Genomic DNA, 243,793 nt, shown 5'->3' with positions numbered 1-243,793 from the left:
TCATTGTTCATATTAAGTAATCAACAAGTTTATGGATTCTATTTAGTTACAAATAACAACCATCCTTCACAAATCTTGGAAATATATGAAATTTAAATCCTGTTACCTTATGAAATAAAAATGATATCAAGAGGAAATGTTCAACTTTTTACTTATATATGCATGGGACTATCACTTTGGTTGAGTCAGGGTACCCGTTCAGGAAACATGTGTGATACTACACCCCAAACAATGCATCTCAAGGCAAGAGACAATATCAAATTCTTTCCAACAGATAACATTTCAAAGCAACTAGAATCCATACACTGTGCAGAATTATGATTAAAATAGTGACCACCAATTTGTCAGAAACCTCCCACTGACTTTGAATAGAAGCCACCTATCTTCTAGAGAGACACATGATTACACTACAGCACAAATACAACTTTGACATTTTGCCAAATAGTAAAGAATCAGCATCAAAACTTACAGGACAGGTATCTGGTGTTGACGGTTTTGAGGCAATCCAGATAGCATTGTGCTTACGGCTTTACCAATACCTTTGATAGCACAGAACATTGTACTGGGTAGAAGCACATGGATATTAGTAACTTTTGGGTTGAAAAGTGTTTCAGAAGAGTTTGAAACTGAATGTAAAGTTTTAGAAAAGTCTTAACTATATGTCAATATGTCACTTTTTGTTCCTTTTATATGTATGTGTGAGAGGATTAAATAATAAAAATCTGTATTTAAGTGCATTTAAAAAGGATTTTCAATAAATAAATATAAAAACTCCAAGGAAAAAAGGAAGCATTGATTCACATTTTTCTTGGTAGTGTTTTCTCTTTAGTGGAACATAAAATAACAGTAATTTTTAATAACTGATGGCACTTTACATTAGGTGAAATACAGTATTAAACATTTAATCAATAACAGACATACAACATCCTCTGAAAGCTCTGCAAGTAAATCAGTAAATGCTAAAGAGTAGCTATCATGTATCTGTATTTCCTCCTTGGGAAGAACCTTAAAAGAAAATAAAACAAAACCCCAAACCAAAATGAAACACATAAATAGCCTAATAAGGGTGGCAGGCAAGGCACTTCTGGTTTACCAGTTATTTTCATACTGACATATTAATATATAAACAAAAGAAGCACAGACTAGTTCGGATTTCAGTTTATTCATGTTAAAACACAAAATTGACAAATCATTTCTCTAATTTTTATCAGACTTTGACATAAAGACATTTCACGTGCATGCTTATAGCAAAATAGCAGCACGTAAGTTGAGATTCCAGTCTATTTTTATTTTCTTGAAGCTGTCTATCATCAGTAAGTTTTCTCATTTTTTAATTTTTCTGCCTCCTTCCTGCTGCTTACCTTTTGGTCAATTATTGCTTCTCAGTATCATCACCAGTACAAGGGCAAAAAGTAAGAAAAAGAAAGCAAAATCAGACCATCTGGTAACTTAATAGTTCTATTAAAGGGGTTAAAAAGAGATTGCAAATAATGCCCCAAATAAACTTTTATGATTATCAATGAATCCCAGTTATTCCTACCGTTTTCCACATACAGATATTTGAGTTTTGTGTATGTGTATGCTTTTGTATGGATGGAAATTTAGGAAAATTTTAAGATATAGAAACGTATGTCCAAGTTTATAAGGTAAAATACCACATAAACACTTTTAGTTTCACTTTGGCAAGAGCAATAAATGAGATAGATTTTTATCATCAATTCCAGAGCTATCTCTATCTAATTACTTATTAATTAAATAATCACAATATTGGAAGCATTGTTTTCATCTGAATTTGTAAGCTATGAATTTGTTTCCAAAAAAGTATTTCAATTCCTACAGTGTTCTTTGAAGACCCTACTGTATGTATACCATTTTTATCAGTTCATCAGGACTACTATGTTCTACTACTGTACTACTAGTATATACCATAGTATACTACTATACTAATACTATGCCAATTAACACGTAGACCTGTACTGAAACCAAAGCCCAAAAAGAAGATGGAGAAAGGTATGTTTAGAAAATCATTTAAAACTTCTTGTGTACTATATGAACACAACAATGCTCCACAAACCCGTTTTTATTAAAAGAAAATTAAAATAGTAATATCAAAAAAACCCTTTTCTGAACTTACAGCCTTGAAATATTCTTTCATCAAAAATGTTTGATTTTGTTATTAATATTATGCTATAGCAATTACGTTAATGTAATTTTCATTAATTCACTTCAGTAAAACAAACAAAAGCCTACAGAAAACTCTTCTGTTTGCAATCTTGCTCTATCAAGAAAGGTAAGGTATATATAATATTTAAGATGCCTCTAAATCGAACTGTTTTCTATTTAAAGTAATTTCTAGAAAAATTTGCTCCCTATAAGTTATCATGTCTTCTACGTCTTTGTAGATAAGCATTTCTTCAATGGACAACAGTTTATACTTATTCAAGCTGAATGCTGATTTGTTCCGTACAGCATTTAACATTTTTAGGGATGTTGTAACTGAATCACTCAAAGAGGAACAAGCTGGGAAAATACGAGCATTCCACAAACTTAAACATGTCTTGTTTCCAGAGAACAGTTCCTCTGTAACTTTCAGATTCCAAATATTTAGGCATGACAGGAAACAGACTCCAAAGAATTGAAGTAACTTTATATCTGACAATGTTTTAACATTCCTTTTCAAGTTGTCTTGCACTCCAAAAGCCATAGTTGAATACTTCAAGTATCCATTCATCTTCAAGCTTAAGGAACACACAAAAGAATCTGCAGGCAGGACAGCTTCTGTTATGACAGAACAACCACTAACAATGCAGTTTTCCCCAACTGAAACATTAGGCCCCAATCTAGAATACTCCACAACTGAGCCAGTTGCCACAGAACATCCTGAATCCAGTATACTTTGAATGATACAGGATGTGTTACCAGAGCATTTTGGTGTTGTAGAAAAGATGCTAAAAGCTATGGACTGCAAGCCAAGTTCTGACTTCAAACTGCTTTCTGAAGTAAAATGAAACAAGTATTCTTCAGTTGTTCCAATGTGATAGAATTTGGATTTATTAAGAACCACAACATTTAGTGAGGTTCCTTTCAGAAGATGAAATATTCTCTGCCTGATGTCTGTCAACTCTGCCTCTTCTTTAGTGACATTTGATGTGTTTCTGGTGTACTCCACAGTTGCTCCAGGTCCCAAAGCCTGCAGAAAGTCTCCATAGGCATCAATTTCACAGTTCAATGTGCCTATTTTTTCATAAAAAGCAAGTAATTTTTTTGCTGTTTTATGATCCATGTAAAATAGGCTGTCCGTGTAGACATACTCAGACTCTAATTTAAGAGGGGTAGTGTCACCCCCAGCCATGTCCTGGTGAGAAAAATTTCCAGCTCTACACACAGCATTAAAGTGATGCATCTGTTCTATGCTGGGCTTATGAAGGAAACGATGGCAACACCTGTATTCAAGGTCTTTATATGCTAAATAATTAAAAGGTTCTAAGACAAATACTCCATGTGTGGTACCAACAGTCAAACTAGAAGGATGAGCTAAAGCCGTAAAGCCAGGTTTGTCAAATCTAATAAACTCACATTCTCCAACACTATAAAGTTCAATATCATCTGCACAAGTAACCAGAATCCCAGGTTTCATATGTGAGGGGAAATCAATGTACATGGCTAGTTTTAATTCCAACATCTGATAAACGGGGTTACCGAAAGGTAACGCAGTGAAAATTTTGCCCAGAGCACTTGCATTTGGAAGGCGTTGGCTGTAACCACCTATATAAAATTAAACAAAATAACTGTTTTAAAATGTTTACAAGACTGTAAGATTTTAAAAACCCAGGGGCATCAGTGACAACTCAAAATATCTCTAAAGATATTTAATGTATATAATGCATTACTGTAACTCAGAAAAGAATAGTAAATTCCAGGTTACAAATTCAAAGAACAATTCTCCTCAAGTGATTTGATATAATGCAATTTTAGATTAAGAAAGAATTCTATTATACTTCAGAGGCTGCGAATTGTTTTGAATCAACTGCACAACTAGTAAACAGGACCATGGGCTAAAACATGGTCTTATATCTACATTTCAAACAGTAAATTTCACGACATTTAAACTCCCACATTTGGTACGCACTTCATAGAGGGGAAAAAAGTCACAAAAAAACTAATATACCAATCCAAAATATAATTATTAAACTGTAATTACCAGATGCTGTGTCTTTCCTCAAATTATTACATCCACTCAAAGGAAATAAAGGTGCGTTTACTTAAAAGCATTTTAAAATGTATATTTGTTTTTCATTTGAACAGGCTTTTTCCCTCTAAAATGAGTCTTATGACTTCTTAATTCCTTGAAAAGCATGTTCTCTTAAGTACATTAAATAGCTTACATCATTTTTATGTAACTAATTATAATGAGAGGCAACATTACATAGTAGAGTAGACAAAAATAGGTTCAAACTCTGGTTCACCACTTTTTAATTGCTTATCGTTGGGTTTACTCCAAATCAGCAAATGAAGAGTAATACTTGCTTTATCTTCTTTTATGTAGAGCACTTGGCAACAGAGTATGTTGTTCAGCAAATGAGAGTTAATGCTTTCCACTTTTTTCCTTTTCCAAAGACTAGCCAAAACTTAAGTTTAGAATTGTAAGAATTGCCTCTAACTATGTATTTTGAGTGTCTAACTTAATTTTTATTAATTGGTAATCATATTGGTTCCAGAATAAAGCTATATATTTGAATTTTTCTACTTTTTTAGAGTTAGTCTTAAAATCACAACTTGGATGCTTCACTTGGTATTATCTTTACAAAGAATCGTTGTTCTGTATATAAACTATAAGAAATGAAAAATGCCTTGGAAGTCATATAGATGAGTAGTTCTAAAATATCTGTTCCTGGACTGGTGCCAGTCCATAATAAAGTTTTCATCAGCCCCCAGTAGAGAAGAGTGGAGGTTTTCATGTAACCAAGATTTTCATACAACTACATTTACTGAACTAAAAAAAAAAAACAATCTTTATTCTGAGATTATTTATTTCCTATTTTTCTGTTTTATAATGTTTTCTTTTGTGTATGACTCTTCCTCTTACATACTTTTTTGTCATCTCCATGTTTTGTCACCACTTTTTCTTTTATTTTTAAATTCTTTTAAGCATTAAAGACTTTTGCCACCAATAATCACATAAAAATGCATGATAGAAGGTTTTGGTAAAGTCTGGAAATCACAGTGCTAAACCAGCCTCTCCCCTACAACAATTCCTTTTAAAGCATTACTGAGAAATGTTCATATTTTGATGAGTTCTATCTTCGGTAAATAATTTTCTATATACATTCCAAAAGATAAATTTGTCAAAAAACATTATGCTGCTTATAACTTTAAAATAATCAAGAAAAACATGAAATATTTATTTTCAAAGAAGAGTAACTTCAAAGACAAAAATTTAAAAAAAGGAAAGTATTTGCAAGGTAGAAAAAAGTCCCTAAGATATCAAAGGTAAAATGTAAATTGGAAAAAAGAAAATGTGTAACTTTACCAGAATGAATTAATAGGATGGTAAAAGAATTCCATTTATCTCCATATAACTTTTCCAAACATCGAAGGGCACAAAGTGTGGATCCTCCATTTCCTTAAAAATGAAAGTAAAACCACAACTTACTTCTTAGAAACCTACTGAAAATTTGTTATTATGGTAAGGTTTGGTGTTATAACTTTGAGGATATGGCCTTTAGCTATAATTAAGTAGGCAGAGAGCAAAGGTAGAGGCAAAAGAATCAAGTTAAATACACATTTTACAGCATTTAAATAAATAAACAATTGGAAATGAAACCCAGAGATCAGCACTTGGTAATAAATGATGAGATTATAATCTTCTCTTGAAAACAGTAATTAAAACAAAGAAAAAATGATAAATTAGGTAATCTGCAACAGTGGAATACTCTAAGTATACACATTCATTTGGAGTCACAAACTGAAAAACCCATTAAAATAATTCCCCCTCCACATGACATAACCAAAGATTTGAGTTAGATGTCCTTTCTAAGAAGTTTCTTAGAGGAGCACCTGGGTGGTTCAGTCCATTAAGTGTCAGACTCTTGACCTTGGCTCAGGTCATAATGGCTCAGGACATGATCTCAAGGGTCCTGAGTTTGAGCCCCACCCCAGGGGCTGCCCTGGTATCAGGGATCCTGCTTGGGATTCTGTCCCTCTCTCTCTCTGCCCCTCCCCTGCTCATGGTCTCTAAATAAATAAATAAATAAATAAATAAATAAACAAACAAACAAACAAACAAACTCAAAAAAAATTTTCTTAGGACCTGGTGTCCTAAAATACATCTTAAACATAACTACACTTACTAGTTACCTTGTGCAGGTTATTTAACATTCTGTGCCTCAGATTCCCGTCTATAAAATGGGAATTATTAAAGTACTGACCGCACCATTGTGAGGATTAAAACACTGGTTAATTAGAACAATGCCGGTATCAGATATAAATATCCCATATGGTATCAGGGGCTTTAGTTTTAAGTATCACATGGAAAATAGCCTCCAGAAAAATAGCACATATTTTCTTGCAATGAAGGTCAAAAGGCACAGCTGACTTAAACTGGGTTTTGAAAGTAGTATCTATGATATTAGGCCATTATATTATATATACATATATATATATATATATATACACATACACACACACACACATGTGTATACACATATATATGTGTGTGTGTGTGTGTGTGTATATATATATATATATATATATATATATATATATATATATAAAATATAATGGCCTAATATCATAGATACTACTTTCAAAACCCAGTTTAAGTCAGCTGTGCCTTATGTGTATATACACACATATATGTGTGTATATATATGTGTGTGTATATAGTGCTGATTTGCAACCTTCATGTAAATCTCTGAACAAACTACGGAGTTAGGAGGGACCTTAAGAACCCTACTGATAAAGTCCAAAAGAATATTTAACATTACCAAGTAAATTTTATTAAAACAAATAATATTCTTTTCTTAATAACATTCTGCAAGTTTTTCATGGTAAGTCACAATGTGCAGTTACTATGCCTTTTTCTTAAAAAATAGTAAATTTACATTAAATTTTTAAAGCCTGGAAAGGCTATGGGTAGAAAGATATAGGGCTCATCAACTGTGAGCCATAGGAAAGCTTTTCTTCAGCAATCATTCTGTTCAGAACCTATGATATAAATCTGATTATATATAGCATACCTATTTTGGCTCCAGCAGGGTCAACAAAAACATGATATTGGACTCCAAGGGGTAACTCCTTTTTTTTCAGCTTTTCTGAGAGCTGTTGCTTATAAGCAAGTTCCTGTTTTTCATCAGCTGCTGTTATTGCAACAATGTCCCAGAATTCTCCAGCTGCCACAGGTTTGCCTGTGTGAAAAAGCAAGGAAATGAGTATCAGAAATCTCTAGCTATTACAAATTTGCCTATTAGAAACAAAAATGAAAAATTATCTTCATACACTTAACTTCTTTTCAGAATTACAGAATAATTAGTGGCTAGGTAGTTTGATTCAAACTATTTCTACTTAAGATTCTTCACATATTTTGCATTTTCCCCTCTTTTAGATTACTTGCTCCTTTCATGGTCTACAGTCCATTTATTTAAATATTCTGAAAGTTGCTATGTTTCTTGATTAAGAGAAGTATTCTTGCCTTGCTAAAAATTACCTCAATTCCTAAATAAGAAGAGGAGACAAAAAGAATAAACGGGGGTGCTTAGATGGCTCAGTAAGCTATGCCTCGGATTCTTTATCTCGGCTCAGGTCATGATCTCAAGGTTCATGGGATGACCCCCAGTCAGGCTGTATACTGTCAATGCGGGGCCTGCTTGGGATTCTCTCTCCCTTTCTGCCCCTCCCCTGCTCGTGCTCTCTTCCCCAAATAAATAAAACTTAAAAAAAAATGAATAAATGAATCTCCAGCTGTGAAAAGCAATTTTCACATATTAGGACCACTTAGTGTTTGTTGGCTGAGTAAGATTCAACCCAAGGATCTATTCCTATAATGTTATTGTTTATAAATTCAGGCACTTTATTTTTTATTACCTGAAGATGAGCCATGCAAGTTTACAAAGGCTTTTAAGTATGACCTAAAATTCTGCATAACAGAAAAGTTCCCAAGTCCCTGATGTACTCATTTAAAAACAGACTAAACTGACGCTCTTTGTTGGTAAAAAAGATGAATAAAGATTTTAATTAGTTAACAGTTTTTGTCAGCCAGAATCTATTAATCCTAAACATCTTATTATTTATATTTTTAATGCAGAAACTTCACCAAAAATGACTAATTTTATTAGATAGTTGTATAAGGAATGACAAATAGCACAGTCTTTAAAAAATTTTATTTGATACAAATTTCCCCTTTTAAATTTTGACCCATAATTTTTCCATGTCTTGTTTTTTACTCAGTATGCATTCATAGCATGCAACAGATTGGTGAAGTAGGCAAGGGGCATTGGAGAAGGCTAAAATAATATTTGTAATGGTCAAATACTGAGCTTTAGACAGTTTAGATTTATCTAAAGTAACGTTTGTTAATAGGCTAACCAAATGTGTAACTTGGATTGATAGCCTCACTAGTCAGAATAATTTTCTTTCTCCTCCTTTGTTTTGATATATACATGTTACTAAGAATAAAGTAAAAAAAAAAAAATAAAGTAACAACATGACGCAAAGAAAGGGCAGTGACAGAAGAATAAAAAAATCAAGCGGAGTTATTAGCTATAAAGCCGAAGGTGAGCAGACCGGAAGTGATAGTCCAGCAAATTTCCCGGCACGTAAAGTTCCCTCCCTGTCCACTGCCGGGGAAAGCTGGGGTTCCCCCTTTGCTACCTCTCAGTTCTGAAAACCTCTGCAATTTTCGCTGGGTGGCTTCTCGCAGAGCTACGCCTAACAGCGCGTTTGCAGCAGCCATAGCAAAACTTTCCCCGAGACCAGCTGAAATCTTCCAGGTATCCTCCGGATGGCGCAGCACGCATGCGCCTCAGAATGTAACCCGTTCCTGGGTCCGGTTTGCCTCTGTTCCGCCCCTTACGTGCGTCACTCACGTAACCACGCCCCCAGAGCGGTGGCCTGCCGGGAGAAAATCCTGGGGGACAGAGTGCAGAGCCTTGCCTTGTTTCCCTAGCAACGGTCTCTGGAGCAGATGGCCACCTAGTGATTTGTCGGACTGTGCCGGGTCTGGGCCTCTTGTTCCCAACTCATAAGGCTTTGCAGCCCTATTGACCCGGTGAGTTATTCGGGTTGAGTGATAAAATTGCTAGAACTGACCCGCTGAGAAGACAAAAGTACAACCTAGCTTCCAGCTTTCCCTCGAAAGGTGGTTCGTCCTTTCAACTCGTGATTTGTTTCAGATTTGTTTTAGCCGGGAGCAGTTCCCAAAGACGTCTTTATAGTTAATTCCTCCCTCAGGGTTGTTATCTGAAACAGTCTGCACCAAATCCAGATCCAGATGTACAGTGTCAACATTCAAGATCTATATTCTCTTAAGGAACCTTAGGTTTGTGGCTTCTTTGCCCTTGTGTTTCTTAGTAAGTGAGCCTCTCCACCCCTCTCAGTTTTGAGTTCACTTCATAGGCTTTTGTCCATTGTATAAAATTCAGTCTGCAACAGGTCTCTTAACATTCGTGGTTTTGGTTGCTTCAGCTGTCATTCTGTTGTATATGTGGATTGATCAAGAACTTTAAATAACATTACTGGGAATAAGTCAGACTTATTAGATGCATTTTGGTAGATACCTGTAAGTATTTCTTTTGTAAAGCACAAGTTTATAATGAGTTTTACAGATGAACCTATTCATGCTTACATACAACAATTTTAAGAAACAGAGAAGCTAATAGTCAAGGGCTCACGATCAGTAGAAGAGATTTAAGCACGCTACTTGAATCCCAAACCCAGAACTCATCTACCACATCATGCAGTTTGATTTATTTTAGAAACCTGTCTTCCTAAAGCCTTCATCAGTAACACAGGTAGGCATTCAAGGCCCTATAAGTTCTTGCCATGAACTTAACTTAGTTTTTTGTTTTGTTTTGTTTTTTTTGTTTTTTTTTCTAAAGACTTCGCTCTGCATTTAATTCTGTACTTAAGGTACATTTCAGTAAAAATGGAGATTACTCTTTCATAGTTTTGCCGTTTAGAAGTTTCGTGTTGTTAATAAGAACAAAACATTAAGAACATTTATATGATACGACTTGAGTGAGGTGAGAGTGAACAAAAGGGAGTGATAAAGATCAGAGAGGTGAAAAACCCCTAAAGAAGGGATTTTGTTTTATACTGAGTACAATGAAGCCATTGCAGAGTTTTTATGTGACTTGCCTTATGTCTAAAAAGATCACTCAGAAATGTGAAAATAGACTATAGTGGAAGGTAGGGCAAGGATAGAGTTGGTGAAGGCTTGGCAACGATGGTAACAGTGGGGATGCTGAGAAATTGATTACATTCTGGACATATTTTTGAAGGCACAACCAATACAATTTGCTAATGATATGGTTGTGGAATGTTAGAGAATGAGAGGGGTCAAGACTGACCACCTCAAGGATAGAACAGCTATCAGTTGAGATGGGAAAGACTGTGGATGGGGAATGTTGGTGGAGTAGTGGGGAGAGTCCAGAGTTTGCTTTTAGACATGTAGAATATATAGATATATGTGTATGTCACGCATATGTAATGGAAGTTTGTGTGTGTATGTGTCTGTAGGCATTACACATATGAGTCCAGAGTTCATAAGAGAGGTCTGGGCTGGAGAGAGAATTTTTTGAGTCCTCAGAGTTAGAGACAGTGTGAGGCTATGTGCCTGTGATTATGCAGTTCACAGACCTCTCCAGAGGGATAACTTTAAGGTTGGGTTAGAGTTAATGGAATTAATTTTAAACTACTGAACTAGATGAGATCCTAGGGGAAGAAAGGTGAAGTTCAAGGATTGTGCATAGTAACAAGGTAAACAATGAAAATGTGACCAAATAAGAAAATTTTGGATAATGAGAAGTGTGAAGGGACTAGAACAGGCTGATGTAATAGACTGTATTACATAGAGTATTAAATACAGCATTCTTGGGACCTGGAAAGGATGGCCATAGAAATCAATATTATTTTTTCCTGATATGATTACATTATTCATATAAAATGTGTTGGAAGTAAATATACCACCTTATCAACTATGGTTTTTGTTCTTCCCTCTTTTCTGTTTTTTTTCTCAACTGTTCATTAATATTAATTTTTAAGTAAAAATGAAAAAATATTGAATACCATATTAGTGGGAGTAATTTCGTTGGAAGTAGATTGTGGGGGTAAAAATATCTAGGGATTTAAGTTTATGTTTAATATAATCAAACAGTGTGATATGGTTGTTTAAATAGTCATAAGGTACGGTAACCACAATAAAATATGCTAACACAGCTAAGTAGTAAACCCATTAATTCTTTATAAGTAAAACACATTGGAAATGACATATTTAATCATGGATTCCACATTTTTAAAGGGATGTCAGACAAACTGAGCTATATAATAGTTGAAAAATGGTATTTTGTGGAGACATTTGGGCTTTTTTTGTGTGGGAGGAGAGTAGAGAGTATCTGAAGAAGTACCGTAAAGAAGAGTGAGATAAATTTTTAAAAGAACTTTACTGAGGCATAATTTATATGACATTGACTTAACCTGTTGTAAGTGAACAATTTAATGATTTTTAGTAAGTTTACTGAGCTGTGCAACCGTCACCCCAATAAGATGCCTATGCTTGTTTAGAGCTAATTCCAGTCAGGTTGTTCCTATTACTATGGGCATAACTATGACTGTTGTGTGGAAGTTGTAGAGAAGAGTATTAATTTTGTTTCCAAACATTTTTTTTTTTCCTTCACAAGAAGAAACTGAAACTAAATGAAGAGGGTTCTAGATTGTGCACCACGATTCTCTTGGTGCATGGTTTGATCAGTTCACCCTAGGGCTCTGATCTTTTCCATTCCTTGTGTTTCATCTCTGCACAACCACTGTTCCTCCTCCTGCTCTTTCTGACATGCAGTATAAGCAAAAATATCTTTTTACTCTTCCATTTATTTGAATTTCTTTATTTGGCTTGCGTGTTCTAGCCAAATAAAGTATTTTTTTCCCACTGTATCCTGTTGAAGGAACCCTCACGTTTCTCACCTTTCTGGAGGACCAAGGAAAAAATTTTATCCCCCAAACTTCTATTTGACATCCTCCTTTATTATTTTTTTAAGACTTTATTTTTTAGAGCAGTTTTAGTTTCACAGAAAAATTGAGAAGAAAATTCAGAGATTTCCAATATACTCCCACATAAGTCACATGTGCATAGCCTACCCTGTCATTAACATCCCCCACCAGAATGGTACATTTGCTACAGTTGATGAATTTATATTGACATGTCATAATCACCCAAAGTCCATAATTTACCTTAAATTTCACTCTTGGTGTATATTCTATGGGTTTGGACAAAGTATGATGACATGTGTTCATCATTATAATATTCAGAATTGTTTCACTGTCTAAAAATCTGTGTTCTGCCCCGTGAACTCTGCCACCACTAATCTTTTTACTGTCTCCATGGTTCTGCTTTTTCCATAATGCCATATAGTTGTAATCCTATACTACAGAGCCTTTTCATACTGATGTCTTTCACTTAGTAGTGTGCATTTAAGGTACACTATGTCTTTTCATTCTTGATAACCATTTCTTTTTAGTGCTGAGTAATAGTCCATTATCTGGATGTGCCACACTTTATCCTTTCAACTACTGAAGGACATCTTGGTTGTTCCCAAATTTTTGCAATTGTGAATAAAGCTGTTATGAACATTCATATGGCAAAAGATAAATACCAAGAAGTGCAATTACTGGATCTTATGATAAAAGTATATTTAGTCTTATAAGATACGGCCAAACTGTCTTCCAAAGTTGCTATACTGTTTTGCATTCCTACCAGCAATGAATGACAGTTTCTGTTGCTACACATCCTTGCCAGCAGTTTGTGGTGTCAGTGTTCAGGATTTTGGCCATTCTAATAGGTGTGTAATGTTATTTCATTGTTGTTTTAATATGCATTTCCCTGATGACATGTGAGGAGGAACAGCTTTCATGTACTTATTTGACATCTGTATATCTTTTTTGGTGAAGTATCTGTTAAGGTCTTTGGCCCATTTTTAAAATCTGGTTGTTTATTTCCCTTATTGTTTAGTTTTAAGTGTTCTTTATATATTTTAAATAAAAATCCTTTATCAGATGTATCGTTTGCAAATATTTTCTCCCATTGTGTAGCTTGTTTTCTTATTCATTTGACATTACTGTTTGCAAATTATGTCTTTAATTAATTTTTTTTATTTAAGGGAAATAATTTTTCATTAAGTTTTTAACTTTAATTCCAGTATAGTTAACATACAGTGTTATATTGGTCTCAGGTGTACAATGTAGGGACTCAACAATTCTCTACATTACTCAGTGCTCATTGGTCTAAGTGTACTCTTTAATCCCCATCACCTACTTCAACCATCTCCCCGCCCACCTCCCTCTGGTAACCATCAGTTTGTTCTCTTAGAGTCTGTTTCTTGTTTTTTATCTCTCTATGCCTTTAATTTTAATGAAGTATAGGTTATAAAATATTTCTTTCATGGATTATGATTTTGGTGGTGTATCTAAAAGGTCATTATTATACCTAAGGTCATTTAGATTTTCTTCTAGGTTATCTTCTAGGAAGTTTATAGTTTTGCGTTGTCATAGATCCATTTTAAATTAATTTTTCTGAATGTGTAAAGTCTGTCTACATTCATTTTTTTTTTTTTTGCATGTGGATGTCCAACTGTTTCAGCACCATTTGTTGAAGCTCCATTGTATTGTCTTTGCTTCTTTGTCAGAGATCAGTTCACTATATTTCTATTTCCAGACTCTATTATATTCCATTGGTCTAATTTCTTTTGTTTTGACAACGCTACACTGTTTTTGACTACTATAGCTTTATAGTAGGTCTTGAAGTCTGGTAGCATCATTCCTTCAACTTTGTTCTTGAATAGTGTGTTAGATATTGTAGGTTTTTGCCTCTTTGTGTAAACTTTACAATCAGTCTGTTGATATTGATAAAATAATATGCTGAGATTTTGGATGGGACTGCATTTAATCTATAGATCAAACTGGGAAGAAGTGACATCTCAATATTGAGTCTTCCTATTAAGGCTGTCGATGCACATGAAATCTCTCTCCATTTATTTAGTTCTTTGATTTTGCTCATCAACTGTTTGTTTTCCTCTTGTACATATTTTATTACATGTATACCTAAATATTTCATTTTGAGGGGTGCTAATGTAAATAGTACTGTGTTTTTAACTTGTGCATTGCTGGTATAAAGGAAAGTGATTGGCTTTTGTGTATTTACTTTGTATCTACAATCTTATTATAATCACTTACTAGTTCCAGGTTTTTTTTTCTTTTCTTAATTTCTTTCTTTCTGTCCATTCTTTTCGATTTTCTATATAGAAAATGATCATGCCATCTGTGAACAAACACAATTTTATTTCTTCATTCCTAATCTGTATATCTTTATTTTCCTTTCCATGTCCTATTGAACTAGCTAAGACTTCCAGTATGATGTTGAAAGGCAGTGATGAGATGGGACATTCCTGCTTGGACCTGATCTTATTGGGAAAGCAAATTTCTTCCCGTTGAGTATGATTAGCTGTAGAATTTTTATAGATATTTTATCAAGTTGAGGAAGTTGTCCTCTATTCCTAGATTACTGAAAATTTTTCTCAAGAATAGAGTTGGATTTGAATAAATGATTTTTCTGCATTTATTGAAATGGTCATGTGGTTTTCTTTTTTTTGGCTTGTTAATGTGACAGATTACATTAATTGGTGTTTGAATGTTGAACCAGACTTGTATACCTCGGAAAAATCCCACTTGGTAGATTCTTTGTATACATTGTTCAATTTACTAATTTTTTTCCAGAAATTTTGCATCTGTTTTCATGAGAAATATTGATCTGTAGTTTTCCATTTTTGTAATGTCTTTGGCCATAGGGTTTGGATAATGCTGGCCTCATAGAATGAGTTAGGCTTTGCTTCTATTCTCTGAAGGAGATTTTAGGGAATTAGTGTAATTTCTTCCTTAAATTTTGGTAGCATTCCCCAAAGATCTCATCTGGGCCTGAGGCTATCTGTTTTGAAAAGTTATTAATTATTGGTTCAATTTCTTTCATAAATATATGCCTATTCAGATTATTTATTCTTGTGTGAGTCTTGGCAGATTGTGTCTTTCAAGGAATTGGTTCATTTAAGGTAGGATATCAAGTTCTGCACGTGGAGCTATTCATAGTATTAATTTATTATACCTCTGTTGTCCATGGGATCTGTAGTATTGTCCTTACTTTAATTTCTGATACTAATAATTTGTGTTCTCTTTTTTTTTCTTTGCCTGGCTAGTGGCTTGTTTATACTATTGATCTTTCCAAAGAGCAGGCTTTGGTTTTATGGATTATCTCTGTTGATTTTCTATTTTCAATTTCATTGATTTCTCCTGTAATTTTTATTAATTTTCTTATGCTTACTTTGGATTTAATTTGCTCTCTTTTTTTTCTTCTAGTTTTCTAAGGTGAAGTTTAGATTATTGCTTTTAGATTTTTCTTCTTTTGTGATGTATGCATTCAGTGCTATAAATTTCCCTCTAAACACTTCTTTTGTGACATCCCACAAATTTTGATAAGTTGTGTTTTTATTTTCATTTAGTTTAAAATATTTTAAAATTTCTCTTGAGATATTCTTTGGCCCATGTGTTATTTAGAAATGTGTTATTTAATCTCCACATATTTTTTTTTCCAGCTATCTTTCTGTTATTGATATGTAGTTGAATTCCATTGTGATCTGGGTAGATACTGTATGATTTCTATTCTTTTAAATTTCTGAAGTTGTATTTGAGGCTCAATATGTGGCCTCTCTTGGTAATGTTTATGTGAGCTTTTGATGAATATACATTCAGCTGTTGTTGGATGAAGTAGTCTGTAGTTGTCAATTATATCCAGTTGATTGATGGTGTTGTTGTGTGTAACTATGTTCTTACTGATTTTCTGTCTGCTAGATCTGTCCATTTCTGATAGCAGAGTTGAAGTCTGCAACTGTGATAGTGCATTCATCTGTTTCTTGAAGTTCTATCAGTTTTGCTTCACTTTTGTTAGGTGTATAAACTTTATCAGTTGCTATGTCTTTTTGGAGAAATGACCTCATTATTATTATGTAATGTCTGTCTTTATCCTGATAACTTTCCTTGCTTTGAAGACTGTTCTGTTTGAAGTTAACACAGCTACTCCTGCTTTCTTTTGATTTGTGTCAGCATGATAGATCTTTATTACTTTATATGTCTTTACCTTTCATTTGGGTTTTTTGTGGACAACATATAGTTGGGTCTTTTTTTTTTTTTTTAATCTCATTTGACAGTCTCTTTTAATTGGTTCATTTGGACCTTTGACATTCATAATGATTATTGATATATTTGGATTAATATATGCAATATCCATTGCTATTTTCTATTTGTTGCCATTATTCTTTGTTTTTTATCTTTTGTATTTCACTTTTCATGCTTTTTTGGTTTTAAATGGGCACTACATATGATTTCATTTTCTCTTCTTTCATAGCATATTGATTATAGTTCTTATTTTACCATTTTTAGTGGTTACCCTAAAGTTTGCAATACACATTTATAACTAATTCAGTTCCATTTTCAAATAACACTATACCCCTTCCCACCTAGTGTTAAGTACCTTATTATTAGAAGATAAACCCAATTCCTTCTGTCTCTTATATAATTGTTGCTTTTAAAAAAATGTTTATTTGAGTGGGGAGAGGGGGAGAGGCAGACAGAGATGGAGACACAGAATCTGAAGTACGCTCCAGGCTGTGAGCTGTCAGCACAGAGCCCGATGCAAGTCTCCAACCCATGAGCCCTGAAATCATGACCTGAGCTGAAGTCGGATGATTAACAGACTGAGCCAACCGGGTGCCCCTCATTGCTGCTTTTAATTTCACTTATATATAAGCATTCACATATATAATACCAGTTTGCTACTAGTATTTTGAAAAACTTTTATCTGTTAGATCAGTTAGGAATAAGAAAAATAAAATATTTTTATTTTATATACACTGATTTCTTTCCCAGTGTTCTTCCTTGCTTTCTGTAGATCTGAGATTCTGAACAAATTACATTCCTTTTCTCTAAAGAACTTCTTTTAACATTTCTTGTAAGGTAGGTCTACTGGCAACAAATCTCCTCAATGTTTGTTTCCCTGTGGAAGTCTTTTATTTCTCCTTAATTTTGAAAGATAATTTCATAGCGTACAGAATTCTAGGTCAGTGGGTTTTTTTTTTCCTCTGAATTCATTCTTTCTTTCTTTCTTCCTTCCTTCCTTCCTTCCTTCCTTCCTTCCTTCCTTCCTTCCTTCCTTTCTTCTTTATTTGCCATTGACAAATAAACACAGTTTAATTATTTCTTTTCAAGAAAAAAAACAAATGTGATATGAACAACAAAAAAGAAATAGAAGTTACTTTGATTAAAAGTCACAATTAACATGAATGGTGGAGATTACACTAAGTAATTGGGACAGACTAATACCACTGTCTACATGCTTTGGTGTTCCAAAGAGAAAGTAGTTTTGTCTTATAGCAGTGGTTTTATATATACATGTACACTGTAAAAATATATATACAATAGTGTTTCTCAGGCCTTTTTTTCCCATCTTTTTGCTCCTTTTCAGAACCCTTGTACAATCTTGAGACTTATTGAGGACTCCAAAGAACTTTTATGTGGGTTATAACTATCAATATTTATATGTTGGAAGTTGAAATTGAGAAATTTTTGAATAATTACTTACCGACTCACTTGATTAGAATAATGATGAGCATGAGTAAAAATGTTAAGAGAAATAACATCTTAATATAAAAATTATTTTGATCTCATGGATACCCTCAAACTTGCTGTGTTAGAAAAAGCAAAATAAAAGCAAATTTGGAAGTAAACTTTACTTGCCATGGTTTATAGTAGTTGGGTTTGAAAAGAGGTGATGAAATGTACTAAAATTGTAGTAACACTTGTATTGTTTTGATGGGCTGACTTTCTGTATTTATTGGTTCATTCCTTTGCCTACTATAGAAAAGATTTTTCTTTCTTGACCTTCTGTGTAATCTAAGTAGCAAATATTCTGTGTCTTACAAGAATATTTTTCTTTGCTTTATGTTGAATTTATTACATTCTGGATTAACAGACTCTTAAGAGAACAAACTGAGGGTTGCTGGAGGGGTATTTGGTGGGGCATAGGCTAAATGGGTGATGAGCATTAAGGAGGGCACTTGCTGGGATGAGCACTAGGTGTTATATGCAAGTGATGAATCACTAAATTCTACTCCTGAAACCATTACCCTGTATGTTAACTAACTTGAATTTAAATAAAATGAAAAGAAAAAGAAGAAATTGTCAGAGGCTATTTGGACATTTGATTAAGATAGGATCAGGGTGCTAGAGAAATAATACTGAGTTATATATTTAATTAAATAAGCATTTTAAATAATACAACATTTTGAATAAATACAGACATTAACATGATTGTAAAGAACCTGATTTTTATAAGTGAGGAATCTTTATTCTTTGCTTTTATTTTTCTCTAAGTACTTTAAATATTTTACTCCATTCCATTCTTGCTTATGTGATTTCTTAGGAAATGTTTTCTATGCAGATGTTTTTCTAGATTTTTAAATTAGTTTTTATTGTTTTATATTCATCTTCTGGTTCATCACCTTTTGGTATTTAAAGGCTTATAGTTCTACAGTATGCAAGCCTGGAATCAAATTAAAAGTTGAAAACTGGTGTTTTCACAAAAGCTTTTTTAAAAATTTTGAACAGAAATATACAGCCTTCTAAATTTTAGAAAGCAAATACATTTAATGGACAGAAAATAAGATGTCTTGATTCCAAGTGCATCTTAGATTCATTGTTCCAAATAATTTTTTATGTCATTTGAAATGTGGAATTTACCACAAAAATATAACGTTTTAAGGAATCAGTGTTTTTTTTTATGTAAACTTACAAACCAACTGGATTCCATTTTCATTTGCCAGGAGATTAGTAATATTCTGACTGTTCTACTAGAATCTCTTCTTAATTTTCAAAGTACATTTTGTGTGTGAAGTAAAATCATGGCAAGTCTTCATCAAAGCCGTATTGTCTCCATGAACTATTTGGCCAAATAAAAGTATTTTTAAAATATAATTGCTATATTTTTGATGGGCTTAAATATATTGTAGACATTCTAAACTAAAAATAGTTTACAACCACAATAGATATAAAATATTACTAGTTATATTTCTTATAGTTAGATTTTTGAAAAAAAATTTTATTTCCCCCTTTAAAAAATTAAAAAAAAATTTTTTTAAATGTTTATTTATTTTTGAGAGACAAACAGAGCAAGAGCAGAGGAGGGGCAGAGAGAGAGAGTGACAGACACACAGAATTTGAAGTGGACTCCAGGCTCTGAGCTGTCAGCACAAAGCCCAATGCGAGAGTCGAGGGTGGAATTCACAAACTGTGAGATCATGACCTGAACTGAAGTCAGACCCTTAACGAACTGAGCCACCCAAGTGCCCCCGCCCCTTTTTTGTGATTTTATTTTACTTGCAAATTTTGTGGTAATTCTGGAGTCTAGTGTCCAGAATTCAACTTAGTTAATAATGTCATAACACTTACAAAATAAGGTACTGTAACAAACCTGATCATCAGGTTATGATGTTATGTTATATATTATGTTTTAATATACTTTTTATTTAAAATAATAATATATTTGTATACCTAGCATCTAAAATTCTGGTGACTAAGTGTAATGCCTATAGGTCACTGACACAGAAAACATTGTGTTTGAAAATTTCTTTAAGGGGCGCCTGGGTGGCTCAGTCGGTTAAGCGTCCGACTTCAGCTCAGGTCATGATCTCATGGTCCGTGAGTTCAAGCCCTGCGTCAGGCTCTGTGCTGACAGCTCGGAGCCTGGAGCCTGTTTCAGATTCTGTGTCTCCCTCTCTCTCTGACCCTCCCCCGTTCATGCTCTGTCTCTCCCTATCTCAAAAATAAGTAAACGCTAAAAATAAAAAAATAAGATAAAAAAGAAAATTTCTTTAAAATATTTATCAAATATCCTTTGAAAAGGAAATAAACATACAAAATAAAGTTTTTACTTTTCAGTATTTAATTTAGATGTTCATTAATTATAACTTCATATAGTTACCCTGCAATTATTTGCTCCCAATATTTTTAAATGGAAAAGTTGGGAATTAAGATGAGACTTATAATTGATGTGCATTATATTTCATAAAGACATAGTTTTTATAGTGTGATTAAAAATGTATAATAACTTTAAAATTAGTACTTTTGTCCATACAAACTAGGCTTACTGTTAATGATCCTGATTTGTTTTTAACTACAGGACATCTTTGAAACTGTAATTGTAGTTCTGATGCTTTCTGTAATGTGTTGCTGTACTTATGTGTTATTTCTGTAATGTGTTGCCTTTGAACATTATATTATTATTTTAACTTGTTGATATAGACATTTATATGTGCATTTTACAAAGTAATTGCAAAATTATCAAAATATTAAAAGGAACAAAAGTGCCTGTATTCATCTTTAATTGTCATATTTAAAATTGGCAGCACTTGGTACATAGACTTTTAAGTAGGTATAGGAGGAGTTCTCAATTGCAGTGGTTTTCAGTTTTCCTTGGTAGGCAGTGTAATTATCTGGGTCCATAGTTGCAGAGATAAGATTTAAGAGGTATACTAATCAGGCCTGGGAATTTGTGTTATTCTAGTTATACTGTATGCAATCAGTAATAAATAAAATTAAATGTTGCATAAGAATCCTCACTTCTTCACACTGATTGGGCTATGTGACAGACTAATTAAATAGTTTGAATAACTGAAAAATACTTTTAAGAAATGCTAGTTCTTAAAAAAATTAAAAAATAATGTTCTACATTTAATCCTATAACTTACTAACCATAGATTAATCTTTCCTTTGGAGAACAATAACTTGATCTCATATAATAACGTTCTACTCTGAAATGTTTTTTAATATTAAGGTTGTTTGTATGTTGGGAAATAAGTACTACTAATAGAGATGAATATTGATGCAATAGAGGACACATTTACAAATGTTTCTAGTATATGAGAAAGACTGATTTTAAGATTATTTTAGAATTCATATTCCCAACTAAAAAATCAATTGAGAATGATTTAAAAATTAACCTGTATAAAACAAAGATCAGTAAATAGGAACCAAAAATATATTTGTAGGCACCTGGGATGAGATTCATTTAAGCATTTCATTAACTCTGAATGACCTGACAGATAAGGAAGAGATATACTTTGTAGTAATATTTCTTACTATATGATAAAAGGAAGCACAGAATGTTTGGAGACATTTTTTTCTCCTCTCACTTAAGATCTGAAAAATAAGTAAAAAGTTGGTTGTTTTCATTATAAACGACCCTTCATATTATCTGGTTAAAGTTAACATTTCTAGAATTTATAGAAAATTTTTTTAGAATTTATATTTATTGAGACTTATAGGATAAGATAATGACAAAATGGTCCCATCCCCAAATATTTGAAAATATAATCAAAGATTATACTTTTTTGCAAATGTACTTATTAAAAATATATTTATTACTGATTTATTTTTCTTTTGCTTATTTTAAATTTAATTTGTTATTCTTGATCTAGTTTCCCAAGGTGGAAACTTAAATTATTGATTTTAGATCTTCTTTTCTAATATGTATATTCAACGCTATGAATTACTTTCTAAGCACTGTTTTCACTGCATCCCACAATTTTTTTTATAATTAAAAAAAATTTTTTTTCATTGTTTATTTATTTTTGAGAGAGAAAGTGTGAATGGGGGAGGGGCAGAGAGAGAGAGGCAGACACAGAATCCAAAGCAGGCTCCAGGCTCTGAGCTGTTAGCACAGAGCCTGACGCGGGGCTCGAACTCAGGAACCCTAAGATCATGACCTGAGCTGAAGTCAGATGCTTAACTGACTGAGCCACCCAGGCACCCCCCACATTTTTTTTAAAGTTAATTTTTTGGTGCACCTGGATGGTTCGGTCAGTTAAGTGTCCAACTTCAGCTCAGGTCATGATCTCATTGTTGGTGGGTTCAAGCTGTGAATTGGGTTCTGAGCTGAGAGCTCAGAGCCTGGAGCCTGCTTTAGATTCTGTGTCTCCCTCTCTCTCTGCCCCTCTCCCGCTTGTGCTGTCTCTCAAAAATAAATAAACATTAAAAAAACCAAAAATAAAGTTTATTTTGAGTTAGCACAAGTGGGGGAAGGGCAGAGAGAGAGGGAGAGAATCCCAAGAGGCTCTGTGCTGCCAGTGCAGAGCCTGACACCAAGACTGGAACCCTTGGAACTGTGAGATCATGACCTGAGCTGAAATCAAGAGTCCGATGCTTAACTGACTGAGCCACCCAGGTGCTCTGACTGCATCCCACAAATTTCGATAAGGTGTATTGTCATTTAGTTCAAAATATTTTTAAATTTCTCTTTGAGCTGTATATTATTTAGAAAAATGTTATTTAATCTCCATGTATTTTGATATTTTCAAGCTATCTTTCTTTTATTGATATCTAGTTTAATTCCACTGTGGTCTGAAACAGACATTGTATGCTTTCTATTCTTTTATTTATTTATTTTATTATTTTTTAAATTAAAAAAAATTTTTATAATTCTGAGAGAGAGACAGAGCATGAGTAGGGGAGGGGCAGAGAGAGAGGGACACACAGAATCCAAAACAAGCTCCAGAGAATACAAAGCAGGCTCCAGGCTCTGAGCTGTTAGCACAGAGCCTGATGTGGGGCTCAAACTCACGAACTGTGAGATCATGACCTGAGCCAAAGTCGGACGGACGCTCAACTGACTGAGCCACCCAGGTGCCCTGATTTCTGTTCTTTTAGATTTGTGAAGGTATGTTTTATGGCCCAGATTGTGGTCTATCTTGGCAAATATTCCATGTGAGCTTGAGCTTGAGTTTGAGAAGACTGTATAATCTTCCGCTGTTGGATGAAGTAGTAGATAGGTGTCAATTATCTAGTTGACTAATGGTGTTGTGGACTTCAACTATGTCCTTACAGATTTTCTGCCTGCTCAAGCTATCTGTTCAAGGAAGTTTCCAAATCTAATAGTGGATTCATCTGTGCCTCTTTTTAAGTTCTCTCAGTTTTACCTCCCTCAGATGATTTAGTGCTGTGTTTAGGCACATGCCCATTAAGATTGTTATGTCTTCTTATAGAATCTATCAATATGTAATACCTCCATTTTGTCCCTGATAATTTTCCTTGCTCTGAAATCTGCTCTATCCGAACTATTATATCTTCCCCAGCTTTCTTTTGATTCGTGTTAGCATGGTATATATTTTGCCATCATTTAACTTTTTTTTTACTTTTCTAAATGTGTGCCACAGAAGAATATTTTTAATTCACATACTGTAATCTCACCCCTTTAAACTGTACAATTCAGTAAAAAATATTTTTAAATGTTTATTTATTTATTTTGAGAGAGAGAGAGAGAGAGACACGGAGGGTATATGTGTGTGTGTGTGAGCAGGGGAGGGGCAAAGAGTGAAACAGAATCTCAGGCAAGCTCCATGCTGTCAGCACAGAGCCTGATGTGGGGTTCAGTCTCATGAACTGTTAAGATCATGACCTGAACTGAAATCAAGAGTCAGACGCTTAACCAACTGGGCTATCCAGACACCCCTCAGTGAAAAATATGTGTAAATGAAAACAATAACTTTGTTATTTATTAACAGCTTTTCATGTTGCCAACCATTCTACAATATTGGTTTTAATGCTTTTATAGTATTCCATTGATGATATTAAATAGTTTAGTTAATTATACTGTCAAAGACATTAAGGGTTTTTTGCTATTAAATGATTTTTGCTATTCAATTATTATTTTTATTATACATTTTTAATTGAGGTATAATTGACACATAATATCACATTAGCTACAGATATGCAACATAATGACTCAGTATTTATATATACTGTGAAATGATCCCCACAATAGTGTCCTTAATTATGTAGTTACATATGTACTCACCATATGTAGTTACAAAATGTTTTTCATATGTTGAGAACTTTTAAGATGTATTCTCTTAACAACTTTCAAATATGCAATACAATATTATTAACCAAAGGCATCACTTGGTGCATTACTTCCTCATGACCTATTTATTTTGTAACTGGAAATTTGTACCTTTTGACCCCTTGTCCTATTTTGCCAACTCCTACCCCTGCCTCTGCACCACCAATGTTTGTATCTATGAGCTTGATTTTTTGTTTCTGTCTTCAAATTCCACATATAAGTGAGATCATCCAGAATTTTTCTTTCTTTGTCTGATTTGTTTCACTTGGTATAATGCCCTCAGGGTCTATCTTTGTTGCAAATGACAGGATTTCATTCTTTCTTATGGCTGAATACTATTCCATTCTATGTATATACCACACTTTCTTTATTCATCTGTCAGTAGGCACTTAGGCTGCTTCTATATCTTGGCCTATTGAATATGTGGGGTGAATATATCTTTTTGAGTTAGTGTTTTCCTAGTCTTCAGATAAATATTGAGAAGTAGAATTGTTGGATCATGTGGTAGTTTTATTTTTAGTTTTTTGAGGAACCTTCATATTGTTTTCTGCAGTGGTTGTACCGATTTACATTCTAATTAATGGTGCATAAGGGTTTCCTTTTCTCCACATCCTTGCCAACCCTTGTTATTTCTTGTCCTTTGGATAAGAGCCATTCTAACAGGTATGAAGTGATATTTCCTTGTGGTTTTGATTTGTATTTCCCTGATGATTAGAGGTAATGAGCATCCCTTCATGTACCATGTTGACCATATGGATGTCTTCTTTACAAAATATGGATTTAGATTCACTGCCCATTTTTAAATTGCATTTTATTTTGCTGTTGAGTTGTGTGAGTTCTTTATGTATTTTGGATATTGTCCCCTTATTACATATATGATTTGCAAATGTTGTCTTTCAATCAATAGCCTGCTTTTTCATTTTATTGATGGTTTTCTTTGCTGTGCAGAAGCTTCTTAGTTTGATATATTTTTACTCAATATATTTTTGCTTTTGTGTCCTTTGCTTTTGGTGTCAAATACAAAAATCATTACCAAGACTGTTGTGAAGGAATTTACTGCCTGTTTTCTTTTAGGAGTTTTAGGTCTTAAGTTCAAGTCTGTAATCCATTTTGAGCTAAATTTTGTGTATGGTAGTGGTCCAGTTTTATTCTTTTGGATGTTGCTGTCCAGTTTTCCCAACACTATTTATTGAAGAAGCTCTCCTTTCCCCATTGTATATTTTTGGCTCTTATGTCATAAATCAATTGACCATCTATGTGGGTTTACTTCTGGTGTCTATTCTGCCTCATTTATCTATATTTTTTATGCAAATGCCACACTGTTTTGATTACTATAGCTTTGTAATACAGTTTGAAATTAGGGAGTATAATGCCTCCAGCCTGTTGTTCTTTCTCAAGATTGCTTTGGCTATTTAGTTTTTTTGTGGTTTTATACAAATTTAGGATTATTTATTATATTTCTGTAAAAAATGGCATTGAAATTTGGATAAAAATTTCACTGAATATATAGATTGTTTTGGGTAGTATAGACATTTAGCAGTTTTAATTCTTCTAGTTCATGAGCATGGAATAACTTTCCAAATATTTGTCTCTAATTAATTAATTAATTTCATTGTACAGGTTTTTTACTTCCATGGCTAAATTTATTCCTAGGTATTTTATTCTTTTTGGTGCAATTGTAAATGGGACTGTTTTCTTAAATTCTCTTTCTAATAGTTCATTATTAGTGTATAGGAACTCAACACATTTTTGTATATTACTCTTATTTCTTGTAACTCTACTGAATTTCTTTATTCTAAGACTTTTTTGGTAAAGTCTCTAGGGTTTTCGCTATGTAGTGTTATGTGCAAATAGTGACTGTTTTACTTTTTCCTATCCAATTTGGATGATTTTTATTTCTTTTTCTTGCCTAATTGCTCTCTGAACTTCTAATACTGTGTTGAATAAAACTGGTGAGAGTGGGCATCCTTGTCTTGTTCCTAATCTTAGAGGAAAAGCTTTAAGTTTTTACTGTTGTATATGATGTTAACTGTGGGTTTGTCATATATGGCCTTTATTATGTTATGCTCTATCTATACCATTTGTTGAAATACTCAGGTTATCATAATAGGATGTTGAATTTTGTTCAGTGCTTTTTTTGCAGCTCTCAATATGATGATATGATTTTTAGCTTTCATTTTGTTAATGTGGTGTGTCATTGTATATACTGAATTGTGGAGATTGATCTATCCTTTCTTCCCGGGCATAAATCCCACTTCATCATGGTGTATGATCCTCTTAATGCATTGTTGAATTTGGTTTGCTAATGTCTTGTTGAGAATTTTTTGCATCTGTGTTCATCAGAGATACTGGCCTATGATTTTTTTGTAGTATCCTCTAGTTTTAGTATCAGGTTAATACTGATCTCATAAAATGAGTTTGGAAATGTTCTCTCCTTTTCTTAGAAGAGTCTGAGAAGGATTGGAATTGATTGTTTAAATGTTTGGTAGAATTCATCTCCATCACTTTACTTTTCATTTATATGTCAGTACATTTAAAGTACCATTCCTGTAGACAGCGTCTAGTTGGCCTGTTTGATCCACTGTAACTTTGATCCACTATGTCTTTGTGTTGGTGCTTTGACCATTGATATTTAAATTGATTAGTTCTATAGTTGAATTAATATCTAGTATATTTTGTTACTGTTTTAATTGCTCTTGTTTTTGTTCCAGTTTTAACCTTCTACTCTTTTCTGTCTGTGGTTTAATTGAGCATTGTATATGATTTCATTTTCTATCTTATCTCAGTATATTTCTTTTCTTTTTTTTTTATTAGCTGCCCTCATTATTGTGTTAACTTAAATCCACTCTCAAATCACATATACTACTTTACATGTAGTTTAAATATTATTTAATAACAGGATATCTCTAATTCTTCCATTTTGTTCCTTGTATCATTGCTGCCATTCATTTTATTTATACATATCCATACACGAATATACATATATACATAGATAATCTAATACAGTTTGCCATTAGTATTTGACCAAACTGTTATCTATCAACTAAAAATAGGAAAAATAAAAGCTTTTTATTTTATCTTCACTTGTTTCTTCCCCACTGCTTTTCCTTTCTTTAAGTAGATCTGAGTTCCTGAACTATATTATTTTCTTTCTAACAAACTGCTTTTAACATTTCTTGCAAGCAGATATATTGGCAACCTATTCCCTCAATTTTTGTTTGTTTAAGAGTCTTTATTTCTTATCCACTTTTAAAGGATAATTTCACAGGGCATGGATTTTTATATTAGTGAGTTATTTTCTCTCAACAGTAAATACTTCACTCTGTCTTCTCCTTGCTTGCCTGGTTTCTTAGGAGATGTTGGATACACTTCTGAATTTTTTTTTATATTAGTGAGTTATTTTCTCTTAATAGTAAATACTTCACTCTATCTTCTCCTTGCTTGCATGGTTTCTTAGGAGATGTTGGATATACTTCTAAATTTTGCTGCTCTATGGGTAAAGTGTCCCCCTCACCCCCAGTGTTTTGTTTTTTTTGTTTTTTTGTTTTTTTTTTGTTTTTGCCTTAATCCTGTTTGGTGTTTTCTGAGCTTCTTGGATCAGTGGGTTGGTATCTGACATTAATTTGCAGAAATTCTCACATATTTACTATTTCACATTTTTCTTCTTTTCCTATATCACTTTCTTCTCATTCAGGTATTTCCATTATGTATATGTTGTACTTTTTGTAGTTATCCTACAGTTCTGGAATATTTTATTCAGCTTTTTTCAGTGATTCTTTTTTTTTTTTTTTCTCTTTGCTTTTTGGTTTTGGAAATTTCTATTGACATATACCCAAACAAAGAGATTCTTTCCTTAGGCATGTCCATCCAGCCTACTAAAGAGATAGAGAGCCTATCAAAGATAATAATCATTTCTGTTACAGTGGTTTTGATCTCTAACACTTCTTTTTGATTCTTTTCAAAGATTTTTATCTCTCTTTATACTGTCTTTTCTTGTTTGTTGTCTATTTTTTTTCCTTTATAGTCTTTAGCATATTAATCATAATTGTTTTAAATTCTCTAGTAATTCCAACATCCCTGCAGTATGTGAATCTGGTTCTAATGCTTGCTGTATGTTGTCTTTTAGTATGCTTTGTAATTTTTTTTATTGAAAGCCAGGCATCATGTACTGGTAAGAAGAATTCCAGTAAAATAGCGTGTGGTGTGGTGTTAAGGTGTGGATAAGTCTCAGTCTTTAAGTGAGGTTGTGCTCCCTAGTCTGTGAATTTCACAAGTACTCCTCAACCTTCCTAATCTTAGGTGGGACAAGATGGCTGGAGTGGGCTGTAATTGTGTACTTCCTTTCTCCCAAATGGAAGGCTTGATGGAGATGTAGTTGGATATTTCCCTACTTCCAGATCAGTTTGGCTCTGGTAAAACCTCAGTTTATTGTGTGTTAAATATTTTCTCTTTAGGGTAGCCCTTGTTAAGAAGAACAGGGTGATCTTGTGTATTTCAAAATTATTTTTTTTCTGTCTCCTCTCAGAGGCACAAGCAGATTTTTCTCCAATATTTGATCTGAGGACGTGGTAGAGCTCCTGGATATTAATCTCACAGAAGTATGAGGCCTGGAGTTTCTAAATCTGAGTTGTCAACACTAAGCCCCTAATAACTTGTCAGTCACAGTCCTACCCAGGCACTGGTTCCTGCAGAGGTTTCTTTTGGTGAATTTTTGCTCCAGTAACTTCTGAATCTTTGTATCCACCTGCCTATCTCTGAATTTTGATTCAGTGGTTTTTCATGTAACCTCACTTTTCTGGTGAATCTAAGAAGAGTTGTTGACTTTTCATTTTGTTCATCTTTTTATTTGTTAGAATGGTATGACATCTTCTAAGCTCCTTATATCCTGGACCAGAAACCAAAAGTGTCCTAATTTACTTTTTGAAGATTACATTCTATTTTGAGTTGTTAATTGAGCCAGATTTATTTTAGTAACACTTATTTATAGTGTTTGTTACATGCCAGACACTACTCTAAAACCTTTATGCCAAGTCATTTTGTCTTCATAATAATTCTATCCATTAAGTGCTATTGGAATTCTCATTGTATGGATGAGGAAACTGAGGCACATAGCTTGGATGTATAACAAACTGAGGGTACATAACTTGCCTGAGATCACCAAGCTCAGAACAACTTATATTTGTTTCTTCTTTCTCTACTTCATAAGATAAAAAATAAGTTCAAAAAGCAAAATAATTTCCTTTAACCAAAAGAATGTAGTTAAGGAAAACCTGTGTCAGTTGGGCCTTCAGAAGGCCTGATAGATTCTGCCTCTATACTTTTTTGGCCCATGTAGAGAGTCTTGCTATTCTACTATGGGGACACACACAAATAGACATGTGAGAGAATGACACAGGGAAGGCTTGTGTAGATGGAGAGAGGTCCTAGGACAGTGTGGCGAGAGAGACCCATACATCCCAGCATCCCAGCTGACTCTCCCCTCCAGGGTCCTTGCCAATGTGACAGGACTGCGTATTAGCCATCTTGTAAGTGTAGTGCAGATGAACACCAAGACTGAATCTCTAGTTAACATCACTTGGAAAAGAACTGCCTACTTGAATCAAGTCAACCCACAAAATCCTGAGAGATAAAAAACAGTAGTTGTTTTGAGCCAGTAGGTTTTGGGGTGTTCTGTTATGCAGCATAAATAAATGAAAAATGTATTCTTTTTTGCAGGCATTTGGATATTGGTTGTGGAAATTTGAAGGGAAGGATTTCAAGGAATTAACAATAGATCTCAATCTATATGAGAGATACTTTGTCATTTGTACTTAGAAGTCTTTTTTTCTAGGGGTGCCTCGGTGGCTCAGTTGGCTAAGTGTCCATCTCTTGATTTCAGGTGAGATTATGATCTCAGGTCATGGGATCAAGCTCTACGCTGACAGCGCAGAGCCTGCTTGAGATTCTCTCTCTTCCTGTCTCTGCTTGTGTGCACGTGCATGCTCTGTCTCTCTCTCTCTCAAAGTAAATAAACTTAAAAAAGAAGTCTTTCTCCAGATTTATTGAGATATAATTGACATATAATTTTGTATAAGTTTAATGTGTACCATATGATGATTTGATACACACAAATATTGCAAAATGATAATCACAATAAGCTTAGTTAACACATCTATCTTATATAGTTATTATTTATTTATTTATTTTGTGATGAGAACATTTGGGATATACTCTGTTAGTAACTTTTAAGTATACAATATAATATTGTTAACTGTAGTTACCATGTTGTGTGTTATATTGCTAGAACTTGTTTATCTTAGATCTGGAATTTTGTAACCTTTAACCAACATCGCCCCATTTCCTGTACCCCATTTTGCTCACACTTGGCACCCCCCAATTTACTCTGTTTAAATGAGCTTAACTTTTTTAGATTTCACATTGAGATCATAGAGTATTTGTCTTTCTCTGTCTGACTTATTTCACTTACTGTCAACCCTTCAAAATCCATCTATGTTGTATAAAATGGCAGAATTTCCTTCTTTCTCATGGCTGAGCAATGTTCTATTGTGTATGTGTGTATACATTATGTAAAATATACCTATATCTATATATCACATTTTTTAATTGTTCATCAGTCAGTGTGCAGTTAGCTTGTTTCTGTATCTTGGCTGTTGTAAATAATGAACTTGAGAGTTGCAGATATCTCTGAAATATAATTATTTCATTTCCTTTGGATATATACTAGAATATATATTTTATATATATAATTGTTAGATCATATGGTAGTTCCATTTTAAATTTTTTGAGGAATCTCCATACCATTTTCCATAGTGGCTGTATCAGTTCACATTCTCACCAACAGGGCACAAGGGTTTGTTCCCTCATCTCATTATGGTTTTGATTTGCATTTTCCTGACAATTATCGATGTTGAGCACCTTCTCATGTATATGTTGGCCATTTATATGTCTTTTTGGGGGAAGAAAATGTTCAAGTCCTCAGCCTATTTTAAAATTAGATGATGATGATGATGAGATGGAGGAGGAGGAGGAGGAGGAAGAAGAGGGGATTGCTACTGATATGTATGAGTACTTTTTATATTTTGGTATTTATCCCTTATTATATGTTTGCAAATACTTTCTCCCATTCCATAATTTGCATCTTCATTTTGTTTATTGTTTGTTTTCTGTGTAGAAGTGTTTCAGTGTGATATAGTCCTACTTGTTGATTTTTGCTTTTGTTGCCTGTGTTTTTGGTGTCATATCCAAAAATCACTGCTAAGACCAATGTTACAGAGCTTTTCCCCTGTTTTCTTCTAGGAGTTTTATGGTCCCCAGTCTTACATTTAAGTCTTTTGACTTAATTTTTGACTTACTTTTGAGTATTTTTAGTTTTTTTTAATGTTTAATAAATACATTATTGGGAGACAGAGAGAAAAAGAGCATGAGCATGGAAGGGATGGAGAGAGAAGGAGACACAGAATCTAAAGCAGACTCCAGGCTCTGAGCTGTCAGCACAGAGCCTGACACAGGGCTTGAACCCACGAACCACTAGATCATGACCTGAGCCTAAGTGAGACGCTCAACCAACTGAGCTACCCAGAAGCCCCAAATTTTGATGTATTTTTAATAAGTGGTGTAAGAGTCAGATTTTATTCTTTTTCCAGTGAATAGACAGTGTTCTCAGCACCATTTATTGAAATTACTGTCCTCTCTTTTAGTATTCTTTGTTCTCTTGTCAAATATTGGCTGACATATATGTATACGTTTATTTCTGGGCTCTCAATTGTTGTAATTTGGTCTGTGCGCCTATTGTTTTTTGTTTGTTCGTTTGTTTGCCAGTACTGTGCTGTTTTGATTACTGTGAATCTGTAATATGTTTTTAAGTCAGGAAGTATGAGGCCTTCAGCTTCATTTTCTTTTTCAAAATTGTTTTGCTTACTTGAGATTTTTGGGTTATTGTTGTTATTGTCTCATATGAATTTCAGCATTATTTTTCCTACTTTTGTGAAGAATGCTATTTGAACTTTATTAAAAATTGTATTGAATCTGTAGTTGACTTAGGATAGAATGGACATTTTAAGAATATTAACTGTTCCTGAGCACAGGATTTTTCGTTTGTATCTTTAATTTCCTTCATTAATGTCTTAGAGATTTCAGTGTACAGATCTTTCACTTCCTTGGTTACATTTATTCCTAAGTATTTTATTCTTTTTGATGCTATTATAAGAGGATTTTTTTTCCTTTTTAAGATACCTCATTGTTAGTATATATAAAATGCAAATGACTTTTGCGTGGTTATTGTGTGTCCCCATCTTTACTGAATTCATTTGTACGTTCTAACAGTTTTCATGGAGTCTTGAGGATTTTCTATATATAAGATCATGTTATCTGTAAACAGAAAATTTACTTCTTCCTTTCTGATTTGGATTCCTTTTGTTTCTTTTTCTTAGCTGATCACCCTAGGTAGGATTTCTGGCCAATTTATATTTATACCTGATTCAGTTTTTGTTCCCATGCTAAACTATGAAAAATATATAGCTAACCACAAAAAAAAAAATGTCCTGTCATCAGGGTACCTGTAATATACTTGGAAAGGCAACAATTAAATTATATAACATAAAAATACATAATTTCTAAATTGGGGATGTAGGCATGGTACAGGAATGTAATGACTAAGAGTTATCTAGACAATGAAGTTTTGCATATTTCATTAACCATGTTTAATTTTATTGTTTTCATGGGTTTGCATTTAAACATAAAATAATTAGACAATGTAGATTTTTTAAAAATTATGAGGCCATGAAATTTTAGAGTTCCCTAGTTACCTTACTATTTAATTATTACAGATGGTTTTTTATCTGTCTGTAATTGGCATCTTTTTAATTAAATCTAGGAAGTGCTTGTCCAAAATGAGTAAAAAGACATTCAATTAAGTACTATCATGAAGATTATCTCAAATTTGGATTTGTGTGACCTAATAATTCTTTTCCTCAAACTATATGTCTTATCTGCAAGAAAAAGTTTTTCAGTGAGGCAATAATACCAATCACACTAACTCCCTCACTGGGTATTATTAAAAAGTTATTTTGAACATATTTAGGCATTTTAAGGAAAGGGACTATGTTATCTTACGTATCAGTATCAGTTACCTTCACAAAATGGTATCAGTGAACTCACAGTTAGTAACAATGTTAGTCGACTAACAGCTAAAGTTAGAATGCTTAACTAATTACAGAAGTTTTCATTTAGTTAGGTTATCTAGTGTGTCTGAGATCAATAAAGGAAATAGAAAACATTCTACCTTTGAATAATACCAGTGGTAGATTATTGACATCACATTTAAGTGACATATGGATAGCATTAATACAGAAAAGTTTAACATAAAAATCTTTCATTGTCTGTGATAAGTTTATAGACATTAACTATACTTAGTTAATAATGCTATTTAGAATCCCTAAAAATAAATGTTAGGCAGATGATATCTTCTACAAAGAAGTAAAGAAATATCAAACTATTGGAGATGAATAAGCAGAGAAATGAATGCTTGAAATAATAGTTCATCTGTGCATCTATTATATATATATTTATATATATAAACACACACACACACGCGCGCGCGCACACACACACACACACACACACACACACACGTGTACCAATGCTGTGACTAGATATAAAGTCAACTTCAGCTTTATATGAAGAAATGGGATCTCTGCTGTTCCATGTTGATGTGTTTTGTTTGTCTAGAGATTGTTATAAGTTACGATCTAAAAAAGTTTAACTTTAGTTAATAATTCATTAAGATTGGATCATTAATTGTAGCACATACATAACATGGATGCAAGGTGTTGATAGGGGGAACTGAAGGTGCAGGGAGTTATGGGGGCATATATGGGATCTCTGTGTACTTTAAATTTTTCTGTAAACCTAAAACAGCTCCAAAAAATAAAGTCTATTAATAATTTTAAAAAATCACTTGGGTACACAAATAGAAAGGAAAAAAAAATTCACTTGGTATATCACTCGCACTTTGCAGATTTCTTCCAGAATTGTTATTGACTCAAAAATTGGATTCTGTAAGTGAAACTTTTGAGCACCCATTGTCTTAAAAATCCTGATTTATGCCTGATATATGGTTTCTCATAAACCCTTGTTATAAACTGGAGTTTGCCTGTATTAGGCCAGAATGGAAAAAATAGGTTTTTTTTTAAAGGAGAGCCTGAGGAAAGACTTGAGGTCTTTTCTAAATAGGGAGTCCAAATGATGGAATACATTTTGTATATTGCCTTTCATTTCAGGACCTATAGAGCTTGGTAAGTTTATAAAGATTCATTCGTATCTGTTTATTTTATATCAGGGTCTTTATTCTTTCTCAATGTGTCCATGACTTACCCAGGAACATGCTCAATTACAGATTCCTTGACCCTCAGCCCAGAGACTGATAACATAAATATGATATGGGGCCTAGGAATCTGCATTTTGTTTAATTTCTTAGATGGTACTTAGAATTTAATTATAGTTGTAGGCCTTGGTCAGCATATAAAAAGGAACTAATCTCTTGAATGAGTGCAAGGGTTTATCTAGATTTTCACATTTATTTTCATTTGGATTATGCCTACATAGTTTACCTTCACATGGTAGAAAGATTCTTCCAATAGGGAAGGTGGTTAATCTGACTAAATGCTCTCAGGCCACTTGAGCTCAGTTATTCTCTTTTAAACTATCACTGGGTAACTGTGTTTTGTAAAAGCTTAAATTACCCAGAGTAAGGGAAATTTCAAATATATAAGAAATACTATGTAAAATTACTTTAAAAAGCTTTGATACAGGAATGTTAGATAAATTAGTCTTATTTTAAAACTAATAGAATTCCAGATTTTAACTGCCTAGTTGAATTGAACATAGAAATAAGTAATGTGATTGTAAATTGTTTCTTTAAGAAATTTATAACAGAAATTTGTAACACTCATTTTGCGCACCCCCCTCCTGCCTGGCAACCATAAGTTCTCTATATTTGTAGGTCTGATTCTTCTTTTTGTTTCTTTATTGTTTTTTTTTAATGTTTTTGGATTCCACTTACAAGTTAGATTTTTTAATTTTAACTTTTCTACCCGTTTTATTCTATCTATTAGCAAATATTTTTTGTTTTCAAATTTATTTTTGGAAGTTGAAAAAACTTTTCTAAGCAATTTCCCATTTTGCCTAGATGTTTCATGGAACAATCACAAAAGAACTAACCAGTCATGAAGAATGGAGGCATTATAATGACAACATGATAGAAGATCAGAAAGATTTTGTTTTTGTGAAGTTCAGTGGCCTTCATTTAAAATCTATGGAAAATTTGCAATCCTGTATCTCTCTGAGAGTATGCATCTTCTCAAACAATTTTATCACAGATATTCATCCACTTCAAAGTTGTATAAGATTAGTCAAACTTGATCTCCATGGAAATCAGGTAAGCAATAGCATTTTAGATATTTGTGTATAAATGAAATTGATGTTTAAAAACACGTATGTTACCTATCTACAGTATTTCAGTCTTTTACATAAAATGTAAATAAAAATTTAAAACTAAATAAAATATATAAAAATACAAAATTTAAGGGGCATCTGGCTGACTCAGTCCGTAGACCATGCAACTCTTGATCTTGGTGTCATGAGTTTGAGCTTCACATTGGTGTAGAGACTACTTTTAAAAAAATTTAAAGAAAATTTTTGAATTAGAAATATGTAAATACTTTGTGATTTGGTATATTTTACTTCTTAATAGCCTGCATTAAAAATTATTTGGACTTTAAAATTTTTTTAATGACATTATTGACATATAACATATTAAGTTCAGGCATACAACATAATGACTTGAGATATATATATATCACTTAGGCTGCTTCTGTGTCTTGACTATTGTAAATAATGCTGCAATGACTATTGAGGGTATATATATCTTTTTGAGGTAATATTTTCCTAGTCTTCAGATAAATATTGAGAAGTGGAATTGTTGGATCATATGGCAGTTTTATTTTTAGTTTTTTTAAGAAACCTCCATACTGTTTTCCACAGTGGTTGTACCAATTTACATTCCTGTAACAGTGCATAAGGGTTTCCTTTTTTCCACATCCTTGCCAGCACTTGTTATTTTTTGTCATTTGGATAAAAGGCATCCTAACAGATATGAAGTGGTATCTCCTTGTGGTTTTGATTTGTGTTTCCCTGATGATTAGAGACAGCGAGCATCCCTTCGTGTACCATGTTGGCCGTCTATCTGGATGTCTTCTTTAGAAAATAAGTATTCAGATTCACTGTCCATTTTTTAATTGGATTTTATTTTTTCTATAGAGTTGTATGAGTTCTTTATATATTTTGGATATTATTCCCTTATTACACATACAATTTGCAAATACTTTCTTCCATTTACTGGCTTGCCTTTTCATTTTATTGATGGTTTTCTTTGCAGTACAGAAGCTTCTTAGTTTGATATATTTTTACTTGATATATTTTTGCCTTTGTGTCCTTTGCTTTTGGTGTCAAATCCAAAAATCATTACCAAGACTATTGTGAAGAAGTTTACTGCCTGTGTTTTGTTTTCAGATTTTTATAGTTTCAGGTCTTAGGTTAAGCCCTTAATCCATTTTGAGCTAATTTTTGTATATAGTGTAAGATAGTAGTCTGGTTTCTTTTTTTTTTTTTTTCTGTTTTGTTTTGTTTTGTTTTGTTTTGTTTTGTTTTGTTTTGTTGCCTGTTGCTATCTGGTTTTCCCAACACCACTTATTGAAGACACTGCCCTTGTGTTCGCTTCAGCAGTACATAGTCTAAAATTAGAATGATATAGAGAAGATTACAGGCCCTTGTGTATGGCCTCTTGAAGAGACTGCCCTTTCCCCATTGTGTATTCCCGACACCATCATAAATCAATTGATCATCTATGCATGGGTTTATTTACGGTTTTTCTATTCTGTTACATTGATCTGTGTGTTTTTATGCCAATACTATATTGTTTTGATCACTATAGGTTCATAATATAGTTTAAAATCAGGGAGCAGGATGCATCCTGCTTTATTCTCTTTCAGGATTGCTTTGACTATTCAGGGTCTTCTGTGTTTCCATACACATTTTGGGAGTCTTTTTCTATTTCTGTGAAAAATGCCTTTGAAATTTAGAAGGGATTACACTGAATATGTAGATTATATTGGGCAATATTATTTTAACAACATTATTCTCTCAGTCCATGAGCATGGAATATCTTTCCATTTATTTTTCTCTTATTCAATTTATTTCATACATTTGTCATTGTTTTCAGTGTCCAGATCTTTCACCTCCTTGTTTAAACTCATTCAGGCATTTTATTCTTTTTGATACAGTTGTAAATGGGATTGTTTCCTTAATTCCTCTTTCTGATAGCTTATTATTAGTATATAGAAATGCAACAGATGTTTGTATACTGAATTTGTATCCTACAACTTTACTGAATTCATTTATCAGTTGTAAGAATTTTTTGGTGGAGTCTTAGGGTTTTCTGTATATAATATGTTGTCTGCAAATGGTAACAGTTTTGTTTCTTCCTTTTTGGTTTGCATGCCATTTGTTTATTTTTCTTGCCCAATTATTCTAGCTGGGACTTCTAATACTGTGTTGAATAAAAGTGGCAAGAGTGGGCATCCGTGTCTTGTTCCTGATCTTAGAGGAAAAGCTTTCAGTTTTCACCATTGCATGTGATGTTAGCTGTAGCTTGTCATATATGGCTTTTATGATATTGAGGTATATTCTCTGTATCTACTTTGCTGAGAGTTTTTATTATGAATTAATGTTGAATTTTGTCAAATGCCTTTTCTCTATTGAGATGATCATATGATTTTTATCCTTTATTTTGTTAATGGGGTATATCACACTAATTCTTTACATCAGTAAAGTACTTTAGAAAAGTTTAGAATTGGCCTACTACAAAGAAATTTTTACTGAACAATGTATTATGTCCATTCTTTTAATTATACTAATAATGATAACCTAGTCCAGAGGAACAATGTATTATGTTTTTACTCCAGTCACCACTGGAAAACTAGAGATTCGTTTTGGCTTATTATGAGAAATTTGCCATTTTGAAAAATACTGAGTTTTAGAAGATGTTTAATATTTTTCCATTTTCCATGCAATTTATAGAAAATTAACATTTGTATTTAAGATGTTATTATTAATAATATTTCAGATAAAGAGTCTACCAGATACCAAATTTTGGAGTGGACTGAAGAAACTAAAACTCCTCTATCTTCATGACAATGGGTTTGCAAAGTTAAAGAATATATGTATGTTATCTGCCTGTCCAAGTCTAATTGCCCTCACTATGTTTGATTGTCCAGTGAGCCTTAAAAAAGGATATAGGCATGTTCTTGTCAACAGTATATGGCCTCTCAAAGCACTGGATCATCATGTGATTTCTGATGAAGAAATAATTCAGAACTGGCATCTTCCTGAAAGATTTAGAGCATATAACCACCGACTTTTCTTTAATTTCTGCCCTGCTTTGAAAAAGGTAATTGAAGGGCTCCTGGGTGGCACAGTCATTTAAGCATCTGACTTCAGCTCAGGTGATGATCTCACAGTTCGTGAGTTCAAGCCCTGCGTCAAGCTCTGTGCTGACAGTTCAGAGCCTAGAATCTGCTTCAAAGATTCTGCGTCTCCCTTTCTTTCTGCCCCTCCCCCACTCACACTCTGTCTCTCTCTCTCAAAAAGAAATTAAAAGACTTAAAGAATATTTTTTTAAAAAGGTAATTGGATTCATTAGAGTTTCATTTTGAATAAATTTGTGGAAGTAAAATTTTAGCTTCTAGATTCTATACCTAAATCATATAAACTAATATATACTGTATCATTTATCTAAAATGTGATAAACTAGTTAGTACATTAGTAATGTCTTATATCTGAGGATTTGTAGAAGCTTGTATGCCTACTGCATAAAAATTGCTGAGCATAAAAATATCAAATTATAGAGAAATATTTTTGGTCCCTGTTATGTTTTAATAGCTCTAAGGACATATAGCTTATATACTATAAAATTCTCTTTTTATATGTATGATTTAATTATTTTGGTAAATTGATAGTGCTGTATAGCCATCTCCACAATCCACTGTTAGAAATTTCCACCACTCCAAAAGTTTCCCTCTTTCTCATTCGCAGTTAATCTCAACTTCCTCCTGCAGTCTTAGGTACGATTGATCTGGCTTCTGTTTCTTTAAATTTGCTTCTCTAAACATTTCATGTGAATCAAACTATACAATATGTAGTCGTATGCATCTGCCTTCGTTCACTTAGTGTGATGTGGTGGAGGCTCATTTATGTTGTAGCATATATGCCTAGTTTGTTCCTTTTGATTGCTGAGTGATTTTCCATTATATGAATACACTACATTTTTTTTTGTCCATTCACCAGTTGATAGACATTTAGATTATTTTCAGTTTTTGCTATTATGAATGATGCTGCTATGAACACCTACTTCCATGTCTTTGTGTGGACATAGGTTTTCATTTTTCTTGGGGAGATTCTTAGCAGTGCAATTACTGGTAGGTATGGTAAGTTTATGCATAATTTGGTAAGAAACTAAATTGCTTTCTAAAAAGTAGAAACCACAAAAAAATAAAATAAAAAATAAAAAGTAGAAACCACAAACGTGGGAGGGTTCTAGTTTCTTTATGTACTTGCAAACACTTAGTGTTTTTTTGTTTTACGCTATAGACATTCTAGTAGATATAAAGTGGTATTTTTTTTTTGGTTTTAATTTTTTTCCCTTATGAGTCATGATGACAAACATTTTTCTCTGCTTATTAACTATGCATATACTTTCTTTCATCAAATGTCTATACCAATTTTTTCCTCATCTTGCAAGTGAGTTGTTTGTCTTATTATTGAGTTGTAAGCGTAGATATATGGGTATAAGTCCTTTATTAGATATATGTATTGCAAAGATTTTTCTCTCAGCGAATTTTCCATCTTGTTAATGGTCTCTTTTGGAGCAGAAAATTTTTGAGTTTTAAGCCATCCAGGTTATGATTTTTTTCTTCTAAGGATCATGCTTTTGATGTTGTGTCTAAGAAGTCTCTCTACGGTCACTAAATTTTTCTATGTTTTCTCCTAGAAGTTTAATAATTTTAGCTCTGAAATCGAGACCTATGTTTCATTTTAAGTGAATTTTTATGCATGGTATGAAGTAAGGGTCCAAGTTCATTTTTTTTTTGCATGTAGATATTCAATTATACTAGCCCCATATGTTGAAAAGATTATTCTTCCCTGGTGAATTGTTTGTGATATCTTTGTCAGAAATCAGTTAGCCATAAAAAGGTAAGGGTTAATTTCTGGACTCTGAATGATTATATTCCAATGGTCTGTGTATCTATCCTTAGGCCAGTATCACACAGTCTTGATTATTGTAGCTTTGTAGTTAAGTTTTGAAATAGGGAAGTGTGAATCCTCCAACTTTGCTCTTCTTTTTCAATATTGCTTTGGCTATTCAGGGTCCCTTGCATTTACAAATGAATTTTAGGATCAGGTTGTCAATTTCTGCAATTATTCCTGCTGGAATAGTGGTAAAAATTTCATTGAATTTATAAATCAATTTGTGGAGATTGCCATCTTTACAATAGTGAGTATTCTCATTCTTGAATGTGAACTCTCAATTCATTTAGATCTTCTTCCATTCTCTAAGTATTGTTTATTAAAAAAATTATTTCTGTGTATTTTATTTATTTTGGCAATATTGTGAATGGAGTTATTAAATTCATTTTTGGATTATTTGTTACTAATATATAGAAATACATTGATATTTTAATTTAATCTTATATTCTGCCAACTTGCTATTCTCATTTCTTAATTCTAGAAGCTTTTTGTTGATTCAAAAATTTTTTTTTAATGAAAGTGAATCTCTAATTTTCAGGTTTCCATATTTGAATGATTCCTTTGGGAAGTAGCCCCCCCCCCCCCCCCGCCAATGCTTTAAAGGACAATTCGGAATATTAATGGAAGTGGATAAAACTATTAAATTCTTAAACAATTAATTTGGTGACCTGCACTAAATCATCATTATATCTTGATTTTTAAAATGCTGAAACAAGTGATTAGGAAATGATATCTAGTTGGAGATTACAAAATATTTAAATGGGTGAATAAAAATATTTAAAAAACATGCTTCATGACATGAATATTAGAACAAATAAATCAGGTAAGAATTCAGAAAAAGGGGTGAGCTCGGCAGGTGTTAGAAAGCTCAAGTACCGAGATATAGGAAATAAAAAAGTATGTTGCAGAATAGTATTTGTAACATGTTGTAAGTATTTCTAAATCTACATATATATATATTGACAATTGAAGAACAGAAAATCATTTGAAGTGATCACATTTGGAAGGATATATAAACAATGAACAGTGATTATGCATGAGATTAGGAAGTTAGAAAACTTTGTAACTGCATAAATTCTTTATAAACATTTATGAGTATATTAATGATTTTGTAATAACAGTTAAAAATTTTAGAGAAATAAAAAGTGCTGCAGTGTTTAATTATGGTTGTTTTAACCTGGGTCCTAAAAGAAGAATTTCATTTATATATTCTAGTTGGATGGTATGGTATAATCAAAGGTGGGAACATACTTGTCTTTTTTAAGGACAATCAAAATGACTGATGTTCATTTAAGCAATTAATAAGAAGTTAGTGGGGGTATGAAAAGAAGATTGGAGGAATACTAAGGAGTTTAGACTTCTTAATGAATGCAGTGAAGATCTATTGAAGTTATTTGAGGAGAAAATTAGAGTGGTTCTATCATAGTTGGTGCTCTATGAATAAATGTTATTGACAAATTTTTTTAAAGGAGATTAATCCAGTATTTTGCTAGCAGATTAAGGGGGGTTAGGAGACAGATGAGGGCAGAGAAACTATTATAGGCCAGAAATGATGTGATTAGGGTTGATTCAAGTGAACAGTAGTGGCAAAGAAAATAGAAGACATTGTAAAGAAGAGGACACTCGGTAAAAGTCATTGTTATAGACACTTTATATATTTTATTCCTTCACTCCTTTACCAAATATGTATTGATTGCCTAATATGTGAGAGAGATTATTCTGGACTGGGTGGTAAATAATAATGACAGATGTTCTGCTTTCATAAAGTTCAGTGGGAAGGCCCAGGAAATAAACATGTAGGCTAAAAAACAAAAAACAAAAACAAACCCAGCATAGAATGCTAGATATTGTTAATTTCTAAAGAAAATAAAGTAATATGGGACAAAAAGTATGGAGGCTTGGGCTAGATAGGGAAGGACTTCCTGAAAAATATTTGTTCTTCATCATATTCTTTGTTACGGGGAGATATTATTATTTCACAGAAGAAAATGAACTATGGTAAGGTTTAAGACTTTACCCAATACCAGACATCTAGTCAGTCATGAAGCTGGGATTTCAAGTCTGTCTTGGTTTCATAGTCCTACAATCAACATTGTATCACAAAGTATAGACAGTGCAAAGATTTGACAGGGTTTTTTTTTAACTGACCAAATATGGGCGGATAAGAATAAGAAGTGAGAAAATACTCTTTTGGTATTTTGAACTTGGGTAACTGAGACAAAAAAGTAACTTAGTGTACACAAATGGTGGCATTCAAAGAGTTTTGTTAGAAAGTTAAATTTGGTCATGTTTATTGAGGCAGGATATTGGTATGGAGATATTAACCAGACATTGGAAATGAAGAACTGGAATTCAGAAACAGTGTTCCAGGTCTAAGATGTAAATTCAGTAGTCATTTGTTTGAGGGCATGACTGAAGCCAAGCTGTCACAGGAAAATAAAGGAATCAGTATGAAAACCGAAGGACAAAGCATTGGGGCAGTTTCCCTTTATGGTTAGAAAGAAGTGGGACCAATGAGGATAACAGAAAATTAATTCCAGGAGGTAGAAGGAAAAACAGAGATATGGCTTATTATCACTTAGGTGAAGGGAAAAGAATGATTTAAAAATGAAGGATGTTTGGGGTGTCTGGGTGGCTCGGTCGGTTGGGCATCTGACTTCAGCTCAGGTCATGATCTTGCAGTCGGTGAGTTCAAGCCCCTCGTCACGCTCTGTGCTGACAGCTCAGAGCCTGGAGCCTGGTTCGGATTCTGCGTCTCCCTCTCTCTCTCCTGCTCATGCTCTGTCTCTCTCTGTCTCAAAAATAAATAAAAAACATTAAAATTTTTTTTTTAAAAATGAAGGATGTTTTAAAAGGTCAAGGAAAATTATGGATACAGAACTAGTTTGAAAACCTTTTGTTGAAGAGGTTGTTGCATCTTTGGAATTTCAGTAACTTACGGGAATGGATATGGAATTGTAATGGGTTAATATGTAATTGCTAAGTATAGAACCTTTTCCAAGAAAATTTTGGACAGAGGGAAGATAATGCCTTAACTGCCAGAAATAGGACTAATGGGAGGGTTTTTTAAAAGTGAGATTGTACTAACTTCCACATATTTTTAAACTGAGGGAAATAAATTTTAATTAAAAAAAAGAGATTCAGGGGCACCTGGTTGGCACAGCTGGCTAAGCATCTGACTTCAGCTCAGGTCATGCTCTTGCAGTTCATGGTTCGAGCCCCACATCAGGTCCTGTGTTGACAGCTCAGAGTCTGGAGCCTGCTTCAGATTCTGTGGCTCGCTCTCTCTCTCTCTCTCTCTCTCTCTCTCTGCCCCTCCCCCACTCATGTGCATGCGCTCTCTCAAAAATAAATAAGCATTAAAAAAAGATTGAAAATATAAGAAATAGAATAATTGGAAACAAAAATAAAAGCACTGTCTAGAAAACATGAATGGAAGGCATCACAAATGGAGTAAGCCTGAAAGAGCTATGGATACACCAAATTATGGCAGAATTTTGTTGCAGAGATTTAAAGAAATATGTTTGAATGATAGTTTTTCAGTTTACTGATACATTTTTATTCATTATTTCTGCTATAAGCAATATTGTTTTTATTATTCTTTGATTATTGAAAGATATTTAATTTATAGCGATATAAAACACTTGAAAGAATGACAATCTATGAGGATATAAATTTATTTAGTAATGTTGGAAATATATATTTCAAAACATTTCTTTGCACTTACTGAGTGTAAAAACACTATGAAAATTGAAAATAAAGAATCTTATAAAGTTCACATGATCTTTTTCAATAAGTGTTATTCTTTTATCAGGAGGGCATTAATGCAGAAATGAATTTATTAATTCTTTTTTAAAAATTTTTTAACGTTTATTCATTTTTGAGAGACAGAGAGAGACAGAGTATGAGCAGGGAAGGGGCAGAGAGAGAGGGAGACACAGAATCTGAAGCAGGCTCCAGATTCTGAGCTGTCAGCACAGAGCCCGACGCGGGGCTCGAACTCACAAACTGTGAGATCATGACCTGAGCCGATGTCGGACGCTCAACCAACTGAGCCACCCAGGCGCCCTGAATTTATTAATTCTTAAACAAATTAGTAACGTGATTAAAACTTGTGTCTTATAAGACAATAAAACTAGAATGACCTTGTCTGTCCTTAATTTTGACATATAATGATTTGTAGAACTTTGTTTTTTGGGTTTACTTGGAAAATACTTACAATTTGAAAAAGGGAAAGCGTATGTTCTTCTTTACTATATGAAATGAAACTAGAAATTTGAAGTGTTAGTTATCTAAAAGCATATAATGAGGGGATTTATATTTTTTAATCATTATATATACATAGAACATTTTTAAGATGGGAGTGATCTGGGCAAGAAACCAATGCTATCAATTCAGATTGTGTTTGTCTTTATGTGATAGAAACCTAACTAAAAAGGGATTTTTTTCTCATGTAACAAAAAGTTCAGATAGTTCTGTGTAGTTCTCAAGGAAATTATGAAGGACCAAGGTTTATTCTAGCATCTTGCTCTGCTATTTAGTGAATGGATTCCCTCAAAGACCATGAGTTTCTTCTGTCAAGACTTAGGTCAGAAGGAAGGGATTGGTAGGAACTAAAGGCACCTGTCAGCTAAGTCTTAAAATAATAGCTCCACCCGGTGTCCCACCTGAAAGCCTTCTACCATCAGAACTAGATCACATGGCTACCTCTAACTAGAAGGAAATCTGGCTTGATGAGTATTTTTATCTAGGCACATTTATTTGTTAAACAAAACCAAGGTTCTATTAATAAGGAAGAAAGGAAGAAATTTTTGGAAGGCACTTAATACTTTTTGTTGCACAGTGAAAAATGCATTAAAAGTTCAGTACAGAATATTTCAAGGTAGAGATTTTTTTTTGTTAGTTTCAAATTTTTATTTAAATCTCAGTTAACATACAGTGTAATATTAGTTTCAGGTATAGAATTTAGTGATTCATCACTTAACATACAACACCCAGTGCTCATCAGAACCAGTGCATTGTAAGAAGTTGCTTCAGCCAATGTCAAGGAGGTTACTGCCTGTGTTCTATTCTAGGATTTTGATGGTTTAAGGTCTCATGTTTAGGTCTTTATACATTTTGAATTTATTTTTGTGTATGGTATGAGAAAGTTGTCCAGTTTCATCCTGCATTTTGCTGTCCAGTTTCCTCAACACCATTTGTTGAAAAGACTGTCTTTTTTCCATTGGATACTCTTTCCTGCTTTGTCAAAGATTAGTTGGCCATATAGTTGTGGGTATTTCTAGGTTTTCTGTTATGTTCCATTGATCTATGTGTCTGTTTTTCTGCCAGTACCATTCTGTCTTAATCACTACAGGTTGGTAATATAATTTGATGTCTAAAATTGTGATGCTTTCAGCTTTGTTTTTCCTTTTCAGGATTGCTTGGCTATTCAGGATCTTCTGTGGTTCCATGCAAATGTTAGAATTGTTTCTTCTAGCTCTGTGAAAAATGCTGGTGGTATTTTGACAGAGGTTGCATTAAATGTATAGATTGCTTTGGGTAGTATAGACATTTTCATAATATTCTTCCAATCCATGAGTATGGGATGTTTTTCCATTTCTTTGTGTTGTCTTCAATTTCTTTCATCAGTGGTATATAGTTTTCAGAGTACAGATCTTTTACCTCTTGGGTGAGGTTTATTACTAGGTATCTTATGGTTTTGGTGTAATTGTAAATGGGATCGATTCCTTGATTTCTCTTTCTGCTGCTTCATTATTAGTGTGTAGAAATGCAGCAGAATTCTGTACATCGATTTTTGCATTCTGCAACTTAACTGAATTCAGTTCTGGTGTATCAGTTCTGGTGATTTTTTTGTGGAGTCGTTTGGGTTTTCTACGTAGAGTAGAATCATGTCATATGCAGACAGTGAAAGTTTGACTTCTTCCTTGCTGATTTGGATGCCTTTTATTTCTTTTTGTTATCTAATTGCTGATGTGAGTACTTCTAGTACTATGTTAAATAACAGTGGTGAGAGTAGACATCCCTGTCTTATTCCTGACCATCGAGGAAAAGCTCTCCATTTTTACCCATTGAGAATGATTATTAGCTGTGGGTCTTCCACATATGGCCTTTATGATGTTGAGGTATGTTCCCTCTATCCTACTTTGTTGAGGGTTTTTATCAAGAATGAATGCTGTACTTTGTCAAGTGCTTTTTTGCATCTGTTGAGAGAATCGTATGTTCTTTTTTTTTTTTTTTTTTATTACTGTGGTATATCACATTGATTGATTTGAAATATTGAACCTCCCTTTCAAGCCAGGAATAAATTCCACTTGATTGTGGTGAATGATTCTTTTAATGTACTATTAGATTCATTTTGCTAGTATTTTTTTGGGAATTTTTGCATTCATGTTCATTAGGGTTATTGGCCTATAATTCTCTTTTTCACTTGGGTCTTTGGCTTTGGAATCAAGGTAATGCTGACTTTGTAGAATGAGTTTGGTTGTCTTCAACTTCTATTTTTTGGAATAGTTTGAGAAAAATTGATAATAACTCACAGGGGAATAGTTAGAATTCCCATGTGAAGCCATCTGGCCCTGGACTTTTGTTTGAGAGATTTTTGATTACTGATTCAATTTCTTTGCTGGCTATTGGTGTGTTCAAGTTTTCTATTTCTTCCTGTTTCAGTTTTGGTAGTTTGTGTTTCTAGGAATTTATCCATTTCTTCCAGATTGTCCACTTTGTTGGCATATAATGTTTTATAATATTCTTCTATAGTTGTTTGTATTCCTGTGGTATTGAATGTGATTTCACCTCTGTCATTAGTGATTTTATTTATTTGGGTCCTTTCTTTTTTCTTTTTGATAAACCTGACTAGGGGTTTATCAATTTTGTTAATTCTTTTAAAGAACCAGCTCCTGGTTTCATTTATCTGTTCTACTGGGTTTTTGTTTCTATATTATTTATATCTGCTCTAATCTTTATTATTTCCCTTTTTCTGCTGGCTTTGGGCTAGTTATTTTTCTAGGCCATTTAGGTGTAAGGTTAGGTTGTGTATTTGATTTTTCTTGCTTCTTGAGGTAGTCCTGTATTGCTATTTATTTCTCTCTTATGACCACTATTGCTGCATCTTAGAGGTTTTGGATCATTGTGTTTTCATTTTCATTTGTTTCCATGTATTTTTTTATTTCTTATTTAACTTCTTGGTTGGCCTATTCATTCTTTAGTAGGATGTTCTTTAGTCTTCATGTATTTGGGATCTTTCCAAATTTTTTCTTGTGATTGACTTAAGATTTCATAGCATTGTGGTCATAAAATATGCATGGCATGATTCTAATCTTTTTGTACTTGCTAAGGTCTGATTTGTGACATAGTATGTGATCTGTTGTGGAGAATGTCCTGTGTGCACTTGAAAAGAATGTGTATTCTGTTGCTTAGGAGGAAATGTTCTGAATGTACCTATTAAGTCCCATCTGGTCCAGTATATTATTCAAAGCTATTGTTTCCTGTTGATTTATGCTTAGATGATCTATACATTGCTGTAAGTAGGTTGTTAACATCCCTTACTAATATTGTATTATTATCAATGAGTTTCTTTATGTTTGTTATTAATTGTTTTATATATTTAGGTGCCTTCAAGATGGGGGTATAAATATTAATAATTTTTAGTTCTTCTTGTTTGAAAGATACCTTTATTATGATTCATTGCCCTTCTCCATCTCTTGTTATAGTCTTTAGTTTAAAATCTAGTTTGTCTGATATAAGTATTGTCACTCCAGCTTCCTACTGACATCTATTTGCATGGTAAAATATTTCTCTGTCCTCTCCCTCTCAATCTGAAGGTGAAAAAGAAAAAGAAAAAAAATCTGCAGTTTTATTTGGTGCAAAATGAATTTGTTGAATGCAGCATATAGATGGGTCTTATTTTTTTTAATCCATTCTGACGTCCTATGTCTTTTCATTGGAGCATTTAGTCCATTTACATTTAGAGTAATTATTGGTAGATATGAATTTAGTGTCATTGTATTAACTTGCTTTATTGTTGTTTCTGGACTTTTTCTCTGTTACTTTCTAGTCTTTGTTGCTTTTGGTCTTTATTTCCCACTCAAAGGGTCCCTTTTTGCAAAGCTGGTTTAGTGGCCACAAACTCCTTTAGTTTTGTTTGTCATGAAACTTTCTCTTTGCTATTCTGAATGATAACTGTGCTGGATAGAGTATTTTTGTCTGCAGATTTTCCCCATTCAGCACATTGAATATATCATGCCACTCCCTTCTGGCCGGCCAGGTTTCTGTGGAGCAATCTGCTGCTAACCTTATTTGTCTTCCCTTATAAGTTAAGGACTTCTTTTGTCTTGCTGATTTTAGGAATTTTTTCTTTATCACTATATTTTGCAAATTTAACTACAGTATGTCTTAGGTTGGCCAGCTTTTGTTGACTTTGATGTGAGTTCTCTGTACTTCCTGGATTTTGATATCTCCTTCCTTTTCCAGATTATGGAAATTTTCAGCTCTAGTTTCCTCAAATAAACCTTCTGCCTCTTTTCCCTCTCTTCTTCTTCTGGGACACCTATGATATGAATGATATAATGGTTTATGGAGTCACTGAGTTCCCTGTGTCTACATTTGTGATCCAAGATTTTTTTTTCCCTCTTCTCTTAAGCTTCATTATTTTCCACAATTCTGTCTTCTCTATTGCTTATTCTTTGCTTCTTCCATTCTTGTGTTAATTACATCCAGTTGGTTTCAAATCTCAGTTATTGCATTTTTCATTTTGGCATGACTAATTTTTAGGTCTTTTATCTCTGTGGTAAGGGACTTCCTAGTGTCTTCTATGCTTTTCTCAAGCATAGTTTGTATCCTTATGAGTGTGGCTTTACATTGTGGATCAGGCATATTAGTTATATCTGTTTTGATTTGATCCCTGGCTGTGACCTTTTCTTGTTCTTTCTTTTGGGATGAATTCCTCCATCTTGGCATTTTGTCTAGCTCTCTGTTTTCTCGGTGTTAGGAAAGCCTGTTATGTTTCATGCTCCTGAGAGTAATGGCTTTATGAAGAAGAGATCTTATACTGTCCAGGGCCTGGTGCTTCTGGAAGTGTCTCTGGTGTATGCTGTGTGTACTCTGTTGTTGTGTTTTGGCTGTTCTTTCCTTTGGTCAGTACTCTGCAGTTTCCTTTTGCCTGCAGTGGGGACTGTTTGGATGTTGGCCAGAGTGTGGTGAGTTTTAACTAGGTGTGCTCCATTTTGCTTGGTAAAAGAGACCTGATGCTATTTCTAGTAGAGCTGAAGCTTTGTAGAACTCTATGGTCAGTAGACATGGTGCATGTGGGGGATTTGTGCTGGTCTTCTGGGCGAATGACCCACTGCTCTAATTCTCAGGACACCTGCTGGAGAAGAGCAGCACCAGTAGAGCCCAGGGGGACAAGGCTTGGTGTAAGTAGTTTAGGCTGCCAGTGTTGGCACTGTGCTGCTTACTGAAGTTAGTTTATGCTGGGAGATGGGGGAGGGGGGTATGAAATGGGACCAGCCTACTCCCTAGTCCACAGAGAGGGGAGTTTGCACCCGGCCCTATCTAAGTAGCCTTCCCAGAAGAACAGTCTCCCCCTCTGGCCACTCAGGTCTCCCTCAGATTATTGCCTTCACACTGTGTCTAGGCTACCTGCCTAGCCAGCAGCGCAGTGCACCTTGGGCTCTATCCCAGCCAGGCTGGCTGAGGTTTAAAATTCCAATCTTTAAGGACCTGGTGTGGCAGAGACTCATGCTGGTCCTCTGGAAGAGGGTCTCAATGTGCTGGGACTGATGCAGCATCATCCCAGAAAGGCAGTCTTACCAAAGCACAGGGGCATGTAATTTGGAGTAAAGTGCAGCAAAAAGACAGTGTCCAGATTAGCCACCCTTAGCAGGTGTTTCAGTGCCTATGCTGAAGGTCAGGCAGGGGAAATGGCACCCTCCCTCTCCTTCCCCCAGAGAGTCAATGCCACCTCTTTCAGATGCACTCCAAGAAGGGGGGAATGTCTCTCCCAATGGGTCCCAGGGGGTCCTCAGATTGCACCATCTGCCCCCAGACTATCTGCCCTCCTCAACAGGAGCACTGCAGTGCCCTCAGGGATCCACACCCAGCCACCCCCTGTGTCTGAACTCTAAAACTCCAGTCTTTGAGCCCTGCTGGTTATAAAAACTCAGGAAAATCAGGCCCTCTCGGTTTCCCAGTCAGTGGCTTTGGGAAGGTGTTTTGTGTGTGTGTGTGTGATCCCCTGTGTGCTTTACTCTCTCTCTTACCTCTCTCCGTGACCAGGGCTTCATCCCCTCAGCAGCACCCACAATCTTTTTGTCCCCTAAATCATGTCTTTGCAACTCCTGCCTTCCACGATGTGGCCTCTTCTCTCTCTCTAGTTGTGCAGTTTGTTGTGTCAGTTCTCAGATTGATTTTTTGGGTACTCACAATGATATGATATTTACCTAACTGTGTTGGAGGAATGAGACAAGTCTAGGATCCTCCTACTACTCTGTCATCATAGCTTCTACTTTAAGGTAGAGATTTTTAGATCAATTATTTAGCATGCATTTTTACTCTTAATTCTACCGTAAGTATTAAAAGAAAAATAAAAATGCCTAAATATAACAACCAAATAAATTTTAACAGTGCATTTATGCTTGACTTAATAAATCATGTAGATTAAATAATGTTTGTAAAATTTATATTTTTTAAATAAAAAAATAAAAATATAGCCTATATGACATACAAAAAAATCATAACAGTGTCAAAAGTAAGAGTATATTTATAAAAATTGCTATATATTTATATTTGCAAATGTGGTGTGATTGTAAGTAAATAAAATAATTATAAATTTATTATGTGTAAAAACCAAAATCAATGTGGCTATAGTAAGATCAAGTCCAAAAATTGAGATAATATAGAAAAAGTAAAAGTAAAATGCAAGCCAATATATATTAAGTAGAATAAAGCAAAAAACTTTATATTAGCCTTAATGTAGAATTTGGCACACAAGGGGCGCATACCTCAACATAATAAAGGCGATATATGGCAAGCCAACATGTAATAAGTTAACATCTGACTCAACAATGAAAAGCTAAAATGTTTTCCTTTAGATCAAGAACAAGTCAAGAGTACACACTCTTACTAATTTTATTTACCATAGTATTGGAAATCCTAGTCAGACCAATTAGGCAAGAAAAATAAATAAAAGTCATACAAATCAGAAAGGAAATGGTAAAACTGACTGCAGAAGGCATGATGTATATAGAAAACCTTAAGGACTCCACGAAAACTCTTAGAGCTAATAAGTAATAAGTGAGTTTACTAAAGTTGGATACAAGATAAATATACAAAAATCATTTGCATTTCTGTAAACCACAATAAACTATCAGAAATAGAAATTAAGAAAACAATTCTATTTACAGTTGCATCAAAAAGGATGAAATACCTAGGAATAAATTTAATTTAACAATGTGAAAAACCTGTACTTTGAAAACTATAAGCCATGGATGAAACAAATTGGAGATGACACAAATAGATGAAAGATAATTGATGTTCATCAATTGGAAGAATTATTGTTGAAATGTCCATACTACCCAAAACATTCTTCATATTCAGTGCAACCTCTATCAAAATTCCAATGACGTTTTTCACAAAAATTGAAAAAAAATCATATAGGACCTTACAAGAACCCAAATGTCAAAAGCAATATTGAGAAAGAAGATCACAGCTGGAAGCATCATGTCTCTTGATTTCAAACTATATTACAAAGGTATAGTAATCAAAATAGTATGGTATTGGAATAAAAACAGACACACAAATTAGTGAAACCATATAGAGTCCAGGAGTACACCAATGAATATATGGTCAATTAATTTACAACAATGGAGCCAAGAATATACAACATGGAAAGGGGACAGTCTCTTCATTTTAATAGTCTTGGGAAAAACTGGACCCTTATATGTACCATACACAAAATTAACTTAAAATTGATTAAAAACTTGAAACTAAGCTCTGAAACCATAAAACTGGAAAAAAAAAAAACAGGAAATGAGCTCCTTGAAATCAGTCTTGGCAGTGATTTTTTTTTTTTTTGGGATTTGACACCAAAAGTAAAGGTAATAAAAGCAAAAGCAAGTAAGTGTGACTTCATCAAACTAAAAAGCTTCTGCACAGCAAAGGAAACTATCAACAAAATGAAAGGCAATTGACAAAATTGGAGAATATATTGGCAAATCATATATCTAATAAATCATAACACTGTCTAATATTCTAAATATATGTATAGGAAATACTTTAGAAAATTTTTAAAAGGGGACGGGTGCCTCGATGGCTCAGTTGATTAAGCACTCGACTTCGGCTTAGGTCATGATCTTGAGATTTCAAGTTCCAGCCCCTAGTTGGGCTCTGCACTGGCAGTGCAGATCCTGCTTTGGATTCTCTGTCATCCTCTCTCTCTGCCCGCCCCCCTCCCCCACACACTCTCACTCTTCTCTCTCTCTCTCTCTCTCAGAATAAATAAACATTAAAAAACTTAGAAAGAAAATTGTTAAAAAGGGAGAGCTGTAAAGGAAGGTACAGCTTCTATACCTCACTTGAACAGGTAAATTGTTGACATCATTTGACTGTGATTGTGTGTGTGTATGTACGTGTGTGTATAAGAAAGCTCTAAAAAAGAATGCACAGATGCTCCTGGGTGGCTCAGTTGATTGGCTCTTGATTTTGGCTTAAGTCATGATTTCATAGTCAAGGGATCAAGCACTGCCCGCCCCCCAATCCACCCCCCAGGCTCCATGCTGGATGTGGAGCCTGCTTAAGATTCTGTCTCTCCTTTTGCCACTCTCTCTGGCTCATGCTCTCTCTCTTAAAAAAAAAAAAAAAATTGCACAAAAAACACTAGATACATATAAAAGGAGTTCTCAAATTCTTTAGTAGGAAAGTAAGAATAAGAAAAGAGATAAAAAAATGGAGAAAACAAACAGAAAACACAAACTGATATAAAATAAAATGCCAGACTTAAGTCCTATTCTATCAGTAATTACATTAAAATGTGTATTAAACTTAAATGGCCTAAATGCACTAATTAAAAGACCGATATTAGCAAAGTTGATTTAGAAATATGACCCAACTGCATGTTGTCTACAAGAAATTTAAAATATAATGATGTAGGCACATTGAAAATAAAAGAATGGAGAAAGATTTATCATACCAAAGGTAACCAAAGTAAAATAGGACTGACTGGCTATCTTAATATCGGATAAATTAATCTTAAGAGCAAAGACAGTTATCATAGTCAAGGACATTATATAATGATAAAAAGTGCAAACCAGCAAGAAGACAGTAACCTTAAATGTGAATGCACCAACAACAGAAGTACAAATTTGTGAAACAAAAATTGATAAAAGTGAAATGAGAAATAGATAAATACATGATTATATTTGGGGACATCAAAATTCCTCTGTCAACAATTAGAGCAACTAGATCTTGGAAAACTCCACAATCCCATCAACTAACACAATCTAACTGACATTTATAGAACATTCCACACAGCAGTAGCAGGATAGACATACTTTTTGTGTGTCCAATCATATGTAGGTCTTTTCCTGTTTCATGGAGCAAACCTCAACAAATTTAAAAGAATTAAAATCATACAGGGTGTGTTCTCTGATTATAGAAAGATAAGAGGAAAATCCTCAAACAGTTGGAAACTAAGCAGCACACTTCTAATGAATCTATAGTTCAAAATACAGTCTCAAGAGAAAAAAAAAAGTTAAAAATACAATCTACCAAAATTTGTGGGACACAGCTAAAGCAACGCTGAGAGGGAACTTTTTAGCTCTAAATGCATATTGGGACAAAAGGACAATCCTCAACTCAATAGTCTAAGATCTCCTCCTCAAGAACCTGGAAAAACAAAAGTAAAATAAACCCAAAGTAAGCAAAAGGAAGGAAGTGATATAGAGAGGAACAGATGTCAGTGAACTAAAAAACCAAAAAAAAAAAAAAAAAAAAAAAGTAAAACAAAGATCTGATTCTTTGAAATATCAATAAAATTGACAAACCTCTGGCAAGACTGACATAGAAGAAAAGAGAGAAGACACAAATTACCAACGTCAGGAACAAAACAAGGGATATCACTACAGACCTTGCAGACATCAAAAGAAGAGAATACTACAAAAACACTATCTATACACACAAACTTGACAGTTTAGATGAATAAACCATTTTATGCCAAAAAACAAAAAACAGAACTCATCCATTATGAAATAGATAATTTTGAATAGTCCTCTATGAAGGAAATTGAGTTCATAACTTTAAAACTCAAAAAAAAAAAGAAAAAAGAAAAAGAGATCTTCAATCCCAGATAATTTCACTGGAGAATTCTTCCAAACATTTAATATTTTATTCTGTTTCTTCTAGAAAATAAAAAAACACTTTGCCATTTATTTTGTAAAGTTAATAGTAGCTTGATACCAAAACCAAGAAAATTACAGATCAGTCAGTATTCCTCATGAAAAGAAGCATAAAAATCTTTAACAAAATGTTAGCAAATAGAATTCAGCAATGTATGAAAATAACTGTATTCTATGAGCAAATGGTGCTTATTCCAGGGGTGGAAACTAGAGTAATTTAGCTTAGCTACAGTAACTAAGATTGTGTGGTATTGGTGAGGCATAGATCAATGGGACAGATCAGAAAACCTAAAAATAGGTTCATACAATATGTTTAGCCAAATTTTGACAAATGTATAAGTAATTTGACGGACAAAATATAACCTTTCAATAAACGTTGCTGGAGTAATTGGGTATACACACACACACACACACACACACACACACACACGCAACACAAGCCTCAACCTAAGTTTCACACTTCATACAAAAATGAACTCAAAATGGATCAGGGAGTTAAATGTACAACGTAAAACTATGAAACTTCTAGGAAGAAAAAAATTAAGGAAATTTTGGGGATCTATGAATAGGAAAAGCATTCTGAGACCTGACACAAAAAGCATAATCTTTAAAAAGGAAAAAATGATAAAATTAAAAGTTTTTATTTCTCTGTAAAACAGTCTGTTCGATGAATGAAAAGATAAGTTAGAGTTGGAAAGTATTTGGAAATGAATATTTAAAAACTGATAATAGTTAATTTGGTGGAAATTTAGTAGGTTTTTTTTTTTCTATTTGCTTTTCTTCTTCCCTGAAATTTCTACACCGTTATTATGATTCTAAATGTTATTTGAAGAGTGTTTCTAAAATGTTTACCAAGTAATCCTAAGAAATACTGATTTAAAATAATAAAAATCTTAGTGTGAAGAGTTTCACACTAGATTTCCATTTTCATGTGATTATTAAAGTGAGTGTATCATGTGTATGATATGATGAGGGAGCATAAGGCAAGCTGACACCCGCAAACCACCCCCCATCCCCAGATGGGATATGTGTGATATTCCTCAGGCACTCCCAGCTGCCCAAGAACAAAGGAGAGAGGAAAACAAATGGTTAAACTGATAAAGTCTCCATCAGTTTACAAATATCTCAATAGCCTAGTCTCCAGGAACTCCCTACTATCTTCATGTTAATATTTTGCTAGAGGGAAAAATAGCCTTAGCTTGACAATAACTAGGCCTCTAGTAATCTGTAAATCTTTAGCATATGGAAATCCCTTTGAGAAACTTCTTGACTCTACCTCAACTCTACAGTATATAAGCAGTCACTCTTCACAACCCCAGTGTAGCTCTTCCTGCCCACAGGTCATGTGCTTTAATAAAATCACCTTTTTGCACCAAAGATGTGTGTCTTCAAGGATTCTTTCTTGGCATTGGGTCTGAGCCCCACCATTACTCCCAAAGCCCATCATGATATGATTTTTTATGGAGTAAAAAGATAAAAACTGTGTGGGTTTGTTCTTTTTACCATAAATACTTGTGGGATTAGTATGATTTACATTTTTCAAATATGTTGGGAAAGTATGTGCCAAATTAGGAAATTCTGATGGGAAAAATCACAAATGGAATAAAAAAAGATAGACTTTGGGGATCAGATACATATAGAATAAATAAAAATATGGGAATAGGATAAAAAAACAAATTTAAGTAAACCTGAATATATTTAGAATATCAAAATAATTGGTATTATTTTTTGTATAATTATAAAGGAATAGAATATAATTTTGGAATTTATTTTTTAAACTACTCTTCCTGTTAGAACACAAAGTACTCTTTTCCATGTGAGTCATATAAAAGTCCTTACTCTTCTTTTGAAATGCTTCATTATGGTTTATACCAGAGTTAGCAACATTTTCATCCCAGGTTTACAATAGCAAGCTGTGGAGTATTGATATTTCATTATTGTACCATCTGTTTTCTTGATTGTTGATTTTTTTTTGCCTAGGCATATGTTGCTCTTTGCCAAACTTTTACTGTAATACTTTAATTCCCTTTATTAGATTGAAAATATTAGTGCTCATTGTCTTTCATAGTTAATTTATTGATTTTATAATTTTTCATTGTGTTAGTTTGGATAAATTGCTTAGTAAATTCCTTTAGACTAATTTGTGTGTGTGTGTGTGTGTATCAAATAAGGTGTATAGAAATCCTTTGTGAACTCTAAAACACTATATCACTTTAAGTATGACTGTAAAACTCTTGGCGGGTAACATTGTTTGGATGCTTGAAATGTTTGAGCCTTTGTTTTAAGTGCTCTACAAATATTCCTTCACAAGAACCCAATGAGGTAGTACCATCCTTGTCTTTATTTTAAAGATGATGAACAGGTGAGACAGGTTACTTACCCCAGTAAGAGGTAGAAATGGAATTTAAACCCAAACAGTTTTTCCTCTAGAGCCATCAGTCCTCTAGTGAAGGAGATGCATTACACTCCCTTAGAAACAGGATATGTCCATTTGTCCTCAGATACCAAATGGCTTATGGCATTTGTACAAGTTTGCAGTGATATCTTCATTGGCATTTTATAAGAGAATTGTTTTAGAACATCAGAAAGTTTATTGTCTAGAGGCTCTTTGTTCTCTGGCAAGGACACTAACCCTGCCCACTTTATCTCTTTAAAGAGAAAGAATTATTCATGCTTTGGCAGGAAGTGGAACTGTGCTGTAAACTATAGTGTGAGCTTAATGGTTCTCTGCCGGTGACAACTATAGCATCTGACCAGGACCACTTTTAAGCCTAGTCATCTAAATTCCCTTGTTACTTATGAACTCCACCTCCATGGCAGAGTTCAATTACAAATTTTATTTGTAATAAAATTCAGTTAAAAAGAGAAAAACAAACTTACTAACATGTGTATCTCTCATTTATACATGGGAGATAGCCAGGGAAAAATGAGAAACTCCCTGAGATAGCTTAGACTTCATGCTTCAGTACCATCTTAATAGAGAAAGGGGAGGGAAGGTGTAGACCTCTTGAGAGGGAGTAAATGATTTTTAGGAAAGATAAATGGATCCTTAAAAGAATAGGTGGGAGTTAATGACAAAGTTTTGGGTGCGGTACCCTCTCCTACTCTTTTCTCCTAATCTACTCTCTTGTGGTAAGAGTTTGGCTCCTTTGTTGATGAAACTCCTGGGGAGTGAATTTATAGCAATTGAATGCCTTTTAAAGGATCTGTCCTTAATTAGATATTTGGGCAAAGCCTCTCCCTGCATTTGCCTACTGCTCAAAATAATCAGTATACCACAGGGGCACATTTTGGCGAGATATGTCTTGAACTCTTGCAGTGATATTTTTGGGGTGGCATATTTTGCTACCCTGAAGACACACACATGCACACACCCGCACACTCATACATATGCCATGAGCCCAAATGCAATGAATAAAGAAACAAAGATTAGAGGAAATCACATCTATTCTAGAAACTGACAAAGGGTAACATTTAAATAGAAGATTGCTTCATGGACGTGCTTTTAATCATAGTGAAGATTGTTTTTCAGGTATAATGAAGATGGGACTGAGACCAAGTCAAAGGTAGAAACTAGCTCAGCTTGGCTTTGTGCCATTCTTCATACATATAAGAAAACTATGTGAAGTAGAGGAGATTCTGTAAGTCCTTGTATTTGCCAAGGGTAATAGTGGAACAGTGGCAGATAGGATCCACTGTTACAAGTCACAGAATAAATTTCATGTAGAGGCTTGTTAAAAGACAAAATTCAACTGAGTGTATTTGAAGATCTAATCGGCTTTCCTAAGTGATTCATGAATCAGGCAGCATCCCATTTAGCAGGTATGGAGGAGCTCCAAAGAGGAGTTGAACAAAATGGAAGGTTTTTATATGAAGGAATGTGGGGCAAAGAAGTTATTAGCAAAGAGAAAACATTGTTCCAGGTAAGATCACCATTCCATAGGTAGAAGAGCAGGCAGCGGGTCTTATTAGGTAGATTTACCTCATCTTCCTTTGGGATATGGAGAGGGCCCATGTGACAGATTACCTCATTGGTGCTGACCAGAAAATTCCTGATTGGTTAAGTCTACATTTCTGGGGGAGGCCAAGACTATAATTAGATTAGGTATTAAGCCCTAGTTTGGTAACTTGGCTTGGCACAAGTGACTCTATCTTGAGCCTGTGGTTTTCTCTTTAACAGGAAGGGTTACAATGAATAGTACACTGATAATGAGGTAGGAGTCCTTTGTGATAGGGCAGTCAGGAGCTTCAGAAAGGAGCTGAGTCTCAGCCACATAACTTAACTGAAGTAGTTGACAAGCTAATAGTAAACTCAGTAGGAGAAAGATGACCTTTGACAGAATAGCTTTAACAAGTTGAGAATATATACATGAAAATGATGAGAAAAAAATATAAACCATGGAGGTAAGTTCCAGGATATCTATTATACATAAATAGGAATTTTAGTAGAGAAAATAAAGCAAAATGAGAAGCAATAATCAAAGATCTCTCTCTCTCTCTCTCTCTCTATACATATATATATATATATATATATGTCATGAATCTTAATATGGAGCAAAGTTGGGAAAGAACAACATGTATTTTCTTTAAAAATTGTTGAAGTTCAGCTCTCTAGTCATGGAAGAAGGAAAAAGCAAAAGTCTACTTCAGATGAGATGTTTTAATATATCATTAGGCAAGTTGAGGTGTTGGCAAGTGTAGAGCATGTGAAGCAAAGTGAAAAACATTTGCAAAGGCACATAGGTGAGGCTAGAGCTTGGCATAATCTACTGACAACAAGTAACTTAGTGTTCTTATAGTTTAGAAGACATAGTTGGGCATATGGTTACAAAAACAGGAATATTATAACAAAGGGTGTAATGTGTAATACTAGGGAGATGGCTTTATCTTGTAAGATCTTGGGGAAATATTTAACAATTTAGCATGATCCAATTTTCATACTAGAAAAATCATCATGTATTCTGTAATTTTGGAGTGGAGGCAAATTCAGTATAAAGAAATCAGTGAGGACTGGGCCCTGGTTTATAACAACCGATTTCTTAAATTAGTAGAGGGTATGGATTATAGGGAACAGATTGAAGAGATACTGTTTTGATAGAAATCAGTGAATTTATTAGATGGCAAGGGGAAGGGAGGAATGTGGGCTTATTATTTAGATGAAAAGATGAAGAATAATTTCAGTGACTATATATGTAATGCAGTATGAGGTATGTATTGGGGATGTTTTGAAATGGGTGAGATAATTATTTCAGTTTTTGACATGTAAGTAGAGAAATAGAATTGGAATTTTATAGATTTGTAATTTAAGAGGTAATTCCCAATAGGGGTTATAGCTATGTGGATAATCAGCATATATGAGATGGTAAGATGTAGAAAGGAAGGTGATCATTCAAGGAGAATTAGCAGAGAGGTGAAAAACAAAAGCAAGCCTAAATTATACCAATATTTAAATAGTTTGAAGAAGAAAAGAAACCAGCCAAACATACTGAGAAATAAAAATTTAAAAGGTAGAAAAATTAGGAATATGATGTTATTGCAGCCAGATAAGAATTGAATTACAAAAATAGGTTGATAATGCCAAATTAAGCTTGGAGAACAAATATGACAATGTATAAGTTGCTATTACATAGTGATTTAATAGCCAACCAATAATTGAATGCTAGTTATGGACTAGTAGTTTACTTCATCTTAGAGATATAGGATAAAGAAAGATTTCTTAAACTTAGTTATATTGCAAGTGGGGAAGATCAGTAATTGTGTGTAGCATAAACTCATCAATAAAAAACAAATCAGGACTTAGGAGAGACTTTATTCAAAAGGATTATTGCAAGGGAGGGAAAGGGGCTGGTGCAATAGGGGGAATACTCTAGTTGATCAGTGATCTGCAAACGTCTTTAAGGCTAATCAACAAAGGTTTTTTCTTTTATTGGGAGGAGTAAATAATACTGGAAAGAACTGGTGTGGATAAGTAGGATGAAGGAGAGTGGCATGATCTGACTGTAAATCAAAGAATGTTTTACCTTGAGAGTTGCCTATTTCAGGAAGAGCTGTTAAGAGAGGGTTATGTGGTTGTTCAGGCTGAAGGTGGGCAAAGTTCAGAAACCTAGGGGACAGAGAGGATCTTAGCCAAAGATTGGTTAGTGGGGACAAAGTAGTTTAATCATTAAAAGGCAAGTGAGAATTTAGAGAGTCTGTGTCAGGGCCGTGTCATAGGTACACTAGAGGGGCATCCATGGATGCTATCTAAGTAATCATATGGGGGAAGGGTGCTTTTTTGGAGTAAACCATTTTCTGAAAGGACTGGGTGAGGAAATTCCTTAACCTTTTCTGTTTTCTAGGATCACAGGGCTCAGGTAAAATTCAACATTGTCAAGTGTGACAAATGAGTTGCTGCACAAGATAATATTATAGAAGGATATTGAACTCAGATCAATGTCAATAAAGTCTTTTTGGAGGAAAGAATTGAATCTCCAAAAGACTAAGATAGTGAGACAAGTAATTGAGAAAGGCAGTCAAGAAACTGGAATGGTACCTGTAAAAAGCATTGAGGTTTGATTATTATGTAATTTTCAGGGGTATAAGTGGTTGGATATTGCCATTTTGGAAGGTATCTTATGTATGGCGAAGGGAGGTGAGATTGAGGTGAGAAGATACTAAATCAAGGATTTTGTGTGCTTTCAGTGATGCCAGTGAAATATATGAAGCAAGGATGCCAAATGATCAGATTTGCATTTCAGAAAGTTCACTCTAGCAATAGTGCTTATTGTGGTTCAAAGGGAGTGGGGGAATGGGGATTATTTCAGATGTCAAGACATTTTTAGTAAGTTAAGTGATAAAGACATGAAATAAAGCAATGGCAGAGATTAGAAGAAAAGGGAGAAGTCAGATATTGGGATGTTGAATATATGGGCTCTAGCAGCATTTGGGTATAAAGAAGCATAAGAGAAAAGAGAGCTTAGGGTAGTTCCAGGCTTTCTGAGTTAGGTAACTATGGGCACTAGTGCCATTTACTAAAAACATATAAGAAGGCAGTTCAAAAAGGAAAATTCATGTTTGGGAAAGCTGAATTTAACTGGATATCAGTTTGATCATATTGTTCTATAGCTCTGTAGACAGTTCAGTCCTAGAGCTAGAAATCTGAAAGTCATTAGCACATAGATATATATTGAAGCTATGAATTAGATGCGACCATCTAGAGAGTGTGTTCACTCGAGAAAACACAATGAGAGAATCTTTTCAATGTGACATTAGACCAATGAATGGATAGGTCTTTAAAAAGTCCAAAGTAAACAGAGTTCTACGAAAACTAAGAAGAGTGTTGTATAGAAGCCAAGGGTAGTGTTTCAAGGAGGAATATCCAATCAATGTAAGAAAAGTATCGGGTGCATTGGGAGAGGTAAAATCCAGTAGATTGAGGTACAAGAAAGGAGAAGGTAGGTACAGCAAATATGGAATTCTGATCCAAGAATTTAGGCTTTTTTAATATATTTTTTAAATATTTATTTTTGAGAGACAGAGAGACAGAGAGTGAGTGGGGGAGGGGCAAAAAGAGGGAGAGACACAGAATCGAAGATAGGTTCCAGGCTCGGAGCTGTCACCACAGATCCTGACCTGGGGCTCGAACTCATGAACTGTGAGATCATGACCTGAGCCAAAGTTGGACACTTAACCAACTAAACTACCCAGGCACCCCAAGAATTTAGGCTCTTAATGAAACTTAAATACAAAAGATGGAGGGTTGGGATGTGTATGATTATTTATATGGTTGCATTTTAAAGTTTAATTTATTTTAATTAATTTTTAGTTCATTTGAATTAATCAATTTTAAAGATGGGAGAGGCTACATCATATTAATAGGTAAAGGGATTGTGCCAGTAGAAGATAAGTAATAGTGAAACAGAGATAGATGAGACTTAACAGCAATGGAGTGCCTGTCTTGGATAGGGAAGGATATACTTCTTGTTTTAAGACTAAGTAGAAGGCACTTCTATTCAGAATACATAGGGATATAGATAAATGGGAGTATAATTAAATTTAAGGAATGGAGGAGGGTTAGTTGATGGATTTCAGACCTGATGGCCCTGTTTCGTCTGGGAAAGGTATTTAGGGAGTTCTAGGGAAAAGGCTTAAAGAGTATTGAGAAGAGTACAGAATGTTTGCAGTATCTCCTGTTGGGAATGGAAGTGAGCCAGGGCCAAGTAAAACATTTGATAAGTAGCAATGAATATTTGTAAATATAAATTTGAAGTAGCACTAATCTGCAACGTTTTGTGACTTTTTTTTTCCTGGCAGTACATAGCTGATTGAATGTATAGGCAGAAAAGGGGACATGAAGTGATTAGGTTGATAATTTTCAGGGTAGGTGCCTTAAAAACAATATAAGTTTTAGGTTTTTAGTATATAATCCTTACATTTAAGACATAAGTAAAGTAGCTTTATTTCTAACTAGTCAAATGATCAATAAGGATACAGGGAGTCTATAATCCCAAATCTAAAATTTTGCAGGAACAGAGACCTTAAAGATAATTTCTTTAAAGACAGTATAGAATATTTTTCTTCAGGGGATGAGCTATATCCTAATAAAAGTGTCCAATATTCTAGTTAAGCTGCAACTAAATTTTGAAGTACTGTAAATTATTCTGTGAATCCAACATTTGTCAGTTTCCTATGTGAATCCACAGAATAGTTTTAGACTTTCATTGACTACCTATTCTTGCCACCACCTTTTAAAGACCAACTTGATTATAGCAAAAATTTTATACTTATGATATCAGATTGGAAAAAAGAATCTAGAATGGAGACATTTATCATCATGGGTCTTGCATTTTGTGTAGAAGATTATTTTGTTCTACTAACTCTTGATCTTATGATCTAATGAAATAGATATGAAAATGTATTTATTATTTTACTATTACACCTACAAGACACTTGTGAACATTTTAATAGTTTATATTATTAGACTACCAACTTTAAAATATCCCTTGGAAATTCTTACATGAAATATAAATATTAAATGTATTTTCTTTATACAGGGATCAACCTATGGTGATGAAATTAATAATATCAAATATATTGTTTCAAAAATTAATGAAATTCTGGCTCATAATTCACCAGTTTTGATTGTTCAAAGATGGATACGTGGTTTCTTGGTTAGGAAAAAAATGAGGTATGTTTTCTTTACTATTTGAATATTAAAATAAGATAACAAAATCAGTGATAAGTCAATTTTTTAATAATATATATGTTTGTATTCTCTATCAGAATGGTATTTTATTGACTATTAGAACTTGTTTTAAAGAAAATACCATATACTCTATAGTAATATTATAATATTTAGCATAATAAAAATTGATAATTTTACTTTTTATTTTAAATTTATCATATAAACAGCTAATCAATAGGATTTTTATTAATCATTGTTGGAGTAATTCTGATAGTTTTCTTTTTATTAAACTTAAATATTTCAGTCAAAAACATATTAAATTTCTCTCATATAATGGGATGTAATAGAAATATAAGCCATATACTATATAATGGGATACAATAGAAATATAAATCATGAAACATGAGGATTTCATATTTTGAGGGGATGTGAAGATAATTTTTCTGAAACATCTGCTACCACATCAATCTACATACCCTTTAGTTAGCTGTCTTTTCCTCTCTCTTCATTTCCTGTATTCCTTTCCAATGGCTGGCATTTGCAAACAGGAAAACTTTTCTTGCAAACATCTCTCAGCATTTTAACTAGGGAGATCAGATAGGATACTCTACTATCAACTTATTTGTATTAGTTATGCCAAACATCAAACATATGAAAAAAATAAAGGAACATTCTCATATAGTTTACTCTCCAGATGCTAAATGCAGAGTTCAGAAGACAGAAATGAAATTTGGCCCTGAAAAATAGGCAGGATTAAATAGTTCTTGAGTTGGGCAGTGGGCATGGCCTGAGAAAGTAAAATTAGAAAGTTCCAATGAAATGATATTCAACATTCTCTGGTGAGGCTGAGAGAATGTTCTCCGGCATTAGCCTGAATGTGCTAAATCACAGGGCAATAGTGCCGATAAAGAGGTAAGTATGAGGAACAAGTAGCAAATCTGACCATAACTTCCTTCTTCTGAGGAAGAAGTTCCATTTACTCTTCAAACCAAGTCAAAGAGAGAGTGAGCTCAAAAGTGGGGGCACATAAAATGATTTGGAATAAAAGATGTGGGAAAGTTTTTAGGCAGTTACTGATAGGTACATATTTTTTCTATCTCATGTTCCACTTAAATTTAGTATGCATTTTACATGAAATAAGTGTCTAATGAAAGGGACCTGTCTTTATGCCCCCAGATTGAGTTTTTCTCTCTTAGATCAAGATTTCCTCTAATACTCATGTAGCATGAGATAAAAACCTTGTGCATGGAAACAATTTCTGAAAATTTAGTATGTGTGAACAGAGTTTGAATGAGCTTTGTGGAAAGAGATTTCAGTAATGGTAATAGATCACAGTGGTTCAAGGCAGACTGATTTTGATTATTTTTCTCTTTAAAATGTTGTTCCATTAGTCCCCTTACTTAACTGCTCTGAGCCTGAGTTTCCTCATATGTCGAATGGTAGAGAGCAGGGGCTAAAAGCAGGACTTATTTCACTCTTTGCTTGTGGGAATTAAAATCATGAATATAAAGCATAGCTCAATCTTACTGGCTGCTATATTTTAAATATCATCACTGTTGTTATATCTGTGCTCTCTGCATTATTTGATTCCATGGGAAACATACTCTGTATCTTTTCTTTTTTGATTCTTTCTCCCTTTTAATTACATTTATGACAGCATATACATAGTAATCTTTCAAAAATATAAATCTGATTTGATTCACCAACTTAAAATCCTTCAATCGCTCCTAGTTTTTTTTAGGGCAAATGGCTGGGATATTTGCCCCTACAATGTTCATAACGTACTGTCATTATCACTAGCACTTACCATGCTATATTGCAGTTGTCTATATAATTATCTATATCTCCAGATGTACTGTACATTCTGAATCTCTAGCATAAACAGAGTGCTTGACATATGTTAGGTGTTCAAAACATACTTTGCACAGTTGATAAATACATAAATAAATGGATTGTGAAAACTAGAATCAGAAAAGTAGGTCTGGATTCATCTATGGGAAAATGAAAACAGAAAGGAAGTGGGAAACATGCAAAGCTACTCTGAGAAGTGCCTATGGATTCCCCCAACCTAAAGGTACAAGTGATTAGTCCTATCATATGTCTATTTCTAGCTATGAGAGGTATCTCACCACAGCCAAATACTTTGCACTTTGCTTGGAAACTGTTCACTTAAACTGCTTGAAATTTTATATACAGCCTTGAAATATCATATACGGCCTGAAATTAGAAAACTGTTAAGATTAATGCTATTTTAAAGTGATGGTGCTTCTAATAGGGATGATACAGTGCAAAGGAGGTATACTTTTTATTTTTATTTTTTTTTTAATTTTAATCCAGTATAATTAACATAAGATATCAGTTTCAGGTGCACAACACAGTGGTTCAGTCATTCCACAAACTACTCAGTGCTCATCATGATAAGTGTACTCTTAATCTCTTGCACTTATTTTACCCATTTATCCACCCAACTTAAGTTCCCTCTGGTAACCATCAGTTTGCTCTGAATAGTTAAGAGTCTGTTTCTTGGTTTGTCTCTCTCTCTCTCTTTCTCTCTCTCTTTTTTTTTTTTTGTTCATTTGTTTTGTTTCTTAAATTCCACATATGACTGAAAACATAATGGTATTTGTCTTTCTCTGACTGGCTTATTTCGCTTAGCTTTATACCCTCCAGATCCATCCATGCTGCTGTAGAAGGCAAAATTTCATGGCTGAGTAATTGTGTGTGTGTGTGTGTGTATGTGTGTGTGTGTGTGTGTGTGTGTACGTGTACTTTTTACTTTTATTTTATCCATTCGTCTATCAATAGACACTTTGGCTGCTTCCATAATTTGGCTATTGTAAATAATGCAGTAAACATAGGAGTGCATATATATCTTTTCAAATTAGTGTTTTCACACTCAGGGTAAATAGTAGTGTGATTACTGGATCACGTGTTAATTCTAATTTTAAGTTTTAGAAGAACTTCCGTAGTGTTTTCTGCAGTGGCTGCACTAGGTTGCATTCCCACCAACAGTACATGAGGGTTCCTTTTTCTCCACATCTTTGCCAATATCTGTTTCTGATGTTTTTGATGTTAGTCATTCTGACAGGTTTGAGGTGATATTTCATTGTAGTTTTGATTTGCATTTCACTGACAATGAGTCATATTGTGTGTCTTTTTATGTGTTTGTTGGCCATCTGTATGTCTTCTTTGGAGAAATGTCTGTTCATGTCTTCTGCCCGTTTTTAATTGAATTATTAGGGGTTTTTTTGGATGATGGATAGTTTAAGTTCTTTATATATTTTGGGTACTACACCTTTACCAGATATGTCACTTGCAAATATCTTCTCCCATTCAGTGGGTTATCTTTTGGCTTTGTTGATTGTTTCCTTTGCTTTGGAGAAGATTTTTATTTTGATGAAGTCACAATGGTTTATTTTGCTTTTGTTTCCCTTGCCTCAGAGGACAGATCTAGAAAAATGTTGCTATGGCCAATGTCAGAGACATTACTTCCTATACTCTCTTCTAGGATTTTTATGGTTTCAGGCCTAATATTTAGGTCTTTATGCACTTGGAATTTATTTTTGTGTATGTTATAAGAAAGTGGTCCAGTTCTCCCAACACCATTTGTTGAAGAGACTGTCTTTTTCCAATTGCATATCCTTTTATGCTTTGTTGAATTTTACTTGACCATTTAATCGTGGGTTTATTTCTAGGCTCTCAATTGTAACCCACTGATCCCTCTGTCTATTTCTGTGTCAAAACTATACTGTTTTGATGACTACAGCTTTACAGTATATCTTGAAATCTGGAATTGTGATACTTCCAGTGTTGTTCTTTTTCAAGATTGCTCTGGCTTTTCAGGGTCTTTTGTGGTTCTATACAAATTTTAGGGTTGTTTTAGTTCTGTAAAAAATGCTGTCTGTATTTTGATAGGGATTGCATTAAATCTGTAGATTGCTTTGGGTGGTATGGAGATTTTTTTAATATGAAATTTACTGTCAAATTGGGTTTCCATACAACACCCAGTGCTCATCCCAACAGGTGCCCTCCTCAATGCCCATCACCCACTTTCCCCTCCCTCCCACCCCCCATCAACCCTCAGTTTATTCTCAGTTTTTAAGAGTCTCTTATGGTTTGCCTCCCTCCCTCTCTAACTTTTTTTCCCCCTTCCCCTCCCCCATGGTCTTCTGTTAAGTTTACATAAGAGTGAAAACATATGGTATCTGTCTTTCTCTGTATGACTTATTTTACTTAGCATAACACTCTCCAGTTCCATCCATGTTGCCACAAAAGGCCATATTTCATTCTTTCTCCTTGCCAAGTAGTATTCCATTGTATATATAAACCACAACTTCTTTATCCATTCATCAGTTGATGGACATTTAGGCTGTCTCCATAATTTGGCTATTGTTGGAAGTGCTGCTATAAACATTGGGGTACAAGTGCCCCTATGTATTAGCACTTCTGTATCCCTTGGGTAACTTCCTAGCAGTGTTATTGCTGGGTCATAGGGTAGATCTATTTTTAATTTTCTGAGGAACCTCCACACTGTTTTCCGGAGTGGCTGCACCAGTTTGCATTCCCACCAACAGTGCAGGAGGGTTCCTATTTCTCCACATCCTCTCCAGCATCTATAGTCTCCTGATTTGTTCATTTTAGCCACTCTGACTGGCGTGAGGTGATATCTCAGTGTAGTTTTGATTTGTATTTCCCTGATGAAGAGTGATATTGAGCATCTTTTCATGTGGCTGTTGGCCATCTGGATGTCTTCTTTAGAGAAGTGTCTATTCATGTCTTCTTCCCATGTCTTCACTAGATTATTTGTTTTTTGGGTGTGGAGTTTGGTGAGTTCTTTATAGGTTTTGGATACTAGCCCTTTGTCTGATACATCATTTGCAAATATCTTTTCCCATTCCGTCGGTTGACAATATTTGTTTCCCCAATCCATGAGCATGGATTATCTTTACATTTGTTTGTGTCATCTTCAGTTTCACCAGTATTTTATAGTTTTCAGAGTACAGGTCTTTCACTTCCTTTGTTAAGTTTATTGCTAGATATTTTACTATTTGTGGTGCAATTGTAAATGGGATTGTTTTCTTAATTTCTCATTCTACTATCGCATTGTTAGGGTATAGGAATCCAATGGATTCCTGAATATTGGTTTTGTATCCTGTGACCTTATTGAATTTATTGATCAGTTCTAGTAGGTTTTTGATTGAGTCTTTAGCATTTTCTATATATAGTATCATGTCATCTGTAAAAAAGAGAAAGTTTTACTTCCTCCTTACCAATTTGGATGGCTTTTGTTGATTTTTCATGTTTGATTGCTGTGGCTAGGACTTCCAGTACTATGCTGAATAAAAGTGGTGAAAGTGGACATCCTTGTCCTGTTCCTGATCTTAGGGGGAAATCTCTCAGATTTGCACCATTCAGTAAGATATTAGCTATGGGTTTTTATTTTATGCCACTTATTATGTTGAGGCATATTTCCTCTGCACCTACTTTGTTGAGGGTCTTTTTCATGAGTTGATGTCATACTTTGTCAAATGCTTTTTCTGTATCTAGTGAAATGATCATGTGTTTTTTATCCTTTCTCTTGTTGATGTGATTTATCAAATTGGCTAAATTGTGAATATTGAACAACTCTTGCATCCTGGGAATAAATCCCACTTGATGGTGTGATTAATTTTTTTTCTAAGGTATTGTTGGATTCAGTTGCTAATATTTTGTTGAGGATTTACCTGTAGTTCTCTTTTTTGTGATGTTTTTATCTGGCTTTGGTATCAAGGTAATGTTGGTTTCATAGAATGAATTTGGAGATTTTCCTTCCTCTTCTATTTTTTGGAATTGTTTGTGAAGAATAGCTATTAACTCTTCCTTACATGTTTAGTAGAATTCACTGGTGAAGTCTTGGACTTTTGTTTGTTGGTAGTTTTCTGATTAGCAATTCAATTTCATTCTTGGTAATCCTCCTCAAAATTTCTAATTCTTCCTGATTCAGTTTTGGGAAATTGTATGATTCTAAGAATTTATTTATTTCTTCTAGATTGTCCCAATTTGTTGGCATATAATTTTTCATAATTTTCCCTTAAAATCCTTTGTATTTCTGTGGTGTCAGTTATTATGTCTCCTCTTTCATTTCTAATTTTGTTTATTTGAATCCTTCTCTCTCTCTTTCTCTCTTGCTCACATGAGTCTGGCTAACATTTATCAATTTTGTCCATCTTTTCAAAGAGTCAGTTCTTAGTTTCACTGATCTGTTCTATTTTTTTTAAGTTCTATTTCATTTATTTCTGTTCTAATTTTCAATATTTCCTTCTACTTTTTTTATCTTTTTCTCTACCTCCTTTAGGTGCAAGATTATGTTGTTTATTTGAGATTTTTCTTTCTATTTGAGGTATTTTATAGTTTCATAGTGTTGTGGCCAGAAAGATACATGGTATGGCTTCAGTCTTTTTGAATAAGTTGAGACTTGTTTTGTAGACTAACATGTGATCTCTTCTGGAGACTGTTCTGGGTGCACTTGGAAAGACTATGTATTCTGCTGTTTTAGGATAGAATGTTCTGAATGTATCTGTTAGATTCATGTGGCCCAATGTGTCATTCAAAGCCACTGAATGATTCTTGTTGATTTTCTATTGGTGATCTATCCATTGATATAAGTGAGGTATTAAAGTCCCCTACTATTATTGTATTATTATTGATTTCTTCCTTTATGTTTATTATTAGCCCTTTATGTATTTGAGTGCCTGCATGTTGGGTGCATAAATATTTAAATTATTATATCTTCTTGTTGGATTGTTTCCTTTATGATTATATAGTGTCCTTGTCTCTTGTTACAGCCCTTGATTTAAAGTATATTTTGTCCATTGTATTGCCACCCCAGCTTTCTTTTCACTTCCATTTGTATGATAAATGCTTTTCCATCCCTTCACTTTTAATCTGGCTTTATCTTTGGGCCTGAAATGATATAGTTGGGTCTTGCTTATTTATCCATTCTGTTACTGTAAGCCTTTTGATTGATTAGTCCATTTATATTCAAAGTAATTATTGATAGGTATGTAGTTATTGACCTTGTGTTAAATGTTTTATGGTTGTTTTTTGTAGTTCTCTTCTGTTCCTTTGTCTCTTGCTCTCTTTTATAAGTTTATTGGCTTATTTTTAGTGATATACCTGGATTCCTTTAGTGATATACCTGGATGCCTTTCTCTTTATTTATTTTTGTATATCTATGACCATTTTTTGATTTGTGTTTAAAGTTACTATTAGGTAGTGTATATTAAGTTGATGATTGCTTAATTTCAAAACCATTTTAAAGGCACTAAATTTTTACTCCTCCCCCCTCCCACTTTTTAGATATATGTTGCCTTACTTTACCTCCTTTTATTTTGTGAATTGCTTGACTGATTTTTATAGATATATTTAATTTTACTGCTTTTGTTGTTCCTACTTTTCTTACTCTTGCTTATGTCGTTCCACTAAAAGAGTCCCCTTTAACATTTCTTACAAAGCTTGTTTAGTGGTGATGAATTTCTTTAACTTTTGTTTGCCTGGGATACTCTTTATCTCTCTTTCTATTCTAAATGATAGCCTTACTGCATAGAGTATTCTCGGTTGTAGATATTTTTCTTTTAGCACTTTGAATATATCATAACACTCTCTTCTAGCCAGCAAAGTTTCTGCTGAAAAAAAAATCAGCTTAATAGCTTTGTGGGGTTTCCCTTGTATGTAACTATTTTCTTTTCTCTTGCTGCTTTTAAAATTCTCTATTTATCTCTACTCTTTGCCATTTTAATTACTATGTAGGCACCTCCTTGGGTTGATTTTGTTGGGGGCTCTCTGTGCTTCCTGGATCTGGATTTTTGTTTCCTTCACCAGATTTGGGATTTTTTCAGCTATTATTTCTTTAAATAAATTTTCTGCCCCCTTTTCTCTCTTTTCTTTTGCTGAGATCCTATAATGTGAAGGTTAATATGCTTGATGGTGTTGCTGATTCCCCTTAGTCTGTTTTCATTTAAAAAATTTTTTCCTCTTTTCTGTTCAGCTTGATTGCTTTCATTATTCTGTCCTCAAAGTCACTGATCCCTTTTTCTGGTTCCTCTAGTATTTATTCCATCTAGTGTATTTTTAATTTCAGTTATAGATTTCTTCATTTGTACACTTTTTCCCCCCGTCTCTTTGTTGAGGGTCTCACTGAGGTCCTCCACTCTTTTCTCAAGTCCATTGAGTATCTTTATGACCACTACTTTAAATTCTCTATCAAGAATATTGCTTATATCCATTTCATTTAGCTCTTTTGCTATGATTTTGTCCTGTCCTGTTCTTTCATTTGAGACATATTCCTCTGTCTCTTCCTTTTGTCTAACTTTCTATGTGTATTTCTATGTTAGGAAAGTCAACCACATATCCTACATTTGAAAGTAGAGGCCTTATGAAGAAGAGGTCATATAGTGCCCTGGAGTGCAATGTCCACTGTTCACTAGAACTTGGCACTTCAGGGGTGTCTCCTATGTGTATGGTATGCACCCTACTGTTTTGCATGAGCCACATTTGCCTTCAGTTCAGTCATCTGCAGTGGCTCTCTTTGCCTGTATGGAGCAGGATTTGGTCCTTTGTTGCCTTCAGTTCAGTCATCTTCAATGGCTCTCTTTGCTTGTTTGGAGCAGGATTTGGTCTTATGTTGTTGGAGCCATCTTGTATTTGAATTGAATCAGACCAGGCAATTGCCAGAACTGTGGGAGCATTAAACTGCAGGGCACTTTCCCTGTGTTGTCCCCTGAGAAGCTTTCATTGGTGGGTGGGGCCCAAAGTCAGATTAGATGTCTGTCTCCATCCCACTGCTGAGGCTGCAGTTGAACTGGTGTGTGTTACTTTCTTCCCCTCTCCCTTGGGCAATAGTCACTTTCAGATGATGCTGATCCTTGTCAAGTTTGTTTGTGCAGTGCCGAGTTGTGGCAGTGCTTTGGGTGCACTCCTGCCAAGGGTATATTGGATGGGGAGGGTCTGCAAGGGAGTGCAAGGATGAAGTATGCAGTGTTAGCAAGGTCTGGGCTAGTCTACTCTAGGAGGGGACCTGCAGTCACCTCAGGAAATTCCTGCTGAGGCTGGGCTGGAGACGTGGGTCTGCAGAAGAGCACAGGAGCAGGGCACACTGTCAGCAAGCTAGGTGAAGAGTGTTTAGGCTGTGCTGGTTCCCACAAATATCCCTGTATCTAGGATGTGGAGTGGGGAAGGGAAGGATCTGTTTCCAATGGCAGACAGCTGTTATGTTTTGGACATTTGTGTTTAGTTATAAACAAATGATTTTCCTCCCTCTCTGTTTTTATTTTATTTTTCCTTCCCTTCCCTTATGTTTATCTGTTGTTTCTTTAATTCCGTGTATGCGTGAAATCATTTATTTGTCTTTCTGTGACTGACTTCTTTTGCTTAGCGTAATACACTCTAGTTCATCCACATTGTTGCAAATGGCAAGATTTCATTCTTTTTGATTGCTGGGTGCATTGTGTACACACACACATACACACACACCCCACATCTTCTGAATCCATTCATCAGTTGATGGACATTTGGGCTCTTTCCATAAGTTGGCTATTGTTGATAGTGCTGCTGTAAACATTGGGGTGCATGAATCCCTTCAAATCAGCATTTTTGTATCCTTTGGATAAATACCTCGTAGTGCAGTTGCTGGGTCATAGGATAGTTCCATTTTTAATTTTTTGAGGAACCTCCATACTGTTATCCAGAGTTGTTGTACCAGTTTGCATCCCACCAACAGTGCAAAAGTGTTCCCCTTTCTCTGCATCCTTGCTGACATCTGTTTCCTGATTTGTTCATTTTAGCCATTCTGACAGGTGTGAGGTGGTATCACATTGTGGTTTTGATTTGTATTTCCCTGATGATGGGTGATGTTGAGCGTCTTTTTATGTGTCTGAGTCTTCTTTGGAAAAGTGTCTGTTCATGTCTTCTGCCCTTTTCTCCACTGGATTATTTGTTTTTTGTTTTTTTGTTTTTTTTTTTTTTTTTGGCGGGGGGTGTTGAGTTTGGTAAGTTCTTTATAGATTTTGGATACTAACCCTTTATCTGATATGTCATTTGCAAATATCTTCTCCTATTCCATTGGTTGCCTTTTAGTTTTGTTGACTGTTTCCTTCATTGTGCAGAAGCTTTTTATTGTGTAAGAGACTCTTAAATACAGAGAACAAACTGAGGGGTGCTGGATCAGAGAAGGGTGGAGGGATGTGTTAAATAGATGATGGACATCATGGAGGGCACATTTAGGGATGAGCATTGGGTATCATATGTAAGAGATAAATCACTGGGTTCTACTCCTGCAACCGAGACTACACTGTGTATCAACTAACTTAAATTTAAAAAAAAAGAAGAAATGAAACTATGCATGGAAATTTGCACATGTCAAGTTCTGTTGTTTAACCTATTCCAAATTCTGTGCTCTTTACTTTTCTATGTTTTCTGAAGAACCCCAGTCTTTTTAGTAGGGAATTGTTTTTGGAAACAAGTATCTGGGAATTGGATATGTTCATTGTTACTAGAGTGTCGTTTCCTAGGCCATTTTGGCAGACAGAATAGGAAATGGTTTATCTTTCACGTCATGAATTCATACTGACACCTCTAATGCTAATCCAAGAAGGGGGTTCTGTACTTCTCTCTACTTTCTATACTTTCTGTACTTTCCTTCCACATGTGACTTTTGGTTGCCAACATTATCAGTAATTTTGCTCATTAGCTTAATTCCAGTGGACACAAACAGTTTAGAATTGCTATACATAAATTACTTTCAACTGAGAACATATTTAATAAAGTTAAAATATATTGAAGATATTTTTTGTATTTATTCTGGAGATGTATATTTAAAATAATTGTTGAATAGGTACTTAGTGTTATCATAGTATATTATTAGCTCCTTTTCTAATAATTTTATTTCCTTTCAATTTTAAAATATCTATTTTCATCTTTTATTTCTCCCTTAAGGCATCTTCTGTTTATTATGCTCCTTCTAGTTTAGTATTTATTTCTAAAATGAATTTTAACATTCTGGTTCTTTTCTGAATCTTATCATTGTATTTCTAAACTTGTCTACTTCTAGTTTATGTGGTCTTGTATGCCTTTTATCATTTTCTTCATACCTTTTAGTTTATATTTTTTAAAAATAAGACTTTATTTTATTTTGGAGAAGTTTAAGTTACATATCAATATTAAACAGAAGGTACAGAGATTTCTAATATACTCCCAACCTCTACTCATTTATAGCCTCTCCCATTATAAACATTCCCCATCAGACTGTGGTACCTTTGTTAAAACTGATGAACTTAAATTGGCACGTAGTGATACCCCAAAGCCCATAGTTTACATTATAATATACTCTGTGTTATATATTCTATGGCTTGGACACATGTATAATGGTATGCATTATCATTATTGAATTATATAGTGTATTTTCTCTGCCTCCAAAAATTCTTTTCCTCTTCCTGTTCATTTCTCTTTCCACCTCTAACCCCTGGAAGCCCTGATTTTTTATTGTCTCCATGGATTTGCCTATTCTAGAATATCATATGGTTGCAGTCATACAATATGTAGACATTTCAAATTGACTTTCACTTAGTAACATGCATTTAAGGTTTCTCCTTGTGTTTTCATGGCTTGATAAGCTCATTTATTTTTAGAGCTGAATAATATCCCATTGTCTGGATGTACCTGTTTTTATCCATTCCCCTTCTGAAGAACATATTGGTTACTTTCAAGTTTTGACAATTACGAATAAAGCTGCTATAAACATCCATGTACAGGTTTTGGTGTGGACCTAAGTTTTCAACACCTTTGGATAAATACCAAGGAACATGATTGCTGGACTGTATGGAAAAATTTATTTAGTTTTATAAGAAACTGCCAAACTCTTTTCCAAAGTGACTGTATCATTTTGAATACCCACCAGCAGCGAATGAGGGTTTCTGGTTCATTGCTTCCTTGCCACTATTTGCTATTGTCATTGTTTCAGATTTGGGCTATTTTAATAGATGTGTAGTGGTATCTCATTGCTATTTTAATTTGCATTCTACTGATTTGCATATGATATCTACTGATTTGATTTGCATTTTCATATGTTTATTTTCTAAAGAAAGTGTTTTATTATTATTTTTAAATGTTTATTTATTTTTGACAGAGAGAGACAGAGCGTGAACAAGGGAGGGACAGAGAGAGAGGGAGACCAGAATCCAAAGCAGGTTCCAGGCTCTAGCTGTCAGTGCAGAGCCTGATGTGGGGCTTGAACCCACCAATCCTGAGATCATGACCTGAGCTGAAGTCAGTTGCTTATCTGATTGAGCCACCCAGGTGTCCCCCATATGTTTATTTTCTATCTGTAAACCTTCTTTGGTGAGATGTTACTTAAGGTATCTGACCCTTTTTTAAACTGTATTGTTTTCTTACTGTTGAATTTTAAGAATTCTTTGTTAATTTTGGAAAACAGTTCTTTATTAAGTATGTCTTTTGAAAATAGTTTCTCCTAATCTATAGTTTGTCTTCTCATTCTCTTGACTTTGTCTTTTGCAGAGCAGAAGTTTTTAATTTTAAGGAAATCAAGCTTATCAATTTTTTTTCTCATAGATTGTGTCTTTGGTGTTGCATCTAAAAAGTCTTTGTCATATCCAAGGTAATCTAGTTTTTCGCCAATGTTATATCTTGTAAGAGTTTTATAGCTTTGCATTTTACATTTAGGTCACAGATCCATTTTGATTATTTTCAAGAAAGAAATAATGAGGTTTGTATCTGGATTCATTTATTTATTTTTTGCAAATGGATGTTCCAGCATATTTCTTGATGAGTCTGTCTTTGTTGCGTTGTATTGTCTTTGTTCCTTTGTCAATGATTAGTTGACTCTATTTATATATGTTTATTTCTGAGGTCTCTATTCTGTTCCATTGATCTATTTATCTGTTCTTTTGCTAATACCTCCATGTCTTGATTACTGTAGCTTTTTAGTAATCTTGAAGTTGGATAATGTCAGTCCTTCAATTTTGTTCTTCCATGTTGTATTACTGAGTCTGGGTTCTTTATGCCTTTCAGTGGAAGCTTTAAGATCAGTGTGTCGCTCTCCACAAAATAATCTACTGGGATTTTGATCTTGCATTGAATCTATAGATAAATTGGGAAGAACTAAAATCTTGACAATAGTGACTTTTCCTTTCTATGAAACATTAAATCTCTCATTTATTTAATTCTTCGTTGATTTTGTTCATCAGATTTTTGTATGTAGTTTTCCTCAAATAGATCTTATACATATTTATTAGATTTGAACCTAAATACTTAATTTTCAGGTGTACTAATGTATGGTATTATGTTTTGCTCTTTCATTGTTGGTACATCAGAAAGTGATTGAATTTTGTGCATTAACCTTGTATTTTTCAACCTTGCTATAATTGCTATTTAGTGCCTGGAGGTTTTTTGTTTGTTTGTTTGTTTATTTGTTTGTTTATTTGTCAGGTTTTGTTTTTTTTTTAGATTTTCTACATAGACAATCATTCACAAAGAAAGGCAATTTTTTCCTTTTCAGTCTATATACCTTCAATATTCTTTTCTTGTCTTGTTGTATTAGCTAGAACTTCCAGTACAGATGTTGAAAAGGAGTGGTGAGAGGTCATCCTTACCTTGGACCTCATCTTAGAGAGAAAGCTTCTAGTTTTGCATTTTTAAGTCTGATATCAGCGGTAAAGATTTTTGGTACATATTATTTTTATTTATTTATCTATCTATTTATTTATTTATTTATTTATTTATTTATTTATTTATTTATTTATTTTTATGTTTTATTTATTTTTGAGATAGATAGAGAGAGAGAGAGACAGACAGACAGAGAGAGCTCAAGCAGGAGAGGGCAGAGAGAGGGAGACACAGAATCTAAAGCAGGCTCCAGGCTCTGAGCTGTCAGCACAGAGCCCAATGTGGGGCTTGAACTCATGAACTGTGAGATCATGACCTAAGCTGAAGTCAGACACTTAACCTATTGAGCCACCCAGGTGTCCCAATGGTAGATACTATTTTTAACATGTTGAGGGAATTCTCCTTTATTCCTATCTTTCTGAGAATTTTTAGCATGAATAGGTATTGAATTTTGTTAAATGTTTTTTCTGCATCTATTGATTAGGATCATCTGATTGTTTCCTTCCCTCCCTCCTTTCTTCCCTTCCTCCTTTCTCCCTCCCTCTTTTTCTTTCTTTCTTTCTTTCTTTCTTTCTTTCTTTCTTTCTTTCTTTCTTTCTTTCTTTCCCTGTTTATTTAATGGATTTAATGAATTGATTTTTGAATGTTTAACCAGCCTTGCATACCAGGGATAAATCCATTTGTGTAGTAGTGTATGATTCCTTTTATATATTGTTGGATTTGATTTGCTAGTATTTCATTTAAAATGTTTACATCTATGTTTCTGCATGATATTGGTCTGTGGCTTTTTCTTGTATGTCTTTGTCTACTTTTCATATTAGTGCAGCTGGCTTTATAGAAGAGTTAGGGAGACTGTTCCTATCCACTAGAAGAAATTGTAGAGAATTCATATAATTTCTTTTTTTTTTTTATTTATTCATTTTGAGTAAGAGAGAGCACACACTATCTGGGGAAGGGCAGAGAGACGGGAGAGAGAGAATTCCAAGCAAGCTCCATGTTGTCATTATGGAACCTGATCTGGGGGGGCTTGAATCTGAGCCAAAATCAATAGTCTCTTACTTAACCAACTGAGCCATCTGGGTGACCCTCCTCTTATTTTCATTTCTTTTCCTTCTTTCCTTCTTTTCCTTTCATTCGTTCTACTTTGAGTTTAATTTGCCTTTTTTTTTTTCTAGTTTCATAAGGTGGAAGCTGAGATTACTGCTTTTTTGCTTTTTGTTCTTTTTTAACATATGCTGCCAATGCTATACATTTCACTCTAAGTACTACTATCACTGCATTCCACAAATTTTGATAAGTTGTGTTTTCATTTTTAGTTCAAAATATCTTAAAATTTCCCTGAAGATTTCTTCTCTGACCCTTACATTATTTAAAAGTATGTCATTTTTCTCTCTGTATCTTGAAAATTTCCAGGTATCTTTCTGTTAATTAAAAAAAAAAATTTAAGTTTATTTATTTTGAGAGAGAGACAGAGAGAGCGAGTGGGGAGGGATAGAGAAAAAGGAAAATAAAGAATTCCAAGCAGTCTCCACACTGTCAGCACACAGCCCGATGGCAGGGCTAGAATTCACAAACCACGAGTTCATGACCTGAGCTGAAACCAAGAGTTGGAAGCTTAACCTACTGAGCTACCCAGGTGACCTATCTTTCTAATATTAATGTCTAATTTCATTCTTTTGTGATCTGAGACAGACATTGTATGATTTATTTGTTTTAAGTTTGTTAAGGTATGTTTTTGAACCAGAATAGACCAGAATGTGGTCTAGTTGAATAGGCCAGAAATGTGGTCTAGGTGAATGTCCGATGTGAGCCTAAATAAATATATATTCTACTGTCAGTTTATATCTTGTTGATTGATGGTGCCATTTAGTTCAGCTATATTTGTACTGATTTTCTGCCTGTTGTAGCTGTCCATTTCTGATAGAGAGTTGTCCCCCTATGATAGTGGGCTAATCTGTTTCCCTTTGCAATTCTATTAGTTTTTGCCTCACTTAGTTTCATATGCTCATTAGGCACATACATGTTAAGCACTGTGATATCTTCTTGGAAATTTTACCCCTTTATTATTATGCAATATGCTGACAACTTTCCTTGCTTGGAAGTCCTTTTTTGGAAGTTAATATAGCTACTCCTGCTTTCTTTTAATTAGTGTTAGTAAGGTACAAATTTCTCTAGTACTCTACTTTTAATCTATTATATTTTAGATGACATATAGTTGCGTTTTTTTAATACACTCTGACAATATCTGTCTTTTAAATTTGTGCATTTAGACTATTGACATTTATAGTGATTATTGATACACCTAGATTAATTTATTACCATATTCATTACTTTTTTTCTGTTTGTTGTCATTGTTCTTTGTTCCTATTTTGTTTTTTACTCTTTTTCTGCCCGTTGTAGTTTTAATTATTTTCTGTTATTTCATTTTCTCTTCTTTCTTAGCATATCAGTTATACTCCTTCCTTTTTAAAATTTTTTGTTGACTTTTTTAAGGTTTGCCCTAGAGTTTGCAATATACATTTGCAGATAACCCAAGCCCACTTTCATTTTTTTAAAATTATTTTTATTATTATTTTTAAAATTTACATCCAAGCTAGTTAACATATATTGTAATTATGATGTCAGGAACAGAATTTTAGTGATTCATCACCTACCTATAACGCCTACTGCTCATCCCAACATCCCAAGGGATTAATGCCCCTTGCCAATTTAACCCTTCCCCCTACCCAAAACCCCTCCAGCAACCCTCAGTTTATTCTCTGTATTTGAGTCTCTTATGGTTTGTCTCCCTCCCTGTTTTTATTTTATTTTTCTTCCCTTCCTTTAGTTCATCTGTTTTGTATCTTAAATTCCATATATGAGTTAAGTCGTATGATATTTGTCTTTCTCTGACTGACTGATTTCGTTTAGCATAATACACTCTAGTTCCAATCATGTTTTTGCAAATCAAGCCCATGTTCAAATGATACTATAGTACTTCACAGGTAGTGTTAGTACCTTATAATACCTTATAATAACAAAACAATCCTAATTCCTTCCTCCTGTCCCTTGTATCATTTCTTTCATTTTACCCATGTATAAAGCATACATTAGATATATATCTATATACATATATATAATTTGTGTGTGTACGCACATATAAACATCTACATAATTGAATATATTATTGGTATTATTTTGAACAAAATGTTGTCTGAAATGTTATCTGTTAGATCAATTAAGAATAAGAAAAATAAAGGTTTTTTTAAAAAAAGACAAATAAAAGTTTACTTTAGCTTCATTTATTCCTTCATTGGTGCTCTTCCTTAATTTTTATAGGTCCAAGGTAATGACCTATTTTATTTTTCTTCTTTCTAAAGAACCTCTTTTAACATTTGTTGCAAGGCAGGTACTAGCAACAAATTTCCTCAGTTTTTGTTTGTCTGAAAAAGTCTTTATTTTTCCTTCACCTTGAAGGGTAATTTAATAGTGAATAGAATTCTGGGTTGGTGTTTTCTTTCTTTCTTTCTTTCTTTTTTTCTTTCTTTCTTTCTTTCTTTCTTTCTTTCTTTCTTTCTTTCTTTCTTTTTTCTTCCAATAGTAAACATTTGACTTCATTTTCTTCTTGCATAATTTTTGTGGAAAAGACATATATAATTCTTATCTTTTTACATCTATCAAGACTATTTGCTTTGGGGCACCTTAGTGGCTCAGTCGGTTAAGCATCCTGCTTCGGCTTAGGTCATGATCTCCCGATTTGCGAGTTAGAGCCCTGTTTTCGAATTTGAGCCATTTTGGAGTTCAAGCCCTGCATGGGTTCTCTCCTGTCAGCAGGAGCCCTTGGATCCTCTGTCCCCTCTTTCTGCCCCTTTCCCGCTTGTGTGTGCATGCTCTCTCTCTCTCACACACACAAAAATATTTAGAGATTTTTTGCTTTATCTCTGATTTTCTGTAGTTTAAAAATAATATGCCTCAGTGAATTTTTTGCATTTTTTCTGCTTTGTTGTCTATGAGTCACCTGGATATATGGTTTGATGACTGACATTAATTCAGGGAAACTTTTCACCATTATTGTTTCAAATATTTCTGCTTTTCATTTATCCCTTTCTTCTCTTTCTGATATTCCCATCATACATTACTACACTTTTATTGTCGTATAGACTTTGGATGTTCTGTTCTGCTTTTCTCAGTCTTTGTTATCTTTTCCTTTTCCTTTTGAAAAATTTTAATTGACCTCTTGGTCAGAAAGTTGCTGTTCAGCCATGTCCAGGCTACTAACAAGCCCATCATGAACATTCATCATTTCTGTTACACAGCATTTATTTTTTTATTCTTTCTTAGGATTTACATCTCTCTGCTCACGTTTCTTATCTGCTTTTATATGCTGTATACTTTAAAGCTTTTAGCATATTATTTATAGTTGTTTTAAGTTCTGGTCTGATAATCCCAGCATCCCTGCCACATATTTCTGATGATTGCTTGGTCTCTTCAAATTGTGGGTTTTTTCCCCTTTTGATATTCCTTGTAATTTTTTTCCTGATACCTAGACATGATATATTGGGTAAAAAGAACAATTGTAAATAGGCCTTAATTTTATGGTGTGGATGAGGGTAACTTTAGTACTGTGATTAAGTTTCAATCTTTTAATGAGTCTATGCTTATGGACTGTGAACTTCGTAAGAGTTTTTGTTTTTTCTCCCCCCTCATCCCCTATGTGTGACTGGATTGCTGGAGTGGGTTGGATTTGGGTTTTCCTTTCTTGCAGATCAGTTAGGCTCTTATAATACCACAGCAGGTTAGGCTCTGGTTAAATAATTTTATCTGGGAGCAAGCTTTGTTAAGAACAGAGTACTCTGGTATATTTCAAAATGGTTTCTTTCCCTTCCCTTCCCTGGGTGCCCTCATAAAACAGCTTTGCCAGCAATATAGATTCACCAACTATTCCTAACCAAATTTTATTCCTGGGTGCCCTCATAAAACAGCTTTGCCAGCAATATAGATTCACCAACTACTCCTAACCAAATTTCTGTGACTTCTGTATTTTAGGTGATATGTATTAGCTCAATTTGTTGATTAAAAATATAAGGGGGTACAAAAATGAAGTATCCTACATTCACATTAAGAAAGAAATAGAGGAACCTGAATTTTTAAGTATCAAAAGAGTTAAGGGTAATTTAAAATCATTGAATAGTATCTGACATAGCATATGGAAATAGTATATGTATGGAACACTATTAGTTTATGTAAACTATATACAGATAGTATTTGAAATAGAAAAAAGTGTCAAGTATAGGGATGACGTTTTCAAAAAGACAGATTTCATCTTGTTTTCTAAGAAAAATCTATTATGATTGTATGAATTGTATGGTTATAAACTTTTTAAATATATAGTATTAAAGTAGGAGCTGTTTGAATACCATGGTTGCAATAAATTGGACTTTAGCAGAAGTCGGGGTTCATTATATATAACATTTAAAATACCTAGATTCTATTTCTCAGTAAATATGATTAAATTCATTTATATATATTTGAAAATAATATGTGATCCTATTCAGACTAGGAGCAAGATAAGGAGAGTCATAATCATCACTATTATATTATAGTTTCCTGAAGGCTTTATCTAATTTGATAATTTATTTAAGAGAACAAACTATATATTTGTATGTTTTAGTCATAATTGGATTCAGTTCTCAGTAATAGAGAACTCCCAAAATGATGGCTTAAATTAGGCAAAAGTTTTCTTTTTCATATTTGAAGAGTCAGTATTCCAAGAAGTCCAGGCCTGTGACTCTGCAAAAAAAATCTGGTCCCAAGTTGTTGTCTGTCTCTTTAAGAAGAAGTTTGCCAACCTCTGTTATGTAGCCTCTCCTGATAGCCCAAGAGGAAGGCTGATTGATACCGCAGAACCCAGGTTTGTTGGGAATTAAAGATGCTAGGAACCTGTATAAGTAGAAGCGTAAGTGCTGCTACAAATAGGAGCATTTATTGAATCTCAGTTTTAGAATCAAACTTTCCTACTTGATGCTGAACTTCTGGACAGCTGACATTCTCTTCTCCAGTTAGTCCCTCATCTCCACTCTATTCTCTGGAGAGGTTAAATTAAACAATCCTTACACTACAGACCTGGGATATTTTATGGTGGGGTGTATTTTAACAAAACTGTAGGAATTTGTTAAAATTTTATGAGATTTCCAGTTACCTTATCTACAAAATAGTAGTCTTCTATTCTCCGGTATGGAGATTACATATTTCTTTCTGGAGAAACTGCCATCTCAAGATAAAATCCTGACAGTTGGGGTTCTTCCAATGAAACCGCAATCAGATCACCCCACATCAAACTTAGTTGAGAGCTTGTTTGGAGGTTCTAGCAAGGGAACACAGCTATTCATTTACCTTTGGCCAAATAACAGTCCTTCTCTATCAGAATAAATCATCCTTTCTCCTAGCCAACAGCTTTGGGAGCCATATGCATGTGGAGCAGTGAGGGAGGAGGGGAGTACTTGCCTACCCACCCAGATCAGCTGGATCAACCCTGTGATCAATGGGGTGACAGACGTACAGGCAGATCAAGCCAAAAAAGACCCCAAGTAGTCAAACATTCTTGAAAAATAGAGTTGGAGGTATCATAATCCAGACTTCAAGTTATACTACAAAGCTATAGTAATCAAAAAAGTGTGGTACAGGCACAAAAACAGACACCTAAATCAATGGAACAGAAGACACAGAAATGAACCCAGAACTATATGGTCAATTAATCTTTGACAGAGCAGGAAAGAATATGCAATGGGAAAAAGACAGTGTCTTCAACAAATGCTGTAGACAATATTGGACATCTACATAAAAATAAATGAAACTGGATCACTTCCTTACGTCATACACAAAAATAAATTGAAAGTAGATTAAAGACCTAAATGTGAGACCTGCATCAATAAAACATCCTAGAAGTGAGCTCAGGTAGTATTGTCTCTAACATTGGCCTTAGCAACATTTTTCTAGATATGTGTTCTGAGTCAAGGGAAACAAAAGCAAAAATAAGCTATTGGGGCTTCATCAAATAAAAATCTTCTGCACAACAAAACAACCAACAAAACTGAAAGACAACCTACGAAATGGGAGAAGATATTTGCATATGACATATTCAATAAAGTTTCAGGTAAAGAAGTGTTATATAAATGTAAAATGAATATTATTCAGCTAAAAAGAACAAAATCTTGCCATTTGAAACAATGTGGATGGAGCTAAAGGTATTATGCTAAGTAAAATAACTCAGAGAAAGGTAAATACCATATGATTTCACTCATATGTGGAATTTAAGAAACAAAACAAATGAACAAAGGAAAAAAAATAAAGAGGAGACACACCAAGAAACAGACTCTTAACCATAGAGAACAGACTGATGGTTACCACAGCCAAGGAGAGGGGAGAATGTGTGAAGTAGCTAATAGGGATTAAAAAGTACACTTATCATGAAGTATAGCACAAGGTATAGAGTTATTGAATCACTGTATTGTATACCTGAAACTAATATAACACTATGTTTACTGGAATTAAATTTAAAAACTTAAAGAAATTTAGTTGGTAATTACTCAAATATAGAGAAATATTTAATATGTTTTACTTAGAGTTGAAAGGACAGCCAAGGATCATTAGATGTTGATTAATGCCTCTGTAACTGTAGATTAAAACAAACAAAATAAAGGAATGCAGGTTAAGAGAGAGTTTGGGGAGATTTTTTCCCTCTAATACTTCCAATATACTTTTGTTGGGCATGTCATTTTAGGCTGGTAGATATTTTCTATTGATTCATTGAATGTATTTTTATCTTTTTTGGCTTTCATTGTTGTTGTTGAAAAGTAAACTATCAGGCTACTTGTTCCCCTATAGGTTATCTTTATTTTTTCTCTTACTACATGTAAACCTAAGATATCTCTGTTTTATGAAGGTGTTTACTTTGACACTTGTCAGAATCTATTCCTTTTTATTATCCAACTTAAGATTTGCAGAGCTTTATGCATCTAGGAATTGGCTTCTCCTTTATCAGTTCTGGATGATTTCTAGTCATCAGGTTTTTGATAACCTCTCCAAAACATTCTTCTTATATGAAATTATCTCTTTGCAATGGTGGTATCTAAGTGTATTAACAGGTTGACCACAGTAGAGGTCATGGTCACAGACTAATATTTCTGTATTTGGAAACACTCTTGGCTGAAGTTTTCTTCCTATGGATTCCAAGCTCTTACTGGGGAGGATAAACAGGACTCTATTGAGTTTTAGTCTGGTTTTATTTTCTTTTGTTTATCTTTTCTTTATATATTATGAATATATTTTAGTAGTTATCTTGGTTGGGACTCTTAAATATTGTTTTGATTTTAAAGATGACTTATGAAGAATGATCTTATTGCTCTTATAACTCACTTAGGATGACTTATTTTTTTTAGTTTTTTATGTCAACTTTTAATTTAAATTCTAGTTAGTTAACATATACTATAATATTGATTTCATGAGTAGAATTTAGTGATTCATCACTTACCTATAACACCCAGTGCTCCTCACAATTATACTCCATAATCTCCATTTCCTATTTAACCCATCCCTCTACCTACCTCCCCTCTGGTAACCATCAGTGTGTTCTCTATAGTTAAGAGTCTGTTTCTTGTTGTTTTGTTTTTTTTTTTTTCTCTCTCTCTCTGTCTCTGTCTCTCTCTTTTTTCCCCTTTGTCTATTTTGTTTCTTTTTTGGGGGGGAGGGTAATAAAATTTATTATACAATGTCAGAAGAAAAAAAAAAACACAAATAATCCAGCTAGCTATATGAATCATGCTCATAGCTGAAACAGTGAAAAAGTTATAAGAATGATAAATTTTTTGAGCTCACAATAAAAATGTTGGAAGTACTATAGTACTGGTGGTAGCAGAGATGGTCATGATGAAAAATACCACAGTAATTTTCAGTGACTAACATGTTCTTTGCATGTATAATCTCATTTAATTTTAAATTTATGAAGTAGATACTATTCTTATCTCCAGAGAGAAAGAAAAGTTACGTGCTCTGGGTTACCCACGTTAGTTTCATCCAGAATTAGAACTGTTTTTTTTTTAATTTTATTTTTTATTTTTTAAAATTTACATCCAAATTAGTTAGCATATAGTGAAACAATGATTTCAGGAGTAGATTCCATAATGCCCCTACCCATTTAGCCCATCCCCCTTCCCACAGTCCCTCCAGTAACCCTCAGTTTGTTCTCCATATTTGAGTCTCTTCTGTTTTGTCCCCCTCCCTGTTTTTATATTATTTTTGTTTCCCTTCCCTTATGTTTATCTGTTTCGTCTCTTAAAGTCTTCATATGAGTGAAGTCATATGATTTGTGTCTTTCTCTGAGTGACTAATTTCACTTAGCATAATACCCTCCAGTTCCATCCACGTAGTTGCAAATGGCAAGATTTCATTCTTTTTGATTGCCGAGTAATGCTCCATTTTATCTATATACCACTTCTTCTTTATCCATTCATCCATCGATGGACATTTGGGCTCTTTCCATACTTTGGCTATTGTTGATAGTGCTGCTATAAACATGGGGGTGCATGTGTCCTTTCAAAACAGCACACCTACATCCCATGGATAAATGCCTAGTAGTGCAACTGCTGGATTGTAGGGTAGTTCTATTTTTAGTTTTTTGAGGAACCTCCATACTGTTTTCCAGAGTGGATGCACCAGCTTGAATTCCCACCAACAATGCAAAAGAGATCCTCTTTGTCCACATCCTCGCCAACATCTGTTGTTGCCTGAGTTGTTCATGTTAGCCATTCTGACAGGTGTAAGGTGGTACCTCATTGTGGTTTTGATTTGTATTTCCCTGATGATGAGTGATCTTGAGCATTTTTTCATGTGTCGGTTGGCCATCTGGATGTCTTCCTTGGAGAAGTGTCTATTCATGTCTTCTGCCCATTTCTTTACTGGATTATTTGTTTTTTGGGGTGTTGAGTTTGATAATTTCTTTATAGATTTTGGATACTAACCCTTTATCTGATATGTCATTTGCAAATATCTTCTCCCATTCTGTCGGTTGCCTTTTAGTTTTGCTGATTGTTTCCCTCTCTGTGCAGAAGCTTTTTATTTTGATGAGGTCCCAGTAGTTCATTTTTGCTTTTGCACAGAAATCAGTTGCATTCCTATACACCAACAATGAAGTGAAAGAAAGCGAAATCAAGGATTCCATCCCATTTACAGTAGCACAAAAAAACCATAAAATACCTAGGAATAAATCTAACCAAAGAGGTGAAAAATCTATACACTGAAAACTGTAGAAAGCTTATGAAAGAAATTGAAGAAGACACAAAGAAATGGAAAAAAGATTCCATGCTCCTGGATAGGAAGAACAAATATTGTTAAAATGTCAGTACTACCCAAAACAATCTACATATTCAATGCAATCCCTATCAAAGTAACACCAGCATTCTTCACAGAGCTAGAACAAATGATCCTAAAATTTATATGGAACCAGAAAAGACCCTGAATAGCCAAAGCAATCTTTAAAAAGAAAACCAAATCAGGAGGCATCACAATCCCAGACTTCAAGCTATACTACAAAGATGTAATCATCAAGACAGTATGGTACTGGCACAAGAACAGACACTCAGATCAATGGAACAGAATAGAGAACCCAGAAATGGAGCCACAAATGTATGGCCAACTAATCTTTGATGAAGCAGGAAAGAATATCCAATGGAATAAAGATAGTCTCTTCAGCAAGTGGTGCTGGGAAAACTGGACAGTGACATGCAGAAGAATGAACCTGGACTACTTTCTTATACCATACCCAAAAATAAACTCAAAATTGATGAAAGACTTCAACCTAAGACAGGAAGCCATCAAAATCCTCTTTGAAAGCAGGCAAAAACCTCTTTGATCTTGGCCACAGCAACTTCTTACTCAACACATCTCCACAGGCAACGGAAACAAAAGCAAAAATGAACTACTAGGACCTCATCAAAATATTTTGTTTCTTAACTTCTGAATATGGATGAAATTATATGGTATTTGTCTTCTTCTGACTGACTTATTTCACTTAGCATAATATTCTCTAGCTCCATCCATGTTGTTGCAAATGACAAGATTTAATTAATTTTTATGGCTGAATAGCATTTCAGTGTGTGTGTGTGTGTGTGTGTGTGTGTGTGTGTGTATATATATATATATATATATATATATATATATATATATATATATATATATCTTCTTTATCCATTCATCAATCAGTAGACATTTAGGCTGTTCCCATAACTTGGCAAATGTAGATAATATGCTGCTATAAATATCAGGCTGCACATATCCCTTTGAATTAGTATTTTTGTGTTCTTTGGATAAATTCCCAGTAGTGTAAATTACTAGATCGTAGGGTAGTTGTATTTTTAGCTTTTTGAGGAAACTTCATACTGTTTTCCAGAGTAGTTGCACCAGTTCGCATTCCCACCGATAGTGCATAAGGGCTCCTTTTTCTCCACATCCTCGCCAACACCTGTTGTTTCTTGTGTTGTTGATTTTAGCCATTCTTGACAGGTGTAAGGTGATATCTCATTGTACTTTTGATTTGCATTTCCCTGAGATGAGTAAGACAGCATCTTTTCCTGTGTCTGTGTGTCATCTCTGGGTAAATGTCTGTTCCTGTCTCCTGCCCATTTTTAATTGGATTATTCATTTTTGGGGTGTTGAGTTTTATAAGTTCCTTATGAAGTTCTTTATGTTTTGGATTCTGAACCTATATTGAATATGTCACGTGAAAACATTTTCTCCTATTCCATAGGTTGTCTTTTAGTTTTGTTGCTTGTTTGTTTTGTTCTGCAGAAGATTTTTATTTTGATGAAATCTCAATAGTTTATTTTTGCTTTTGTTTCTCTTGGCTCAGGAGACATACCTAGTAAGAATTTGCTACTGTTGGTATCAAAGAGTTTATGCCTGTGTTTTCCTTTAGGGTTTTTATGGTTGCAGGTCTCACATTTAGGTCTTTAATCCATTTTCAGTTTATTTTTGTGTATGGTATAAGAAAGTGATCCAGTTTCATTCTTCTGCATGTAGCTGTCCAGTATTACCAACAGCATTTGTTGAAGACCCTTTTTCTCATTGCTTATTCTTTCCTGTTCTGTCGAAGATTAATTGACCATATAGTTGGGGATTCATTTCTGAGTTTTCTATTCTGTCCCATTGATCTATGTGTCTCTTTTTGTACCAGTACCATACTGTTTTGATCACTACAGCTTTTTTAATATAACTTCAAGTCCAGAATTGTGATGCCTCCAGATTTGCTTTTTTCTTCAAGGTTGGTTTGGCTATGCAGGGTCTTTTTGTGGTTGCATACACATTTTAGGTTTGTTTGTTCTAGATCTGTGAAAAATACTGGTGGTATCTTTATAGGGATTTCATTAAGTGTGTAGATTGCTTTGATTAGTATAAACATTTTAACAATATTTGTTCTTTAGATCCAAGAGCATGCAATGTCTTTCCATTTGTTTGTGTCACTTATCAGTTTCCATCACAAGTGTTTTATAGTTTTCAGAGTACAGGTCTTTCACCTCTTCGGTTAGGTTTATTCCTACTAGGTTTTATTTCTATTAGGTTTATTCCTACCTTATTGTTTTTGGTGCAATTGTAAATGAGATTGATTCCTTGATTTCTCTTTCTGCTTATTCTTTATTTCTGTATGTTGATTTTATGTCCTGTGACTTTACTGAATTTATTTAATTAAAAATATTTTAACATTTATTTATTGTTGAGAGACAGAAGCAGAGCATGAGCATGGGAGGGGCAGGGAGAGAGGGAGGCACAGAATCTGAAGCAGGCTGCAGGCCCTGAGCTGTCAGTACAGAGCCCGACACAGGGCTCAAACTCACAAACAGCAAGTCACAATATGAGCCGAAGTCAGATGCTTAACCGACTGAGCTACCCAGGTGCCCCCTGAATTTATTTATCAGTTCTGGCAGGTTTTTGGTGGCGTCTTTTGGGTTTTCTATATAGAGTACCATGCCATCTGAAAATAGTGAAAGTTTGACTTCTTCCTTGCAGATTTGGATGCCTTTTATTTCTTTTTGTTTTCTGGTTGCTATGGCTGGGACTGCCTGTAATATGTTAATTAATAGTGGTGAGAGTGGACATCCCTGTCTTGTTCCTGACTATAGAGGAAAAGCTCTCAATTTTTCCCATCGAGGATCTTAGCTATAGGATTTTCATATATGGCCTTTATTATATTGAAAGTATTCTCAGTCTAAACCTACTTTTTGAGGATTTTTATCATGAATGGATGTCGTATTTTGTTAAATGCTTTTTCTGCCTGTATTGAAATTATCACATGGTTCTAATCCTTTCTTTTATTAATGCGGTATATTACATTGATCAATTTGTGAATATTGAACCACCCTTGCAACCCAGAAGTAAATCCCACTTGATTGTGGCAAATGATTTTTTTTAATGTGTTGTTGGATTTGATTTGCTAATATTTTATTGAGAATTTTTGTACACATAGGATGAATTTTATTAGTTGCATTTCATTTTCATCACCAGCTGTATTGGTAGGAAATTACCTAGATGCTATGATAGCCTCCAAGTAAGCTACCCAGCAGGCTATTTCACAAGTAACAGAATAGAATGCCTCCCAGACCAAATTAATCTGTTTGAATCATAGTTTATTTAATTTACTTAAAACATAGAGTAAGAAATAAAGGAGGAAGATGGGGGTAAAAGTGGAGTGAAATGACCACACTATCTGAATTCTGTGTTAGGCAAAATTCCTATGTTTTGTATCTCACTCTGTTTCATCAGGTCTCACTGATGATGATTGGTGGTAAAGGATCAGAATTAAGGATGAGTGAGGGTCTTCAGCAGTCAGAAAGTATTCTGGATGGAGCCAACACACTCTTGATTTATTAGAGAGATGCAGGAACAAGTGTGCCTCACCATAGGTATAGAGTAACTGATAACCTACTAAACAGTTTTGAATTTTACTTGCATGTTTTGAGCATAGCATGCTTGGGGTCATATTAGGTTGCTGATGGATGCTTGATTTGGTGGGAGACATAGCTGTCCATCTGGAGATGATGTGATCAATGCTCTGTGAATTTTTTAAGATGTTACTTCATTCTCCGATACCTTTCTATCTATAAATAATACTCATTTCATCCTTTATGTCAACCAGTATGTGTATACACCTGTTTCATCTATTCTGTCTAGTGAGTTTTCCAGGTTACTAGCTTCATTTCTATCCATACTTAACACATCTTATGAATTTTACCTATATCTCACAGTTGCTTATTCAGTATCTATACTTGGCATCTTATCAGTTTCTTTTATCCAGGGACAAGCTAAGTCTAAGAAAGCAATTTTCTTCCTCTGACAACTTGTAGAGTGAGGAGAATAGTGATGTCAGTGGTTATTATAATTCACCTTTACACTGGAGGTGCATTCCATTGGATCCTGGATTTTGGGAATGTTTCTCTGTATAATCTCCATTCTGATCAGACCTTACACTCTCTTCTACTTGTGTACTCAAGGCTATCCATAATACCAAAGGTCCAGATTATCTGAGTGAAGTAAATGCCCTAAGGCTGAAAGATGGATTCAAAGCCCCTGATTTTATTTTTGGATTGTTGCTTTAATTTGGGTTTAGATTCTAAGGAATACATACATATTTTTTCCTCACCCATGCATTATATTTTATCCATATTTTTTTCATGTTTTTAACGAGAAGATTGGTCAGGGTATCAGTCATACTTAGGAAATTAAATTTTTAACTTGGGTTTTTATGAAGTGAGAAATGATAAAATTGATTACATAAATTGATCTAGATTTCTGAATTAAGGTATATGTTTGTGAGAAAGATAATTGCCATGAATTTTACCTCTTTACACTCTAGTTAAAATAAAAAGGATCTTACCAAGCATCCACTCTTATATCATCTGTATTCTTAAATTTGAATAAAGTGTTTCTTAATAATATTAAAAATAAACTTAGACAAATCAATTATTGATAATTCTACAGTGTTAATCATCAATTATTAAATATTATATAATTGATAAGATTCAGAGAATAAAGGGGCACCTGGGTGGCTCAGTAGGTGAAGTGTCTGACTTTGGCTCAGGTCATGATTTTGCGGTTCATGGGTTCGAGCCCTGCATTGGGCTCTGTGCTGACAGCTCAGAACCTGGAGCCTGCTTCAGATTCTGTGTCTCCCTCTCTGTCTGTCCCTCCCCTGCTCGTACTCTGTCTCTCTCTCTCAAAAATAAACATTAAAAACATTTTTTTAATATTCAAAGAATAAAAAATTATATAAATAAAACCAGTTGTCCTTTGTATCATCAGCAGTTTTGCTTGCCTCCTGTACATTTAAATGTTCCTCATTATGTGCAGTATGATTTGGGTTGATTGATGACATACTTCACACCCAGATGAGTAATTTCTTATATCAGGCTGTATGTTTTATTAGGATTATTTTGATTATCTTAATAGAAGTAGAAGAAATAAAAGAATATCCAAGACAAACTACTGTAAACAATAAAAGGGATACATTGGTTTCCATGACTGAAATGTCCTAAAGAAATTGTTTTAGAATCCTGAATAAACTCTGAATTCTACCCTACCCTGAACTTAATCTTTTGATATTTAAACCATTTTGAACCTGTTGTGTTTAAAAAGAAGTGGACACTATAAGGAATAGACTTCACAGTGTGAAATTGATAAACTGGGGTAGAGGAGAATCATGAAGAAGAAGGAACCTATTATCCTAGGCAAGGACATTGGTAATCATTTTTACAGTGTTAAGAAATAGTTTGTTGAGCTGTTTATTTATATTATATATTGGCTTTTGCCTGCAGAGAATGAAGTTAGATTAGTAGGAAAAATGCCAGATATTGATGTGATTTGATTGCTTCTTATGGTCTATAGTGGATTATTTTAGGAAAGACACATAATTAGTTGAAATGAGTATAAATGAAAGCAGTGAGAGGAGGAAATATGATTTTGCTAAAAAGGGCAAATCTATAGTGATTTATAGATTTATAACTGATCCGTAATTCAGTTTCATGAAATGTTGTTAATTTGGGAGTCTGTCAAGTAGAAAAGATTATTTATTTACCCCAAACTGAAGTTAGGATTTGGAAAGATAGAAAGGTAAGCTGCTAGAAGAAATTAAAACCTACTATTAAGTATTCTCTGCTTGACTTAAGAGATAGTAAACATCACTAGGAAACTAAAGCCTCCAATTCAGTCAGTGATAGCACCTTATGAAATATTAGTGGAAGCCTAGTCAGAGCCCAAATGAAGATACAGTCATTAAACTGAATCCTGCAGGGAGGGCAGAGCATAATAATAATAATGTTTTGTTGGTTTTTGTTTTTTGTTTTGTTTTTCCCCCACTTTCAAAGGTTTGCTTGTTTTAGGGGGTGGCCAGTAAAAATACAGATTGCTTACTAAGTGTTTAAGGGAATTGAATGGCCAGATAAATCTAAAGCTTCTCTAAAAATGTTGATTTTCCTAAGCCCTTTGGCATATTTAGTATTACAGATTGTCAAGACATGGTCTGCTACAGAAACATCTCCTATGCAGACATCCTTACGACTGACTGTTCAACTCAGGGAGAGGGTAGAATACAAGGGAGTACCTCCAAGAATGCCCAATGAAATGCTCGCAGGTTCACTGACCAGATAACACAGGACCACCCAAGCAGGAACCTTCCTGCCTTTTGTTTGGCAGGATGTGCTCTGTATTGTGCACTAGTGTCCACTTTATATATCTCTGTGGTCATTCTGCTTTTTACTCTACATTATGTATTCGTAGCTTGGTTGAGGATAGGTAATTGATATTTATCCAGATTTCTTGAACCATGAATTACCATAGGTCATGAACTTAGATCTGGATTCGATATGTTTTTTGGATTCTCCCTTTTTGAAGTAGGGGCGCATATGTGTCATCTACACATTGCCAATTTTGCATGTACATGTATGAGAAGGAAAGTGATATTGATGTTGATACCCAAAGAGATAGATTTTAATAGACGTTTGTTGTATCAGTAACACCTATTTTATACCTTATTGTTGTCAAGAGTAGGATAAATCAAACACTCAGGTGTAGGGGTGGGACTAGATTGCTCTGAGCCAGTCAGAAAAAAAATTTGTGTCTCTTGTCAGAGGGATTGATAGGTTTATACTAGCCAGTCTATACTAGTTCCCTGGCCAGAAGGATTAATTTGGGTTTGGTTCAAGTAAGCATGAAGTACAGGGCTTTGGTTTGGTTTGGTAATCATGTATCCTCTATTCTCTTTCTCCTGGATGATTGCTATAGTCCTTTTTTTTTTTTTTTTTCTTGGCCCATTTTTGCAACATTTTGCCTGGTTTGACATATGGGAAAAGGGTGAGCCAAGAGAACCCCAGAGGAATGGGACTTAGCCCCAGACAAGCCATGCCCTAGATTTTTCAGTTTTGGAAACCAGTCACTTCTCATTTGTGCTTAACCTAACTTTGGGGTTTTGTTTCATGCAGCCAAAAGCTATTAGTTGATAAGTATGTTTATTAGAAATGTATTTGTTGAATTATTGAGTAGTAAACAAATTATCTGTAGGGGCTTGATTTAATTCTAACTAGTATAAAATTAGCAAAATATTTCAAGTATAGCTCTCGTATGTAACTTCATTTTTTAACTTTATTTTTAAGGGTTGTAAGTTGTAATAAACGGTTGCTACTTGCACAATACCTTAACCAGTTTGATTATAGCCATTGTCACATATTTTCAATGTTGAAATTACTCAAACACTAAAAATAAAGTGAAGTTAATTGCTCTTGCCCAATTTTGAGCAAGTTTTTCTTGAGAAAAGCATTTTGTAACTTTAATTCACTCGGAGGTAGAATGCTTATTTTATTGAAAGTATATCACATATATTTTATTTGTATATCAATTATGCATTCATTATTTATTAAATTTTTAAGATTCCTGATACTTTTACTTTCTTTTCTGGACATTATGTTTGGATATTGGAAAACTCTCCTGAAATAGCTAGCATTTTGACATAAAATTATTATTTCTTCTCTGATGGTCACATAGCAACTTATGTTATTATCAAATATCAAATTATCTGGGTTTAAGTAATGCTTTACAGCTTTTATCATCAGTGATTTTAGAATTTTTGATGGTTGCTCAAAGAAAATGAGTATATCAAAACGGAAAAAAAGTCTTGTTATAAAGAGTTTAATTTTTTTGTTTGTACTATAAGAAACATGGAAGACTTAGAGATTAAATGTATCAAATCAAATTTGCTTTTTAATTTTTATTAGCCATTAGGCAATTCTTATTAAAAACTTCCTCGTGCCCCCTTTTTCAGTTATTAAAAATCAAATTGTTTCTGTAGCCAAATATCATTAACTACTGTGAATTTTTTTGATGTTATCCAAAGTTGGCAGTGGACAAGAGTCAGTAGACATGAATTCAAGTGTTTGTTTGGCATGATGTGCCAAACATTTTATGTAATCTACCTCATCTAATCCTATAAACAATCCTATAAATGACTTTCCTGAGGTTATAAAGCTAGTAAATTATAGACACTCAAGTCTATATCTTATGAATCAGAACTAAATAAGACACTTCTATTATTCTGCTACCACTTGCTAAAATCCTGGGGAAATAATATTCCTTTCATTTACAATCATGTTTGTATATGTATATATGTGTCTATATCTAGATATGTATATATGCATTTGTTTTCCATTCTGCCCCAGAAGTCTCTAAGGTAGAACGGAAGTGAGTGTGTGTGTGTGTGTGTGTGTGCGCGCGCGCACGTGCAAATGTGTGCTCGTGCACGCGCATGCATGTGTTTGGACATATATGTATATCTTAGAATGTAATACAGGTCGCAGTTGGGCAAACTGAAGCCTATAGGCAGACAGAACCAGATATGGCTTATAAGCCAAAAAGAATGGTTTTTCATTCCTACAGTAAAAACTAGGTATATTGAAGATAGCAGTAGCACAAGTGTTTTTCAAAGTAAATCTTATTTTAAATGATACATTTAGGTCAAAATTCTTTTGAAAAAAATTTAGTAAGGCAAATTTGCCAGATATAGACAATTTAAATAGTATCTAGCTTTATATAAGGTGGGGATCATTAATCATAATGTGTAAAAACAAAGTATATATTTAAGCCAATGTTATCTAAAGTTTGCAGCTTTAAAATTACATTTACTTAGTTTAATGCTGTTTTGGATCACAAATGTGCTTTTTCTACTGTTTGCTAACCATAAATCATCTTTATTAGAATATTACTAAAAGATCAATAACATTTTATGATTAGGTAAATAATTTTAGTAATTTAATATCAATGGATTGTGTCTGGTCTTATGTTCACCTTACTGAGTTGAATAATAGCTCTACTTAAGTTTTCACATTTAGACTGAATTTATTTTCTTTATTTCAAGTTTATGCAGAGTAATTTTAATTGTACTATATAAGATGTCTTAATTCCATTGAAACTCAGGATAGAAAAATGGTCTGCTATATTGAGTCTTTTTAGAAATTAGTTTTCCATCTTCAGAAGTGGTACAAGAAGCAAAATATTTTGTATGTTTGTTTTCTTTCAAAGTGAATGGGATTCTACATATACACACTAGTGAGTTTTATTGTCTTCTTTTTATCCTCATTAAACTCAGTAGCAGACTAATGGCATAGACAGGTAAATAGACTCATTCCAACATCGTGTGGGTGAGTCTTCCTACATTTGGGGCAGGAACAGCATATCCATGAGCAGGGTCAGGAAGTGTAATAACATCAGCATGGCCTTGGTGCATGCCCTGATGGTTTAAGCTATCAAAACAGGATCACCATTGTCTGCCTCCTTTTATTTATTCAGATGAGTACAGTTCTGACTCTCATAAGCAAGCATTTGTGGCCATTTCAGAAACAATTATCTTTGAAAATATATAATTCAAAAGAAATCACATGCAGCATGTGGCATTTAAATTTAAGCTATTCCAACAGCCAACTTTTTATCTATGACCTATAGGTTTTGATTCCTTAATTCAGAGGACAGTCTGTTTTAAAAAGTCAGACTATCTCATTACAATGAAGCATTTCCTTGGGGGTGGATTGAGAAGAGATGTAATTAATTTTGTTTGTGGAAGGTCAAAGAATAATTTCAGGAGGTCATGCTTAAAGTGAGCTTTAAAACTTCCTGAGGAATATGTGTATCTCATTATCTCATTTAATACTGTAACTAAGAACTTGAGAAGCAATATTTTTCAATAGTACTTACTTCTTCCTTTAGATAATAATTCTCAGTTACTCTCTCTAGGATTAAATAATAAAACTATTAAGTTATATGCTGCTTCTTTAATAGTGAAAAACAGTAGTTGTAATAGACTAGGCAAATTTTTTACAGAGCAACAGAATGTGCCCAAGATTTTACCAAAATAATTTAGCATTATTTATTTAAGACTAGATATGCATGAGGAAAGAACCTCTGAGATTAAGTATATCTCTATAGAAGCTTCAAAACTAAAAAGCAAAATAAGATTGAAGAAAACTACGATGTAATATACAGTAAATATGGGGACAACTAGAAAAGGTATAAAATACATGTAGAGAGAATCCCAGAAGCAGAAGAAATAAAGGAACAGAAGAAATATTTGAAACAAGTACAGTGGATAATTTCTCCCAATTATTGTCAGACACCAAACCATAGATCCAGGAAAATCAGAATACCAAGCAGGATAAATGCCAGAAAACCTACACCTAAGCATATCACATTCACGCAACAGAAAAATCACAACAAAATAAAAATTCATAGAAAAGTCAGAAGATAAAACCACCTTACTATGGAAGAGCAAAGAGGGGTGCCTAGGTGGCTCAGTCGGTTGGGCATATGACTTCAGCTCAGGTCATGATCTCACAGCTCATGAGTTCGAGCCCTGCATGGGCTCTGTGCTGACAGCTCAGAGCCTGGAGCCTGTTTCGGATTCTGTGTCTCCCTCTCCACACCTCCCTTGCTTTCACTCTGTGTCTCTCTCTCAAAAATAAATAAACATTTGGAAAAATTTAAAAAAAAGAAGAGCAAAGAATTACGTCTGACTTTTCCTTAGAAACCATGAAAGCAAGAGTGGAGTGAAATATTCAAAGTGTTGAGAGAGAAAAACCACCAACCTTGAATTCTGTATGCTACAGAATTATCCTTAAAAAGTGAAGGAAAATAAAGACTTTCTCAGACAAACAAAAACTGGGGGAATTTGTTGCCATTAGACCTGACCTGTAGGAAATGTTTAAAACAGTTTTTAGAAGGAAAATGATATAGGTTAGAAACATATCTAAAGGAAGAGCATTGAGAAAAGAATAAGTGAAGGTAAAATAACTTATTTTTTTCTTAATCTAACAGACAATGTTTATTCAAAATAATATATTATGATTTGTATATATTAATCAATATAGTATTTGATACTATATAGTATTATATACTATACTATACTATACTATACTAGTACTATAGTATTATAGTACTATATAGTATTTGTATAGTATTAATCAATATAGTATTTCTAATTTGAAATTAGACTTAGGTTAATTGTAAATACATGTTGCAAACTCTAGGGTAGCTACTAAACAAAATAACAAGAAAAAAGTGTAACCAGTTTTTAAGCAAGCAAAGAAAATGAAATCATGAAATGCTCAGTTAAAATCAAAAAAGAGGAAGAGTGAAGACAAAGGTAGGAACAAGAACAAGGGCAATAAATACAGTAATAAATATGGTAAATATGAATCCCAATATATCATTAATTACTTTGATTACTAGTGGTCTAATAAATGTACCAATGAAAATACAGAGATTGTCAGAGTGGATTGAAAAACAAGACCCAACTATATATTGTCTACCAAAAGCTGCCATAAGTATAAAGGCACGTATAGATTAAAAGTAAATGGATGGAAAGGCACCTAGGTGGCTCAGTTGGTTGAATGTCTGACTTCAACTCGGGTCATGATCTCATGGTTTGTGGGTTCGAGCCCCATGTTGGGCTTTGTGCTGACAGCACAGATCCTACTTCAGATTCTTGGTCTCTCTCTCTCTCTGTGTGCCTCTCCCCTGCTTGTGCTCTCTCTCTCTCTCTCTGCCCCTCCCCTACTTGTACTCTCTCTCTTTCTCTCTGAAAAATAATAAACATTAAAAAAAAAGTAAATGTATGGAGAAAGGTATACCATGCTAATACTAATCAAAGGAATGCTGGAGTAGCTATATTAATTTTGGACAGAGAACATTTCATAGTAAGTTATCAAGATAAAGAGGGAATTACATAACAAAACTAGGGTAAATGTTCCAAGAAGATATAACTATCCTTAATGTGTATGCAACAAATGACAGAGCATCAAAATATGTGCTAGAACTACAAAAGAGAAATAGATGAAGACATCAATACCTGCCTATCAGAAATAGATCAAGCAGGCAGAAAATCAGTAAGGGCGTAGTTGTCCTCAACAATTTCACCAACTGGATATAATGGACATTTATAGACCATTTTATGGAACAACAGTGGAATCCACATTCATCTCAAGCTCACCATGGTACATTCAGCAAAATAGACTGATACTAGCCATAAAACACAACGTTAAAAACCTTAAAAGACTAGGAATCATTTAATATCTACAGTCAGACACAATGGAATAAAACTACTCTCAATACAAACTACATCAATAACAGAATTATAGCTAGAAAATCCCAAATTACTTAGAGATTAAACAGTTTCTAATACTTCTAAACAGCACATGGGTCAAAGAAGAAGTTTCAAGGGAAATTTTATAGTATCTTGAACTAAATGAAAATGAAAGCAACTTACCAAAATTTATGGGATGTAGTGAAAGCAGAGCTTAGAGGGATATTTATAGCACTAAATACAGATATTGGAAACGAAGAAAGACCTAAAAACAATCATCTAAGTTACCACTTTAGGAAAATAGAAAAAGAAGATCAAAGTAAATCTAAAGTAAGCATTAATAATACAAATTAGAGCATGAATCAGTGAAACTCAATACTAACATATTCTTGCCTTAGGTTACAGCAACCATGCTCCTTGTATTTACCCAAAGCAGTTGTAAACTTATGTCTACACAAAAAGTTGACATGGACATTTATAGAAGCTTTATTCATAATTGCGAAAAACTGGAAGAAACCATGATATCCTTTACTAGGTGAAGGGATGAATAAACAATATTGTACATTCAGACAATGGAATAATTTCATCAGCGAGAAGAAATGAGTCATCAAGCCATGAAAATACATGGAGGGAACATAAATGTATATTTCTAAGTGAAATAATTAAAAAGGATACATATTATATGATTCCAACTATATGACATTTTGGAAAAGACAAAACTACAGAGATAGTAAAAATATCAGCCGGTGTCAAGGCTGGGGAGGGAGGAGTGAATAGGTAGGGCATAAAGGATTTTTCAGGGCAATGAAATACTATTTATGTTACATAATGATGGATACATGTCATTATGTATTTGTCCAACTCATAGATTGTACACACCAGAGTGAATCCTAATATAAAATATGGTCTTTGAGGGGTAATGATATGACAGTATAGGTTCACCAGTTGTAACAGATATATTATTCTTGTGGGGGATGTTGATATTGAGGGAGGCTATGCATATGTAGGAATAGGGGTTGTACAGGAAATCTCTATGTCTTTCAACTTTGCTGTGAACCTAATACTGCTTTAAAATATAAAATCTATTAAAATAATTTAAAAAATTGAAAAAGTAGCACACAGTGTCATTAAAGATTTTGGTTTAAGGGATTACATGAAGAGTGTTCAAACCTTACTCATTCACTCCCTCCATCTTCCTTTTCCCTCCCACTTTCTCCCTCCCTCTTTCCTTCTTTGATAGGTTGAAGTCAAGTTCTAGTTTTTTAATACCAATCACAATTCCACAGTTGTTAAGATCTTACATATATATTTTTATAGTTCATTCAAAGTTGTTGATTGTGTGAAACCTGATGTATCAAATAGTACATGAACTTTTGTGTTTTGTTTAGTTAAAGTATTATGAATCAGATAGGAGTGAATAAATAAATTGTAAACACAGGAGGTTTTTGAATTTGTGATCATTTTTCTCCTGTAATTATGCTAGATATATGGTCTATTAAATGTGTCATTTTTATGCAGATAATTATAAAGGCCTTCTAGCCCTTAGGTACTGACAATTGAAAACAAAATCATGGGGTGCCTGGGTGTCTCAGATGATTAAGCACCCGACTTTGGTTCAGGTCATGATCTCATGGTCTGGGGTTTCAAGCCCTGTGTCGGGCTCTGTGATGACAGCTCAGAGACTGGAGCCTGCTTCAGATTCTGTCTCCCTCTCTTTCTGCCCCTCCCCCACTCACACTCTGTCTCTCTCTCTCTCTCAAAAATGAATAAACATTAAAAATGTTAAAAAAAGAAAACAATCAATCATAAATGAAAATTACAGATATAAATTTTATATTTAAAAAATACTTAAGACATTTTTCACAGACAGTGAAACAATAAACTTAATTTAGAATTTTAGTATAAAGTAATAAGGGTCCATTCCTTTCCCAACTGTTTCATACTGTTGGAGTTTGAAAATGAGATGAAGTGGTTTCCCTCTTCAACCTTAGCTTCTGTTGAATGGTGGTGAAGAGAAAAAGAATGAAAACAGGATAAGGGAATTTTATACTTAAAATTAAAAAAGAAAATACTGACTAAGAATAGGCTTCCCAGCATACCTCTTTAGGAAAAGATTAGAATAACCAAAGCAAAAGCAAAAATTGTGAGTGGTGAGTGAGAAAGTAGATAGAACTCATTAATCCTCAAAATAAGAAATAGTGCCAACCACATAACCAAGAATCCTGAGAATTTTTCCATTTCTAACATATATTGAATTAGATATTTATTCTTTTCAGATGTCTACACAATTCCTTATTCTTGAAATTGCTGATAAGCTTCCCCCAGAGTGCCATAACTCCCCTGGGAGGATGCCTACTGATGTGTTAATGGATCTCTGAGTGGGATGAGAAGCACTCTGACCAGGAGTAAGGAGACCTGGCATGCCCTTGCTCCAACCTTTGACCCTTGAGTGAGTTGACTCTCCTTGAGCCTCACGAAGTAGGAACAGTTGTGAGGATGAACTGTTCAGTGCTCAGCAGTAATTGATGGATATCAGCACTCTACAAATGTTAGTTCTTAGAAGGTATTAGGATTCCTGTGATTCCACAGTTCACTATTTTCTATTAAAATTATTATCTTTCTGATAACAGATTTGGCAAGGGAGCTAGATTCTATAATTTTAAAAAGTAGTCTTTCTTCCTTCTTCTAGGGTAATTCTGTTAAAGGAAATGCCTTTACCATGGAAACCTTATATTACAAAGAATTTTACATTCCTTAAAAAAAAAAAAAAAAAGCCGCCATCTGGCTTGCTGGCAAAACTCCTTAGAATCCTAAAATATAGGGGGAAGTGTTTCCTCCTCTATTTTTTTGGATGAGTTTGTTAAGGATTTTGTTTCTTTAAGTGTTTGGTAGAATCCACTAATGAAGCCATCTTGGCCTGGGCTTTCCTTCATGGCAATATTTTAAATTACTGATTTAGTTTTTTGTTTTCTTGAAGGGGTTTAGGATAAAATTTGGGTAAATTACTAATTTAGTTTTTATTTCCCCCACTGTGAGAGTTGTATTTAGATTTTCTATTTCTTTTTAAGTTAGTTTTGGTAATTTGTGTCTTCTGGGGAATTTTTTCCAGTTCATCTAAATGGCCTCATTTTTGGTGTAATGCCATTCCTAGTATTCATTCTGTTATGATACTTTTAATTTCTGTAAGGTCAATAGTAAAATAGTCACTTTTATTTTTTTATTTTAGTAATTTATGACTTCTCTTTTTTTTCTTAGTTAGCCTTGCTAGAGATCTGCCTCTTTTTTCGTGATATTTACAAGGAATCAAGTATTAATTTCATTGATTCTCTATTTTTTTTCTGCTTCACTGATTTCCGCTCTGATCTTTATTTCCTTTCATTCTGCCTGCTATGGGTTTGCTGCACTCTTTTCTTCCCCATGTTTCTTAAAGTGGAATCTTCCTTGCTTTTATATAGCTCCCATGTCCTTTCCCTTTGTCTGTGCTTTTCACTTTATATGTTTATATATGTGTATATTGTCTTTATATATTATATTATGTATTATATATATACACAAACATCTTTAAGAAGATAAGAGAAGAGGGGCACCTGGGTACCTCAGTTGGTTAAGCATCCAACTTCAGCTCAGGTCATGATTTCACAGTTCTGTGGGTCTGAGCCCCGCATCAGGCTCTGTGCTAACAGCTTAGAGCCTGGAGCCTGTTTTGTGTTCTGTGTCTGTCTGTCTGTCTCTGTCCCTCCTCTGCTCATGCTCTCTCTCTGTCTCTCAAAATAAATAAATAAATAAACATTAAAAAAATATAAAATGCATTTTTACTTTCTTTTATAATTACTTATATAATTGGAATTACTGTTCCTTTTTATTTCTTCATGTAAGTTTGAGCTATTGTGTGCTGTCAGTTCTTCTACCTAAAAAAATGTCCTTTGCAATTTCTTGTAAAGCAGCTCTGCTAGGAAGAAATTCTCTTAAGTCTTTGTTTATCAATAAATAAAGGAGACATCTCCACAATTACAAATAAAGTAAAAAAATATATATAAATGACTAATATGTGAAACCCTGAAATTTTAAAATCTAGAATAACTTCTCAACTGGTTTCCTGTGATGTATTGATACTCCCAGGAGGAGTTACAGGTGAGCCATCAAGGAAAGCCTGGGGCAGCAATAATCCTCTGGACCTTTTAGCAGGTTATTTCCCAGACGGAAGTTGTTTTGTTTTCACTAATAAACGATATAGTTTCCTTTGTGTGCCATGACATGAAAAAGGTTGGGTGGCGCTTATGTACTAGAACAGTGATACCTACGCAAATACAAACTATCAATTTTGACCCAAGAAGAATATAATATCTCTGCAGGCCAATAAACAGTAGAATAAAGAAGTACCATTTTTAATTTTTTTTAATTTTTTAAAATTTTTTTTCCAGTATATGAAGTTTATTGTCAAATTGGTTTCCATACAACACCCAGTGCTCATCCCAAAAGGTGCTCTCCTCATTACCATTACCCACCCTCCCCTCCCTCCCACCCCCCATCAACCCTCAGTTTGTTCTCCGTTTTTAAGAGTCTCTTATGCTTTAGCTCTCTTCCACTCTAACCTCTTTTTTTTTCCTTCCCCTCCCCCATGGGTTTCTGTTAAGTTTCTCAGGATCCACATAAGAGTGAAACCATATCACATAAGAGTGAAACTGTCTTTCTCTGTATGGCTTATTTCACTTAGCATAACACTGTCCAGTTCCATCCATGTTGCTACAAAGGGCCATATTTCATTCTTTCTCATTGCCATGTAGTACTCCATTGTGTATATAAACCACAATTTCTTTATCCATTCATCAGTTGATGGACATTTAGGCTCTCTCCATAATTTGGCTATTGTTGAAAGTGCTGCTATAAACATTGGGGTACAAGTGCCCCTATGCATCAGTACTCCGGTATCCTTTGGGTAAATTCCTAGCAGTGCTATTGCTGGGTCATAGGGTAGGTCTATTTTTAATTTTTTGAGGAACCTCCACACTGTTTTCCAGAGTGGCTGCACCAATTTGCATTCCCACCAACAGTGCAGGAAGGTTCCCGTTTCTCCACATCCTCTCCAGCATCTATAGTCTCCTGATTTGTTCATTTTGGCCACTCTGACTGCCGTGAGGTAATATCTGAGTGTGGTTTTGATTTGTATTTCCCTGATGAGGAGCGACATTGAGCATCTTTTCATGTGGCTGTTGGCCATCTGGATGTCTTCTTTAGAGAAGTGTCTATTCATGTTTTCTGCCCATTTCTTTACTGGGTTATTTGTTTTTGGGTGTGGAGTTTGGTGAATTCTTTATAGATTGTGTATACTAGCCCTTTGTCCGATATCTCATTTGCAAATGTCTTTTCCCATTCTGTTGGTTGCCTTTTAGTTTTGTTGGTTGTTTCCTTTGCTGTGCAGAAGCTTTTTATCTTCATGAGGTCCCAATAGTTCATTTTTGCTTTTCATTCCCTTGCCTTTGGGGATGTGTCAAGTAAGAAATTGCTGCGGCTGAGGTCAGAGAGGTCTCTTCCTGCTTTCTCCTCTAGGGTTTTGATGGTTTCCTGTCTCACATTCAGGTCCTTTATCCATTTTGAGTTTATTTTTGTGAGTGGTGTTAGAAAGTGGTCTAGTTTCAATCTTCTGCATGTTGCTGTCCAGTTCTCCCAGCACCATTTGTTAAAGAGACTGTCCTTTTTCCATTGGATATTCTTTCCTGCTTTGTCAAAGATGAGTTGGCCATACGTTTGTGGGTCTAGTTCTGGGGTTTCTATTCTATTCCATTGGTCTATGTGTCTGTTTTTGTGCCAATACCATGCTGTCTTGATGATGACAGCTTTGTAGTAGAGGCTAAAGTCTGGGATTGTGATGCCTCCTGCTTTGGTCTTCTTCAAAATTACTTTGGCTATTCGGGGCCTTTTGTGGTTCCATATGAATTTTAGGATTGCTTGTTCTAGTTTCGAGAAGAATGCTGGTGCAATTTTGATTGGGATTGCATTGAATGTGTAGACAGCTTTGGGTAGTATTGACATTTTGACAATATTTATTTTTCCAATCCATGAGCATGGAATGTTTTTCCATTTCTTTATATCTTCTTCAATTTCCTTCATAACCTTTCTATAGTTTTCAGCATACAGATCTTTTACATCTTTGGTTAGATTTATTCCTAGGTATTTTATGCTTCTTGGTGAAATTATGAATGGGATCAGTTTCTTTATTTGTCTTTCTGTTGCTTCATTATTAGTGTATAAGAATGCAACTGATTTCTGTACATTGATTTTGTATCCTGCAACTTTGCTAAATTCATATATCAGTTCTAGCAGACTTCTGGTGGAGTCTATCGGACTTTCCATGTATAATATCATGTCATCTGCAAAAAGTGAAAGCTTGACTTCATCTTTGCCAATTTTGATGCCTTTTATTTCCTTTTGTTGTCTGATTGCTGATGCTAGAACTTCCAACAGTATGTTAAACAACAGCGGTGAGAGTGGGCATCCCTGTCGTGTTCCTGATCTCAGGGAAAAAGCTCTCAGTTTTTCCCCATTGAGGATGATGTTAGCTGTGGGCTTTTCATAAATGGCTTTTATGATGTTTAAGTATGTTCCTTCTATCCCAACTTTCTTGAGGGTTTTTAAGAAAGGGTGCTGGATTTTGTCAAAGGCCTTTTCTGCATCGAATGACAGGATCATATGGTTCTTCTCTTTTCTTTTATTAATGTGATGTATCACGTTGATTGATTTGCGAATATTGTACCAGCCCTGCATCCCAGGAATGAATCCCACTTGATCATGGTGAATAATTCTTTTTATATGCTGTTGAATTCGATTTGCTAGTATCTTATTGAGAATTTTTGCATGCATATTCATCAGGGATATTGGCCTGTAGTTCTCTTTTTTTACTGGGTCTCTGTCTGGTTTAGGAATCAAAGTAATACTGGCTTCATAGAATGAGTCTGGAAGTTTTCCTTCCCTTTCTATGTCTTGGAATAGCTTGAGAAGGATAGGTATTATCTCTGCTTTAAACGTCTGGTAGAACTCCCCTGGGAAGCCATCTGGTCCTGGACTCTTATTTGTTGGGAGATTTTTGATGACTGATTCAATTTCTTCACTGTTTATGGGTCTGTTCAAGCTTTCTATTTCCTCCTGATTGAGTTTTGGAAGGGTGTGGGTGTTTAGGAATGTGTCCATTGCTTTCAGGTTGTCCAGTTTGTTGGCATATAATTTTTCATAGTATTCCCTGATAATTGTTTGTATCTCTGAGGGATTGGTTGTAATAATTCCATTTTCATTCATGATTTTATCTATTTGGGTCATTTCCCTTTTCTTTTTGAGAAGCCTGGCTAGAGGTTTGTCAATTTTGTTTATTTTTTCAAAAAACCAACTCTTGGTTTCGTTGATCTGCTCTACAGTTTTTTTAGATTCTATATTGTTTATTTCTGCTCTGATCTTTATTATTTCTCTTCTTCTGCTGGATTTAGGCTGTCTTTGCTGTTCTGTTTCTATTTCCTTTAGGTGTGCTGTTAGATTTTGTATTTGGGATTTTTCTTGTTTCTTGAGATAGGTCTGGATTGCAATGTATTTTCCTCTCAGGACTGCCTTCGCTGCATCCCAAAGCTTTTGGATTATTGTGTTTTCATTTTCATTTGTTTCCATATATTTTTTAATTTCTTCTCTAATTACCTGGTTGACCCATTCATTCTTTAGTAGGGTGTTCTTTAACCTTCATGCTTTTGGAGGTTTTCCAGACTTTTTCCCGTGGTTGATTTCAAGTTTCATAGCATTGTGGTCTGAAAGTATGCATAGTATGATTTCAATTCTTGTATACTTAGGAAGGGCTGTTTTGTGACCCACTATGTGATCTATCTTGGAGAATGTTCCATGTGCACTCGAAAAGAAAGTATATTCTGTTGCTTTGGGATGCAGAGTTCTAAATATATCTGTCAAGTCCATCTGATCCAATGTATCATTCAGGGCCCTTGTTTCTTTATTGACCGTGTGTCTAGATGATCTATCCATTTCTGTAAGTGGAGTGTTAAAGTCCCCTGCAATGACCACATTCTTATCAATAAGGTTGCTTATGTTTGTGAGTAAATGTTTTATATATCTGGGGGCTCCTGTATTCTGCTCATACACATTTATAATTGTTAGCTCTTCCTGATGGATAGACCCTGTAATTATTATATAATGCCCTTCTTCATCTCTTGTTACAGCCTTTAATTTAAAGTCTAGTTTGTCTGATATAAGTATGGCTACTCCAGCTTTCTTTTGACTTCCAGTGGCATGATAAATAGTTCTCCATCCCCACTCTCAATCTGAAAGTGTCCTCAGGTCTAAAATGAGTCTATTGTAGACAGCAAATAGATGGGTCTTGTTTTTTTATCCATTCTGATACCCTAAGTCTTTTGGTTGGCACATTTAGTCCATTTACATTCAGTGTTATTATTGAAAGATACGGGTTAGAGTCATTGTAATGTCTGTAGGTTTCATGCTTGTAGCGATGTCTCTGGTACTTTGTCTCACAGGATCCCCCTTAAGATCTCTTGTGGGGCTGGTTTAGTGGTGACGAAGTCCTTCAGTTTTTGATTGTTTGGGAAGACCTTTATCACTCCTTCTATTCTGAATGACAGACTTGCTGGATAAAGGATTCTCAGCTGCATATTTTTTCTGTTCATCACATTGAAGATCTCCTGCCATTCCTTTCTGGCCTGCCAAGTTTCAGTAGAGAGATCGGTCACCAGTCTTATAGGTCTCCCTTTATATGTTAGAGCACGTTTATCTCTAGCTGCTTTCAGAATTTTCTCTTTATCCTTGTATTTTGCCAGTTTCACTATGATATGTCGTGCAGAGGATTGATTCAAGTTACGTCTGAAGGGAGTTCTCTGTGCCTCTTGGATTTCAATGCCTTTTTCCTTCCCCAGTTCAGGGAAGTTCTCAGCTATAATTTCTTCAAGTACCCCTTCAGCACCTTTCCCTCTCTCTTCCTCCTCTGGAATACCAATTATGCGTATATTATTTCTCTTTAGTGCATCACTTAGTTCTCTAATTTTCCACTCATACTCCTGGATTTTTTTATCTCTCTTTTTCTCAGCTTCTTCTTTTTCCATAATTTTATCTTCTAGTTCACCTATTCTCTCCTCTGCCTCTTCAATACAAGCTGTAGTTGTCTCCATTTTATTTTGCAGTTCACTGATAGCATTTTTTAGCTCCTCCTGGCTGTTTCTTAGTCCCTTGATCTCTGTAGCAAGAGAGTCTCTGCTGTCCTTTATACTGTTTTCAAGCCCATCGATTAATTTTATGACTATTATTCTAAATTCACTTTCTATTATATTGTTTAAATCATTTTTGATCAATTGGTTAGCTGTTGTTATTTCCTGGACGTTTTTCTGAGGGGATTTCTTCTGTTTCGTCATTTTGGATAGTACCTGGAGTGGTGAGGGACTGCGGGGCACTTCCCCTATGCTGTCTTGAATACTTGCGTTGGTGGGCAGGGCCGCAGTCAGACCTGATGTCTGCCCCCAGCCCACCGTTGCGGCCAAAGTCAGACTGGTGTGTGCCTTCTCTTCCCCTCTCCTAGGGGCGGGATTCACTGTGTGGTGGCGTGGCCCGTCTGGGCTGCTTGCACACTGCCAGGCTTGTGGTGCTGGGGATCTGGTGTATTAGCTGCGGTGGATCGGCAAGGTGCACAGGGGTGGGAGGGGCAGGCTCACCTCGCTTTTCCTTTGGAGATCCGCTGCTTAGGGAGGGGCCCTGTGGCACCAGGAGGGAGTCAGACCTGCTGGAGGGATGGATCCGCAGAAGCACAGCATTGGGTGTTTGTGCAGTGCAAGTTCCCTGGCAGGAACTGGTTCCCTTTGGGATTTTGGCTGGGGGATGGGCGAGGGAGATGGTGCTGGCGAGTGCCTTTGTTCCCCGCCAAGCTGAGCTCTGTCGTCTGGGGCTCGACAACTCTCCCTCCCATTGTCCTCCAGCCCTCCGGTTCTCCAAGCAGAGCAGTTAGCTTATAACCTTCCAGATGTCAAGTCCCGCTTGCTGTTGGAACACACTTCATCCGGCCCCTCCGCTTTTGCAAGGCAGACTGGGGGGCTCTGCTTGGCCAGCGGGCCACCGCTCTGCCCCGGCTACCTCCCCCCAGTCCCGGGAGCGCGCACCGCCTCTCCGCCCTTCCTACCCTCTTCCGTGGGCCTCTCATCTGCGCTTGGCTAAGGAGACTCCATTCTGCTAGTCTTCTGGTGGTTTTCTGGGTCATTTAAGCAGGTGTAGGTGGAATCTATGCCACCATCTTCTCAGATTGTTTTTCAAGGAGTACCATTTTTAAAGACACTATGCCTAGATGGTTTTATCTTGAATTCTGTTTAATCTTTAGCAATATTGTATATATAAACGATTCTTTCTCAGAGGAAAAGTTTTAAAATACCAGTCATTTTATAAGGCTTATATAGTTTTGTTTTCTAACACATGATAGAATAATGAAAATGAAAATTATCACCCAATATCAGGAATATGTGTAGATACAAAAATTAAACATTAATGAATCATAATGTCCAAAAATACATGAGAAGTTTAATAGATCATGACCAAATAGGGTTTATTCCAGGAATGAGGGGACCTTATTTAGGCAGTGTATTTTAAGTTAAAGGAAAAAAATGGAAGCATATTAATTAGGGCCTAAAAATTAATTTAGAGAAATTCAGCAACCATGTATAATAAAAATAAGAATATTATAGGACTGGACTATTTACTGAAGACCATCATACTAAATTTTGAAATGTTAATGCAGTAAAAATACCAAATTTTAACATTGTTTGGAATTTCATAAAATAATATTGAAAGGGTCTTATTTCAGAAAATAAAGAAATTATGTTTTTACGTGATGTATTTATACATAACGGTATACCATAGAGACTAATAGAATTAATAAATTAATTTGGCTGATGACTGAATGTAAAATATAGGGAAACAAATATTATTAACCATGTTTTCAGGTAGGAATTCATTATAATACAAATGACCTCCTTTCCAAGTTCATTTTTTATTTATTGTTATTTAAATTTTTTTATGTTTATTCATTTTTGAAAGACAGAGGCAGTGCACAAGCAGGGTGGGGTGGAGACAGAGGGGGACACAGAATCTGAAACACGCTCCAGGCTCTGTGCTGTCAGCACAGAGCCCTACGAGGGTCTCAAACTCAAGAACCTTGAGATCATGACCTGAGCCGAAGTTGGCTGCTCAACCGACTGAGCCACCCAGGCGCCCCTCCAAGTTCATATTTTTAACTTAAAAGTGATTTTAATTAAAAGACTGGTTTTGTAGAAACACTGGAAAATATGCTTTTTAAGTTCCTGAGGAAAATAAAATTACTATCAAGCTCTTAATAATCAATATTTGTTCATATTGACATATGATAAAGAAATTAGGTGAACAGAATAAAGAGTCCTAAAATGATCTGTGTATATAGGAGATATTTAAGTATGATAAAAATAATACTTTAATTTGATGGGAAAAGGATGGCTTGTTTTCTAATTGGTGATAGCAAAATTGGTTATCTTTCTGAACAAAACCATAATTATTTCTCTATTGAACACCATATTAAAAATATATGTTTTAACTGATTGTAATGATTATTTTTTAACAATTTGATATATCTTTCTTTGTTTTACAATGGAAAAGAACTGAAAGGTAGAACTACATTGCAACTAGTCATTATCTTTTGGTAACGAATAGAGCTAAAGACTACATAACAGAACAGCTTTACTCTGTTAAATTAGTAACTTTGAATTATAAGATTTTCTCTTCATGCTTGTATATTTTATAACTTATTAATGGTACATTATGTATTATAAAACTTTAATATTATGTAGTTGCTGAAAAATTTTTTTTTAATTTTTTTTTTTTAACATTTATGTATTTTTGAGACAGAGAGAGAGCATGAATGGGGGAGGGTCAGAGAGAGGGAGACACAGAATCTGAAACAGGTTCCAGGCTCTGAGCTGTCAGCACAGAGCCCGATGAGGGGCTCGAACTCACAGACCGCGAGATCATGACCTGAGTGAAGTCGGCTGCTTAACCGACTGAGCCACCCAGGCGCCCCTAAAATTTTTTATTAATGTGTGAATTTAAAGCCCTTTAAAGATAATGTTTTATAGATATTTTTTTTCATTGTTGTTTTTATTTTTTTAGGTTTTCAAGTTGCACCAAGGTTGTTTTTTTTTTTTAATATGAAATTTATTGTCAAATTGGTTTCCATATAATAGCCACTGCTCATCCCAACAGGTGCCCTCCTCGATATCCATCACCCACACTCCCCTCCCTCCTACCCCCCATCAACCCTCAGTTTGTTCTCAGTTTTTAACAGTCTCTTATGTTTTGTTTCCCTCCCTCTCTAACCTCTTTTTTTTTTCTTCCTCTCCCCCATGGTCTTCTGTTAAGTTTCTGAGGATCCACATAAGAGTGAAACATATGGTATCTGTCTTTCTCTGTATGACTTATTTCACTTAGCATAACAGTCTGCTGTTCCATCCATGTTGCTACAAAAGGCCATATTTCATTCTTTCTCATTGCCACGTACTATTCCATTGTGTATATAAACCACAATTTCTTTATCCATTCATCAGTTGATGGACATTTAGGCTCTCTCCATAATTTGGCTAATGTTGAGAGTGCTGCTATAAACATTGGGGTACAAGTGCCCCTATGCATCAGCACCCCTGTATCCCTTGGGTAAATTCCTAGCAGTGTTATTGCTGGGTCACAGGATAGATCTATTTTTAATTTTTTGAGGAACCTCCACACTGTTTTCCAGAGCGGCTGCACCAATTTGCATTCCCGCCAACAGTGCAAGAGGGATCCCATTTCTCCACATCCTCTCCAGCATCTATAGTCTCCTAATTTGTTCATTTTAGCCACTCTGACTGGCTGGCGTGAGGTGGTATCTGAGTGTGGTTTTGATTTGTATTTCCCTGATGAGGAGCGACATTGAGCATCTTTTCATGTGGCTGTTGGCCATCTGGATGTCTTGTTTAGAGAAGTGTCTATTCATGTTTTCTGCCCATTTCTTCACTGTATTATTTGTTTTTCGGGTGTGAGCTCTTTATAGATTGTGGATACTAGACCTTTGTCCGAAACCATCAAAACCCTAGAGGAGAAAGCTGGAAAAAAACCTCTCTGACCTCAGCTGCAGCAATTTCTTACTTGACACATCCCCAAAGGCAAGGGAATGAAAAGCAAAAATGAACTATTGGGGCCTCATGAAGATAAAAAGCTTCTGCACTGCAAAGGAAACAATCAACAAAACTAAAAGGCAACCAACGGAATGGGAAAAGATATTTGCAAATGACATATTGTAGATACTTTGAAAGCATTCTAAAAGTATGTATGTTCTTTCTCGTTGAAAAATTACGGTGATTGACAATTCCTTTGAATTTTGATGCTTCCCAATATTTTTTTATTGAACCCATAATTTATAGCAAACTTTGATAGGTAAAAGTTAATTTTTAAACAATCATTCTATAATTTTATTGATAATACTTGTGCGTTGAATTTTGAATTAATAATTGAACAATTTATGTTGTTATTCAGTACCACAGAGAAATCTCAATTTTTTTCTAAAATCCCACCAAAGTTGCTACCTAGCCCTTTGTTCAGTGGGGAGGAGCATTTGATCTAATGAATATATGTCTTCATCTTAGAAACAAAAGACCCTTATATTAGCTTTCTTTCTAGTCTCCAAATTTCAAGCCATTATAGTATTCTTTAATATGTGATCCCACTTTTACAGAGTTATAAAAGGACAGAATGAATCATATAAGCAAAATCATGCAGTATTTGTCTTTCTGTGATGCTTATATTTAGTTAACGTAATGTCCTCAAGATTCATCCATGTTGTTGCATATTGCAGAATTTGCTTTTTTAAAAGGCTGATTGATATTCTGTCGTGCATATATACCACATGTTTTAATCCATTCATCTGGCAGTGGACATTTGTTTCCATACCTTGGCTATTCTGAGCAGTGCCACAATGAATATGGGAGTAAAACTCCATATCTCAAGTTCTTTTTGAGATCCTGATTTCACTTCTTTTTGGTAAATACCCAAAAGTGAAATTGCTGGATCATATGGTAGATCTATTTTTCATTTTTTGAGAAACTACCATACTGTTTTCATAGTGGCTGCACTATTTTTTACCTCACCAGTGATGTGTAGGGTTTCATTTACTCCACATCCTTTCCAATACTTGTTGTCTTTTTTTTTATATAATAATAGCAATCCTGAAAGATGTGAGGTGATATCTCATTGTGCTTTTGATTTGCATTTCTCTGATCCTTAGAGATGTTGAGAAATTTTTCATACATCTATTGGCCATTTGTGTGTCTTCTTTGGAGAACTCTCTTTTCAAGTCCTCAGCCCATTTTTAATATATGGTTATTAGTTTTTATTGTTGTTTTGTGTTTTTTGTTTTTTATTTTTTACTCTTGAGTTATAAGAATTCCGCATATACTTTGGAAATTAACTGCTTATCAGATAGATGTTTCACAAATGTTTTCTCCCATTCAGTAAGTTGCCTTTTCACTCACTTGGTTGTTTCCTTTGTTGTGTAGAATCCTTTTAATTTAACATAGTCTCACTTGTCTATTTTTGCTTTTGTTGCCTGTACTTTTGGTCTGTGAAATCATTGCCAAGACTAATGTCATGAAACCTTTCCCTCTGTTTTGTTCTAGGAATTTTACAGTTTCAGGTCTCACACTGAAATCTTTAAAATATTTTGAGTTGACTTTTTATGTATAGTGTGACCTAAGGTTCCAATTCCATTCTTTCACATGTGGATATTCAGTTTTCCCAGCACCATTTTTTTGAAGAAACTCCTCTTTGTCCATTGTGTGTTCTTGAAATCCTTGTTAAAGATCAATTGACTGTGTATGTGTGAATTTGCTTCTAGTCTCTCTCTATACTGTTCTATTGTTGTTTTTCTCAGTCATATTCTACTACTATACTATTTTTATTGCTATAGCTTTATAGTATATTTTGAAATCAGAAAGTGTGATGCCTCCAGTTTTATTATTATTTTTCAAGATTGATGTGGCTATTTGTGATCTTTTATGGTTCCATATGAATTCTTTTTTTGTATTTCTGTGAAAAATCCATTGGTACATTGATAAGGATGTATTGAATCTATAGATCACTTTGGATAATATGGACATTTTAATATTAATCTTCCAGCCCATAAACATAAGTTGGCTTTCCGTTTGTGTCTTCTTTAATTTCTTTCATCCATGTTTTGTTTTGTTTTTTATTTATGATTTTATTTTTAAGTTTTTACTTAAATTAGTTAATGTACAGTGTAATATAAGTTTCAGGTGGACAATATAGTGATTCACTAATTCTATACAACACCGGGTGCTTATCACAAATGTGCTCCTCAATACCCATCACCTATTTAACCCATCCCCCATCCACCTCCCTGCTGGTAACCATCAGGTTGTTCTGTATAGTTAAGAGTGTTTCTTGGCTTACCCCTCTCTCCTTCTTTCTCCCTTTGCTTGTTTTGTTTCTTAAATTCCACATATGAATGAAATCATGTGGTACTTGTTTTTCATCAATATTTTAAGTTTTGATATAGAGGTATTTCATCTCCTCAGTTAAGCTGATTTCTGGTTTTTACTCCTTTTGCTGCAGTTGTAAGTGGGATTGTGTTCCTAATTTCATTTTTAGATAGTTTGTCATTAGTGTATACACCTGATCTTAGCCAAAAGGCCAAGAAGTGATTTTTGTCATTAGTGTATAGAAAAATCATGTTGATTTTGTATCCTGCAACTTTACTGAATGTGTTAGTTCTAACATTTTTTTTAAATAGAGTCTTGAGGATGGTTTATATATAAGATCATATTGTCTGCAAAAAGGGACAGTTTTACTTCTTTGACTCTAATTGGGCTTCTTAGCTCTAGGTGTCCATTTTCTTTCCTAGATTTAGGAAGTTTTCAGCCATTATTTCTTTGAACACACTTTCTGGTCCTTTCTCTCTTTTCTCCTCCTGGGACCTCTATAACGCATATTTTAGTCTGTTTGTTGGTACTTTGTAACTCCCTGAAGCTTTCTTCACTCTTTTTTATTCTTTTTGTTTTTGTTCCTCTTACAGAATTACTTTCAATGACTTGTCTTTGAGTTTGCTGATCTTGTCTTCTGTTTGATGTAGTCTATATTTGAACCACTCTAGTGAAATTTTTCAGTTCAGTTTTTGTGTTCTTTAGCTCCATGATTTCTGTTTGGTGCTTTTTTTTTTTTTTTCCTCATATCTCTGTGTTGAAATTCTCATTCTGCTCCTGTATTATTCTTTTGTCCTCAGTGAACATCTTTATGACATTTATCTTGAATTCTGTATCAGGTAACTTATATCTTCTTTCATAAAGGTCAGTTTTTGGAGTTTCTTACTCCTTTGTTTGAAACATCCTTGCCTGATTCTTCATTTTCCTTGATTCTGTGTTGCTTTTTGCACCTTTGACAAAGTAGGCACATCTCCCAATTATTATAGCAAGACCTCCTACAGGAGAATACCCTCACCAATCAGCCTGGCGGCGTTTCTGGTGGCCTCCCAACCTTCATAATAATTCAGCCTGCTTTCTGGGTTCTCCGTATTCGCCCAGGTTCCTAGAGTACACCAGGTCTCATTAGTGTACTGGGACAAGTGCAACTGAAGCCAGTTCTCAGATATCCTCAGAAAAGTTGGATCACTAGATATCCAACTATTACTCTTCCCAAGGAGAAGCTGAGAGCTAGAGATTTTGTTTACTTGCTCTGTGCAGAACTGGAATGGGATATATGGTGACTGCCAGCCCAAATCTTTGTCTCTGTTCTCACTAGTCCCTAGACAGAAAGGTTATGCCAGGTCTTGTCAGCACTTGAGTATAGGCAAGTCAGAAGCCAGTCCTTTGGGGCAGCCCCGAGAAAAGTGGTATTGTTGGCAACTGTGGTTTCTCCCTGCTGAGCCAGGGAGAGGAAGTTGGGGCATTTACCAGCCAAAGCCACTGTCTCCATTTTCCTCAGGTGGCTAGACTCTGAGATAGGCAAAACAGAAGCCAGTCCTCTGGGGAGTCCCCTCTGAAGAGTTGGGAGCACTGGATATGTGAACCAACTATTTCCCTCCCCTGGGAGAAGCTGGGAGCTACGGCTTCTCTTGCTGAACATATTATGCCACGAGTAAAGATTCTGGAGAGAGGATGTTCTGAATCTCCTTTCTGGCTTGAATGAATAGTCTTGTTTTGTGTTTGCCCAGGATGTAGGAGGCTTTCACTTAGTTTGTAGATTTCTCACAATAGAAATTTGTGTGTGAATTGTTACTAAGTTGGTAGTTTTGTGGGGGTAAGGGAGGACCCAGGACTTCTTCCTCTGTTATCTTGCTGATTCATGCCTTTTAAATATTTGAGACTTGTCTTTTCTTGTTCTTTTTATTATTTATTTTTATTCCTCTTTTATACTGTTTTATTTCTCTACTCATCTTTCTTTCAGTGTTTGTCCTAAGTTTTAATTTTGGGAGGAGGGGGTCACAGATTCCTTTGAGAATTCAATAAAAGCTGTGGGCACTATTCGCAGTATGATTTTTACATGCATAATCAAATAAAATTTGCTTACAGTTTCACTGGGTTTATGACCCTGAAGTTAAACTCTAGTGTTTGCTCTAACCTTTTTATTTTCACATTTTAGCATTATTCTTAAAAAATTAAGTCAGTGTGAATTCTTGCATGGAGCATTCAGGACTACCCTTTCCCATGATCCTTTGACTCCTTGAGATCTATACTGTCTCACACTGTCCAACAGGAATCTTAATGAATTAATGAATTCATTTATTAGAAACAACCTAATTTTTACAACCACCCCATTTTTTAAAACTCATGAGCTATTTTGCTATTTTCTAAGGAGAGTTTTAATTTTTAAGAAAACTAGATAATTCAGATATTTGGCCAGTAGTTCAATAAGAAGCCAGTTACTAATTACAATATTATTTACAGGTTCTTAGGTAAAAATAAAATGGAATGAAAGTATTAATCAAATGTTTTTGAGATGAAATAAGTGATCTCTTTAAAATTTATTTTTAGTTGATTTTTTTTCTTATAATCCATGTTAATGAGTGAAAAAGAATCTCCCAACAAGAAGTTGCTCTAGTGTAAGTTCCATTAAGACCAGGAACTTTGGGGAGATACCTGAGTGGCTCAGTTGGTTAAGTGTCTGACTCTTGGTTTCGGCTTAGGTGGTGATCTCATGGATCAGATTGAGCCCCACCTCAGGCTCTGCACTGACAGCATAGAGCCTGCTTGGGATTCTCTCTCCCTTTCTCTGCCCCATCCCCATCTAAAAATAAATAAACTTAAAAAAAAAAAAAAAAAGAACAGGAACTTTGGAATTTTTGAACATATCCCCAGAGTCTGGAAGTGTGCTTTGAAGAATAAATGCTTGAGTTGTAAATGAAGAAGTAAATGGACAAATAACTGATGGAAGGAAATTAAGTTCTTTTTTTTTAATAAAAGATTTTTTTTAATCCAAGTTAGTTAAAATATAGTGTAATAATGATTTTAGGAATAGAATTTAGTAATTCATCTCTTACATATAACACCTAGTGCTCATCCCAACAAGTGCCCTCCTTAATGCCCATCACGTATTTAGCCCATCTGCCCATCCAACATCCCTCCAGCAATCCTCAGTTTGTTCTCCGTATTTAAGAGTCTACTATGTTTGTCTCCCTCTCTGTTTTTATCTTATTTTTGCTTCCCTTACCTTATAGTCATCCATTTTGTTTCTTAAATTCCACATATGAGTGAAATCATATGATATTTATCTTTGACTGACTTAGGAAATTAAGTTTTAATATCAACAGGTTGTGGAAATAATTTGCACCTCTTCTTAGTCTGCGGATGTACCTCCTATCAATTATTATAAAAACAAATCATTCCCTTGCCTTTGGGGATGTGTCAAGTAAGAAATTGCTATGGCTGAAGTCAGAGAGGTTTTTCCCTGCTTTCTTCTCTAGGGTTTTGATGGTTTCCTGTCTCACATTCAGGTCTTTTATCCATTTTGAGTTTATTTTTGTGAATGGTGTGAGAAAGTGGTCTAGTTTCATTCTTCTGTATGTTGCTGTCCAGTTCTCCCAGCACCATTTGTTAAAGAGACTGTCTTTTTTCCATTGGATATTCTTTCCTGCTTTGTCAAAGATGAGTTGGCCATACGTTTGTGGGTCTAGTTCTGGGATTTCTATTCTATTCCATTGGTCTATGTGTCTGTTTTTGTGCCAATACCATGCTGTCTTGATGATGACAGCTTTGTAGTAGAGGCTAAAGTCTGGGATTGTGATGCCTCCTGCTTTAGTCTTCTTCAAAATTACTTTGGCTATTCGTGGTCTTTTGTGATTCCATACAAATTTTAGGATTGCTTGTTCTAGTTTCGAGAAGAATGCTGGTGCAATTTTGATTGGGTTTGCATTGAATTTCATATTAAAATAATAAGTAAGTAAGTAAGTAAATAAATAAATAAATAAATAAATAAATACATAAATAAAATGTTACTAAACTAAAAAAAAATTTAAAAATCTAGTTTATCTGCTATAAAAAATAAAATAAAATAAACAAATTCATGCTATCACAAGAAAAAACAAATCATTCAATAAGAAAGTATCTTTTAAAAAAGGAAATGTATTAACAATTAAAATTATCTATAAAAGTCATGTATATTTAATAATGTAAAATATCAAGAACAAAATAAAATAAAATATCAGAACACAAGATAATTTTTAAAAAACCTAAACACTCACAATGTTCACAGATAGGTTTCATATCTTTTTGTCCCTCTCTCCCTCCATTACTACTTTTGTTTCATTAAGTAAATAGTTTATAATGTAACATTTACATTCCTTTAATGATGTTTTAATTGTATACATTTAGTTATTGCTTCTTCCCCATTCCTTTAATGATGTTTTAATTGTATATATTTAGTTATTCTTTCACCCCTCCCCTAGGGCTTGAAATATATACATTAACTTATTTGCTTTAGTTATATATGAGATTGTCTAGTGATATAGAAAATGCTATTTCTATCTATGTGTATTTCCTTTCCTTCTTTTTGTGTTATTACTGTTATACATATAACATCTATGTATGTTACAAACACAACAGTACATTATTATATAATCACTTTATAAAATGTTTTGTACTTTAAAGGAGCTAAGTGAAAAAAGAACAAATATATATTCATTGTATTTGTTATATTAACAGTCCAATTTATCGCATTTCTAGTTCTCTTCATTTTTTTCCTATGGATTCAAGTTACTATCTGGTTTTAGAAGAATTTGTGTTGATTCTTCTTTAAATATTTGATAAAATTTGGGACACCTGGGTAGCTCAGTCGGTCAAGCGTCCAACTTCAGCTCAGGTCATGATCTCACAGTCTGTGAGTTCGAGCCCTATGTCGGACTCTGTGCTGACAGCTCAGAGCCTGGAGCCTGTTTCAGATTATGTGTCTCCCTCTCTCTCTGCCCCTCCCCCTGCTTGCGCTCTGTCTCTCTCAAAATAAAACAAAGACCTAAAAAGTATTTTAAAGAAAGTTTTGATAAAATTCACCAGGGAAGATATCTGGTTGTGGTGTTTTCTTCTTTGGAAGATTTTTGATTATTGATTATATCTTGTGATTAGTAATGTGTATATTCAGACTTTCTGTGTTTTTCTGATTCATTCTTGGTAGTTTGTATGTTTTTAAGAATTTCTCCATTACTTCCAGGTTGTCCACTTAGTTGGCAAATAGTTGTTCATAGTAGTCTTTTATGGTCCTTTGGTATTTCTGTGGTATCAGTTGTAATGTCCCTTTTTACATTTATAATTTTGTTGATTTGGGTCCTCTCTCTTTTTTTCCTTGTTTTTTTTTTGTTTTTTTTTTGTTTTTTTTTTTTTTTTTTTTTTGTAGCTAAAGGTTTGTCAATTTCATTTATCTTTTCAAAGAACCAACTCTTAGTTGGTTATCTTTTCTATTGTTTTCCTGTTCTCTATTTCATTTATTTCTGCTCTAATCTTTATCATTTTTACCCATGGCTCAGTTTGCTCTTCTTTTTATAGCTCCTGAAAATGTAGAGTTAGGTATGGGTGCCTGGGTGGCTCAGTCCAACTCTTGATTTCAGCTAAGGTCATGATTTCAAGGTTTGTGGGATCCAGCCCCACACTGTTAGTGCAGATTCTCTCTGCTGGGATTCTCTCTCTTCCTCTTTCTCTGCTCCTCCTCTGCTCATGCTCGCTCTCTCTCTCTTTCCCCTTCTCCCTCCCTCTCTCTCCTCCTCTCTCTCAAAATAAATAAACATTAGAAAACTTAAAAAAAAAAAGATGTAGAGTTAGTTTATTAGAGACCATTCTTGCTTCTTAAGATAGGCATTTATTGCTATGAACTTCTCTTAGAACTGTTTTTGCTGCATCCCATAAGTTTTGATAGGTTGTGTTTCCATTATGATTTCTCTTAAGATACTTTTTAAAAATTTTCCTTTAACTTTCTTTGAACCATTGGTTGTTCATAGAATGTTGTTTACTTTCTAATGTATTATTTTCCAATTGTGCTTTTGTGAATCATACCATTGTAGTGAAAGTAGTTACTTGGTATGATTTCAATCTTATTGAATTTGCTAAGACTTGTTTTGTGGCCTAACATATGGTCTGTCCTAGAAAATATTTTAGGTGCACAAGAGGAGAATATATATTCTACTGTTGTCAAATAGAAAATTCTGTATTTGTCTGTTAAGTCCATTTGGTCTCTAATATTGTTCAAATCCACTGTTTCCTTACTGATTCTCCATCTGAATTGATCTATCTATTGTTGAGAGTGGGGTTTTAAGGCCCCAACTCTTATTGTATTGTTTATTTCTCCTTTTAACTCTGCGAAGTTTTGTTTTATGTATTAAGGCTCTAATTTTGGGAAGTATTTACAATTGATATATATTTTTTAATTTATTGATTCCTTTATCATGATATAATGACCTTCTTTGTCTCTTCATAACATTTTTAGTTTAAAGACTGTTTAGTTTGATATAAGTATAGCCACTTTTTATTGTTGTTATTTGCTTGGAGTACCTTTTCCATCCCTTTACTCTCAGGCTAAAGTGAGTCTCTTATAGGCAGCATATTGTTGGATCTTGTGCTTTTTGTGTCTATTCTATATCTTTTGAATGCAGGATTTAAGCCAGTTATGTTAAACTAATTATTGATAAGGACTTACTACTGCCAAGGGCTTACCACTGCCATTTTGTTTTATAGTTGTTTTGTAGATCCATTATTCCTTTTTTCCTACCTGCTGTCTTTTTCTGAAGTTCGATGTCTTTTGGCATCAGTATGATCTGATTTCTTTATCATGTTCTCTACTGTAGTTACTACAGGTATTTTCCTCATAGTTACCATGAGGCTTACATAACATATCTTAAAACTATAACACCTTGTTTAAACACATAGCAACTTAACTTCCATAGAACTCCTAAGTTTTATACTTTTACTTCTCCTCACATTTAGATTATTTATGTTACAATTTATATATTTTTATATTGAACAACTAATAACACATTAGTAAAAGTTATGATTACTTTTACTACATTCCTTTTTAAGTTTTAAACTAGGGTTGTAAATAAATTTGATACTATCATTAAAATATTATAAACCAAGAACCATTTCAAGGAGCTTGCCACTTACATTTTCCATGTTGCTGTTCAGTTTTTTCAGCATTTATTAAAGAGACTGTCCTTTCACCATCATATATTCTTGGTTCCCTTTTTGTAAAATAACTGACCATATATACCAACATTATTTCTGGGCTATTCTTTTCCATCAACCTATGTGTATACTTAATGCCAATACCATATTCTTGATTACTACAGCTTTATAATGCAGTTTGAAATCAGCATGCCTGATGCCTCCAGCTTTCTTCTTCTCTGTCAAGATTTCTTTGGCTATTTAGGATCTTTTATAGTTTCGCCCAAATTTTGCAATTGTTTGTTCTAGTTCCGCCATTGATATTTTGATAGGGGTTGCACTGAATATGTAGATTGCTTTGGGTAGTATGGACATTTTAACAATATTAATTCTTCCAGTCCTTGAACAAAGAATATCTTTTCATTTCTTTGAGTCTTTTATAGTTTCTTTCATTAATATCTTATAGTTTTAACGTGCAGGTTTTTCCCCTTTTTGTTTAAGCTTATGCCTCATATTTTACTCTTTTTGATGTGATTGTAAATGGGATGGTGTCCTTAATTTATCTTTCTGATAGTTTGTTATTATTGTACAGAAACACAGATTTTTGTATATGGGTCTTGTATCCTTCAGCTTTACTGAATTCATTTATTCTAACAGTTTTTTTGATGAAGTATTTAGGGTTTCCTATATATAATATAATGTTGTATGCAAACAGTGACAGTTTTCTTTTTTTCCTTTCTAATTTGAATGCTTTTTGTGTCTTTTTCTTGCCAAATATCTCTAGGTAGGACTTCCACTATTATGTTGAATAAAGGTGACAAAAATGGGTATCCTTGTCATGTTCTTGACCTTAGAGGAAAAGCTTTCAGCTTTTCAACATCAAGTATGATGTTAGCTGTAGGCTCGTCATATATGACCCTTATTATGTTGAGGTACATTTCCTCTGTACCCACTCTGTTGAGAATTTTTATCATAAATGGATTTTGAATTTTGTGAAATTTTTTTTCTGCATCTATTCAGATGATCATATGACTTTTGGCCTTTGTTTTATTAATGTTGTGTATCATTTGGATTGATTTGCAGATGTTGAGCCATACTTACAATCCTGGAATAAATCCCACTTGATCATGGTGTCCAATCTTGTTAATGTGTTGTTGAATTCAGTTTGCTAATAATTTGTTGAGGATTTTGCATATATGTTCCTCAGGGATATTGGCCTGTAATTTTTTTTTTCTTGTGATGTCCTTATCTGGTTTTGGTATCAGGATAATGCTGGCTTTATAGAGTTTGGTAGAGTTTGGAAGTGTTTCTTCTTTCTTTCTTTTTTGGAAGAGTTTGAGATGGGTTCGTATTAATTCTACTTTGAATGTTTGGTATAAGTTTCCAGTGAAGCCATCTTGCCTTGAACTTCTGTGTGTATGGAGTTTTAAAATTACTAAATCAAATTCTGCCTACTAGTGATTGGTATGTTCAAATGTTCTGTTTCTTCAAGATTCAATCATGGAAGGTTGTATGTTGCTTTGAATGTATCCATTTATTCTTGGCTTACCTATTTGTTAGTCTTTAAATGTAGTAGTCTGTTACGATGTTTAGTATTTCTGTGGTATCATTCATAACACCTCTTTCATTTCTGATTTTATCTGAGTACTCTCTCTTTTTTTCTTGATGAGTCTACCTAAAGTTTTGTCAGTTTTGTTTGTGTTTTCAAAGAAACAGCTCTTGGTTTCACTGATCCTTTCTATTGTCTTTTTAGTCTGTGTTTCATTTATTTCTGCTCTGATCTTTGTTATTTTCTTCCTTTTACTATTTGGGGTTCATTTGTACTTATTTTTCTAGTTATTTGAAGTGCATGCTTAGTTTATTTGAGATTTTTATTTTTTGTTTTCTGGGGTAAGCATTTATTGTTAAGAACTTTTCTCTTAGAACTGCCTTTGCTGTATCCCATAGTCTTGGTATATTGTATATCCATTTTATTTTGACTCTATATATTTTTAACTTTATTTTTTATTTCTTCATTGACCCATTGTTTGTTCAGTAACATGTTGTTTAGTGTCCATATATTTGTGAATTTTCCAGTTTCCTTCTTGTAATTTATTTCTAATTTTATACCATTGTCATTGGAAAAGATACTTGATATGATTTCAATCTTCTAAATTTGTTATGACTTCTTATGTGGCCTAATAATATGATTCATTTTGGAGAATGTTCTATGTGCATTTGAGAAAAATGTGCATTTATTTCTTTTGAATGGAATGTTCTATATACATCTGTTAAGTTCATCTGGCCTAACATTTTATTTAAGGTTGATGTTTTCTTATTGATTTTCTGTCTGGATGATTTATTTATTGGTGTACTGGAGGTATGGAAGCTCTTTACTATTATTGTTTCGCTCTTTCTCCCTTTAGGTCTGTTAACATGTGTTTTATTTATTTAGGTCTTTTATGTTGAGTACATAAATATTTACAAATGATATATCTTCTTCTTGGATTGACTTCTTTATCATTATGGAATGCCTTTCTTTGTGTCTCACTACAGTAGGTTTTAAAGTCTATTTTGTCTGATATAAATACAGTTTCCCCAGCTTTCTCTTTGTTTGCATTTGAATATCTTGGTATTCATAGGATACCTTTTTCATCCCCTCACCTTCAATCTTGTATCATCTGAAGTAAGTTTCTTATAGTCAGTATATAGATTTGTCTTTAAAAAAAAAATCCATTCTACTATTCTATGTCTTTTGGAGAATTCAGTGCATTTACATTTAAATAAATAAATAAGTTAATTAATTAATTAATTAATTAATTAATATGTTTTTGGAATAAAACTTTGCTTTTATTCATTTATTTTTAATTTTTAAAAATTTTACTTAAATCCAAGTTAGTTAACATATAGTGTAATAATGATTTCAGGAGTAGAATTTAGTGATTTATCACTTACATATAACATACCCAGTGCTCATCACAACAAGTGCTCTCTTTAAAGTACTTACTGACGTTTTGTTAATTGTTTTTGTGGGTTTTTCTGTTTTGTTTTGATTTGTAGTTCTGTTAATTTTTCTTTTCTTGCTCTGTTCCTTTGTGGTGTGTTGACTTTCTCTTGTGATATGCTTAGGTTTCTTTGTCATTATCTTTTGTTTATCCCTTATAGGTTTTGCTTGGTGGCTACCAGGAGGCTTAAATATAACAACTTAAAATAAGTTATTTTTTAGTTGATTACTTAAGTTTCAAAGAATTTTAAGTTTCTACATTTTTACCCTTCTCCCCCTACACACTGTTTTTGTTATCACGTTTTACATTTTTATCTTATGCATTCCTTAACTAACTCATGTAGTTACTATTACTTTTACTTCTTTTATCTTTTAACCTTCATATTAGCTATATAAGTGGTTAATCTACTGCCATTACTATACATTTACCTTTACCAGTAAGAGCTGTACTTTCATGTTTTTATTGTTTTTTGTTGTCGCTAATGAATGTCCTTTCTTTTCAGCATAAAATAATACCTTTGATATTTTTTGCAAGGCAAGTTTAGTGGTGATGGACTCCTTTAGCTTTTGCTTCTCTGGAAAATTATTTATTTCTCTTTCAGTTCTGAATGATGTATTCAGGTTAGAGTATTCTGACTGAGAATTTTCTACTTTTGGTACTTTGAGTATATCATACCACTCCCTCTGGCCTGCAAATACCTTTGACATTTTTTGTAAGGCAAGTTTAGTCGTGATGGACGCCTTTAGCTTTTGCTTCTCTGGGAAATTATCTATTTCTCTTTCAGTTCTGAATGATGTATTCTGGTTAGAGTATTCTGACTGAGAATTTTCTACTTTTAGCACTTTGAGTACATCATACCACTCCCTCTGGCCTGCAAAGTTTCTGCTGAAAGATCTGATAATGTTATGGGGGCTTTCTTGAACATACCAGGTTGTTTCACTCTTGCTGCTTTTAAAAACCTGCTTCTTCAAATTCTTCAAGGTTTTTAGCCTTCACATTTTTATTATAATGTGTCTTGGTGTGGGTCTCTTTGATTTCATCTTAGTTGGAATTCTCTGTGTCTCTTGGACCTGGATATTTCCTTTTCCAGATTAGGGAAGTTTCAACCGTTACTTCTTCAAATATCATTACTGCCCCTTTCTTTCTTCATTCTTATGAGACTTCTATAATGTAAATGTTTGTCTGCTTGACATTGTCCCATAAATTCTTGAATCTGTACTTACTTTTTTTTCATTCTTTTCTTTTTGCTGCTCTGATTAGATGAGTTCCTCTGCCCTGTGTTTGAATTCACTGATCCTTTCTTCTGCTTCATCTGGTCAGTTATTGAATCCCTCTAGTATATTTTCGGTGTAGTTACTGAATTCTTCTGATTGGAACTTTCTTATATTTTCTATTTGTTGAAGTTCTCACCATGTTAATCCATTTTTTCTCCTGCGTTTGATTAGCCTCTTTGTGACCAATTCTCTGAACTTTGTCAGGTAAATTATTTGTCTCCATTTTATTAATGTTTCCTCTCCTACACCCCAATGTTTCATCTTATTCTTTCATTTGGAACATATTCCTGTTTCTATATTTTGCTTGACTCCCTGTATTGGTTTCTACATATTAGATGAAATAGCTACCTCTTCTTGTCTTGGAGGATTGGTCTTGTGTGAGATATGAACCTTATTTTTCAACCCTGCCCTAGCTCTTGGTTGTCTTTCACACCTTTGTGATTGTTCAAAGAGCCTATTTTATGTAGTTTCCAGTAGTTGAGTGTGTGCCAAGACCAGTCAGTGTCCAAAAGGGGAGAATTTCATTCAACACCTAGGTTCAGGCTGATTGGAAGTCAGACCCTCAGGCAACAGCTTTTAATTTTTTTTTTTTTTTTTAGTGTTTATTTATTTATTTTGAGAGAGAGAGAGAGAGAGAGAGAGAGAGAGAGAGAGAGAGAATGAGTAGGGGAGGGACAGAGAGAGAGGGAGAGAAAGAAAGAATTCCAAGCAGGCTTGCTCCATGCTGCTAGTGCAGAGCCAGATGTAGGGTTCGAACTCATAAACTGTGAGATTATGACCTGAGCTACCCAGGTGCCACTCAGACAGTAGCTTTTAAAGAACACAAATATATACTATACTATGTACTGCAATCATAAGTTCTGCTAAGCCCTTGAGCCTGGTGATCTGGACATATTCCCTGGTAGCACTGGCAACAATATTGACTCTAGATGAATATACAAGTTCCCTTCTGGGAGATACATGTAAGTTGTAGTGAGTCAGAGGGAGAAGGCAAAGATGGCATACCTAACCTGTATTCCCTGAGAGAGCTTCCATGGCCTTTAGATGTGTGCCAAGCCTACAATCTGCCCTTATGTCTGAAACTCCATGACTAGCAAGTAAGTCCCTTTACAAAAAGTCTGGGGATGTGTTTCTGTCTGTTATCTGTGTAGTGTTCTGTGGATTCTAATCTGCCAAGAATTGTCTCTCTGATTGTTATAGTCTTTGAGACCCAGGAATACAAGCTCGTCTCCCAACCCCCAGCCACCAGATCCTGGTGATCAAAGGGTGTCCCCTGGGCAGCAGCCATAGAAACCAAGGCATCAAGGGATAAGAGACTTGTATGAGAGCTTACTTTGAGAGATACTAGTGCTCTGGTAGAGCATGGTGGAGGGAGTGGGCATGAAGTTGGTATCCATCCTCCAGGTCTCAGGAAATGTTTACAGTCAATCCTTAAATTGTCTTTAATTAGAAGACTGCCCTTCAGGCTGAATCTATATAGCCTGAAGCTAATAGGTCTCTTTAACAGAAAGATTGAACTGTATCTGTTGCTTTGTGCTGTGATCTGGGTGTGGTACTGTTTAAGAGCTTTTACTCCATTTGTTACATTCCTGTAGGACCCATGAGTATAAGCCCTACAGGTTATGAGAACCAGTCAATATAGAGATGCCCCCTTAAAGCAACTGCAAAAATTAGGGCACCAGAAAAGGGTATATGCTCCTTTCTGGAAGATACTAACTAAACTAACTAAACTAACCCAACTAAACGAACTAAACTAAAGCTAACTGAACTAAAGCAGAGGGAGAGTGCAAAGATTATATCCACTGCCCTTAATTCTCTCAGGACTTCTAAAGACATTCCTATAATTGTGCTAAACCAGAAACCTGCCCCTCAGGCCAAATCTCCTGGAAAGGGAAATAGCCTCTTGTTTAGAAAGATGGGCAGTGTGTTTCAGTGTGCTATCTGTTCAATGCCCTGGGATTTGTAGTCTGCCAAGAACTTTCTCTTCAACTGTTATAGTCTCATGGGACCCAAGAACTCAGGTCCACCTTTATCTCCATAGCCAGGTGATCAAGGGACATCCATTAGGTGGCAGCTATAAAAACCATGTCACTAGATATAAAAACTGGAGCACCAGATATGTGTAGAAGCTGCCCTCTGGGATATACTGGTGTTCTGGAATGCAGTAGAAAGAAAGTACAAAGATGGCATCCACCAAAAAAAGGAAAGAAATAGAAAAGAAGAAAAAGGAAAGGAAAGAAGCATTAAGGGTGACATCAAAGGAAAGGGGGTTGGGGAAAGATGGCATCTTTCAGCTTTAGCAAGGGAGGGGGCGTGCAGGAAGAGGTCATCCACTAGCCTCTGATACTGGAGAGTAATCCAATAGGTCCCTGCCCCTCAGACCCAGTGTTTTAGAATTAGGAAATGAGTCTCTTCCACCAGAAGTCTGGGCGGTTTCCAAAGGACCACTTCTGCATTGTGCCCTGGGGTGAGTGAGTCTGCATGTATACCATTTAAGAGCTGTTCAAGAGGATAACTCAGAATGGTTTGTCTGACAGGTCTTAGATCCCAATTTCTTTAGGGCCAGTTATTGGAGCTTTGCTAGTTTCTGTGGTGGTGTTATATTTACTTGATTTTTGTCATCTTTCATTCCTTACGTTGGTATCTGGACATTTGGTTAAACAGTCTCCTTTTCCAGACTTTATAGATTCACTTTGACAGAGAAACTTCCCTAGACAGCTCAGACTGGGTGTCTGGATATGACTGCTGATAATGTCGTTGGACTGTCCCTAGACAGCTGGACTGGGTGTGGTGACTGCTCTTAGGGTCTATATTGGGGGAGCCAACTATTCTAGCTCTGAGGGTGTACCACTGGCTTAGATGAGCTAGACAGAACTGCTGGGTTGGTTTCCTGCCCAAGTGAGATTGTAGTGTAGGCTCTGTGGTTGCCTGGATCAGGCTCTGGTTAGATTTACTAGTTGGTTGGGATTTGGTAGTATACTCTGCAGTAGTTTGAATTAGTTTCTCTGCCCTAGCAGGACAGTAGAATAGGAGTCAGGGCCTGCCCATCTCGTTATTTGGGGATCTGAATCAGGCAAGAGTGTGAGTGAATATCCTAGTCAGGTGAGGCTTCCAGTTTTGCTCTGCAGACAAGGAAAGTCATGAGCTCTATTCTCTATTCATGTGCCACTATAAGTAGAGCTATGGGGTGGGCTACACAGCTTCTTGTGTGCTCTGGTAAGATTCTGTGCTTGGGCAAGCTGAAGCCTGTATTCAGCAATGAGTGGTACCAGAAATTAATTTCCTTGCCCAGGTGTAGTGGGAGAAGCAGCTCCAAAGAAGTAAGGCTCTTTGTGGCCCCAAACTGCCTCACACTGCAAGTTCCCTGGCCGAACGGGACTACTCACTTTCCTCAGGGGTCAGTCAGCATTACCTGCCTGCCCCTTGTTTTTGCTAGGTCACAGAGAGGCTTCTGAGTATTCTCACCATCCCTTCCTGTCCGGGGGTGGGGGGTGGGGGGGCAGGAATCATGCTTTGCAGCATGTGGGTTATGACTGCTCTCCTGTGCGTGGACCCACCTTAGACAACTCCTCAATTTTTCTAAATAGGCTTTCCCATTGGGAGAGGCCAGGAACTACAGTGAGCAGTAGAGAAGCTATGAATTAACTCCCTTAATTGGGCAAAGCAGGGGAACTATCTATACTGGGTGCTACATTTACTCTGGGGGTGATCAGCTCTGCTCATATACCTCTCAGCTTGAGCATTGCTAGTGTTCCCTTACTGCCAGATGATGCCAGGAACCATGCTCTAAAGTGGTGGGGCTATGACTTAGCTCTTTGGCATGAGCATACCAGCCTCCAGGGCCAGCAAACCTCCTTGTCTGACTGACTGCCTAAATGCGGCAAACCTGTACCCTGCCAGGTCCTTGATCATATTGTGCCACTGACTTGATTCTGCAAATGAGCAAAAACATTGTTTGGGACTACCATTTGGGCTCTGCAGGTAGGAATTCAGTCTGCCAGGATTCCAGTGCTGGTCCCACCCTGCTTTGTCACACTCAGATTCCCAGTAGTTGAGCACCACAGACTCCCCTGTAATCCCCATAGGGTAAGACCAGAGTAGGGGCTTCCACAAAGTGACCCACAAACACTACAGGGGCTGGATGTTACCCCTGGGCTCTCTTACCCACTGAAAGAACTGTAGGCTCAGAAGAGACCTCACAGTGTGGTGCTGCACTGGTCTAAAGGAAAAGGATTGCTGTTCACATATAGCCACTCCTTTTACCTTTCTAATGCATTCTGTCTTGGTCTTTGTGGTATATTGGGAGATGTGATTCAGCTTTCCCTTTTGTTCTAGGATTCTCTCAATGGTGTTTTGTCCATGAATAGTTGTTAGTCGTTCTTGCGTGGGAGAACAAAGTCAAGAATGACATCTGTCACTTATATTTACATATGTATGAATACATTTATATGTATATAAAATTCTTGTTTGAAAGATTTTTTCCTCCTCTCTTTATTACTTTGACTGTGTCATAGTAGTGCTTGTTGACCTCAATTGTTTCTGCTGAGAAGTCAGCAGTTAATCTTATTCAGGTTCCCTTGTGCATGACTAGTCCTTTTTCTTCTGCTGTTTTCAGGATTTTCCCTTTGTGGTTTTTTTTTTTTTTCCTTTGTTTTTGCATTTCTACTATTTTACTATGATGTGTCTGGATGTGTTTATAATGTGTTTATTGTACTTTTAGGCTTTTTTTTTTTTTTTTTTTTTAGCTCTTGGATGTATAGATTAATGTTTTACATCAGATTTCAGAATGTTTTAACACTTCTAATATTTTTTTCCTGTGGTTTTTTCTCATTTTCCTCTTCTATCTCCCATTATTCATATGTTGATGGACTTAATTGTACTCCACATTTCTTTGTGGGTCTGTTCATCTGTCTTCATTATTTTCTGTTTATCAGCATAATCTTTATCTCTTCAAGTTTTCTGATTTTTTTTCCTTTTTCCAATTAAAGTCTGTTGAACTACTCTAGCAAAACTTTCAGTTACTATACTTTTCAACTGCAGAATTTCCATTTGGTTCTGTTTTATAATTTCTGTGTATTTATTAATCTCTATTTGAAAAAGCCTTGTCATTATACATTTCTTTGCTTATTTGAGGCTTATTTCCTTTAAACATATTTATAATAGTTGCCTTGAAGTGTTTATCTGTTATGTTTGTCATCTGTACCCTTTTAAAGGCAGTTTCAAAGGCCTACTCTTTGGTTACACTTTTGTTTTTCTTTGCCTGTCTCATAAGTTTTTGTTGAAAACTGGACATTTAAAAAAAATTCTAATGTTTATTTTTGAGAGAGAGAGAGAGAGAGAGAGAGAGAGAGAAATGGAGTGTGAGCAGGGGAGAGGCAGAGAGAAAGGGAAACACAGAATCCGAAGTGGGCTCCAGGCTCTGAGGTGTCAGCACAGAGCCTGATGCAGGGCTCAAACCCACAAAACCGTGAGATCATGACCTTTGCCAAAGTCAGATGCTTAACTAACTGAGCCACCCAGGTGCCCCCAAAACTGGACATTTTATTTTATTTATTTATTTATTTATTTATTTATTTATTTATTTAATTTTTTTATAACGTTTATTTATTTTTGAGACAGAGAGAGACAGAGCATGAGCAGGGGAGGGGCAGAGAGAGAGAGAGGGAGACACAGAATCAGAAGCAGGCTCCAGGCTCCGAGCTGCCAGCACAAAGCCTGATGCAGGGCTCGAACCCACGGACTGTGAGATCATGACCTAAGCTGAGGTCGGACGCTTAACCGACTGAGCCACCCAGGCGCCCCAAAACTGGACATTTTAAATAGTACATTGTAACCACCCTTGTTACTGAACATCTCACCCAGGCCTTATTTATTTGTTTAATAACTTGGGTAAACCATTTTAGTAAATTTTATTTCCCTTGCACTGTGGAGCCTCTGATATTTCTCCTTAGAGGGCAAACCTTTAGCCAGATGCAGTCACCATTGGCATGACAGTGATTTTAGTAGGGCTTGCTTTGATCGTCTCTTTTTCTGATTTCTCTGTTAAGCCGTTCTGAACTCCTTTGATGTCACAACTATTACTAGTTTTCATTAGTTGCCAGCTGACTACTCTATTGTTTTCAGAAATTCCCTGGAAAATAAATTGTTCCATAGTGTGATCTTTTAAAAGTGGGTTCTTTATAAAAGTAATCTTTGAGGCCAGGTTTTACAGTTTGTTCAGATCCCAGAAGGGCTTTTCTTAGCTGTCCCCTCTCCTGGTTCTCTCTGGTAAATCTCAAGATGGTTTACAGTTTAGCTTGCTACTCTCTTGGAGGTACCCGCTCCTTTTAATTGTTTATCACTTGCTGAGGGCAAGGGCTCTCAGGGTTCCAGTATTCTCTACCTATTGCACCTGGGTTAGAGTTTCTGCCTTATAAGTGAATTCTGAGAGGAGGAAGGAAGTCCAAGATCTCCCAGACATTCTTGCTTGGAATAGATTCTCTAAAACATGGATCCAGGCTATGGTATTTCTTGGAATGATACTGTAGGCCTCAACTGGGACCAGCTGGGGAAGGGATCCTGTGTTTTCTTGACTTGTTACATTTGTAAGTGAGCAGAAGTAATTCGTACAAGTGCTGCTTGAAGTTCTTAAATGATAGTTGTATCCCTTTGTCTTCATGTTTTTCACTTCCAGGGGCTGGAGTAACATATTGGATATGTGGGTTGCCGACAGTGTCTCTGATAGTGGTGAGGGAAGGTTGAATGACTTTAGCAGAGCAGAGCTGCACCACCAACTTACTCTAGTCACCATTAGAGCAAAGTTAACTTTTACATTATTTAAGCCATTATACGTTTTATTCTCTTAATATATTTTACCCTAATTTGTAGATCATCAATGAAAGTATTTTGCATGAAGAAATGAATAGATGGAGCTCACTTTAAAAATTTGAAAAATGGAAAAAAATGCTTTCCTTTTAGTTTTGTTTTACCTCTGCTAATTAATAATAATGGTAACTGTAAACTTCCTACTTCATCCATCATTTTAATTCAAATGACTTTAAAATTTCATCAAATAGAATAAATGTTACTGATTTTTTGGTAAATTGTCTCCATGATATTGAAGTAGTGTACTTTGATACCCTCTCTTACAAAAATTTTAAAGTAAAGATTGGCTGTTAAATTTTATCTAATACCTTTTCTGCATCTGCTTGTATACACAGACATGTTTCTTCCATTAATTTGGTTATATAATGAGCTTTGTAATAGTTGATCATATTGTTCTTATTCTTTCCTTATATCGCTGGATCTTTTCACTAATATTTAGAATTTTTGCATCTGTATTCAAAGCTGAGATTGGTCTATGGTTTTCTTTTTATTGCCTTATTAGACTGACTAGGACTTCCATTGCAATGATGAGTAGGTTGGGTGAGAGAGGACATTCTTCCCTTGTTTTTGATCTTACAGGGGAAATATTTAGTATTTTACAATTAAGTTTTATATTAGTTTGTTGATGCCATTTATCAGATAATATTTTGGACATATTGGTTTAAACAAAATTAAAATTAATCTCCTCTTTTTCTTTTACATTTTTTACTGTGACTAATAGAAAACTTAAAATTATTTGATGGCGTACATTGTATTATGTTGGACAGTACTGCTCTAGAGTAATTTTTATAGATGGAGATATAGTTACTTCTTTACTGGAGAAGAATAATAAAAAGAGTTCATAATGGTTACCTTATATTTCTGTAGATAACTTTGTCATGTTCTCCTTGCCATTATATTATAAAATACATAGCCAGACATGAGTACAGAACTGTTTGTGGATCCATATCACCAGAGATTTCTCAGCACCCATTCATCCCTTGATGAATGATGATGAGTAAACTTTAGTGCCTAAGTAGTTTTTTATGTAGTATTAATATGAAAACAAATATTACATTAAATTTAGCACCATGTTTTCTAAAGATGTAAGTGAATTCATGAGTAGTTTTCTTTCTTTTTTTTTTTAATGGCAAAAAAACTAAATGACAATTTCCTCCCCGCCCCCCCCCCCCCAACCCACTCTTATATTCAGCCCCTTGTTGCATAAAAAGCATCAGGAGAAATTTATTGGTGAATGTGAAACAAAGTGGACTTTTATACCTAAAGGATATGAAGACAGTCTCTTTAAGCATCTCTTTCTTCAGCCTGAAACTAATAGAACAGGAAAACTTGCACATTGGAAACGTGTAAGTATGGTTAGTTTATTACTTACCTTTAAATATTTTTATTTAATATACTATAGTTGTAATTTATGTATCGATAGTAAAAGTTTCTTCATTCCCTTTTAAATATTCTCATTATATTGTTAATATTCTGCTTGAGGTTTTCTTGATGTAAGAAAAGTCATATGATAACAAAGTACAAATATAATTTTGTGGTACATTATTCTTATCACAACCATTTTGTAATTTTATGTCTTGCATATTTATTTTCTCATATCACCTATTGCAAATAGTTATTAATAGTAATGTAAAATATCTTCATAGCAGTTGAAAACAAAGAAATATTTAGTTTATTGAAAACTAATGATACTATATGTAGTATAATATTCATTCAGTGTTTTATGATAAATTATGTCTTGCTTTGAGGACACATCAGAAATAGAAACTTATTTATTGACTGCCTACTGCTGTCAGGTGCTCTGCTAGATATTTTGCATGTGTTCTGTAATTTATTCTCCACAGCACTGTAAGATAGGTGTTTTCATGTCATTTTTATAAAGAGGAAAAGTAAGGCTTTTACAGGTTAACTAACTTACCAAAAGCCACACATTTGAGTGACATTGCTAGACTTAACTCCAGGTCTTCTGACACCAGAGTTTGTGCAAAAAAGCACAAACTTTTTTTTTTTTTATCTTTAGAAGTTTTTTTTTTTTTTTGACATTAAATAATGGTAGAAATGAAGACTTGACATTCTAGTATAATTACTAGATCAAACTTATAATAATGTGTAATGCACTGTTTGTGATAAATAAACCCCTTCACATGTAGACCTGTTTCTAAGTAACTTGCACTATAAATATTTCCATTTTATTAACATGATTAGAAAAGACTAAAAAAGGTGCAGACTGTCATTTGTCTGATTTCAGTGTTATTGAGGACATGTGTTTTAGAAATAGCAGAGGAATATCTTCAAGCCCTTAAAACCCACAGAAATTATCCATTGAATAAAAATATAGATTTAAAAGGCCAATATATCCTATTCAAAACTTTTTCCTCAGTAGCACACAGTGCTGACTATATTCAGTTGCTCTAGATGAGATGCTCTATAAAAGTATAAAGTTCATATGAAGTGTCTTTTGGCCCTCTATATAGAATATAAACTCACTGGTTTCAGGCATGTCACATGCTTTTTTATGTGCTTTATGCAGAGGAGACTTTCACTGAATGTTGTATATAACTAATTTGGATATATATTTATAAAATACTTGCACACTCATGTACAGATATATATATATATATACACATAGTCATATATCCATATGCAAAACCTAATATACATACATGGGTATGTATTGTATTATGGCAAATGACTATGTGCATAAACAGGAATTAAATATTCATATTGTAGAGGTATTTTATTTAATATCTGTGAAGTCACATAGAATATATCATTGTCAGGTCTTTGGAAGTATTTTAAATGTTAAGAAATTTGGGGATATATATTCATTATAAGGAGTTTTCTAAAGCTGTTAATATTATTGATAATTTTGCTAACCGCATCACAATTAATGTTATTAAGAACTATTCTTTCATAGTCTATAAATATGTACATTGTCTGATGATTTTTCACTGTTTATAGCTACTATTCATAAGACATTATAGAAGTTGTCTTCAGCTCAATTTCTTAGAGTAATTGAAATGATCCTTAATCATAAGATTCATCTTTGAATCTTTACTTCTTCTGTGTAAAATTGTTGTTCCATCTTCTGGTGGCTTCTTCTGTAGTCTCTTCAGCTCACTTATGTGGTGTACTATTCTTCTGTTATTTTTGTATCTTGTCATTAGTGACTTGGCAATTGGTCAAGTAGAAACTATAGTAAGAACAAGTGATGCCATAGAGTGCTTAAGAGAACCTAGGATCCAAGAAACATTAAAAAGATTAAGAAGTAGGGAAAAGAGAGGAGGTAATAAAATAACAGTATTTAATACTGGGAGTTCATTTTAAAAAAATGCTGTGAGCAGAATAATGGAAAGGATCAGTCAAGAGTGGAATTCTAGTTTTAGTAATTAGATAAGTAACTAATGTCTGTTTTTCTTCTGTTTGAGGCTGAAATGTGCTTGGTCCAAAAAACATAAAACTTCCTGTATTCATGGTAACCTAAAATGGAGAGAGCCAGAAGAGTGAGTTCAAGTTACATTTATTTAGGAAATGCTATGCTGCAAAGCCAGCATTTAAGGTGCACACTTAAGCTGTTAAAGGAGATATAGAACCGAAAGCCAGGATTCATGAGTAAGGACTCTGATTAAAAAAAAAAGTGGATCAGAGGAAACTGAGGTTCTGGAACAATTGCTACAGACATTATTTATCGATGGCTCACAGTCAAAAGGTGGCCGTTCCTCTTGAAGAATTGGCCGACAGAAATACAGACCTACGGTGGTCAATGAGATCAAGTTTTAGGGAAACATATTATTATAATGGATTTTAGGGAAATTTAGATACTATTGTGATGGATTTTGCTGGGACACCCAAAAATGTTTGAAATTTGCTTTGGCATAGTCAACCCTTTTCCTCAAAGGTTACTGTGGAAAATGTATGTATAGGGAGTAATAGCAAACAGAGCAGTTTCTTTTTTTAATGCTTATTTATTTATTTATTTTGAGAGAGAGAGAGAGAGAGAAGGGTGAGGGGCAGACAGAGAGGAAGAGAGAGAATCCCAAAAAGACTCCATGCTTTCAGTGCAGAGCCTGACATGGGGCTCTTCAAGGGGCTTGTTAGGATGTGGGGCTCTTCAAGGGGCTTGTTAGGATGTGGGGCTCAAAGTGGGGCTCGACCTCAGGAACTGTGAGTTCATGACCTGAGCTGAAATCAAGAGTTGGACACTTAAGTGAATAGCCACCCAGGTGCCCCGAACAAAACAGTTTCTAACTGGATTTGCCTGAAATTTCCATTGCAAAACTTTAGTAACCTGGGCTAGAGTATGAGATATTCTTCATTATTTATGCTTTGTTGGCTTTGTGGTATTATTTCACTTATTTCCTATATTGCAAACATGAATTTTAGAATAGCTATAATATGAAAGAAAGTCACACCCATTGTAGCCAAAAGGAAAGAGATTCAGAGGAGAGGAAAGCGATTTGCTACATATTTATCTCAGAGGCAGCCTAGTTGCTTCCTTTCCTCCTGCTCCCGCAACTTCACATCTGAAGCTTCCTTAAGTGGTTTAGTCATATGTTGTTAGGAAGGAGGGAAAACATCTAAAAGGTAAAAAAGAGTGATGGCCAGGAACCTTAACTCTTCCAACCTCATGGAAAGTAAGAACAAGTCTATCTTGTAGATACCGATCTTTGACAGCCTACCTCCTAGATACATGATCTAATTGTTTTTTCTTAAAACTTCAATAACACCTTGCCTTCCTGAAGCATGAAGTTTGGAATGTCATACCCTTTGTCTTCACTCATTTTCTGGAGTGGGTGCATATATTCTTCCTAATTAGGAACACAATGAGGAGAAGGATCAATAAGGCGATCCAACCCAGTTTCTCTGGAAGGGATCTCTTACTTAGAACCACTTTTAGGGGCGCCTGGGTGGCTCAGTTGGTTGAGCATCCGACTTCGGCTCAGGTCATGATCTCGTGGTCTGTGGGTTCGAGCCCCACGTCGGGCTCTGTGCTGACAGCTCAGAGCCTGAAGCCTGCTTCAGATTCTGTGCCTCACTCTCTCTCTGCCCCTCCCCCACTCATGCTCTGTCTCTCTCTTTCTGTCAAAAATAAATAAACATTAAAAAAAATTTAAAGAACCACTTTTAATACATTGACTGTTCATATTTCATATTCCTTTGTGACATTGTATGGTTCCTGGAAACATTGGAAGTAATCTAATATGGTCTATACTATTACGTATAGTCGTCTATACTAAAGTAAAATTTGCTTTAGAAATGCTGGTTTGGTTGAATTTTAGAATATTTTTATTGATTTTTTTCCCTTGATTCCAAAAATTTATTTTTCTCATAACTAATACTGATGGAGCTATATACATGCCATATTGAACACTATTTTTGTAAAACAAAATAGAACAAAATGTTTTCAAATACAGTCCTCCTATGAACCTGTTCCATTATTAAATACATTTTCCCAAAGATACACAGAGACTTTTCAGATTGGCTTCTAACACTTAGCAATATGCATTTAAGATTGCTCCATCTCTTCATGGCTTAATAACTCATTTCCTTTTAGCAGTGAACAATATTTCATTGTCTGGATGTATTACAACTTATCCATTCACCTATTGAAGGACATCTTGGTTGCTTCCAAGTTTTGGCAGTTATGAACAAAGTTTCTGTAATCATCCATGTGCAGATTTTGTGTGGACATAAATTTTCAGGTTGCTTAGGTAAATACAGGGGAGCATGATTACTGGATCATATGGTAAGAGTATATTTAGTTTTGTAAAAAAGCTGCCAAACTGTCTTCCAACGTGGCTATACCATTTTGCATTCCTACTAGCAATAAATGAGAGTTCTGTTGCTCCCTGTATTTCTAGCATTTGGTGGTATCAGTGTTCTAGATTTTGGCTATTCTGATGGATATTTAATAATGTCTTATTGCTTTAATTTGCAATTCCCTAATGACATATGGTGCTGAACATATTTTCATAAGTTTACCTGCCATCTAGATGTATATCTTTGGTGAGCTGTAGCTCCCTTTTTACTATTGAAAAGGTGAGATGATTTATCACATGGCCTATGTGAGTAAGAAAAAGAGAAGGGTTCACTTTAAGCAGGGCTTCTGTACAGTGTACAAGTACATTTACATCAGACTCTATATAAGAGGATATTCCCTGAGATTGTGCAGAGCACAGCTTGCATGGCAGGGTGAGTTTGCCCTGATTTTATAAATCCAAGTAAATAATCATATTTGAGGATTGTGTGTGTGTGTGTGTGTGTGTGTGTGTGTGTGTGTTCAATGCGTGTACAACACACGTGCACATGCACCTACTTTAAATTAAGGTCAGTCTGAGGGTAGGGAAAGAGAATAATCATCTCCGTATTACAAGCCAAGAAATATTGAATTTAGTTTTTCCCTCTCTGTCTTGTTTAACAGTAAGTGATACTAAGACAATACAGAGAGGGTTGATCTTTTATCAGATTCAGGAGATGTGATTTTGGTCACCTTGTTTTAATTATGTGGAGGGTTAAAAAGAAACTTATGGGTAGATATTTTATTTTTAAATTTCATCGTTTTGTATAATAAGAATGCTTTCTTATACTGGAAACTGACATTTTTTTTAATGTTTATTTTTGAGAGAGAGAGAGACAGAGCGCGAGTAGGGGAAAGGCAGAGAGAGGGAGATACAGAATCCAAAGCAGGCTCCAGCTCTGAGCATCAGCACAGAGCGCAACATGGGGCTCAAACCCACAAACTGCAAGACCATGACCTGAGCTGAAATCTGATGCTTAACAGACTGAGCCACCCAGGCACCCGGCCTTTATTTTCAATGTGTTTCTGAAATGTTGCAATTTGTGTAATTCTAACAAGCTTTGTGATGACATTGTTTACAAATTGCCCTTTGTTATTATCTGTCATTTTGGGGTTCTATCAGCAATTCAGTTTATTTCCAATGGGTCTTTTTTGAATATTTACAACATCCTTAGTACTAAAACAAACTCTAAAGCCTTAAAAATGGTAATCAAGCAAGTGCTATGCTGGAACTTGTAAGGAGAGAGGGAAGAACTAGGAAAAATTCACTGGATAGGGACCGATTGTATAAAGTGTGGAACTGAGAGGAGAGGAGTATACCAATTCGAATCCAGGAAGCCAATTGCCTACATTTAATGGGTCTCACCAAAGGAGACAGAGTTGTCCTGAGTATCAAGACTTATGGGAAATAGTGGCTTTTAGTGGTAAGTGGAATTATGAGATATTAGAAGAGTATATAAGGGCATATACTAGGGCTGCCTAAGGGTAAGGGTAATTTAACTTAAGCTTAATTCAGCCCTCTTTTGGGGTCCAAAGAAGTAATAATGATGGCTTAAAAGTGACACCATAGCTTAATGACCTCATCAGTACTTAAGGGGCTAAATTTAGCCATTTAATAGTTTTGCAGGTATTTGTTGTGTGTTTTTAAGTATCAGATTCTCTGCTCATCACTGACAAAAATAAAGTAAATAAAACATGTCCCCTGTAATCAAGATTTTATTGGGACTAAAGAGAGAAGACTTGGAAGTAAATGAATAAGATTAGGACAGAAACATACAAGGATAATATTACCATTTGTGGTTGCTCAGATGCAAGAAGTGTCATTAGCTGAGAGCTTCAGCATTTAGTTTCTTTCAGGGTCCACCTCTGCTTTCAAGTTGAGGTCACACTATTTTCTCTAGGCAAACTCCAGGCAATTATTGAGTAAGGCATGGTTGCGAGGACCTGGTCATTTCTGCTCAATGTGAGATTTTCAGACAGACTTTGCTCTGGAGCTCCAGGGTGATTGGCAGAAAGTTTGACTTTTCTGATTAATCTACTTCCTCCATTTTCCCTTAACAGGTGTTACCTCCCAATAAAAGTTTTGCACACTTAACTCTGTCTTGGTATCTCATTTCTGGAAAAACCAACCTGTGACCATTTATTATTATGCTTAGTGCCATAGATATAGGTAGGAAAGATTTGAAAGCAAGGAATTGCAGAATTAATTTTAAAAAGCAGCAAATGAGCACTACTAGTATAATACATAATCTGAAGTGAGAACTTTGGGAATTGCCCAGGTCAGTAGGAAAAAGAGAAACAGAGATTCACCAAATATCATAATACATCTGGAAAAGGTAAAGAGATAGAAATTATGAAGTGCTGATAGTATTCCTCAACAAATACTTTGTGCATTGAGTTGAGTAAAGGAAAATTAAATAATTTAAACCTAAGAGAGAAATTAAGAAAGAGTTGTAATGACGCCCTTATAAATTATGCCAGATGGTAACTTTATTGGCATATTTTAACATCTGCTTAGAGATATCAGTTCTGTTTGTCCCATTTCCATACATGAGGGATTTAATATCAATAATATACAATAGATAATCTCCTAGGAGTCATAGGACAAATATAAATATAAATGTAAATAAAAGTTTCTTTATTATTAATATTCCTCAATGAGGTGTCAATCTTTTCTGTTATTGAAAATTATATTTTTCATAATCATAACTCCATCTGTATGCATAATCGTAACATATCTGCATGCTACCCTGACCCTCTAGAATTAGTTAGGAACACTGAGAATATAGTCATTGACTCCCTTTTTTAAAAATATACAGTTTGGCAGTAATCTTTTGCTCTGTGTAAAAAGACATGTGTCCACACTTCCAAGGACCAAAATGAGAATTTCTGCCTGAATTATATCATGGAGAGGCAAGAAATCTACCTGGCACTCTTCAGCGTAGCTCTCTTCGTTATTCAGAGTTTCTCAATCTTTTTGGGCAACTAACTCAAAGGGGAAGCCTAATTTTATACCAAGCAGGAAACTGGCTTACATTTATTTCCTTCAGTTATTTTCATTTGCTCTCACCAGGCACTAAGGATTGCCATCAATATCATTCCACCTGAAAGAGCAAAACTTGAGATTTTATGGATTATCCAGGTTTTATTTTAGTTTAGGGCTGTTCGCTTATATCTCATGGTGTAGCCTTTTGATTTTGAATATCAGCAGTATCCTCTCCTTGGGTGGGCATAGGCTTGGAATTTTGATTCCTGACCTTTTGAGCCATCAGATGTGTAGTTTAGTTTATAAATTGTTTCTTCCTGATCTACAGATATTCTCAGAACAAAAGCAGTTTTGAGTGTTGGGGCTTATCTTTCTGGGATCCTGCCTTCTTTTAAATTTTGACCTGATAAATTATAATTTTCTTGATAAATCCTTCCTGTTTTTCAAAGACTTAATAAAAAATATTTCATCTGGCTTTTCTGAATTTCAGAATTGATCCAAATTTATATTCTTTCAATCCTGGATGTGGATCTTTTGACTCTCCATATTTTCTATTATTTAATAACTAGCAGTGGTTTCCTTTGACCTAGTAACCATCTTCCTTTTTTTTTTCCTTGAAAAAAGTGTATTTTAAATTGCAAATCTTTTTTATTTTATACATTGATTTTAAAATTTAAGGTATGAAACACAGTGTTTCTTCTTCCTACCACTACCATGAGCAGTCTATATGTTTTATATTGGTTTTGAGATTTGGCAATAATTAGTCTGTCTTTTAGGGAACATCAGTTGTCTAATAATTGTCAGTATTTTTTTTTACATGATATAGCATTATATCTCAGTTTTTTTAAAAAAATGTATATTTTTGTAGATTCTTGTTTCTGTTTTAAGCAATCTAGCTTGAAACTTTTATGTTTTATGACTCCATAGATACTGCTAAATAATACATAGTAAGGATTCAAAAAGAGAGAAATATATTAAAATCTTGTTAATAATTTCAAATGAAAGTTCCGCATAGTTAACTGATGATAAATGTGTTGTTTTGCACACTTCAGTTATTTTCTGCTTCAATTTTGTCAAATGCTAAAAAATTAACTTTTGTATTTGGCTTTTTGCTTACATTGTTGAATTATTATTAACACTAAAAAAAGGTTACAACTTTTTAAAAACTTGAATCCTGGGGTGCCTGGGTGGCTCAGTAGGTTAAGCTTTTGACTTCGGCTCAGGTCATGATCACACAGTGAGTGAATTCAAGCCCCACGTCGGGCTCTGTGCTTACAGCTCAGAGCCTGGAGCCTGCTTCAGATTGTGGATTTCCTTCTCTCTCTGCCCCTCCTCCACTCACACTCTGTCTCTCTCTCTCAAAAATAAATAAACATTAACACAAACAAACAAAAACCTTGAATCCTAAAATCACCTGAAAATTTTTAATGATTTTTCTCAATCTCTTTTCATTATATTAATTATTTTGGACACTTCACATCTTTGACATTTCATTATAACTCTGACAAGCACTACTGAAACTACATTGTCAACTCCACAATGTTTTTTTTTTTTATAATATCTCTAGTGAGACATAATTTGCATAAGACAAAGTTAATCCTTTTAAAGTATTCGATTCAGTGGTTTTTAGTATATTTATATACAGACTTTTGCTATCATTACTATTATTAATTCCAGAACATTTTCATAACCCCAAAAGAAATCCCATACCATTAGCAGTAGTCCTTATGAGCCCTGGAAACCATTAATCTATTTTCTATCTCTATGAATTTGCTTATTCTGGGCATTTAATATAGATTGAATAATAAAATATGTGATCTTTTGTCTCTGGCTTCTTTCACTTAGCATAATTTTTCCAAGATTTATCCATGTTGTAACATGTATCAGTATTTCATTCATATTTATGGCTGAATAATATTATATGATTATGCCACATTTTGTAATCTATTCACTAATTGTGTTGCTTCCAGTTTATAGCTATTATTAATAGTGCAGCTATGAACATCCATATGGGAATATTTGGGTGGACATACTTCTCAGTTTTATTGGGCATGTACCTAGCAGTGGAGTTAAAGGAAGATGATTAGGTTATTCTTTGTTTTACTTTTTGAGGAAGTACCAAACTGTTTACTTCTGCAGCAGATGCACCATTTTGTATTCACATCATCAATGTGTGAGAGTTCTAATTTCTCCAAATCCTCACCAACACTTGTTATTATCTGTCTTTTTCTTTTTTATTAGAACCAGGCTGGTGGGTATGAAGTGGTACTTCACTGTGGTTTTAACTTGCATTTCCCAATAACTAATGATGCTGAGGATCTTTTCATGTATTTATTGGTCATTTGTATATCTTCTTTGGAGAACTATTCAACTACTTTCATCATTTTATAATAAATAGGTTCTTTTTATTGTTGAGTTCTAAGAATTCCTTATATATTCTTTTTTTCCTTATATATTCTCAATACAAATCTCATAACATATATGACTTGAAAATATTTTCCCATTATGTAGGTTGTCTGACTTTTTTAATGGTATCATTTGAAACATCAAAGCTTTTAATTTTGATAAAATCCAATTCATCTCTTTTTTTTCCTCAATCACTTATACTTTGAATATCACACCTAAGAAGCAGTTATCTAAACCAAAGTCTTAAAGGTTTATTTCTATATTTTTTAGTAAGAATTTCATAATTTTAGCTGTTATATTAGGCCTACAATTCACTTTGAGTTAATTTTTATATAGTATGAATTAGGAATCCAACATAAATCCTTTATATGTGAATATCCAGTTGTACAGCACCATTTTTTAAAAAATAATAATAATAATAAAAAAACCATCATACATCTATTGAATTATCTTGGTCCTCTTGTCAGAACTCAATCAACCAAATTCAGGGGTTTATTTCTGGACTCTATTCTGTTGATCTGTATGTCTATCCCACATAATCACTTTGGCATTGCAAAGTTTTTGTTATTAAAATAGGTTACTGAAGAAAAAGTCTAATATCCTAAGAATCTTCAATAGTATAGTTTGATTATTGTGTTATAATTAAGATTGAAATCTATTATCCTAAAATTTGTGTTTTATATCATTATACTCAAATTAAAAATTAACATGCAAACTCATCCCATGTGTACAAATGATATATTATTTACCTCCAAATTTTTTGAAAATTTGTAATTTTAAGATTCATGTTTTGATAGAAAATCTGATATGGAGAGAAATTTTCTGAGAGTTGACAAATGGAAAGACTACTAAAAGTCCTTAGAAACAATTGATGATTTTTCCATTCGTAGAACACTTGATATATCCTACTGATAAACCATATGGGGTAGTGTAGATTTCATGACCTTTATAATCATAAAATCAGCTTTGCCTGCATACTTTAAAGGCAGTAGATACATAATAATTGTATACATATAAATATCAATATAGATACTTTTTAGGAGTGTTAAAGCTTGATTTTAAAAATCAAGTTTAATATTCTTTAATGCTTTTCCCCCCCCCCCCCCCCCCCCCACACACACACACCTCAGCAAGCTATAGGGAAATGGAGAGTGGAGAGATTTGTTTTTGTTTTTATTTTTGTTTGTTTGTTCTTTAGGAATGTGTTGTTTAGATGAGGCAATAGAATCATGGCCCAATATGTGTGTGTAATTAAGCATCAGATGTGTGGTGAAACATAAAAAATTGGATGTCAAAAAAGAAAAGATCAAGGGTAACATTGAAAAAATATAATGAACAAAGCTGTGGAGGTGAGAATTAGCTTGGCAGATGTGTGAAATGGAAAGGAAACTATCCTAACTATACTAAGAGATTTATGAGAGGAATTGTGGAAAGCAAAGTTTGGTAGGACTGTTAATGGACATTTTAATTTTCACTTGAGTGCTGAAAATGATTATTTGGCAAGGAGTAGTCTCTCTGTACAACCTAATATCTTATGTGCAGTTATACCTGTGAAATTACTTAGAATTAACAAGTTACATTTGTTATTCAAACTTTTGTATAGGATAGTGGGTGACCAAACGTTAGGATGATTATTGAATTGTTTAATTTATAATATAAAGAAGAGAGTAAAGAATGAAATCTTATACCCATCAGCCTGAAGTTTTCCCAATAGTGAAATATGACAGACAGATGACAAGAAAATGTAGGAAGGTTTCCAGATGAAAGATGAAAGATCATAATAGAAGCTGTAGCTTTTGGTAGTAGATGAGCCTTTTAAAATTTTATTTCATTCAATCTTTTCAATGTTTTTTTTTTTTTTTTTTGCTCATTATTGTATTATAAACAGTGTACTTCAGCTGGTTCATTCTCCAGTCTCCTTGCTTGATGTTTTCCTTATGTAAATTAAGCATCATCTATTTTCTGCCTAATTCATGTTCCCAGTTTCTTCAAGATGGTTTACAATCAGCTCAATCTTCTGATGACATTCACAGTTTTTAAAATATTCAAATTGAAACTTCTACATTTTTTTTCTTGGTATTCACCAGAAAAGGTACATTAATTAAAGTAATTAATTACTTTACTTACTTACTTACTGGTTAGGTTAAGAAAAAATTTGGATTTGACCACTGTACCAGTACAGGAGACACAGAATGGTTATGGTTCTAGGAACTAGTAAAGAAGGGTCAGTTTGGTAGGTAGCCCCACATCCAATGAGTACTGTTGAGCTCTGTTCACTGTCACATGGCTACCAACAGTTGACCAACTGGTATGAAAAGCTTAGTAATGTTGAAATTGGTCACTGAAAGCTGGTACTTGTGAAGTCTGTCCTCAGGTATCAAAGCCTAGACACTATGCTAACAGACTGCTTAAGAAGAAAACCAGTATCAAAGACTGGATTGCTAGAATGAAAGCTTGAGAAATGACCCAAGGCAGATGTCAAATTAGAACTAGGAAACATTGCAAAGGCAGATAGAGTGATGAAGGCTGAAGGAGGAGATAAAAAAATAATTACCAGAATTATGGATCAGTCTATGAGCAAAGGTAAATTAATAAGGGAACTCTAAGTATTGGTCCAGAGAGGCTAATTTTCTCCTATCTTAGGCTCTAGAATTGGAAGGAGAATGGAGTCTGTATGTTGGGGATTTAGTAGCTCCAAAGGAGGGAAAGAGTGATTGTAGAAACACAGCATACCTAACCAGCAGCTTTTTCTTCAAAACAGAACCATTGCTGCACATTGTGAGAAATTCCAGTATTAAAATTAACTATGTTTGATCTTGGCTGTTATGAATTAGCCATTTACTGAAGGCAAAGTCTCTTCCATAGATAGAGCTAATATATGAAAGCATTGTTTTGTGTCCTTCCCCTAATTCACCTCCATTCCAGCACATTTCCTTCTTTCTACAATGTGCCATCGGAAGGTTTCTGTCTCAAAGTAGGCACAAAAATGCCTTTTTTTCTTCAAGAACCTTAAATTCTTGGCACCAAGGCCAAAGCCTCCTTCCTGGAATCTCTTTACTTCTTTTTAAAGAATGATATTATTCCCAGAATTGTACTTCTTTATCTGTTTCCCTCTGCTCTTCAGTTGCAGCATCAAATAAAAGAATAAATTCCCTGATAATGTCCCAGAACCAAGATTTGGTCTTTTTCATTATTAGGAGAAATCAGATTCTCTGATTTAGCTGCAATATTTTTACTAATATTTTTCTTATGTATGTTTCTATTTAAATTTACTTATACACTGCTTCTTTTGAAAGTGACTTTTATGTGAATGTCTTTAGGAATATAAATCACTTTATGGCAGGTTGTGTTTTATTTTTTTTGTCACCCTTTACCTAGCACAGCAATATGCACATAGGAGGCACTTAACAAATATACTCTCTGTTGCATTTAAAACAAGTATAATCTAAACTCTACTGATATTATTTTGAGTCATAATTTATAACTCATGGAGCCATTTTAGTTTATTTTCTTAAAATATTATTCTGTGCTACTATGAAAAAAATAGCTAACAGAAATTTGCTTATCATTGAACTCTGTCTATGTGGGCAGGAAGAAATAAGGTTATCATTGTAAGAAGTTAGATGAAAATAAGATGCAAGTCAAAAAATAAGAAGTGCAAAAAGATCACACAAAGTTATGAACTATGTTAAAAAAAAAAAGATTTTCTTGCCAGTCCTGTTATACTAGAACTTAGAATACCTTTCAAAGATAAAGAAGGTTAAGGGGGTTACTCCATTTTGTGGTCATTATAATAAAATTCATTATTCCAGAAATGCTATAGGCTGATTATGTAAACAAACTAAAAATAAATTATATACATAAATTAATGAGTCAATTTTAGTGGATTATTAAAGAAAATGAAAATGGATAGCCTTAACATTTTATAGCATTTTATTTTTGATACAATTAGAAGTGGGGTACTTGGCATACGGGCAACTTATTGGATTCACTATGCCAAGTAATTTTTTCCCCCAAATCTTAGAAATGCTGATAAATCTTGAAAACACTAGTTCAAAGACAATATTAGAGTTTTATGCAAGATCCATACTTTTCAAAACCAGGGCATAGTCTTTATGTGGGAAATAGGGTATATTGTTAACTATAAAATACTTTTATAGGAAATGCATATACTCATTTCTTAAGAAACATCTTAGTGGAGAGTAGTGGTAGGAGAAAATATATAAAAAGCATGTCTTTCCTTTTTTGTTTTAACTTTTGAATTCATTGAAATATGAAAAACCTATCATTCATACTTTTAGGTTTGTTGCTACCACATAGAACCATGATTATGAGAATTCATGAGCACCTAAAAACCAATATGGAGCTCATTGTCCTCAAGGCAAAATGTAATGTTTGCTAAGTATCATTAACTAATGGTACACCTCAAAAGCTGAACTATTTTTTCCATCTTTAAACTTTATCACTGTATTTTTCTTCAGGGTAAAAAAAAATTATGGGTCAATTTTCACTGAAGTGGGATGGATTTATGTATTCACTCTCATCAGTGTCAAAAGGAATTGTGCACATCATTCCCGGACAACAGGATGAAAACCTGTCTCTGATTGGACACTAGGGATATCAGCTGTACTCACAAGATAAGTGTAAAGTTGAAAAGAGAAATACACTTGGTAATTCATCCAAGCCAGCATATTTTAACAGTTTGAAACTTGCATAAAAATGTTCATGAGATTATTTACTTCCTCATACAAGAAAGTTAATATTACCATTTTTAAATCCAGTGAAATGTACCATCATAAAAATTTCTGCTTTACAAAGACTGATAATTCAGAACTTTTCAAGCTGTCCATCCTTTTCTAATAAAAAAAGATAACAAAATCAATAAAATTACCATTCTTTACCACTTACTTAGAATGAATTTTTATTTGTTCAAGGTAAGAGAGAGTGGCGATTTCAATGTTCAATATTGGTCTATACTTTGAATGACAAAATTTGTGATTTATGATTCATCTAGAAATTGACATAACTGAATTTTCTTAAAACAAATTTAGGTTCCATGACTTAAAAAATATTAGCTATTGAATCACACTGCTGCTCTCTGATCTGTTTAATATAGCTTTAGAGATATTCCATTTAAGCATGGGTGTTTGCTGACAATAGTCACCAGGAAAGCCTAGAGGTACTCATAGTAAATTGCAGACATTTCTTTATATTTAAATCTTCATTAAATGAAATATAAGGATTCTGACAATACCTGTTTTGATACCTTAGGAACCTAAAATAAGCCTGCTTGTATCTTTGAAAGTTTTGGTGACTACAGTTTTGAGTCATTTTATTTAGCCACAGGAATTTTGGACCTCACGTAAATAAACTCTGGACCATGGCTGAAATGTTTCCAGTAAGAGCAGTAGGACTGAAGTTGTTAAAGAAGTTGTGCTGAATACTCTGTGACCTCAGACAGACTGAAATTTGTAATAGGGCTATAGAACTTTTGGGCTAGCTACCCCGGGTCAGTCAGTGAAAGAACTTACTGAGTGCTTTCTGTGTATATATATATATATATACACACACACACACATATATATATATATGTGTATATATATATATATACACATATATATATATATACACATATATATATATGCGTATATATACATACAGATATATGCATATATATACATATACATATATATACATAAATTTTATATAATCTATTTTTTATATAATTCACCTTTGCTCAAAAGAGTCCCCGTGGTTCCTAGCACATATGTTGTATTCAAAGGAAGGAGCATAATTATACAGCATTTGAAAAAGTCATTTTAGTAGTTAGCATTGTAAAACAAAACAAAACAAAACAAAAAGCTTAAGTGAAGCAACATTTACTAATACTCTAAACCCCCAAATGAGTACATTACTCCCAGTTGCAGGAGGCTAAAACCTTAGTTTTAGAAAATATTATCCAACTGAATTAATTAAATTATCCAATGAATCAACTTTGACAGTTTAGCAGTATGTATGTATAAAGCATATTTAAGTTGGTTATAATATGCTTTACTTAGAAACATAATTATATATATATGGATACTATTAATTTATTGAGGTGAGGGGTTTTTTTTTATGACTATAACCCCTTCCTCAGATTCTAAACCCCATTTTAAAACATATAAAGTGTCTAAAATGCTGAATTTGCCTAAGGTCTTTAGGGTAAAGAAGGGCAACCTAAACATCAGTAAAACGTTGATAGACCCTATCTGTTGTTCTTTCTCCTCTTTTGATAAATGTGGACATTGTTAAATATACATAGAAATATAGACTCTTGAGCTATGTATGTTACTAGTAAGGAAAAGTTGTATTTTTTCTTTAGAAAATTCTGTCTTGTTGCCCATCATTAAATTTTACACCACAGTAGGGCCTTGGTGGCTCAGTTGGTTAAGCATATGACTCTTGGTTTAAGCTTAGGTCATAATGTCATGGTTTGTGGGATCAAGCCCCATTGTCAGTGCAGAGCCTGCTTGGGATTCTCTTTCTCCCTCTCTCTCTGCCCCTCCCTTGCTCTCTCTTTATCTCTTTCTCAAAATAAATAAACATTTAAGGAAAAATGAGAAAATAAATTTTACACTACCATATGAACTTGTCTCATTTGGTGACTACTTAAGCAGTATTAATTTATATTGCTAATACATACTATGTCTCTCTTCATTTCAAAATGATTAGATTTGCTAGTTAAAAATATTGTAACCAACTAAGTTAACACATGAGGTTTAATAAAATGCAGATTTTTAATAGGAATGGTTTAGCATTAAGTCTATATTCTCAACTATGTCTCTCTTTCTGTTTTTCTCTCTCTGTAGATACCCTCAGTTTCAGCCTAATCAAACCATATTTTTTTTGGAAACAAAATTTTTCCCACTTCCAAGTCTTTATCTTGCTTCTTATGTTTTCCACATCTACATAGAATATTAATCATTAAATTATGAAATATTTTGAGAAGTCTAGAATTTAAATATTCACAAAATAAGTGTACTGATGTCTAGCATAGTGTCATGGATATAGTTGGCACTCAATACATATATGTTGAGTAAACTAATCAAATTTCTCAATCCTTTTTTGTTATTTGTGAGTTGCTATTGCAACAGAGGTTGAAGAATCCAATCAAAATGGTGCAGGGATATCGAGATAAGTAAACCACAGATCCAGTACTCAGAGGGAATAATTTCTTCTAGGGGTGAGAATTGTATTTAACTGTGATATAAGGTAGAATGTAATAAGTGCTTTGAAAGTTATAAATAAAATAATATTGATTATGTAGAGTTACCGTTTTTTAAAAATGTGGTCTTTAGGTAAACCAGATACAGAATTATTCTCAATTATTACTATATATGATATTGGCTATTAGATACTGTAATCAATATATTAGTGAAAAATAAGACAATAGAATTGCATTGTCTTATAAATAATAATTCGTGAAATAAATTTCTGGAGAAATTTTTAGGGAAACATAAATCCATATACTCTGAAATTTTTCATGCCCTTTACTTGACCTCATACCAATTATTACTAATGAACTAGCCACTGTGTTCTCTCAACTTGAAACTATAACCTATTCTAAAATTTCATGGAGGTTTGCAGCATCTGTTTACTAGATTTGACCACTGCTACTACCAAGTAGCCACTGTAATGAAGCAGACAGAATGGGCCTCGGTAATTTACACATTGGCACCTCTAATCTTGGTAAGAATAGACCTTACACCTTAACCATTCTTCAACTGAGGGAGCATACCTTTCTATTATGCTTTTTTTCCTGGTGTTCTTTAACTGGACATTTGCAGCAAAATATAATATTCAGCCACTTTCATTTCTCATGGCTACTTTTTGTATAGAAGAGAAATGTCACACTTCTTTCTGTATTTACTGTGTGTCCTGTATTTGTTTATCCAGGTCATCCTTTGTAAATTCTCTTCTTCATGTATCAAGAGTATTATCATTTCTAGTCTTCTTTGTTAAGATGAAGTAAGACTGGGAACAAAAACAAGATAGTAGCATTTTTCAAACAGCAGTTAAACCGGCCAGTTGCTTCTAGGGGAATATCTTAAAAAATAACTTTTCTCATAAAGCTTTATTTTAAGTAATTCCCCCTTTTCCATGGATTTTATTTCATGTTAACCAGCACTTATTCTTGAAAGCAGAGTTCAAGTGGCACCTGCCATAATGGATCTCTATATTAGCCTCCCCTGTGGTAAAGAGTTGCTTGCTAAGTAACGTAATGAGAGGCAATGCAGCCAAACACAAGTTAACAGTTTTTCATTCAGACAAAAGAGGACACCTTTTTTTTAGTTTGGATTTTGGCATATTCCTAAAGTTATTCCTTTGAATATTATATGGAAAACCCAAGATTTGGATTAGCACTTTTAAAGATGATGTCTTAGCTGGGAAGAGGAAAGGGAACAAAAACAACAGAAAATGGGGTAGGACATCAAAGGATTAGTGACTTCGTTGTGATTCTAAAGAGGTTTTTGGTATCATCTTTGAAATGGAACCTACTTACAATGAACTATATGTATGATATAGACAAAGCAAAAATGCTTGATCAATTATAGAATAGTATACATAGTATAGGAGTAGATATATAGTTAATAATGAGTCTCTCTTAACAACCTGCTTTGGTGCATAATACATAATGTGAAAACAAAACTACAATCTTCAGAATACCAACTAAGCTAAGTTGGAAACTTAAACCATTAAGGATTGAAAATGAATCATAATTTTCAGAGACAAAAGAGTTTAGTATAAAATATTTACCCTTGGTCCAGAAAGTGGAGAAAATTATCACTGTCACCACTCCTCAATTTTTAATGAGAAATTATCATCTCTCTCGGGGAAAATAAACATCTGATACAATTATCCATCTGATATTTTACAAGGATGTACTTATTTAGTTTGTCAATTATAGGGAGCTCCGTAGCTCTCCATTAATCTATTCCAATTTTCAGTAATATTCTGAGATTCTTTTCTTATTATGATTGGATGAGATTTAGTAAATATACACAAGTCTCTCTCTGCTTCCATATCTATTATAGATTATTTTTTCTTAGCTTCTCTACTCAATACTGTCAAAGGAAAGCTCTTTCATTGCCATTTTGGTCCTCTGGCTTATTGTGATGTAGAACAACAGAATAGGTAGAGAGATGTATCCAAGTAGATGTATAATTATTCTTACCAGATGGTTATGTTTATGCTTTTTGTAAGTGTTACATATTGAGGAATGGTAAAGTAGAAGAGACTCTAGAAAACTAAGAGTTTACTTTGATGTACATGATAAATAAGGAATGAGAGAGTTGTAAAAGAGTTGCTGAGTAAAAAGCATTGGAGTAACTGTAGATTATGGAGATTTCAGGATTAAAAGACGGAATATTGAAAAATGTTACTTGGGATATAGTCCTTTAAAAAATACAAGCTAGGAATTTATTTTTAAATTATGTCTGGTTGTTGGACTCACTCCATAAAAGGGAGTTTCATTTTATAGTATATTGAACCAAAGTTCCTAAACCTCCACTCATTCCTTCTAGTACTTCTCTTTGGTACTATTCATTACACATTTAGCATGTAATTATTGAGTATTTGCTGAGTGCCAGGGGCCATTCTTGACGCTAAGTAAAGAAAGCAAGCATAGAGTTCTTGCCCTGATGAACTAGATTCTAGGAAAAAACAAAAGCAAAAACCAAAACAAAACAAAAACCAAGTTGTAACCAAAGGAATCAAACAAAGTTGTGATAAATGTTTTAAATAAAATAAATAGATTGCTGAGATAGAGAATAATAGGAGAAAGCCTACTTCTCATAAGACTTTCACAGAATGTTTTTCCAATAATGTTAAGACCTGAAGGATAAGAAGCTAGCCATGCAAAATATAGGAGAGTGTTCTAGAACTTGCACAGTGACCTGAGGCTTGGAGTAACTTGTTTTATTTGAGTGGAGTTCAAGGGACTGCATGAAATCCAATGTTGCAGGAGTATGATTAACAAAGTCAAGGGTAGCATGAGATGAATTTGGCTTTGTGGTTCAGGGCCATATTGTGCTGGGTTTTGCAGTTTACAGTAATGACTGGGCACCTTGGACAACTATTAGGGGATTTAAAGCTAAAATAAATATCAGATTTATCTTTTGATAATTGTGAATGAATCTTGTAAGAGCCAGGGTGAAGGCAGAAACCAACAGAAGGCCATTTGTGGCTGGAAAGGATGATTAAAGCTTACACTAAACAAGTAATGTGAAAATAAAGAGAAGTAGACAGATTTGAAATACATTTAGGAAGGAGAATTGACAAGATTTGCTGGTGGCTTAGATATAGAGTTTCAGAAAGAAGGAAAAAATAGAGAAAAAATTCTAAGTTTTTGTGGTTTGAACAAGAGAATGCTATCATTTTATAAGATGAGGGAGATGGCAATCTGGGGAGTTAAGAAGCCTGAATCACTCTTTGTTGCCTTTTTTCTACTCTGGATTTAAATATGGCTTATGTATATAGGGCTTACTTTAAAACTAATTCAGTAGGTAGGCTCCTCTTTTTTCACATTCCAGGTTATCTAACCTCATCTGAAAATATGTGACCCTGACCTGACACAGTGCTTCAACTGTGGTTCTGATCAGAAATTTGTGATCTGTGATTTTCTTCATTCGAGATAAAATGCTTAATATAGCATAAAGTCATCATACAATGTACTCTTAATTTACTCTTAACTAAAATATTGTATCCTATTATCACTTATGACTTTAAATCACTTTATGTATTGCAGTGATTAAATGCATTTTGCCCAACTGTAATATTTATTTCTATTATACGTCATGTTTAATTTGATCTATTGCTCCACTCTACTGATAATATTTAAAACTTGTGTCTGGTGTTAACTGATTTTGTTCTGTCGCCACCTCACCTAAAAATTTCATAAACATTTCCTTCATTATTATTCAAATCATTTGTATAAATGTTGATCATGATAGGGCTAAGAACACATCTGTGTAAGATATTAGAGATCTCACTTCAGGTTGTATCATTGTATTAATCCTTACTCTTCTTCATTTGATGACTTAACATCTCTGATCTCCATCTAATCATGCTGCCTTCCAAAGTTGTGAAAATGTTTCTCAACCGTATTACTAAAATGCAGGTTTATCATGCCAAGTATGTTTGACTTGAATTAATTTTGACCCTGTTAAAAATGAAATTATACCTAATGTAATCAGTTGTAAACTTATACTGCTCCCTGGTGATTATCCCTCTTCCAAATGCCACCAAAGATCCTCAAAAGTATTTCTGAAATTATTGAGGACCAGTGTTAGGTTTAAGGTACTTCAGTTAATAGAAACTGTTATACTAGCATTAAACTGTTAATACTTTATGTTATTGAAAACACGATATTTATTAGATTATCCCCAGTCTTCTGATAACTTTAACCTTCTCCATGAGTTTGAATATCAATAAGTGGGCATATCCTTTCTTTTCCTTCTTGAAGTATGTACAAAGAAAAGCTCACTTTCTTTACCTTGGCAGCTTGTGTAAGCCTCAGTTCACTTAGGACTTTAGATGCTCATCTTCCTAGATGTGTTACACTATCATGTATGGAGGCTTTGTCATGGATTCTTTTATAAAAGCCAAGGAAGATAAAATTATTTTAAATGATGACAAGCAGTGACATGTGGATATATGAAAAATGATAACTGGGAGAGCTAAAGAAAATATATTTTTGAAAGGAACTAACTAGCTATGCATTTAATTTTTAAATAGAATACAAATATGGAAAATTTATATTTTAAATATCTATGTAATCTAATTTTTAAATATCATGATTCTATACATTGACTTTCTTTGTGATAGAGATTGGCTACTCAGATCTGACAGATATGCACTTATTTTAAAAATTTACTTATTCTTTCAGGGGAAGCCAAATAAATATGTATTATTAGAAACAGATTGCTGAACATGTCCTTGCATTCTAAAGGGTCCATTTATACTGAAACAGAATTTGAGGTGATTTTTAACATATAATGAATTGCATTGTTAGTAGGGAGATACAAGTTATGAAAATAGAGCAAAATTTATAGAAGTAAGAAAAGACAAAATTGATGATGCAGAGGACTAATTGAAGAGGACTGATAGATGAATTTGAGGTTGAAAAAGCATTTAGAGTTGATTGTAACATATTTGATGGCAAAACAGTTGCCTATATTATTTTTGTATAATTTGTTTAATAGGAAGAAAGGAACTCAAATGAAAATAGAAGCAACATTACTTAAAATAATGTTATATTTTGATAATGTGTTGATACTGTGTTATTATATTATAATTATTCTTGACAAACTTAAGAAAACAATTTTAATATAAAGAGAACATATAGGCTCAGAAGTAACTGCTAGTCTTTCTAGCAAAAAGTAGCATTTTTGTCACGTGAAGACTGGAAAGAAATTGTGTTGTGTAACAGTTGACTAGTGAGGGATTTTTCATGAAGAATAAAAACAGGTTCATTCTAGGACCTCCTAATACCTAGTACCTATCTTGAACATTTAAAAAAAAAAGAAAAAAAAACCTTGCACAATGAGTCACCATATAGAGACAGATTGTTTTCAGTAAATTAAAGAATATCACATATAAAATTTAAAAGATAGAAACTCAAGGAGATTTGATTAAATACATCTATTTTGTGCTGTATAGGAATTTTGGCAGAAAACTGTAAATATAGAGTACCAAGACACATATCCAAGTTTCTCTTCTAAATTGTAGAATAAAGGATGTTTGCACAAGTGGATAGGTCAAAGTAGGGGAAATATGATAATGAGCTTTTTATTTCAAAATTCTATCTGCTGTCACATATTAGAGAGTTTATGTGACTCTCCTCTTCTTGGATGAAGGTGGTGCTATTCACCAAAACTAGATATAATAATTAACAGATTTGGAGGAAAGAAAGGACTTAAATTATATTGAATATGAGACATCTGTGAGATTTTCCAGGGTGAAAGAACACGACTTATGGTTAGTAATGAGTACTACATAAAAAACAAACATCTCAGAAAGGAGTACTATCTGAAAATATATATTTGAGAGTCTTCGGAATTTAGGCCAGTGGAATTCATCAAGGAGAGCATGATATCCTGGGAAGGTTTCTTAAAATACAAATGTATATTCCCTCCCAAATTCTGGTCTTTACTCTGTGGCAGACTGTGGTTCCTACCAATATCTCTCCTTTTCTTTCTTGATAATAAACCCTAAATTTTATTCTAGGCAGAACATTACCTAGCAAAAAGACTGCATTGCTTATCCTCCCTGTAAGGTATAAACAGAAGTTATTGGAAAGACCTCTGGGAAAGTACCTTAAGACCCATGGCCAATGTCCTTTTGTCATTTTACCCTTTCCTCCATCTTGCTGACTGAAATACAGACATGATGTTTGGAGCTCTAGGAGCTACCTTGACTCATGAGTAAACCTTGAAGATAGAAACCATGTAGAGGCAGTAAGACAGAGATGATAAATTTTGAAAGATCTTGGGTTTCTGGTGATCTGGTGAATCCTCTGTATCACTGGTGGATAGACTGTGAAGACAAAGGCCAATAACACAGTATTACTTATTAAAACATTCCCAACCAATTTATAGACATTGCATAGTTTACATCTGAAAGTGCCCCCAACTCCCCATGAAACTCCCTTTCAACATTCTATTTGTTATTCTTTCTACACATACCAAATCCATTTGTACTTTTAAGACTTGTGATAATGTTGGTCCCATTTCTCCTTCTTCCTTAGTATTTTTAGTATCTGTAAAATAGTTTTGTCTACCCTTGAGAAAGAAAGAGACAGAGCACAATGGGGGAGAGGCAGACAGAGAGGGAGACAGAATCCAAAGCAGGCTGCAAGCTTTCAGCTCAGAGCCCAGCTCAGAGCGCAACATGGGGTTTGAACCCCTGAACCATGGAATAGCTACCTGAGCTGAAATCTGATACTTTATTGACTGAGCCACCCAGGTGCCCCTATCCTTTCTTAATCTAAATCTCTCTTCAGGTTTTCTGGGCAACACCATTTTGCTTCTTTTTGTTATTTTTTATCTTCCCCTCTGTGTTTTGTTTTGTCATGGCACCCTCCTGACATATCCCCTTTTCCCTCAGCCTCCTTTTGAGCATGGTTCAAAGTATATCATTACTATTAATAGACAATTTTTCAAAATCATACACAATGGAACTCTTTTCATATTTTCCTCAATTTGCCTATCTTACAGTTTTTGCTGTTTTTTTAAAAAATAAAATCACTCATGGTAATGTATAATAAATGTGAGTTTTTAAAATGTATGTAATAGATATTATTATGGTTGTCATTGTTTTTATTTTTTTCCACAGAATATACTTTCTCATGTTGATTTAAAAAGTTCTAGAGAACAGAGAAAACATGTTTCCTCTATATTATATGAATTAAAAACAAAAAAAATTGGTAAAAAATCAAAAACATCAAGACATATCATTCAAAAAGGTTAGTTATATGAATTTTTAAATTATATGTGTGAACATATTTTGATGAAGAGTAAATTCATTAGAAATTGGGCATGTTAATTTTGAACTGTAAATATACCCATGAAATAACATGTTTAGACTTCTAGGTAAAATCTCCATATCTCGTTTAATATTTTTAAATATACATATTCAGAAAGTTGTTTCATGGATATTAAGAACTGGAAGTGTAAGGTGGGAATTAAGAGAAATAGGTATTAGCAAGAACCATATGAAATTGATAGCTTTGTTGCAGTATGGCTAGGTCAGCATGGTTCTTCTTTCAGGAAATCTGTCAAGTATCAGATTAATTAATATAAATAATTTCAATTAAATAATGATATTTAATTTCCTTCAGGCTTTGAACATAATTATATTTGTCAATAAAAATAAATTTTATGTTAATAAGATTTTGGTTGTCAAATGTATACTTGTTTTTTTGTTGTTGTTTCTACAGAATTTTTTCTGATGTAATTTTGTTATGGCCAGATGACATTCTTTTCTTTACCTCTGTCTTTCACAGAAAAATCATATAATAATCTTTATGAAATTATTTCAAATTGTTATCAATTTCCACAAGGTTTCTCTTAAACCTTTTTAAAATTATTGTGATAAAAATATTTACCACGAGACCTACCCTCTTAATATCATTAACCATAGTCATAACATTGCACAGCAGATCTCTAGAACTTTTTCATCTTGTATGACTGAAACTTTATACCCATTTCTCTCTTTCTCTAGCCTTTTAATTCTTAAATATTCAAATCTTTCTCTTTTTAAAAACTCATGATGGTGTCTTTATTCCCTTTTATTTTCTTTATATATGAACTGGTCTATCTCTGCCTTATGTGTCAGTGGCTTTATTTGTTATTTCATCAATTATCCATTAGTTTCCATCATAATTAATATTATTGTATATATTAACACGTTATAAATACTTTATATTAGTATCCATTGTACTTTATATATTTCATAAAGCTCTGTATTTTTATTGATTTGTATCCAGTTATTTAACTCCTAGATTTATAAATGAAATAATGGAAAAGTTGTAGTCTCATATACCATATATTCTTCCTGGTACCCAAGACAATATCATCTAATGATTTTAACTGACTTTTATGCTGTTTTATATTTCCAAGTAACATGCCTATTCTGCTTTTTTTTTTAAGTTTTAGATACTGTTTACAAATTTCCACTGTGAGAGATGGAGATTTAATTCTCTTATAAAATCTCCCTAACACACACACTTATCATCACTATTTGGGGGTTAATTAATGTTTAATGTTTTAATTATTTAGCCTATATACATATTGCTCATGGCTGAGCCAAACAATGTATTAGGATATGTTTGCTTTTTATATTATTTTTTTTGAAAACTTTTTTGAAAATGTCACACCATTCAAACCAGCACTCATATGTGTGTGTGTGTGTGTGTGTGTGTGTGTGTGTGTGTGTGTGTATTCATGATAAATTTGCTTGAGTCTTTCCTTTTGCTGAATCAATCAGGATTGCTTGCTCTCTAAACCTGCTCTTACATCATCCATCTTAGTACATCTCTTCAACTGTGGGCCTGAGAATTTATTTGTGCCCATGCTCTGTTGGGACTCTAATTTCCAGAACTCTCTAATATCTTGTTCTTTCCTGGCTTATTTTCTTATTTTAATACAGAGCCTTCTCTACTAGTTTACTGAGGAAATATATACAGGAGGTAAAATTTTTAAATCCTTGAAAGCCTAAATATGTCTTTATGCTACACTTATGTTTGGTTGATGATTTGACTGTGTAGAGCTTCTTTCAGAATTCTTTCAGAATTGCTTTATTGTGTCCTAACTTCCAGTGTTTCCTTTAAGAAGTCTATTTCCAGTTAGTTCTCAGCCTGATATTTATGAACATCTATTTATTGTTTTTCTCTTCTGACTCGAAACTTTTAGCATTTTCTTTTTCTTTTTTTTTTTAATGTTTATTTATTTTTGAGAGGGGGAGGGGAAGAGAGAGAGGGAGGGGGAGAATCCAAAGCAGGCTCTTCACTGTGTGAAAAGGCTGATTTGGGGCTCGAACTCACTAACTGTGAGATCATGACCTGAACTGAAGTCGGACGCTTAACTGAGCCACCCAAGCACCCCTAGCATTTTCTTTTTATACCAAATATTCTGCAATTTCACAGTGATTTGTCTCTAGATATTTGTTTGCTTGCTTGGCCAAATTGTTTTTTGATTCAATTTATTGTAGCAATTCAATGTAAAAATTTATATCTCTCAGTTCTGGGTATTTCTCTTGTATTTTTTTATGATTATATATATATATATATCATATATTATATATATATCATATATTATATATATATCATATATTATATATATCATATATATATATATGATTATATATATACATATATATATATGTGTATATATATGTATATATACATATATATATATGTGTATATATATATAAAACATAAAACCTAACCCTTTTAAACATTTCTAACTGTACATTAAGTATGTTTATACTGTTGTGCAAACATCAGGGACCTTTTCATCTTCCTTCTTCAATTGAAACTATATGCCCATTAAACACTAACTCCCAATTCTCCCCCACCTACAACCTCTGGAAAGCACTATTCCAATTCTGTCTGTAGAATTTGATTACTCTAGCTATCTTATGTAAGTGGAATCATACAATATTTGTCCTTTTGTGACTAACTTCTTTTACTTAGCATAATGTCTTTAATGTTGATTTATGTTGAAGCATGTCATTATTTTTTCTTTTTTAAAAAAAAATTTTAATGTTTATTTATTTTTGAGAGACAGAGCATGAGCAGGGAAGGGATAGAGAGAGAGAGGCAGACACAGAATTTGAAGCAGGCTCCAGGATCTGAGCTGTCAGCACAGAGCCAGACTCAGGGCTTGAACCCACGAACCATGAGATCATGACTGGAGCCAAAGCCGGGCGCTCAACCAACTGGGCCACCCAGGTGCCCCTATTTTGTTTTCTTTTTAAAGTTAAATAAATATTCCATTACAGTTGACCTTTGAACAACATAGTGTTGAATTGTGCAGGTTCACGTATACACAGAGTTTTTTTTTTTATACGAATACTAGTACTATAAATGTGTTTTCTCTTCCTTATAATTTTTTTCTCTAGCTTACTTTATTATAAGAATACAGTATATAATACATACAACATACAAAATATGTGTTAATTGACTATGTTATTAGTGAGACTTTTGGTCCTATAGCAGGCTATTACAGGTTAAGTTTTTGGGAAGCCAAAAGTTATACATGGAATTTCAACTGTGCAAGGGGGTGGTGCTCCTAACCCCTGCCTTGTGCAAAGGTCAACTATATGTAGATACCTTTGCTTATCTTTTCATCTGTTAATTGACACTTGGGTTGCTTCTGTATTTTAGCTGTTGTAAATACTGTTGCTATGAGTATGGGTGTACAGATATTTCTTTGAGATTCTGATTTCATTAGTTTGAGTATACACCCAGAAGTGGAATTGCTGGATCATATGGTAATTTTAACTTTTTAAAATACTACCATACTGTTTTCTACAGCTGTTGTACCATTCTGCATTCCCAGCAACAGTGCACAGGTCTCTAATTTCTTCACATCCTAGCCAATACTTGTTATTTTCTTTCCTTTTTTGCTGTTCCTTCCCCACTCCTCCCCCATTTCCTTATTGCTTCCTCCTCCTACCCCCTTCCTTCTTCTCTTTCTTCTTCTTCTATGGTAGCCATCCTAGAGGGTATGAGGTCATATCTCATTGTGCTTTTGTTTTGCATTTCTCTAATGATTAGATTAGTGAAGCTGAGCATATTTTCATGTGCTTATTGGTATATCTTCTTTGTAGAAATGTTTATTCAAGTCCTTTGTTGTCCATTGCCTATTTGTATTGTTTGCTCTTTTGTTGCTATTGAATTGTAGAATTTGTTTGTATATTCTAGACATAAATCATATATATATGTATGTATATGTATATATATATATATATATACATACACATTTCTCCCGTTCTATGGGTTGCCTTTTTACATTGTTGATAGTACCTTCATGCACAAAAGTTTTTTATCCATTTGGGGTTAATTTTTATATATTATGTAGAGTCCAACTTTACCTTTTGCACATGGAATCCAGTTTTCTGAATTCCATTTGTTGAGAAGAGTATTGAATCATCTTGATATCCATTTTGAAAATCATTTGATTGTATATGCAAGAGTTTACTTCTGAGCTTCTGTTCTATTCCAGTGATGTATATGTCTATCTTTTATTTTTTTATGTTTATTTATTTATTTATTTATTTATTTATTTTTTAAACGTTTATTTATTTTTGAGACAGAGAGAGACAGAGCATGAACGGGGGAGGGTCAGAGAGAGAGAGGGAGACACAGAATCAGAAACAGGCTCCAGGCTCTGAGCTGTCAGCACAGAGCCCGACGCGGGGCTGGAACTCACAAACTGCGAGATCATGACCTGAGCCGAAGTCGGATGCTTAACCGACTGAGCCACCCAGGCGCCCCTTTATTTATTTATTTTTAAGAGAGAGAGAACACAAAAAGTGGAGGGGCAGAAAAGGAAACAGAATGTGAAGCAGGCCCCAGACTTTGAGCTGTCAGCGCGGAGCCCCAAGTGGGACACACACTCACGAACCGTGAGATCATGACCTGAGCTGAAGTCGGTTGCTTAACCGACTGAGCCACCCAGGTACCCCATATGTCTGTCTTTATATCAGAACCACACTGGTGTGATTACTCTAGCTTTGTAATAAGTTTCAAAATGATGAGGTATGAGAACTGCAACTTTCTTCTTTTTTAGGGTTGTTTTCACTCTTTGGGGTCTCTTGAAATTTTGTATGAATTTTAGGATGGATTTTTCTATTTCTGCTAAAATGCCATTTGGATTTTTATAAGGAGTTGATTGAATTTATAGATTACTTTGAGTAGTAGTTTAGCAATGTTATATCTTCCAGTCCACAAACATGGGATGTTTTTTCCATTTATTTGTGTCATCTTTAATTTCTTTCAGCAACATATTGTAGGTTTCAGCGTACAAGTCTTTCGCATCGTTAGTTAAATTTATTCTAAGTATTTTATTCTTCTTGATACTATTATAAATGAAATTATTTTTTTTAATTTCCTTTTTGGATCCCTCATTGTTAATATATAGAAACACAAATGATACTTGTGTGTTGGTTTTTGTATCCTGTAAGTTTGTTGAATTTGTCTGTAGTTCTGATAGGGTCGTGTGTGTGTGTGTGTGTGTGTGTGTGTGTGTGTGTGTGTATGAGTCTGTGTGATCTTCCCAGTTTTCTACATGTAAGATCATGTTCTGTGTCAACAAATAATTTTACTTCTTCCTTTCCAGTTTTCATGTCTTTTAGTTTTCTTGCCTAAATTTCTTGCCTAGCTCTGGCTAGGACTTCCAGTACTATATTAAATACAAGTGCAAAAGTGGGCATTTGTCTTATTCATGATGTTAGAGAAGAAAATTTTAGTGTTTTACCATTGTAGGATATTGTGTGTGTGTGTGTGTGTGTGTGTGTGTGTGTGTGTGTGTGTTTTATGTCTTTTATTGTGTTCAGGTAGTTTCTGTCTATTCTTTGGTTTTCTTTTAGTGTTTTTATCATCAAAGTTTGTTGAAATTTTGTCAAAATATTATTTTGCATTGATTGAGACGGGTCATTTTGTTTTTTCCTTCATTCTGTTAATGTGTATTATGTTGATTGATTTTCATATGTTGTACCATTTCCTGCATTCCAGGAATAAATCCCACTTGATCCTGATGTATAATCTTTTTAATATGCTACTTAATTGAGTTTGTTAGTAGTTTGTAGAGGATTTTGCATTAGTATTCATAAAGGATATTGGTTTTCTTTTCTTGTAGTGTCTTTGGCTTGAGTATCAGGATAATGTAGCCTCAGGGGAGTAAGGAGGTATTCCCTCCTTTTCAGTTTTTTGGAAGAGTTGGAGAAGGATTGTTGTTACTTCTTCTTGCCTACTAAAATCATCTGGTCTTTTACTTTATTTGTTGGGGAGTTTTCAATTACTGATTAAATCTCCTTATGAGCTATAGATGTATTCAGATTTTTTGTTTCTTCATGATTCCGTGTTGGTAGGTTGTGTATTTATAGGAATTTGTCTATGTCATCTAAGTTATACAATTTATTTGTGTATATTTATTTTCAGTATTTTTATAATCCTTCCTAATTTTGTAAAATCATAGTAACGTACCTGCTTTCCCTTCTGATTTTAGTTATTTGACCCTTTTTTCTTCTTAGCTTTTCTAGCTAAAGTTTTGTCAATTTTGTTTATATTTTTGAAGAGCTATATCTTATTTTCACTTTTTCTGCTGTTTTTATAACTCTGTTTATCTCCTTTTTGATATTTATTATTTTCCTTCTTCCTAGCTTAGTTTAGTTTATACTTTTACCAGTTCTGTAAAATGTAAATTTAGATTGTTTATTTGAGACTATTTTTCTTTTATAATGTAATCATTTATATCCATACACTTGCATCTTGGCACTGATTTGGATGCATCCTAGAAGTTTTAGTATATTGTGTTTCATTTTCATTTGTCTCAAGATATCTTATAATTTCCATTGCGATTTCTTTTTTATCTTATTGTCTATTGAAGAGTGTGCCATTTAATTTCTACATACTTGTGAATTTTCCAGTTTTCCTTATGTTAATTGATTTCTACTTTCATTCCTTTGTGATTAGAAAATATAATTTCAGCATTTTTAAATGTATTAAGATTAGTTTTATAGCCTGATATATTGCATATCCTAGATAATATTCCATGTGCACTTGATAAAAATGTATTTTCTTCTATTGTTGGTAGTGTTTTATATATGTCTGTTAGGTCCAATTTTATCTACAATGTTGTTCAAGTCCTCTGCTTACTTATTAATCTTTCTGGTTGTTCTATCCTATATTGAAAATTGAGGTATTGAAGTGTACTACTATTATTGTAGAAACATTTATTTCTGCCTTCAATCTGTACATGTTTGTATTATTTATTTTATTCTTCTGATGTTTGTTGGATGTGTTTATAATTATTATATCTTCTCAGTTAATTGACACTTTTATTATATAATGCCCTTATTTGTCTCTACTCAAGGTCTACTGGATTAAATGTTAATCTCATCTAAAATATAACTTTATAGGGGTGCCTGAGTGGCTCAGATGGTTGAGCATCTGACTCTTGATTTTAGTTCAGGTCATGATCTCATGGTTCATGGATTCAAGCCCCACATCAGGCTGCTTGGAGATTCTCTCTCTCTCTGCTCCTTCCCTCAGCATAGAGTCTGCTTGAGATTCTCTCTCTCTCTGCCCCTTCCCTACTCATTCTCTCTCTCTCTCTTCCTCTATCTCTTTCTCTTAAAATAAATAAACTTTAAGTAATATATATATGTTACATATATATCATATATATATCATATATATATACATATGTATCATATATATATATCATATATATATATATACCATATATATATACATATACATATGATATATATATATGGTATATATATATATATGATATATATATATATTGCCAAATATCTGGGTACCATGGTGTTAACCAAGTTGCCATGTAAAATTAACTATCACAGAGAGTTTTAGTAAGTATAGAATTCTCAGTTGACAAATTTTTGTCTTAATTTCAGTACTTTAAGTATATCCTTCTGCTGCTTCCTGGCATGCAAAGTTTCTGCTGACATATCTGCTAATTATCTTACTGAAAATCCCTTTCAATATGTATGTGTTGAGTATCTGATGAGTCACTTTTTTCTTATGGCTTTCAAGATTTTTCTTTGTCTTTTCACATTTTCTTTATAAGGTCTCTCAATGTGGATCTCATTTTGTTTATCTTGTTTGGCATTTATAGAGCGTTTTGATTTATAAATGCATGTGTCTCCTCAAATTTGGGAGGTTCAGCTAATGTTTCTTCAAATAACTTATCTATTCCTTACTCTCTTCCTTATGGGATTCCCAAAATGCATATTTTAATACATTTGATAGTATCCCATAAGTTCCTTATTCCCTGTTCACTTTTCTTCATCCTGTTTTCTTTTTGTTCCCAGAGTCAATGATTTCAAAAGATCTGTCTTTAACTTTGCTGATTTTTTTCTTTTTGTTTACTTCTGCTGTTGAACTGCTAGTGATTTTTTCAATTCAGTTATTTTATTTATTTTTCTTTTTAAAAATTTCTGTTCAATTCTTTTCAATAATTTTTATCTCTTTGTTGATATTCTTATTTTGTTTATATATTGTTTCCCTTATTTGCCTTAGTTATTTGCCCATGTTTTCCTTTGTCTCTTTGAGCATATTTAAAACAATTGTTTTAGTCTTTGTCTAACATGAAAACATGCTAAACATCATTAGTTATTGGGGAAATACAAATCAAAACCGCAATGAAATATAACCTCACACTTTTAAGCATGGCTAAAATCAACAATACAAGAAACAAGTGTTGGAGAGGACATAGAGAAAAAGAAACTCTTGTGCACTGTTGGTGAAAATGTAAACTAATGCAGCCACTTTAAAAAACAGAATGGAGTTTCCTCAAAAAATTAAAAATAGAACTATAATATCATCCAGGAATTCCACTATTGGGTATTTACCCAAAGAATATGAAAACACTAAGTTGACAAGGTATATGCAGCCCAATGTTTATTGCAGCACTATTTCCAATAACCAAATTATGGAAGAAGCCCAAGTGTCTGCTGATAGATAAATGGATAAAGAGTACACACACACACACACACACACACACACACACACATACATACAATGGAATATAATTGTATGTATATGTATGTATGTATATAAATGTACTCCATAAAAAAGGAATGAAATCTTGCCATTTGCAACAACATGGATGGAGCTAGAGAGAATAATGCTAAGCAAAATAAGTCAGTCACAGAAAGACAAATACCAATGGTTTCACTTATTTGTGTAATTTAAGAAACAAAACACATGGACAAATAAAAAATGAAGCAAACCATAAAAAGACTCTTATCTATAGAGAAAAAACTGATGGTTACCAGAGGAGGAGGTGGGAGGAAGGATGGGTGGGATAGGTGAAGGGGATAAAGAGTACACTTATCTTGATGAGCACCAAGTAATGTATAAAATGGTTGAATCACTATATTGTACACCTGAACTAATATAAAACTGTATGTTAACTATACTAGGATTAAAATAAAAATCTATAAATAAATAAATAAGTAAATAAGTTTTTGTCTAGTAAGTCTGATATGTGTGTTCAGGGACAGTTTCTGGGGATTTATTTTGTTCCTTTAAGTAAGCCTTGTTTATCTCTTTTTTTCTCTGCATTGTGATTTTTTTTGTTGTTGTTGCAAATTAAACATTTGTAAAATAGCTACTTCTTTCCATCTTTGCAGACTTGCATGGAACACTTTCACTATTTAACAAACCCCTGAGCCTTAAGATCAGTTCAGGATAAAGTCTTAGTAACTTCTTAGGTCTTTTCTGGGCATGCATCCTGTCTGGGTTAGTGTGTATATGGTTTTCTTTTCTTTCAGTTTTCCCCAGGTTCATTTAAGTGTTTAATTTCTCAAAGCGTCTCTTCCTAGCTTCATTCTGGGGACTTAGATTTTCTGTTGTATTTCTCTGTCTTCAATATTTTTCCCCCAGGAGTCTTTGGCTATATTGTGAGTAACTGGTGTTATTCTCAACTTGATATGAAGCCTTTCTTTTCATCTCTCAATTTTTAGTCATACCCCCATCCTTATTTGTATTTGGTGTTTTTGAGTCCATAATTTTTCTGGTTTAACTTCCCCAGAGAGTGAATCTTTATTCTCCTTTAAGGGCCAATGGATGAAAGAGTCACCTGTGTGCTAGTCAAAGGATCAGTTGATCTAATTATGCCTTCCAAACAATTTTTTAAACCATGTTTCAAATTCCCTACCTTTTTAGTGTTCTGTATTGTGAATCAGATTTCTTTGCTTGTCCACATCAAATCTTAAATTTCAACTTCGTAGTGTCTGGTTGTCAGTTTCCTTTTATCTGTGTGCTTCTAGCTTCCAAATGATATTTGGTGTCACTGATACTGTCTTTCTCATTGTCTTTGAATTTTTTTTTCCTTTTTGGTCATGGTACTGGGGTACAAAGAGGGAGCAAAGAAAAAAGACAGTTGTTTAAGTTATTTAAATATTTTTAATATGAAGTCTATATTGATTCTTTAAATTGAGCTGACTTTAAATTGAGCCATATTTTATGTTGAATATGTAGGAGGAAGGTAAAGTAGGAAGGAAAAAAGGAAGAAGTAGGGGAGTTTTGGGATACCTATCCTGTTCCAGGCAAGGGATGACTGAACCCTTGGAAAACATCATTCGTAAATCATAGTACTGATTGACTTCCCTTTCAAGTAAATGTTTTGTGCAGCCATAATCAATGTATTGTGAAAATTAAAATATGTTTGCCATCCCATTTCTAGATAATGTCACACTGTAACATTCAATTTAATTTATTATTTATGTTTTACAATGAGGAAAGTGAGTTTAAAGAGCTAAGATAATTTATAAAAGGTCACAAAATCCTAAAGTGACAGAGCTGGTACTATTTCTAGGTTCTGTTTCCTCATTTGAAGTCTAGTGTCCTTTTTGTTTCACAATGATGCCTCCTGAGAACTGTAAATGTTTATGTAATAATTAAATTATGTGCATGGGAATATGGTTGTATTAGATTAAGCTATCTGAATCTATGTAATCTAATAAACTCTGCCGTTCCCTCTGTCATTCAAAATATTGTGGAGCCGCCCATTTCATATAAAACTCTGTTATTTCCCATTTATTTTTAATATTTCTGTTGTTAAAAAGTCATAGAAATTGAAGACTAACTTATCTTAAATCCATATAATTAGAAGAAATAGAGTAAAAATAACATTTTCCCATATTTCTCTTATTTAAATCATAGCCAATTACTTTATACTTGCTTTAATCAAATAGTTAATTTTTAAAGCAGCCAGAAATTGTATTGATGTTCTTGAAAAGATTTGGGGAGAGGCATGAATTTTTATCAATTCAGTATTAAAAACTGCCTTTGTTTTTTCTACTGAGCAGTATTTTCTGTTTCTTTTCAATCATTGAATTTTTATATTTAGGATCATCTTAATCCATTTCACCAATTTTTACATAATAGCATATTGTCAGACTCATAAAGGATGAGAAACACCTTGTGCTGTTAGCAGCATTTGTCCTTCCTTCAATATGTCATTTTTCCTTTTAGAATGATCAGTATAATTTCTTTCTCTAACCATACTCAAAAAATGGGCTCAACAAGTCTCATTTTGGAAGATTATGAAGTTTGAGGGTCTCTTCCTTCTGCCATTTAGTTAATATTAGGTAATAACACTGTGTTTGAGATGTAGACCCTTTCTGGACTACTTACTCATTTCCTCTAAATTGAAAGATGAGTAATGTTGGGAGTACTTGGTGGTTAAAAGTGCTGTGACAGTCCCATAAGCAGCAGCTTCCTTTAATTTCATGATTTTGGTAAGGAGAATTATTTGCAATCGTGGCTTCTACCTATTCTTCGGTGATGTTAAAATCTACTTATGATAAATGTGTAAGTCCACTAGATCAAGTTTTTCATTGTTATTCAAATATTCTGATATTTAAATTTTTTTTAACATTTTTTTTTTATTTTTGTGAGACAGAGAGAGAGACAGAGTATGAGCTGGGGAGGGGCAGAGAGAGAGTGAGACACAGAATCCGAAGCAGGCTCCAGGCTCTGAGCTGAGCTCAAACGCATAGACCGTGAGGTCGTGACCTGAGCCAAAGTCAGACACTTAACTGACTGAGCCACCTAGATGCTGGCAAATATTCTGATTTTGAATAGAGTAGGATATTCTATTATTGCTAATTTTCCTTTTGTCTACTTAACCAAGAATTAAGAGAAAATTATCAAAATATTCCCCTATAACAGTGGATTTGTTTGCTTCTCCCTAATTCTATCAAATTCTGTTTTTTATATTTTAAGGTAATTTTATTAACTACCTCTATGATTATAGTTATTACATATTCTTGGTGAATTGAACCTTTTATCATTAGGTATTTACTTTCTGTATCTCTAATAGTGCTTTCCTCATGCTCTATTTTGTCTGATACTAGTATAGCTGCACCAGCTATATTTTAGTTAAAATTTTCCTAATATGTTTTCCATGCTTTTACTTTCGACTTTTTGCTGTATATGTTCATCATGAAGATAGCAAATAGCTGGGCCCGCTTAATTAGCTCCATTATATGTATTATATTTACTGAGATAGTTGGGCCTATTTCTATCTTACATTTTTTTTCCAGTTCCACTCTTTGTTTTCTTCTTTCTTGTTTCTTCATAATTGGTATCTATATTTCCCCTTCTCTTGGATTTTTTTATTTTGAAATAATTTTTAATTACAAAAAATGGCACAAGGATTAAAAATTATTCCTGAATGTCCTTTACCCATTCCCCAAATATTATCATCATATGTAATCATTGTACAGTCATTAAAACCAGGAAGTTAACATTGATACAATAATATTAATTTATCTATGGACATATTCATGTTTTGCCAGTTGTATGTCATTTTTCTTTTCCAGGATGTAGTCCTCCTATCATCTGGTTTTAATGGCGTCATCATATACATACTCCTTCTGTTTATTTGGTTTGAGATTTTTTTTTTTAAGAAACAGCAAATCTTACCATGTTATTTGGTCAGCATTACTTTTCATATCCTTTGCAGCATCTCCTAGATTCATCTCCTAGATTCTCATCTCATTTCATCTCACTTTCCTTCAGAAGGTTTCTGTGAAGCTATAGTAGAATACCTTCTTTGAGCTTTTATCCTGAAGAATATTTTTTACCTTCCCATTTGAACAATTAGTTAAATTTTAAAGTGATTGTTCAAAATTATTTTCATTCAATGTTCAGAAACTATTACTTTATTGTTTTCATGAATTTAGTATTGCTGTTGAGACATCTCATGTCATTTAATTCTATCCTTTTAGAAACTTTTAAATTGGCATCCTTAATATGTATATTATAATATGTATATGTAGGTGTTTGTTTGTTTTTTCTCCCTGCTTTTGCTCATTTGTATTTGGCATACCTTCCATTATTTCTTCACATGTTTTCTTTCCTTCTGGAACACCAAGATCCTGAATGCTTTTACTTCTGTTCTCCATATCTTTAAACATTTCTTTTTGTTTTCTTTTTTCTTTTTTATCTCTTTATCCTTTCCAGACTTATTTTGGGAGAATACCTCAACTTGATCTTTAAACTCATGAATTATTCTTTAGTGGCATCCATTTTACTATTTCTATCACATACCTGCCTAACATTTTAACTAATTATACTTCCAATAGCACATGTTGTTCAGCTTGTTATCTTTCTCTTGATGTAGTTTTATTTTAGCCTGTGAGGTCATATTTCCAGGAATATGTGGTTCTGTTTGACAATAGCTATTGGGAAATTGCCAATTCCAGACCCTCGTGTTATAATTCAGCTAAGTTCAGTAAGAGGAGAAGTGATAAGTTCTCTGGCAAAGACCACCAAGCTCCAGAAGTAACACTGTCATTTGGTGTTATGTTACCAAGTTTTCAAATCAGTTATTCTTCAAATCTTAGAGAGAATCTACCTATATTGCAGTCCACCATTGATAGGCCATATTGTTATACTAATTTTTTCTTTCCCAAATTATCCCAATAGATTTCCATCTGATCTTGCTACCAATACATCATTTCAAAACATCATATCTGTTTTATGATTTCCTTGTTCCAATTTAAAAACAAAAGAAGGATCACTGCCTATAGAATAAACTTTTTGGTGTGGCTTTCAGGTACTTGCATATCTGGTTTGGGATTATTTTGTAGCCTCATTTCTCAGTATGTCTCCCTCTTTACAAAGGTTGTGTTCTAGTTATACACTACTACTTATCATTCTAAGAATATAGAACTGTTTTGCTAATTTTTTTTCTTCCACCTGGAAGTGCATCCATTTTTGGCTCTGGAAACTCACTTATTCTGCAATACCATAATTACATTTGTTTTTCTCCAGTAAGCTTTTGAGGTCCCCAATAATCACAGTTAATGCCTTGGTCTTATGCATCCATAACACTCTATTTATTTTTACCTTTTGTTATGGTTGTTTTGGCAAACTTCTTATTGCCAAAATATGAATTCCTTAATAACAGTGACTTTTTAAAAAACTTTCTCTCTGTCTTTCATAATATCTGGCAGAGTATTGTGCCCACAGGAAGTATTATTAAGAGATCGTCAATCAATATGTAAATGAATTCTACCTGTATCCAAAAGAAGTTGATTGCATGACAAGTAAGCAAACAGATGGTAGTAATTCCTTGTTCTACTCTTTTAAGTGTAACAATTGATGCCTCACTATGGAGTCAACTAGGATTCAATGAAATCTCCCTATACCCTATATATAGCTAATTACAGATTTTACCTTTTTATTCCTTAATTTTTCAACAAGTATTTATAGAATAGGTATGTGCACTTGAGAGAACAGTTATTCAATGAACAGTAATTCTGCCAGCTTATAGGGCAGTGTTTCTCAACCTTATTCAAATCATGACACATGTTTAAAATGATAAAATGTTTATAGCACATTAAGGCAAAATGTATGGTTTAGGGAGAATCTACATGGGACCTGGTAAAAATGTCATACTTTTTTATAGTGTATTTCTTTATGTTATACAATTATGATAAAAATATAGCATATTAGGGAATATACATATATATATAATATCTGTGAAGTAAATATGAAATATATATGTATATAACATAATATGAAACTTCATATATGTGTGTGTGTATATACACATAATACATAACTAAAATTCCCAAATAAGATGTCTTAAATATTTTTAATAAGAATATGGAACTTCTTTCTGTAAATGTGAATTTCTATTTCAAGCTTTGTGAATTAAATAGCTGTGTACTACTTCTGGTCAAGATTTATTTGTCTTATTTTTATAGTCTTTATTAGTGAGAATTTTTAAAAAATCTTATGCCTTATAATACTTTTTACTTTAAAAATATATGCATGTACTAAGTGTTGAAACTAACTTAAAACAAAAAGAGGGGTGCCTGCATAACTCAGTTGGTTGAACGTTGACTCTTGATTTCAGCTCGGGTATGATCTCAATGATCTTACACTTTGTGGGATCAATCCCTGCATCGGACTCTGCCAGCTCAGAGCCTGTTTGGAATTCTCTCTCTCCCTCTCTCTCTCTGTCCTTCCCCCAAGTTGTGTGCTCTCTTCTCTCTCTCAAATAAATAAATAAACATTAAAAAGTATTAAAATAAAAAGAATTCAACTGTATTGAATGCTAGCAGAAAAGTCTTAGAATAAAAGACAAAACAGTATATATTTGAATTTGAACATAAGAAGTCAGTGGTGAACTTGAAAAAGACCAAGTTAAGCAAAGTGGCAGAGAAAAGAACCAGGCTGGCAAAGGTAAAAGCAAATAGAAGTAAAGAAGTGAAGACATTGCCAAATTTTATTTTTTTGAACTATGGTCTTCATGTTCGTAATAACCTCATGACACTGAAAGAAACAGATGAAACTTCTGAATAAAAGAACTCTTAAATTATGGTCCAATGACATTTTTAGTGTTATGAATATCTTATTTTTATAATTTGAAAATTGATAATTGATATATAATATACAAAAGAACATTATGATTAGAGTATTTGAATAATTAAAACTTATACCCAAAGTTAATCCTGGATATCAGAAAGTTTACAAATTATAGGTTGTTAACTAGGGGAAAGAAAGTTGGTAAAAGCAATTAGGCAATTACTCCTCTCTTCTTTTAAGGTAAAGAGAATTTGAATGAATGGCTACATGTTAATATTTTTCAATGTGGTATAGTCAGCTAAGCGGTACCGAGCTCCTAACAGGCCAGAAATGTCTTCATTAACAAGATCATGAATGTGAGCAATTATTGCCTTCTAATATGGCTTATTGCTAGGAGAACCTATCCCCTAGATACCATTTCTCTGATTCTTAATCTTTTTTTCTTTTTCCCTTTGGTCACAAATCCAAATCTGAGGAAATTTAATAATGTGATAAAATAATTAACCTATCTTTTTCCCTAAAATGCAGATATGCACCCACATTCATTTGATTTATAATTTCAAGGGGTACATAGATCCACTAAGGCCTATTCATGGTCCTCAAATTACCTTATAAAAACAAGAATCACATAATTTAGCTTACAATTAAGTGTTTATGCTGCCTCCAAAATCTCCAAAAAAAGGCTACCCTAATAGGTAATGGTTCTGATATCAATTACACATTCTGTGTGTTTTTATATCTTCATACCTTGAGCAACTCCTAAGCCGTAGGCACTGCGTATGATTCCTTTGAGACATATGTAATGTTCACTGATTCCAAAAGAATATGAATTAGTCTGAGTGCTATTCATATTATCTGTTACCATAACTTCAACTTTCAGATATCATTCTTAAATACTAGTATTCATGAAGATAAATATAATGTGGATAATGAGTTGTCCATAGCAATACTATATAATTTTTATGTATTTAATTAAAAATAGCATATAGGGGCCCCTGGGTGGCTCAGTCAGTTCAGTGTCTGACTCTTGATTTTGGCTCAGGTCATGATTTCATGGTTCATGAGATCAAGCCCTACATCAGAATCAGGGCTGACAGAGTGGAGCCTGCTTGGGATTCTCTCTCTCCCTCTCTCTCCCTGTCCCTCCCCAACTTACGTGTGTGCGCGCTCTCTCTTTCAAACTAAACTTAAAAAAAAAACCAGCATATAATTATGTCATTATATGGTTTTTCTGATCTTTATATTGTTACTATAAGGTCACCCAGAATAATTCATAATTCATATATTACAGAGTATTGCAGGTCCTACATGGAGCCATATTTACCCATTCACTTTCTCACCAGGACATTTCAAATTGGCAAAACTTTAAAATATTTGTCAGAAAAACAAATAACTAATAAATGAAGGACCCAGGGCTGTTTACACTATGACCATATATATGTCTCAGGTTTATCCTTCAAAGTCTCAATTAGTGCTGTTTTCCTGGTGTAATAATTAATAATAGGGCCCCTTAGTCTTAAACATGTCCCGATTTTATATGATTATGCAAGTTATGTGCTGTCCTCACTTTCTTTTCTCCATAAGCCAATTTAACATGAATAGATTCTCAAATTAGACTCATACAAATCAGAGATCTTATCCCAGTGTCAAACTTTACTAATAATTTCAAGGATCCAAATAATCAAGAGGCTTAAATAAAGCAGGGAGAAATCTGAAACATCAAAGGTGGCTTTTCAGTTCTTCCTTCCCTTGAAAAAAATGCACCTATGGCCCAGCAAAGTAGAATATCTTTAGTGAGGTTTATGGGTTTACCTCCCACAGAGAGGCAAGTCTTTACATTATGAAATATTTGTTTTGTTTTTCAGAGAGTTGTATAGTTTATATGACATTCTCTGAAAAGCGTTAACCTAAATATTTTTGGTTTATTTAATATAAATAATCCTTTAGGTAGGCACCATCCTGCTGAAGGCATTAAATAGATAAGATCTCTTCCTCCTAGAAGTTATCATTTGCCCGTGTTTTCTGGAGTTTCTGTCAATGTGGGGAGTAGATTAGATTGCCTGGCTTCTTTCCTTTACTATGAGCATCTACTTTATAAACTATTAATGGGTCGCTGTCTAGACACTTTACCTCCTTCCTCCCACCATTACGACAGGTTTTGAAATTTCGACTATTTCATTATACTTATTTTTACTACATATTAGGTTGTTACTACATATATATTTTTATTAGCTCTAGACATTCAAAATCCACCAATAAACAAGGCATATAAAAGCCTACCCTCATGAAGCTAGCATATTAAGTGATAAGCATGATATTAAATGTTTCAGTGGAACTTCTATAAAATTAAGAAAATAAAAAGCCCTATCTTCAACTTGTGACTAAGGATAAGTATTACATTGTTTCATTTACATTGTCAAATCAATCAATCAAATTATATATGACAGCTTAACTGTTGATTGCTTTGTTGTTAATATTATCCAAAGTTTTGTTTTATTATTAGCTTATAATAAATAGTTACTTCATCTTTAACTTAAGTTAAACCTATGATTCCTTCCAGTTTTTATTTTATAATTCCTAACCAAATGTTTTATTTTCTCTTTAAGAAAATGACATATTGCTGTAGGTCAGATACATGCTGCTTCTTGAAAGCCTATTCTATCTTATATTCTGAGGGATTTTTTTCAGTGCTAGAAATTAAATGTGTAAATTTCTTGATTTATACAAATAGGATATGGTATACCAGACAGCCGTTTCAACTGTAAAAGTATGTACTATGTTAGTGGTGTTTTTTTTAACTCTTTGTAGTAAACAGGGCACCTGGGTGACTCAGGTAAGCATCCAATTCTTGATTTTAGCTCAGGTCATGATCTCAGGATTGTGAGATTAAGCCCTATATTTGGCTACACTGAGCATAGAGTGTGCTTGGGATTCTCTCTCTCCCTTTATGCCCCTCCCTACCTCTCTCAAATAAATAATTTAACATTAAAAAAAATAATAACTCTTTGTAGTAAGTATACCTGGAAGATGGACCAATTCTCTACAATTATTTCAGGACAACATTTATACTTTAGATATATTTATGAAGAAGTAAATTCATATCTTTTGTAAAAAGTGCCAGCTGTAATATAAAAGATATTTCTGAGAATAAAAATGCTATTTCCTATTCAGAATATAAGGTCAAAGGGTTAATTATTTGAGGGTCATTATATCAAAGTGCCTGTGATCAGATTTATACGATCTTTAGTTATTTTACCTCATTATGTACTTTGTCTTGCTCTAAATCCACTTATAAGTCTGAAATGAAGACTCTAAAGCAGATTTTATGGTTTCCATTGAAACACATTACATTTTCTGCCTCTAACATTTTTCTTTCAAATTCATCCAATTTATCATATCTTGCTGATTTCAATCCACTTGTGCTTTAGGCAATTTTAACAGTGCTTTTTTTTCCCTTTTCCTTTCTCCTAAGTTGTTTGCAGGAATGACTAAATTTTAGCCCAGGATATAAAATAGTATCAACTAAATTATTTCAGATGAACAATTAGAGCATAGTCATATATACAAAACTAGAAATCTTTGTTGCCAGATTTAAAATTAAAAGCAAATAAACAAAAAATCAGTATGATTTTATATCAGTATGATAGTTCAGATTTTATAAAAAAGGATTTTTAATATCCTTATTACCAAGAACAGAGAGAGAGAATGTTAAATGCAAATAAAAATAAGTACAACTTGTTGCAAAGAAGATAATCTTTTAAGTCTAATGCATTTGGATTTATTTTCTTTTTTTAAATGTTTATTTATTTATTTTGAGAGAGAGAGAGAGAACGAGTAGGGGAGCGGCAGAGGGAATCCCAAGCAGGCTCTGGACTGTCAGCACAGAGCCCGATGTGGGGCTTGATCTCATGAACCATGAGATTATGACCTGAGACAAAACCAAGAATTAGACAATTAACCGACTAAGCCACCCAGGAACCTTGGATTTATTTTATGATTCTAAGCAACAATGCTGTATATTCCATTTATGTTTTGCCTAGTTTCCTGTACAGTAAGGTAGGAATTATATGATAATTTCTATCCATTTGACTATGAGCAAAATTGAAACATCACTTAAGAATGAAAGCAATTAAGGACATCATTCTCTTCCCCTGCCAAGTAGATCTTGGAGGCCATTTGTGCCATTAGCATATCTGCAAAGTTGTACTGACACATTGGTTCTTACGAGAGAAATAGATAAGTCTTTACTGTGCTAAACTACTGAGATTTCAGGGTTTATATATGATAGAAGTTAAGATTAATTATGCTGTTAAATGCAGAAATTGGTACCATAACAAAAACCTTAAATATGGTCTCAGTGATCAGATGAGAAAACTAATGTTCATTTCCAGTCCAAACGTGGGCCCAATTTTTGTAACAGCAAAGCATTTCCCTGTGATAACTTGGAAGGCAAACAGTGTATATAGCTAGTGGCTCTAGGAGAAGAAGTTGAAAAACAAGAGTATTGATTCTGTGTTGGTTGTACTGGATTTTTGGCAAGTTACCCTATAGAAAAGAAGAGCTCAGCAAAGCAGCTGGTTTTTTCAAGGAAAAACAAAAGAATGAAGAGTTCAGAAATTTAGAGCCTTTCATCTTCAGAAAAGTTGTCTGCTTCTATAATCCCAGATAGTAAAACATGAACTTTAATAGGACTTTGAGACAAAGGCCCAAACCTGTTAATTGAAAATGACTCAGGACAGAGTTTAGATTAGGTGTGTAGGCTTCCCACCTATTGTTGTAGGTAGCTTTATAGTAACTTCGATTAAATTGCTAGAGCAAGAGAAATTGGAAGAAAGTAAGAAAAAAAAAAAAAACGATCTAAGCACTACATATGACTTCAAAAGAATTTTGAATGTGATTACTGGCACATGGAACTGACAGAAGAAAATAGATGAGAACTCTGATAACCCTGAAGTTTTTATGGAACTTTTTTATGGAAGGGAATTACCAGAAAATCTTTCTGAAATTCCTTTGACCATGTAAGACTTAAATATACTCTTGAGTCCCCAGTCTTTAGCAAGTAAGAATTATAAAGAAATAGCTTTTGTAGCCTCTAAGATAGGCAGTTCTCCCACCTCAGATATGGCCAAGGAGATAACGAAAAAGTAAGAACTTCTAGAAGACAGAAGTCCTCACAAAAAGCAGAATCAGTGACTAATCCAGGACTAATCCAGAAATCCACAGTTGAAATAGGAGAACTTCACAGAGTGAACCTGTGATTAGTGTGTGCCTTCTATTCTTCCCATCTGTAGTTGATTTTTCCTTATTCCAACTTTGTACATTCAATATGTGTATACATGGATGGAGTAGGAGGTAGATGAGTTGTCTTTTTAATTCATTAGTCTTTAAACTAAAACCCTATCCCAAGCTGATTTAGGAGACTGTTGTACACGTTGAGAGATTCTGGACTTGATGGGACTTTCCATTGTCTCCTTTCAGAAGTGTGTTCCATGTTTAAGAAAAAGAGGATCAAATATCTTTGGGCACCTGTGGCAAAATATTTCACTTGTTTCTCTACATTTCCCAATTTCCCTCAAGTTTGATTGGGGCCATGTAATTTAGTTCTGGTCAACAGATTGTGATATGAAGTAAGTGTGTCACTTTGGGTCTAAGGTAGTTAAGCACATCATTCCCTCACTTTTTTTGCATCAATCTGTGGAGAGATTATGTTTCAGACAGGTTGACTACACTATGGAGGAGGGATGCCCTATCCACTTTAAATTTGTATGAGCAAGAAATCAAAGTTTGTTATTTGTTATGTTAACCATTATAAGTTATGTCTATTGTGACAGCTAGTGTTAATTATATTAACCATAGTGATTTTTTTTTTGTCAAAGGGCATAATATAAGGATATTCCACAAGTGTACTATAAAAATTAAATGAGGGGCACCTGGGTGGCTCAATCAGTTAAGCATCTGATTCCAGCTCAGGTCATGATCTCATGGTTCATGGGTTTGAGCCCCACGTCGGGCTCTGTGCTGACAGCTCAGAACCTGGAGCCTGCTTCAGATTCTGTATCTCCCTCTCTCTGCCCCTGCCCTGCTTGCACTTTGTCTCTCTCTGTCTCTCAAAAATAAATAAATGTTAAAAAATTTTGTTTAAGTAAATAAAATTATGGGGCCCCTGGGTGGCTCAGTTGGTTAAGTGTCCGACTTTGGCTCAGGTCATGACTTCAGGGTTCGTGAGTTTGAATCCTGCGTAGGGCTCTGTGCTGACAGCTCAGAGCCTGGAGCCTGCTTCAGATTCTGTGTCTCCCTCTCTCTCCATCTTTCCCCCACTCACACTCTGTCTCTCTCTCTCTCTTTCAAAAATAAAATAAACATAAAATTTTTAAAAATCAATTAATAAATGAAAAATTCATGTGTAGCACTTGCTGAAAGCCTTAGCACATACAGTCATGGAGTAAAATGACTAGCATGTAGTAACTGTTCAATAAATGTTAGCTGCTATTGTTATTTTCATTGTTGTTAAATCTCATATACCCATAGGCCTGAGATTTATGAAACTTTGCTCTGTGGTTTTACTGAGAAATTTACAAAGAGAAGAGGTAAGCATGAAGCCTCTAGGGGATTGCTAAGTACAAATTAATGTCAAATAGATCTGATTCCATTATTATTGATGTCAAAATAATAATTTAGATAGATAATATCTGTCCAGTCTATCTTGATTTTAGGAATATTTTTGAATTTAAGAGATCCTTATAATAACTTTTTGGATAAAATGGAAAATATTTAGACATGAGTATATTTTGTTTTTCTTCTAATACTTAACAATTATAAATTAATCAGTATTAACTTGAAGTTAAGATTTTAATGAAATATTTTTGTATTACTCTCTTTATTTCAATATTTTTAGAAAAGACCTAGAATAAAATGCAAACAAAATGACTATATATTTCATGAGGCTAAGAGATTTAGTTAATATATAAGGAAAGTCTAGGATATAAATATTGAGACAGAAACAATAAACTCATTCCAAGAAAACAACATTTTATACAAGAATAAGAATTAACCATGTGAGGTAATAAAGGTGTTAATTATTTTGATATTGATATTCTACAATGAATATGTACATCAAATCATCACCTTGTGCACTTTAGACATATATTAATTACATTTGTCAATTATTACTCATTATAAAAACTCTATATAGGCACATGAATAAGAGATGTTTCTAATAAAGAATAAGTATAAATCTGTCACTTACAAAATAACTTTAAAAACGGACTGAGAATTCTCTCTCCTCTCTCTCTGCCTCTGCCCCACTCATGCTCTGTCTCACTCTGTCTCTCAAAAATAAATAAATATAAAAAAAAATGAAAAAGAGACTGAGAGGTGCCTGGGTGGCTCAGTCGGTTAAGCATCCAACTTCTCAGGTCATGATCTCAGAGTTTGTGAGTTCGAGCCCCGTGTTGGGCTCTGTGCTGACAGCTCAGAGGCTGGAACTTGCTTTGGATTCTGTGTCTCCCTCTCTCTCTGCCCCTCCCCCACTCACATCTGTCTCTATCTCTCAAAAATGAATAAACATTAAAAAAATTAGAAAATTTAAAATAAAAAATAAAAACAGACTGAAGGATACATGAATTAAAACAATTTCACATGAAATACACTTAGTCTTTCAGCTGACCCCAATTTTATTATCACATAACCGTGTATTTTGTAGCTTTTCAATGGCCAATGGAACTTTAGTTTCATGAATTATGGCATCTAGAATGAAATAAAAGCCTATTATTTTATTCTAATGGCGCCTCTCTTAGTACCTGGTATTCAGATTATGATTCACTCTTTAAAAACATTATAACCGGGGTGCCTGGGTGGCTCAGTTGGTTAAGCATCAGACTTCAGCTCAGGTCATGATCTTGTGGTTTGTGAGTTCAAGCCCCATGTCAGGCTTTGTTCTGACAGCTCAGAGCCTGGAGCCTGCCTCAGTTTCTGTGTCTCCATCTCTCTTTGTCCTTCCCCCACTCTCACTCTTTCTCTCTCTCAAAACTAAACATTGAATAAAACAAAACATCATAACCAACTAAAGCTTATTTAGGGAAGTATAATTATGATGCTAGGGGAATTGGAAGCAAGCAAGGAGAGACTAACAACTTTCTTAAAATTAGAGAAGCTCAAAATTAAAATGGGCTACTTCAAGAATTAGTGACATCTTAAGTGAAGGTATGCAAACAGAAGCTGGACTAGCATTTGCTGAGATTGTTATATGAAGAAGGCGATAAAATTAATTGGATGGATTATATTGAAAATTCTCTGTAGTGCCAACTATCTTGTATAGTTTGTAATTCTTTGATTGTAAATACATTGTTTTATGTTGCTACTCTTGTATCAGGCACTGTAGGTTAGCAGTTCTTTCAAGAGGTTCACAAAGTTTATTTTTATAATAATAGTGGCAATATTTGTCTTTTACACTTTTATTCTCTTATAGGTAGAAAATAGAATTTTCCAGATTCTATATATTTTGTGATGATGGAATCACTTATGTTAACATGTAATGAGTTTATAATTTTATTCTTAAATGATAAACATTTTAAAAATTCTCAGTTTTAACTTATATTATTGTAAAAATCAATAAATATAATTCACCTTCCCTCTAAAAAAACTCTTTGAGATTCTCAATTATTTATTTATTTATTTATTTATTTATTTATTTATTTACATTTATTTATTTTTGAGAGACAGAGAGAGCACAAGCGGGGAAGGAGCAGAATGAGGGAGATAGATGATCCAAAGCAGGCTCTGCCCTGTGAACACAGAGCCTGATGTAGGGCTCGAACTCACAAACCATGAGATATGACCTGAGCCAATATCAAGAGTTGGCTGCTTACCTGACTGAGCCACTCAGTTGCCCAGAGGTTCTCAATAATTTTAAAGGTGCAAACGGATTCTGTGAATAAGAAATTGATGTGTGCTCTGACTACAGAATCAAACTCCCTGATTTCATGGGGTTTACATTCCAAAGCAGGACTATAGGCAACAAACAAGTGAATAGACAAAGTAATTTTAAATGGTGGTAAGTACTATGAATAAAACTTAGAAAAATGGAAGGGTGATGGAGTACTTTAGGCAACACAGCCTTCTTTATATAAAGGGAGACAGATAAGGTCAATTCTGACAGATACTTTAGACAGATAAGGTCAATTCTGAAGAGATATTATTTGTTCGGTAATGAAAAGGAATGATTCATGTGAAAATTATAAGAAAGAGTATGTCAGACAAAGCCATAAGTTAGAAACATCTTCACATGTTGGGAGTTCAAAATGAAGACCTATGAACCTAGTGTGTAGTGAGTGAAGAACAGTAAGGTTGGCTAACCAAAGCCTTGTAAGCCAAAGTAACCCAAGTATTAGAACTCAGGCCTACCCTGTGGTACTGTTCTCCAGCAAAGATTTTAGTGGTGCTGACATTTCCATGATATTAGTAGCAACAAGTGAAATGTCAGAATGACTAGAAGTTTAACAGAGAGATCAGAGGAAGTGACAGTAAAGAACCCTCCTGGGATTGCTGTCAACCTTGAGGATCAAAAATCTATGCACGTGTGCTAGGTCTTAGCCATTCAGGGAAATCACACAGGGTAGGGGACAGATTTAAAAATATTTCTAATCCACACACAGATCTATTACCGTAGTACAGAAATGTCACTGGTACAAGGGACTTAAGTAAAACCTCAAACTAAACACTGGCAGAACAGCAAGCTTCTTTGACTCAGGATTAGTTTCTAAGAAGCCAGGCTTATGAATTTACACACATCTCTGGTAGTGTAGAAGACTCTGTGCATGCCCAAGGCTACATCCTCTCAAAAATGATTCGATAGGCCACTTCCAACCTACCAGTCCCTGGCTTAACATGGAGCAAAAACATAAAATCTCTGAACTGTGATAGCAGCCTCCACATACATGCACAAACACCCAGCAGGAAAAGGTAAAAACCCTAACTGGATAAGGGGAATAAAGAACGGTGTTTGACCAATAAATGGTCTGTGCTTGGGGCACCTGGGTGGCTCAGCCAGTTAAGAGTCCAACCCTTGTTTATGGCTCAAGTCACGATCTCATGGTTTGTGAGAATGAACCACACGACAGGTTCTGTGCTGATAGCACAGAACCTGCTTGGGATTCTGTCTCTCCCTCTCTCTCTCTACCCCTCCCCTATTCTCTCTCTCTCTTTCTTAAAAATAAAACAAACACACACAAAAATAAATAAGTGGTTTGTGCTGAACCAGGGGCTGAACTTGGTAGATAGCCAAACTAAAAGTTAAAAAAGGTAGAAGGGGTTGGGAGTGGTGGTGGAATGGATCTGAGCAGGGACATATACTAAGGGGGAAATAGATTTCAGAGTTACTAGGGGAGAATTCATTGTTGCCTCTTCCAACTTCTGGTGGCTGACATTTCTTGACTAATGGCCCAGTAGCTATAACTTTTGTTTTTTGGTTTCATTACATTTCTTCACGGATGCTGGCTCATCCTGCATCCCTTGGACTGTTGTGATTATATCAGACCCTCTGAAATAATCCAAGTTAATTAGCTCATCATAAAATTTTAACATATCTGCAAAGACCCTTCTTTACATTGCAGGTAACATTTACATTTTCTGAGCATAAAATGTAGACACGTATGGGGCTGTTATTCAGCCAACCACAAGGCCCACATGGTAGACTTAGCATACAGACACTTAAAAGCTGTTGTTCTAAATCTGTTAAAAAACTAAAGTAAATCATGCTTAAATAAAAGGTATGATGGTAATGTCTCATCAAATAGGAAGTATCAATGAAGAGATAGATACTATAAAATAAAAACAAATGGAAATTTTGTACTTCAAAAATGCAGCGTTTAAAATAAAAAAAAATCATTAGACATATCAACAATAGATTGGAGCTGGCAGAAGAAAAAATCATCAAACTTGAAGATAAATCTATAGACATTATTCAATCAAAAAATTAAAAATAATAGGAAAAATGAACAAGGCATTCAGTCTGGCATGAAAGACGATTAGAAATCGCTACTACATCCTGATAAGTAAAGAGCTGAAAAAAACTTAAAAATCAGCAACTCTTCTTATATACATTGGAGAATTGAGGTCACAGGACAAACTTATGGCCCCCAAATTGAAGAGCCCAGCAGGTAAATAGAATAACAACTTATCAGAACAGAAACCCAAGAGCAGAAACCTCCATAGGAATCAGTGCCAGAGCAGGAAAACCTGAGTATTATTGACAAATTGCTAGAGGCTCAGTGTGGGCAAGTCTGAGAGAAAAACTACAAGGGGACCTGGTCATCAGGGCTGGGTGGGCACATTTTCAAGTTTTACCTCCTAGTGATTTACTAGGTTCTCACAGTGAATATTAGAGAAGTATAGTTTCTGCTTCTGAAAGAGAGTAAAAGGAATCATTTTGAAATATGCAAAAGCAGTCTGTTCTTAACAAGGTCTGCATTCAGGAGAAGCTATATTACCAATCTAAACTACTGGGCTTTTACCAGAGAGAGAAAAAAAGCAGTTAACCAAAGGCAGTTTTAGCTTTCCACGTGGAAGAAGGGAAATACCAAGTTCTATCTAGCATTCCCATACCACCTAAGGTGGGAGGTAACTGAAAGTATGTGTGAGGTTCACGGTCTAGAGGCTCAATCTCACTAAAAGACTGAGAACTAATCATAGGGTCACAGAATACTTCCCATTCTCCACACCTTACCACCACATTTATGAAAGCCTATTTATAGCAATGTGTTTTCCCCCTACATCATGACACTATCAAGAAAAGAATTATAAGACATACTAAATGGCAAAAAACACAACTTGAAGAGACAGGGCAGACATCAGAACCAGACTCAAATACAGCATGTGTGTTGTAATTTTTAGACCAGGAATTTATTTATTTATTTTTAATTTTTTTTAATGTTTATTTATTTTTGAGAGAGAGAGTGAGCAGGATAGGTGCAGAGAGAGAGGGAGACACAGAATCTGAAGCAGGATCCAGGCTCCAAGCTGTCAGCACAGAGCCTGAGCAGGACTCGAACCCACGAACCATGAGATCATGACCTGAGCTCCATAAACTGGACACTTAGATGCTTAACTGACTGAGCCACCCAGGCACCCCTAGCAGAGAAAGATCTAAAAGCTATAATCTAGGTTCCCATCTTAAAGGAAAATAAGACAAATCCAAAGTAAGCACAAAAATAAGAGCAGAAATGAATGAAATTGAAAACAGGAAATAAAATCAGCAAAACAAAAAATTGGTTCTTTGAAAATATATATGAAAGTGGCAAATCTCACGGAAGTCTAATTAAGAAAAAGAAGGAGGGCATGGTTTATATAATTAAAGAGGGGGTATCAGTTCAGAGGCCATGGACATTAAAATGATAATTGGGGCGCCTGGGTGGCGCAGTCGGTTAAGCGTCCGACTTCAGCCAGGTCACGATCTCGCGGTCCGTGAGTTCGAGCCCCGCGTCGGGCTCTGGGCTGATGGCTCGGAGCCTGGAGCCTGTTTCCGATTCTGTGTCTCCCTCTCTCTCTGCCCCTCCCCTGTTCATGCTCTGTCTCTCTCTGTCCCAAAAAAAAAAATAAATAAAAAACGTTGAAAAAAAATTTTTTTAAAATGATAATAAATGGATACTCTAAACAACTCTAAGACCACAAATTTGACAACCAAGATGAAATGGATCAATTCCTGAAAGACACAGTTCTGCCAAAATTCACACAACAAGTAGACAACCTAATAGGCTTGTATCTAAAGAAGTTAAATCAATAATTAATAAGCTTCTAAATCAGAAGTTTTAGAACAGACCTAGATATGTATAGTGGTCAATTCTACCAAACATTTAAGGAAGAAATCTACCAATTCTGTATAGTCTCTTTCAAAAGATGGAAACAAAGGGAATACTTCTGAACTCATTCTGCAAGGACAAAATTAATAAGAAAACCAGAAAAAGACACTAAAAGGAAAGAAAACTATAGGCCAATATATCTCATGAACATAGATGTAAAAATTTTCAACAAAATATTCTCAAATTTAATCCAAAGATGTATCAAAAGAAATATAACCATGATCTATGCCAGTTATACAAACCTGGTTCAACATTCAAAAATCAATTAACATAATCCATTACATCAACAGGCTAAAAAGAAAATTACTAAGGCTAAGATATAACTGGCTAAGAAAAATATCAACAGATGCAGAAAAAGCATTTGACAAAATTCAACACATATTCATGACAAAATCTTTAGTAATAGAGGGGAAATTTCTCAATTTGGGAAAGAACACAAAAATCTATATCTAACTTCACACTTAATAATGAGAAACTAGAAACTGTCCTGTAAAGATCAGAAGTGAGGTAAGGGTATCCCTCTCACCACTGCTTTTCAACATCATACCAGAATTCCTAGCTAATGTAATAATGCAAGAAAAGGAAATAAGAGGCAGATGTGAAAGGAAGAAATAAAGCATTACAGATAACATGATCAAATGCAGGAGGAAAGAACCATCATCTTGGAGGTCCTAGCTGATGCAATAAAAAAAAAAGTCAAAGAACTAAATAAATGGAGACATTCCATGTTTATTGATAGGAAGATACAATATTACAAGATCCCAAATTGATCTACAGATTCAATACAATCCAGTCATGATCTCAGCAAGTTACTTTGTGCATATTGGCAAACTGATTCTAACTTTTATATGGAGAAGCAAATCCCCAGAATAGTCAACAAAATATTAGAGAAGTACACAGTTGGAGGGCTGTGAAAGACAATGTTAAAATAATTAAATACAAGTCACAGACTGGGACAAAATATTTATCAAAGACAAATCTGATAAGAGGCTACTATCCAAAATATTTTTTTAAACATAAAACTTAACAATAAAAGAAAAACAAACTGTTTAAAAAATGAGTAAAAGACTTAATATCTCACCAAAGAAGACATGCAGATGGTAAATAAGCATATGAAAACATGCTTTGCATCATATGTCATTGCAGAAATGCAAATTAAAATGAGATACCTCCATACACCAATGACCAAAATCCAAAACACTTATAACATCAAATGCTCGTGAGCATGTGAAGCAACAGGAACTCTCATTCATTGTTGGCATGAATGAAAAATGGTACAGCCAACTTGGAAAACAGTCTGACAGTTTCTTACAAAAAAAAATAGTCTTACCATATGATCCTATAATCACACATTTTGGTATTTACTCAAAGGATTTCAAAAGTGATGTCCACACACAAACTTGAATGTGGATATTTATAGCAGCTTTATTCACAATTGCCAAAATCTTGGAAATCACCAAGGTGTCCTTAGTAGGGGAATGGATAAACTGGGTATATCTGTACAATGGAATATTATTCAGCACTAAATGTTAATGAGCCATCGAGTCATGAAAAGACATGGAGGAAACTTAAATACATATTGTTAAGTATAAGAAGCCAATCTGAAAAGGCTACATACATACTGTATAATTCCAACTATATGACATTCTGGAAAAGATAAAACTATAGGAACAGAAAAAATTAGTGGTTGCCAAATGTTAAGAAGCCAGGAGAAATGAATAGGTGAAGCACAGATTTTGGGGGCAGTGCAACTATTTTGTATGATATACTAATGACTGATACATTTCATTAGTTTGTCCAAACCCAAAAATGTGCAATACCAAGGGCAGACCCAAATGTATAGTATGGACTTTGAGTGATGATGTTCATTGATTGTAAGGAATTTACCACCTTAGTGGGAAATGTCAATGTCAAGGACAGGGATGTTTATGTTGGGGCAGAGGATATATGGGAACACTCTGTACTTTCCAGTCAATTTTGCTATGAACCTAAAACTGCTCAAAAAGATAAAATTTATTAATTAAAAAACACATACACCCCCAAAGGTGTAAAATTCAATTCTTTTTAGTGATTTTTAATCACAGGGCAATGCAACCATTATGACTCCCTAATTCAAGATCATTTTAATCGCCACTAAAAGAAAACTGGTACTCACCAGAAATAACTTCCTGTTCCTGATTCTTCTTAATCACTGGTAACTATAAACCTACCTTATGTCTCTGTGGATTCATCTATTCTGGACATTTCCTATAAGTATAATCATAAAATATGAAGTCTTTTGTGTCTGTTTTCTTTCCTTAGCATAATCTAGGCAATGATCATGTATGTTGCAAAATGTTTCATTATTCCATTCCTCTTTATGGATGAATAAAATTTATTATATACTCATAACACATTTTTTTCCAATATTTGGGCTATTATAAATGTACTTTTTAAATATACAAGTTATTATGTGGACACATTGATTTAATTCACTTGGGTATATAGCTAGGAGTGGAATTGATGGATCATATGGTAACTCTATGTTTAACATTTTGAAAAACTATCAAATTTTTTAAAAAGTGGCTGTATCATTTTATAACCAGGAATATATGGAAATCAGCAATGACTGAGGATTCCCATTTCCCCTAATTCTCACCAACACTTGGTATTGTCCTTTTTATTATAGCCATACAAGTTGGTGTGAAATGGAATCTCACTGAGTTTTTATTTACATTCCCTTGATGACCTGTTAGACAAGCATCTTTTTTTAAATATTTTTTAATGTTTATTTATTTTTTTGAGAGAGAGAGAGAGAGAGAGAGAGAGCGTGAGTGGGAAAGAGGCAGAGAGAGAAGGAGACACAGAATCTGAAGCAGGCTCCAGGCTTCGAACTGTCAGCACAGAGCCCAATATGGGGCCTGAACTCACAAACCATGAGATCATGACCTGAGCTGAAGTCAGACACTTAACCAACTGAGCCACCCAGTCACTCCAGACAAGCATCTTTTTATGCACTTATTGGCTATTTCTATATCTTCTTCTGATTAATTTATTTTGAAATACTTTACCATTTTATAACAGATATTTTTTTCTTTTGATTATTGACTTGTAAGGGGTTTATGTATTCTAGATACAAGCCTCTTAGCAGATAAGGTGATTTGCAGATATTTTCTATCATGCTGTGAGTTGTCTTGTCACTATCCTAATTGTGTCCTTTGAAGCACAAAGTTTTTTGTCTTTAATTAAAAAAAATTTTTTTATGTTTATTTTTAAGATAGACAGAGCGTGAGTGGGGAAGGGGCAGAGAGAGAGGGAGACACAGAATCCAAAGCAGGCTCCAGGCTCTGGAGTCAGAGGTAAGGTCCGGACTCAAGCCGTGAGATCTTGACCTGAGCCAAAGTCAGACACTTAACCGACCGAGCCTCCCAGGCAGACACCCCTGTTTGTCTTTAATTTTGACGTCCAATCTTTCTTTTTCCTTCTCTTTTCTCTCTCTCCCTTCCATATTCTTGCTCCCCTTCCCACCTACTTTTAGAATTATTGGCTTGTACTTTTGATATCATATCTAAGAAATCATTGCCTAAGCCAAAGTTATGAAGAATTACTCCTATGTTTTCTTCTAAGAGATTTATAGATTTATTCCATAAATTTAGGTTTATGATCCATTTGAATTTACTTTTGCATTTCGTGTGATGGGGTGGGTGGTCCAACATTATTCTTTTGAATGAGATATTTAGTTGGTCCAACACAATTGTTGAAAAGACTATTTTTTCCTCAATGAATTTTCTTCGCACTCTTGTCAAAAATCTTTTGACCATATATGGGCTTATTTCTGGACTCTCAATTCTATTACACTGATGCAAATGTCTTATCTGTAGGCCAGTTTCACTCTGTCTTAGTTACTGTAGCTTTGTAGAAAGTTTTCAAATAAAGAAATATGAGTCCTCCAATCTTCTACTTTTCAAGATGGTTTAGCTATTTGGATCTCTTACAATTTCATGTAAATTTTGAAATCAGCTTTTCATTTCTTCGAAAAAGTTCATTGGGGTTTTAATAGGTATAGTTTGAATCTATAGATTTCTTTGGGTAGCATTTGTTATTCTAACAATTTTGTCTTCCAATCCAAGAATATAGTGTTCTGTCTCTTTATTTAGATATTTATTTCAACAGTTTTTTTGTCTTTTCTTTTTTTCTTTTTTGGTTTCAGTATTCAAGTCTTGTACTTCTTTTACTAAACTTATTCGTAAAGATTTTACTCTTTTTGATGCTATTATAAATGGAATTGTTTCCTTAAATTCTTTGTGAATTGCTTATTGCTAATGTGTAGAAATATAATTTATTTTTAAGTTGATATATATCATGTATCCTACAAGTTTTGCTGAACTTATTAGTTTTAATAGTTTTTATTGTATTTAACATCACCTCATTTACAAATTGACAGATTTTGCTTCTCCCTTAGTAATATAATGCTTTTTATATCTTTTTCTTGCTGAAGTGCAAGAACTTTTTGTCTAGAAATTCCAGTACAATTTTGAAAAGAAGTGGTAAGAAGAGACATTTTTGCCTTGTTCCTAACCTTAAGGAGAAAGCATTCGTTATTAAGTATGATGTTTGATATGGGATTTTTGTAGATACTCTTTATCAGATTGAAGTAGTTCGTTCTATTCTGAATTTGTTGAGTCATGACAGGTTCTGGAATTTATCAGCTAATTTTTCTCCTTCTATTGAGATAAGTAGTTTTTGTCCTTTATTCTATTGATTAGGTATACTGCATTAATTTTTGGATGTTAACCATGCAATCCTGGGATATTTTCAACTTAGTCATGATGTATAAATACTTGATTATGTGTCTAAATTCAGGTCACTAGTATTTTGTTAAGCAGTTTTGTATTTATATTCTTTTCTTTGATAAAAGGAATTTTAATATACTTTTTCAACTTTTTATTTAATTTCTAGTTAGTTAACATATAGTGTAATATTGGTTTCAGAAGTAGAATTTAGTGATTCATCACTTATATGTAATACCCAGTGCTCAACACAATAAGTGCCATCTTTATTACCCATCACCCACTTAGCCATCCCCTGCCTACCTCCCCTCCATTAACCCTCAGTTCTCTATTCTCTTATGGTTTGCTTCCCTCTCTTTTTCCCCTACCCCTATGTTCATGTTTTGTTTCTTAAATTCCACATATGAGTGAAATTGTATGATATTTGTCTTTCTCTGACTTTTTCATTTTGCATAATATACTCTAGTTCCATCCATGTCACTGCAAATGACAAGATTTCATTTTTTATAGATTCTTTTATAGGGATGAGTATTTCATTGTGTGTGTGTGTGTGTGTGTGTACACACATACATACATTTTCTTTATTCATTAGTTGATGGACATTTGGACTCTTTCTGTAATTTGGCTATTGTTAATAATGCTGCTGTAAACATCAGGGTGCATGTAATCTTTCAAATCAGTATTTTTTTTTATCATTTAGGTAAATACTTAGTAGTACTCTTACTGGGTCTTAGGGTAGTTCTATTTTTAACTTTTTGAGGAGCCTCCATGCTGTTTTCCAGAGTGACTGCACCAGTTTGCATGCCTACCAACTAGGTATGAAGGTTCCTCTTTCTCTACATCCTTGCCAACATTTGTTGTTTCCTGTGTTTTTAATTTTAGCCATTCTGACAGATATGAGGTGGTAGGTATCTTGTCACGGTTTGGTTTCGATTTGTATTTCCCTTATAATCAGTGATGTTGAGTATTTTTTCATGTTTCTGTTACACATATGGATGCCTTCTTTGGAAAAGTATATATTCATGTCTTCTGCCCATTTCTTAACTGGGTTATTTCTTTTTGGGGTATTGAGTTTGATAAGTTCTTTATACATTTTGGATACTAACCCTTTAGCAGATATGTCATTTGCAAATATCTTCTCCCATTCCATAGGCTGCCTTTTAGTTTTGCTGATTGTTTCCTGTGATGTGCAGAAGTTTTTATCTTGATAAAGTCCCAATAGTCTACTTTTGCTTTTGTTTCCCTTACCTCCAGAAACGTGTCTAGTAAGAAGTCGCTACGGCTGAGGTCAAAGAGGTTGTCGCTTGTGTTCTCCTCTAGGATTTTGATAGTTTACTATCTCTCATTGAGGTTTTTCATCCATTTTGAATGTATTTCTGTGTTTGTCAGAAGAAAGTGGTTCAGTTTCATTCTTCTGCATGTTTCTGCCCAGTTTTACCAACACCATTTGTTGAAAGACATTCTTTTTTACATTGAATATTCTTTCCTGCTTTGTCAAAGATTAGTTGACCATGTAGTTGTGGGTTCATTTCTGGGTTTTCTATTCTGTTTCATTGATCTGTGTGTCTGTTTTTGTCATAGTACCATGCTGTCTTAATCTCTATAGCTTTGTAATATAGCTTAAAATCTCGAATTATGATGCCTCCAGCTTTGTTATTTCTTTTTCAAGATTGATTTGCCTATTCAGGGTCTTTTGTGGTTCCATACAAATTTTAGAATTATTTCTTTTGGTTCTGTGAAAAATGTTCATGGTATTTTATAGAGATTGCATTAAATGTGTAGATTGCTTTTGGTAATGTAGACATTTTAACAATATTTGTCCTTCCAATCCATGAGCATGGAATGTTTTTCCATTTCTTTGTGTCATCTTCAATTTCTTTCATAAATATTCTATAGTTTTCAGAGTATAGATTTTTTTAATTCTTTCATTAGGTTTATTCCTAGGTATCTTATGGATTTTGGCACACTTATAAATGGTATTGATTCCTTGATTTATCTTTCTGCTGCTTCATTATTAGTGTATGGAAATGCAACAGATTTTTGTACATTGATTTTATATCCTGAAACTTTGATGGATTTGTGTGTCAGTTCTAGCAAGTTTTTGATGGAGTCTTTCGAGTTTTCTACATAGAGTGTTGTCTGTGAATAGTGAAAGTTTGACTCCTACCTTGCTGATTTGGATGCCTTTTATTTCTTTTTGTTGTCTGATTGCTGAGGCTAGGACTTCCAGTACTATGTTAAATAACAATGGTGAGAGTGGACATCCCTGTCTTCTTCCTGACTGGAGAGGTAAAGCTCTGTTTTTCCCCATTGAGGATGACATTAGCAGTGGGGGTCTTTGGTATATGGCCTTTATGATGTTGAGGTATGTTCCCTCTATCCCTACTTTGTTGAGGATTTTTACAAAGAATGGATACTGTATTTCATCATATGCCTTTTCACCATCTATTGAGGGGATCATATGGTTCTCATCATTTGTTTTATTAATTTGGAGTGTCACATTAATTGATTTGCAAATATTAAACCAGCCCTGCAGCCCAGTAATAAATCCCACTTGGTCATGGTGGATAATTCTTTTAATATTCTGTTGGATTTGATTTGCTAGTATTTTGTCGAGAATTTTTGCATCCATGTTCATCAGGGATATTGACCTCTAATTCCTCTTTTTAGAGGGGTCTTTGTCTGGATCTGGAATCAAGGTAATACTGACCTCATGGAATGAGTTTGGAAGTTTTTCGTCGATTTTTAATTTTTTAGAACAGTTTGAGAAGAATAGGTATTAACTCTTTTTTAGTTATCTGCCAGAATTCCCTTGGAAAGCCATCTATCCCTGGACTTTTGTTTGTTGGAAGAGTTTTGATTATTGATTCAATTTCTTTGCTGGTTATAGATCTTCAAAATTTCTATTTCTTCCTGTTTCATCCCAAAAGAAAGAACAAGAAGAATTTATGACCAGGGAGCTAATCAAAATAGATATAAGTAATATGCCTAAGCCATAATTTAAAAAAAAATAATCATAAGTATACTAGCTGTGCTTAAGAAAATCATAGAAGAAACCAGACACTTACTTCAGAGATAAAGGACCTAAAATTTAGCCAGGCCAAAATAGAAAATGCTATAACAAAGATTTAAAGCCAACTGGATATAATGACCACAGGGATGGAAGAATCAGAGGAATGACTAAGTGGTATAGAGATAAAATTATGGAAAATAATGAAGCTGAGAAGAAGGAAAGAAAAATATTGAATCATGAATATAGATTTAGGGAATTCAGCAACTACATAACATTTATATCAAAGGAATCGCAGAAGAAGAGAGGGGAGAGGGGACAGAAAGTTTATTTGAGCAAATTGTAGCTGAAAACTTCCTTAATCTGGGGAAAGAAACATACATCTAAATCCAGGAAGCACAGAGAGCTCCTATGAAAACCAACAAAAACCAGTTAACACCAAGATATATTGTAAAATTTGCAAAATAGATAAGAATTCTGACAGTAGGGGGAAAGAAATTCCTAATATGCAAGGAAAGACAAATCAGGTTAGCAGGAGATCTCTCCACAGACACCTGGCATACCTGAAGGGTGTGGCATGATATATGCAATGTAATGAATGAGGAAAATATGCAGCCAAGAATACTTTATTTAGCAAGGCTTTCATTCAGAATAGAAGGACATATAAAGAGTTTCCCAGACAAATAAAATCTAAGGAGTTCGTGGAACTTGGAAGAAGTTCCAGCCTTGGAAGAAATATTAAAGGGGACACTTTGGGAACAAAAGACCAAAAGTGTCCAAGGTTAGAAGGGAACAGGTAAAATCTCCAGAAACAGCAACAAAACAAATCGTAAAATGGTACTAAATTAATACCTATCAATAATCACAATGAATGTAAATGGACTAAATGTTCTAATCAAAAGACATAAGGCAGAATAATGGAAAAAAAACAAGACCCATCTGTATGCTGCCTGCAAGCATATAACATAGATATGTCATTTTATATGTAAAGACACCTCTAGATTGAAAGTGAGGGAATGGAGAACCATCTATCTTACTAAAAGAGATCAAAAGAAAGCCAAAGTAGCAATGCTTATCTCTGACACACCAGATTTTAAATCAAAGATTGTAACAAGACACAAAGAAAGGTACTATTCTCATAACAAAGGGATCTATCCAACAAGAAAGTATAACAATTGTAAATATATATGCCCCCAACTTGACAGAAGCCAAATATATAAGTCAATTAATAACAAACATAAAGGAACTCATTGATAATACAATAATAGTAGAGGACTTTACACCCCACTTACAACAATGGACAGATCATCTAAGCAGAAAATCATCAAGGAAACAATGGCTTTATATGACACACTGGACCAGATGGATTTAACAGATATTTTCAGAACATTTCATCCTAAAGCAACAGAATACACATTCTTTTTGAGTACACATAGAATATTCTCCAGAATAGATCACATACTTGTTCACAAATCAGCCCTCAACAAGTACAAAAGTTTGAGATCATACCATGCATATTTTCTGACTACAAGGCTATGAAACTTGCAGTCAACCATAAGAAAAAATTTGGAAAGACTACAAATATATGGAGGTTAAATAACAGCCTAATAAAGAATGAATGTATTAACCAGGAAATTAAAGAAGAAATAAAATAAATACATTGAGGTAAATGAAGATGAAAACCTGACAGTCCAGAACCTTTGAGATACAGCAAAGGCAGTCACAAGAGAGAAGTGTATATAGCAGTACAGGCCTACCTCAAGAAGTAAGAAATGTCTCAAATACACAACCTAACATTACACCTAAAGGAACTAGAAAAGGAACAGCAAATAAAGCCTAGGGAAGCAGAAAAGGGAAAATAAAGATTAGAGAAGAAATAAGTGATATAGAAACACACACACACACAGACACACACACACACGCACACACACACACACACACAATCCAGTAAAACAGGTCAACGAAACTAAGAACAGGTTCTTTGAATTAACAAAGTTGATAAACCCCTAGCCAGATTTATCAAGAAGAAAAGAGAAAGGACCCAAATAAATAAAATCACAAATGAGGGAGGAGAGATGGTAACCAACACCACATAAATACAAACAATTATGAGAGAATATTATGAGAAGTTATATGCCAACAAATAGGACAATCTGAAAAAAGTGGATAAATTCCTAAAAACATACAAACTACCAAAACTGTATGTACATTCATAAGAGATTTTGGTCTGTAGATTTTTTTTTGTCATCTTTGGTTTTGGTATCAGGGTAACACTAACCTCAGAATGAGTTGGAAAAATGCTTCCTCCCATTTTTTTTGGAATAGTTTATAAAGAATTGGTATAAATTCCTTAAATTTTGGTATAATTCATCAGTAGAGTCCTCTGTAGTTGTTTTAATGGTGTTCCCAAATAGATCACTGGAATCTGTAAGTGTTACCTTATGTGGAAAAGGGTCTTTGCAGATGTGATTAAGTTAAGAATCTTGAGATGAGATAATCCCAGATTTCTCTAAAGTCTCTAAATGCTATCATAAGTGTCCTTATAAAAAAAGTAATAGAGTGAGATTCTACTTATACACACATAGAAGAGAGAAAGGAAATGTGAAGAAGGAGACAGATAGAAATGATATTGCCTCAAGCAAAGGAATGCTGGCAGCCAATAGAAGCTGAAAGAGGCAATAAACTAATTATCTCTCAGAGCTTCTGAAGGGAGTGCAGCCCTGCTGACATCTTAATTTCAGCTCAGTGAAAGTAATGTTGAATTAATGGCTTCCAGAACTATGAAAGAATATTCTTTTGTTGTTTTAAGCTAACAAGTTTGTGGCAAGCTTTATAAAAGTACAGGAAACTAATATACCATTTGGACCTAAGGTTTTATTTGTGGGGAAAAAGTTAAATTATTAATTCAATTTTTATTTGTTATAGTATTATTAATATTTTATGTTTATCATATATTAATATTTTATATTCTTAGGTCAGTAGGGCAGTTTTTGTCTTAGGAATTTGTTCATTTCATCTAAATGATCTAATTTGTTGGCATATTGTTTATTGTATTCCTTATAGTCATTTTTATTTCCTTGAATTTGGTAGTCATGGCCTCTTTCATTTCTAATTCTGGTAACTCAAGTCCTCTCTCTCCTTTTTGTTGGGAGATTTATCTAAAGATTTCTAAATTTTGTTAATCTGTTCAAAAAAAACAACTAATGTTATTGATTTTCTCTATTGTTTTTCTGTTTCCACTTTGATTTGTTTCTGCTTTCATCTTTACTTTTATCTTTCTTCTGTTTGTGTTGGATTTAGATTTGACTTCTTTACTAGTTTCTTAAGGTGTTAGGTTAGTTTATCTATTTGAGATTTTCATTTTGTGTGTCGGTGTTCATAGATATAAATTTCCTTCTGAGCACTGCTTTAGCTGAACCGTATAATTTCTTATTGTTTTCGTTAATCTTATAGTATTTTCTAACATCATTTGTGATTTTCTCTTTGACCAGTTGGTTATTTAGGAGTGTGATACTTAATTTCAACAAATGAGAATTTCTACAAATGAGAATTTGTAGAGTTCAAAATGAAACTGATAAACAAGATAATAATATCTAGATTAAAAAAAAAAATCATACTACATGCCACTCATCTTCCCCTCAGCTCTCTCAGTTAATTTATAAGGTAGGCATTTTCATTCTTCCATTTCATAGATGAAGAAACTGCAGTCTTGTGGAGTTAAATAAGTGGCTTAATGTTACGTTCTGAGGGGCCTAAATATGCTATTTCAGAAATCCAACTGATTTTGCTCATAGTTTTATACTTCTAATCACTATCCAATAGTGACTCAAGAACAACAGAATGGTATAGGCAAAGCATTGTTTCAGTAGACATTGGGCTAGTATAATTTGTGTAGCCAGGGTGGTCTAAGTTGAACACATAGGTTTGACTAGGATATCAGGTTGAGAAGTTCAGATCTTAAAATTAAGATCCTGACATTGGAGGGGAAAGACTGAGGCATCATATTCTTTAGAAGGTTATAGAAATCCTGGGTAAAGTAAAATAATATAATCATCAAAACACCAAATCATAGTTATTCAGGAACCTGTAGGAAGTTTGACCTTAATACTAAGCCACATTTGCCCAGACATAAGCTAATTTGTTTTTCTCTGTTTATGACCAGGCAGATTTGGTTTGAATATTTTGTTCATCTAAAATTAATCAGATGAGTTTAACTATGGTGGAACAGGTGAAGATGGAGGTGGAAGAGAACTGTATAAAAGGCAACCTTAAAAGAGAGGAAATCATAAAGCTGAAATTGACTTCCTTAAAATAATGGAACTTATTATAAAAGACCACATACCATATGACTCCATTTATAATAAATGTTCAGAATACATAAATCTGTAGAGATGGAAGGAAGATTAAAAGTTGCATAGGGTTAGGGAGGTGGTGGAGGTTGGGGAATATAGATTGACTATAATGGTTATAGCATTTCTTTTTGTGGAATGAAAAATTTGTAAACCTAGATCGTGGTGATGGTTGCACAACTCTGAGTGTTTTAGAACCATTGCACTGTATACTTTAATGGTTTGATAGTTAATTTTTATGGTATGTTAAATATGTCTCAATAAAGATCTTGAAAAAAATCACATGTAACATTTTTAAAGCATGCTGGATGTCAACAATGGGGATATTCATTTGAAATGTTGCTGTCACTAACAAGAGCCCTTTCATTGCAATTGAAACCACTATTTGTCAGTAACCTAACCAGTTGATGATTAAGTAACAGTGTTTTGAGTATTTTACATGTTAATGTGAAAGGTACTTATAACTATCAGTTTTACTGCTTTTGTGTTTAATTTTTTTTTTATTTTAGGGTTTCGTGGTTAACATGTAATGCATTATAATTTTTCCCACGTGACTATAGAGAATATGTTCCTGGATAACATTTTCACACAGAATGTCTAATTAATGGTATTACATGGGGAAATAATTTGTCTGCTTCTCTTAACTTTCTATCCTATTAGAATCCATCGCCAATATGTTCTGTTACATATGAATGTATGATTTTTTTTTTATAAACTGGTGATCTTGGCTCATATCTCAGGCCATTTATAGCACAGTATGTGTGTATATGTAAATGGGATGGGTTAGAGGAAGACCTCAGAACTTTTTGTATTCTTAGTAAGAAAATTAATCTCAAAAGAAGAAAATGTCTCCTCTATGACCATAATTTCAATGACATTTATGTGCCTAACAAATCAGGGAAAACTCAGTGCATGACAGAAGTTGATGTCACTACTCTCTCATTTTGTATTTACTTTATTTTTCCTTTTCCTCATATTCTTTGCTTTACCTGAACTCAAAGCTGCCTCAAAGCCTATTTACCACACAAGGCCATCTGCTAGTGCTAAGGTGTCAGACAGTTTTGCTTAAGAGAGCAACTGCTTCAGACCCATTTGTGAACATTCAGATCATATCTGCACTGATTTTAAAATAGACCATTTATTTCCCCACAGATGGCTCATAAATCTGTAATATATTTGGGAGAACCAAACAAGCTCTGTTGATCACAAATGGTAGTGGCCTCTGTGTTCCTAACTTCTGAAAGTTTCATGTGACAGTTAAAACTATCTGTTGAGATAATTTAAAATAAGTGAATTACAACAAAGCCTAGTTATTTTGCTCTTAAATAGAGAAATTTATATAAGGTACAAATATAAGGATAATTTGGGGTTTTTTGCAAACACATTTCTTTCATAGAATGAACTACATCTGAAAGAATTAATTCTGTTGCCTTTGTATTGAAAAATTCAGTTTGTGGAAATTATGGCTGTGCCTCAAAATTATCTGGTGTTATTAATAAAAAATATACAAAGGTATCAGTTTCCTCATTTTTTTAACCAGAGTATTATTAGTAATCATGTAAATGGAAACAAATAGTTCAAAATTATTTTATTTAGGATAATATTTTTTATTAAAATTTTGTTAATGTTTATTTATTTTTTGAGAGACAAAGAGAGACAGAGTGTGAGTGGGGAAGGGGAAGAGAAAGAGGGAGACACAGAATCTGAAGCAGGCTCCAGGCTCTGAGCTGTCAGCACAGAGCCTGATGCGGGGCTCGAACCCACAAACTATGAGGTCATGACCTGAGCCAGTCGGACACTTAACTGACTGAGCCACCCATGAGCTCCTAGGGTAATATAGTTTTAAATGACATTGTATTAATGAAAAATTAAAATTATTTTTTAAGATAAAGAATTTAAATATGACATATTAGTGAAATAGTAACATGTTTGAATATGAAAGCTATAAACTTCAAAAATAGTCATATATATATATATATATATATATATATATATATATATATATATATTTAATCTCATTCATGAAATCTGATTTTCTTCCAGTATTCTTTATCACAACAAATGATATCACCATCCAACTAGGTCCTCAAGCCAAAATGCTAACATTCATCCTTGATTGTGTGTTGTTGTTTTTTCCTCCTTTGTGATCTAATTTATCAGAAAGGCTTTTTGGCTTTGCATCTAAACATATTCCAAATCTTTCTACTACTGTGCAATTTCATTGCTTTTACTCTAGCCCTACCTACCATCAAATCTTGCTTGGGCCTCTATAATAGCGTTTAAACCAGTTTCTCTCCTTACACTCTTGGATCCACATTCAAATCCATTTTCCTCATAGTAAAATCATGTATCATATTACTACCCTATTTAAAAAACTCTAAATTTCAGAATAAAATCTAAACTCTGTGTGTGTGTGTGTGTGTGTGTGTGTGTGTGTGTGTGTGTGTGTGGCCTGCGATGCCACATGTAATCTGGACTCTGTCTTACCTCTCTAACCACTCCTCACACCCCCCTCCTTTTGTTCACTGGGTTCCAACAAAAAATGGCTTTCACTCTGTATGCTTAACAAGGCCAAATGTGTTCTTGACTAGTATCTTTGCAGTAGCTTCTCATTTCTCCTGGAAAATTCTCCCTCCTCCCCAAATTCCCCACTGCTTATTTCTTCTTATCTTTCAGATTTGAGATGAAATTGAATTTTTTAAAAATATTTCTTATCTGTCCAGTATAATTACTAGACTCAGTGCCATTTTACCCAGACAGAGCATTTATTACTGTTTGATATTTTTATATTTATGAATTTGTTGTCTTATCTTTTACCACTAGAATAAAAGTTCCATGAGACCTGAGATCATGCCTTTCATAGTACCCTTGTATACAAAAGTGCCTTGCACATAGCAAATGTTCAATGTTATGTATACATTTTTTACATGTATTATATTTGTTATATATGCTATGGTTAGCAAAGAAAACATGTTTGTACTAGAGAGAAATTGTTAGTATCCATAGAAACCAAGTAATTCTCAAACGATTAAAAAGGAAAATAAAATTGAGAGGAAAAATTAAGAACTAGATGGAGTTTTAATAATAAATTTCATAGTTGTGATTCCTGAATTTCAGTTGAATTTGCAAGCTACTAAAATATGAATGAGTGTATGGAAGGATGGATAGATAGATGAATTAATAGATGAATAAATCAAAATGATTCTAGGAAGTTAGAAGCTATTCCATTGTTCACTGAGACCGTATGTAATTTTAAGTAGCTGCCATTGGGGGAAATTGGTGTCTATTACATTAATAAAACACTGAAATTGAGATTTGAGATCTGAGACTAGATAAATGCTCACAGAATCTTAGACATACTAGGTACATTATCTAAAAAGAAATTAAAATAGAAGAATCATTAATATACCAGGATGAATTACAATTGAAATGAAATAGGAATCAATAATTTAGGAGTGAGGAAAAGAGAAAAATGAACTCTAATATGACCACAAGTAACAATTAAAAATCCTAAATATCTATTTTTTTAGACTATATATAGTCTCTGAAGGTTCAGTGAAACTTCTGACATTTCTATTTATTGATATCTACTTTGAAGCTTGTATCATTGGAAATTGTCATAAAATTAGGTTGATATTACAAGAATTACTCAAAGGGAGTTAGTTAAGTAATACTTAAGGTCTAGCTTTTCTGGCTACTCTAATCACTGAACTGAAATTTGGCAATATCTTTCAGTCTCTTTCAGTTGCATCTTTCAACTGAAGAAAAAATGTAAAATAAAAATGTGAAAGTGGAAGTGAGGAAATCTGTCATCATTATTTGCATTGTAGACATTTGTTAAATTCAAGGAGGAGAGGCATGCGTTTTGTGGCTTAGTCCTAACTGTGTACTTTTATTTTATTGTGGTAAGAACACCTAACATGAGATCTACCCTCATAACAAACTTTAATTGTGCAATACAATATTGTTGACTACAGTTACAATGGTGTACTATAAGCAGCTCTCTAGAGCTCATTCATCTTGCTTAACTGAAACTATGCCACTTAATTAGTATCTTCCCAGTTACTCTCCCCCAGACCTTGGCAAAAATATTCTACTCTGATTCTATGAATTTGACTATTTTAGATACCTCATGTAAATGGAATCATGCAGCATTTGTCTTTCTGTGACTGGTTTATTTCACTTTATATAATGTCCTCAAAGCTCATTTATGTTGTCTCCTGATTTCAAAATATCCTTCTTTTTTAATACTAAGTGTATTCCATTATGTGTCTCTGTCACATTTTCTTTATCCATTCATTTGTTGATGGACATTTAGGTTGTTTTCACACCTTGGCTGTTGTTTATATAATATCTCTTCAAGATCTTGATTTCAATTATTTTTGATCAATACCCACAAGTAGGATTACTAGATAAAATGGTAGTTCTATTTTTAATATTTTAAGTAATTTTCACGATGTTTTCCATGGTGTCTACACCATTTTGTATTGCCACCAACAGAGTGCAGGGCTTCCAATTTCTCCACATTCTCACCAACATTTTTCATCTTCTATTTTTTAAATAGCCATCTTGACAGGTGTGAAGTGATATCCCATTGTGGTCTTGACATACATTTTCCTGATGATTAGTGACATTGAACATTTTTTCATATATCTGTTGGCCATTCACATGTCTTCTTTGGGGAAATGTCTATTAAAGTCTTTAGTCTACTTAAAATTTTTTAAATACCAGTATTATTTTTTATTATTGAATTAAAGGAATTTCTTATATATTTTGGAGGTTAACCCTTTATCAGATATGTGGTTTGCAAATATTTTCTCCCATTCTGTAGATTGCATTTTTCTTCTGTTGATTGTTTGCTGTGTAGAAGTTTTTTAGTTTGATGTAGTCCCACTTGTCTACTTTTGCTTTGTTTCCTATGCTTTTGCTGTTATATCCGTGAAATTATTGTCAAGACCAATGTCATGAAGTTCTTCCCCTGTATTTTCTTCTAGGAGTTTTATAGTTTTAGGCCTTAAAGTTTTTAATCCATTTTGAGTGATTTTTTTTGGTGTCAGTATGTGAAAAGGTTCCAATTTCATGCTCTTCCCTGTAGACACCCAGTTTTCCCAGAACAACTTGTTGAAAATATTATCCTTTCCCCATTGTGTTTTTTTGGCACCTTTGTCAAAATGCAGGTGGCTGTATGTGGTATGTATTTGAATTTATTTCTGGGCTTTCTATTCTGTTCCACTGGTCAATATATCTTTCTTTATGCTAGTATCTTCCTGTTTTGATTACTGTAGCATTGTAATATATTTTGAAATCAGGAAGAGTTATGTTATGCCTCTAGTTTTGTCTTTACTCAAGATAGATGTAACTATTTGTGGCCTTTTGTGATTCCATATGAATTGTAAAAATTTTTTTCCTGTTTCTATAAAAAATGCCTTTGGGATTCTGATAAGGTTGCATTGAATTTGTAGATTATTTTGGGTAGTATGGCATTTTAACAATATTAATTCTTCCAGTCCCTTGAACACAAGCTACCTTTCTATTTGTTTGTGTCTTCCTCATTTTCTTTCATCAGTATCTTAATGTTTTTAGTGTGTAGTCTCTCACTTTCTTGGTTAAATTTATTCCTAAGTAATTATTTTAATGGTATTATAAATGGGATTGTTTTCTTGATTTCTTTTGCAGATAGTTTATTGTTAGCTTCTAGAAAAGTAATCGATTTTCATATGTTGATTTTTATATCTAGCAAATTTACTAAATTCATTAGTTCTAACCCAGTTGGTAGGGGGATTCTTTAAAGTTTTCTAGATATAAGATCACGTCTTCCACAAATAGGGATAATTTTATTTCTTCCTTTCTGAATTGAATGCCTTTTATTTATTTTTCTTGTCTAATGACTTCTCCTAGGACCTCCAGTACTATGTTGAACAGGAGTGGCATCTTTGATTTATTCTTGATATTAGAGAAAAAAGCTTTCAGTTTTTCACCATTGAGTATGATATTAGCTATGGGAGTTTGTCGCCCTAGACCTGCCTTATAAGAAATGCTCAAGAGAGTTCTTTAGGTTGAAAGAAAATAATGCTAAACAACAATGTGACAGACTATATTCTTGTAATATAACTACTGAGTTAGACACTTTAAGACACCAAGACAGAGACCTACCAAAAGGTTATTTTTATGCTTCTTTATTATCTACCAAAATAGTATTAAACAGCATTTCATCATTTTGTGTTTATGTATACTCCTTTCAACCCTCTACTTAAGAAACAGAAAAACAAGAAAATAATAAGAAACAGAAAACTTCTGAGCATATTTGGATTCTAAGCCAGTTTTAGGGAGAGGAGTACGTGTTAGATACTAAAGATTTCCTTTCAGTGATGCTTCTCTTTCTAGTAGTGGAGATCTTCAGACTATGTATAACATATTTTGGGACAGAAATCATTGGCAGGCATGACATGCAATCATGGCTCCATTATTTTACTCAAAGATTATTTAATGGACAGATCCCTTTCTGGTTTTGGTAGCAACATTTTTTTTAAAGCTAGGATGAATGTTGCATGAGAGGTGTTTCAGATTTTCTTGTTATTTGCTTAATAGTTACAATTTGTTAAACATCTCTTTTTACAGGCAAGAGGCAATAAGAATCATTAATTTATGGTAAGTGTTAAAGGGCTTCTGATATATTAAGAATTCAACCAAGGGTTTCTGAGAACACCTATGTGTGTACCCAATTTTCAGTCATAGTTCTGATACCCTGCTCTGCTCTTTCAGACTAAATGCTTTATACCTCATTCTTTTCAGTGTTCTGACTACTCTTTAAATCAGTGACCAACTAAGTAATTATTTCTAAACCTACAATTCAAGTAGACAATTCTAAATTTTTTTCTGAAAATCAAAAAATATATATATTGCTATAGAAGAGGAGAATATTAAATAGAATTCTATAAACTATTTTCTTATATGACAGTAATTTAGGTAAAGGGCTAATTCCATTGCAATGTCAAGCAATGTTTGGAGAATATGCATTATTCTATCTCTAGGCATTTTCCTATGGTAAGTTTGGGTAAGAGATGCAGTATCCAACTACCTCATGTCACATTTTTCTTTTTCTATCTGAACTATGATTTGACAGTTTGCATTACTCTATGTCAATGCCCTTACATCCAAAGGTGATGTCATTTGCATTACCTTTTGCCTTGCATGTATAGATAGATGACCTTCAGCTCTTTTGGATTATATTTATTGTCAATTCCCTAATTCACGAATATGAATACCACTTGGGAGCCTATTGTTACTGAAAAGTTTTTACTGGTTATTGAGCCACTCTGTATCATATTGAAGCTGCTTATGTATCAGATCACCAGTCTACTTCACAGACTTGAACTTTATATGAGTGGCTTTTGTGATTATTTTTTTCTTTTCTTATAGTAATGCAAGAGTGGCAGGAAAAATGTAACTGACACAAAGCTGTTGCACATTAGACCTTATACTTGTGTGTATAAAAAGTTACCTTTTTAAACTCCTACCTTAATATAGTCACTGTTTTGACCCTTAATGCTGTCAGCCGGATCTAATAAAGATTCTCAATGCAATTTTCAAGTAAGATATGGGAAAAGCAAAACAAAAAGACTATAGGATAATAATCAGATAAAAGGTGTCAGAGTAAGGGAAAAGGAAGGAAAAATAAGTTAATGAGGTAAGAAAAGGAGTATTATCAGTAATTTCAAATTGGTTATCTGCTATACCTAAATCTTATAATGGGACTCTTTTTTTTTTTTAATTTTTTTTTTAACCTTTATTTTATTTTTGAGACAGAGAGAGACAGAGCATGAATGGGGGAGGGGCAGAGAGAGAGGGAGACACAGAATCGGAAGCAGGCTCCAGGCTCTGAGCCATCAGCCCAGAGCCCAACGCAGGGCTCGAACCCACGGACCGTGAGATTGTGACCTGAGCTGAAGTCGGACACTTAACCGACTGAGCCACCCAGGCGCCCCCAGGACTCTTTTTTTTAATTGAAGTATAATTGGCACACAATATTACATTAGTTTCAGTGAGACTTTGACTTCCTCATAAAATACAACTGTTTGAGAAAAAAGAATATATTTAGAAGTACAACATGTATTCTATTTTTTTTTTTTTACTTTTTTAAATGTTTATTATTTTTTTTTTTTATTTTTGAGAGAGAGAGACAGAGTGCGAGTTGGGGAGGGACAGAGAGAGATGGAGACCCAGAATATGAAGCAGGCTCCAGTCTCTGAGCTGTCAGCACAGAGCTCGATGTGGAGCTCAAACTCATGAACCATGAGATCATGACCTCAGCCAAAGTGGGACACTTAACCGACTGAGCCACCCAGGCACCCCATAAGTACATATATTCTAGTTTTGAGTAGAAATATTCATATTTAATAAATAGTTGAATTTTTAAAATTGAATTCCAAAAATGCAAAATACTATGCTTACTGTAGTGGAGGACACAAAGATATATAAGACATATTCTCTATTCTGCAGAAATTAAAATTTACCCAGGAGTTAAGATGGGCAGCTACAGCATAAGCAGACTTCTCTATAAACTCTATGAGTAAGTTTTATCCCACTGCTATTAAGACAGTGCTTCCAAATTTTTCCAGTCATGGCACAAATCAATAATAATAATATTTGTGAAGTCTGTTAGGTTAAAAAAAAAAAGCTTGTAATCTAGATAAAAAGAATAATTATATTACATTTATGTTATTTAATTATAGCATTAACAATAGGGTATAATTGTTTTTTTAAGAGAAAGAGTGGGAACAGGGGAGGGGCAGAGAGAGAAAGAGAGAGAGAGAGAGAGAGAGAGAGAGAGAGAGAGAGAGAGAATCCCAAGCAGGCTGCATGCCACCAGCACAGAGCCCCACACAGGGCTCTATTTCAGGACTGTGAGATCATGACCTGAACTGAAATCAAGTCACATGGTTAACCCACTGAACCACCTGGGCACCTCTAGGATACATATTTTAAAATAAAATATCAAATATTAAATTTATATAAAACTTTTAAATAATGACTTTATAAATGTTTGATGAGCCTGAGCTTTATTTCCATGAACATAAATCCTTTTTTTTTTAAGTTTATTTTTGAGAGAGAATGTGTGCCCATGTGCATGGGGAGTGGCAGAGATAGAATCCCTGCACTGTCAGCATGAATCTCTCTCCCAGGAACTGTGAGATCATGACCAGAGCCAAAATCAAGTCAGATGCTTAACTGACTGAGCCACCCAGGCACCCTAATATAAAATCTTTATATCAGATACAATGATTTTAAAATATGTTCACAAATACTTTGACACTTCTCTTCAAAAAAGTGGAGCCTAATTCTCCTCTTTGTGGAGTGGATTTAGTGATTTACATATAACAAACAATATGGCGGAAGAAATGGTGTGTGTCTCACAAGACTATCATAAAAGATATTGTGCCCTGCTCTGGGCTCTTTCAGGCAGATTACTTAATCTGGGGGAAGTTAGCTGCCTTGTCAGAAGGAATTTATACTTACACCAAGCAGTTCTTTTCAAAGCTTACCGGGAAGGAACTGAGGCCTTCTGCTAATAGCCATTAAGGGATATAGACCAGTTGGGGAATGGTTCTTAGAAGTTCAAAAGAGAGGGTATTAGTCTGATCAAGCCTCCCTAACAAAATGCCACACACTGAGTGGCTTAAACAGAGATTCATTTTCTCTCAGTTCTGAAGACTGGAAGTCAAGATCAGGGTGTGAACATGGTTGATTTCTGGTGAGATTTCTGGCTTGCAGATGGCAGCCATCTTGCTGTGTGTGTGTTCACATGACCTTTTTTTAGTACATGTGTGCATGGAGAGATGGAGAAAGTGAGCTCTTTGATGTCTCTTCTTTTAAAGACACTTATCCTATTAGATTAGTATCATTTTATTATTTGTCTTCTGTGCTCGGTTTTTTGTTCCTCTGTTTCTCTTTACTTATCTTCTTTTTGTTTATTCAAATATTTTTATAATCTATTTTAATTTTTCCTTTGGATTTTTAGTTGGACCTCTTTGCATTATATATTTATTTTCTCTAAAAATTATAATATAAATCTAACTTCGCACAATCTACTTAATATTATACTACTTCACATAAAATACAGAAAGGAAGAGTCTAAATGGCCTATATGGTTGCATGATTTCTGTATTTTATATGAAGTGATACCCTTCATGATATACTTTTCATTCATATTATGTTTTTTGGATTATATGGTAGGCATCACAAATGTTATATACTTTAGATTCTGTTATAAGAATATTGATGTTTTTAACAGGTCACATTTTATTTGTTTTTGTTTATTCTCCAGAGTTCTTAGGTATTTGTTCTTTGTTTTGTTGTTGGACATCACCTGTATGTTAGGATCTTACTCCAACATATTGGCTATTTCTTTAAGACTCAGTTTTTTTATCTGATAGATGGGGACGAAAAATAGTACAGTACTTAACTCTAAGATTGTTAAGGAAACTAAATGAGATAATTTAAAGGATGCAGAACAATGTGACACATAGCAAAAACTCAACATATATTAGCTGTATTGTTATGTTTTGTGGTCAATAACATCTACCTTAGAAAGTTATCAATATTGAATAAATGTTAAATATATATGTAAAGAAGTAAGCCTAGTAACTACCACATGGAAAGGGTTCAATAAATGACAGTATTTATGTTATTCAATATGCATGATCTTTTAAAAATATCTTTAAGTTTATTTATTTTTGAGAGAGCGAGAGCAGGAGAACCCCAAATAGGCTCCACCCTCTAACTCAGAGCCTGATGCTGGGCTTGAACTTATGAACCCTGAGATCATGACCTGAGCCAAAATCCAAAATCAGATGCCTAACTGACTGAGCCACCCAGGTGCCCCAAGATGAATAATCTTTTTATAGATGGTGATGCAAATGGAACCATTCAAATAAGTGGGGTTAGCATGAGCCAAAGATAAGAAGTAGAAGTATCGGGGCGCCTGGGTGGCTCAGTCGATTAAGCGGCCGACTTCGGCTCAAGTCATGATCTCGCGGTCCGTGAGTTCGGGCCCCGCGTTGGGCTCTGTGCTGACAGCTCAGAGCCCGGAGCCTGTTTCAGATTCTGTGTCTCCCTCTCTCTGACCCTCCCCCGTTCATGCTCTGTCTCTCTCTGTCTCAAAAATAAATAAACGTTAAAAAAAAAAAATTAAAAAAAAAAAGAAGTAGAAGTATCTAAGTCTTATTCAGAAGTTGTGACTATTATATTTGACGTATAGGGTTCTTAAAGGGAATAATATAAAAAGTAAGGGTACAAAAGATGAAAGTATAAATTTAAAATTAGCAACCCAGCACCCAAAATGAAGAGTATCTCTGAATTGGCTTAGCTGTCTGTAGAAAAAGTATTCATTAGACACCTATTTGTTGAAAACCTGTCATCCACCAAACATTCTGCTAAGTGCTTAGTATAAAGTAGTGAACAAAATAGCATTGTCTCAACTTTCATAGAGCCTTGAGGATCTCCTAACCTATGTATGAACAAAATCATTTATTTTATATCTACCAAGTCTTGGGCATTGCACTAAGATATTAATGTAACTTAAGACAATGCAGACAGCACAGTGTTAACTCTCCTACTTCTTGTCTGTTGTTTGGTAATGTCCCTATAGCTAAGTTGACTGTATAATTTATCTTCCAAATTGGATTGCTTCTGAGACTGAAAGAAGTCACTGTTAATAAATTTCACCAGACGATAGGTAAAAACGGGCAAATGGGTGTATATGTATACCAAGGCTCTTTACATATAATGATTTCTTTAGAAGCTCACATGTGAAGAAACTATAGCCACAGATTTTTTTTTTTTTTGGCTTACCTGTATGTACATATTAAATTGATTTTCCCTGGAGTGCCTGGGTGGCACAGACTACGGTTAAGCCTAAGACTTCTGCTCAGGTCATGATCTCACAGTTCGTGAGCTTGAGCCCCACATCAGTCCTCTCCCTACCAGCTTCAGATCCTCTGTGTCCCTCTCTCTTCCCCTCCCTGATCACTACCCCCACCACCTCAAAAATAAATAAACATTTAAAAACTAAAAAATAAAATAAATTAATTTTACCCAATGTTTCATCCTTACTTCTCTTTTATCTCTTGACTATGCTTATAGTTTTACCTAAAAATCTCTGTGTTATTGGCTCCAAATATTTGTCTCCAGATATGCCCTCACTTACATCATTTAGATTCAGCTCATTTACCTACCTGTTTGCTAGACATCTGTAGCAACTAACTGCTTATGATAGCTTCTGACTTTATATTTTATAAAACAAAATTTCACATATTTTTTCTTTTTTTCACTTCTGCATCTTTGTGACTCTCCTCCCATCCCCTGGGAATGCCTTGTTTCCTATTATCTTGCCCACACCTTTGCAAATTAATTGAATTTTCCCATATACGCAAAAGGTGGGCCTTATAGTATTACAAGTGTAAAACAAATACTCTTCTTAAAACTAACCCAGCTGTTACCTTCTCCAGAGCAGTTTTGCTGACAACTGCCTACCCTAACCCAGATAGGGTGAAGTGTCTTTCTTCTATGTTTTCAACACCTCCTGTGTATACATACTTTTATCTTAACATTTGCCACAATATTTTGAAGAATTCTGCTTTACTTAGTTGCCTCCACTACTATACTATAAGGTTTCTTGAGCCATCGCTGTCTTCATTTTTTGAAGATTCTAGCTCATAGTAGGTAGTACCAACATATTTATTCATCTTAGTCAAGTTGAGCTTTTCACCTACAAAACTATAATTAAAGAAGCTGAACTTACTTAGTGAGGTGATTTTTAGATCACACCCACGGATGAGGCTGGTTGTTAGGAGAACCAACCACATGGTTAGAGGTTTGGAAATTTTAATCCCAACCCTCAACCTCTGGAAAGAGGAGAGGGGAGGGAGATCGAATTAAATCCTCAATGGCCAATGATTGAATCAACCATGCCTATGTAATGAAGCCTTCATAAAAACCCCAAAGGACTGGGTTCTGAGAGCTTCCATGTTGGTGAACACGTGGAGATTTGTACAGTGATGTGCTTGGAGAAGGAGCATGGAAGCTTTGTGCCCTTTTCCCATACCTTCCCCGATGTATCTCTTCTGTTTGGCTGCTGGTGAGTTGTTACATCCTTTTACCATAAACCAATAATATAGTAAGTAAAATGTTTCTCTGAATTCTTTGAGCCACTCTAGCAAATTGAACCCAGAGGAGGTTCGTGGAACCTCCAATCTATAGCCAGCTGGTCAGAAGCACGGGTGATAACCTGGACTTATTGGCATCTGAAGATGATAGGGATTCTTCTGGACTGAACCTTTAACCTGTGGGATGTGATCCTGTCTCCAGGTAGATGTTGTCGTATTTGAGTTGAATTTCAGGACACCCAGTTGGTGTTGGAACATATTTTGATGGTATGGGGGGAAAAATCCCAATCCCCCATATGAATTGAAATTAATAACCAGAACTTTAATTTATTAGTTTGTATTTTCTATCCCTGGTCTTTTATTCTTGGCCAGCTTTCTCATGCCAGGATTTATACATAAAATGAAATAACACAAGAGAGTACTTTTTCTAGGTAGTTGCCCAGACCATACCCTATTTACTTTACAACTGAAATTCTGGATTTTGTCCCTTTGTATCTAGTGCCTTGCTTTGGACCCAAACTTTTTTTCTTTTAATTAAAAAAATTTTTTTGAAATATTTATGAATTTTTGAGAGAGAGAGAGAGAGAGAGAGAGAGAGAGCATGAGTGGGGGAGGGGCAGAGAGAGAGGGAGACACAGAATTCTAAGCAGGCTCCAGGCTCTGAACTGTCAGCATAGAGCCCGACTTGGGGCTCGAACTCACAAACCGTGAGATCATGACCTGAGCCAAAGTCAGAGTCTCAACTGACTGAGCCACCCAGGTTCCCCTGGATGACTTTGTATTCTGGTGAATTACCTTTTTTATTTGCTAGACTTGATTTTCTACTTCATTTTCGCCTCTGCTTCCTTTTCTGATGTTGACATTCTTATGGCCTCTAATGAAAATCATGCCTATTTGCTTCTTCCCTACTGCCTGCCTAGACCACAGGTCCTACCTTCTTTATGATCACCTCAACTTCCGTAAAACCTCCACCATCAGATTTGCATTTGACATATAAAGACTTTAAGAGAATTTTCTATTAGAAAAACTAAAATCTTTGTAGACTATAGTTAGTAGAGATGTAATTTTAATAGAGGAAATTAGTCAAATATGGAAAACATCTTTTTTCTAAGACTAATAAGCATAACTTTTTTCTAACCTGTATTTGCCATCTGATACTGAATTCATAAATAGGTTTGTCAGAAAATAAATATGTGAACAATAATGTGATTCAAGCTATTATATTAGTTAGGTTGGCTATAATAACAAATAGACCCAGAAATATATATTGACTCAAACATAATTGCCATTTATTTCTAGTTTATATGAGTCCAAGTTTGACTAATCCTGGCCAGTGAGTAGTTTTTCAAGCAGTGATCCTGGGAGCCAGGGACTTTCCACCTTGTGGATTCACCATCTTCTAGGGACTTATTCTTATCTCTGTACAGTGAGTCAGAAAAAGAAAGAAAATATAGAAAAGATATATTTGTTTCTTAATAGCCTTGAGCTGGAAATGACACATAGCACTTCTGCCCACATTTCACTGTAGAGGACTTAGTCTCATCACCACACATAATAGCAAAGGAGGCTGAGGGATTCATGTGTCAAATATAAGAAAAAGCAATGTTAATGGCAGCTATTAGTTCCCACCAGAATTAAGACAAATATGGTAAAATGTATTACAAATTCCTTTGCAATATGAGATAATAAATATATCTAAAAATAATATGCATGGTGAAGTACTAAATGTAAGATAAGATACTGCTATTGAGTTATTGCAAGTTAAGTAATTGTGAGAGATAATGTAGGAAATATAGGAATCAGTGCATTTTTATGTTAAATGGTTTCAATAGTGATTTCCCTCTCCAAAATCACTATTAAAACACAAGTTTATAAAGAACATCAGTAGGGAAAAATGTTTCTTAATAAAGCCAATGACAGGTTCTTGTCAACTTTATTAATGTAGCTTTCAAAATAATAGGGACAGAAAATAAGCTGTGCTTAGCACTTACATAATGTATTATATTTGTCTTCCCTGTGGTGTAGGTCCGAAGGAATCTGAAGATGAAACTGAAGGTGAAGAATTGGATGCCAGCTTTAGGATATCGGTGTTCAAACTACCCATACATACTTCAGGTTCACTCAAGTATGCTGCATTATTGAAAGAAAAGGAGCAAGATTATTTTCCTACATATGTCCAGCCATTTTCTACCACTCATCAAAAACCAGAAATTACAAAAAAGGACATGCTGTTGAAGGGTAATGTAAGAAAAGAGTTTTTTACAACACACAGAACTGGTATAAAACTCCGAACACTTTGTGATATTGATAAATGTTATTCAGAGCAAAAGAAGCAGGAAAGCCATAAAAAAAAAATAACAGCTGTAACTCTGGCACAAGTTGCCCAGGAAAGAGTTAGCTTAGCTGTTCAAGAAAACTTAAATAAGAAAAAAAATGCTGCACAAAAACTAATTGCAAAAGATAATGAGACAATTCGGAATGGTTTACAACAACTTTGGCAGGACAGATTCAATTACCTTGAAAAAGTTAAAGAGAGGAGAGCTCAGTTTCTGAAAGAAAAAAAACAAAAGGCTGAAGACCGTTTATTAATTCAAAACATAAGTAATGAGCGTACTCTTTTATGCAAAGGAATGATTAAAATGGACAGATTGAGGAAGAATCAGGCTGTCTTACAAGAGAAAAGTCTGATTGTTCAGCAAAGACTAGAAATGGAAAAATATCAAAAGAATTTACTTAAACAAATGAAAGAAATTAGGTAAGTACAGTCTTGATATTATAGAAACTTTTAAGTCCATTACATGTGAATATTGCATACTAAGTGCCGAGATCTAATAAACAGTACTTTGTTTACAACATGATATATTCTCTTTGAAAAAATAGAAACTACAACAAAGATGAGAAAATAAAATGACTGTATCTCATCCCACCTCCACCCTTATCTGATAAAACCTGCTTCTCAAACAATGGTTTTTCTTATCATAAATGGCATCGTCATTAGCCTCTTGACAGTGCTAGAAATCTCAGTGTCTTTTACAACTCAGTCTGTCTCATCACCAATATCCAGTATGTTTCCTTAATCATTTTTCTGCTAAAGGGAGTCTCAAACTGATCCTTTTAGATCCCTCTTTTCCCATTCTAATGCACACTCTCATAATCACTCTAAGAATTCACCTTTTATCCTTCCAGGTGAAAGTTCCATCTCCATTCTCCAGACTTCCTTTCCTCAACCCATAGCGGTTCTCCAGCCTACAAGCCTCAACTGTCTTTAAAATTTAGTTCTGATCTTTTGTTTTTGTTTTGGCTCCCTCCCTCTCTAGCCTTTTTTATTATTTTTTCTTTTTCCCTTTTTTTCTTTTTCTTTTTAAAAACTGAGAAAAAACTGAGAGTTGATGGGGGGTGGGAGGGAGGGGAGGGCGGGTGATGGGTATTGAGGAGGGCATCTGTTGGGATGAGCACTGGGTGTTGTATGGAAACCAATTTGACAATACATTTCATATTTAAAAAAAATTAGTTCTGATCATGTTACTTCCTACTTGTGTATATTGACACCTTGCAATTGTCCACAGTATAAAATCTAATCTAAGTGGCATTTCAGACATCATGCTTTGTTCCAGTTTATCCAGACTCATCTCACTAAATTTTCTGCCATAGCTTCCTCTCTCTTCCCCTAAAAGCACTCTGGATTTGCTCCTGATAGATTAAATTATTCTCTACTCCCTACTCAGATTTGGAGTTTCTTATTCCAGTGACCTTACTAATACTATCCCCTTTTTCTTCAAATATGCACTCTGAAAGGGTACTACCAGCCCGCAATGTTAGTGCTATCTACATATCATTATGCAACACAAGCCTCTATGTTATTATGCAAATTAGAATGCTTTGGAGTGCTCAGATTGGTGAGGATAAGATACTTGTTATTGTTTCTCCAGGGAGACAACATCACTAGTGGCTGATTCTTGCTGAGTGTGGCTGTGTTTCGCCCCTATTTGTTCCCATCATGCAGTGTATGAACTGTACAACCCCTGACAAAATTCATCCTTTTATTATTCATCCTTTAGTAACCAACTGAAATAGTATCTTCACTTTTAACCCTTCCCCAACTGCTCTTACAGTCTGAATTAATCCTTTTCATTTGGCAGTTCTTTCATAACACTTTATTTAAATCTCAGTTATAGCAGTTATCCCAAGACAGCCTATATCAGGTTAGCTTGTAAAGTCCTTTATAAGATAATTTGGTCTATCTTTCCATTTCAGTATCTAGTACAATGCTTAGCTTCCAAATTATTGCATAATTATTTATTGAAGAAAATAGGTAAAAAAAATTTTGAAACCCAGTTTTTAAATTAGTAATGGTTGTATGTAAGTCCATTTAAGTCATATACTAGAGCCTGTGGGGCATGGCAAATTTTACCATACTTACACCAATAGCTTAAGTATTAAGTACACTTATTAATACTTAAGCCATTGCAATGAGAAATAATGCATATTTTTTCAAAATGCTTGTATAGTGAAGATATGTAGCCAGAATTATTAAATATATACGAAAAATATAATTGACCAAGTTTTGAGAATAGCTTCACTAGCTATTAAAATACATATCTAAGAACAAGTTCTTATTTCATGATAATAAATTTTTCGTACACATTTTTTTCTTTCTCTCTGTGATCATTGGCATTTCTACTGAGGAATACTTACCTTCAGTTAGAATTATTCACATGGTAATTCACTTTCAGCTGTTGAAGATGTCAGGTGATGTGGGGACATAAAGATTATTTGGCCCCAAGAAACTGAAAATCTAGGTGGGAGATAAGTCATCAGGCAATAAGACTGCCAGAGTTAAATAATAATACAAACAATAATATAAAAACTATCAAAGGACAAAATTAAAATTTCCAGTTAAATGGTAGGTAATAAATAGATGAGAGTAATCTAAGATACCTTCAAAGAGAGGGCATAACTAAACATCAAAGTGTTAATTCATTTCAGTTCTTCCCTACACTCATACAAAAATTAATAACATATTCTTGATCCTCTAAGAACCCACAGTTCAATGGCAAATATAAGCGTATATTTGATTCATTACAAAACATAGAAGTAGGAAAATTACAACTGTGAATTTGAATTTGGAAAAGAAGAAAGCTGAGAGGAAATTATTATTGGCAGAATGGATGAGCAAAATTGGAGAGCTCAGAATAGGAAATGTGGGGGGAGAGGAAGGATGTTGTGAATACTGTTCTACTTACAGCAGAGTTTATGAAGGAGAGTAGTTGAAAGTACAGTTGCTTAAGAAACATTAAATTGGATTAGAAATGGCCTGTAAAGCTCAGTGGATAGTCACATGTCAAAGACCATTAGGAATACTACCAGGAAAAAAAAAATTGCATTTTAAACATGCGTTTTACCACAGACCCTGCTTTTTAAGAAATGCCTTAGAACACTTATTCTCAGAATACATTTTGGACAAAGAAGTCTCAAACAAATGCAAAAATTTTTTAAAATTGTTTCATGATGATTTTGTGCAAAGGCTCTGAAAATTAGTATTGATTCAAAATACATTAAGCTATATTTAGTAAATTTAAGCTTTATTAATTTTCAAAGGATCTTTTTGTTGAGGTATAATTAGCATATATCATTCTATTAGTTTCAGGTGTACACCATGTTTTAATAGTTGTATATATTGCAAAATAATCACGCTAAATCTAGTTAACATCTGTCACCACACATAATTACAATTGTTTTTCTTGTGATGAGAACTTTTAAGATTAATTTTTCAGCAACTTTTAAATATGCAATACAAGTATTATTAACTATAGTCACCATGCTGTACATTACATAACATAACTTATTTATTTTATAGCTAGAAGTTTGTACCTTTTGACCCCCTTATGTTTTACCCACTCCCCATCCCCTACCTCTGGCAAGCACCAATGTGTTCTCTACATCTGTGAGCTCTGTTTGTTTGCTTGTTTAGATTCCACATATAGGTGAGATCATGTAATATTTGTCTTTCTGACTTATTTTACTTAGTATAGTGTCCTCAAGTCCATCCATGTTGTTGCAAATAGCAAGATTTCCTTCTTTTTATGGATGAATAATATTCCATTGTATATATACCACATCTTCTTTACAAAGGATATTTTTTTAGAATGTAAAACTGTTACTCAAATATAAAATAAACACATCAAAGATTTTATTTAACTCATTAAAGAACCAGTAAGATGTTATAACCAGTTCAAATGACAGTTCTAAGAGCGTGTATATGTAAAGGCAATCAGGAATGCCAAAATAAATTTAGTCATTATCCACTGGCAATAATCAATTATAACTCCATTGGACAAAATTCACTTATACTTTATAGACAAGAATCATCTGTATTACTCATAGTTTTATTCAACTTATAAAGTTGTAAAATAGATCAAAGAGATTGAAAGGTACAGATAACTCTGAAGGGAGCACCAGACAGGATTCCCAGTAATTTTTGTTTTTTTACTCTTTCAAAGTCTTTCACACAATTTCATCTGATATTAGATTGAAGCTTATCAGTCACAGTTTTATCCTGGTGACATTTTAACTGTCCTAACAATGTAAATACATATGTTTAAGGCTTGTCTAGAAATACTTAGAGATCCATATAGCTGCTTATTTCATCTACATTTAAAAAAATACTATTGAAGTATAGTTTACATGCAAAGCCATATTAGTTTCAGGTATACAGCATAATGATTTGACAATTCTATAAATTACTCATTGCTCACCACCTTAAATGTAGTTACCTTCTGTCACCATATAACATTATTGCAATAGTATTGACTGTATTCCTGATGCTGTATTTTTCATCTCTGTGTTGCCAGAGGGAAGTCGGTTGGGGGAGGGGTGAAATAGGTGAAAGGGATTGAAAGGTACAACTTCCAGTTATAGAATAAATAAATCATTTACGTTTTTAACTGCCATAATTAAAAACTATGGGGTGTCTGGGTGGCTTAGCAAGTTAAGCATCAGACTCTTGATTTCAGCTCAGGTCATGACCTCACAGTTCATGATTTGGAGCCCTGCTTTGAGCTCTGTGCTGGCAGACAGTCTGAGATTCTTTCCCTCTCCTTCTCTCTTTGACCCTCACCCGCTCGTGTTCTCTCTCTCTCTCTCTCCCCTCTCTTTTTCCCTCTCTCTAAATAAATAAATAAAATTTAAAAATAGTTTGTACTAGATAGGAGCATAACTAGACTTTTCCTAGTTATAAGCAATTTTTGAACTATTACTGAGGTTCTTTACATACCTTTTTAGGTATGAAAAATATTTCATATTTTTCTCTTCCAAAATTTAAAAACATTTTCCTTAATGTATACTCTGTGTGTGTGTGTGTGTGTGTGTGTATGATTTTTGGAAATTTTTATAATTTAATAAAAAATATATTTTGGAAAGAGAATGAAAACTAGTATGTCAAAATACAAACCTAGTACAAATCAATGTTAGAGAAATTCAATCAGCTTAGTTTTATCAGAGTAAATTGAATGTCTGGCCATCATTAATGTGTAGAGGATACAGAGTCAAATGAGCTTTCTAATGTATCTTAACTGAATTATCTTCTCTTGTAAGGTGCTGCAAAGATATTATCCTTATCCTTGAAAACATACAGGAATAAGGCAATGTTCTGGTTATGTAGGTAATATGTCCTAAAAGGCATTACTGAGTTTTATTATAAATGTTTCCAAGTGCAGATTTTGTATCAACATGCAGAAAAGAGCTGTGAGTCAAAAAAGTAAAATCTTTCTAGAGACTTAAGCGGTTTTTTGGCTCTTTTTCTCTTGGTTGATTCTTCACTAGTGTATCAAACCACTTGACCTAAAAGCATTTTGATGAATCTCAATAACTGGTGAAGTCATTACTGAGAATGCAGTTTCTGATCCTGCTGTGGAATGAGGATGAATGAAAAAAGAAAGCGAAACCATACAGCTCTAGTTTAGAAAGTTGATAAAATGCCCCCAAGGGTATTTAAGAGTGAATAAAAAAGAGACATTGAAATGAAAGAATTTATTATATATCAGGTAAAAGCTGGTCATGAGCTTTCTAAAATATTCTTGTTCACACTCTGAAAAAGTGACGATACTGTTCAGGACAGAACAACAGGGTCCAGTAGAGTATCAATTAGCGTGGACGACCTGGCACATAAGGTACTATCTAATTGCACCATCTTCTCCTTGTCCTTCGTTTGGTCATCAGTTTACCTCCTAGACTACTCTCTTCATTCACTGTGTGTTTATATTCTGGTTTGTAAGGCTTTTCTCCATCCAACTTCAGCTATAGTCACAGTGAACTTCCAGATTCATAAGAACAAACCTCCCAGTTGCCCAACAAACATTTTTGGATTTCAACAACCTGTAAACTCATTTCCATAGACATGTAAAAGCCTCCTTGTCACTTGGAACTGCCCGACCTCTTAAATTTTAAGTTCTTGTATACTTGTTTGTGGGTAATTCTGTCTTTTCAATTCTTTTCTTCTGTTACTTTCACTACACACTTATTCAAATATATTGTGACACTCAGCCCTCAAATAAACTTCCTTATAGACTTCTTTTCTTTTCATTTTTGGTGTACCATCCAGAGTTCATATCAGTTATTCTTTTCTCCATTTCATTCAGTTTCTCTGAAGTCCTTTCATTGCCTCCACATTGTTAACCACCCCAACTGCCACCTTGGAATAATCCAACTATCTTTACTTCTTGCATTCCAGTTAAAATGGCTGAAAGAGATTACTAATTTGTAGATTTACACTAATATTAATTATATGGCCTCCAACTTGAGCTGCTCCTTCAGTTGCTTACTATTTTTCCTTTTACTCACAAAAGTACATACATGGCAACAAGAACTTTGCATATGTAATTAAGAGTACTAATTCATCAATCTTTAAATAGAGAAATTATCCTGTATTATGCAGGTGGGTCCAGTGCATCACATGAGACTTCACATGCAGGGACAGAAAAGAAAGAGAGATTCAGAGTAGAAGGATTTGATATGATATTGCTGACTTGAAGCTGGAGGGGGTTATGTCGAAAAGTGAGAAGGAAATGAATTCTGACAACAACCAACAATTTTGGAAAGAGGACCTCACAATCTGATCAGAACCACAGCCCTGGCTGACACCTTGATTTCAGCCTTGTGAGAACCGAAGCAGAAAACCCAGATGATGATCCATGCTGTGCCTGGACTTTTGATCCATGAAAACCATGAGATAATAAAATGGTGGTTGTTGTCAGCCAATACATTTATGGTAATATGTTATACAGCAGTAGAAAAATCCAAACTCTTTGTTGTTCCTTCCCCAAGTTTGCCTTGGTTAGTCTAGGACCTTTGCATTGCCATATAATTCAAATTTTAATAAATTCAAAATACCTAAATTTAATACATTTAAAATAAATTTTAATCTAAATTTAATCTTCTATATATTTAAGACAAATTTAAATGTTAATTTCTACGCAAAAGACTCTTGACATATTAATTGGGATTGCATTGAATCTATAGATAAATTTGGGGAGAATTGACATCATGATAATATTGTCTCCCAGTCCTTGAAATGGTAGAACTTAACATTAATTTAGATCATTTTTACTTTTTTCAGCAATATTTTATTATTTTCAGGCATAAGCCTTATATATCTTTTTAAAAAATCTTTTTAGGGTTATTTATTTTTGAGAGAGAGAGAGAGTGCGTGAGCAGGGGGAGGGGCAGAGAGAGAGGGAGACATAGAATCCGAAGCAGGCTCTGGGCTCTAAGCTGTCCTCTCAGAGCCAGAGGCGGGGCCCTGAACTCAGGAACCATTAGATCACGACCTGAGCCGAAGTCAGATGCTTAACCCACTGAGCCACCCAGGTGCCCCCCCATCTTGTATATCTTTTGTTAAACTTACATCTAAGTGTTTGTTTGTTTGTTTTTATTTTTTTGATGCTATTGTAAATAGAATTCTTTCTTAGTTTTGCTTTCCAATTGTTTGATCCTGGTATATATAAATATAATAGGTCATTATGTTTCTCTTACTCTTCAGTGCTTTTTAATAGTTTTTGTTTTGTTTTGTTTTGTTACATTTTGTCCATAGTTTATAATTGTTATCTATTTAATACATTTATTATACTTAACTACTACTATTAATTACATTTGCAAGGTCTCTTTTGCCATGACTTCTACTCTGCTACTTGTCCAGACATAGCTACTCTCCAGAGATCCAAACTCAAAATAGTTATAGCTATTTTCATGGAGTATTAAATGTTAGGCATTCCTCTAAGGATTTTAAATGTATTTGCTCATTTACTTCTTACTAAACCGTATGAGTTAGTCTGTCCCTTTTTAAAGATGAAGAAAATGATTCAGATAGAGTTAAAATAATTTGCCCCAAATCACACAATCAATAAGCTGCAGATCTGGATCCCAATCCCAAGCAGGATAGTTTTACTACCTTTCTCTTAAACCATAAGCCATTCCTTCTCGCTCTTGGTCATTACCACATCGATAGCCACGCTCCTTTAAACATAATGTTATCAAAAGAGAATTCCAATCTTTCTCTTCATCTGGCTGTTCTTCCTGTGTTTCCTATGCTGACGAATACCACTAATATCCATCCAATAAAAAGAGTTATTAAGTATCAGTGCACCTGGGTGGCTCAGTCGGTTAAGAATCTGACTTTGGCAGGTCATGATCTCACAGTCTATGAGTTCTAGCCCCGCATAGGGCCTTGTGCTGACAGCTCAGAGCCTGAATCTTGCTTCAGATTCTATGTCTCCCTATGTCTGCCCCTTCCCTGCTCATGCTCTGTCTCTCTCCAAAAATAAATAAACATCGGGGTGCCTAGATGGCTCAGTCAGTTAAGCGCCCAACTTCAATTCAGCTCAGATCATGATCTTGCAGTTTGTGAGTTTGAGCCCCCGCGTTAGTCTCGTGCTGACAGCTCAGAGCCTGGAGCCTGCTTCAGATTCTGTGTCTTCCTTTCTATCTGCCCTTCCCCTGCTCACACTCTGTCTCTCTCTCTCAAAAATAAATAAACATTTTAAAAAATTAAAAATAAATAAATAAATAAACAAACATTAAAAATTTTTACAAAAAGGAATGCTTAAATGTCACACACTGTTCTAAGGATTTTATATGTATTAACTCATTTAGTCTTTTACTAACCCCCATGAATTGGATATCCCCTTTTTAAAAACGAAGAAATTGAGGCAAAGAGAACTTAAATAACTTGTGCAAAAATCACATAGTCAATAAGGCAGACTTTGTAGACTTTTGCCTTTCTTCTCCTCAAGTCCAGATTTCTGAGTATATCTGAATACAAATGAAGGGTTCCATGATCTGCTTGCTCTAAGTCTGTTTCTCCAGGCTTATCTGTTCCACTGTTCTCTTTCCCAGAACTTCATGACCCAGAAATTAGAGTGTTGTCACTTCTCAGAGCATGCCAAGCTATGCTCTCATCTTTGCCTTTATTTTAGCTGTTCATGCTATCTAAACAAATATATGTGAACAAAATGTTCTTCCCTTTTACTTTCTGCCTGAAAAGTGGAATACCATCTGAATGATATCATTTAAACTGAATTACCTCTAAAGACCCTATCTCCAAATACAGAAACATTGTAAGGTACTAGAGTTTAGGACTTCAACATGAATTTGGGGGTTGGAAATGGGGACACAATTCAGTCCATAATGTCCTAGAAGAAGCTTGGATTTAGTGAGCCTTCAGTAAAAGTTTTGCAAATCAGAGCATAGTCTGATTTCGATGCTTTTTTGGGAATCTGTATCAGGGCTTATGGGAATTATGTTACAGCCAAGAGAAATCTTAGAAATATTAGCCTGATATGCATATTATTGAATAAATTATGGATATTATTGATATAATAAAATTTTATGAAATAAGTGGAGTTCTAATTTTTTCCCATTTGTATATGTCTTTTTTAAAGGCATCTACTTTTATATTAACACCTCGAATAAATGTTATACTTTTAGTCATTTAAAAATATCTCATTCTATTACTTTTTTTCCTCTTAGGGCTCAAGAAACATATAAAAAACACTGTGAAGAAAAATTTGTTATCGATATGATTATCTTTCAAAAAGCATGTGAAAGATTTCAAGATGCTAAAACAAAAGTTGCGCTTGTGAGAAAGAATTTAGTCTTTAAAGTTCCCAATGGAACAACAAAATGAACCAATGCCATGTCACATCTGTGGTCACTTTGAATTATGGCTATTATATTTAGTTAAAGGACTTTGAAATAATACTATTAAAGAAGAAATACTGTATGTAACAAGATGTATTTGTATATAAATGTTCTAAAAATATAAAGAATAAAGCATTTGTCTTCTTGATCATAATTTAATTTAAATCAAGTTAACTTGACACCCCCAAAGGTGCCTTATATATCCAGATGTCCAAGGAACAATTAAAACTTATTTCATTAATTGCAGGAAATAGTGCAAAGGCATTACTTATATTGTTTCATATCCCAAGGATAGAAATCCTAAAGCTATTTTCAGTTTCTCTGGCATAGTAATTTCTGCCCCAGCTGCTGACTTTTATTAAGACACTGTGTACTTTCATTAGTTTCATTACCTACTTTCACATATTTAATTATATCTTGTTTATTTCGTTAAAACAGTATCTGAATTTTTTACTTCAAAATAAAAGTTTCACCATTATATCAGTGATTCGCATTCTTATAAGAATTAAAAAAATATAAAATATAAAAGGGAAATTAAACATTCTTTTTGGTTTTCTTAGAGATTGTAAGATTTTTGTACATTTACTTTTTTTTTTTTATTTTTTTTAACGTTTATTTATTTTTGAGACAGAGAGAGACAGAGCATGAACGGGGGAGGGTCAGAGAGAGAGGGAGACACAGAATCCGAAGCAGGCTCCAGGCTCTGAGCTGGCAGCACAGAGCCCAACGCGGGGCTTGAACTCACGGACCGCGAGATCATGACCTGAGCTGAAGTCGGCCGCTTAACCGACTGAGCCACCCAGGAGCCCCATGTACATTTACTTTTGATGTATTTGCCTTTTGCATATATTTGAGAGAAGAAAGGAGAGACAGAGACAAAAGACACATAGTTATATAATTGTGTTTATAAAGCATATAGAACTAGTATATATATTAATTTTAAGCCTAATGTATATTCATGGTATAAAATTAGAAAAAATAGAGATATAAGAAGATATAAAATCTTTTGTAAAATTTAAGTTAATTTTCAATAGTTTTTCATTTTCCTACAAAAATAAATGCCTCAGATTTATTTTGACATTCTCACTTAATACAATGTAGCTAATGCCATTTAAATATCTAAAACTCAGGGCGCCTGGGTAGCTCAGTCAGTTGGGCGTCCGACTTCGGCTCAGGTCATGATCTCGTGGTCCGTGAGTTCGAGAGACCCGCGTCGGGCTCTGTGCTGACAGCTCAGAGCCTACAACCTGTTTGAGATTCTGTGTCTCCCTCTCTCTCTGACCTTCCCCCATTCATGCTCTGTCTCTCTCTGTCTCAAAAATGAATAAACGTTAAAAAAAATTTAAATATCTCTTTAATACTCATCAGTTATATATGCAAATTTTTAAGTGTTTATTTTTAAAATTCTCTTATTTTATTAGTCTATGGTAAATTTGCAAATATTAAGTATTTTACAGCAGCAGTTATTCACTTGTGCTATGCTGGACTGCCAAAAAATGCTTATACTGTTTTCCTAATTTTGGTAAAATAATACCTGTCTATTTAATTCCATGGCACCAGCTCTCACTTTTCCTGTTAATTTGCAGATAACTAATGAGTAAGTCATATTGATATTTCTAATTATTCTTCAAAAAGAACAAAGGTAGATACTGTGAGGTGGCAAAAAGCATGACAGATATAGGTTCCCATGACAAGTTAGATAATCTCTCTGCTACCCCAGTTTTCCATTCTGTATTTGGAAACAATACATATCTTTGGGGGATTTAATGAAAAGAACAATCCATGTCATATAGTATTATTATGAGACTTAAATGAGAAGAAAACACATAACGCAACACGATGCCTTACACATAGTATGCACTTAATAAAGGTAAATGTGTAGTAATGGAGACAGAAGTCTTTTCTGTGTAATTACAGGAGGATTTGTCACCTTTTTATGTAAGAGTTGAGGAGAGACAAATGCCATTAAGAAATAGTAGAATTTTTTTGCATGATATATTTGAATATAATTTATACATTCAATCAGTAAAATTTGTTGAATGTTGACCTTCCTTTATTTTCCCATTTCATATTTATATTTTATAACCTTTATCACTCAATAATATCCTTGATCATTTCTATCTATCCATCTGTGAACTTCTTGAAGAAAAAACTTTTTATACTCATCTCTGTGTTTCTATTACTTTGTACTAAGGCAGATATTATATTACACACAATGTTTTGTTTTTTTATCTCTTTTTCTATTTAAGCTCTGTCCCAGGTCAATCTAATGAACTTTATTGCCACTAACTGTTTTGAAGAATAAAAAATCTGTATCTCTAAGTTATATCTTTAAGTATACAATATGCCTCCTATATTTCCAAAAGCATGCTAGGCTTGGAAGACCTAAAATATTTTTTTTAAATCATACACTAAAGTGGAATTCACTGTGTTTTTATTTACTATTTCCTCCCTCCTCAATCTTGTTTCTTTTTCTATATTCCCAAACGTCCATAGATTCATTACCATCTAAATGGTTTTCCATATTAAAAGTTTAGAAGATATTTTTTATTGCTTTCTCTTACCCCAGTACATCTTATGAAATATGAAACCCTATAAATTCTATTTGCAGAAGGTCTCTGTGTCAGAGACTGTCTGGCTTTTCACCAAACCTATTTCCTGTTTCTCTAGGACACAGTCTATATTTCCCAGCCTCCCTTGCACAGTTAACTGGAGCACAGGACTGAATTTTGACCAATGAAATCTGAGTAAAAGTGATTGCCAACTCTTCAGGTGTGTACCATGCACTGTCCTATGATCTTTCTCTTCTTTGGCCACCTTGGAAAACATATGCTAAAAATGGCTGAGCCACAAGATGAAAAGAGCATCATGGGTTCCTGAATCACTGCTTGTACTGTGATCAAAAACACCTGTTTTGGAAAAAAAAAAAAGACCTGTTTTGTTCCTTGTATTATCCAAAGGAAAATTCAATGATGTTAAAATAAAGGCTTTGTAACCCAACCAATTATGCCAGGCTATCAGTTAATAGTGATTTAGTCAATAAAAAGCTTGCTACCCAAAGTAAGAGTACTGTCATCACAAAATACCAGCATATGTGTTGTTGGCTTTCCTGGATAGTGAGGAAACGAACATTGAGAATGAAAATATGGACATTTCACCTGGTAGGTTTACCCAAACATTCATTCCTAAGAAACACAACTTCCTGCTTGTAAAGTGTTGCAGTAGTCTTTCATTAACTTAGGTCTACACATAGAAGTATATGGAGATGTTCCAGAGATGACTGGAACTCTATTCATATTCTCCGATGCTCTGTTTCCTCTTGATGGAGACTTATTAACCAAAGGAAGTTTGGAGATTCCCAGCTTAACGCATGGGAGAAATCTCGGCAGCATGAAACAAAAAGGGGGCACACAGAGGAAAAATTCAGTAAAAACTTCTGGTACTGTTGCCGTAAGAAACTAATAGCTTCTTCTGAAATGTTGATGCTGAGAAAGAGGTATCAACTATGTATCAACTATGTCTTACACATTCAGGTTATTTCCATGTTATTGGCTATTGTGAGTAATGCCTCAAGGGAAATGGTGGTGTGGATATTTCTTGGATATAATGATGGATTGATTGATTGATTATAAATACCTAGAAGTGGAATTTTTGGATTATGTGGTCATTTTTTTTTATTTTTTGAGGATAGTGCCTTGTCAGTGCAGAGCCCAACACAGGGCTCAAACTCACAAACCATGAGATTGTGACCTAAGCTGAAGTCAGACACTTAACCAACTGAGCCACCCAGACGACCCTCTTGTGACCAGTTTTATCCTAAAGTTTATCTTATCTGTTTTAGTGATGTGTTACCTGAAGACATAGGGTACACTTATAGGTGGTATAGGAAGCAGTCATACATTCTAACTATAGCCTTATAAATACAGTTGACCTTTGAACAACATGGTTTACAACTGTGTGGGTCCATTTATACACAGATTTTTTATAGTACAGTACTGCAAATGAATTCTCACTTATGATTTTCTTAACATTTTCTTTTCTCTAGCTTACTTAATCATAAGAACACAGTATATATTACATACAAAATATGTATTAATCAACTGTTTATGTTAGCAACTATATATATTATCAGTAAGGCTTCTGGTCAGTGCTAGGCTATTAGAAGTTAAGTTGTGGGGGAGTCAAAAGTTATACAGGGATTTTTTACTTTGTAGGGGGTCTGTCCTTCTAACTCCCACATTGTTCGAGAGTCAACTATGCATGCAAAAATAAAGATCATAACCTCTACCCATATTGTTTTCATTGTTGTGTCACAAATATATTTGCATGGTTTCATTAATATGTCTTTCCTTCCTCTCCATTTCCCCTAGTCCTTATATATAAAATATTAATGTAATATCATAATAGAACTACAGAGTAATGCACACTGTACAGTAATCCTGAGCTCCAAGTAGGATGTAGTAACTAATGAGACTTGGAATTATTTCCTTTAGAAATTTGTATGTATACTTTTTCTGGTTGTTATAAAGAATACTTATGTTAGAATTGAGCCACTTTTGGTGGGAATAAGAAGTGTTGGTATCAGAAGAAGGATGTAGGTGGACATTTGTCAGGTTCTTATGTTTGCTTTTGTCTCTAAATCATTTGAATGACCTTTCTTGGGGAAATAACCTTTGGCCAAGTCATGCTTTGAGATATGGACTCATGTCCCAACACAAAATTTAGAGGAATCAAATAAGTTTCACCCCAGTTTCTGGCATATAGTCAGCCATTTGATGCTCATGCTAGTACTTTTAATTCTGTAAGAGTGATGCACCAGAGACAAATAAGTCATTCACAGTGGCATTAAGAGTCCAATAGTGGCAGCAGAAAATTTTCAGTGTTAGCAATCCAAAAGATAATTTCTGAGGCATTGCTCAGCCTGGACTCTTGCTACCTATCCTCCTTTGGTTTCTACTCATTTACTGAGCTGATTCCCAGTTTTTCCTGTTGATTCTTAAGTTACCTAATATCCTTACAGCGAGTATCTTTTAGTGCTCTCACTAGCAATGTTCTCAGTTGCATGTAAGAAGAATAAGAATTCTTATACACTTAGTTCATTTCAATAGACCTTAATTTTCAAATGTAAATGATTATTTCTGAAATTGACACAATAGACTTTTTGTCTTAATCACCCAGAACAGTGCCAGAGCCATAAGACATGCTAGATTATTATATTAATTTATATTTATGTTAAATGATTAATATTATTCATTTTCAGTGTTGTCATGTTTTAACTTTTGGGGGAAATTGGAAGAGGATGCCTCAGAGGCTGGTAATCAAAAGGCACAAATTAAACGTCAGTCATGGTAGTTTTTGTGTACAGCCCTATTACATTCATCTTACCTTATATTCTGATCATCTGTCTACTTGTTTATTTTCCTCAGTTAGTTTATAAAATTCTTGGGGTCAGAAATGTGTGTCACTGTCTTTCTGTTCCTAGCTGTAAATCTAAAATGCAAATCTACTCTTTAGTTGGGTTCCCATTCCTATAGGATAGTCAAAATCCTTTTCACTTAATAGGAAAAAAAAAATCCTTAATCATTTTGCCAGTTCCTACCTTTCCAGCTCTCTCCTGCCTTCAAAACTCCCAATTCCAATTTTCCAGATATCAGACGACTCACAATTCTCAAATTCCTCCGCCTGGTGTGCCCTAATCGCCTTTTCTGCCAGCAGAATTTCTGAAAGGCCTTCTAGAGTCAAAGGAGCATGCTCTGTAAGAGTTTTCACATTGCTTCTGTGCATGGCTCCATTATAATACTTACTACATAGCATTACAGCAGATTGATTACATTCTGTTCCATCTGTTTGCAGATTCCCTGTATTTTATTAATTTCTGTATCCCTGGTGCTAAAAAAAGTCAAGAAAGAAGGATATTTTTAATTTTCTGAGTATACTATTTATTCCTTCAAATAGTTTCAGGAACAAAGGATTACCTCTCAAGATACTTGTTCTTATAAAATTTTCTGACCTGTGTGGGGGAACATATTAATGAATATATTTAACAGACTGATAAAGTTGAGATACAGGCATTCAGTACCACTAAAATTTCAAGAAGAAAACAATCTTCTGCTTTATGCTTTGAATTAACTATCTCAACTGTTCTGCTGAGGAATCAACTTTTAGGTTAAAAGCCCCATTTATAGTAATTTCAAACCTCCTACTCTCCCTTCTTTCCCACATTTAGAGGGGATAAAAAACAAACTTGAAAGCTGACTTTTTTTTTTTAGAATTTTGCTTCTTCTAAAAATGTGGTTCTTTAGATAAAGAAGAAGAGTGATTATGAGAGTTTAAATAAAGAATGAAGTACTTTATCATAGCTTTGGAAAGATTTCCTAACATACTACCTGCATGCATAATTATCAACTATACTTTTCCTGGCCTCTTCTCTCCCCTCCTGCTGCTCTTCTGCTAGCCAGAATACACATTGCAGCTCAGTCTCCCTATGAAAGTGTCAGCCACTGTCATGATACAACCCTCATGATTCACAAAGTAAAGTACATTGGAAAAGAGGAAAGCCACTGTTATCATACAGACATTGGTTTCCTTCTATTTGAAGGGTCAGGGACTTGGAACTCCAAAAAACCCCATCAGAACAGGTTTTTTTAAGTGGTTAGCTAATTTCCCTCAGATTACAACATGCCTGTGAGATGAGCTGGACCTCATGAAAATGGCTGACTTGTGTGTCAGAAAATCTGTAGCTATTGGCCTCATTCACCTGATATTGAGATGTAATAAAGTTCTGTGTTACAAAATCATCTTAGTACTTGGAAAAAACCACAACACATCATAAAATGTACTTCCTGTGTATACTCATAAGTCTATGGGTGTGTGCATGTGTTTCCGTGTGTACGTAAATACAAAGGTGCCAGTCTGTATGTGTAAATAAGAGCTACTAAAAATGGCTACAGATAAGAAAAGCAGTGGCTCAGACACTCAACCACAAGAGACGTCTCTTGAGTTTAATTTGGCTAAAGGAGAAAAATACACATTATTTCCCAGGCCTTGACAAAAGAAGGACTTTTTATCTAGTTTACTTTTGGAGAGTGTGATAAATAAGTGGTTAAAAACAAAACAAACAAACAAAAAAAACTAATGGATAGTGCGAGGTTAAGAGGTTGTAATATGAAAGACTTCGTAGGACTGGATTCAGATTTTTGTGAGACTTGAGGTTTATTCAACTTGGGAGAGTCATTTTTTAGAAAAACTATCTGAAATTACAGATACGAAGTTAGTCACCTCAGGGCTTATAAAAACAAGGGGTACTGACCTTAATCCTCATTATCTTCACTCTAGATTTTTCTGCAGCCTGGAAAACTAGAAGTCTCTTGAAGAAAATGGAAAGAATTCATGAGAAAATGTCACTATTGGAGCTAAAGAACCTTCATTTATCTTCTCATGAATAGAGGTGGTCACCAACCAGGTAGGAACTGAATGTTAAATTTGTATAATATGCAGTAATACTTCAGAATTGATATGCATGGTTTCTAGAAGTCAAGAAATGTTTGAACTGATATTTAATAACCTCTATATTTCATATCAACACCTCCTCTATCATTTCAGGATAATCTCTGGTTAACATCCAGAAATTGTCAAGCTACAGTAACAGATGCTTGAATCTCAGCAGCTTATCCCAATTTAGTTCATTTCTCACTGAAACTACATGTCCAGTGGGACTGAGGAAGGTGCCACCATTTTATAGCTTCAGCATCTGTTACACATGACCTCCAAGTCTGTTATAGCAAGAAAGAGAGCATGGTGGAAAGAAGGTAGTCCAACAGCACTTAAATGCGTTGGCTCCAAAACGATATATGCCACATCTGCTTGCAGCCTTTTTTTCCAGAACTTTCACATGGACATGCCTAACACAAGGGCTTTGGGAAATTCTGGGGAGTAGATAAAAAGTTTTGAGTACATGCACAGCCATACTTACCTATAATATGGGTAATATGTGGACAGTCTCTTTGCCCAATCATCCACAAGAAGACTTCCTTTCTAATCTTTACACAGATATGGAAACTTAAGATCTAAGCTACATATATTTATTAATAAGCATGATGACTGATACATAGTGATCTGAATACAGATCATTCATAATGACTCCAATTCCTATAAGAAGCAAAAAAGCAAGAATGTGTTCCTAAAATATCCAGCAAGAAAGCCCTAATACCATACTTTAACTCTGTGCTTTCCCCCCCCCCCCCCATATCTCTTTTCAGGTCTGACCTGATTGTGACTGTTACTGAATAAAATTATTTTCATATCAAAAATCTTATATTCTGCCCACTCAGCCAGGCTCAATAAAGAATTTGAACTCAGAATTCTTACTAGGATTGGTATATTTTTAACAAAAACAAGAAATTGATCTTGAGAAATCTAATGTAAAGAAAAGTAAAGTTAGGCCCAGGGAGAATTTGACTGCCAGTTACACGTCTACATGGCATTTGCCTTAGAAGGAGCCAAGCACATAGGAATTTTCTTTAGAGAGTCCGCTGATTCTAATAAATATGTTTCCATGATTACTTTCTTAATGACATTTGTTTGGGCTGATATGCAGATTTATTCATTTCTTATGGTTGTTACTTAAACATATTTTCTCATTCCATATTTTTTATTTGTAATAATACCAATATCATTTCTTTGTCATGGAATTTTTTAAGTTACTGCCATCTTAAATGAATTAATTTCTTCTGGAATATATTTTGTATGGTGAGTTGTATTATATAGCTTATTGCATTAGAGCATTCTTTGAGGGACATTTTCCTTTTTGCTTCCCACTGGCTGAGGTATGGTACTACCCTAAAATATTGTGTATGGGATCCCCCACATCCCATTTTTAGTACTGCTTTCCAAAGAATTGAAAGATCCAGCAGAATTCACCTGATTTTGCCTTTTCCTTCCTCGTATAAATTACAAGTAATATCCCTGCTTGGAAGTACTGACTTTTTTTTTTTAAACTAGCTTGCACCCTTATTTCATGGTGTCTGCGTCCATCACCAACTAAGAGCCTTGGGGAACCATTTTCACTAATGGACTCTGCACTCCCCAGTGTAGTTAATTTCACCCTTATGGTCAGAAAGAGTTAATGTCCTTTGCTACCAGGTTGTAACATATACACTGGGGAGAAGATGATACCCTGTGTTTTTTCAAAATGGACATCTTTATAAGTCATTAGCAATTTTATCTTCCAGAAGTTTCCTCTATTTTTTTTTTTCTCCAGAAACTTTAAACTTATACAATATGCAACTATCACTCTTTGGAAAGGGCATTTCAACAGATTTGATTTTCTTATATATTTTTGCCTTTCGCACAACTTGATGAGTTGCTTCATTAATCTCTTGGTCTCCCTGCCTCTCCTCCATCTGGTATCACTAGCAGATGGAGGCAGAATTGCTCAGATATAAAGGGACAGACTCCAACTACAAATATATCACAAAGATAGCAAACAAAGATACTTTGTGATTATTGGATGGTAAAAATTACATAAACTCCATCTATTATTTAACGTAACTGTTATTAAATATGGGCTTTCAAAATTTACAATTGTAGTATATAAACTGTGCACATAACTGTTTACATAAACTATAACCTAGTGATTGTGATACATAAACTGTGACTTGGTGATTGTAATTTGTACATTTATTCAACAAGTATTTGTTGAATACCTACCATATACCATGAAATTAGCTGGGGCTAAAATGGAGTGCAGCAGAATCTTTAGTCTCAAAAATATATAAGTAATAGTTTCCAGGATACCAAGTATTTAGGGTACACATAAATACTTAGAGTAGAAGGTTTACATAAATGTGCTATGCTGCTGCTCTTCTAACCTTCCCACATAAAACCTCTATAAAAGCCTTCCGGGGCAAACTTTATCCAACCTCACTTAATATGTTTGAGACTCAACCCATAGCAATCAGTCAATCCATTTGTCAAGAAACAAATCTTTGCAGAGCTCCCACTTATACAAAATATATTGTGCTTGGCCTGTGATGAACACAAAGAATTGTAAGACAATACCTTCTTTGCTCAAGGGATTAAAACAAAACAAAACAAAACAAAAAGTTGGTATGGGGGGGGGGGAAGTGCATGGGGCGATGTGTGAAATAGTTGATAAGGATTAAGGAGGGCACTTGTGATGAGCACCGGTGATGAATGGAGCTGTTGAATCCCTATATTATACACCTGAAACTAATATAACACTGTATATTAGCTATAGTGGAATTAAAATTTTAAAAAGAAATAATTATTAAAAAAAATCTTGGTCAGGTAAAAGGTGCCCATGAAATGGTAAATACAATACTAGAGAACATGTGATCCCTCCCAACTGATTCATACCCATATGTATACTGGGTATCCCTATTTGGAAGGTTGGTAGGCACCTCAAGCTATAACCTGCTGCACCCTTCTCCATCCCACCAAGGCTACTCTTCCTGATTCTTTCTGTTCAAGGCAGACACCAAGGCATCAGTCTGGATCCCACTACTCCACAGTCCCCTTTTCCCTTCATCTAAAAATGAATGAACTCTTTCCATTTAAAATATTTAAAATCTATCTCTTAAGTCAAAGTACTTTTTGCTATCACTAGTTCAAACCCTTGTCATCTTTTCCCTGGATATACTGCAATGTATCTGCTTAAAACCCTCTCCCAGCTTTTCTGTCTCCATACCTCTTTCTAAATATAAATCCAGACCTGCTTAGCTAAAAACTAAATTCTTAATGCCTCCCTGCTGCCTTGAGATTAAAATCTAAGCACTTTGCATGGCACAGAGAGCCCCTTAAAACTTCCTTTCTCCTTCTGCCTCCCACCTTGTTTCCATCTGGGCTTTACCACTCTGTGTTCCAATCACACATAGCCATTCGTAAGAGTTTTCTTTCTTTCTTTTTTTTTTTTTTCTTTGAGAGACAGAGAGAGAGACTGCAAGTGGGGGAGGAACAGAAAGAGGTGGACACAGAATCCAAAGCAGGTTCCAGGCTCTGAGCTGTCAGCATAAAGCCTGACATGGGGCTCGAACCGACAAACCATGAGATCATGACCTGAGCTTAACTGACTGAGGCACCCAGGCGCCCCACCCCATACACACAGCCATTGTGAAGATGGTGTCACTTAGCCTGGAGTGTTCTGCCCCACCACCTACATGCTTTGGCTTACCATATTCCTAATTTAGAGACCGCCTACATATAACTTTCTTGGAAAATTTTGTCTCTCACTCTACTCTTCCTATTCCCTTCTGAGTGTGGTGTCCCTCCCATATGTGCTAATGGCCCTATACATAACTGTCATTATTCCTTATTACACAGTGATATATTTGCCTGTTGACTTTCTTCTCACAGCTGTGAAGCTCATGAGGTTAGAGACCTTTCCTCTCATCATTTCTTTTTTTCAAAAATTTAAAAAATGTTTTTATTTATTATTGAGAAAAGAGCATGAGCAGGGGAGGGGTAGAGAGAGAGAAGGACAGAGAATCTGAAGTGGGCTCTGCGCTGACAGAAGTGAACCCATTGTGGGGCTCGACCTGCGAGCCCTGAGATCATGACCTGAGCCAAAGTCGGGACGCTCAACGGCCTAAGCCACCCAGTCACCCTTCCTCTCATCATTTTCTAATCAGCAGCCCACACAGTGCCTGATATAAAATGAGCACTAGACAAACATTGGTTAAATCGAATCAATAAATACCGTAAACACCCAGGAGAGTGAGCAATTACCTAAGTTTTAAATATTTACTGGAAACAGGGGCACCTGGGTGGCTCAGTCAAGTGTCCGACTTTTGATTTTGGCTCAGGTCATAATCTCGCGGTTCTTGGGTTGGAACCCCATGATGGGCTCTGCGCTGACAGTGGGGAACATGCTTGGGATTCTCTCTCTCCCTCTCTCTCTGCTTCTCCCCCCACTTGTGTGCACACACACTCTCTCTTTCTCTCTCTCAAAATAAATAAACTTAAAAGATTTCCTGGAAATAAAACCAGGTAATATGCAAAAGACCCGGCAGAGTTTGTCTTGGTTAATGCTAGTTCACAGGCACAGAAGCTGCTCAATTAATGCTCCTTCCCTTTCTCTTGAATTGTCCCTTGAAAATTGATGGCAACTATACAAATAAAGGTGAGAAAGAGGAGTTTTATAGATTGGGGATTGTATCAGTCTCAGCTTCAAAATGTATTTGGTGAGTAAAGGGAGTTTAGGAGGAGCCGAGGAAGAGAAGGCCAGAAATGCAGAGCTGGAAGATTGGACGAGTCCCTGAGTGCTCCAGCCAGAAGCACAGGTGCCCAGGGCTGGTGCCCATACAGAAGGTAGAAGCTGCAGTATCTGGTGGAAGTGGTGGTTATTGATAACACACAGTTTAGCACAGGGGGGAAAGACTAGCAGGAAGAAGAAGGAGATAATAATAATCGGCTGAAGTCAGAGAGTAGATTTAGGCAATGTAGCAAGGAGAAATAATCCAGAGAATTAGACTGACTTGTGAAGAGGCCTGAGAGACTGGGTGTGGAAATAAAGTTTGGATTTGGAGTTAGAACATTTTGTTTTCAAGTTCAGTTCTGCCATTATTAGCTATATGAGCTGAATAAATTACTTATTTTCTTTAAGCCGTGGTTACTTCATGTGGAATATGGGGACAATTCTGTGGGTAGGGTTATCATGAGGATTAAGTGAGACAATGTGTGTAAAGTTCCAGGGCTTATTAAGCTTTCTGTAAAGTTGCACTACCATGTTATCATTATAGATGATTGAGTCTTTCATTGCCAACCATCTTTGTCTTTCATGATCTGTTGTCCTTAATGTTATTGGTTATTAGGAATGGAATCCCAATGAACGTTTTTTTGAACAAAAGAAATAGAGACATTTTTCTATGTATCAACCTAACAATTGAGCCTATAGCTCTTGAAATATTTGTAATGTGTTTCTCTAGTGTATCTTAAGCTTCCAAAAGTGTGTTATATGATTTTCATTAGATTGCACTTTCATTGAGGGCAGAAACAATATCCATCTTCTTACAGGTTTCCAGGGTACCTAATGCAATCTGATACTGTGCACACAGTTGACAATTGACCGATGTTGTTAACAGCAGCAACTGTATCAGCTTGTGTCTCATACCATCTATAAGTTTCCCAGACTGTAAATGAGCAGAGAGAGAAAAGCACTTTCTGTGTTTGAAATGAATTGACCAACTATGATAAATAGCTAAAACAGGTAAGCAATATGAAGTAAATTGTATCAATTCATGTGTGAAAAGGCAGCACTTCAATAAACATAAAAATAACTTGTATTGTTCACTTTCAACCTTAGCTAAATGGCTAGGCTAGAAATTATCATAAGAACATTTTTTTTTTCAGATGACATTGTCCTACTTGAAGTTATAAAAGTGTCTATGGAACTTTTCATTTTCAGAAAAACACAGTAGTGCATCTTTTGTATAGTTAAAAAAAATCACAAATCTTATTGTTACAAGTAATATACAAGACTTAGATAATGATCTGTTTTCCTATAAATTTTTTTCTCTCCATTGTATGCAAAACTGGATCACACAGAGAGGTTTCATTTGTCTTGGACTTTTGGCATCATTGGCCAAATATCCACAGAGGTTTTAGCCCATAATGCTGAGTATTTCCAAATGAAAAACATGTATTTAAAATGGTAAACCAACAGCACAGTGGCATATACATTTAGTTTTTTCTCTCAGTTTTAAAGTTGTGAAAAAAAAATTCTATAAATAAAGAATTGATTTGTTTGAACATTGTGCAAAAATACAGAAAAGAAAGGTGGGATTCTGCAGCTATCAATCACAAGAGCAACTAAAAATCAGATTAGTCATTCGTGGACTCTACTGCATCATATATGTTATATCTTTTTGTTCCTTAATGAAGTGAAAGATTTATACCAATGATTCTACCTTGTTCATTTCTACTTTGTACGTTTCTGGTACCTTAAGTCATAGTGAACTTATTTAACCCTGGCATGTTATCATTGAATCAGTAGAGGAGTAACTCTTACAGATTTAATGTAACTATTTAGGGAGTGGGACTATCCATATTGGATGCAAGTAAATAAATAAAAAAAAGAAAAGAAAATGAAATTACTTTCCAGGAAATCAGCAAAGAGGAGATATAAGAATATTAATAAATGTCTACTGAGTCAGATGAATTGGTTAAAAGAAAAAAAAACCTAAAACATGTTTTTAACTTGATTTTTAGTATTTAGCCACTTTAAAAATCCTTTTAAAATTAAAATAAAAGTGCACATATAGACCGTAACTTGCATGGCACATTCTCTGCACAGCAGGGGACAGGGGCCCGTGGCTGCAGGTAGGATTCTCTGTAGGTGTAAGAAATGTGATTTGGATACCAACAAACATATTTCACCTGAAGAGAACTCTTTTCTCCTCTTATCTCTGAACTTGCAAGTCAGAGTTTAATTAAAAGTGAAATTTCATGAAAGTTTTGAAGATTAACCACTATTAACAATGAGCGAATAATGGAATCATAGATAAGATTATGAGTTCAAATCCTGGGTCCAACCTCCAGTACCTTACAAAAAACTCTCTGATGTGTCTTCCCAGAGTTGGAAAATGTGCCAGTATAAAATATATTTTGAATGATAATAAGTGAACTAACATCCTCATCCTCATTGGTAAGATGACTATAGCATTCTTCATAGATTTACTGGGAAACTCAATCATTTACTATTAAACGATTTACTCTGAGTCTGCTACACAGTAAGCATTTAATTAATGGGAGCTTGTTATTGTAAGAGTAGGGCGGTGGATCTTCATTATCATCTACCTAGGAAGGCACTCAGATTTCTTCCTTCCTTCCTTCCTTCCTTCCTTCCTTCCTTCCTTCCTTCCTTCCATTTCAATTTAGTTAACATACAGTGTTGTCATAGCTTCAGGAGTAAAACCCAGTGCTCATGTTGAAAAGTGCCCTCCTTAACGACCATCACCCATTTAGTCCATCCCACCACCCAATACCCCACCAGCAACCCTCAGTTTATTCTCTGTATTTGAGAGTCTCCTTCCCTTCCCCTATGTTCATCTCTTTTATTTCTTAAGTTCCACATATGAGTTAAATAATTATATTTGTCTTTCTATAACTTACTTTTCTTAGTATAATACACTCTAGTTCCATCCATGTTGTTGCAAATGGCAAAATTTCATTCTTTTTCATCACCGAGTAATATTCCATTAAACATTCACAGACACACACACACACACACACACACACACACACACACACTACCTCTTTTCTAGCCATTCATCAGGCAATGAATATTTGGACTCTTTCCATAAATTGACTATTGTTGATAGTGCTGCTATAAACATTGGGGTGCATGCACCCCCTCAAATCAGCATTTTTGTGTCATTTGGGTAAATACCTAGTAGTGCAATTACTGCATCATAGGGTAGCTTAATTTCTAATTTTTGAGGAACATCCATACTGTTTTCCAGAGAGACTGCACCAGTTTGCATTCCCACCAACAGTGCAAAAGTGTTCTCCTTTCTCTGCATCCTCACCAACATTTGTTGTTGCCTGAGTTGTTCATTTTAGCCATTGTGACAGGTGTGAGGTGGTATTTCATTGTGGTTTTTATTTGTATTTTTCTCATGATAAGCGATGTTTAGCATCCTTTCCTATGTCAGCCATCTGGATGTCTTCTTTGGAAAAATGTCTGTTCATGTCTTTTGCCCATTTCTTCACTGGATTATTTGCTTTTTGGGGATTGAGTTGGGTAAATTCTTTACAGATTTTGGATACTCACCCTTTATCTGATATATCATTTGCAAATATCATCTCCCATTCCATTGGTTGCCTTTTACTTTTGTTGATTGTTTCCTTCCCTATGCAGAAACTTTTTATCTTCATGAGGTGCCAATAGTTTATTTTTGCTTGTATTTCCATGCTGGAGACATGTCTAGTAAAAAGTTGCTGTGGCCAAGGTCAAAGAGGTTGCTGCCTGTTTTATCCTGTAAGATTTTGATTGTTTCCTGTCTCACATTTAGGTCTTTCATGCATTTTGAGTTTATTTTGGTGTATGGTATAAGAAAGTGGTCCAGGTTCATTCTCCTACATGTCTCTGTCCATTTGCTGAAGAGACTGTCTTTTTTCCTTTAGATACTCTTTCCTGTTTTGTCAAAGATTAGGTGGCCATATATTTGTGGGTCCATTTCTGGGTTCTCTATTCTATTCCATTTGTATATGTGTCTGATTTTGTGCCAATACCATACTGTCTTGATGATTATAGCTTTGTAATACAGCTTAAAGTCAAGAATTGTGATGCCTCCAGCTTTGATTTTCTTTTTCAAGATTGCTTTGCCTAATTTGGGGCCTTTTTAGGTTCCATACAAATTTTAGGATTGTTTGTTCTAGCTCCGTGAAGAATGCTGCTGGTATTTTGATGGGTATTGCATTGAGTATGTATATTGCTTTGGTTAATATCCACATTTTAATGATGTTTGTTCTTCTAATCCATGAGCATGGAATGTTTTTCCATTTCTTTGTGTCTTCTTCAATTTCTTTCATAAGCTTTCTGTAGTTTTCAGCATACAGTTCTTTTGCCTCTTTGGTTAGGTTTATTCCCACGTATCTTATAGTTTTTGGTGCCGTTGTAAATGGAACAACTCCTTGATCTCTCTTTTTGCTGCTTTATTATTAGTGTATAGAAATGCAACAGATTTCTGTAGGTTGATTTTATGCTGTGCAACTTTGCTGAATTCATGTATCAGCTTTAGCAGTTTTTTGATGGTCTTTTGGGTTTTCCACATACAGTATCATGTCATCTGCAAAGAGTGAATGTTTGACTTGTTTATTGCCAATTTGGATGCCTTCTTTCTTATTTTTGTTGTTGTTGTTGTCTGATTGCTGAGACTAGAACTTCCAGTACTATGTTCAACAATAGTGGCAAAAGTGGACATCCCTGTCATGTTTCTGATCTTAGGGGGAAATTCTCCATTTTTCCCCACTGAGGATGATATTAGCTGTGGGCCTTTCATATATGGATTTTATGATGTTAAGGAATGTTCCTTCTATAGCTACTTTCTTGAGACTTTTTATCAAGAAAGCATGCTGTATTTTTTCAAAGGCTTTTTCTGCATCTATTGAAAAGGTCATATGGTTCATATCTTTTCTTTTATTAATGTGGTGTATCACATTGATTAATTTACAAGTATTGAACCAGTCCTGCGGCCCAGGAATAAATCCCATTTGATCATGGTGAATAATTCTTTAAATGTACTATTGAATTTGATTCGCTAGTATCTTACTGAAAATTTTTGCACTCAGGTTCATCAGGAATATTGGCCTATAATTCTTTTTAGCCTCTGTCTGGTTTTGGAATCAAGGTAATTCTGGCTTCATAGAATGAGTTTGAAGCTTTCCTTCCATTTCTATTTTTTGGAACAGTTTGAGGAGAATAGGTATTAACTCTTCTTTAAATGTCTGTTAGAATCCCCTGGGAAGCCATCTGGCCCAAGACTCTTATTTGTTGTGAGATTTTTGATAATCAATTCAATTTCTTTGCTGGCTATGGGCCTGTTCAAATTTTCTATTGCTTGCTGTTTCAGTTTTGGTAGTGTGAGAGTATCTAGGAATTTTTCCATATCTTCCAGTTTGTTCAGTTTGTGGGCATATAATTTTTCATAGTATTTTTCTTATCATTGTTTGTATTTCTGTGTGTTGGTTGTGATCTCTCCTCTTTCTTTAGTGATTTTATCTATTTGGGTTCTCTCTTTTATTTTTGAGAAGTCTGGCTAGGGTCTTATCAATTTTGTTTATTCTTTAAAAAAACAGTTATTAGCTTCATTGATATGTTCTACTGGGTTTTTTTTTTTTTTGTTTCTGTATCATTTATTTCTGCTTGAAGCTTTATTATTTCCCTTCTTCTGCTGGCT

At 34.3% G+C, this 243,793-nt stretch overlaps 2 protein-coding genes across 7 annotated transcripts; one reads left to right on the top strand and one right to left on the bottom strand.

Annotated features, from left to right (window-relative positions):
• Positions 1-815: 815 nt before the first annotated feature.
• Positions 816-9,011, bottom strand: FPGT (fucose-1-phosphate guanylyltransferase). Of its 4 annotated transcripts, none has more exons than XM_042952202.1 (4): positions 8,869-9,011; positions 7,239-7,406; positions 5,531-5,623; positions 816-3,765 (listed from the first exon to the last, which is right to left on the bottom strand). In XM_042952202.1, the coding sequence occupies exons 1-4, from the start codon at positions 8,948-8,950 to the stop codon at positions 2,309-2,311; spliced, it is 1,800 nt and encodes a 599-aa protein (XP_042808136.1). In that variant the 5' UTR covers positions 8,951-9,011; the 3' UTR covers positions 816-2,308. The 4 variants fall into 4 exon arrangements, with proteins under 4 accessions (XP_042808136.1, XP_042808138.1, XP_042808137.1 ...); XM_042952204.1 differs by having other exon boundaries at positions 816-3,234; XM_042952205.1 differs by having other exon boundaries at positions 2,782-2,948.
• Positions 9,012-9,127: 116 nt separating this feature from the next.
• On the top strand, positions 9,128-228,647 carry LRRIQ3 (leucine rich repeats and IQ motif containing 3). 3 transcript variants are annotated; one of them, XR_006206379.1, is made up of 9 exons: positions 9,128-9,265; positions 35,391-35,639; positions 38,385-38,708; positions 63,987-64,120; positions 135,415-135,568; positions 159,788-159,917; positions 215,709-216,438; positions 225,705-225,954; positions 228,546-228,647. XR_006206379.1 is itself a non-coding variant. In XM_042952922.1 (8 exons), exons 2-8 carry the CDS (start codon positions 35,391-35,393, stop codon positions 225,859-225,861), a joined length of 1,878 nt encoding a protein of 625 aa, XP_042808856.1. In that variant the 5' UTR covers positions 9,128-9,265; the 3' UTR covers positions 225,862-226,271. The 3 variants fall into 3 exon arrangements, 2 of the variants coding, with proteins under 2 accessions (XP_042808856.1, XP_042808857.1); XM_042952922.1 differs by lacking the exon at positions 228,546-228,647 and having other exon boundaries at positions 225,705-226,271; XM_042952923.1 differs by lacking the exons at positions 38,385-38,708; positions 228,546-228,647 and having other exon boundaries at positions 225,705-226,271.
• Positions 228,648-243,793: the final 15,146 nt, after the last annotated feature.

The sequence above is a fragment of the Panthera leo genome, chromosome C1 (genome assembly GCF_018350215.1).
Source record: "Panthera leo isolate Ple1 chromosome C1, P.leo_Ple1_pat1.1, whole genome shotgun sequence".
NCBI lineage: Eukaryota > Metazoa > Chordata > Mammalia > Carnivora > Felidae > Panthera > Panthera leo.
Note: the sequence above shows the minus strand (reverse complement) of the source record. Positions and strands in the feature narration are given on the sequence as shown.

Excerpts from the sequence above, each read along its gene's own strand:
- FPGT (XM_042952202.1), bottom strand. The coding sequence starts at position 8,950 with ATGGCTGCTGCAAACGCGCTGTTAGGCGTAGCTCTGCGAGAAGCCACC. Across the intron at positions 7,407-8,868 it reads GAGGTTTTCAGAACTGAGAG|GCAAACCTGTGGCAGCTGGA; the intron begins GTAGCAAAGGGG and ends TTTTTCACACAG. Across the intron at positions 5,624-7,238 it reads CCCTGCTGGAGCCAAAATAG|GAAATGGAGGATCCACACTT; the intron begins GTATGCTATATA and ends TTCATTTTTAAG.
- LRRIQ3 (XM_042952922.1), top strand. The coding sequence starts at position 35,391 with ATGTTTCATGGAACAATCACAAAAGAACTAACCAGTCATGAAGAATGG. Across the intron at positions 35,640-38,384 it reads TTGATCTCCATGGAAATCAG|ATAAAGAGTCTACCAGATAC; the intron begins GTAAGCAATAGC and ends ATAATATTTCAG. Across the intron at positions 38,709-63,986 it reads TCTGCCCTGCTTTGAAAAAG|GGATCAACCTATGGTGATGA; the intron begins GTAATTGAAGGG and ends TTCTTTATACAG.